Raw genomic sequence first — 266313 nt, 5'->3', positions numbered from 1 at the left:
CTGCGGTAGATGTAACAAACCAAGGAGCACAAGTAAAAGTTAATCGTGACCATCGTGACAAGTGGACGAGTGCTAGGCCATTGCAATATAAAACAAAATGGCGTCTTCAGGCACTGAGTGTTGCGAGATTATTTTTGTTTTTCCGCTAATGACCGTCATATAAGACGAGGGTCGACTTTTTCAGGTCCAATTTCAAGAATAAATTCGACCTATATTCCGGTTTATATGCTAGTTGTGCATAGTACTGTGGAAGCCACAGGCTGGGGAGGGGGGGGATTAGCAACTTTTGTCTGAATGTTGAGCGACGAGCATCAAGGGCCAATTTCCTAGGGGGAGAATGGTGACGTGCGAGTACAAAAATGAGGATCCAAGCGCCATGAGCAAGAGGGGAGTTCCTCCTTTTCCTCCTCTTGAACTGCTAGAGGTATACTTATGCCCCTGTACCTTTGGTAACACTGCACAATTTGTAAGTTGAGGAAAGCTAAGAAGGAAGTTGAAGAATCGATTCATGACCCCTTTAACATTTACCTACACTAGTTACCTTGCACCATTATATTTTGTTTGAGAAAGCTCTCATCCTCACCCCTCCCTTAAGGGATAAAATCAGAAGTGTATACAACGATCGGAATCTAAAGTGCCACGAAACCTATTGCTGGACATTCTTACGGGTTAGTGATCAATTTTTGTATGAATGAGGCCTTACCAGTGCCTTTGCCTCAATAGTGTGGTAAAAGGGCAATTTTCTTGTTTGTGCGCACAAATTTGTTTTGAAACATAACTTGCTGGACTACCAATGCATGTTTCAAGATCTCTGTTGTGGTGAATGTTTTGCTGCCTGTTATATTCTTCAATAGCCAGTATCGTTTAAGTTCTAGAACTCTATACAGTAAACTCCCACTTGAGCAAACTTCTAGGGACTCAAAGAAATAGTTCCCTTAACTAGGAGTCCACTAAACTGAATATATTCACTGGATTATGGAACAGCATAGGGCGCAGCATACATTGAGTCAAAGGGTGAAATGCAATTTATGGAGTCATGTACATTGATATATACAAAGTGTATTGCAGTTACGCTGCTGCCTTTCTCATTTTGAAAATAGTCAATAATTTTCATTTGCACCGGCGCTCTGAAAGCGCATGAAGTAACAAAGTTGCCCAGAGAGTATCTTTTTTTTTTTTTTGCATATCCTCTGGCACAGCTAGTTGCTGTGAGGAAGTCATACCGCAACGGCACTGTCCACTGGCTTGAAATATTCAGTGCAGAGCCGTTCCCTGTTGGGATTGAACGCAGTTTCTCTTTCAAGCTTCGACTTTTGCTTCACTAACGTTGACAACGTCGACGGTAGCATCCGATAGTCCTTCGCAACATTCACTTGCCTTTGACCGTTGCCCAGACGCTGAAAGTATTTCAATTTGTCTGAGAGACAACCGCCTCCATTTCGTTATATTTATTACGTAAGTGGGCGCACAAACTGCCGTTGTTACCCAAAACTAAGATGGCCGAAAGGAACCAATAATAAAGAAAAGAAAATATGCACCGCATGGTTCGTTTTTGTCTACCGCACCGCTGCTGCAAAGGCGGCGGCGGCCATCAGCTACGCCAGCACTGCAGAGCACAAAACTTTGTTGAACTGATCACAACAGTAATCCTGGGTCCACCGATCAAGTTCGTTGAACTGAAATATTCGCTATTCCGAAATTCGTTTTTCGTAGAGCAAACATTTTTGCATAGAATGCAAAGGAAAACCACCATAGATTTTTGAAAGTTTGTTATTCTGAAATACTTGTTAAACCGACATTTGCTCAAGTGCGAGTTTATTGCACCCGACTACTGTGCGTTGCCCTACATGTTCGGGTAAGGTACTGTTTCTGTTTACCTAATAGGCACTTTCGTTCTCTGCATATACACCATAGGTTTCAAACCACCCTGAATCGTGGATCAAGCCTTGCAAGATGGAAGTTCTCTTTAGGCCCAGCACCTCTCGATGGATCAAGTCTTGTACCCCATTCCCTCGTGTCTTTCATATAAGTAAATTGTTGGTATTTCTTTTATGACAGTGCACGTTACCTGCGGACCACGTTTTACAGTCGAAACGCAGTGTACCGAAACTTCTTTTATATAGACCCCTTTCTTTGCAAGCGCCACCAGGCGGTGCTTCAGTTTGTTTGATGTCTCAGCAAACTTCTGATTCATAACAAGAATGAACAAAACCCACTTTGACACTGCTGCCTAAAATGTCGATAAAACGTGTAACCACCAATTCTCCAGGTGAGCGCCAAAAGAATGAAGAAACGGCAGATATGTTAAAATGTTTCAAATATTTTGTACACCAACTTGCCTCCTCCAAGACATTAAATTGTACAGGCAAATGCCCTCATTAAATCTCCAACTTTGATGTATGTTGGAGATTATGCTTTCTAGCACTGGTGACATGAACAAGCTCAACAGGCTTGCAAAGACTGAGCGACCGGAAGTCACTTGGGACACAAGCGGCAGTTCATGTTTGTAAACAGCAAAAGGGTCTAGATAAACGGTTGTACGTTGCCGTTGCCACGGCAGCTTGCGCAACCGCAATTTTTACCGAGACGCATGCGGGGAGCTATGTACTTCACATTGTTTGTGCATGGCTTGTCATCTATCTTGTGGTTTTGACACTTGTGGTTTTCTTGTTGAAAACTACAAGTGTCAAAACTATGCGATAGAAGACAAGGTGCGCCGCACAATGCTTTTCTGTCCACTACTGTTCTGTTAACAGACGGAAAAAAAACCTGACCAACGGAGTCATATACAGCTTCACTGTAAAATGGGACGAAAAAACGAATAGAACGCGAAGGGGAGAAACGAGTGACAATTTGAAGCCACCTAATGACTGCTGTGTCACGTGATTTCAAGATCGCAGCACCCATGCGACGGAGGGCGAAAAGGTCTATAGAATTTTAGAAATAAATTGAAGGGATAATATAAAGCCATTTGCAGGGGGGACTGCCTAGCTCGAGCCCAAGCTACTGTTGCATTGGTAGGAATTTGGCATTAGGAAGATGATGTGGCTGTAGCTGGCTTCAGTTGCTGCATTGGCATATGCATCTATTGACATTTGGTGACCATAGCATGCAGAATTTATTGTACAGGAGGAGAGACAGTTGTGACGAGATCAGGAGCATGATTGGACTTGTTTGCAGTGCTTTTCAATGTGGCTGCAGGACATGAAAAGGACTGAATGTGTATGGCCAATATTTTCCAGCACCTAATATTTTGACAAGCCTTGCATGAAAGGAGTTTCTTACAGCAGAGCTGTTAAGGGCTAGTTTCCCCAGAATCATGTCCGGTACCAAACAAATGTCAACACCTGTGGTCGACACAACACTGTTTGCCGCCGTCGCTCATAGATCGCGGCAGGCAGCCTTTCCAGCCTTGGCAACTAGAGAACTGGTTGCTGCCATCGCTGATAGATGGCGGCAACATTTCTTGGGAGGAAGAAGAACGGAACGAGCAGCGATGTGCGCAGCAGCGCGAATGGTTCTGCTATTACCTAAAGTTCCACTGCGTCAAGCGCTTCAGATTCCTTTACGAAAGAAGAGCAGATCGCTCGCCTGAAAAGCCACCACCGAAAACAGAAGCTACAGCTCCGCTGCTCTTCCTTCTTCACCAAAGTGGAAAGGCTAAACGTTTTCTTTTTTTTTTCTTTTTCTTTTTATCTGGAACATGGTGCTGAAGTTTCAAACTGCCTCTGATGTTGCGAGCAAAAAAAGATGCCACCAGAACATCTCGGTGCTAATAGTCGCCGACAAGGTGGGAAACGCAGGGCATCTCTTAATGCCCGGCCTCCAGCAAGCACTTGTTGCCTTTTCTCATGCTTTGTCTGCGCATGCATTGTTGAGGCTTGCAAGACGCCAAAGCATTGCCAAATGTAGGAGGCTCCTCCCTGCAATTCTTGTTGTCCTACATTTGATCCTCAAGGCACACCCCAGGTTGGTAGAAAAACATGCGAGAGTCTATTCAACACCTGTACACGATTCGGGCAATATGCTAGATATAGTCCCTAACGGAATGAGAACGTATGGGCGTGTCTTGCAAATGCTCGGGCTCAAAGCATTGCCGAAGGTAGGAAATTCGTGCTAAAGTGAGGGCAACTGAAGCTTCACCCTGCCGTCCTCATCTTGCAAGTTGCTAGTTATTAATCCATTTTAAATGTGGCAATGCTACACCATACAATAACGGTTTTTACAAAAGTAATTTGTGGTTCATCTTATCAAAAGCTCGTTATAAATCAAATTGAATAATATTAACTTGCTTCCAAGAGAGAACAAATGGCACTGTGTATTCAAGCTTACAAAATCCAATTTTTACTGAGCAACTTTCTAAAAAAAATTGCGTTCAATGGTGCTCTGTTCAAAACTGGAGTAAAAAGACCCATGTCTGTGTATAACTATCTCAAACACTTTCAAACGAACATACAGAAAGGAAATGGGGCAGTGATTGTCTACCCTAGACATGTCACCCACCTCCTACACACCAACTCATGTTTAAAAACAAACCAGAGTGCCCCTAACGGACGCCGTGCGGTGGTTGGTAGGCAAGAAGCTCGCCGTCGCCCATAATCAAACCATTGAATTGCGTTGTTGTCGGTGTGAGACCCCGTGCTCTTTTTCCATTGGAATTGTTTATTCTACGTCCTCCTAACGATGTCGACTACTTGAGCGGCTTCAGCAAAATTAATGAGGCTCGTTGCACCGCAAAACTGCATAAATAATGCGACGTGCGGCGATTCATTTCACGTGGACGCCGCAGAATGAGCGCAAAAGCCCGACTCCCACGATGAGTCATCTCGCTATTTTCAGTCGCGACGTCGCTCGGGCTGTAAAAGCGTGGACCGTAGCTGAGATGGTGGACGTCAATATTGAAAACGGCAAGTAGAATCGGGCATTACAAGTCGGTGACGGCCGCTGGTAGCAATGATCAATATCTTGTATCTACTTACACTTGGCCTACTTACCCCAACCAACCCTCAAAAGTGTTTTGAGGCCTGCACTTACTTCTTATCACAATTACCAGGTCAAAACTTGGTTTACGGGCAGCTGTCGTTTGAAAGAGCCGACGACAGTTCGAACGGATGCGCAATGGAGTGCAGGCAAGAAGCACCGCGTCCCGCGTCAACAAACCATTGGAATGTCGCGTCAGCTTCTGTGTGAGTTTGCATACTCTTTTTCGTGTTGGAATTGTCAATTCTACGTCCTCATAACAATGCCTTACCACTTTAATCGCCTGAGCGAAATTATCAAGGTTTGTTACGACGCTGAACTTTGCGTAAATAATTTGACGTGCAGAGATTCATTCGCATGAACGCCGTAGAATGGACGCCGAAACCATGATGAGATTCTTCTAGCTATTTTTGGTCGCAACGTTCGTGCTGCAAACGTGTAAAAGGTAGCGGCGATGATCGACGTCAATACTGAAAATAGGAAGCTGGAACACAGCGAGCGTAACAAGTCGGCGATGGCCACTGGTACCAATGATCAACATCTTTTATCTACTGTTTTCACCGAGCCAACTTAAATCTTTTGAGGCTTGCAATTACTTCTTATTACAATCACCGGGTCAAAGTTTGGTCTGCGGGCCGCTTTTGTTTGAACGAGCAGACGACAAAAAAGTGAAAGCCGTTTACAACTAACTCCCTGTAACGCCGAATTAGAGCGCAGCTCTTGAGGAGGAGGGAAGGGTACTGGGGGCGGGGGGGGGGGGGGGGGGGTGATGATGACGATGCCGGTGACGTCATCAGTGATGATGGCGTCATCGCATCGTCATCAGCGATGACGACGATGCGGATGCCGGTGACGTCATTGGGGGGGTCACGTGACCTTGGGGGAGGGGTCATGTGACCTTAGAATGACCTTGGGGGGCCACGTGACCTTGGTTACGCCGACGCCGCTCAAGCCGGGAACGGGCCCCTAAGAGCTGCGCTCTAAAAGCAGACAAGTTTGAACGATCAGGCGGCCGTGTGAATTTGAAGACTCGCTGAACCCCCGGGTGGTCTGGACAACTTGGCGGTTTTCTCTCGTTCATGTTGGAACACAACTACATCTGTCGAGCACAAAGTGTTGCCAGCATAAGCAATCGTAGTTCGACAGCGTCTGGTTAGCCCTTGTCACGAATACTATCCACGTTTTTGGACGAATGGAGGGGCAGAAACACATGAAAACTGATCTTCAAACCTTTCCAGAGTCTCTTGGTACAGTTCCGTCGCAGCATTTTGACGAGAAGGCAGGTTTTTTGTCTGGTTTCTCCCAAAAGAACGCAGGAATGCATGTCTCGCACCGCGACTTCTGTCCACCACCCCAGACCGGAAGTGTGCCCGACGCGCCACCACCGTAGCGTGACGTAGGAGAGCTGAGTTCATGTATACCGGTACTACAGTAGACTTTCTCCACAACGATGGAAGAGCATGATTTCTTAGGTGATATGCATGCTTAAATAATGGGGCAAACAAATCAGTGCTGCCCTTAACAATAAAACAAGATATAAAATCTGCACCCAAGAACAGCCTCGCTTTAATTTCTTTATTGCTTTTAACATTTCGGTGTCAACTTCCTTGATTGCTGAAATGTTCCTCAATATTACTGAAAAAAAGATGTGCTTGCATTGATGAAAGTGTGAATGTTGTGAACACATTCCTCAGCAAACAGCAGATCTCCAACAATATCTGGACCTGCTTGGCAATGGTAGCAATGTGTGTACAAATGTTCTTAGATCTAGGTCAGTTCACAAACTTGAAAAATGCCCGACACCCTTTTGCGGCACATCCGCTCAATGGCATCTGCTACACTATCAGCTCGTCCTATGGACAGATCCGGTAGAACGTTGGATGCACATTACCTGCGGTGGAAAGTGGTTTTATTGTGGTTCTTATAGTAAACATAAGGTCTGCACAATACTTAACGCAAAAAGAGCATTAAAAAAATGTGTCTTTGCTGAGCGTGGAGGCATTGACGCTGTGGCGCTAAGAACATTATCCACCCTTACCTGCTTGCATGCCGGCAACAGAAAACTGTTTTTAAATGCTGCTTTTCCGTGGAGCTTGTCAACTGATAGATCCAAGAACGTTGGCATGTATGGCCCAAGGGGAGGCATCTATTTTCCAAAGCACCGGTTTAGAAACCCCCATTTTATTGAATCCTTTCAAAAAGACGCCCAGTTTAGAGAAAACGGCAACGAACCTCCTTTCAGCAAATTTATTTTTAAGAAAACAATTCACCGAACTCGACTGCTTGCTCCAGCATTCGCTTGTTCTGTCTTCGCTGACGGTGAAGCTGAGCCAGTCAGCGAGTCGCTCGCTTGGGCGGCCAGCATATTCAGAGTATGATGGACACGTTTTCGTGCATGTCACTACCCTGCTGTTTTCGAAAATAGTACTTTTACGTTCTGTTTGTTTCACAACTTAAATCATGCCTCAGTGAATCATGTGCTAGCCTTTAGGTGCTTCCAGATTTGCTTATCTTAATTCAATCGAAGGGATTCACTAAACTGCGACCCTTTTTCAATAAATGCTGCTGTAAACTGAGCTTCGATAAAATGTGCCAGTCCTCGAAAACACGCTTCTATGATATGGTGTTCGGTCAACTGCCATAGACCCCTGCACGAGTGCAACTGAGCAGCAGTTGTAGGTACAGCACATTCTATTAGCATAAAATAAAGGCACACAGTCAAACAAAGCACCTCAGTGATGCCTAGGAGATCAGCGAACATAGAAATATTTTACACTGAGTACTATTCAGTTTCATATCTCTTAACATTACCGTCCCGCTTCGGCTAGTCCCTAGATTGTTGACAGCTGCCCCGGCGAGGATGCTTTCCGGACATTCGAAAATGAAACATCTCAGCACAGGTGCTATCCACCGTTTAACCACGTGTTCTTTACGAACATAACTCGGCTTCCAAACGATATTATAGAACGCCGTAAGTTAATATTTTCAAAACAGTAAAAGCGTATCTTGCAATTGCGCAGCATAAAAAGAACAGTGCAGGTAGAGCGGATCCGTATCACATGAGCGAATTGCATTTTAGCGAACAGCGACATTGGTCACTTCCTACGTATCCGGATTCATACATAACCAGACTGTCGTTAGCAAAATTGTAGGTACTGAAAACAGGGAAATGAACGAGTGTGTGATGGGTTGGTAAGGGAAAGAAACGTGGACAAAAGGCAAGCAATTTAGGAGACAAGACGACCCACCGAGCTAATGCTCTGTACGAATCTAAACCTCAAATACTACTTTCAGTACAAATACAAGATACTTGCAATATTACGCGATAAATAGCCACCAAAATTAACGTACCAATTGGGCAGTGCTGTTCGTAAATCACGTAAATCGCCGAAATCACAGGACGTTCGCGAAACATGCGCGAAACAAAACGGCCATCTTGAAAAAATAAAAATAGTGATGATGATAGCGATGTGTATTCTGTAAAAACTCTGAGGACAAATGCAGTCAATGTTTTTTTTTTTCCTGATTTTTCTTCAGATTTATCAAGATTTATGTATGGCAATTGCAAAAACTTTGGAAAACTTACTTCCCCTAGCAAGACCTCATTAAAATAATGGTAACAAAATAGTCTTAAGGTTTAAACACATTGACGTGTTGAAATACACTTGGCAATGTCTACGTGGAGTGAGTTTTTTTTTTTTGCATGGGTTGTGGCGACGTAAGAATGCCAACCTCCGATTAAGGATAGTGGATAGACCTCAAAGCAGCTAAACCTGTGATTAAGGATAGTGGATAGACCTCAAAGCAGCTAGCATCGTCTACCCACCATCCTTCAATCAGAGCTCGGCATTTCGACGTAACCACAAGCAGACGAACCTGCGCTCCACAAGAACCTTTTCTCAGTAATTAAATGCAAACAGAACAAAGACTTGGGAACTTTTCTTGCTGATAGCCTTTCCTTAAAAGTGTGAATGGTCAAAAGCCAATGCTACGAAAGGCTGAAACACTTCGGACATAGCATGTTAAGGTGGCAAGAAAAATTAAACAGGGATATCTATCTTCTTTCCATCAAACTTTTCGGGGCTTCAGCTTTGCAATAATTACCTTCTCGCATGTTTCACAGTGATCTGTGGCATGGATTTACCACACTCCTTTTGTGAAGTGAAGCAAGAGGTATACACCGTCATCAGAAAAACAAACTATTTATTTAAGACAGGGAGCCACGAGAGGGGAAGATGGCAAGACCCGATCTACCAGAAAGGAGAGGGCATAAGAGTGAGGTCTTGCAAGGCTCGGTCCGTGATTCAAGACGGTTTGAAACCTATGAGGAATGAAGAGAACAAGGGAGTCCATCAGGTCAACAGCAACAATATCTGACCCAAACATGCAAGGCAATGAACAGCAGGGGCGAATTTGTCAGGCTGGTTGGAGTGGGGGTCGGTGGGAGGGGGGGGGGCGGTTTGCAAGATGATATCACGGGCAAAATGTTGCCCAGGTGTGTTTTGTTGACCTAATAACCAAAAACTAATAATTTCTTCCTAGGAAAAGCTGGAGTATGTCGATTTTTCATTAAGAAGTTAACCTCAAGGGGGGGGGGGGATGTGACCCCCCCCCACAAAAAAAAAATCCGCACATGATGCAGAGCACTCGAGTATACACCAAGAAACTGAGGGAGAGGAGGAGACGAGAGCATGTGGGGACGTCAGAATACAGAGCTCTGGTTGGAATGATTAGAGGGTAGACCTAGCTGCCTTTGTATCCACTGCACTCGTCAAAGGCGTTTGAATGTGAAAGCCATACGCTGGACACCAGCGTTCCGCGTTCTAACGTGTTCGAATGAGAGAACAAAACGCTGGATGCCGGCGTTCCATCTTCAAATGTGTTCGACGAGTGCAGCAGAGACAGAAGCTATCTTTGTCTCCACTGCACTCGTCGAACGCATTCGAATGCAAAAAGCAAAAGCCAGACACCGTCGTTCCGCATGTGCAGAACAGATAAAGGCAGCTAGCTTTAGGTCTACCCACTAATCGTTCCAATCAGAGCTCTGCGTTCTGACGTCCCCGCACTCTCGTCTCCTCCTCTCCCTCAGTTTTTCGGCACAGAGTTCTGGGAGTTTAACACTGGCTAGCAAAAAATCCAACAGACAGCACCACATCCACAAAAAAATACTTTCTTTGGCCCTTCCCAAAGGTGTTCTAAATTGCATAGCATTCATAGGATCTCTTTGCACCCTACCCGTCGCCTAGAGTCCACTTCAGGACTCCGGGCGACGTCCACTTGGAGGAGGGACCGTCCCGTGTGATCTGGCTGGTCCCTTGAAAACAGGAAATGTGCAGGGAAGTGTGAGAGTAGGCCAGAAGGGTGGTGTACTCTCCCCGACATGATACAGAACGAGCAGGCTCGAAGCCAGACGACTCTGGCCGGAATGTCTGCAGCTTACACCTTCTCAGGGGAGGGAAACCAGTGGCTCTCGCAAGTCACTCGGTTTTTCTCTAATGATCTTGTCAAGACTTCTTCAATACCCGTATCAAATAAAAGCGGTCGTGCTCAGCAGCGTCTGCTTGAATTTTATTCGGAGACCGTCTGTTAAAGGGACCATGAAATGATTTTAAAATCGAATTTCATCCACCGCACGTCATAAAAGGTGTGAAAAGAAACACAAAAACACAAAAATAGGGAGCCAAAAAAATTATTTGCTATAGAACTTTTAAAAGAAAACTGGACTCTTTTGCGCCTTCTTTCACTACGATGCATCCGCGGAAACGGAGCACGTCAGTCGAATCCACGTCGCCTATTGGGTAAGAGCCTACCTCACCAGCACCGCGATCGTAAACAATAAATAGCCGGCGAATGTTTCCTAAAAGTTTTGTTAAATAATATTCAGATCCACATTTTGTAGCATAATTAGAGATGTGTGGCGAAAATTGCCAAATTTGATAATGCTGAGAGCCAAGCGTCATCTATCGTGTGGTAAACGAATCAACTACTGCGCGTGCGCAGTAGGGCAGCTTGGGTCGCGACGACCGCAACGACCGACGAACGTTTATTTCCTTTGATTTCCTTCCTCTCAAAACTACGACTGACTGAACGTTTATTTTTCTACGTGTTCTTCTCGCGCGTGCAGACTTCAAGCAGCAAGAAAAAAAGTACTTAAAACAGACCACGACGAACAGGAACGCTGGATCCACAAACACCCGAGAAAAGCGACTCCGACGAAGCGAGCTGCTCAAAATATAGGCCTAGCAGGCACTCCGACTCGGCGCAGCGTTGCTTCGTTGCAAGACCGTCTGGCGTGCTGAATGGAATATGCCCGCGCTACCCTTGTGGACCCTTCCCGTATTATAGTTTGATCGCTGACCTCAATTTTAGATTAAGAGGTGAGGTCAATCTCTTCCCATTGTTTTCCGAGGCAGTGTTGACGAATACTCGTCGAAAAGGGACTCTCGCCGATTCTGTCTTCTTGTTTTGTGTGATATAGAGCTGAAATAAACGCCGTATGGATTACCTTCGTAACACCATATGTTACGTACACGGTATGTTACGGTATGTTGTTATTGGTGTGCCATTTTTATTCTGACAGACTGCACGTCACTGTGGAGCTATAACCTTTCTTTGCCGAGTGTCGCATCACAACGCGAATACAGCACTTCCATCAAACGCGCGCGTCCGCTCAGAGTGTGAACAGGTATTTACGTGGCTCTTGCTGACACTCGTAGTTCAAATGTATCTTTTTTAACGTCAGCTCACTCCTGCACCTCCGAGGCCGCGAAAAACGCCGCGGCAATTTGTTTCCATCTACGTTGCTTTGCAAACGACTGACACTGGCCGCCTTTTACCAACAGTGACAGTTGGGTTGACTTCTGGAGTCTTTATCGGAAGACTCGCTGCACTTCCCAACAGGCATACCGGCGTATGGGACTAGTCCCATGCTGTCGCTGTAACGCAACATATCTAATTGAATTTCACTCAGCTGCGATGCGGCGATGAGAGGCGCCGATTCAGAAAATACGTCGGTTACATCAGCGCTGTAAAACCTACCGGCGTACCCCAACTCGTCGCCGCTAACGCTCCCATTCTCCTACTGCCGAGAGAACTTCCGGTTCCGGAAACAGCGTACGTCACGGCTTGTTTTGCGGTCAGTTGGAGAGAAAGAAAAAGTCAATATTTCATTAATTTTTTGTGTAGAAGTTAATAAACCGAAACGAAAACGGATGCCTGTTCGGCATTCAGTGAACATTGACGGTTTAATGTAAAAGTTATCTGGGAAAAAGTAAAAAGGTCATTTCATGGTCCCTTTAATCAATGTCGGAGGCAAGCGCAAGAAGGAGGAGAGGTACCATGTGAATGTGCTGAAGTATGTTGAACGTACCGAAAACGTTACCCGGGGGATGTCCTTTGTAATGGAAGCACTCGACGAAATCGGTGACGAAATGGCGTGTTTTGATGTACGGACCCGAGAGAACGGGTCAAGCGGAGGGCTGAATGTGGATGCTGAAGTTCAGGCTCACGAGGTTCAAGAACTGGACGAGTTGGTTCGGTCCTACGGTGATATCTTCGACGATAGGCCAGGTAGAACCACGAGATCCCAAAGAGCGCCGACCCGATTGCGTCGAAAGCGTACAGAGTTCTGTACAGTATCAAGGCGGGGGTAGAGGAACAACTGAAGGAAATGGGGCATCATACGAACATGGACAAGTCCGTGGGCATCCCCGATAGTATGCGTGAAGAAGAAAGACAACAGCATGAGGATCTGTGTCGACTTCAGGAGGCTGAACGTGACAACACAGGATGATGCCTACCCCATGCCTTCACTCCCTGAAATGATTGAGACTGTGGGGAGAGCCAAAATAATCGGCACCCTTGACATGTCCCAAGGCTACTGGCAAATCGGTTTATCAGAGGAGGCTTTTTTTAAGATAGCATTCCGTACGGACACCGGCTTGTACGAATTTACGGTGATGCCGTTCGAACTGAAAGGAGCACTGGCGACATTCCAAAGGTTGGTGGACGACCTCCTGAAAGAGCACCAAAACTTCGCTCGGGCATACTTAGATGACATAGCGGTGTTCAGCAACATGTGGCAGGTGTTCAGCAACACCTGCTTCATTTGTGCACCATCCTAAAGAAGTTGCGTCAGGAAGGCCTGGCTCTAAAAAATAAACAAGTGCCAGTTTGGGAGGCGGGAAGTGCACTACCTGGGGCACGTGATTGGGAATTGGCAAGCACAACCTGACCATGATAAGATTGAGGCCATCCAGGCGATCGAGAGGCCCTACACGAAGACAGAAGTCCGTTCCTTCCTGGAACTAGTTAACTTCTACCGGAATTTCATTGAAAACTTCGCGGAGCTGGCCGCACCGCTGACCGACCTCCCACACAAGGCTGAACCGAAGCAAGTAGTGTGGACGCCGTCATGCGAGAGCGCATTCGGCGCACTGAAGGAGAGAATATGCAGCAGTCCAGTGCTGTGGAGCCCAGACCCGAGTCGACCCTATATACTCCAAGTAGACTCTAGCAACAGGGCGATCGGGGCCATTCTAGCTCAAACTAGCGAGGGTGTCAAGCACCCCGTTGCGTACGCCAGCCGTAAGCTACTTCTTCGTGAGAAGAAGTATGCAACAATTGAGAAGTGTCTGGCAATTGTGTGGGCCATGAAACATTTTCATGTGTATGTTGATGAACAAAATGTCACAGTCCAGTCGGACCACAACGCGCTCCGGTGGCTAAACAACAGCAGGCAGGACAATGACCGTCTACAAAGTTGGAGCCTGTTGCTGCAGGCCTACCAGATTAAGATAGACTACAAACAGGGTTGCTTGCATTCGAATGCGGACGCCTTGTCGCGTATCTATGAGCACTATGATCAGAATGTAGTGCCCTGCCAAGGCTTGCGATCTGCTTCTCCACTGAACATGTAGTCGCAAAGATTTTAGAGCGCAGCTCTTAGGGGCCCGTTTCCAGCCTGAGCGGCGTCGCCGTTGGCGTCGGCGTCGCCGTCGGCGTAACCGCGCCCCTCCCTCTCCTCCTCCTCCCCCTTCTCCTCCCCCCCTCTTCTTTCTCCTCCCCCTCCTCCTCCTCCCCCTCCTTCTCCTCCTCCTCCCCTCATTGTCCGGCTTGAGCGGCAAGGAGGAAAGCAGTAGGAAGGTGGAGGAGGGGGGAGGAGAGACGAGGAGGCGGAGGCGAGGGGAGGGGAGGAGCTTGAAGGACGAGGAGGTGGTAAAGGAGAGGGAGGGGGAGCAGGAGGGGAGGAGGACTAGCAGGCATGATCACGAGGGAGGAGGAGGAATATACCCTCCACTCCTCCTCAAGAGCTGCGCTCCAATTCGGCGTTACAGGAAGTTGTAAACGGCTTTCACTTTTTTCTTTTATTTTTACAAACCTGAACGTTGAGAATGTGAAAAAATAAAAGAAAAAAGTTTATTGTATTTAGAGCATTTCACTTGTGCGTGTCTGTTTCGGATGCTTAGTTTTATAGAGCAGCATTACAGGAGGAGTTGCACTGTGCAATGAAAACAATGGGCATTTCGTGAGCAGAGGCTTGCAAATCTTGTTTTTATATGTTATCATTTCGGTTAAAGGGGCGTGTTGTGCAATTTTGTACCTTTTGCCTTCATCGGGGGTTCGAGCATCTTTACTACACCTTGCATGCCCCCTCCCGGGGTCGATGGGCCCCAAGTGGAGGCATCAACGTGAACATTATAACCTTACACCTGTTTATATAGAACTCCGCATATAACTTCTTTGCCTACAAAGGTACTTTGTATTATTTTAGCTGTCCTTGACGCACATTGTGCCGCATTATGCCAATGATGGCATGTCCCATCCCATGTTGTCGACCTTTCGAGGTTGTACGGGGAATCGGCTATTGTAAACATGAGAGGTATATTAAGGACTTGTAAATGCGCTTGTAGGGGTCTAAGATTGGAATGTTTACAGAGTCAGCGGTGGAGGGCCGTTTTGTTTTGGATAGCGCCAACTGAACTCATTTATTACTTTGCTTGTCGGGATATGTGTAGCCCTACCACAGAGACGAGAATGCATGTTAGAGGGAGAGAGTGAAAGAGAGAGACGAGGGTAGCTATGTTGGGAGTGGGAGAGTTGAGAAGGGGGAGTTGACTGAGAGACTTGAGAGGAGACACATCGAGAGCGATGCAGCAGGAGTTGAGATAAAAGGCCCATCAAGAGCGATGCGGAAAAATCGAGTGGATAAAGTGCAGGGGTGTCACTTAGAGAGTTAAACGGCAGAGGCCATCGAGTTTTGAGAACTAGCGAACTCTAACTATGCTGTAATTTTTGTGTATAACACCTGCATATTAAGCCAAGTCATTCAACCCTAAGTCTATGATCCCGACATCACTAAAACCCTTGACTGGCAATCGGCGACAACGACGTCAGCACAGACCCGAAGACGAGCGACTTCATGTCACGAGACGAGATGAATATAAACTTTACAGACCAGATAAAAGTGAGTGACGCATTGGCTAACGTTGCGTCTTGGTGTCATGAAAATAACATGAAGATTAATATTAACAAAACTCAGTACATGCATATTACAAAAAAAAAGAACTATCTAAAATTTTAGCTATGAGGTTGCTGGCATAGGATTGACTGAAGTAGACAGTTACAAATATTTGGGAGTGATTTTGTCTTGTGACCTTGGGTGGAAAAGGCATGTACAGTATGTTAAGAAGCGGGCAACTAACAAATTGTGGTAGCTGAGGAAAACGCTGGGTAAATCTCCCCCTTCCGTTGAAATTCTTGCTTATAAGACAATTATTAGACCTGTGTTAGAATATGTGTCTGGAGTGTGGAGCCCATGGCAGAGCACTCCGGTCAGAGAACTCGAAGATATTCAATTGCTAGCTGTGCATATAGTTTTTTCAGATTTCAGACAAACTATGTCTGTGACCAAATTTAAAAGGAGAGCCAATATAAGCCCGCTGTCAAACAGAAGAGAGAGCCAATGTTTAAAGCTGTTCTTTCAGATTTTCAAGAATAGTATAAAAATTGATAGCGTGATTTACTTAAAAACAAAAAGTTTTTACTCGGATCGCTTGCATCACTCACAGACCGTAGCCCCTATTAAAGCTCGAATAAATAGCCATAAACAATCTTTTTCTGTGCATACAATTGATTTTTGGAACAGCCTTCCCGGTGATGTTATCGATATTGATTCACTTTCTTCTTTCGGAAGAGCCGTAGATATTATTTTTCAGTGCTAAGATTGCATTTATTGCTGTTATGACATTATATTTACTGTCTTTGTTTTTTATTAGTTATTACTGCTGTACTGTTACTGTTATTACTAGCAATACATTTGGTTACTGTATTACTGTTAATATTGATTGATTTTCTTCTTTCGATTAAGTCGTAGATATTTTTCAGTGCTAAGATTGCTTTTTGTTTAGAACTGTTGTGTTTATAATTTGCAGGTATGACACTGTATCACCCCACTCCTGCCTTGGCCCTATATTGGGCCGGCAGTAATGATAAATAAATAAATAAAATAAAAAAGTCTGTGTGGCAACAAACTGAAAGAAAACTTGAAAATGAAGCACAGGTTGTCGATTGCTTGCTTCACAGAATAAATAGCCCAGCTCGCGTCCGATTTTGTTGCCCGTGGGACGCAGTTTCTTAGCAGACAATCCCCTTTTTTTCAATTCTCGTTCCTTATGGCGGAAAAACCCCAGTCGTCTGCTCTTGTTCCCCTCCTGAGTGATGCATGACGGGAGTGCATTCTGGTGCACACTTGATTCTCAAGGTGCAGCGAGTGCATGGACGTGTGGAGTGGCGACGCCGAAATGAACGCGAGGAGTGTCGGCCGAAACAAACTTGCTCCATGTTGCGAGTGGGTACGCATGGGCACGAGTGCCCATGCATACATGTAGTCATACACTGTGCACGAGCATGTGGCTTCGTCTTTTATCTTGTTTGCGTGCAGAAGTGGCTTCAACGGCATTGCAGAAATTACACTAGCCTTGACAATAAAGTACAAAAAGGTTTACGCCAAGTCTAGGCACCGTTGCAAGATCACCGATCCAGGAAACCTAAACCGAGCCACCACTAAATGTGTTCCGTTTCAAAATGGTGTAATTGGCAAGACTGAACCGCCACCAAATGTGCTCTGTGGTAGAGCACAAAAGTACATCACCAGACATGAGTGTCCAAAATATACTTACAATGGCTAGCGGCGCCTCATAAAAGTCAAGCAATGACCCTCTGCTTGGCCACTTAAGCCACACGCAGTGCCGTGCAGGGTACAGAACGGCATCCACGGTGCAGTGATCCAGGGTCCCGCCCGTAGTGTTCCGCTGCTGCCTTGGACAAGGTGAAAGCCAGCTCATTGATGTCATGGTCCCCGGTACCTGTGGTGTGTAACCATTGTGTTTAAAGGTTATACAGCCACCGACCGATATTGCAGACCCGGTGGGGATCGTGCAGAATTCCGAATAATTGAGCAGTATGAAAAAATGATTTTAGCCTTAAAATACACTTTATTATTACGACTTAAAACGCAAAGTTGCTGCAGCAAGTGATCGATGGTTTGATGTACGGCATGGTACTGTATGGTACTTCGCATTTCAGCGAGTCATTTTGTCACTGTATACAGACGAAAGCATTCGGACAAGTTACGCGCTCACGGCTGCACAATGCTCACCAACTGTAGGGCGAGTCGGTAGACTTTCCCCTCGGTGAAGGGCAAAGTCCGGTTTGTAAACGCTGTGCCGCTGGAACAAATGCGCGCAGATTGATTGCTACTTCTTTGGCGATACAACCGCTGCCTTCTCACGTCGACACACGGGAAATACTGCAAACAAAAGCAGACACCGTCATGACTTCGCAAGGTAAAACCGGAGAGGCCAAGAGCAGAAGAAGTGCTTAGAGTGCCGACATGCTACGTGGCGTCAGCAACGAAAACCTGCCATTTAAAAAAAATATATACTAGTTTCTAGTTTCTTAGCAGACATGACGTCAGGACAACTGACGGCAGCGATTGGCAGGCGGTGTGCATTCTTGCCACTGAATTCATAACCTGTCACCGAATGTAGTTTTTAAACATGGCAGATATAATCTGGCCTGTTTTCGTCCACAATGCTGCCGTGTAGTCTGTCGCATAAATTATTTTTGTTGCTAAGGGGCAATTGGGGCTTTACGTAAACATAGGCTGGACGTGCGTGTGGGAAATATAACATGAATGTCCGCCCCCAACATTGGCTCTTCAAACAAACTGACAGAAAAAAAAAAGGCCAATATGTCAACATTTTTGGTGGCTGTCGTGTCAGATTGAAGTATAAGTAACTAGTAAAATAAAAATAAATGAAAAAGCACATAACGTAAGGTGTAAATAAACTCTATAGATATAATAGCAGTCCCAATGATTTAACAAAGAGGCTGGCTTTCTCAGAATGCCCCCCTCTCACTCGAGTCCGTATTGAATCTTAATATGAAGTTGCCCCGAAAAAGCTGCAGAAAATGCACATACTGACAGAGCCCATAAAGACCACACCTGCCTTTCACATGGCCTTTTGAACTAGATGCAGTACAGGACGCAGAACGGTACCCATGGGCTAGCTGCAGCTGTAGCCCAGTGCTTGTAGTATATTGCAGCTGACGGAAGGGAGAGAGGCCAGCTCCTTCATGCCGTGGTACCGGAAAAAAAAAAAAAGAGCCGCGCCTTGAGTATTTCTGTGCATCCACGAAGCCAATCTGGGACAGCAACGACAGAAAACTTCAGTAACACAGTGAACAAAAGAGTAGGCATGCAGGCGAGCTGTGAATTGTGAGCACAGCTAAAACCCAAGGCACAAGAAAGCAGAAAGGAAGAGGCCTTTCCACTTCCTTGCATGTCGGGTTTGAGTCTCGCACGGGGTAGTAAAAAGCAACAATACTGGTTCCCTAGTCTTTTTCTGCGTCAAGAAGCCTTGGAACAAAGAAATCCTACTGGTTATTCATCTTGTTTTCTCGGACGGATTATAGTGCACGGTGCGGAAGCAAACTGCCTCAAAGGGGCTCAACTCACACTTCCAAGAAAATGATTGGCGAGCAACCTCTCCATTGTGTACTACGTGCACTGTACGTTTTAAGCAGGTCCGTTTTCTGCTAACACGACAGCGGTAGGAATGTTACTTGTGTCGAGCTGGAGAAGCCATAGCGGGGGCTACCCCAGCTACGCCCACGCTGGCTCTTATGGCGGTTATGTGCAACGCAGACAGCTTTTCCCATTTCAACCGAGTGCCTAGGCAGACACAGAAGCAGCCACATAAGACAATCGAGGGAAGACGCAGAGTTGTACAGGCTAAGAGGGAACGACATAGTGTAGCGAGCTTTTTAGTCCAGGCGATTCCTCAGAGAAATGCAGTCGGCGGAAATGTAGGTCAGTTGTTCTTGCCATTAATTTAGGTAACGAATGCAAACATTATACTATTTTGCATCTTTTTCTACTGCAATGCTAGTCACCCGCAACGAAAAAACGTCACAAACTGAAAGAAAGTCTGGTTGCATTGTTAACACGGACACCAAGTCCATCAGGAAAAGCCATCTGTGCCATCCACCTGTTCATAAGCGAGCTGGAGTTCATCAAAGCACAACCGAGACTCTCTCAGGAGTATTTGGTTCCTTGTCACTAGTTATAGAATGCAAACACAGTGCAGCGTTGATTACTGTCAGCGCAGCCTTGCCACTAGCACTGCTGTCACTCGGGTGGCACATATTTTGCTGGCACGACATGGCCTGCGAGCCACATATATCCCTAAAAGAAAGCTGCATAGAATGCACTTACCGTGGCTAGCGTCGCCGCCCAGAGAGCTTGCACAAACCCTCCACATGACACGCAGTACAGTTCAGAACAGAGCAGCACTGGCTAGCCAGTTGCTGCGAAGGCTTGCGGTGTCTTGCTGCTGCAAGTCACCTCTTTCATGCCTTGTGGCACCCATCAGTTTCAAAACAAACGCTGATGAACCGCGACCAGCCATGACCTGTAGCACAAGGGGGAAAAACGTGTGAATGTGCAGTCTCCTATCTGTTTGCTTTTGTCTAACGTCTCCGAGTTTTCTTTGAGAAGAAAACAGCAATGACACTTCTTTCACAGTAATGTGCAAAAGAAACAAAAACGGCTCGGTTATTATACTGTCTCATAAGTTGTGTGCAGCGAACGCACGGGTGCGAGGGCGCAGCTCTGCAGAATGTTCTTTTTGCGCGGGTACTCGTGCAAAAAAGGCGCTTTTTATTGTCATGTGCTCGGGCCTGCGCCTTTGCTGCACACAACTTATGATACAGAGTGTATAGCACGCCTCCGTGAGCACTCGCGTACGGCGAGAAATCCATGATATCCAGGGTACGATAGCAGGAAACCTCGCAAGGGTGCACGAAGCTGCAAGTGCGCCAGAATGTGCAACTGGAGGTGGTGATAGAATGACATAGTTTGAGAATATGAGGTTACTTGGGTCAAAATATAGAAGCGAAAAACGTAACTTCCTTGCCGGCTGATGTTAGGAGCCATCGGAGCACGACCAACTATTTGTTGTGATCGGGGTATTACGATCGGACGCGGGTTGGTAAAGATTTGAAAAACCCGGAAGAATAAAACCTGTAGGGGCGAAGACAGACAGCGCAGTTCCTTGTTGACATGGGATGTAATATTAAACACATTATTCCGTCGGATCAAACGTTTTTGTTTAATCAGGCTTATCTCGGAAGTCTGCCGGCAGGTCTGGGGTCGGAGGCATGCGGTTTTTAGAGCTCTTTTGGCGGGCTTTCAGCTTTCTGCGATGCGTGTTTTAATCGTGAGCACAGGCTCAAACAATAGGCAGCGGCGCCAAATGTATTTGAAACGAAGAAGCAGCTCGGACGCGTGGAACGAACACATCGAAATCACATCACAGGAAAACGTAAACCACTCACCTTTTGTTCGACGATGGTTCGCAAGACACGATTCAAATCGACGACACTCGATTCGGTCACGATATTCAGGTAAAGGACGCAACAACGTAGGCTTGCCGTTCCTAATAACTACATAAATACGACGATACGACACGATATCAAACAAAGGAGTCAGAAAAACGCAGTCTGTAGCGCAGAAAACGCGGTTACCCGGTTGCAAAAAGCAAGAAAATAAACACAAAAAAAAAGTAATACGTCAACAAAGTAAAAATAACAAAAAGTTTCCTCGCTAAAAACCGTGACGTCACAGAAAACAAAACAAACAAAAACAAGCAAAACAAAATTTTTTTGTCACGTGACGTTATATTTGTGACGTCACTTCCGGTGACGTCGGGTCACGTGACCTGCCATTATTCCTCCTCCGAATCGCTCGTTTGAGGAGACCGCGTCTGTTTCCGTGCTCCTATTGGTCGTGACGTCACCAAATTTCATCCAATAAAGTGCGCGCCGAAGTTTTCTCTAGTCGCCGGTCGGCTGTGTGCCGCAGTGTTGCCAACCGTAGGGTAATTACGCTACTTGTAGGGTATTTTAGGCATTTTGGTACATTGTAGGGTTGTAGGGCCGTCCGGCCATTTCCCTGCCAAAAGTAGGGTATTTTCAGACGTTGCTTCTTCAAGGGCAAGCATAATACAAAAAATTAAGAAAAAGCTGATGTGCAAGCTTTGCATAACTTTACAACGCGTGTGCTGCCACACCACGACATCATGCAAAACGAAAGTATCCAAGTTACAAGACGTGCTAACAGAGTGCACCACACGAAAAGCTGGATTAAAGTCCCTCGATGTTTTTTCTGGAGAGTTTTGGAAAGCTGGAGCAAGTGGGAGGGGAGGCGGGAGGAGGAGTAGTTGCGCATATGGAGTTTGGAGCCAGAAGAGGTATCTTCCCAGTGGAAATGTTCCCGCCAATTTTTTTTCTGATGACTCTGGTCCATCCGGCGGCCTTCGTTACACCTGCGAAACACGTGGCACCGCGGGCGGAACCAGGCCGAGCCCACCAGAACCGGCAGCCACCTGTTCAACTGGACTTTTCTAGGCGCTGGCGTGCGGTGCGCATGCTGCAAATAACCATAGCGGGAACTACCACTCGTGCTGGGAGCTTTTTTTTTTTGTTATGGCGCATTGCGATTAACTCTCCTTACCACGCCCATAGAGCGCTGATCACGGATGATCGACGAGTACGGAAACCGATTTCAAACTCCCGCGGAGCTTCCTGGCACGTTGTGCAGTCGGTAGGGAGTTTGAAGACTGTCAACCGACTGCGCAAGTAGTTGGGACTGGAGGCGTTCACTTGAGTGAACGACGTTTTAGCGAACAAAGTCGAAACCATCACGTTTCATCGAATGACACTTTAGCGAATACGAAAGAGCCGCCGGTTTCCTATCCTCCCCCCGGTGTAATAGCCTAGTTTGTCGAAATATTACCTTAGTTTGACGAATCCCTAGGCGGCTCACCCAAAGAATAAGCTAATATACCGTTCCGATTAGCTTCCTTGTGTAATGAGCCGCCTTGTCTGTCGCCGCGAATGCTGGTCCCACGCAGCCCAGTTTTAAATTTGATGTCAAATCAGCTAAACATGTTGGTTGGGGATGTCTGTGCGCTCGGAGCAACACTGTTGTGCTGATGCTACACAGCGCCAAAGCCGCCTGTATACTCTGTGCCTGGCAGACGGAGGGGAGAACAATAGCGGGCACCGTCGGAAAAGTCGCGCGCTGCCGCCGCTCCCCATCGTGGGGGCGCCACCAACGTTGCTGCCGTAGCAGACGACGCGATAGACGCAACGCGATTAGAAGCGCTTGCAAGCCATGCCAAAACGTTTAGAACACGGGTTTTAGCTCCCTCAGGCACACGGTGAGTATAGCTACACGATCCGCACGCGCTCGCCTTGCGTGTAGGAAAGATTCGAAGTAAATAATAATAAAAAAATAAGATGCCAACGACCGCGCGTGAAACGTTCTATTTCATCTAGACCTTTTCTGTAACAAATTACTGCTGCTGAAGCCAGCATGTGCTGCGCGCGTACACAGTCCCCGCATACACCTATACTTCGTCTCACCTCAGTATGGACTATTGTTAGCCGCGCGTAGTAAAAGCGCGAGCTAGTCGCTTTGAAATAAGCCACGGCGCTGCACGAGCGCTCGTGCAGCAAGTGCTCTAGTCAAGGCAGTCAAGGCTGGCCGCTCGCGCTAGCACAGCCTTCGCGGTTAGTCAATGCTAGGGTGAGACGAAGTATAGAAGCTTGGGTAATTTAGCACGGCATCCTTTCTAGCCGGGTTCTTTCCGTTTAGTTCTGAGCAAGGCTCTTGTGTAAGCCCTCTGCGGTTTTACAACCGCAAAAATAAACCTGAACGGAACGAAGTTGAGGCGTGCCGCTATCTTCGGGTGCCGTCGAGCAATCGAATTTGAAGTTAAAAAGTGAAAGCATGCAGGCCCTTACGATAGCACTTTTAATACTTGAGTTTGTCTCAACAAGTATTAAAAGTGCTAACCATGCATGACAGGTTATTTTCGGAATTTTCGCGCACCAAGATCACGAAGTTCAAGCAGTGCGCATGACCGCAGTGGTTCTTTAAACTATGTGCACATCACACAAGTGAATTGATTAAAGTAAAGTATAAAACAAATGTAGTTCTGCATGTGCCTTCTAGCATTTTCTTTTTGGTTTTCTTTGAATACTTAGGACAGACGTGTATGAATCGGAAGCTGGAATATTTCAAAATGCTATACTTATCCCTCAATTGCTTTATGGGTATGAGGAGACGTACCATGTATATTTGAGTCCAATAGTTGATAAATCAAAATGCAATGTTTATTTTTATCGTCTCGAGCACTGTTTTCAATGTGTGAAACACTTCAAAGTAGCTGCTCTCACAGCTTCACATATTTTCGGGAGAGTGGCTTCTTGCCAAATCCCTTATAAACATCATGCTTGTCAGTTTGCAGGAATGCGTAGTTCACGAGCAGGGGACGGATGAACCTCGTACAGACGAGCTCTGCAAACTGCTTGCGGTGCTCACCTTCGCCATCAGCTTGGCACCTAAGCAGCGGAGATGAGCACAGAGCTGGCACGGTGTAGCTCAGAAGCGTTTTCATGGGCTTGGGTAGCTTGGGGTTGTCCTTCAAGACAATTTCTACAAACTCTCTCAATGCGTCGAGCACATGCATGAGGTCGTCAGAGGGATACATTAACCCACCACGGTCCTGGTATCGAGTAAGTTGCTGCACGGGTTGATTGCTCATTGGCTTCGTGGTGATGGCGCAGCAGTTCTCACAGGCCATTTTCTCGGCAACTATGCGCGCTATATACCCCCCGACATAAACTGTTGCCGACAGCTGGAGAGTAGGCAGACGCTGACGCACTTTAGATATCCTGAGTCGCCCCAGCACAAAAGTGGCATCTCTCGAGAGCTGCAGTGGCTCTTTGGCTGGTTGTGGCTGTACAGCTTGAAGTGTGTGCAGCTGAGTGGGGCCATCCCTGTGTGCCACATTACTTTCCTGTGACACTGCTGCAATTCCCGTTTTCAATATTTTCTCTAATCCACAAAGCGTTGATCGGACGTCCAGCTGGTCGTTGCATCCTACCGCTCGTCGTAGTGTCCCGAAGAGTGACTCAACAGGGTCACTGCTGAACTTCCTCGTGAGAACAAAGAAGAACTTCTCTTCGGTCAAGAGATGTCGAATGCACGCCACAGTAGAATATGTGGTCAACAATAGAGCCTCATGAGTTTCTTTGGTAAGAAACTGCTGCGGATGGCTTGCTCCATTCTTGAGGTCCTCCAGGTACAACGGGAAAGTTGTCTCCAACCACTCAAGGCGAGAATCTTCAGGGTCGTCATAGTGCCTCGTGTCCGGGAAGTTCTGATGAATGTGCTGTGTCTTGTTGCTTGTGTCATGTAGAGTAAACCAGCGGTAGACGTTCTCCATGAACTGTATTGATGGCCCAGCACTGGCGAACGATGCATCAGAGCAGTGTCCTGCTTGGTTTTTCATGTAACTCAGTGCAGATGTTACGTCAGGAGAGAGTACTTCAACTGCCCTTCGCACATTCATTTTCTCTATGTTGTTGGGATAGACGTGCTTACGGCTGAGGAATCTCACAGGCTTCACCAGCCACTTCTTCTGCAACTCGTAGAGTTTTTTTAGATGGGAAGAGGAAACCTTCCCATCTTTCCCAATGCTACGGGCTAAGAACTGGGACCTGAGGTTCTTCACTACATGACAATAATCGAAGCTCAAGAAGAGTAGCCTTTGCGGGTCACATGGGTGTTCTATCCTGTATGTGAGGACGCCACCGCACAGGATCTTCATAGCACTGACATTAACCTTATGATTATCAGTCACGACACGTATGACCCTGAATCCAGTTGATTCCACTTTCGTCATGACAAAAACCAGCAGTTTTGACAGTTGGCTTCCGTTCAAACCATTGGTGAAGTAGTATGCTACTGGAATACGACATGAAGAAGCAAGTCCATTGATGACAAAGCAGAGCAACGAATTTGCAAGTACTGGTTCAGTGTCTGCCTCTTCAGCCAGGCCCATGTCAGTATGACCGACGAATGCGTCTTGTTGCTTGTTGTACTGAAGCTTCTGTTGGATGCGCATTTCGTCAACAATTACGGAGCAGGTCTTCGACTGAGGTGCTGGAAGATGCTCAATCTCTGTTTTCAGTCGTGCTTCAACCAGGCTGTTGAATCCAGTCTCCCCGTTCACAGTACCAAGGTAATTCTGCAAAGTGTTTCTGCTTGGCAGCTTTAGCAGTTCTTCGTGTCGCATATGTTCATACAGCTTCGTGGACAGGTGTCTCAGCACAATAGAATGGCGAATGGTGTCCTCAGACCAACTTGGTTTCTTACGCTTAAAGTTTGCAATCTGTTCAAGGAGAAACATTGCGGGCTGGTTCTTTTCGTCGCAGCGTTCTCTGATGTATTCGAGATCTGCAACATGGCAGTCGTCCCGAAGCTTTTGCAGCTCTTCTTTGTAGCCATCCACCGTCTTTCGCAGTCTTTCAATCTGTTGTTTCAGGTCTCGCTCCTTCCTTTTCCATTTTGACCTTTCCATGATTAACAAGCTGTTTGACGCCCTGACATCCACCTGTGTTGCTTTCTCAGTAACTGCAGTCACGGTAACCTCAGGCTGTGTGACTTGATCCTCTGACATGGTTGCCTCTTCAAGGTTAGGTGGGGATCTATTCTCCGTAAAGTCAGTTGTACCCAGTGAAGTTGACTCGTCCTCGGTCTCGACTCCAGTAGGACAGCCTTGTGTTGATGAATATAAAGGCTCTGCATTTCTTGGTGACCACTGCCTAGGGAGGTCAGCTGTATGTGGGGGAGCCAACTTGTCCTCTGTTTCACTTGCAGTAGGGCTGCCTAGTGCCAGTGCACGCAAAGGCACCGTGTTCTTCACTAATCCATGATCAGTTAAGTCAGCTGTACTTTGGAGTGTTGACTTGTTCCCTGTTTCATGTAGAGCAGAGCTGCTAGGTGTTGGTGCAGTTTCATTTCGCGTCTGGTTACGCATCTTTCTTGGAAGGCCGTCTTTTTGGGCATCGCTGGAGAGTGACCTCTTCCTAATGCTTGCATTGCTTCTTGGCGTTTCATTTCTCGGCTGCAGGTGCAAGGGGTAGTGCTGGAACACCGAGGGAACCACTCCTTTCCTTAGGCGCCGCCGTTTTCCTTCCAGAAAGTCTGCTTCTTTGAAGTGCTGGCTGCATACTCTGCTGTAGTTGCTTGTTGTGCAGGGTGTCCATTTATCACGCCGGATGACTTTGATCCACGCCTCTCTCAACTCCAAGTCTGCCGGAATTTCGTGAAATGACACCCCCTCGAGTTTCTTTTTGGAGTCAGAGCAGCAATGGGGCACACAGCAGTATGCCATGTTGTCCTGGAAGGATAGAAATGCGGGTTACCTGGAAGTTCGTACGTTTTAATACATTACAACGACGTACGTGAAGTACCAGATGTTTTGTACCCTAAAAGGGCTCGTAAGTGCACACGCGAACGAAGCGGAGGAAAAATAGTGTACTCATAATTTTGTTGCAATTATCCGTACACGAGCAGACTTCCCTGTTGTTCGTACAAAACCCCAGTTCAGTTTAAATGCGAGCAGCAGAAGCTTCAATTGCGAGCTCAATGTCTTAAACATGCCCGCGCACATGTCAATGTCCGGTGCGAGCGCACTGCCTGAACCTGCGCGATCGGCCGTTACACGCAATCACTATACCAGCGCTAGGGCACTACAATTGAAAAACACGTCTTGCGCTTTACGTGACACACGCGGTGCTACGACAAAGCCGCGATCAACACGTGGAAGCACTCAACGGAGCGGAACCGACGGAATAGGAGGGCTTTGGCTTACCTCTGAGGAAACGTAGAACGGGCATCAGACAGAGAAAAGTTTTTCGAGGCGTGACCACGAAACTTTCCGACGGGAAGAACCTGACGCAACACGCAGCCTCACCCACAGTGGCCTCGTATACAGGCGGCTTCGCTCACATCAGCTCACGTACACCGCTGCCGAACAGCCGAACGACGCCGACCGGCCGATCCCCAACGTGCGTGACGCCGTCTCGCGGCTGACACGGGCGATAGGAGAGGAGGGGATGAGTGAGGGAAAGGGGGAAACACGACGGCCTCGAGGCGCGCTTTTGACAGGCACAGAGTATACAGGCGGCTTTGACAGCGCGCATGCAAGCATGGTGTTCTAAAATAACCCAGGTATGCGCGTGCATGCGTACCCTGTCGTTTTGTACCGTATTAATACTACCCTATATCAGCATAATCCATTCAACAGCATTATTTGAACACAGACTTGCCTCGTAGGGTAGAATGTAGGGTAATAAGAAATATTCGTAGGGTAACATAGGGTTTTCTGGACGCTGGCGTGGGGTATTTTCAAAAAATAGGTTGGCAACACTGGTGTGCCGGTCGAACGACGTACCGCGTCGTATCGTGCACGTACCGTGGTCACCGTGGTCGTACACACAGTACATAGTCGTCGCGGTGGACCCCGACCTGAAGCGTCGGTTGCTTCAACGCTGCCAGCAGCTGGGCCTTCGCCCGTACGAGGTCACGCCTCGCCAGCCGGAAGGCGTCCGCTCCGATCGCCGCGAGACAACCGCTCGCGAGGCACCCGCTTCGCCGCGGTGAAGCGGGTGCCTCGACGAGTTCGTTCGAGCCGCACGATCCTTCAAGCCGTCGCGAGGACACGCAGTGGTAACTGATTTTTTTTTTTTTTATGTTAAACGTTGAGTGCGGTGCCGCGTGCCTCACTAAACTCTTTACGGGAACCACGGGAACCGACATCTAAACAAACATTGTCACTGGCGCGCGTCAGAAAACAAACAAAAGATGAGGTAAACGGGACACACGAATCGCGCAAAGAAGAGCAGAAAAACAGAAACTTGTCACCCCGCGCCACTTCCTAAGTACTTACTATGACTGACTAACTAACACAAGCAACAAGCCCTCTTCAGAACGCGAAACGCGAAGACGGCGACCACGACAGAAAACAAAATGGCGAAGCTTTTGTTTGTTGTTTTGTTGTAGTATCCGAACGGAAGTTACGATTTTGTAAAACGTTTGTAAACAATTGCGACATTCATTCGATGGATTGTTTCTAAAACCTAAAAATATGTAATTCAAAAGGCGATTTCAAGAGATCACGAAGATTTTAGAACCAACATCTAAGCTGTCACTCATTCTATTGGCCAATGAGAAGCCGATTTGAATGACCATGGTTACCAATGAGAAGCCGAGCTGAATGACCTGGAATTTGCGCGCAAATTTTCAAATAAATCTCTCGCCGTCAATAATGCTCTAAAAAAATTTTTTTTTCGCGTAAAATTCATTTTTGACACGCGTGTCCCAACCAGACTGTTTTAAAAAAAAACTTTTTTTTTCTTTTCAGGGGCCCTTTAACGCTTTTTTTTTTTTGCAACAAATGCATTTTTTTTAGATTCGTTGACGTTGTAGTACACCAGACTCAATTACAATACTAGTTTATGTGAGAGTAAAATAACGAATTGTATACTAATAATTTTACCTTTGCTGGTAACATGTACCGGAGGCGGTTTATCACACCTACTACTTGTGACAGCTTAGCAATAAGGTAGTTGACATGACTATTTAATGACATATTCTCGGTAAAAATTACACTTAAGTGCTCGAAAGAGTTTACAATCTGTATTTTGGTGGAGTTCAAAACGATATCTCCTGTAAATTGTGACTAGCTTATGTTTTGGGCAAAAAAGCCCTGCTTTTGTTTTTTCGACCTTGATTTGTAGTGAAATAATATGACTCCAAATTGCTAATGCAGATATCACCTGATCAGCCATGTCAAATAGCACATCGACATTTCCAGCTGAAAAAAGCAAATAGTGCCGTAGGCATAGCTGATAAATGTTGCATCAGAGTTAATATTCACAATATCATTAACGTAAATATTTAAAAAAAAAAGGACCTAATATATACTTCCCTGTGGAACACCAGTAAGAATACGCTTGGAACTTGACGAATATTCATCAATATAAGCTTATTGGATTCAATGCTCTAGGTTAGACTTCACTAATTGTAAAGCATGCCCTCGAATCCAATATATGTATCCAATTTTGTCAGTAAAATTTCATGATTGAGGCATTCAAAAGTGTGAAGTCTGTGAATGCTCCAAGAACAGTTTTTTTTTCTTTGAGATTCTGCGAGATGATTTCTTTCTGGGCGAGTAGGGCTAGCCTCTGTAGATTTATGCTTTATAAAACCAAACTGCGAAGCAGTTATGCTTAGGTGAAAATTAGTTAGACGTGTGTGAAGTACCTTTTGAAGTGCTTTAGAAAATACTCACAATATAGAAATCGGTCTGTAATTACCCTTTTTGTGAAGTACTGACACTTTACTATTTGCATTCGTTTAGGAAAAACACCAGTAACCAAAGAAACATTAAATGTATGCTTTAGCACTGCCGCTAATATATACAACATACTTAACAGGCTTTATTTGTAAACCATCAACGTCACAAGCTACACTACCCTTAAGTTGTAAAATCACGTTAATGACCTAAGGTTCTACAACAGGATCTAAAAAAATTGAGCGGCTGTTTCTATAATCAAACAAAAAAGAATAAGACTTTACAGTCAATCCCGCTTCTAATATTCACAAAATGCTCGTTAAAAACGTTCGCCAAAGAACAGCCAGTTAGTTCAACACCGTTACACACTATTTTATTAATTGAAATAGATGAACGGTTTCTTTTTTAAACAGAGTTTAACTCCTTCCACGTGACGTCCCTACACCCCTAGCTCTGCTGCCTTGAACACCTTGAAGTAGTAGTGTTCTTTAGCACGCTGTAAATTACCACGAATAAAACAAGTAACTGTGACTAGTTATTTCAGAAAGCAATTTACAGGCTCTCTTGATCATCTCCTTTATTCCAAGCGCCTACACACTGAGATGCAGCCGCTTGCATTCACGGGAGAGACTATCCAGGACGTCTTCCGTTATAACTTCAATGTCGCAGTGAACATCCAAAAGCGCTAGACCGAGTAGTCGCCCATGCGAAGTGGACGCTCTCAGGTATAAGTTTCAACCGACGTAGTGAAGAGAAAGAGTTCTCAGCTTCCGCCGTTGTTACGGGCAGAGTTGCGGATCTTCAGGAGACGATGGACGTTTGGGAATAGGGCCTCCGGACACAGGGCGACCGCTTGTAGCGCAGACGTGACTGGAGTTTCACGTTTCTCCTTCTTGCATTTGGCAGCACCTATGAGCAGCTCACATAGTAGTTCAAGAACTGAGACCAGGCTTGAATAGAGCTTCCAAACTCTTCAGCGCCGAGACCTGCCCCGCTTTCCAAGATCTTTGCAGACAGAAGCGTCGAAAGTAATTACAACACACGCCGGTGCTTTTTAAATCTCCCATCTGTGTGATCAGGCAATCCATGACAGGAAGGAGCACGGAACTTTAAAAATGCTCTTCCGTGCTTCCAGCGGGAATGTTAGAGCGGTGACGTTGCCGACTTGTTACTCGCGGCATGTAAATTTCAACTTCAGCTGTCTCGGCCATTTTAATGGCGGCTTGGAATATTGCCAAGTGTTTGTGCATAAACGTTTGCTCTGATTTTTCATTTTATTTTTTTGTGTTGCTGTTTTATTTTTTATGACATTATATAGCTATCCTTGTGTTTGTCTGGCCCTGACGCATTGGTAATGCAGTGGTAGCTCAAAAAGCGGAGGGAGTTGTGTGCTCTGAGGAAGCTTTTAGAGTTGGTGGACCGCAACTACGACGACAGTAGTACAGTGAGTCGGGTTTACTACGGTTGATAGAATGCCATTTCGTCGAAGCACGTTTTAGAGAACGGGCACGTTTTATCGAAGCACAGTTTAGAGAAAGCAGAGCCTCAGTTTAGAGAAATGCCGTTTATCGAAAAGGGGACGCTATTGGAAAAAGGGTTTTCTACTTCGCGCGTGTATCACTGGTGCGCGTGTTAACCCAAGCCCCCCGCTGCGCTCCCGCCGCTTCGCGGCGGCAGTCTCCGGCGGCTCATTACAAAAATGTTAACTCACCAGACTTATCCGCACACGCCGCTTCGCGGCGACCGAATTCGCTAAAAGGAGGCTCATCGCCATTTTCTCTAAACTTGGTTTCTCTATAAAGGCATTCGATAAACTGGGGTCGGTAAAACGACGTTCGCTAAAACGAGCTTCTCTAAACCGCATGACTCCGCAGTGGGTCACCATTCCCGGATTCCTGTAAATGAAGCCTCCTCCGTTTTGAAAAATGACAATGCAGCTACACCTGTTTTATATTCAGCGCTTGGGTGAGCGTCCGTACCGCCGAGTCCACCCTGCTTCGACATAAGGGGGGGGGGGGGGGGAGGGAGGGAGGGAGGGAGGGAGGGAGGGAGGGAGGGAGGGAGGGAGGGGGGTAATAACGCCAGGGAACCCCTCCCGAAATAATATCCTGGCTACGCCCCTGGCCGGAACGTCCCTAGCGGTCGGACTAGGATGCGGAAGTTTGAAAACAACGCAACCTAAATTTTTTTTTTCAAACTTAAAAAAAAAAAAAATAAAAAAAAAAAAATCATGAGTTGACGTTTCACTCTGGCGTTCATTTCAGCTAGAAAGCTTGTGAGCAGGAAATACAAGCTTGCTCTCTTTCATGGTGATAAGTTTTTTCGCCGAAATAGTTTCTACAGTCATACCCAATCGGCTCATAGAGAAATTTTTATTGTGTCCTGTAAATGCTTTCCTCATAAACATGCACATGATTAGCTGCGTTCGATTTACCTACTTCACCTGCGCCGGCGCACGCGGTCTACACCGCCGTATTAGATTTGCGAGTCCGGAAGTACACCGCCCTACAATTCCTGCACTGCGCTGCACTTTTCTGCACCGGCGCAGGCTCAGTGCAGGGCGGTTTCAATAGAGTTTTTGTTTATTCTTCACAGAATTTTTATAAAATGGATGCTGTCTTCAATGTATATCTTTTGGGATCGGAGAGCATTAGATGAGGGTCAAAGTCAAATTTTGGGGTTTTACGTGCCAAACCAACGGCAGGCATCTGGCACGCTCCAGCGGAGGACTGAGGATTCATTTCGACCACCTGGGGATCTTTTGACGTGCCACCGAAAGCTCGGTTACACGGCGCCTTCTCCGCGATCAGCCTCAGTCTTAGGTCAGGGTACATGAGGGTATAAACGGCACAGAATGTTGACTAATAACTAAAATTTGTTAATTATCTCAATTTGCTATGTTGCAATTGCAGTTTTAAAGTGAGAAATTACTGAATCGTTTTGAGATATTAATCGTTAAACTTTTGCCTCTGCTTGATTCCAAACTGTGCGCTGAACAGCGCGACTATCTCGACAGCGTATCTTTGGCTCAACTGAGGGACAGAAGTGACTATGTCACACTTGTACGCATCATAATCAGGCGCACACATGAGCACGCGGTTTGGAATCAAGTGAAGAAAAAAGCTCGTTGTTTTTTCACGAATTGCTTTAATTGGGCTCGATTTTAATAATTGCTCCCTTTAAAAATGCAATTACAACATTGTCAAATAAGCCGTTAATTAAAATGTTAATTAACATATCTTGGTTAATTAGTCAACATACCCTGTAACGTTTATCCCCTTTATCTAATGTCTGCCGAGCCCCACAAAAGTACAGTAAAGACGGCATCCAAACAGCTATCACCTCCTTTTTGATTAAATTCTGTAAACAATAAAGAAAAACACTGCCCTGTATATTGCACAAATGAAACAATTTTTTCTTTTCGAATTGAAAATGTTTTCTTGAAATAAAATCAAGTGCAAACCACCAGTTTACCTGCTTTTCTGTTCTGAAGTTAGGGATCTAAGCAACATGGTCACCAGGCTCGATCTAAAATAAACCGTAAAAATCGACGCCTGCACCTAGCAATCTAAACTTTTAGTCAAAGGTGTATTTCACAGGTCGGTCTTTTCTTGTAAAATTACAAAGCGTAGCTCTCTCTCTGTAAAAGATAGGGCCAAGAAACTTGCCAGAGTCTACAGCGGGCAGCGACGCAGACGACCAAGTCCAGTAGCAGGGTGTGTTTGGCGTTCGTATTGATAGATGGTGCTACCTCCTTATCGCGACGGCTTATTAAAATGAACAGAATCTTTTTGAAATGTACTTTTGGTTAAAAAATAAATGCAGACAATAAAAGCAAAACTTAAAGGGAAGAAAAAACGTGTCTGCATAACGACGGCGCTTTTGCTGCCGACGGATTTCGTCTGCGTGTCGTCTGCTTTCTTTTGCTGGCTGACTGCACCTTCAGACGCTGCTCCCGACGCCATCTATCAATATGAACGCGAAACACACCCTGCTATTGAACTTGGTCGTCTGCGTCGCTGCCCGCCGTAGACCCTGGCAAGTTTCTTGGCCCCATTTTTTACAGAAAGAGGGCTACGCTTTCTAATTTTACAAGAAAAAAACGACCTGTGAAATATACTTTTGACGAAAAGTTTAGATTGCTACGTGCAGGCGTTGATTTGTACAGCCCCTTTTAGATCGAGCCTGGTGACTTGGGTCACCCTATATATGCTCACAATTTCTGAACCGACTGCACTCTACAATGGTACGAAGAGCCCAGACTGGCACCCTCCTCACACCGCACATAATGCATCATTTGTTGGGACGTGAAGGTCAACTGAAGTGCGCAAAGTGCCACCCTACCAATAAGCATATCCTTTGGGACTGCCCTCACAACCAACAAGCACTACAAGTAACTCTCAACACAATACCGAAAATATTTCATCCGAGCAGCTGGGAGGAATGGATCACTCCCGCACACAGCACCCTACTCTGGAGTTTGCTCGTAAAGCATATAGCAAAATTCCAAAAGATTATAGATGACGTCCTGGACTAACAAGGACCACAATAAATGTTTATTCTCTCTCTCAAAAACTCTGCTTAGAGTTAGTACAGCAGAGACAATTCGTAAGAATTGTCTATGATTGCTACGCTGATTGGAGTTTTTTTATGATTACGCGAGTCTTTTGGATGACCTTTTCCCTCTTTCGGATATACAACGTCCGTTGCAACCTAAGAGCGAAGGGCGAGGGTAAGGCGGGGAAGCAGACGGAACGCTGGAGAAGAGAGGGGGAAACCTCCTTCTCTCGCGTTCCGTTTGCTTTCTCCTCCCCAACCCGTCTTACCCTCGCCCTTCGTTCTTAGGTTGCAACGGACTATAGTTCATGACATGGCGTTCCAACATAAGTTGCCCAACACTGTAATCAATTCCCCCGTTATTAAGTAAAACATTAATTCATGTTCCCCAGCAACAAAATAGATCTACAACTTTCTCCTATGGCTCATGTATGACAAGATTTTTAACCCTGACATAGACTTTTTTGTACTCTTGCAAATTTCAAGAACAGTGTTATAGTAATGCTCATTGTGCAATATGTACAAACGTAGGTCCTACTTGTCTTTCACTTCGTGCGAGTCTAAACCTGCTAAGGATTTAAAGCTGTTTGGGACAGATTGAAGCTCCGATAATTATTATTATTATAACGTTTCTCCCACCTGTAAAGATTTTTTGCCAACATGTGCTAAATGCGATAACATTATGCCCTGCAGAATACATTTGCAACGATGGACAACGAGGTCGCCTTGGCGTTGCCCAGCCGCAGGGCGCTGCTCCAGACAATAAGGAGGGCCCGAAATGCCACGCGTCCTGCTGAACCGACCTGTGCCGAGGATGTGGACATTGTGAGCCCCTACAACCAGACCCTGGATGGCCAGGACTTCCTGCTGTATCAAGGGTCGGCGCTGGGGACACACTTCCTCATCTTCGGCACAGCAAACAACATGAAGCTCCTGTGCGACAGCACAACTGTGCTCGGTGATGGAACATTCTTTGTAACACCGAAGATATACACACAACTGTACACCCTCCACGGCTGGTGTGGCCTCGCGGCCAGTGCGCAGAAAATGCTGCCCCTTGTGTACATCCTCGCCACAAGCAGGACTGAGGAGTCCTACGTGCACGTGTTTGAGGTTGGTTCCTGTTAACGTTTCTGCCCTAATGATACAAGCTGGAAGTCTTAAAGGGGTACTCCGCCGATTTTTGAGCTACCTCAACTAACTATATTTTCTGACTCCCCGGCCTTTGCCCTTTCTGGTATGCTATTTAGTATCGTGAAATTCATAATAGTTATTGCGAAATCGGCAAATGAAAATGATGCAAAAACAAACATTCAAATATACCCGCCCTTTTCAGGGCCGTGACGTCACTGGAAGGTTAGCTTGCCAGTCGGGCGAGCAGTCTAAAAAATAGAATAGGCCAATCATTTGTTCCGTGCTGGAGCGCGGGGACTGGAGCGAGCTTCCAAAGCATTCATTTGACACCATGAAACTGCTTCGAATCAGTTGGGAACAAATTCTACAATCCAAAGAGTGAACCCCTGCACTTCCAATGACGTCACTTTTTCAATGTTGCCAGTAGAGACTTTCAGTTTGAAAAACACGGTGAGGAGCAAAATTGTAAATTCAATAACTTCGTGAAAAAAAAAATTTTTTTTGACCTAATATTTGGGATACTATTTTGGCGATGTTGTTTGGCGAGTTTAGCAAAATTTCAAGCAAATCAGGGACCATGAAGAAATCGGCGGAGTACCCCTTTAAGGGAAACTAAATTGTAGACATGCTTATGAACACAATTTTATGATACAATAGCCAGTGTTTGGTATGCTACATCTATAAACTTCTTTTAAAGACAGGGCTTCTTAAACTGTGATATGTAACACCAGTGCTAATCAGAGTACATTAAATAGCTTAGGTCATGGTGGCTAATGTTGATATGGCAAGGCTACATACCAAGTCTTTTTCCAGTCTTGTTGATGTATACTACACGACACAGTTAGCATGAGCTAGCAATCCACAAGATTTTTTAAATGTTTTCCCTTATAATCGAACAGCTGCAAACTCTAGAGTGGAGGAAAGTTCTCATTCGGAGCTCCAACACCAGAAGCAAAATTTGATGCTTATCAACTATGCACAAGTAAAACGCAAAGAAGAGCAGATGTCATGAACAGTGTCACACAGTGTGTGTACAGTGGTCAGCAAACTTGTTTGGAACACGTGAACCGTGGGTTATCTTGTGAAAGAGCTTTCCTGGTGGCATCCAAAAAAAAACAAAAAAACTGCTCTATGACGTGGTAGGCAAGGGAACAACCTAAGTAGAGGAGGCCGCTTGCTCAAGGCTTAGAGGGGTAAGGTTGCAGCGGCGTCTGAAGAACAGGGCATCGGCAAACACTGAACACGGCAGGCAGTATTGACAGGATCGTGTTAAGAGTAGACGCCTCGCCGAAAAAGTTGTTGCGCTGTTGCCGGTCCAGTTGCAAAGCCGGCCTTGAGCAAGCGGGTTGTTTCATTGCCCACCACGTCATGGAGCCATTTTTTTTTTTTTTTTTAGGTGCTGCCAGGAGGGCGCTTTCACGAGACAAGTCACAGTTCGTGTGTTCTGAATAAGGTTGCTGGCCATTGGACATGCTAAAGTTTTGAGGCATTTATCTAGTACTATGTCAACCTTGACTTTGGCACTTCATTAAAAGAATGTAAGGAGGTTCAAACAAAACATTTTCAGCAGAAGCAAAGGCAAAATATGGTGAACTAGGCACAAATACACACCATTATTGGATTATAATTAAAACAAATGGATTGCTGTGCTAGATAAAAAAAAACAGAAAGACGATGTAAAGTCAGCAACAAAAACTAAAACCTTCCCGTCATTTAAGATAATGGCTGAATGGATAAATGAGGACACACAAGAACTAAACTCTTATCACTAAAATATGTGTCCAGTTCTTACTTCAGAGATGTCCCAATTAGAAAACCCACTTAAAGGAGCTGTGCAATGATTTTAACATTGAAAGAATTTGCAACTTCTGCTTTTGATATTGTTCACCTTGTCCCAAATGACAAAAACACACCTCCTTTCATTGAAATGTTGCGATTCCGCCGCGTAATAGCGAGGCATAAGTTAGAATATTCCCCGACCTGCAGCCGCGAGCGGCGCCCATGAGAAACATGCGGTATGACGTCAATGGGGAATCTTGTAGAAAGATAGTAAGTTGTGCAAATACCTGCTCGATAAAAGGTAACTTTTCTATAAATCTTGTCGTTCCAACATAAATATAAATGCGTCAAAAACCTCGTATCATTGACAAAACTTTTATTATACGGAGTTTTAGTGACGCCATCTATCCTAGGTCCACAAAACAGTCGGCTCTATCTGCTTCCGCGAACAGCCGCCAGAAGCCGGAGGAGGAGGGGGACAGGGCTGGACGAGTGTGGCTGGACCCGGATGAGACTTTCCTCCTTTCACCATATTGTTTGCGCGGCGTCCGCCAGCACGTGGTCACGCGGTCGCGAGCGGATGAGTTCTCGCTGCTCAGTGATGGCTCTAAAGAGAGAACTTTACCAGAACCCCGTGCCTATTCCATCAACGTCACTGCGCACGTGACCCGGAAGACGATGTAAGAGTTGAGAGGCGGCAAAAATCTGGATCTTTTTCAGTTTTTAAGATAAAAACTAGGGTATATATGCAAAATCTGTTTTCTGTAGTTCACTTCAGAAGTGTCAGACATCAACTTCCACAATTAATTAAGCAAAGCCCTGAAATTGTTGCACAGCTCCTTTAAGTTAATGTAGCAATGTTCACTGAATCCAAGGATATATTCTTTGGCTTTAAGTTAAAAGCAGGGTGCCAAGTCACAAATATTTGAGGAGTCTATAGTAACAGTTGAAAATCTTAAATCTTTTTCAGACACTGAAGACACTTGCGACGAATGCTGGACAAATGCTCAGCCCACCATTTCTCATAGTGGATTTTGAGATGGCAGCAATGAATGCCATCCGCCGAACTTTCCCAGCCACTGTCCTGAAGGGGTGCTTGTTCCACTTCACTCAGTGCCTTTACCGGAAGATGCAAAAGGCCCAGCTGCAGACCAGGTACGCTGAGGACCCAGACTTCAGCTTGAAAATGAGGATGCTCTTTGCGCTGGCCTTCCTTCCAGACCACCAGATACGGGCGGTAAGTATTGTCCTGCAGGCAAGCACTCAGTATAATGTAAGCAAAGTTGTAAACTACTAGAGAATGACTGCAGCTTATTTTTATTTTTGTATTTTTCTTCCCCACAATAATTATTATTAAGTGGCTTCCTATGTAGCACAGCCTCTTTGTACAGTGCAGACATAAGATTAAACTTTTTTTTTTTTTTAATTTCAATAAAACACTTACAAAATCTCATAGAAGAACTTATACAATTTTTTGCGCAAAACCATGTATCCAAACTTATACCATCTCCGTAAGAAACTCGTCCCATTCCATCCCCAAAACATAGTTTGTTCTTTCATATGCCTTCTGCAAGCTTTTGACCCAGTTCCCAAGTATCTCTTAACTCATGATAAATTCTTCAATTACCCAGGTATTTCCCTTTACACAGTTTTGGGCGGTTCACAAAGAAAAATATCTCTCAGTCCTGCTACCGCTCCACCACTTTCATACTCTAAACCATCACCCCCCCCCCCCTTTTTTTTTTTTACTGTTCCAAATTTCTTCCTCCCTCTGCATTCTGTTAACTGCCTTCTCTTTGAGCTTGCACTGTTCTCTTGGCTTTTTTCTGAGCTCTCCATTTCAGCTAGAAGGAGCTATTTTGCTCTCGTGTAACAATATTTCTTCTTTCAACAGGTGGTTGTACATAAGAGTGTGAAACCACTCGCTGCACACTTTAGAGAACCAGAGGGTCCCTCATCAACAGTACACAACCAGACAAACACTACAATGATGCAAAGTCAATGACAATGACACTTATTCTAACAGATGGACAGGAACGGAGAGCACATTTAAAAAGGAGTCTATTGGCAGTGTCATCAATGGCAGGGGTTCTCAAACTGGGTTTTGGGGGACACAGGGGTTCCACGAGCTGGTCTCATGGGTTCCATGAACACCCAAATTGCAACCCCTCCCCCCCACGCCGCAGGCTGCGCGGAAGGACCATGCAAAGCGCCTTCATCTCACTTTGTACTGACATTGCGATTGATATGGTGTGAGGATATATGGGAAGCAAAACAAGCAAAAATTGCCTACAATTGTGCATGTGTTGCATCTCAGTCGGCAAATATGGGGGGGGGGGGGGGGGGAGGGTTCCACGGCAGTTTTTGAGGCTTCCTGGGGCTCCGTGAGACCAAAAAGTTTGAGAACCCCTGATCTATGGTATTTTGTCTACACATCATCTTCTTATAAACAATATGAGTTGAGCACTGTCCGGCTACTGGAATAGCAGGTATCTTATGTGGGCTGTCCTTCAAAGCCCCAACTGGGCTAAGTACATATACGGTACATGTGCAGATTATTCTGAGTAACGGTTGATAGTGGAGCTTGTTGTAAATATATATACAGATTATTCTGCTGTTTTAAATTACTTACAGGGTACTGTATATTCTTCATGTCCGCCTACTAGTGGCGGGATTACAAGAGTGAATTTCAGACAACATTGGCTCTCCCAACTAGTTACTGCTTGCTTGATAGAGTTCATGTCCTGCTCAATTGTGCATGATGTGTGCAGACAAGACGATGGTATGGAGACGTGGACGCTGTGAAATAACTTGTTGATGGGCTAGTTGGTGAATGCTAAGTACCATGGTGGAAACTGCTAAAAACAACAAACACAAGAAAGGAAACAAACAGAGGCGCTGCTTACAAATGTAATCGGAAGTACTTCAGAGCTCCTTCGATTGATACAACAGCTTCGATGCTGATGGAGGCTGCTAGAGGACTGGCAGAATTAAACCTCTTTTACTTCATTGAATGAGGACTTCAATATAGCTTCTACTGCAGCACACTGGTTACACTAATTAAAGTTAAAAATTAAGTGAGAAAAAAAAAGGAGGTGAGCACGTATAATTCTACTGTTATGTTTAGGGTGCATACTTTTCGGTGTTTATGACAAAAATTGGCGGATGTTTATCGGTATTTATTTATTTCCTCAATACCGGTGCTTTTCGGTGAATTCTCTTGTGCAGACGCTAAAAACTGTGATTATAGGGGGGGAGAAGGGATTGCGAATGTAAGTTTACATTCGCAATCCCCCCCCCCCTTTCCTTCCCCTTCCGATAATCACCGTTTTTAGCGTCTTCAGCGGTGGTTAACCACCGCTGAAGACAAAAAAACAGTCAAAATTTTATTCAGATCTTTTACACAACCTCTTTCACACTTCATTATTTTAGTATATGCATGCATACATTCCTAGGCTTGTGTCTGTCACTGACACCCGCACTTTCCTGTTGGCGATGCACAATTTTGAGAATACCCACCCAACATTTGCGGTGGACACAGGAAGTCTTAAAACGTCCCACGAGGCTTGGGACAGTACTGGTCAGCTGTGACTGGGCTCTTGGGCCACTGATAGTGAAGAACAGTGGAACAAAGCTAGTGTCCTCCAAGAGTCCAAGACCACGTAGGTCACAAAAGAAAGACAGGCAAAGTGCATGATTCTGGGTAACATAAATCATAATGTGTTTGACGGAAGTTTGTGTAAAACCTTTTCTGTGAAAAAGAAAAAAAAACACATTGCTAGGAAAAAATTGTTTAGAAACCGGTGTTTTTTTGTTTTGAACTATTTTTATTTCCGTCGCCGGCAAGTATTTATTTGTATTTTTCGGTTAAAACTGGGAAGTATGCAGGACTTTTTCGGTGAAAAAAGAAACAAAACAAAACAAAACAAAAAAAAACCAGCGCTTAATCAAAAATATATATATATATATATTCTTTTTTTTCGGTTTTAGTTGATTTTGTATTTTCGACACCGGCGGATGTTTGTTGGTGTTTTTCGGTTCTAACCGATTTTGTATTTTCGACACCGGCGGATGTTTATTGGTGTTTTTCGGTTAAAACCGGAAAGTATACAGCCTAGTTATGTTGTATGCTAAGGGGACAGAGCAATCGCCCATAAAGGTGCACTAAAGATGTCTTTGAAGACGCTTGTTTTTGTTGTTATACAAAGCAGTAGGTGCCAGTTAATATTTATTCTAAGTTTCAGATGACAAAAATGCTCACATGACGATAGAAATACATGCAAATTAGGTTTTCTATGAATACTTGCATAAGACAAGGAAAGATGAGCATGGAAACAAGACTTCTTTCATTGAAAAAGGTCATGTCTTCGTCTTCCATGTTTTATGCTTTCAAGTATTCATATCTATTCACCATGCAACACGCTCGTTTTCAATTATTAGGTTTTCTCCTTTCCTTTTTCTGGGGGAGGGATGTGTTTGCTCATCTGCTTCCCAGAAATGAAAGATCATGCAGCTTACCAAATAGAAATTGCAGACGCAGTGTGTGCACGGTTCAAACCACACATGCATTGACTTCCTGCTCAGATCAATCCGCAGGGGTAGCAGTTGCTTGTTGTTGGCTGACAAGCACCTTCGTCACTGCTCAGATGCGGTGGCTGTGCCCCTGGGTTTCTGCAAAATTTCCCAGAAAAAGACGCATGTTGAAAACTTTGACCACACTCTTAATAGGAAATAGGCTGTACATGGTTGTAATTTTTAAATGTTTACATCACATATAATGAGTTATCACCATAAATAGACAATCTCAAAAACCTCTTTAGTGCCCCTTTAGAAAGGGCACAACCTTTACCCATTAATCCAGCTATGGTCTGACTATACCTACTGTAGAATACCGCATACTTGCCCATTCCACACTAAATGCCCATTCCCAAACTTGTAAGATCTGAGGAGATATGCACAGTACATTTATATGTAAAATTGATGACCTGACAAGTGCCCATCCTCAATTTGATCACGATTAACTCCCAAGTTTTAGTGGGTGCTTGCATGGTATTTTACAGTAGAAGTCTGTGTTCCCTGGAAATAAGCAAACTTTTCTGATATATTTGTGCATTTCAAAGGATATAACTTTAAGAGGATCGGAGGGTTCTGTCCTGTTTCCTTAGTAAGACGCTGAAGTGATGTTGGGATTTCTCAAAACAAGGCTGGAGCGCTAGGCAGGATGCTACAAACACCAAAATGTCACTTATTCAGCAATATCTCCAACAGAGGGCCATATTTTTGGAAAAAAACAAAGGCACCACTGAAAGAGGCATGCGACGTCGTGGTCCTCACTTCCTGTCTTGTTTGGTTTGCCTTCTTACTACATGTGCTGGAACAGAGGCCGTACCAAGGCAAGGAGGCAAAGCGAAGAGGAGAGGAAGCAAGGACTGTGACATCACGAGCCTCATTTAATCGCACCCTTCTCTTGCCAAAAATATGGTAATCTGCTCAAGATATATTGCTCTATGAGCAATGTTCGGAGTATGGAGTACGTAGCATCTGTTCGGACACTTTTGCTGCCTTGTTTTGTTAAATCTATATTTCAGTTCAGCACCATTTTGGTGTGGCTGACACAGAAAAATAAGTTTCACTCAATCTTTCAAGTTGCTGCAAAAGAAGCATTGTTGGTGGGCTCCTTAAGTGGCATAATATTCTACAATCAGTGCAACAGCAACCATGTGTGCAGCACAATGGAGACTCCACATGAGTGGGGTCAATTCAACACCTACCAAACAACACGGCTGCAGTATTCAACATGTCACCTAAACTGTGTTCGAAAACTTCTTTGACCTAACTTTTTGAACGCAGCCTAGGTGACGTGTTGAACACTGCAGCCCTGTTGTTTGGTAGGTGTTGAATTGACCCCACTCATCTGGAGTCTCCATTGTGCTGCACACACTGTCGCTGTTGTGCTGATTGTAGATTATTGCACCACTCAAGGAGCCCACCAACGATGCTTGTTCTTTTGCAGCGACTTAAAAGATTGAGTGAAACTTATTTTTCTGTGTCAGCTTTGAAGTGATGCTGCACTGACATATAGATTTCACAAAACAAGGCAGCAGAAGCGTCCAAAGGGGTGCTACATACATGATGCACTCTGACTATCTTTTAAAGTAAAGGTCTTGTATCCTGGTGTTTGAAAACCAACGTTGCTCTCTCAGTGTTGTCACATGACATGACCTCCTGAAGTAACTCGAATCCAATTGAGTAAGATTTGGAAGACCTAGAGCCTTTATTAGGCGACATAGAACATTTAGCATTGTGGCCTTGTTGTCTAGATAAGGGGTCGGCAACCAGCGGGCCGGATCTGGCCTGCAAGGCAGTTTCGTCCAGACCCCTGCACGATATTAGAGATGCCCCCTCGCCTCCCACATGCATACAATCTCCAGGACAGTTCAACGGCTTTGACCTTACATGGACTATTTATAATGCCTAAAGCTCTCAGAACCACCAGGTTTGCAACTCGGAAGGAAGCTCGGTCCAATAACTTTTCATGACTTAAAGTTAGCAGCTTGAATGCAGGTGCATGCATTCATGTGACAAATTCTTTATTGTATCTTGATAAAGTCATGTGTATCTTGATAGAAACCATTTATTTAATCTTCTTTCTATGCCACGCACATACGCATGCATGCACCCCCCCCCCCCCCCCCCCCCCCCCCCCCCCCATACTTCTCCAACGCCTCCGGCTCAGACCACTGCTAAAAACGTTTGTCAACTCCTGATCTGGAAGGTATTGGCCATTTTGCCAAGGTGCTTGGGAGAGGGAGGAATGGGAGAGAGGGAGGGTGGAAACTGCCTACCAAGCTTTGAAGAAATTGACTAATCGGAGAAAAGCACCTAAACAAAAAAAGAAAACTTTTTTTTTAAACATCCTGGATAGGACATGCAGGTTACAAGATGCATTTTTCATAAAAAAAGAATTAAATTAAAGAAAAATTCACAACACAAGATGCCATTAAAATGAGCGATTCTTTCCTCTAGTTTTTTCTGCAGGGCTGTACACGGGGCAAGGACGAGCTACAATGGTGGCTATTTAGGGACCATTGCTCTGCACTCTAAAATGAGCCCTGTGTCATAAATAGCGCAGCTCTTGGGTGCCCGTTTACAACTTGAGCGGTGTCGGCATCGCCGTCAGCGTAATTGCGGCAACGTTTCAGCACCGTGCTGAAACGTCCTCGCGGGGTCACGTGACGTCACGGGGGTGACACGACGTCACGAGGGTCACGTGACCTCACAGTTACGCTGACATCGAAGCTGACACCACTTGGAGGGAGGAGTAGCATGCAGGATGAGGAGGGGTATACCCTTTCCTCAGTACCCTCCCCTCCTCCTCCTCAAGAGCTGCAATCCAATTCGGCGTTACAAATAAATGAGAATGTTTTTTTGTTTTTGTTTTTTTTGTGGAAAATGCATATTTAGATATTTATGTCCTGAATTTAAGTTGTTTTCTTAAATTATTTTTTGCTAATACTAAAAAAGGCCAGCTGAACTTAGTATTATTTTTATGTATTATGCATCAACAAGCTCAACTACAGGCAGTTATTTATTTTTTGCATCAAAGGTTTAAGGCAAGACCTATAAAATCTAGTCAGCAAAAAGTGAAAGACAATAGTAAACAGACCTCTTATTGTGAGTAAATCGATATTGAAAACAGAAGGGGTATTCAGCAAACTATGTCCAAAGCATCAGAACCTGCGTAGTCGAATTCATAGAGGTTATAATCGCTACTTTACCAATTGCTTGCAGGCCTACGAAGCTATCAGACCACTGATGCCCCCCGAAACCATGAAGGTACTCAAGCACCTTGAGAAGAACTTCATCCTTGGGAAGCTGCAAACCCTGGGTCCCGTGCACATGCGGATGCTGCCGCTCTTTCCGCCCTAGGTGTGGTCAGTGGCGGACCTCGTTGACGCCGGCCAGCCACGCAATACCAATCACGTGGAGGCCTGGCACCGTCGCTTCAAGAGCGTGGTGGGGGTAAGCCACCCCGGCGTTTTCAAGCTCGTCGATGCTCTCCGCCGAGAGCAGAAGGAAACAGAGCTGGTAGCAGAGGCCCTTCTTCGAGGTCAGGCACCCCCGCCACCAGGCAGAGCCCACCAGAAGCGGGAAGAAGCCCTCCTCAAGTTGGTGGAACAGCGCCTGATGATGACCGTTCATAACTTCCTCAAGGGCGTTGCTCACCACCTCAAGTAATAAAGAAGAACAAAGCATGTTGTATGCAACTTTGACCTATCTATGTTGACAACTCCAACTAAACTGTTCCAAGGTATGAGGACATTAAATCCTGTCAAAGATACAGGAATATGAGCCTTGAGAGACGAATAAAGCTGTGCAAGTGCATTCCTTTCAAAAAATGACAGCTTTCGTTTGGCGACACTGTCTCCAACCAGCTGATGACACGTGCACAAATAATACATGCCTTGCGCCTACTACAGATGATGATGTCGAACACCAACCACCATGCTGGTGGTTGGGTCGGTCGAATCGACAGCCATTCGCAGCGAGAGCCATGGTAAACTGCACAGCGCTCGGTTGTAGCAATAGGCCTTTTGCAAAATCCCCCAAGCGCCCTGGCCTGCACGCGAGAAATTGTGGAAGAGACTGTTTCTCGCCTGGCCGCTCTGCCTTGAGATCGCATAGCCTTGTCGCTTGCCCCCTCTTAATCCTCTGTGTTTCGATTCCATTACCAATTTTTATCTATTCCAGTGTATTTTTTATTGCTTCTAAGTGTTTCTATTCTCTACTGCGCACGATATCCCTTGTATATATATATATATAGTATTTGTGCCTTTATTTTGCCTTTTTTTATGGTAGTGTCGACAGGACAATACGCCGCTTCGCGCGTCATTCCCTGGGTGAGTACTAACGTTGCTACCGATTCCTATCGCGCTGTTAGCTGTCCATTTTGGTTTGATTTGACCACGTGCAGTCGAGAGGAGCCGTTTATGAATACCCGCACACATGTCATAGGGATAGGCAGAGCTCTGAAGCAACAATCACAACGCGAGAGCCAAGTGCGCTGTGATTTGGCTGCCCGCGCTCGCTCCGTTGATTCGCACTGTAGCGTAAGCCTTCGAGTGCCGCTTACTTGACCAACATACAGCACGCCGCTTTGTTGCCGCGAATCATTCGTCCGAATGTTTGCGAAGCTGAGGCATACGCGACGCTGCGGTGCAAGCGCCGGTGGCCCAACGTCGCGGCTTGTATGTGCTTATGGTATGCCTTTTTAATCTATCTGCTATGCCAGTGGTTCTCAACCGTTGATGTTTCGCGGACCCCTCGTGGATCGGCCGAGGTGATGGAGGACCCTGTTTGTGATGAGAAGGGAAAGTATAGGTTAATTATGACTGTGTGAAGTAAACTTCACTTATTGACATATACACGAGAAAACGCACCCGAAAATTGGAATGTTTCTTCTAAATCTGAGAAAAGACAAGTTTTATTTCCGGGCTCGACTGATGAGGCTGGGCTTCGAGGACCCTTAGAATGCCTTCGGGGACCCTCATTTGAGAACCACTATGCTACGCGGTTGTCAGTTGCAAACACCCTTTTTCAAGTGTTGACAACTGCGCGCCGCTGCAAGCAGTTGTCAGGCGCCGCAGCGTTGGATATGCAAAACGGTGTTACGGTTTCGCAGGCATTCGGAGAAATGATTTGCGGCGACAAAGCGGCGTGCTGTATCTTCGTCAAGTAAGCAGCACTCGAAGGCATACGCTAGAGTGCGAGTTAACGGAGCGGGCGCGGGCAGCAAAATCACAGCGCACTCGACTCTCGCGTCGCGATTGTTGATTCAGAGCTCTGAATACCCCTATGACATGTGCGCGGGTATTCATAAACGGCTCCTCTCTACTGTACGCTGGTCATATTGAACCAAAATGAACAGCTAACAGCGCTATAGGAATTGGTAGCAACGGTAATACTCACTTGGGGAACGACACGCAATGCAACGTGTTGTCCGTCGGAACTCCCGTCGAAAAAGGCAAAATAAAGGCACCAATACTATATATATACAAGAAATATTGCGTGCAGAAGAGAATAGAAACACCTAGAAGCAATAAAAAATACACTGGAATAGATAAAAATAGGTAATGAACTCGAAAAACAAAGGATTAAGTGGATGCAAGCGACAAGGCAATGTGATCTCCAGGCAGAGCGGCCAGGCGAGAACAGTCTCTCCCAGAATTCCTCGCACGCGGGCCGGGGTGCATGGGAAAATAGCAAATCGTCTATTGGTACATATCCCAATGATATTTTCGTCGGCACGCCTCGCAACAGAGTAGCCGTCAAGTTAGAGAAAGTATGAGTAACAGGGAAGTTATGAAGCATGACGTAAATTACAAAGAACAATGAACACAAGGCAGACACACACAAAGACACCTCTGTGGATGTCTTCTTCCTAGTGTTCATTATTTTTTGCACGTTACACCATGCTTCATAACATTCATCAACTAGCCACACTACAAGTTCTTCTACATTGGCAGGGAAGGGATGCGGCTGCGCAATACTGAGTTTGCAGGACGCATTTTATAGCAGCGAGGGAAGATACTTTTTTACCGTTGTTTACACTTCCGCACGCACTTGCATCAGCTTTGCCCATTCATGATGTACATGCCCATTGCCTTTCGTTTTATTATGCCATTTTTTGTGCTTTGAGAGAACCTTCGGGGCTCCCTGTTCTGCACGAGCGAGAGTGTTGCACTGCGAGCGCATATACCACCACCAGCCCCGCAAGACGGTCGTCAGTCGGCGGCGTCCCCCATGTGGACGCTCGCCGAGACACTGCCGCCGGGGCATTGGCTTGTGCTGTCCGCGACACAGTAACCTTTACAAGGAGCGGAAGTATGCAAGCGAGCTGGTTAGAAAACATCATAATCCAAATCCCGAGACAAGAAAAGCGGTCTTGTCCGTTATCTTATTGCTTGAGGTTTAGATTATGACAGTAACCTTGCTTTGTTTACCAGCACTTTACAAAATCATAACAATTTTACTACAAGCGGCTTTTAGAGCCACTCGGCACATTTTGGGGCACACAATGAAGCTTTTTTTGCCGACACAATAGCCCTTCACGTCAAAACTTCATTGTCGCCATATCAAAACTTTCTGTGCGGTGCAATTGCACCGACGCCAAAACATTCCGCACATATTGGCTGAACATTATCATTGTCAGCTCAGCACTTTTTTCCAAGTTCACATGTAAAAACTAGGTACCTTTGTTGAAAATATGGTGCACATGTCAGCGCATGTTCGGGCAGTTAGTGGCATCCTACGCCTTGCTAAGCCCGTCCGTGCAGTGTGAAACCAACCGCCAGCATGGTGCGGGGCCCCATCCTTCCCTAGAGTGACGTCACGTGTAAAGCATGTTTAGTCTGTTACTGCTTTTGCCATGATTGCGGGAAACGTGCAAATGTGTGAAACATTTGCAATCAGCACATGTTCTTGCAACAGTGTGAAGAGACAAGTGTAAATATGAGACTATTTCAGTGCGATTATTACAGCTACCAGGCAGCACTAGCCGTCTGAATGCTCTAGCTCGTGGCAGCTGTCAGAGGTGGGAACTGCTGCACTACGTTTACTTACTTTGTTTGCTTTGCAACATGAAGTAAAAAAATAGCAGCTGCAAATAAAAAGAAACGTTACTGAAACCCCACTACCGGGCTCTTTTCACATGGCAAACCCCTTTTGCGGCCGTCCTTTAAAACGCCGAAAAAAAAACAACACTTTTTTTACCCTTTACGAACAAGGAGCCTCGTCGGCAGCCAGGCAGTAGCAGTAGTTGTCCGTAGTTCCGTTGCCGACGTCATTTCAACGTCACTTTTGCGCGTCGACTATCAGTCGAACAGCCAAAATTTCCAACACTCTGACGGACCTACGAAGTCGCTGGCAGCTCACCACGAGGAACCATGTCAATCGCAACACCGCACAAGGAGCGTCACAGTGTAGCTGGTAACTCGCTGTGGCCTACCGCTGTTGAACTAAAAGCTGCGCTGGCCGCGCTACGAGCACGCACATCATGCACACAACACCACCTCCACCACACCCCGCCTTGGCTAGATGCTTGCTTTTTATATAGACCTTTAACTGCCTATCAAGACCACATGACCACACCGCTCTGCAACACCGCCCGAATAAGCCGTCCGTAACCACGCCAACCACGCAACCAACGCAACCACGCACGACTGCACGCTGCGCACGCGGCCAAACGGCCAAACCGCCGAGTGGATTCTGTCAGATTGGATTCTGTGTTTAGCCAATGATTCGCTAAACAGAGTCGCCTTTTCGACTCTTTTCCATAAACCGCGATTCTCTAAACTGAGGCCCCCTTTTCTCTAAATTGTGCTTCGACAAACCGTGCCCTTTCTCTAAAACGAGTTTCGGTGAAAAGGCTTTCTATCAACGGTAGTAAACCCCTCAGATTCCATCTTTGGGTTTTTGCCTTCAGGGACTCCGGAACCGGAGGGCTGGGGGGGCCAGGCCCCCCCAAGATTTCTCAGGATAAGGCTGAGCCCGCCCACTCAGACTTCGAATAACTGCCAAGCTATTTCCTCATCTAATGTAATTCCTCCAGTCAGCGAGGCAGCGGAAGAGGCCAGATCAACGCCCAATAACCTTCTGCTTTGCTCAACAAGGTAGACTGTCAGAGTGAAGTCAATGAAAAGGTTCGCTGAAAGCTATGCTAGAGTTCAGGAGACACTGAACGAGCTGCTACAAGGAGAATATTCGATTGCGAACAGCAGGGCCATTTTGAAGGGTTATGAGAGGCTTTTGGAAAGGTTTGAAATGCTGCTAGGAATAAACATTTCTATAGCTTTGTTCAGTCTATGCAAAGAACTTGCAAGGCTACTGCAACGTTTCACGCCGCAGATATACACCAACTCAACTCTCCTACGTCACGCCGCGGTGGTGGCGCGCCGGACGCACTTCCGGTCTGGGGCGGTGGGCAGAAGTCGCCGTGCGAGACATGCATTCCTGTGTTCCCTTGGAAGAAACGAGACAAAAAACTTGCCTTCTCGTCAAAATGCTGCGATGGGGCCTTTACCAAGAGAATCTGGAAAGGTTTGAAGATCAGTTTTCATGTGTTTCTGCACCCTCCGTTCGTCCGAGAACGTGGATAGCAGCCGTGAAAAGGGCAAACCAGACGCTGTCGAACTACGATTGCGTGTGCGGGCCACAATTTGTGGTCACCAGATGTATTTACTTTGTTCCAACATGAACGAGAGAAAATCCCCAAGTTGTCCGGACTACCCACGGATTCAGTGCGTCTTCAAATTCACACGGCCGCCTGATCGTTCGAACTTTCGTCTGCCCATTCAAAGTTGTCTGCTTTTTGTCTTCTGCTCGTTCAAACAAAAGCGGCCCGTAGACCAAACTTTGACCCGGTGATTGCAATAAGAAGTAATTGCGGGCCTCAAAAGACTTAAGTAGGCTCGGGGTAAACAGTAGATACAAGATGTTAATTATTAGTACCGGTGGCCATCACCTACTTGTTACGCTTGGTCTGTTCCCGCTTCCGATTTTCAGTATCGACGTCGATCATCGCCGCTACCTTTTTGCACTTTTGCAGCACGAGCGACGTCGCGACCGAAAATAGCTACAAGAATCTCATCATGGTTTTGGCGTCCATTCTGCAGCGTTCATGCGAATGAATCGCCGCACGTCAAATTATTTACGGAAAGTTTAGCGGCGTAACGAGCCTTTATAATTTCGCTCGGGCGATTGAAGTGGTAAGACATTGCGATGAGGACGTAGAATCGACGACTCCAACGCGAAAAAGAGTATGCAGACTCACACAGACGCCGACAACGTGACATTCGAATGGTTTGTTTACATGGGACGCGGTGCTTCTTGCCCGTACTCCATTGCGCGTGCGTTCGAACTGTCGTCTGCTCTTTCAAACTTGGCTGCTTTTTGTCGTCAGTTCGTTCAAACGACAGCGGCCCGTAAACCAAACGTTGACCCGGTAATTGCGATAAGAACTAAGTGCAGGCCTCAAAACACTTTTGAAGGTTGGTTGGGGTAAGTAGGCTAAGTGTAAACAGAGACAAGAAGATGTTGATCATTGTTACCAGTGGCCATCACCGACTTGTAATGCCCGATTCTACTTGCGGTTTTTTAGTATCGATGTCCACCATCTCAGCTACGGTCCACGCTTTTGCAGTCCGAGAGACGTCGCGACGGTAAATAGCGAGCAGAATCTCATCGTGGGAGTCAGGCTTTAGCGCCCATTCTGCGGCGTCCACGTGAAATGAATCGCCGCACGTCACATTATTCACGCAAAGTTTTGCCCCGATAGTTTTGCTGAAGCCGCTCAAGTAGTCGGACATTGTTAGGAGGACGTAGAATCAACAATTCCAACGCGAAAAAGAGCACGGGGACTCCCGCCGACGCCGACAACAACGCAATTCAATGGTTTGTTTATGGGCGACGGCGAGCTTCTTGCCCACCATCCACCGCGCAAGCGCGGCGCCGGTGGCGTCCGCTAGGGGCGCTCCGGTTTGTTTGTAAACATGAGTTGGTGTATAGGAGACTGCAGAGACTCTCTGCGAGGCAATGCCCCGCCTGCGATCTGAAGTCGCGTTTGAAGAGCTGTAGGACTGCACGAGCTCAACTGCAATGTGAATAGGTTTAAAGGACCCTCGCAGCGCAAGGCCAACTGCCAAAAAGGTTTGAAATGAGCAACAAACCTTCTCCGCCAGTTCTACTTTACTGCAACGCAGCGTTACGGAAGGAGTACTCGGCGGCTGTTGACTGCATTCTGAGCGAAACTCGACGGCGGTTTGAACAGCCTTACAGGAAGCAGCTACAAGAGAGCACCTTGAATAACGCCGCCGGGGGAAGGCAGTTCACAACAGATGATCTGAAAGAGGCCCTAGGAGTGCGTGCGATTTTGATCTGGCCCGACTCTGCGCAGCTTTTACCGGCTCGACCTGGACGACATCATCAAGGAATTTGTCTCCAGGACTGCTGAGCGAACGGTGACCTCTGGTCTTCCGTGAGACTATCAACACACATGGCCTTGGGGCCTATATTTGGACCCGTCTCCTTCACCACGCTTTTGTGCGCATTTTCTAGGTATGTATTAAGATGTCAATGTGAGAACAGAGTTTATTAATTTATATGTTTTGTTAACATATTGTATAAATTGGATTTATTGTGCTATTCTTGTGCTGGGTAAAATCTTAAAGCAAGTAATCACCTAAATACCCAAAAACCCATTGAAGTTCATTATTTCACATGACAATACCTGAGAGAAAAGGCAGCAAGAACGCACAAATATCAGGACAGATTTTTGCAACATATAATAATATTCTATGTTACCTCTAAGGTGTATGAAAGACGCTCTTTTAAAGGGACAAAAGTTTCCGCAAACTACTTCTTTAACTGATTAATTGCGGTGTGAGACACATATTGAATCATTAAAGAATCTGAAATTAAGACCTATATTGAGAAATTAAATCCAAAATAGAGGTTGCTTTCGGTTTCGCTCCAGAATCGTGCCTCCTAGCGTAAATATTACGCTAAATACCTTTGTTGTTTTCAGGATAAAGAGGTGACCTGCGCCCATAACACCCTAGGTTCCTCGTGTGTCGCTCAGTGAAGCCAGCAAAGTAGACAGGCTCAGCAGCGGCGCGCATCTCCGACCCTCACTAAACATTTTGGAAAACGAGTAGCACCACCTATAGTGAATTGGAGTCGCAAATAGCATTGTGTACACAAGCTATTTTTATATAGTTGATTTGGAAACTTGTTTTTATGCCAACATTGTTATTGCTTAGTCGACCACATGGCCTTCGTTTTTCGGCAACCCAAGAACTCACTTTGAGATTTTGGGCTCGTATTCCTAGTCTATAGAACTATTTGATAAAAATGCGATTCACAATTTATTGATGGCACAGGAAAGGACGAGATGGAAGAAAACATGAAGGCACAAAACGACTGAAACCATTGCAAGATCCCACAGAATGTTTGGTCTGCCAGTCTTTGGCTGGCAAGATCTACGGAAAATCTCCGCGCAGATCACTGGAATGTGACGACGTCTTCACCGATCTCGTTGTCGCTAATAGACGGGCCCTGTTCAGTGGGGGTGCACCTCTCGGTGACTTCGTAAGATGCCGAGGCTTTGTACTCTGAAAACATACCATGAAGCGTACAAAAATCACTGCATAATCATTTAACATTTCATTAATGCAACGAAGATGCGATGGCACTTGATGAAGTCTTTAATGAGTTGTGCTTTCTATTCAAGTATAGCAGGGAATGTTGTGACGTCATTTCACGTGACACTATGGTGTTACAAAACACCATGGCATCACACGAGACCATGTAACGTGACACAATGATTTTCTTCCTAAATTTAGTGAGGAGATTGATGTCACCTGACATCATGTGATCTCAGGTCAAATGGCACTGTGGCATCAAATCACATGATTACATGAATTTAGCAGAGAAATTGGTGTAATGTAATGCCATTAAGTCACATAACATCATGACGTTGTCGTCAGACCTCCACGAGCAAGAAAGGCCCATGGAGGACTCTCTTTTAGAGCGCTTTATGATATCTAATTGGTGGAACATGCTCAGTTAAGCCAGCAGCATCAAACCAGCGTCAAACTGGTGTCAGCCTTCAGAACAGGCTTACCATTTGTACCTGGTGCCTTCAAAAAAAGAGAACAATATATTGTAAAGATAAATTGCACATTGAGAAATGCTCAGTCTATGACCAAATGTAGCTTCTGGGACCAGATGCCATTATGTATCTTTTAAGACCCCCATAAGTGGTGTGAATGCTCTGCGCAGCACTCTTATGAAAACCGAAAGCAGCATTTGCAGCAAAACTCCCAGCCGCGAACTAAGTTGCACGTCTATCTGCTCAATCAGTATACTAACCAAGGAAAGGAAGTACTCACGGTAGCGGTAATAGTCAAAGAGCTCGACGACTCCAGGCTGAACGTCAGAAACCTGGAGGTCTCTTTTCTCCAAAACACGGAAGCAGGTTTCCATCACATAGAGCTGGAAGAGAAGCCATAAAATGTCTAGTAACTTCTGCTGGGCCTTTCTCAAAACCTGTAGACATTTTTTACACTGTACTTAGTGAATTTGTTTTGCTCCTATGATCTAGGCTCATTCTAAACAGTCTTGTACACGTTACTAAAAAAAAGTAATCGATTACAAGTACTATTACTCTTGGCTAAAAAGTATTCGATTAGATTACTTGATTACTCGATGGCAAAAGTAATTGGACATTACTTAAAGAAGTAATCGTTACTTTTCCGATTACTTTATTGTGTGAAGACACATCTTTAGCACTCATAACAATGAACTACTTCTAACCTATATTTCACATTTGCACAAGTATTGAAGAAGAAAAACTGGCTCCCTCTTCGGTGGTCGTTGCACCTTCACAATGCGGACACAAGCATAGAATTCGTTTGAAGACGTTTAATGATCTGGGCGTTCGCCAGAGTGTGTGTGTGTGTGTGCGTGTGTGTGTGTGGGGGGGGGGGGGGTGGAGCGGAGGGGGTTTTAGATCTTGTTAAGCTTAAGCAAGGGTTGTCGCTCATTTTATTATTCACATGTGGATGAGCTCGCATGTTATACAAAAGAGCAGCAGCTCCAGGATTTGAAACGCATCACGTGTAGTATCCATTAGCGGAAGAGATCGCCCTGACCACTTCTCAACTCGAAACATTGCTTGTCACAAAGACCACGTAGGGGAAATGGGGAAATATTTCAACTGCCTTTGTTACATTTTGCATCCGCTTTAGGCATTCTTCGGTTCTGGTTCTCCTACGGGCTGCGAGTAGGTACCCTAAGCAGGATTTTTTATTTTTTTTTATTTCTGCGTGTGTGTGCGTGAGGGGGCTAGTTTGAACGAAGGACTCGCAAGGCTGCATTCTGCTTCCTCAAACTTTGCCCTGAAAGGCCTTTGTCATGCACTGTGGCTTCCCTGGGGCTTTCCACTCCCAGTCCCAGCTCGCAAAAAAAAAAAACAACGGACATTCCACAGAAACTGTACATAGAAAGAGATTGACCTCGTCTCCTAACACTTTGCAAAAATCTTTCTTTTTTCCGTTCTAAAAAAAAGCAAATTTTATTTTTGTCATTTCATAAAAAAAGGCGTGTGCCAAGGGGGGGGGTCCCGTGGACAAACTGTAACGGTTACAAGTAATTTTATTACTTCGAAAAGTAATCAGATTACTCTTGTGATTATTGCCTAATAAAAGTAATCAACTGATTACAAAATTACTTCAAAAAGTAATTGATTACAAGTAATTTGATTACTTGTAATGTGTACGGTACAAGTCTGATTCTAAATCACCTGTTTGACATCTAAAAGAAGGGTACAAGTTGCTCTTAAAAATCAAGGGTGAGAGCACATTAATGCTGTAGTCCCTACAGTCCCATGTAGTCTTGCTTCTGAACAATTATGTCGCAATGTTTCGAAAAGTCCATAACTAGTCGTTTCGAAGGGTCCACAATTACAATCGGGTTTCCTCTTTTTTTTTCTTCTTATTGTCAAGCATTCAGAAATTACCCTGGCAATTGAGTTACAGATGCAGTTAGACTTTTACAAATAACTACAGTTGAACCTCAATTTAACAGTCACTGAGACCCACTAATTATTTCTTTAAATTAGAAAATTCGTAAAATCGAAGAGAGACCTCGCGCATAGACTGCGCGGGGAATCCGAATTTGTTTGTAAAATCGGGAAATTCCTACGATCGGGTTTTGTTAAATCGGGTTTCGTTAAATCGAGGTTCACCTGTAATAAGTAACATTTTATTTACTTTTGAAATATCCAAACCAATTCGAAATTCTTCAAAAATGCAACTAAGTAATAGGTAACTTCAGTAATTTAAATATTTTTGATTAGTTACTTCACAGTTCTAAGAACCAAAAACATGTCTGCTGAATAGGATCCAACAATAGTGAACAACAGCAGTGGAACACATTCTCGGAACTTTTGGCAGTCTTTTTGTCTTTCTGTTGAATAGAGACAACATGTCATTTCTATGATCAGTGCGTGGGGGTCTTCTCAATCAAGGCAGCAATCATTTGAACTCCATACTTACTGACTTGCCAAGTACTATAAATGATTTCCTATCTTTAAATTGCCTCATCGGTATTGCATTGATGTTCATATAAATATTGCAAGAGATAATAACCAAACATGATTGTAAACCTGAGACCGGGGCAGAAAGGAGAACACAACAGAAGGTAGAAAAAGAGGAGGCAACGTCTCAAACTCAGCTGCAGTTTATTTCATACACGCCTTATATACCACAACTCCAATGCCGTCTCTACAAAAAAAAACAATGACAAGATGACAATGAAATTTGGGTAAACCTTCTCTTATCTCCTTTGACCTCACCTGCGAAACACTCACACAAAGGGTCACATTCTAGCATAACCACCGCCACCCGGTGAACGTAGGTGAATCACTACTCGACACAAAGAAAAGGTTTGACCTTCAAAGATGTGCTTCCTCTAACAACTCACTTAGTCCAAAGAGACAATACTAGACACTGCTAACAGCCGGAACTGGGGCCATCTCCAGAACTGAGAACGACATTGCCCTCCTACAACGAACCACAATTGGCTAAACACTGCGACTTTCTCGAACACGTCCAAGGATACACATACAAACACCGCTAGTACAAAAAAAACAACTTTACAAGTGTAGAAATTGTTTACATTCGTTCCCAAACTGCAATGACACCCGACTTATACAGTTGCCAGACGTTGTTATATGAATCGTTTTTTGAACTGCACGTTTCATATCATTACGTTCTTTGTGAATTACTTCCGCTTCAGACCAGTTGGCTTTACAATTATTACACTCTAGAAGGTGCCTGGCTAACTCGGAATTGGACGCGTTGTTTTTCACATTCCGCTTGTGTTCCGTCAGTCTATCATTTAGACATCTCGACGCCTGACCTACGTATTTAAATCCACACTACAAAGGAATCTCATAAACCACAGAATTCTTACACGGTACCGACTTTTCGCGATGTGCCTTCTGGCAAACTTCCTGTTTCAATTCAAAAGGTGCAAGTTTGCATAACTTAAAATCCGATGTGAACACTGTTTCTACGCCAAACTTTTTAGCCCACGCTTTTATGTTATGAGAAATGTCGTGAAAATACGGTATAGCAACTCGTCGGTTCCTCACACTTGGTTCATCCCGTTTGTCTGCGATTTGAATAGAAAGTTGTCGTTTTAGGAAAGTTTCTTCATACCCCGCATCCTCCAGTCTTCCCCATTGTCTTTTTAAAGCTTGACTCATGAAATGTGTACATGACCTTTTTAGCACATTACCTATTAATGATTTCGCAACTCCCGCCTTAACAATTTTAGAGTGACAACTTTGTTGGGGAAGCACCGGTTAGCTATCTTCATACCATATTCCCAACATAAGTCATTTTTCACCTCAATGCGCAAGTCCAAAAACTGCAACATGTTCACCTCTGGTTTTTCTACTGTGAAATGCAACTCCGGGGCCGTTGACCTAATAAGCTTTTCAAGATACTCCGATTTCCCTTCATCAAATCTGCAGACAAAAATATCATCTATATATCTTTTGATGAAGCCCACGTAAGGTGACAACTCAACCATCCTGTCAAACAACACCCTATCCAAACTGTTGAGGTATATCTCGGCTAACAACGGAGCGACCGACGAGCCCATGCATGCACCTTCTTTCTGGATGTATTTTCGATTATTGTATTCCAGGACTGTTGACTTTAAATAGAGATCCAACACGGTAAGGAAGCTTTCCACTGTTATGCCCGATTCTGGTTGAAACTTTACCAGATTCAACTCTAGCACCTCCTTCAGAGAATAATTTAAAAGATTTATATTATTCTCCGAAAAAGAAGAGGTTGATGAACGCCGTGAAGGAGGTGCTAGAGTTGATGCTGGTAAAGTTTCTTTGGACTAAGTGAGTTGTTAGAGGAATCGCACCTTTGAAGGTTAAACCCTTTCTTTATGTCCAGTAGTGATTCACCTACGTTCGCCGGGTGGAAGTGGTTACGCTAGAATGTGACTGTTAGGTATGCATAACACGGGTTTACTTACAAGGCCGACTTTGGCCGCGTACAAGAGTCGAAGAGGTAGAAAGCGGAATGGCGAACAGTGAGTCCGTCCACGTCCACCTACTGGAGGATGGCGCTGCTATCGCTCACAGCTGCCCGATGATCTGCTGCATACACAACATCCCTTCCCCCCTACGGAACATAGTCCTGGTAATGCCATGGGGGTCTTCTCTCACATTAAGGGTACCTAGAAGCTCCTGTTGTTGCAGGTTGGCTGGGAGAGCTCCGCTCCTGTGAAAGGCTTCCAGGCAGGTTAGGACCGTCGGGTCTAGGCAAGAAGGTGGTGGGGCTGGCGGGTAGACTTGGACTTGGAGAATCTTCATTCACCCCCGGCAGTGGTGGGTCCTGGCCAACCACAGGGGAGTGATCACCATCGGTCGTGTCACAAGTGTCACTGGCAGCTCCACCAAGGTCTAGTGGACTGGCACGGTTGCGGAGTTGATCAACGTGTCTTCGCCAAACGCGACCGTCGGACAGACGAACTTGGTACGACAGGGGTCCTGTGACTGAAGCGATGAACTCGGGAACCCACTTGGTGCTACCTTGATAGTTCCATGCATACACCGCATCGCCGGGACAGAACTCCCAAACTCGTTGAGAGTCATCTCGGAAGTAACGCTCCAGAGATGATCCATCCAGATGAAATCGGGATGCAGATCGCAGTCGTCTCCCCATCAGAAGTTCAGCCGGACTCTTCCCCGTAGTTGTACTGGGTAAGATGTGCTGGGGGGCCCAACAAGAAACGAGACAGCTTTGTTGCCCAATCTCCTTGAGACAACTGAGTAGCACTTGTTTTGTTTCCCGTACCATCCTCTCAATCTGCTCATTGGAGGACAAGTGATAGGGTGCGACTGTAATGTGCCGGATCTGATTCTTGGTTGCAAACTCAGCAAACTCTTCTGACGTGAACGTAGTTCGGGAATGCCAAAGCAAGCAAACATCGTTCAAAGTTCCTCGAGTACTGCTCTGGTCGACATTGATTCCATCAAAGAAACTTCCAACCACTTGGAATGCGAATCGACGACCAGCAGAAAAACCTTCCCTTTGAAGGGACCGGCAAAGTCAATGTGCAAACGAGACCAAGGGTTCTTCGTGAACTCCCATGGGTGCACCGGTGCCTTGCTGGGAGCTTGTCGAGTTTCTTGGCACATTTGGCAGCCAGCTACCTTGCGTTCGACGTGACTGTCGATGCCCGGCCACCACACTGTGCTACGTGCAAGACCTTTCATCCGCACTACTCCAGGGTGCGTGGTGTGTAGGGTATCAAGGACTTGAGCCTGTGCAGGACCCGGAATCACAACACGAGATCCCCAGAGCACAGTTTCTGTAGCTGGACAGTTTGTTCTTCCTGGCCACAAAGGGGCAGAATTCCTCTGGCAGCTTCCCCGAAGGCCAGCCTTGCAAAATCCAGCGGTGCACACACGACAGAACCGGGTCAGTCCATGTTAATGCTGCGATCTTGGTAGAATCTAGAGGAACCTCCAGCGCTGCCTCAAGCAGCAAGATGTCTCCCAATGGTGGCTCGTGCTCATTCTTGACAGGAAGCGGAAGACGACTGCAAACATCGGCATGTGGCAGCTTGGAGCCAGGTACGTACAACATCCGAGGTGACAACACGGTAGGAACAGGCCTGGCCTGGTGCAAGAGGCCCAGCTTATTGGCCTCTTGCTTATGGTCTGTCAAGAGTTGAAACTTCCGACAAAAAACGTACTGGTGGAATTTCCGAACACCAAATAGCAAAGCCAGAGCCTCCCGGTCTATCTGTGCATAGTTACGTTCTGCTTTTGACAAAGTTCTCGAGGCAAAGGCCACTGGTCTTTCAACGCCGTCTTCTCCCACTTGGCTCAGTACAGCACCCAGCCCGCACGGAGACGCGTCACAGGCCAGCCTTATGGGACGTGGCACATCATAGTGTGCTAAGACGGCTGATGATTCCAGCAGGCTCTTGGCACTCTGGTACGCCTTTGCTTCAGTCTTTGTCCAAATCCATGCCTCGTCCTTGTCCAGGAGGCGGTTAAGTGGTTCCAACACGTGTGAAGCTCCTTTCAGGAAACGGCCATAGAAATTTAAGGCTCCCAAGAACAACTATAGCTCCTTGTTCACTGGTTCCGGAGCTTGCTTGATCGCTTCAACTTTTTCACCCAAAGGGCTTACTCCGTCCTTGTTAATACGGTACCCCAGGTACGTCACTTCCTTGTCCCTGAATGCACACTTGTCGGCATTCAGACGAAGCCCATCGTCTTGGATACGCTGCAGCACCTTACGCAACCGTTCGTCGTGCTCGGCGACTATTCTTCCACCAATGAGGATGTCATCCAGAAAACACTGAACTCCTTTGAGTCCGTTTAGTACTCCTTCCATGTAACGTTGGAAGATGGCTACTGCCACACCATACTGCAATCGCGTCACCTTGAACAGGCCCTTGTGTGTTGTCACGGTCTGCAGCATGGCGGTGTCCTTGTCGACACAGAGCTGTTGGTAAGCTTGATCCAAGTCAAGCCGAGAAAACACCGAGCAACCTCCCAGTCTTGCGAGCAGTTGCTCTGGAGTGGGCAGTGGGTAAGTCTCCCACTTGACGACTGGGTTGAGCGTTCCCTTGTAGTCTCCGCAAATCCTCATCTTTCCATTCTTCTTTAGAATCGGAACAATAGGCGTCGCCCAATGAGAATGCTTGACCGGAACATAAATCTCTTGCTCCACTAACTTCTCGGTGGCTTCGTCCACTTTCGGCAGAAGAGCGAAAGGTACTTGCCGTGACTTGTGGAACTTGGGTGTGGCTTGCTCCTCCACTTCAATCCGCACCGGAGGACCTGTGCTCTTCCCTAACCCAAGCTTGAACACATTTGGGTAGTCCTCCAGCAGAGTTTTGACACTCGTCACCCCCTTGCGTACAGCTGGCTGGCCTTCTCCGCTGAAACTCTCGGAAACTGGAGCTCCGTTGAGCTGGTGCAGTCCTTCCAGGGATATGCATAACGGTTGAAACCAGTCTCTCCCCAGGATGCTGATTCCAGACCCTTTTGTGACGAGTAGAGGTAGCTTGCACTCTCTACCGTTGTACTTTACAAGAACTTCCACTTCACCCACGATCCGGACAGGCTGCTGTGTGTAGGTCCGCACTCCTCTGGAACACGGTCGAAGTGCCTTCCTCGAGATTCCCAGCTTGTTCAGTATCTTCAAATTGACAATGGAACAGACGGATCCAGAGTCCACTTCCATCGATACCTCCTGTCTGTTCACGGTGACCGTTGCCATGAAAGCGGGCAGTCCACTGGCGATGTGGTAAAGTCCGTACACTCCTGAGCGTCCTAACTTGCCTGGGCGTTTATTGTCGCTCTTGGCCCTGCTCCTTGCCTGTTCCTTTAGACGGCAGGCTCGAACGATGTGCCCCTTCCGCTTGCAGAAATGACACTCTGCGTTGCGGAATCCACAGCTTGTAGAGTCGTGGTCGCCGTTGCAGCGGGAACACCGCCTTGTTCCTGTCGCTTTTGGCTCTCTTGAGGGTTCTTGTTTTCCGCCCGGCTTGGCATCCTTGGGCACTTGATCCTGTAAATCGGACGCCGCAGGCAACGCTCCTCTGATGTTTTCCGTTTGCCTCGTGGCATACTCGGCAGCGACAGCCTTATCGTACGCTTTCTTGAAGTCCAACGTAGTCTCGGCCAGGAGACGCCATTGCAGCCCTTCGTCCCTAACGCCGCAGACGAGACGATCCCGGAGCATGTCTTCCAGGAAGACGCCGAACTTGCAGTGCTCAGAGAGTCGGCGCAAGTCCGCGAAGAATTCCGCGATGTCTTCACCAGGCTGCTGACTTCGTTTGTGGAATGAGAAACGTACGATTACCGAAGGCCTTGGCTTGAAGTGGCTTGTGAGCTTCGAAACGCTGTCCGCATACGGCGCCTCTGCCGGCGTCACCGGCGAACACAGCGAGCGAAGGATAGCCGGACCGCAGACGCTGCACAGCACTGCTCTCTGCTGCTGCTCCTCGACCACGCCGTTCGCCGCGAAGTGGAACTCCAGGCGTTCCTTGTACGTAGGCCAGGATTCCGGGTGGTCCGGCGAAAACTCTTCCATGTGGCCCAGTCGACCCATGAAGACGTTCGAAACGCTAGGCTTAGCTTCCGAAGCCATCTCGTTCTGCCCGCTGCCGCCGCCGTTACGCAGCCGCTCGCCCTCGTTGCCTCGTGTGGAGTCTCGCCGCTTGTTTTTGCTTCTTCATGCGGCCGCCGTCGCTCACCGTTGGTCTGTGACCTCGTCGCCAAATTTTAGGTATGCATAACACGGGTTTATTTACAAGGCCGACTTCGGCCGCGTACAAGAGTCGAAGAGGTAGAAAACGGACTGGCAAACAGTGAGTCCTTCCACACCCACCTACTGGAGGATGGCGCTGCTATCGCTCAGAGTTGCCCGATCTGCTGCATACACAACAGTGACCCTTTGTGTGAGTGTTTCACAGGTGAGGTCAAGGGAGATAAGAGAAGGTTTACCAAATTTCATTGTTGTCTTGTCATTGTTTTTATTTTTTTTTCTAGAGACGGCATTGGAGTTGTGGCATATAAGGCGTGTACAAAATAAACTTTGCAGCTGTGTTTGAGACGTTGCCTCCTCTTTTTCTACCTTCTGTTGCGTTCTCTTTTCTGCCCCAGTCTCAGATTTACAATCATGTCTAACTTACACCAGCTTGCCTGCACTCTGACTATTTTTTTCAATCATTACCAAATCACAAGATAAAAACACTATTTGAGCCTTAGGAAAAGAATATAAGTGCTCATCGTCCTGCTAAAAATTAAATTATCATTTGAAATGGCCAGCTTTCAGGCACATAAAAATTTGTGCTGAAGATACATAGCAGTAACGTATTACTTGCAATGAAACAATAAATAAATGGAGGTCTTCCATTAGATTAGATCTTAGAATTCATATTAAATTTAAGCAAAACATTCAAGATGATGAGAGAGTCAAATTCTGGAACAAAGTCCTGGGGCACCAATAAATCATTGCCCATAAGTGTCCGATTCCCCCAATGCCTATGAAAGCAACAAAAAAGCAACAAAGTTCTATGAAGCATGAAATGCAGTGTTTAGGAAGTAATCATTTGAATTTGTTTAGGATACAATCCTGTACAGTATATGACGTCAATTTCCGAGCTAAATCTATCAGCTTAACTACATATACTATAGTTGACGTGAAGTAAGGGTATGCAACGTCACTTTCCCCATTTACTGAATTGGTGTATGGGTCACATGACGTGAGGACACGCGTCATCAATTTTCTCGACCAATTTAGCAGAGAAACTGAATATTGGGAATGCGACGCCAATTTCCCAGCTAAATCTGTCAGCTTAACTACATATACTATAGTTGACGTGAAGTAAGGGTATGCAACGTCACTTTCCCCATTTACTGAATTGGTGTATGGGTCACATGACGTGAGGACAAGCGTCATCAATTTTCTCGCCCAATTTAGCAGAGAAACTGAATATTGGGAATGCGACGCCAATTTTCCAGCTAAATCTATTAGCTTAACTACATATACTATAGTTGACGTGAAGTAAGGGTATGCAACGTCACTTTCCCCATTTACTGAATTGGTGTATGGGTCACATGACGTGAGGACACGCGTCATCAATTTTCTCGCCCAATTTAGCAGAGAAACTGAATATTGGGAATGCGACGCCAATTTTCCAGCTAAATCTATCAGCTTAACTACATATACTATAGTTGACGTGAAGTAAGGGCATGCAACGTCACTTTCCCCATTTACTGAATTGGGGTATGGGTCACATGACGTGAGGACACGCCTCATCAATTTTCTCCCCCAATTTAGCAGAGAAACCGAATATTGGGAATGTGACGTCAATTTCCCAGCTAAATCTAACAGGTTAACTACATATACTATAGTTGACGTGAAGTAAGGGTATGCAACGTCACTTTTCCCATTTACTGAATTGGTGTATGGGTCACATGACGTGAGGACACGCATCATCAATTTTCTCCCCCAATTTAGCAGAGAAACCGAATATTGGGAATGTGACGTCAATTTCCCAGCTTAATCTAACAGGTTAACTACATATACTATAGTTGACTTGAAGTAAGGGCATGCAACGTCACTTTCCCCATTTACTGAATTGGTGTATGGGTCACATGACGTGAGGACACGCGTCATCAATTTTCTCGCCCAATTTAGCAGAGAAACTGAATATTGGGAATGCGACGTCAATTTTCCAGCTAAATTTATCAGCTTAACTACATATACTATAGTTGACGTGAAGTAAGGGCATGCAAAGTCACTTTCCCCATTTACTGAATTGGGGTATGGGTCACATGACGTGAGGACACGCGTCATCAATTTTCTCCCCCAATTTAGCAGAGAAACCGAATATTGGGAATGCGACGTCAATTGCCCAGCTAAATCTAACAGGTTAACTACATATACTATAGTTGACGTGAAGTAAGGGCATGCAACGTCACTTTCCCCATTTACTGAATTGGTGTATGCGTCACATGACGTGAGGACACGCGTCATCAATTTTCTCCCCAATTTAGCAGAGAAACTGAATATTGGGAATGTGACGTCAATTTCCCAGCTAAATCTAACAGGTTAACTACATATACTATAGTTGACGTGAAGTAAGGGCATGCAACGTCACTTTCCCCATTTACTGAATTGGTGTATGCGTCACATGACGTGAGGACACGCGTCATCAATTTTCTCCCCAATTTAGCAGAGAAACTGAATATTGGGAATGCGACGTCAATTTCCCAGCTAAATCTAACAGGTTAACTACATATATTATAGTTGACGTGAAGTAAGGGTATGCAACGTCACTTTCCCCATTTACTGAATTGGTGTATGCGTCACATGACGCGAGGACACGCGTCATCAATTTTCTCGCCCAATTTAGCAGAGAAACTGAATATTGGGAATGCGACGTCAATTTTCCAGCTAAATCTATCAGCTTAACTACATATACTATAGTTGACGTGAAGTAAGGGCATGCAACGTCACTTTCCCCATTTACTGAATTGGTGTATGGGTCACATGACGTGAGGACACGCATCATCAATTTTCTCCCCCAATTTAGCAGAGAAACTGAATATTGGGAATGCGACGTCAATTTCCCAGCTAAATCTAACAGGTCAACTACATATACTATAGTTGACGTGAAGTAAGGGTATGCAATGTCACTTTCCCCATTTACTGAATCGGTGTATGGGTCACATGACATGAGGACACGCATCATCAATTTTCTCGCCCAATTTAGCAGAGAAACTGAATATTGGGAATGCGACGTCAATTTTCCAGCTAAATCTATCAGCTTAACTACATATACTATAGTTGACGTGAAGTAAGGGCATGCAACGTCACTTTCCCCATTTACTGAATTGGTGTATGGGTCACATGACGTGAGGACACGCGTCATCAATTTTCTCGCCCAATTTAGCAGAGAAACTGAATATTGGGAATGCGACGTCAATTTTCCAGCTAAATCTATCAGCTTAACTACATATACTATAGTTTACGTGAAGTAAGGGCATGCAATGTCACTTTCCCCATTTACTGAATTGGTGTATGGGTCACATGACGTGAGGACACGCGTCATCAATTTTCTCCCCCAATTTAGCAGAGAAACTGAATATTGGGAATGCGACGTCAATTTTCCAGCTAAATCTATCAGCTTAACTACATATACTATAGTTGACGTGAAGTAAGGGTATGCAACGTCACTTTCCCCATTTACTGAATTGGTGTATGGGTCACATGACGTGAGGACACGCATCATCAATTTTCTCGCCCAATTTAGCAGAGAAACTGAATATTGGGAATGTGACGTCAATTTTCCAGCTAAATCTATCAGGTTAACTACATATACTATAGTTGATGTGAAGTAAGGGTATGCAACGTCACTTTCCCCATTTCCTGAATTGGTGTATGGGTCACATGACGTGAGGACACGCGTCATCAATTTTCTCGCCCAATTTAGCAGAGAAACCGGATATTGGGAATGCGACGTCAATTTTCCAGCTAACTCTATCAGGTTAACTACATATACTATAGTTGACGTGAAGTAAGGGTATGCAACGTCACTTTCCCCATTTCCTGAATTGGTGTATGGGTCACATGACGTGAGGACACGCATCATCAATTTTCTCGCCCAATTTAGCAGAGAAACTGAATATTGGGAATGCGACGTCAATTTCCCAGCGAAATCTAACAGGTTGACTACATATACTATAGTTGACGTGAAGTAAGGGTATGCAACGTCACTTTCCCCATTTCCTGAATTGCTGTATGGGTCACATGACGTGAGGACACGCATCAATTTTCTCGCCCAATTTAGCAGAGAAACTGAATATTGGGAATGCGACGTCAATTTTCCAGCTAAATCTATCAGCTTAACTACATATACTATAGTTGACGTGAAGTAAGGGTATGCAACGTCACTTTCCCCATTTACTGAATTGGTGTATGGGTCACATGACGTGAGGACACGCATCATCAATTTTCTCGCCCAATCTAGCAGAGAAACTGAATATTGGGAATGAGACGTCAATTTTCCAGCTAAATCTATCAGCTTAACTACATATACTATAGTTGACGTGAAGTAAGGGTATGTAACGTCACTTTCCCCATTTACTGAATTGGTGTATGGGTCACATGACGTGAGGACACGCGTCATCAATTTTCTCGCCCAATTTAGCAAAGAAACCGGATATTGGGAATGCGACGTCAATTTTAAAGCTAAATCTATCAGCTTAACTACATATACTATAGTTGACGTGAAGTAAGGGTATGCAACGTCACTTTCCCCATTTACTGAATTGCTGTATGGGTCACATGACGTGAGGACACGCATCAATTTTCTCGCCCAATTTAGCAGAGAAACTGAATATTGGGAATGAGACGTCAATTTTCCAGCTAAATCTATCAGCTTAACTACATATACTATAGTTGACGTGAAGTAAGGGTATGCAACGTCACTTTCCCCATTTACTGAATTGGTGTATGGGTCACATGACATGAGGACACGCATCATCAATTTTCTCGCCCAATTTAGCAGAGAAACTGAATATTGGGAATGAGACGTCAATTTTCCAGCTAAATCTATCAGCTTAAGGGGGAACACTGGTCTTGGAGCTTTTTTTCTTATTTTATGACCAAAGTTAATGAAACTGCACAAGCTTATTCAGCTTTTTGTGCTGATTTCATATATCTGGTCATCTTCTCAGTCGGTAGCATTGTCCTCAAAATAATTAAAACTTGCCTGCCTTTGTTTGGAAAAACGATAGGAGAAAAACTGCTCAACAAAATATTCTTTTTAACACATGGCTAGATACTACGAAGTGTAGAGAATACAATGTTGGAAGCGCTTTTAAGATAAACTCATTAGAGATTTTACCACACAATGAAGTTCAGTGCTCAATGCACGGCTAACAAGTAATATAGCAAAAAATCTAATAAAAATATTTCTAGACTTATATTAAAAAATCTGCTCTCAACATTGTATGCTTCACACATTCAGCTATACATTTCAGGAACGGTTATATTTCTATCTGCTCTAGATGCTGAGATATCCCTCCTGTAAATTTTCAACGAGTCCAAAAATTGTGTTTTGTGAAAACAATGTTTTAGAGTCAACTTCAATGCACATACAGCCCGCATAGATATTATAAATTGATTTATAGCTCAAATATTCATTCACGAAATTATAAGCCTGGTAGATTCAGAAGAACAACAGCCATCACCATTTTCAAAAGCATGCAGTTTTAGGAAGTTTTTGGCTCCAAAGACCCATGTCCCCCCTTAACTACATATACTATAGTTGACGTGAAGTAAGGGTATGCAACGTCACTTTCCTCATTTACTGAATTGGTGTATGGGTCACATGACGTGAGGACACGCGTCATCAATTTTCTCGCCCAATTTAGCAAAGAAACCGGATATTGGGAATGCGACGTCAATTTTAAAGCTAAATCTATCAGCTTAACTACATATACTATAGTTGACGTGAAGTAAGGGTATGCAACGTCACTTTCCCCATTTACTGAATTGTTGCATGGGTCTCATGACGTGAGGACACGCATCATCAATTTTCTCGCCCAATTTAGCAGAGAAACTGAATATTGGGAATGAGACGTCAATTTTCCAGCTAAATCTATCAGCCTAACTACATATACTATAGTTGACGTGAAGTAAGGGTATGCAACGTCACTTTCCCCATTTACTGAATTTGTGTATGGGTCACATGACGTGAGGACACGCGTCATCAATGTTCTCGCCCAATTTAGCAAAGAAACTGAATATTGGGAATGCGACGTCAATTTTCCAGCTAAATCTATCAGCTTAACTACATATACTATAGTTGACGTGAAGTAAGGGCATGCAACGTCACTTTTCCCATTTCCTGAATTGGTGTATGGGTCACATGACGTGAGGACACGCGTCATCAATGTTCTCGCCCGATTAAGCAGAGAAACTGAATATAGGGAATGCGTTCCGCAGCAAGGATTCGTCCGTAGGTCCAGTTTAGCGGGGAAACTGAACAGCTCATCAATTTTCCCGCTAAATTAGGTGGGAAATCCACGGACGGAGAAGATTTGGGGATAGCAGTAAAAATGCTTTAAAACTTCATGCATGCATGTTATGTATGCAATGCTTTTCCCCCCTTTAGGACCACATGTCTTACCTGTTGAATAAGCAGCTGAATCTTGTTATCAGTAACAACATACTTTTTGATCACGCCGGCATTCACCAACTGAAAATGCAAGAACATATCTTAATGGCACTTGAGGAACCCTTGTGCTCATCCATAGGAGATTTCAGCACTGGTAGCCACTGCAGGTCGGCATCAAGGTTGCTTTCATTCCCGATTTCTTCCCTACAGTCCACCTAGTGCTGCATAGTACTCTTCCCATTGAGTGGCATTTATTCCTTGGGTTCCAACTTCTTTGCATAAGTTTCTAATTATCGTTATTAAGTTGTTTTTTCTAATGGAACTGAATTAAAATTATTTTTGTTTAGCCACAAAATCACCTTATCTTGCGAGCAAATTATTTTGCAAAAATGCACGTATCAATAAAACCACATGTAACCCTTTTGAAATCATTATTGGCGGCCTATCAGCTTCATCTATGGAACCAGAATGTTTGGGGGGTTTATGTGCAAGAAAAACAAAGGGCACACACAAGCAAAGGACACAGGATTATACCAGCTGTGGATGGTTCGACATCTTTTTAAAATCAAAGTTTTGCTTCAATGCTACAAGCAGCCATCAAACTGATAGTAAGGCTACGAATAGTGCCTCTCAGGTGAAAATTGGTACGATAACATTTTCCCGCCTTTAAAACACCATAGGCAGATGATGATCATTTGAAATGCAAAACAAATCCACTCTTACCTCCTTCAAAGACTGGTCATCAGCTGAAAATCCAGTAAGCAGCGAAATCTCAACAACTGCAGCGGAACTCAGGAATCCTTCGGTGTAACTGCCAAGAAAATGAGCATTCACAGGAAGTTGAACCTGGAAGACTCTGGGTATGAAATAAATTGCATTGCATCTGCCCATTCTATTAGTCGGGGGGACAAGAGAAACAAATTTATGCAGGTTGTTAGGACTACAAAAGAAAGCAGTGAACAGAACTGAAAAACAGTCAATACACAGATCATTTGGCCCCAAACTTTGCCAAGTATCAAACTTTAGATAATACTTTTTATTCTAAACTAGCGATGGGAACAATAAGAGAGTATAAGAGTTCTCAAAATGGAATTCCGGAATCACCCAAAAACAACGCAATTAAATTTGAGAAATTAATTATATATATGAAGCCCAAAATACAAATGTATTAACTCCAAAGCAATAGCCTGTATAATGTCAAAACTTTTGTTGCGCCCTGTTGTCACTGACACAAAAAATGCTACATCCATCGTTATATTAAAACATAACATAGAACAGTCTTGTACTAAACTCTCGATAGTATTATGCATCTCTGCCTGTTCAATTATGCTAAAAATTATAAAAATTTGTATCGAGTAGTACTGGATTGTGACCATATGTCTCAATTTGTGTTAAAAGACATCTTTGTCCTATTCTCTGTCGAGACTGTTGCTGATGTGATTTTATGAATTTAGCTTTTATGAATGAGACTGCTTTCTGGCTCCATGATATTGGGCTACATTTCTTGATTCTATCCTAATTGTTCATTGTTTTCTTTTTACAGCTGAGCAATGGCTGGTGGGGCCCAGTGACATATGTAGCGCCCCCTTTGGTCCGCCCGTCTGTGGCCGCCAGGCTCGGCGGGCAACATTGATCACCGCGCCCAATAAACGCCGTTGAGCCGCTCCGGTCAGCCACCCTCACAACCAGGCTGCGTGTCGTTTCTCCTCGGCGGGTGCTTCGGCCCCTTTCGTCCACGTTCCAGAAAGATTGCAAGAGTAGCGAGGAATTTTCTTTCGGAGGGCCCTTCTCTTTGGTGGCGAGAAGGAGCTGTTAACTGAGCAAAAGCTACACTCTGCCCCAATTCTGGTGGAATCTCCCTAACGCAAGAGAAGCTCTCATGCACCCCTCTGTCTGACCAAGTGACGTCGGTGCAAGCTAGGATAAAGTCTGCTGGATGTCAGAGGGGAGGCCCCCTGGCTGCGCCACTGGTGGGGCCTCCTAAGACAAAATCCAATTTACCTTTTTCTCATCCACCCACGACTAAGTGAGCTCAAAGAAAATTATTCTTGTACTTTGAACATACTTCAACGTGAAAATATGCCTGCTCAAATAACCTACCGAGCACAAATGTCCAAGGCAAGTGTTCCGCAATCCACGCTGGATGACGTAGCATTGACTTGAAGCCCCTTATGCACAGGACTGTTCTTCGAGTTGTAGTAGTATTTCACCTGGAAGCCAGTACGCAGTATTGCAAGGTAAACGTTGACCACAAAAATCCGCAGAGAGAATCGCAGAAATAGCGGTAATTGAGCACACTAAAGTATGGAAACTGTTACAAACGTTGAAGCAGTTGGTGCAAATAGACCATATGCGAAATGTAGAGCGCCATCTAGTAGCGCGCACAGAACTACGCCCGCCATCTTGTTAGCGGCGAGAAAACGAAACCAGAGGCCGGCAAAGACTCTATGTAAACAAGCGACCGCGCTTTTTGCGAGAGATGCGATGCCAAGAATTGCTGCGTTCCGCTGCGGATGCAGCGTTAAACCCTTCATTCGTGCAAGACGTGAACGCAAACGTGAACAGGGTTCACCTTTTTTCCTTATTTCTATTTGTTACTTGAGAAGCAGCTTTTGACAAAAACAATCGGTGACAACGTGAAGAAACATGCAGACGTCATCGCATGGCGTGTAGCCATTTACAACTATTAAACTGGGCCCTAATTTTTTCACAAACTCGTACCAAATTTGTTAATGACCTTCTTTTTCTTTTAAGTATGTTGTAGTGTCGGCCTGCCTTTTTCTTGATGAGCAAGCAGCTCAATGCATGCTCATTGCACCAAGGCTGTTAAGCAAGGCAAAAAGATGGCAGTATTAATAATCTACGCCACCAACCATAATTGAAGACGCGTATGGTTAACAGTGGCATGGCTAGGTTCATCGCAGTGGCTAATATTTCGATGTCAGTGGTGGCAAAAACTTGCGTTGTGGACGCTGGATGAAGCAACACGAGCGGTGCCAACTTCATTTTACAACCTATCTTTTTTTTCTTTTTTTTTTGCAGCCGAGTTGTAAATTTTGTTTAGTGCAAAGAAGCTCAGGGGTAGTTTTGTCCGTGTCTACTCACTTGTGATTGTCGCGCAAAAAACCTCTAGACTGCATCATGAACCAACTAGGCCAACAAGAAGTGTTAATTAAGTTGCAGCAAAACTTTATTTACCCGTTAGCTTTGTCTTAAACATTGCAAAACCACTGTCGCGATGTCTCCAAAGAAAAATCCGCGGCAACCTTCAACAAAGACTGACTTTGACCTTACATTCCGCGGTTCCATTCCAGGATATGGGGCGGTCATTTGCCTCACGATCCCTGTTACTGCTTGTGTTTCCAGCTTTCTTTTTGTCGGGAGGATTTTCTTGTAAGCCAAACATAAATTTATCTTCATCATTTGCTTTTCGCACGGATACGACTTGGAGGTTGCTCGCTTAGGTAATGCGTAAACAAAAAGAAGAGCTCTCCTTTTACTTTGTCACGGACGCCCTCCAGCTGTGAGGTCTGCGTCATTTGGGTGGGATGTTCGCAGATCACCGAGTATTTGAAGGCCATGACCCTGTGTTTCTTTTGGAAATCGATATTGGCCCGAAAAGGGGGCTGGGCAATGAGCCGGGAGTTTACGGTATTCCAATTTCCCAGCTGGTACAAATTGTGGCTGACTGGAATGATTTGGCAAGTGAAATCCCGCCGACGACAAACCATGACACCTTCATGTCACTGCTCCAAGCTCGTTACATTGACGCACAATTTGTAGCACTTGCATTCTTTATTTGAGTATCTTGTTTGGCGTGCCCCCTTTTTTTATAGATATTGGGATCTTGTAACTTTTTATCACTCAATAATTTTAGATCTGTTCAGAGTAAGCCTATATGTGCAGGTTTCCTTCTGCTAAGCTTTACAGGTATATAAAAAATATACACACTTGGTCACATTCAAATGCAAATGTTTGAACCACCGTTTTTGAGTGTACTTGCCAACAGGTCTGCAATATTGCAGTACACAAAAGTGGCACCATTGTTATTAACCAATATTGCCAGAAATGCAAAGTCCTTCCTGTGCCAAACATATACATGCACCACTTGTTTTAGATGTTGCTAGGTGAATGAAATCAGAATGTGCTCCACAAGCTGCCCCTCTTTGTGAAAAACCTAGAAATCACATTTTTCATACTGTTGAGTCCGATTATAACAAAGTCAACGGGAATCGGAAATCTCTTCGCTATATCCGTCATTTCGTTATAACCGACTTGGTTATACAGTGTAGACCGCATATAACGTATGTCGCGGGAGTCGCGAAAATCCGCACTATAAGCGGTACCGCGCTATAACCAAAGCATCAATTTTTCAGGCCAAAATAAATGCCATCAGACAACTTACCTTTGTAAAACAATTTATTTAATGTTAGATGAAAAATAAAGCTTAGTTTGAGGAAAGTCTTTATTTCACCAGACTAGTACACTTCTCTCTCAAGTGTGTCACACATTTTGAAAGAAATGAGCGCCTTTCGCCTGGCGCAGCCTTTTAACGGCGTTGCGGGTTGCAGAAGGACGTTGCGAGCGTTCAGGACTGCTAACCCTAATCACTTTTCTCCGGAGATGAAAACGCGTGAAAATTCGCATCCTTCATACGGTACGCGCCAGTAATACCTTGAACTTGAGGACACGCATGAAATGCACCAAATAAGAAATCCGGGCGATATTCGAGGACACAAATGCTTAGAAATCACCACTGAAGTCGAAGTAAACAAACGCGACGACACGGGCGTTTCTGCCGTCTTGAGAGCGCCGCCACGACATCGCCGCACGAGTAGGTGGACCTTCCCTTCTATTACGTGCTGGGTTATCATAGCGACACACAACGAAAATTCACAGTCAAGGATAGCGCTTTTACGCGGAAAGATGAACTTCCACCATGCCATCTACGACGACCATGACGACGACGATCACAACCTACGCCATGTTTGCGGATGGAAGCAGCGGCCCGCGACCGGCGTGCAACGCGCGCGAACACTTCTCCTCGGCTTGCGATTGGTCTGTCGTTGCGGTTGTTTGTTCCCAACGCAGCGGAGGGACGCACGCACGTGAACGACACGTGCGTGCGTCCCTCCGTCGCTACGGCAACTGAAGCCTCTCCGCTTCTTGCGGCTCGCGTCGTCAGCGCCGTTATCTAGTGTCGCACAGGGAAGCGTGCTCGCTGCTCCGGTCGTCGGCGCGGTCGGCGGGCTGTGCCAGAAACCGCACTATAACCGGTATTTCCCTTTGCGCGCCTGCGTTTTAAGCGGTATGTAATTACATGGAGTTCTATGGGAGGCGAACCGGTGGTTTAAAAAAACCGCGTTATACCCGGTCCTGCACTATAAGCGGTTACGTTGTAAGTGGTCTATACTGTAACCGGTTTCAACAGTACCTAACACAATGTGTGCAGCGTGCTTTTTAAAAACATTTTACTAGTTTTTCTTTTGTGTTCCGCCAAAAGTAAGTAGGGTTGTTAGTCTTCTACCTGTAATGAAAATTATTACTGCTGCCAAAATTAGTGGCCCAATCTTGCATAGGTGCACATTTCTTGATACATGTGTGTTTAGATCATAATAACTATATTAACTTCATTTGTAATCTTGAAAGTTTGCATTGGGTGGAAAGAGGATAAACATGAGAATTCTTCAGTTATATGCTTGAGCTCATTATATCAGATTAAAGATAGCCATTAAATTAAATTAAATCCTCTTTTAGTGCGAACTGGTTACCCTGCATGCGTGCAAAATCCCAAAAGAATACATTAAAATACTGTTGCCTTTCCAGCCCCACTAAAAATAGTTTAACTTGGAAATGAACTGCAATGACAGCTAAAACGCTACCCATCCTTCAGTACAATGCACTGCCGTTTAAATTTAGTCAACTTGCATCATGCTAAATTTAGTCGATAGTGTCGATCTAACCCTGATGCCATGCCACACCCTGGCATCATGTAACACTAACATACGACACCAAATGTCTTGCGACGTTGAATTCCCGCTAGAATTAGCCGAAAATTGTTTCATTCAATATAGAGGGGAATTTGTTACGTCACTACAGTGTCTGTATCATGCAACACAGATTCCCAGCTAAATTTAGGGGAAAAATTTTCCCTCTAAATTGCCACGACGTACAAAAACAGACCTACCGAGATCTGCTCTGGACTCCTGCCAATAACGGCCGCTAAAGATTTTCTCACCCTCGAGTATACTTGATAAAAATTAGTAGGAGAATAGAGGCCACTTGTTACATCAATGGAGTAGGCGGTGTTAGTATGGCGAGAAAGGGCTTCAAACCTGAACAGCTGCACAACCCTTGCTGCCTTTGTTCAAGGTGGCTTCAAGGTCGTAGGACTGGCGCTTGTTCAACAGCTTCTCCTAGAACAAAAGTGCATTCCAGGCGATGAAATCAGATCAACAAGAACAGCACTTGCAATGTTCATAAAAAGAAGTAGATTTTGGCACCATATTTCTCATTGGTGCACCCAAGTAGCCTTAACTAAAAGTCCCAAAACTAATTATCCCTTCTTATCTGTTATAACAAAGGGAAAAGCCACTCTTTTTAGTCTCGTATACAGGGGTGTGTCACAACGTCGAGTTGTGTTTTTGGTAGGAACAAAGATCATGCACGATTGTAATTCTGTATTTTCTAGGACATGTGGAACCAGGGGCAGATTTGGAGAGGATCATTTGGATGGGGGAAAGCATAGGAAAGGGGTACTCAAAAGTGATATCACAGATGCGACATCACGGGTGAAGCGTTGCCCATATCTATTTTGTTGACCTAGTTAAATGTATAAAATAGCGCAAAAATAGACAGGGAGTAAAGGGACAGGGCACTAAATATTTATAGTGATTGTCCCCTCTTAAATATATTTTGTATCCTTAAAGGCCAGACTCTAGATGCTCCTTACCCTGGAGAGGAGAAAAACGGTGAACAGGGAAGGAGGAAGAAGCAGGGAAAAAGTGGAGAGCGTGGTCTTTAACTACGATGAACCAACTGGCCAAGCAACATACCTTACGAGATTTGTTGAGCTAATATTTGCAATGCCACCAAAAACTGGATTTCTTCGAAAGAATGTCGTTGATAAAAAGGTAGCCCCGGCGAGGCTAAGGGCAGTGGCACATTATGACATCAGTCACATGACCTCATTATGCGACTCCTACACATCATATGCTGTGTGCGAGAAAAGCAAAGTCTTAATCAGATAGGATCGAGAGAAGCTTGAATTCCCATAGAAGGCGGGAAATAGACAGAGGAATGCTGGGGGAAAACGAGAGAGGCCCACCTGGTAGACAAGCTTGTTCTGTTCGGACACTGCAAAGGTCTCAGGAGGAGTGGCGCCTGACTGCGAGTCCTCCACCGTCACAGTCAGGTCGGTGGGTGTGGCAAAGGCCACCCGGGAGTACTCCGTCAGGCCTTGGACGGCCACGCTGTACGCCTGAAGAGGACACAACAAATTCCACCTGTGGAGGTCCAATCTCCAGACCCCCATTCGGGAGTTAGGACAAGGCACTTAGGCATTAAGTGTGCGAGCAATGCATACACAAAGAATACACAAAGATACTAGATGGAAGACCGAGGAAATTTTCTCTTTTTGATTGTCTACGAGATCATACACTAGGCATATAAGAGATGGGTGGGGATTATTCGATACATGCATGACATCACCGTCTCGCGACCTCCGGGTGTAACGTAGCAGCGTGACACCCAATGCGTGACACTTTGATATTACGTAACACTTTGACACCACGTCATGGTGGGCTCGGTCCCTGTGCCAGAATGCACTCATCCGTTCCACTTGTTTGTGCAGGTTAGTAAACCAGTCTTTTCTCTTAAAAAACAAGTACTTTTTGATACAGCTGCTGAGCCCGCAGTGTTGCGTTGCTATTTCGATTGAGTGCTTCCATACCATCCGTTCCTTGCTGTTGCAATCGGGTGACATTGAAAATAATCCTGGTCCTGATACTAACGCCATACTAGCCGAGCTAAAAAAAACTATCCACCGGTCAATCGAAATTACTTGCAGAGGTACAAGACCTTAAAACCCAGCTTTTAACAACAGATAAAGGGATATCAGATTTGAGCGGGCGCAGGACTGCGTTCGAAAACCATTATCAAAATCTCGCCCCCATGCACACCGAGTTAGAAAATGTAAAAATTGAGATGGCTCAGATGGCCCGTTTGGTCTGTGGCCTGGAGCCGCGCTTCGACGATGCCGAAAATCATTCTCGACGCAACAACCTCATTTTCTATGGCGTCCCTAACTCCACTGGATCAGAAACGTTTGCCGAATTTGAACAATTCGTCATTTGGCGCTGTCGTGATCACTTGAACATAACCACAGACCCAAAAGAAATAGAGCGTCCACATTGTCTTGGACATCATACATCTGACCGCCCCTGCCCAGTAATCGTTAAATTCACGTTCTATAAGACAAAAGACACCATACTATCTAATGGCCGCAAGTTCAAAGGAACAAGTTTCAGTGTTGGCTTTTCTCGGCCCGTCCAAAATGCTTGCAAATACCTACTTGCATTTGCAAAAATACGCCAGTTTCTTTACGGTTTAAAACACTACTCATGGGCCCGAAACGTTATGTTTTTGATGAACCATCACAGACTGTGAAGGAAACAGCATAGCAATTGTCCCGTCAGAAGGAAATAACAGCCTCCTCTCAGATTTCTACCGAAACTAATCTTTCATTTTCTGTAATCTTCACCAACGGGCGTAGTTGTCTTCCGAAACGAGAAATTGTGTCTAATCTCGTGTTGTCCTCCGGTAGTAATTTGTTGATATTAATCAAAACCTGGCCGTCTAAAGAAATCCCTGGTGCTGAAGTTGTGGCCGATATGCCGGACTTGCGCCCTTCTAGAAATGACCGCCAAGCCATACGAGGAGGAGGTGTTCTCATCGCCGCACACCAGCAGTTGTCATGTTCTATTGCTAACATTACATCCAAGCTTGAGATACTATGGCTCATATGTTGCGCTTCACCTCAGACGGTTCTTTTGGGAGTCTGCTACAGGCCTCCCCATAATTCTCCTTTTCTTGTAAACTCAATAACATCTTTAGTGAATTTGCCTCAACGTTCCCAAATGCACATATCGCAATATGCACATATAGCGGATAATTAAAGTCTCTTTGGAGACTTTAATTATCTGCAAATAGACTGAAGCAACCAGGTCCCCTCAGGTATAGGCAATGAAGAAGATTTCATTAATGTATGTCTTGATTTTAACCTCGTTACACTGGTATCCGAACCCACACGTGTTTCACGGGATTCTGCAAACATCTTAGATCTAATACTAACCAGCCATCCCGACAGCCTATCATCGGTTACTTATCTCCGCAAAATCAGCGACCACAAGGTAATTTATGCTACCTTCAACTTTTGCCTGGTACGACGCCAAACGATAAAAGAATTTGTCATTATGATAAGGGAAATTATGAAGTAATAAACAGGGAGCTAAATGCCTTCCTTCATATTTTTGAAGCATCATTTCTTAATCGCTCTATTAATACAAACTGGATAATGTTCAGAAATAAATTAAATGAACTCGCAAATAATTTCATCCCAATAATTATGTTCCGTGAGAATCGACAGAAACCCTGGTTTACAAAGTCTTTAAAAAAACTAGGAAAGAAAAAAAAAAAACGTCTTTTCCGCTCAGCCAAGCAGAATGGGAACCCCTGAGCATGGGAAAAATACTGCGCAGCTGAAGACGCCTACCTGGCGTCTATACGTAACGCAAAGCATTCCTTTTTTTTATGTTGACTTGCCAAAAAAGATTAACAATCCTAAAAACTTTTGGCAAGCCCCCGAGAGACGTGCATCATTAGATTGGGCGAAATCGTGAGTGCGTCAATGCTTTTACCTCGGCCTTCCGTGTTTACCGAAGAAACCCTCCGTCTTTAATAGCTTCTGACGCAGTCTGTGCCCCCCATTTTCTGAAGATGGCATCTCATCATTAATATCAAACTCATCGTCAGCGGGCGTTGATGGAATTAACTCAAAACTTTCAAAAAATACCCAACGTATATCTACTGTGTACCGTGTTGTCCTCCCCTTTCTACAGGCATCCTACCGGAGGGTGGGAAGGGTCGTTCCAGTCTACAGATCGGGTAACAAGGACTCCCCACTAAATTACCGTCCCATCTCTTTAAGGGAGGACGCGGGCTTTGAAAACCGAAAAATCGCGAAAAAGTCGATTTTTAGAAAACCTTATTTTTCGGTTGTATATCTCCTAAACTACCTTCTCTGTAATTATCAGCACCAAATACAACGGGGAAATATTTAAAAACAATTATTTACGAGGCCTGAGTAGCATCCAAGCGACGGTCAAACGTCAAAATCAACCCCAACTTCGCGCGCTCGCCATTTCCGACGCGTTCGGCCGACAGCCGCCATCTTAGTCTTGTTTTGAACGTGAATTCTTTCTCTTTTTTTTGCCAGCTCCCAAAATGGCGTCGGCCGCGTGGTCACGGCGTGGTCGCCGTTCTTCCATGTCGCAATCGCAAGAACGCGATTGGACAGAGCGCGCGCTGGAGGAGCGTGCGGGGGAGCGCGCGACTGCTATTGGCTGGGACGCGATTTCTCCGCGCGCGGAGCGCTCTCCTCCTCTTCCGTTTCTCCTGCTGTTGCCGCTCGCGTCGTCTGTTTTTGATAGTGGTCTGCTTGCACGCGCTCTTGCTTTGTCAGCTCCGCTTCGTTTTTCGCCATCTTTACGATCGTTTTCCGAACTTTCTTTGAGTAGTTTCGTGTAGCGTGCCCGTCTGTTTCGTGGTCGCACACGATGCGGGGTTTGAAGTACAAGACGGTGCGCGCGTTTGGCGCGCGGAAGCGGTCCATGAAGTTAGTGCGGATGGCGAAGTTGGAAGTTTCTGCACGGCGTGCCGTCAATGATGATCACGTCAACACTTCAAGTGATGGATTTTCTGTGCCATCGGCTGTCGTCGAGGGAGAACGCATCGCCCCGCTCACGCCTGGAGTACCGAGCATGCCGACCGTTGTGGTTCCTCCCGAGATCGCGGGTCCCAGCGCCAGTCTTCCGCCTGCCGCGACAAGTGGGAGCGCGTCTTCCAGCACCCATCTGCGGACACATTTCCTGACACGTGAGGAGATCGAAGCAGAAGCTAGACATCGTGATACTGTCACGGGTGGTGACCAAACAAAAAACAGGAAATAAACAGAAAGAAATAAACGTTTAATGTGGCGAACTTGTGCCAAAAAAATAAAGAAGGAAACAGAAGAAAGCAGAGCGTCGCGGGCGTCGAAGTCGGCGTGTCAGCAGAATCGAGCGCTAGGGCGAGACTGACTCGACAAGGTCGCGGGCGGCCTCTTATCTAGAGTGCGCCGCTATCTCGAAGATTCGGCGAAAGCGGTTCGAGCGTCGCGTGATCGGGGCGAGAATGAACACGCACTTTCTAGAAAACAAAAGCAGGGATAAATGATAGAAGTTACGTGCGGTACATGAATAAACGGGAACTTTCTGGAGGACCGTGACCGAGCGTTGCTTTCTCAGCCTTGCGCGCGGCATTACTCCCCCCTTTAAAAGTGCATCGCCCCAATGCAGTGTAAAACAAATCAAAATAAAAAAGAACGATAAACTAAAGAGTCTTTTGGAGCACAAAAGGTCCACAGTCCTATCGAGCGTAGTACGGCTTCAGGCGCACGACGTGGACGACCTCAGGTCGTGGTGGGCGGCGTGACGATGTTCGTGTTCCGTCGGGCATCACCTCGTAGTTCAGCTCGCCGAGGCGACGAAGTACCTTGTATGGTCCAAAGTACCGTTTCAGCAGTTTCTCACTGAGGCCGCGGCGACGGATGGGCGTCCATACCCACACCCTATCTCCGGGCTGGAAGTGGACGTCCCTGCGACGAAGGTTGTAGCGGCCGGCGTCGACGCGTTGCTGGTCTTGAATCAGGAGTCGGGCGAGCTGGCGAACTTCTTCGGCGCGTTGAGCAACCGCCTGGGCGTCGTCGCTCTCGTTGTCAGATGGCTCATGGGGCAGCATGGCGTCCAGCATGGTCGTTACCTTCCGACCATGTACCAGCTGGAAAGGGGTGAATCCAGTGGTCTCTTGAACCGCCGTATTGTAGGCGAACGTGACGTAGGGCAGCACCTTGTCCCACGTCTTGTGCTCTACGTCGACGTACATAGAGATCATATCGGCGATTGTCTTGTTGAGTCGCTCGGTCAGTCCGTTGGTCTGCGGGTGGTATGCAGTGGTTCGACGATGGCCGGTGCCACTGAGACGAAGGATCTCTTGCGTCAGCTGGGCCATGAACGAAGATCCGCGATCTGTAATCAGAACCTCGGGAGCGCCGGCCGGAGGACGATGGACTCGATGAAAAACTTGGCGACTTTCACAGCAGTCCCTGAAGGAAGAGCTTTCGTTTCGGCGTACCGCGTGAGATAATCTGTGGCGACGATGATCCAGCGGTTCCCCGACGTCGAAGGCGGAAAAGGACCAAGTAGATCCATTCCGATCTGCTGGAAGGGTGTAGTTGGAGGAGAAATAGGCTGCAGAAGTCCGGCCGGCCTCGTCGGCGGTTTCTTGCGTCGCTGGCACTCGTGGCATGATCGTGTGTATAGGTGGACGGTCTTGGGGAGCTTCGGCCAGTAATACTTTTCACGAATACGGGCCAGTGTCCGGCTGTAACCAAGGTGTCCGGATGTCGGGTCGTCGTGGCAGGCTTGGAAGATCTCCTCTCGAAGGTCACTCGGGATTACCAGCAACCAAGGTGTGTTGTTGTTGCCGAAGTTCTCTTTGTAGAGTACACCTTGTCGGATGGCGAAGGTCGGCAGTACTCGTGAGAAGACACGTGGCACGGTACTCCTGCCCCCTTCCAGGTGCTCGATTAATGCGCGCAGCTCAGGATCGTCCCGTTGACGTCGTGCCATATCGTCGGTGTTCACTGCTCCTAGAAAGCACTCGTCGTCATTGTCGTCGCTGCAGCCGGAAGGGGTTTCGACGGGGGCTCTGGACAGGCAGTCGGCGTCGCTGTGCTTGCGGCCTGACTTATAGACCACTGTCATGTTGAACTCTTGTAGTCGAAGACTCCATCGAGCGAGGCGTCCTGACGGGTCCTTCAGCTTCGCAAGCCAGCAGAGTGAGTGGTGGTCCGTGACTACACGGAACGGGCTGCCGTACAAGTACGGACGAAACTTCGTTATTGCCCAGACGACCGCAAGGCATTCTTTCTCAGTTGTGGAGTAATTTTTCTCCGCCTTGGACAATGTCCGACTTGCGTAGGCGATGACTCGCTCGATGCCTTCTTGCACTTGGACTAGTACTGCGCCCAGTCCCGCGTTACTTGCGTCCGTGTGAATTTCTGTTTCCGCATCCTGGTCGAAATGTCCAAGCACAGGAGGAGTCTGGAGTCGTCGTTTCAGTTCGTCGAATGCCTGCTGTTGCTCCTCGGCCCATTCGAACTTCTTGGCGTCCTTCGTGAGATTCGTAAGTGGTGCGGAAATCCTTGCGAAATCCCGAACGAAGCGTCGATAATAGGCACAAAGTCCAAGGAATCTTCGCACGGCCTTCTTATCTGTCGGCGCTGGAAATGCCGCGACGGCGCGAGTCTTCTCGGGGTCTGGGCGGACGCCTTCGTTACTAACCACGTGGCCAAGGAACTTCAGTTCGTCATAGGCGAACCGGCACTTTGACGGCTTGAGTGTGAGTCCGGCGGTCTGAATGGCTTGAAGAACAGCTCGGAGTCGTCTCAAGTGCTCGTCGAAGTCAGCTGAAAATACTACGACGTCGTCAAGGTAGACGAGACAACTCTGCCACTTCAGCCCTGCCAGTACGGTGTCCATGACACGCTGGAAAGTTGCTGGCGCTGTGCATAGTCCGAAGGGCATCACCTTGAACTCGTACAGTCCATCCGGCGTGACGAAGGCTGTCTTCTCTCGGTCCCGTTCGTCGACCTCGATTTGCCAGTAGCCGCTCTTCAGGTCCATCGATGAAAAGTATCGAGAGTGGCGCAGCCGGTCTAGAGTGTCGTCGATGCGGGGGAGTGGGTAGACGTCTTTCTTCGTAACCGTGTTGAGCTGCCGGTAGTCCACGCAGAACCGAAGAGTTCCGTCCTTCTTCTTAACCAGCACGACTGGAGAGGCCCATGGACTGCTTGAAGGTTGGATTATGTCGTCATTCAGCATCTCTTGAACTTGCTGATGGATCACCTCCCTTTCCTTAGCGGAGACTCTGTACGGCGATCAATGCACAGGGCGCGCGTCGTCCTCAGTAACGATGCGGTGCTTGGCAACCGCGGTCTGGCGCACCTTCGACGACGTCGCAAAGCAGTCGCGGTATTCGGCGAGGAGGTTAACCAGCTGACGCCGTTCAGGGTCCGGAAGCTTAGGGTCAATGTCGAGCTGCGCTGGCGACGTACTGTCTTGGTGGGGCGGCGAGGATTCGTCAGTGATCGCAGTGATTTCGGCGGGGTTTCGGAGTTTCTCGACGTGGCCCACGGCTGCACCTTTCGTGAGGTGTTGCGTTTCGTTTCGGAAGTTCGTCACGAGGGCCACAGTCCGCCCATCCTGAAGTTCAGCTACTCCCCTTGCGACGCCTATGCCTCTTCCCAGGAGCAATTGGAGGCTTCCCTCGAGAAGAACTTCGCCACAGGAAGCTTCATCGATCCCGACAAGTACTAAAACACTCGACCGCGGTGGTAGGTTTACGTGGTTTGCGAGGACTCGGACCGTGGGTGACGTCGCTTCGGGTTCCTCTGCTGGTGGAGCAGGTTTTCGTAGCGTCAGCCGGTTTGTTCCGAGGTCGATGACGGCGCCATACTCGCAGAGAAAGTCCATTCCGAGGATAACGTCCCTCGAACAGTCTTGCAGAACGACGAACTTGACAGGGCACGTTTCACCGTGGATCTCGACGCGAGCAGTGCATCTCCCGACTGGTGTGATGAGATGTCCTCCGGCAGTTCGTATTTGGGGTCCTTCCCACGGCGTCATGACTTTTCGAAGGCGGCAGGAGAGCCTCCCACTCAAGACTGAGTAGTCTGCTCCGGTGTCCACGAGTGCCGATGCGTCGTGACCGTCGATGACGACGTTTAGGTTGTTGGACACCGTTGCAGGGGCGTCGTAGCGATGCGTGGCGTCGGGAGAGTGGGAGCGCTCCGGCGTTCTTGGAGGCTCTTTACGTCGGTCGTCTTCGGCAACTCCACCTCCAGGGGTTGCCGCGCCTAGTTTCCCCGGCGAGGAGCGAGGGGCGACAGGCTTTCACGTCGGGGTCGGTGCATCGGCGAAGCTGGACGTCGTGGCGATGGCGACCGGAACTCTCGGCGGGACGCAGGCTCGGGGGACTGGGGTCGTCGCAGGTACTCGTCGATCTCCCGAGGGCGTTCACCACACCGGGGGCGCGGGTCGTTTGGGTGGAATCCGCGCAGCCCGAGTCGTCGGTATGGGCATCGGCGGTACACATGGTCGGCTTCCCCGCAGTGGTAGCAGAGCGGGCGTCGGTCGGCCGTTCGCCACACGTCGGTCTTCCTCGACGAGGGTTGCTCCGGGCGAACGCCGTGGACTTGTCCTTCCTGGCGTCGAGGATACTGTGGCATCGGAGGGTCTCGTCGGGGTGGCGCCGTGGTCTGGCGGTTAGCTTGCGGCGATCTTCGGGCCATGGCGGCGTAGCTCAAAGTAGGCTCCTCTGGCGTCGTCGTTTTGATCGGAATCTCAGGTTGGAAGGCTCGGTGGACTTCCTCTCGGACGACCTCGGCGAGCGACAGGGAGGACGAGCGATCCGTAGCAGGGAGCATCTTGCGGATTTCTTCCCGGACGACTTCACGGATGATGTCACGGATGCCTGGGAGGTCGGTACCAAGGTCGTATCCGGATGTCGCCAGAGTAGTCACGCCAGGGTGCCGCTCGTAGTGTCTGCCGCGTGCTAGTAGCGCACGCTCCATATTCGTCGCCTCCGTGACGAACCCGTCGACAGTTGTCGGAGGATTGCGAATGAGACCTCCGAATATCTCGCTTTTGACACCCCTCATCAGGTGTCGCAGCTTCTTCTCCTCTGTAGCCTGAGGATCGGCGCGGGCGCTCAGGCGAAGAACATCCTCAACGAAGCTGGTGATGCTTTCATTCAGACCTTGGGTTCTTGTTCGAAGGATGTCTTCGGCCCTCTCGCGTCGGTGTTGGCTGGTAAACGTCTTCACTAGCTCTTGCTTGCACACCTCCCACGAGGTTAAAGAAGCCTCGTGGTTCTCCAGCCAGTACCTTGCAGTACCTTCCAGCGAGAAGTAAAGGTTCTGCAAGCAGTGCTCAGCTGACCACCCGTTATGTCGGGCCACACGTTCATAATGTTGCAGCCAGTCCTCGATGTCCTCGTGGGTGTCTCCGTGGAAAGACGTCGGAGTTTTGGGTGCGACGGGCAGGTATACGACGCTGGCGGTGGACGGGTTCTGGGACGACTGGCTGTCCATCGTTGGCCTCGTTGGCTGCTTAGTCTTGGGCGGTAGAGGTCCGAATTCCGGGTGTAGACCTTGGGTGCGACGACTGAACCGGATCTCGGAAGTGCTTTCGTCGGTTCTTCGTGGGCTAGGCGTCGGACTTGCACTGTGGGCCCTCGGAGGGGTACGCGGCAGGGGCATGCGGTACCCCGCACCTCCACCAAATGTCACGGGTGGTGACCAAACAAAAAACAGGAAATAAACAGAAAGAAATAAACGTTTAATGTGGCGAACTTGTGCCAAAAAAATAAAGAAGGAAACAGAAGAAAGCAGAGCGTCGCGGGCGTCGAAGTCGGCGTGTCAGCAGAATCGAGCACTAGGGCGAGACTGACTCGACAAGGTCGCGGGCGGCCTCTTATCTAGAGTGCGCCGCTATCTCGAAGATTCGGCGAAAGCGGTTCGAGCGTCGCGTGATCGGGGCGAGAATGAACACGCACTTTCTAGAAAACAAAAGCAGGGATAAATGATAGAAGTTACGTGCGGTACATGAATAAACGGGAACTTTCTGGAGGACCGTGACCGAGCGTTGCTTTCTCAGCCTTGCGCGCGGCAATACCGTTCAAGCCGAACTTGGAGCTATGCCAGCAACCCAGAGGAAGTTTGAAGCCATGCTGCCCGATCCCACGCCTGCCTCTGCTACAAGCCAAGGTGAGAAGTTCTGCCTGGTTCAGATCGACGTTTTGAGCAACCTGCTCTGCTGCACAGTGTGCAAGCATTGCTCGGGGACTGGATTGACTGTCCAAGAAGGCATCAAACTCGGACTGGCAGCAAAACTCGAGGTTGTATGCCCCCATTGCGGCATTATTGCAAGTTCCTGGACTTCGCCACGCCAGCAAGACTCGAGGGCCTTCGAAGTCAACATCCGCTCCATCATGGCAATCAAGCAGATAGGAAAGGGGCAGACAGCTCTCAATGACTTTTGGGCAGCTATGAACGTCTCCCACAGAGGTCTCCACCACAAAACGTTCCAAGAGCACCTGAAGAAGACCTTCAGAGAGCCAGAGGCCCTGTGCGTGGAAAAGTTTTATGCCGAGTCAGCTGTCGCGGTGAAGACAGCCTGTAAGAAGATGGACCCGGGGTTCTGCAAGGATGTCACCGTGGTGTATGACGGCACATGGCACAAGAGAGGGCACACATCTCACATCGGAGTCGGGTCAGTCATAGAATACCACACAGGCCTCATCTTGGACGCCGTGGTTTTATCCAACCTGTGCCTTGGGTGCCAAACAGGACCCAAGCCTGGAGATCAAGGGTACGACAGCTGGCACATGCATCATGTCTGCCAGAAAAACACGGACGCCAAATCTGGGAGGATGGAGGTCGAGGCGGCCCTGACCCTCTTCAAGCGCTCTGTCTCCAAGCACGACCTGCGGTATACAGCACTTGTCTCCGACGGGGACAGCAGGACCTTCTCTGCCCTTACAGAAGAGAACGTCTACGGGCTAGTCCCCATCGTGAAGGAAGAGTGTTTGAACCATGTTCAGAAGAGAATGGGAACGGCACTGCGCAACCTTGTCCAGAAGAGCGACAAGCCGTTGAGCGGCAAGGGCAGGTTGACGAAGGCCCTTATCGACAAGCTTACCGACTACTATGGTTGGGCCCTCCGAAACAACTCCAAGGACGTGGCAGCGATGCAGCGTGCTGTTATGGCCACCTACCATCATGTCACGTCGACTGACCAGGAGCCTCACCATGAACTCTGTCCGGAGGGAGCTCAATCGTGGTGCCGTCATAGAGTTGCCGAGGCAAAAGGTGAGCCCCAGCACAAGCACAAACTCCCAGCCTACGTCGCTGCAGCTATGCTGCCCGTCTACCAACGCCTGTCGCAGGTTTTTCTGCTTCAACGCTGCTTGGGAGCAAAGACTCAGAACGCATCCGAGTCTTTCCACTCTGTCCTGTGGTCTTTGATGCCTAAGGAACAGCATGCATCGCTGATCGCTGTCGAAACTGCACTGCATGAAGCGGTGTTGAGGTTCAACGCCGGCTGCTACAAGGCAACTGCAGAAATATCGGTTGCAGTGGGACTTCAGCCGGCCCATCTAGCCCTCCAACGAGCTGCCGAGAAAGATGCCCTACGTCTGCAGAAGGCCAGCAAACGACATCAAGACAAGTTGGAAAGACGGAACAAGAAGAAAGTGCGCAAGAACACTTCTGACTATTCTGCAGGGTCATTCTAAAGCTGAAAATCTGTGTGCAACTTTCAAGTGCTGTTTTCTCAGAATGGATTTTTTCACTGCCGTGGCTGCTCGTCCCAGCGATATCTCAGGAACTGATGAATGGATTTTTGTGCTGTCTTTTTTATTCTGTTCTCTAATAACTTTGTGAGGGCATAACAGAGCCCTTTTTCTAGAAAACTATGCTAAAAATATATAATAAAAAAATTAAATTTGATGAATGTGGGTTTCATTGATTACACAAAATTCAAAGTTGCGTTAAAATCTTTCAACAAAGAAATTTAAAAAAAGGGCTCTGTTATGCCCTGGGGAACCTATCCAGGGGTCATCATAACAAATTTTACGTCGCTACTACCTTTTTCAAATTCTCCTGACCTGGGATAAGGAATGCATATGGACAATTTTGATAAATATTTGTAACTTGAGAAATAATATGCACAGCTCCATGAAACTTTGCAGTTACTATTATGTCTGTGCTATAAATACACCCTGTAAATTTCGTTCAGATATCTCTAGAAATAAGATAGTTCATATTTATTCCCCACCTCCTTCCTTAACAAGCGTCCCTTGCAAAGCCATGGAACACGTCATCTACACTCAAATAATTCATTTCCTAGACTCTATCGACTTTTTCCACCACCCCCAGCACGGGTTTCGTAAGGGCTTCTTTTGCGAAACTCAACTTGCACTCTTCGTTCATGACTTGCATTCTAATCTTGACCATAACCTTCAAACTGACACGGTTCTTTTTTTTTATTTTGCCAAAACATTCGACAAAGTACCGCACCAGCGCCTCCTACTAAAACTTTCCCAATTAAATCTAAACACTGCTATTGTTCAATGGGTCAAGGAATTTGTCTAACCGCTCTCAGTTTGTCTTTGTTAACAATCACCCATTTAACCCTCTCCCAGTAATATCAGGCATGCCACAAGGATCTGTCCCCGCCTGTTCTACATAAATGACTTACCATCGCATGTGTCATGCCACATTCGTATGTTTGTGGATGACTGCGTTATTTATCGTACAATCACTAACACCTGTGACCATGTGCAAGAATGGTCCGACTGTTGGCAAATGACCCTTAATCCCAGCAAATGTAAACTTGCATCATTCCATCGTCGCCGTAACCCCTTTCTTTTTTCCTATACAATTGCTAGCGTCACAACTGAATCTGTACCATCATTTAAATACCTAGGTGTAACACTGTCGAACGATCTCTCTTGGTGCGCGCATACTACCAACGTCATATCAGCTGCAAACAGAGTCCATGGATTTCTTAAACGTAATCTATGCCATGCCGCGAAGCATGTACGTTTACTTGCGTACAAATCACTTGTTAGATCAAAACTCGAATACGCGTCTGCCATCTGGAACCCTCACCAAGCATATATTAGTAATGAACTTGAATCTGTTCAAAATCGATCCACAAGGTTCATTCCTTCTGCCTACTCACACAATATCAGCGTTTCATCTTTAAAAGCAGAATCTGGCCCTCTTTCCCAAGTACAGCTTGCTCAACCATGCAGCTTCCATTGTCCCCCCATCACGCATATCTCCATTGGTCATCCACTTCAAGTAACGCCTACCAGGTGCCCGCACTACGACTTTTTTAGCGTCCTTTCTTTCTCAAGCAGCAGCAGACTGGAACGGCCTTCCCCACCATGTCGCCGCCGTCACATGTCCATCCGTATTCATGGAGACTGTCGTCAACCACCTTCCGACATGGATGTCTGTTCAAAATGCTTTTATATGCAACCCTCATGTAATACCCCTAACGGGGTCTTTAAGGTAATGAAATGTGAGGTCATTATGACACCCTGATGTCACGGGATGCCACAACGTCACAATATCATGGGACACCATGACCTGCGATGTCATACACACACACATAGCACTGTTTTCGTGGCCATGTTGAACTCTGACGTAGCTGAGTTGGGAAAAATAGTAAATTGCTTTTTTTGCCGCCTGAAAGGCACAGAGTTCAACGGGTTCATGCCAATGTTTACTTTGAACATGAAACATTCTTTGGCTGGGTATTCGGCATTTCATGAAGCCCAGATAAAAAAAGTGTAGCCGCGAGGCTCGACACTGATTGGTTGACGGGTGGGAGAGGAGTGAGGTGCTTGATGCTGATTGGTTAACGGGGAGGTCATGTGACCAGAGGGTTAGGCGAGGGCCTCGGCCACCTGTGTGCACTGAAAACAAAAAATTTTGAAGGACTCTGGAAGACCACCAGGTTTATTGGCCCAATTAGTGGTAGTATCACTTAATTCTCGGAACAACCATCAAGTGTATGCACTTTAAACCATCTGATGAAGAGCACTATGGACGTAAGCAACTTTGTTTCGCTAAACATTTGTGATACTAGAATATTTCATTCATGCAACACAATTGCCTAACAATTTGCCATAAATTTGTTCTAGCCTATACTTCTATATTGTATTTATGCTAAACTATTCACTTTAGTTTTTGTCACCCAACCCAACAATGTCATATTTCAACATGACAATCATCACACGAGAACGACCTATATGCCCAGCTAATTCACAACAGATCCTCTCCAGTCTTGGTCAGCATGAACAAGCTGAAGTAATTTTTCAAGTGACTTGTGTATAATCTACCATTTCAAGAAATCCCACTTGCAGAGAAGAGCATATGACAGACCTGTGAGTAGGAGAAGGAGTATCGTGCAAAGACCTGCTGCATGAGCCAGCGCACTATGGGTTGAGCAGCCCCAAGGTTTTGACCAAGGGCCTTCATGGTCAAGATGGCATAGCCAGCAGTGTCAGTCTTTCCGTCGTCCCAGGTAGTCAGGCCGCCTAAGGACAGAACACAACATACTATGACGTCAAGTAGGCTTCTATATTTCTGGGGTTTATATTTCGTTGAGGTCAGGGCTGTTTTCTTGGAGGTCCTTTCCCCACATATTCAATTTTGGCGTCAAAGTCGACATCAATTTTGGCGTCAGAAAGGTCAATATCAGAAAGGTCGGTGTCAGTGAGGTCGGTGTCAGTGAGGTCGGTGTCAGTGAGGTCGGTGTCAGTGAGGTCGGTGTCAGTGAGGTCGGTGTCGGTGAGGTCGGTGTCGGTGAGGTCGGTGTCGGTGAGGTCGGTGTCGGTGAGGTCGGTGTCGGTGAGGTCGGTGTCGGTAAGGTCGGTGTCGGTAAGGTCGGTGTCGGTAAGGTCGGTGTCACAAAAGTTGGGTGTCAGAAAGGTTGGTGTCAAAGTCGGTGTCTGAAAGGTCGGTGTCAAAATTGTCGTCAAACCGAGTGTCAAAATCAGTGTCGAAATATGTAGAACAAAATAAAACAGCACGTTATTCCCCAACCTCAATGGAGCCCACTCGTGACCTGAATAGTTGGAAAATGTTCTGGTATGGAGAAAAAAAGGGAACAATGGGGTTTTAATTAGGGCTTGGCGTGTAGTAAAAACGCGGAGCCCTCGCCCGCCAGAACACATTGGCATTGCGCCATTGTATGGGCTTAGATTGCTTTTTATGCTCGTTACTACCGATGCCCAGAAACAATTGTCGAAGCAAAATACATGCAAAGATAGCTGCTGGCAACGTTGGTCATGCGGGAGGGTATATCCTCCAAAAATGGAAACAGCGGAAAGCAAGGGTCAGGGGAGAGAGTGTATGCAAGAGCAAAGGCTTACTCAAAAACATTAAATTAATGAATATTAGTACTTTGGCACACAAGGCATAAAGCAGCCGACAATCACCATTCTTATCGGCCTGCTGAAGGAGCTTGTTCAGAGTGTTGGTGGCCCTGGCGTCCTCCCCGATGAGCGCCGAGAAGTAGGCGTTAAGGGCCAAGGTGTGGTTGGATGGCAGGTTGTCGGCATCCACGCACTCCAGCACCGCCTTGTAGACTGTGCTGTCATTGTAGCCTCCTTCGAGAAGAGAATTGGCTACCACCAGGCTCAGGTCCGCTCCATTCTGAGAAAGGGGGAACAAGAGACGTCGACCATGGGTCTCAACCCCCATGTTTCAAGAACTTGATCTGGATCTACAGAAGGGATGGGGGACGCCATACACCGGGGACAAGAAGATTGAGAGGACGAAAGGGTAAACGACGAAACCTAAACGCGTGCAAACCAACTGCGAAACTGACTTCCACCTGAAATAAAGTGCAAATCGTGCACTTTTGGTGACTGGTGACCACAAGAAATATCCACCTGGTCCGGGATTTGGGCCTGGGAGCTTCTAGGGCCAGCAGTTCACTCTACCAACTGAGCTAGCCAGGAGCTGGCCATCAGTAGAGCAAACTAGTGTCCCAGTATCGCTTGCTGGCTGCGCCTTGCTCGAGCGGCGACATCCTTTTTGGAGAGCAAGTCCCGCCTTTTCGGCCGTGGCCATCATTTTGCCTCCTGTGATGTGGTGATCTTGTACACTCCAGTGGATCGGCTTGTGCCCGTGAAAATTTCAAATTATGAAGCACTCGTTGAGGTCGAGATAAACTGTTCTCAGAGGCTTCCTCAACTCTGTAATGCAACGAAGCATCGCAAATGCAGTCAACAGTGCAATGTGTTCACATTATCATTAGATGCATCACCAAAAAGTAATGCATAGTTGACTGAACACGGGATTTACATCTCCCTAAAATTATTCATCTACATCTCGCAAGTGGTAATGCTCTATAACTGTGTAAACAGCTCATAAACACACGAGTCTGAGACAAGGTGCTGGTATGGTTAGCACACAACAGGGTTCTCCTCACTTTGGGAGGGCCGCCAGCCCAGCAACATTGAGGTACTCTAGAGTCAACGGTTGTTAACAGTTGCCTTGATTCTTGACCGTAACCGCCGTGAGGTTGAGATCAGAAGTTACCGATTCAACATGATTTTTGGGGAATTCCCCAAGGGGGAAAAGATGAATGAATCAATAAAGTGACTTCCCCCTGAAATGAAGCTCAACTCACAACGACAATGAAGCAGAAGTGCACATTCACTTGAGAGCGAGATAGTGCTGCATACCATTGCATGAGCTTGAGATGTTTGAACGCTACCAGCTATGCTGCCCACATTTCAATTCAAAATTAATTGTAATGTTTTTCTGTTTTGTTTTTCTTCGTTTTTTTTTTTTTTTTTAAATTGTGGGCGTCCCAAATTTATCATTACAGGACTATCCCACATACTCTGCAAGTTATCATAGAGCTCCCGCTTGGGTTACCACCAGACGATGCCCACCTTGTAGTTTCCATTGAAGGGACCGCTGGGCGACAGTGTCTGGAAGCAGCCGTTGTTCCGGTCCCTCTGCTGCAGGACGTACTGGATGCTCCTCTGAATCTCCGAGTCCACGCTGCCGATGTATGGCTTGGCCGCCGTGAGTGCCTTCACGGCGAAGGCCGACAGAAACACGCTACGAGGGTACTCGCTCGAGCTGTAGGGGCCATACGAGCCGTCCGACGAACGGAAACCGTACTGCGACTGATAAGCTGCAAAGAGTGCAAACAGTGGCTGTTGGGTTGGGTGTCACGTATGCCTTCTTCATTAGATACCACTAAGCAGTAAAAATCTGTTGCAGAAAGATGATCATGTGTTCCTACTTCCAAGACATGTTCTCAAACTGGTTTCCTAAGAACACAGGGGTTTCCCAGGGTTTACCAGATTACCCACAGGGGTTCCCCAGAGTACACCGAGCGGTTCCCCAGGGTACACGGAGGGGTTCCCCAGGGTACATGAAGGGGTTCCCCACAGCACACCCAGGGGTTCCCCACAGCACACCCAGGGGTTCCCCACAGTACACCCAGGAGCTCCCCACAGTACACCCAGGGGCTCCCAACAGAACACGAAGGGGTTCCCCACAGTACACCTAGGGGCTCCCCACAATACACCCAGGGGTTCCCCAGAGGCTCCCCATAGTACACCCAGGGGTTCCCCACAGTACACCCAGGGGTTCCCCACAGTACACCCAGGGGTTTCCCACAGTACACCCAGGGGTTCCCCACAGTACACCCAGGGGTTTCCCACAGTACACCCAGGGGTTTCCCACAGTACACCCAGGGGTTCCCCACAGTAGACCCAGGGGTTCCCCACAGTACACCCAGGGGTTCCCCACAGTACACCCAGGAATTCCCCACAGTACACCCAGGAATTCCCCACAGTACGCCCAGGGGCTCCTCCACAGTACGCCCAGGGGCTCCCCACAGTACGCCCAGGGGTTCCCCAGAGTATGCCCAGGGACTCCCCACAGTACACCCAGGAGTTCCCCAGAGGCTCCCCACAGTACACCCAGGGGTTCCCCTCAGTACACCCAGGGGTTCCCCACAGTACACCCAGGGGTTCCCCACAGTACACCCAGGGGCTCCCCACAGTACACCCAGGGGCTCCCCACAGTACACCCAGGGGCTCCCCACAGTACACCCAGGGGTTCCCCACAGTACACCCAGGGATTTTCCACAGTACACCCAGGGGTTCCCCACAGCACACCCGGGGGTTCTCAGAGGCTCCCCACAGTACACCCAGGGGCTCCCCACAGTACACCCATGGGTTTCCCAGAGGCTCCCCACAGTACGCCCAGGGGTTCCCCACAGTATGCCCAGGGGTCCCCACAGTACACCCAGGGGTTCCCCACAGTACACCCAGGGGTTCCCCACAGTACACCCAGGGGTTCCCCACAGTACACCCAGGGGTTCCCCACAGTACACCCAGGAATTCCCCACAGTACACCCAGGAATTCCCCACAGTACGCCCAGGGGCTCCTCCACAGTACGCCCAGGGGCCCCCCACAGTACGCCCAGGGGTTCCCCAGAGTATGCCCAGGGGCTCCCCACAGTACACCCAGGAGTTCCCCAGAGGCTCCCCACAGTACACCCAGGGGTTCCCCACAGTACACCCAGGGGTTCCCCACAGTACACCCAGGGGTTCCCCACAGTACACCCAGGGGCTCCCCACAGTACACCCAGGGGCTCCCCACAGTACACCCAGGGGCTCCCCACAGTACACCCAGGGGTTCCCCACAGTACACCCAGGGGTTCCCCACGGTACACCCAGGAATTCCCCACAGTACACCCAGGAATTCCCCACAGTACACCCAGGAATTCCCCACAGTACGCCCAGGGGCTCCTCCACAGTACGCCCAGGGGCCCCCCACAGTACGCCCAGGGGTTCCCCAGAGTATGCCCAGGGGCTCCCCACAGTACACCCAGGAGTTCCCCAGAGGCTCCCCACAGTACACCCAGGGGTTCCCCACAGTACACCCAGGGGTTCCCCACAGTACACCCAGGGGTTCCCCACAGTACACCCAGGGGCTCCCCACAGTACACCCAGGGGCTCCCCACAGTACACCCAGGGGCTCCCCACAGTACACCCAGGGGTTCCCCACAGTACACCCAGGGGTTCCCCACAGTACACCCAGGGGTTCCCCACAGTACACCCAGGGGTTCCCCACAGTACACCCAGGGGTTCCCCACAGTACACCCAGGGGCTCCCCACAGTACACCCAGGGGCTCCCCACAGTACACCCAGGGGCTCCCCACAGTACACCCAGGGGCTCCCCACAGTACACCCAGGGATTCCCCACAGTACACCCAGGGGTTCCCCACAGCACACCCAAGGGTTCCTCAGAGGCTCCCCACAGTACACCCAGGGGCTCCCCACAGTACACCCAGGGGCTCCCCACAGTACACCCATGGGTTTCCCAGAGGCTCCCCACAGTACGCCCAGGGGTTCCCCACAGTATGCCCAGGGGTCCCCACAGTACGCCCAGGGGTTCCCCACAGTACGCCCAGGGGTCCCCACAGTACGCCCAGGGGTTCCCCACAGTATGCCCAGGGGTCCCCACAGTACACCCAGGGGTTCCCCACAGTACACCCAGGGGTTCCCCACAGTACACCCAGGGGTTCCCCACAGTACACCCAGGGGTTCCCCACAGTACACCCAGGAATTCCCCACAGTACACCCAGGAATTCCCCACAGTACACCCAGGAATTCCCCACAGTACGCCCAGGGGCTCCACAGTACGCCCAGGGGCCCCCTACAGTACGCCCAGGGGTTCCCCAGAGTATGCCCAGGGGCTCCCCACAGTACACCCAGGAGTTCCCCAGAGGCTCCCCACAGTACACCCAGGGGTTCCCCACAGTACACCCAGGGGCTCCCCACAGTACACCCAGGGGCTCCCCACAGTACACCCAGGGGTTCCCCACAGTACACCCAGGGGTTCCCCACGGTACACCCAGGAATTCCCCACAGTACACCCAGGAATTCCCCACAGTACACCCAGGAATTCCCCACAGTACGCCCAGGGGCTCCTCCACAGTACGCCCAGGGGCCCCCCACAGTACGCCCAGGGGTTCCCCAGAGTATGCCCAGGGGCTCCCCACAGTACACCCAGGAGTTCCCCAGAGGCTCCCCACAGTACACCCAGGGGTTCCCCACAGTACACCCAGGGGTTCCCCACAGTACACCCAGGGGTTCCCCACAGTACACCCAGGGGCTCCCCACAGTACACCCAGGGGCTCCCCACAGTACACCCACGGGCTCCCCACAGTACACCCAGGGGCTCCCCACAGTACACCCAGGGATTCCCCACAGTACACCCAGGGATTCCCCACAGTACACCCAGGGGTTCCCCACAGCACACCCAAGGGTTCCTCAGAGGCTCCCCACAGTACACCCAGGGGCTCCCCACAGTACACCCAGGGGCTCCCCACAGTACACCCATGGGTTTCCCAGAGGCTCCCCACAGTATGCCCAGGGGTTCCCCACAGTATGCCCAGGGGTCCCCACAGTACGCCCAGGGGTTCCCCACAGTACGCCCAGGGATTCCCCACAGTATGCCCAGGGGTTCCCCACAGTACGCCCAGGGGTTCCCCAGTCTCAGGAATTCCCTAGAGTATTGACAGAGTATCCTCAGGGGTTCCCCGAGTACAATCAGGGGTTCCTTAGAGCACCCATAGGGGTCCCTTAGGGCACCCATAGGGGTCCCTTAGGGCACCCATAGGGGTTCCTTAGAGCACCCATAGGGACATTCCTTAGAGCACCCTCAGGAGTTCCCCGAGCTCCCAAATTTTCTCAACCGTTCCTGCCTCTATTTAAATTTTTTTACGGTTTATCCACCTATTCACTTGCCACCGATTCACTGCCAACTCAGAAATGAAAAACAAACCTTGCTGAATCCTCGACAGCAGCTGGGACCTGAGGTCAGGAGTGTCAGCTCCGGTGGCTTCCAGGTAGCGGAGCAGGTAGGCACTCGATGCCAGGACTGCCAGTGTTCCTTCAGCACTGGTGAACACCAGCTTGGGAACGGAGAGGTCTTTCACTTCCAGAGCCAGGATGTCTCCTGCGTGGAAAGTAGTTCTAAGGTCAGGCCAGAATGGTCAAAGCAACTTCCCAGATGCTTGATTCCATAAAAGTTGCAATATAGAAGTTCAAGATTATTTTCTGACCTATACAATGTTTAGGTCTCCCTGGCAGAGAAAGTAGTGAAAACAGCTTTGAGGCTAGAGAGCCATTGCAAGGCAGTGAAAACAACAGCAAGAAAGAACCGCTACATAAGACAATGAAGATTAGTAGCCTTGCTGTACTTGAGTGATTATCATAAAAGACATGAAGTTATTTTTTATGGTTGTTTCAGAATTAACAACATCGCAGTTCAATGTTATAGCTGTCGTCATCGCCACCACAGGGGTGTCAAGTGAAAACATTGCGTCCCTGATTGGCTGCTGCCGCTTTAAACGTCTCCAGAGTTTTTCGAGTTGCTAGTCCATTTCAAGCCGGGACCGATCTCAGCAATAAGTGTTGATCTAGAGAAAGCTAGGGAAAAACCCGCCAGCAACCTCAAAATTGCAGGAAAAGTTGCCCCGTCTGAAGCGGGCCTAATGGCTTCTTAAGATTTATTACTTTCACCATGAATAGAAATTTTTTTTATGCCTGTGGATCAAAAACACTAGTGTATACATTTATGAAGGAGAAACTTGGCTAATGCAGTATGTTCATCCTGGTGAAGAAGGAAGAGCAGCAGAGCTTCTGTTCTCGGTGGGGCTTTCGAGGCGAACGATCTGCTCTTCTTTCGCAAGAGAATCTAAAACTCTCGACGCAGTGGAACTTTAGGTGATAGCGACCTTGCGCCGGTTGCGGTATCATTTGCGCTGCTCCGCACATTGCCACTTGTTCCCGCTCTTCTTCCGAAGAAATGTTGCCACCATCTACGAGCGACAGCAGCAACCAGTTGTCTGGTTGCCGAGGCTGGAAAGGTTGCCGAGATCTAGGAGCGATGGTGGCAAGCAGACAACCGGCAAACACAACACTGAACAGCTAGCGCCATCTATGAGCGACAGCGGCAACCAGTGTTGTGTTGACATTGGTTTGGTACCAGACACGATCCGGGGGAAACTAGCCCTTAACAGCTCTGCTGTAAAAAATTAATTCATACAATGTTGTGTTTTTGAAACTTGAATCTCTACATCGTCGAGCTTGGGAACACCTTTTACGATGGTTTCACAAAGTTCACGCCAATTGACTGAACGAACCGTAGACATGCCATACATATGCTTAAAGGAAAGCACAAGCTACCACAACTGATCATACAGCATTAGAGTCAGCTTTGATCCTACCTGTGGCCACAAGGACGACTTTCTCAGAATCTTCTACGAGGGCATTTGGAGTTGGGAGAGAGATCTTGAGACTATTTGGAGCATTGCTTCCGGCTTCATCTGGAAGAAGAAAAAAAAAGTCTATTAATTTATTTATTAATGCTACCAGCCAATTGGGGCCAACGCAAGAGCGAATGGCTCAAGTACCATTGGTATATTTTTCACTGAAACAATACAAAAGATGTGTATGCATATCCCTTTAATACAAAACATTCAGCTGAACATATAGATACCGTATTTACTCGAGTAATAGCCACACTATTTATGAACAAGGCCTTTGAGTCTACTTTCCCACAGAACACATATACAGCCAATCATTGCGTTCCGCACAACAGACATTTGGATATAACATACTGATTTGTGAAGTTCGGTTGGTTTTCCTCTATGCCCCATTGACTCCTATCTGCATACAACAGACTCCTTTTACAACAGGCCAAAGTCTTGATCAAAATCGAAGTCTGTTATAACGAGCTTAGACATAGCGAATAGCCAGATCCGGAACGCGATTCTCCATACAAATGCAATCTTCACAGATGGCATCTTCGCACAGAGACGTCATCTCTGTCCTGTAAACTGCTAAAATCATGCTGTCGATCGCGGTGATTGGCAAACTGTGTGCTCCGCGGAAAAGCAAAGCCTCAGGTTTTCTTCATAAACAGTGCGGCTATTACCCGAGTAAATACGGTAACCTTTCTTTGGTCGAGATTTGATAAAGCACAGTTGATTTATAAGATTATCCCACATACCTATACAGTAAAACCTCGTTCTAACGAAATGGAATATAACCAACTAATAGATACAACAAAGTAATCGTAATTCCCCTTGAAATTACCATAGAAACCCATGTATTTAAAGCTTTGTTTAACCGAAGCAAAATTTCCTTGCAATGGGTATAACGAACCATCTTTTCGAGAACTAAATGGCTATAACGAAGTAGAATTCAAGCTCCCTGTCCAACTTGGTTATAACGAGGCGATAATTCAAAACTCCCACACACTATAAGCCGCAAACTCCCGTGCGCTAAAATGGCTAAAAGTCGCCTGGCAACATGCATGAGTTTCCCGGCCTCCCCTTCTAGTGGAACGCATATACCCGTCCACTGCCGTCTGAAAGAAGCAAGACGGACGATGGCAGCGGCAAGCAAAAGCGTAAAACAATCTTCATCGAGCAAAAGGCGGCCATGCTTAAAGCCATTCGACTCAGGTGTGAAAAAGAAAAAAGTGGATTTCGGCATAGTGTTGAGCACGCTGTCCCCAATTTTGAGCAGCAAGCAAGCCGTCCCCAGTGCGTAACGTCAAAGGCGACACAAAGGAGCTGCGAGGCCTTGGAAGCTGTAGAGAAGACGGTTTGTGGATGCAAGTCCTGTGAGTGGAGCACTGCTGCACAGGAGGGCCTGCAGAATGGGACACCACAATCTTGTGGCAAGCGGCTGCAACGCTTCGTGCCTGTGTTGCTTTCTGCTAACATGGACGGGTCTGAAAAGTTGCCAGCCCTCGTTGTCGGCAAAAGTGAGTCACCCCAATGTTTTTAAGGGAAACTTGACGTTACTTATGAACCGCAAAGCCTGGATGATTAGATAATTTTTTGCACAATGGCTGCAGGAATGGGACGACAGGCAAGCAAAGATATGCCTCATTCTCGAAAACTGCACAGCCCAGCACTCTGCTGCTGGGCTGTGCATCTATCTACAACGCCGATGAAACCAGATTGTTTTTTCAGCTGCTACCAGCAAAAACACTGGCAGCCAAGACTGACAAGTGTGTGGGAGGCAAGAATAGCAAGAACCGCATTACGGTGCTCGTTTGTTCGAACATGGACGGCTCGGACAAGCGCGATCTGCTGATCATAGGAAAGGCGAAGAAGCCACGGGGCTTCGCTAAGGTGCTGTCCATGCCGGTAGCGTATCGCGATAACAGGGAGGCCTGGGTGACGCGAGACATCTTCACAAAGTGGTTCACCGACTTCGACAAGGCGATGGACAAAAAGAAGCGCAAGGCTTCTGTTGGACAACTGCAGCGCTCATCATGTGAATGCTCATCTGAGTGCTGTCGAGGTGCTGTTCCTGAAGCTACAGCCGATGGACCAAGGGGTCATTGCAAACTTCCTCTACTGGCACCGAGTGATCGAGCGCCTGCTGATTGACATCCGCACCGCCGTTGACCCAGCCAGCCTGAAGGTCCCATTGGAGAAGGCCATATTCTTTGCGAGCGGAGCCTGGAGGAACATTAAGCCACAGACCATCCTCCACTGCTTCCAGAAAGGTGGCTTTTCGAGGAGCAGCAGTGCTGACGAGAGTCCTGCCGGAAACTGAGCAGCAGCCGCCGATGGTGACGCAGCAGCGACATGCTTGGAGCGGCTCTGGGAAACGGCAAGCAAGGTCGACCTCGTGCCTCCCGGCGTGGATCACATGGACTTTGCCTTTGCCGACATCGTCGCTACCGAGGACGTGTCCACCGAGGACCTTGCCAAGAGTGTCGTGGACGAAAGTGCCGATGACACTGCCTCCGACGACGATTGTGACGACAGTCGCATTTCGCAGCCAGTGACCTCGGGAGCAGCCGTTGCTGCGGTTGACGTGCTGCGAACGTACTTCGGAGGTTCCGATCCGAGCTTTGATCTGCAGTTCGACAAGTTTGAGGCCGCGATCGTTAAACGCTCGCTCGCAAACAGGGAACCCTAGATGACTTCTTGCAGAAGGAATAAACACGCTCCCCCAGGTGAACAATTTTTTTTTTTTTTCTTTAGTTCAGATATAACGCAATAGTGGATATAGCGAAGAGATTTTCAATTCCCGCCGACTTCGTTATAAACGGGCTAGACTGTAAAACTGCCTCAGGATTTCATTCTGTACCAGAAAGCAAGTGCATTAGTGCCCTGTCAATGCACCTGACAGTTATTTTCTAGATGAATAGCCCGAAATACGCAAACAGTGTGTGTCTGTTTCAATAGACATTTATCGGAGAGTGCACCTTGTCTTGTCTACTTCCTTGTACCTGTTTATTCGGCACTTTTCGTTTAGCACGTGCGACTATTTGTACCGAAATGACATACCAAAACCATTCTCCCCTCTTACTCAGAGAGCTGAAATACTCTCCGTAACACCCCTTCATTGGTTTTCAAACGTTAGGAAAGTTTTATCCAGTGTGTTCTCGGTTTCATACGAAATGCCTATCCGGACTCTATGGTGCACGCTTGCACCTTTACCATTCAATCCATCTGCTCTGAAATGACACCTTAGCAGCTCCTACACCTCAGCAGTCGCTGCGTTTCAACCTTACGGGGCGTGCAAGTGTTTACAATTTTTAAAGTGATCAATTGGGCCCACGCTGTATTTATTCACTCTTTCCGTTGAACAGTCCTGAGACAAGATGTTTACTCATGACAAAGTTAACTTTGTGCTGTGAGGAAGAAAATGTGGACCAAAGATTGAAAAGCTCACTTTAATTTCACCCATTTCCCTACCAACAATTCAAAACATGTTCCCACGCAATCCCTTTGGCGATGGCGACACATTTGCCTGCGTAAAGTTTAGCAAAAGCTGTGAAAGGGGCGCCACTTTCTGCAGTTATAGCCATAACTCTATCTATCCATGGGCATTCTAAAAGACCAAGCCATACATTCACGCATGACCAATTTGGTGTCAAATGATGGGCAACAAATGGCGGACAAGGAGGGCCCTCCCTCTCCTCGTACAACAGTGTCATCTAGCGTCGGCAAATGTTCCGAGGCAATTAATCATTGGATATTGGTTGTAATAAAGAAATCTGCCATGCATAAATATAATGTTTGGGTTTTCAGGACGCTCGGAGCTCATGGATTGAGTTAAGACCATAAAAAGACTATAGATAAGGTGCTGTAGTGCCCCTTTAAGGCCAACACTTGGCAGCATTTCACTTGCTCCACAATCAAGATCAGACATTTTTTGAAGATGCACTTAGAGGTTAAATTTTGTCAATGTAGGAAGATTGCGGCACATGCTACATAGAGCATTACTGTACTATCCTGCTTATTTTATAAACCTGGCTTGTTCAAAGCCCATCGATAAAAATATACAGTGTAGACCGCATATAACGTATGTCGCGGGAGTCGCGAAAATCCGCACTATAAGCAGCACCGCGCTATAACCAAAACATCAATTTTTCAGGCCAAAATACATGCCATCAGACAACTTACCTTTCTAAAATAATTTATTTCTATGTTAGATGAAAAATAAACCTTAGTTTGAGGAAAGTCTTTATTTCACCAGACTAGTACACTTCTCTCTCAAGTGTGCCACACATTTCGAAAGAAATGAGCGACTCTTGCCTGGCGCAGCCTTTTAACGGCGTCGCGGGCTGCGGACGGACGTTGCGAGCGTTCGGGAATGCTAACCCTAATCACTTTTCTCCGGCGATGAAAACGCGTGAAAATTCGCATCCTTTATACGGTACGCGCCAGTAATACCTTCAACTTGAGCACAGGCACGAAATGCTCCAAATAAGAAATCTGGGCGATGTTCGAAAACACAAATGCTTAGAAAGCACCACTGTAGTCGAAATAAACAAACACGACGACACGGGCGTTTCTGCCGTCTTGAGAGTGTCGCCACAACATCGCCGCACGAGTAGGTAAATCTTCCCTTCTAGTACGTGCTGGGTTATCATAGCAACACACAACGAAAATTCACAGTCAAGGATAGCGCTTTTACGCGGAACGATGACCTTCCACCATGCCATCTACGACGACCATGACGACGACGATCACAACCGACGCCATGTTCGCGGATAGAAGCAGCCGGCCCGCAACCGGCATGCAACGCGCGCGAACAATTCTCCTCGACTTGCGATTGGTCTGTCGTTGCGGTTGTTTCCAACACAGCGGAGGGACGCACGCACGCACGCACGCGAACGACACGTGCATGCGTCCCTCCGTCGCTATGGCAACTGAAGCCTCCCTCTTCGCTTCTCCCCACTTCTTCGAGCAACCTCCTTGCCCCGTGAGTGCCGCTCGCGGCTAGCGCCGTTATCTAGTGTCGGCGCGGTCGGCGAGCTGTTCGAGAAACCGCACTATAACCGGTATTTCCCTTTGCGCGCCTGCATTTTAAGCAGTATGAAATTACATGGAGTTCTATGGGAGGCAAACCGGTGGGTTAAAAAAGCCGCGTTATACACGGTCCTGCACTATAAGCGGTTACATTGTAAGTGGTCTATACTGTACCCTGCAAATGTTGAAGGAACAACAAGCTATAAAATAAAAGCTATACAGTAAAACCTCGGGTTAATTTGGATCTCGTGGGCAAAAGCAGCGCAAAAATGTTTCCCTGTGACCTACCTTTATTTTGAGAAATCTGCCGCCTCCTTTCTGGACAACGTTTGGGCGGAGACGGCAACTTTCCTTTGTGCGATCAAGTGCTCCACCGCACTGTCAGAGCTACACATCCCGTGCACTGATATTTAGCACAACACATCTAGTTTCGGGTAAACCACTTGCCACAGCCGCTTTCGCGTTGAACTTCTCGCTCTCGAAACCCTGTAGGATCTTGGCCTCAATTTTCACGTACATGGCCAAAGTGCTTCTCTTGACGTCATAACTTTCCATCCCTTGTTGTTGACAGATGCCGTCCTTCAAGGCCCTCAGTATTTCCACTTTCGTCGCTACATTTAAGGCCTGGTACAGCTGCAAGGAAAAACGAGTAGCACAACTGACCGATGATCGGAGCGGCAAAATCGCGACACTCGGCGCTATTTTTCTCGAGCGTGCCGATAGTGAGAACGCCAGTCACGTCACATGTTTGAACGCGAAGGTGGCCGGCCAAACATTGAGATAGCTGTTAAAATGGCGGGCTTTAGGATGGGCTGCTTTCTGCCGGCCACCCCGCCTTGAGGCATGGACGTGACTCTCGCTATCGGCGCCCACGGGAACGCACCGCGTGTCGCGATTTTGCCACTCCGGTCACTTGCGCTACTCTTTTTCCACAGCTTTGCTTCTGCCGTTTCCATGCCAGGAGAGTAGCGCGCTAATGCGCAGCAATCCAGAGCGAAACTGGTGCGGAACACGGAGAACTGGAAGAGCGAAGAACCATGGGAAAACTGGAAAAACCACGTATGCACCTCGGATGGGTAACGGTCATACCCTTTGGAACGGACGGTAGCTTGCGCCACCTGCCGAATTCGTCCGAATTAACCGTAACCGTTCCCTCCAAATTAATGAGCGTTTGGTGCCATTGACTAATACAGACGTTTGACGGGACCGGGATCGGCAGTATAAATTATCCGAATTAGCGAAGGTTGAATTAACGAGGTTTTACTGTACTGTGAACAAACGGATGTGAAATGAGCTTACCAGAAGCACAAAGCAGATAGGTGTCCACTTCCCTGACAGGGAATCCTTCCGGCTGCAATGGAATAGAAATAGTAAAAATCACACACACATTGCTTAGGCAACACAAACACTCCTATCTGGGGCCAGTGCAGTAAACTCTTTCCGCTTGAGTACGCAAAAAACTGGCGGGGAGAGAAGCCTTCCGTGGAGCCCGTTGCGGGCCCAGACGAATTGGCCACTAGGAACAACAGTGCACGGCTATAAAACAGGCAATGGTTATGACTGGCAGGACGGACACTAAAGCAGTCTCCAACATTGTCTTTCTATGGCCCAATCTTGATCTGCACGTGCAACCCAAAATCACAAGACTGACTGGGCTTTTTTCCTGTCAAAAATGCGACCAAATGCAATGACATGCCACTTTTACAATATATATATCTCAGTAAAGTGGCACAGCACAATGTTTGGTCGCACTTCTAGTGAGCGAAAAGCCCACAGAACTATCAAAGCAATAACATTATATGAGCCTACAGAAATGTCTTGCCCGTGTGGATCGAAATGCATAACATTTAGATACACGTAACATGATGCCACAACAGCCCCAAAATCCACTTCAGTGCTCCCTCAACAGCACTCGCATTTCAAGGACACCTAAATCTCACCCGAACTTGGATGGTCTGCAGCACGGTGTCGCTCGAGTTGACGTTGTAGAGGTCGGTGCCCGGATAGTCGCTCTGGGCGTCCAGACGCGTGGCAACCGTGGCCCTGAGGCGCGCAGTCTCCAGCTTGGTTGCCCTGACTCCGTAGGTGAAGGATGCCGAGCCCCCGGGGCAGAGCAGTGCGTCCGTCGTGTTGGGGGAGCTCCCAACCTCCAGGTTTCCGACAGACTCCAGATGGACCCGCACCTGGATTGCAAGCTTTCCTTGTACACCCTCTAAATTACCCAAGCATCAAGAAGAAGCATGCTGGGAGTGTAGTTACACATGCTGCACGTGCTGCAGCATTAGCTGTTCTAAAGGAAGCAAGCAGAACGAGTCACAATTAGCATGTGCTTTCATCAATTTGCCTTATTTCTTTGAATCTTTCATAGTGGCAAAGTGACCACCTGCTGTGTGTGTGTACACAAGTTGCCAGCATGACCAAAGGTACTCTCATATCCGATTCCTTTGGATTAACCAGTAGCATAACAGAGTACTTAAAAACATTGGTCATTTATTTATGTTCAATCAATGTGAAAAGAACGGCTCAAAGCTGCATAGTGGTGGCGCCCGTCATGATGTTTGTTAACTACTCTGGTAAAGGCATGCACAGTAGAGTTTGGTTTTTCACAAACAAATGCCAAGTGTTTATGGCAGTGGCCAAGCTGTTAGGACGAATCTGGAGTTGGGCAAGTTGGTACATCTTAAGATTCGAAAAGCACCAGAAAACAAGGACAACAGAAGGAATAGACAAACTATTCCCTTCTGTCGTCCTTGTTTTCTGGCGCTTTTCTAATCTAATTTGTTAGGACTGTCTTTAACTGTCATATCCAAATCATGGCAAAAAAGAGTCACTGGCCCTAAAAGGAACATATCAATAAAAACCCTAGTAAAAAACACACCCAAAAGAAGACATCGAAGCAAAATATACTCGCTCCAGAAAAAATAAAATAGATGAAAAAAAAATCAAAAGAAGACTCTAGATCAAACACCAGCCATGGACAATAATGGCCAAGTTCAAACTAAGCCACTTTTACCCATACTCAAGTTAGCTTAAAGCCCAAGCAAGCTGAATCATAAAAAAACGCTCGATTCCTTTCTTCTTCCAATGTTCTTTCACACCTATGGTAACCGAATCTAGGACCGAACTGCCAGTGGTTCTTTTTTCGGTATATTCCGATAAACACTGAAAGTTAACCCCTAATGTACCGTATTTACTCGAATGTAACGCGACCAAGATTGTAACGCAAAAGACGACTTTTCGCAGCGGAAAAAAAAAAAAGAACACGAATGTAACGCGAGTTAAGTGAGGGGAAAAAAGTACCTTAAAAAAGTACTATAACGTGGTCCGCGGAAGCCTTTTCGGCCGGGTTCACACTTGAAGAACGCTTCACGCTGGAGCCTCCAGCCACGGATAGTCGATTCTGTTCCATCTACCCGTCGAGCCGCGGCAGAGCTTTTAATTTCCTCAGCCATCATAATTGCACTTCTTTTAAAGCAGGCGTCGTACTGAGCTCGTCGCGTCGCCATTTGCTCGAGTCCAGTCGCGGAAGCACGTAGCAGCAGCTCACAAAACATGGGCACCACGGGCACATGGTACGGTAACCCTAACAGAAAGAGAAAGCGTTGTGAAGGTAACCCGTAACCCTAACATGAGCGCAACGAGTCGCAAACAAGAATAGGATTGGATTGGCTGTTTCCAGCGTGTATATGTTGCCAGCACAAGATTGAAAGATCGCGAGATTTGTCGTAGCCATTTTAAAAAGCCTGTGCTGCGACACCGCCAAGGCAAAATTTTGAGGCGTTTCGATTATAATGCGAACCCCCAAATTAGGTAAGGGAAATTTGAAAAAAAAAACTTGCGTTACATTCGAGTAAATACGGCAGTATTATCCAACTCAGGGAAGACCGAAAAACCCCAAATTATAAGAAAAATCCCAAGCTTCACACAAAAAGGTTTCTACCTACGACCTTATTTCTTCCCAGTAAACTTGTCATCTGAATTCAGCTCAAGTGTCCATTCGGCTGATGGCTCAATTTGTCTAGAATCTCAAATTCAGCTAGAACGCTCCAGTTGAACTGGATGCCGAATTTGGCTAGAATGTCCCGATTTGGCCAAAACGCTCCAATTTGGCAGCATCTTCAGTTTGGGCAGAACGCTCCAATTCAACAGAATCTCCACTTGGCCCAGAATGCTGCAATTCAGCTGAATCTCCAGTTCGACTAGAACAATTAAATTTAGCTCCTGTTCGGTCAGAATCCTCCAATTCGGCCAGAGGGCCCATGAAGCTGCTTCTTTTTTGGGGGAACCATACCGCCAGTTTGTGTTTTTTTTTTTTTTTTTTTTCTTTTTTGTGTTAATTGCTCCAGGTAAGTCACCTTTTGAGTTTTGACTGTTTAAGCAATTAAGTATTGTTTGGCGTCATTTTGTATTTGTCCCTCCCCCACTATAATGCCCTCACGGGCGGGGTTATTTCAATGAATAAATAAATAAAATCTCCTTCCCAGTACTGAGAGCCCAGTATTTCAGTCACGCATACAGTCCCCGGCGGTTCGGCAATCCAATGCCCCTGCCCCGTTTTCTTTAACATAAACTCTGAGAAACCCAAATGTTTTGTCAACACAGGAAATTAACCCCAAAAAATTCTTGTTCGTGCAAAAAAAAAAGAATCGAGAAAACACTATTAAATTCGTAGGAAAATAAATCCCGAAATTATAGAACCCTAACTAAAATCAGAGCCAACCTACAGCGACACACTTGTCGACGTAGCTGAACGCAGTCAGGATGACGTTGGCCACTTCGCCACGCTTCATGAACTGGGGCAGTGTGAGGCTGACGAACAGGGGCTGGAAGCCAGTCACATTGGCCAGCTGCGAGATGCCAAAGCCGGCCTCTGGGTGCAGGCACAGTGCGCTGCCCTCCCAGCGGGTGATGGTGTCTGGAAGAGTTTCCTCGTACACCAACTGGCCGTCCTCCCTACAACACAAAAGTCCGGTTGTAGTCCCCGTAGATAGGAAGCAAATGGGACAATGCTGTTGCAGCAGACCGGCGCTTCTCAAACTCCGACACTCTGTCACCCACCAAAAATATAAAATATTGCGCAGCGATGGCCAAGTCACATTGTGAATATCTGAATGCCATAGAGAGTTTGGCAAAGCAACGAATACTCATATACCGTTTTTTAGGGCCACCATTCCTCACACTGCAGTGTTCACAAGTCTCTGCGTAAAGGCTGGCTCACAGATCTGGAGTCGAGTGCAACCAACTCCATCGCAGCCACATGGAAACGCTTACAATGAGGGAACACACTGTCACACTAGCCCCTCTACTGAGCAGTCCTGGAAGGTTTCCGAAATTCATGTAGCTATAGACTCGAGTACCTTTGGGGAGGTAAAGCCTATGCAACAGTGTTACGGAGTTGCCACTCCGGAGCTGGGAAATCATTCCGCACTTTCGTGACCCCGGAATAGAATGGCGGCAGTGCTGGGGGGACTGGAATTACGTGCGCCCGGAATGGAGTGGGAATGGGCTCGGTTCTTCTGCGAGCTGTGTCGACTTCCCTCTAGGGCTAACGGGCTGATGGCGCAATTCGCTAGAGCATGTCAACTTGCTACAGCTTCATTGCACTGGAGGTGACGGATTATTTGAACGTCTCACTGGCTTATGCTCCTTCGAGCATGAAAATGGCACGCACTAGCTGAAGCAACCAAAAAATGGACGGACAAGGTGTCGTTTCTGGCACCGCGGTACGCGACATGCGCAATTAGCAAGCAGCTTTTAGCTAGAGTGTCGAACCGAACCCTTACTGAAAACCGGAGTAAAAGCGTTACGTTTAAGGGAGGACACGGGTCTTGAAAAGCAAAAAATCGTGAAAAAAATCACTTTTTCAAAAATTTGATATTTGGATTGTTCGTGCCTTTCTCCATCTCTGCTGTACATATTAAAGCTCAAAACACCATATAAATACCTGTAACAACGCATTTTCTATGCTTCCGCGGTCGCAAAGTGCCGATCTATCAACCAAATTGAGTTCAGATTTGCGCGTTTCCGAACCGTTTACCGGACGGCAGCCATCTTGGTGTTGTTTTGTAGGTGAATAGACCATTTGCAGTATTCCCAAGCGCCCCAGCCCGCACTCAAGGAATCATAGGAATGGTGTTCCTTCAGCTCCCTAGTGATCGCTAATTTTGGACCAAGTCCACAGTTGCATAGTTTTTGAGCGTAATTCGAGGTCACCCTGAACAAGCACCTGATATGCCCCAAGGACCTGTCATGTTACTTTTAAATTTGCTCATCAACGCCAGCATTTTTTATACTGCACATGCAGACCCTTTCAACCTGGCTGAGTTGCAGAAATCTCTTACAATATTATAATTCTCGTGATTGTTGTCCGAGCAGGAGTTGCTTAAAAAGCCGATAATTCGCAACAACAAAAAGCAGGATTTAGCTCGGAGTCTGCGGGGCTGTTTATAGCATTTTTAGCGTTTATAAATTAATACCAGCATGATAATAATGTAAGAGATTTCTGCAGCCCATCCAGGTTGAAGGGTGGACAGCACGCACAGTATCAAAAACGCTGACATTGAGGAGAAATCTTAAAAGCGATATGACAGGTCATTGAAGTATATTAGGCGCATGTTCAGGGTGACTCCGAATTACAATGAAAACCTGTGTAGCCAAGAATAGGGTCGAAATTGCCGATCACTAATGGGCTGAGGGCCGTTCCCATGATTCTTTTAGCGCGGGCCGGGGCACTTGGGAGATATCACAAATGGTCTATTCTTGCTTTCTCTTTCGCAACCTTTCAAACTGGCGTCACGCTCGAGGCAACGCCGTTTCGTGAGGTTTCCCGCCAAAGGAGTGCGGCGCCGTGATTGGCCGATGCGCGCATTCGGAAAATCGGGCTGTACTATTGGTGCTAAGAGGCTCCGGACAGTTCCGAGCAAGTTCCTCCTCTCCCCCTCGCTCGTTCTCTTTCTCCGCGCTCGGTATCTCCGGCGTTCTTCCTTGTCCGCTCCGCTTTTTGTCGTCTGCTATCCGCAAGTTTCCTCCATTGCTCTCGTCGCCTTTGTTTACATTTTTCGATCGTGTCGCATATTTTTCACGCTTCTTTTTCTGCAATGTGGAGGAGCAAGTATAAGAGCAAGACTCGATATGCGTATGGAGCATGTAAGCGCCGGATGAAGCAAGTCAGAGCAGCGAAATCGAGCCTCGACCCGACGATCGCCACGAGGAGTGAGCCCGAGATCACCGCGCCTGCGTGTTCATCGACTGCCGCTGTTGAAGAAAACATTGTTTCTTGTGCGTCTGGAACCACAATGGAGAACACGACTGTTCATCTAGAGACGCAGTACGTGTCACAGGAGGAAGCTGATGCGACAACCAAACATTGTGATGCCGTACGTGCGAAGCTTGCCTCCGTGTTTGCGACACAAAGGAAGTTTGAGCTGCTTCAGCAAGCCCCCGCTATCGCGACAAGCTCATCGGCGAAGTTCACGATTGTGCAGCTTGACACTATAGATGAGCTTCTTGGCTACACAGTCCGCCAAAGCTGTTAGGCGACGGGTGTAAGAATCCAGGAATCGACCGCTCTGGGACTTGCCGTCAAGCTTGAACTTGTGTGCCCCCTCTGCGAAGTCGTGACTCACACCTGGTCATCCCCGCGCAAGGTCGACTCCAACGCATTTGATGTGAATTTGAGAGCGATTTCGGCAATCAGAAGCATTGGCAAGGGTCAGACTGCCCTGAATGATTTCTGGGCAGTGATGAATGTATCACATAGAGGGCTCCACCACAAGACCTACCAAGATCACTTGAAAAACATTGTTAGTAAGTCGGCTGCAGCTATTGCCGAGAAGATCTACACTGAGTCAGCCGCTGGTGTAAAAAGCGCATACAGGGAAATGAACCCCACCTGCACCAAGGATGTTGCTGTCGTCTATGACGGCACATGGCTCAAGAGAGGCTACAGCTCCCATGTTGGTGTCGGGAGCGTGATCGAGTGTGACACTAGCCTCATCCTAGATGCTGAGGTTCTCTCCAATCTGTGTCACGGCTGCCAGACTGGACCCAAGTTGGGAGAGGTACCCTGAGTGGCATCAGAACCACGAGTGCCAGAAAAACACCGATGCAAACTCGGGAAGAATGGAGGTTGATGCGGCACTCGCCATTTTTGGGCGCTCTCTGGAGAAACATGGGTTGCGCAACACGACACTAATATCTGACGAAGACAGCAGAACTTTTTGTGCTCAAGTTGAAGACAAGACCTAAGGGTTTCTCTCCATAAAGAAAGAGGAGTGCCTCAACCATGTACAAAAACGTATGGGGACTGCTCTGCGGAAGCTCTTGCAGAAGAGCGACAAGCCTCTTGGAGGAAAGGGCCGCCTCACAAAGGCGCTCATGGAGAGGCTGACTGGGTATTACGGATGGGCCATCAGAAGCCATAGTAACGATGTGGAAGCCATGAAGCGTGCCGTGATGGCCACATATTACCATGTGACTTCAACGGATGAAGACCCAAAGCACGACCTTTGTCCAGGCGGACCGGAGTCCTGGTGCCGGAACAAGGTCACCGAGGCAAAGGGACAGCCACAAGCCAAACACAAGTACAGCCTGCCCGACTACGTTGCTGAAGCCATGCTGCCTGTGTATGAGCGTCTGTCGCAGACATCGCTTCTTGAACGCTGCTTGGGAGCCAAGACGCAAAATGCTGCGGAGAGTTTCCACTCTGTATTGTGGGCCTTGATGCCGAAGGAGCAGCACGCCTCACTGGTGTCGGTACAGACTGCGCTGCATGAGGCAGTCGTCAGGTTTAATGCCGGCTGTGCTAGGGCACACGTAGAGATGTCCAGTGCCATGAACCTGCAGCCTGCGCACCTGGCTCTCTGGCGTGCTTCGGAGAAGGACTCCCTTTGCTTACACAAGGCCACCAAACGCCACGGTGCAAAAACCGAAGCACACCAGAAGAGGAGGTTGCAACACAGCACACAAGACTATGCTGCGGGTTCCTTCTGACACTTTTGTCGTGCCTCGAACTTTCAGACTCTTTTTCTCAGGAACGCTTTTTCTTGAGCCGTGACTGTTTCTGCCATTGATATTTTCTTAACTAGTGGCTCGATTTGTATGCAGTCTTTTTTTATTTTGGCGCCAGAGAGTGCTAGAAGGGCATAACAATCTCAGTTTCTGCAATAAAGTGTAATTTTTTTTTTTAAGCGATAAAATGTCTTTGTACTTATTTGCGAATTTGGTAACATGAACATTCGAACTTTCACTAAAGCCGTTCCTGAAGGATATTTATAAAAAGGGCTCTGTCTCCCCCTTTAGTATATATTCAAGCACTTGTCCAGTGAATTTCACTTTGCTACTGTGCTTTAGAAATATCTCGGGATTGGCAAAACTGGTGTTTCTCGAAATCCAACAGGCATAATTGAGTCAAACATTGCAGTGGTTATTAGGGCCCCTATACCAGCCTAGTCTGCAAGTTTCATGCCAATAACTTTAAAAACAAAAAAGTTTTTTTTCTTCTTCGCATCCTCCCTTAAAGGGGCCCTGCAATCATATTTAAGCATCTACCTTTTTTGCGGTTTCAATGTCTCTTGGGGTTCGGGCAAGCCAGCGGGCACGGAAGTAGTAGTTAAATATCAGTGCGCCATATTTTAACCGGACGACACGGAAACCTCCTCCACCGACGAGGGCGACCCACGGTACCGAAAGCGCGCAAAATGTGACGTCTTTGGTCCTGGGCTTACTACTGGTCAGAGCCACTAAAAACTTCTTTTTGGTCAAAATACAAAATATAAGTGGTGCGAACCGTTTCAGTTATTTATAAAAGTAGTTTTTGTTCACTATTATAGATGAAAAAAAAAAAAGAAATGCAGTTTATAAAGTACGGAAACAAGAAATGACCCGTCAACATACCCACCGCCAAGCGGTGGAAAAGGCGGCGCATACTAGAAAAGAGTAGTGGGATAAGGCGCCGACACGGAAAAATTCGGATATACGCGGTGGCGCTGCAGTCGTATGGACAGGAGGATCCGACCGGCTCCGAGCGTTCCGAAGGCCTTCCGCGAGAGGCTTTGTCTTGCGGTTTGGCCGTTTCGCGGTATAACAGCGCGAAGTGGGCTCCCATTCTGAACTGATCTTTACCCCATGTTTGCTGTCGTTTGTGGCCAATGAAGTGTCATGCAGAATTAGTGTTTAATCGCGCAGCAAACGCAATGAAAGCCGCTTTGGCTGCCCGCTGCATACAGCCTATCCAGAACATGCTTTAGTGGCGCCCTCTGGCGCCGTCAACACGGAGTGCGGCGGCCGTGAGCGCTCGATGAGCTCACTATTCCTCCTCTAGTTCACGGCCACTCAAGCCAGGACCTACGACGTCATGAATAAGGTTATTTTTTGCTTGTTTTTGTAATTCTAAATTGCCTATAACTTTTAAAATAAAGCGAATTTCGCGAAAAGAAAGGTTTCACTAAGTTACTATGTTCAGTGCGCTCAGGTTCGGTGCAAATTAAAAAACAGTAAAAAGTCCTTGCAGGGCCCCTTTAAATGAACCGGAAAAAATTCTCACCAAAATCAAACATTCGATATTGCACCCCAACCGGAAAAGAACTGGCATTTCATATGGCGGTTCATTGGAAACGGTTCGACGAAATGAAATGTCAGCTGCACCTTCTTACGGGTGGCGGCGCGAGGTAAATTTAATCTTCCAGACAGTGGCATCAGCGGTTCAGTTTCGACTAAACAAATGGCACCTACGACACGAAGACAGATCCATAATGTTGAAAAAAAATATGCATTGTGAATTGACGTTGGCAAGTCGGCATGGAGGTACGATGGACTGCAAAGGATGCTACGAGCCACCGGAGCCAATTTCTGGCTTGGAAGGTGTGACGTGTCGTCCTGGTTCGGCGGAATGATGCGGGAAGCGCGTCACGAGACAAGCTACAAACTAGGGATTGGTTCGTGTAGCTCGTAGCATCCATCGCCGTACATAGGAACATAAAACGCAGTATATCTGACTATGCCGAAAGGCTGAAGGGCCTCATGTATTCTCTTTTCTTGCCGCTAATCCCTCAAGGAAAAAAGAAAACATCAAAATAAAAACAAAAAGGTGCGTTTGTTCTGCAGTGGCGAAATCTGGAAGCGCCAAGAGGCGAAAGCAAGTCGCCTGTTGTCTTTTTACGTTTTAATCGTCTTTCGACTGGACCTATCTCCTCTTCAACCGAGTCGTTGGAGCAAGTCATTCGGGCGTGCAAGTAGTTTCGATCTGGATGAGCATCGTACCGGTGTGCATCGGTGAGGCCCGTTAAAGAACCCAGGCTAGCAGTCACTGGCTGAATGTCTCATCTACAGAGGGTCGCCCTACTTTGGCAGACTCCTGCTGTCAAGACAACTACTTTGTATTATGTGGGTAGTTCGCGAGTATGGTGCGTGCTACCGTGTCAGTGTGTGTGGCCTGGCTTAATTTAATACTAATTTAATACTAATACTAATTTAAGTCACTGGCTTAATTTAATATTTAATTGTACGCTGGACACGACCACTACTTGAGCATTAGGTCTCGTGACATCCTTGACACGCATTCGGTTAGTGGCCCAATCACTGCAATTACGCGAATGGCCGAACAATCCGTGGAACCCTGTGCTTTGCCAACCAAAGTGCGTGGCTAAGCATACAATCAGCTCCCGACTGCAACTTGATGCTGTGAATGAGTGTTTTTTCTGTTTTCTTCCAAAGACTTTGAGCTCACCCGACTCTTTTGATCTGCCAGAGCCAAGTTTCGGGGAAGAGGGTGCGAATGGAGTGCGTGCCCTGGGCTGCCTGTCCCGATGGTGGTCTTGGGGCGCTTGGCGCAAAGGCAGCAGGTGACGCAGCCACTTTCTGGGCATCTGCAACTGGGAGAGATCAGTGAGCAGTGTACCAAGCAGACCTTTCCCGCAGTTTTAAGAACATGGCAGATGATTGTGAGACATTCGAGGGATACTCTAAGAAAACATGTTTTTTAACACCGGTCAGAGGTTCAACTTGTGAGCTGCGCAAGGAAATGAAATTTGCAGGGCAGATTTAACTTCAGATGTAGGTGCAAACTTTCAGCTCTTTAGGACAGATCTGTATACCTGCGTAAGAAGATGTGCCACTCTTTGTTAGGAAATCTATGATGAGCAAATGAAGCTATTAAGCACCATTTTTTGACTGCTCGAATATAAAGTGGGGGGTATGGGACTTTGGGCTATCTAGTTTTTAATATTTCAAATGTAAATATTTCGTGGAGTTATTACTTCGAAATATGATATGCACATCTATCTGTCCTACATCAATTTTTGAAAACACAGCTTTTATCACTGAGGACTTCAACTTAAAACAAAATAAAGTGGATAGCCCGATTCCCCAGTAAATTTCAGCTCAGAAACATGTTGATGGTGGTATCGGAATACTTTCACCTTCTAACAAAATATTCCTTCGTATGAAATTGGCAGCGAAAAGTGGTACTGAGAAAAATGCATTGAAACATTGAGCTCCTTCACTTTGTCGCTGCCTCACAGTGTGCCGAATATATTTTATATATAAGTAACTATTTGGCGTATCGTTATCAAATTTAGTGTAAAGGTGTATAATTAGTTTTTAAAACCAAAAACTTCAAAATTAAAAAAACAAAATTTCTGAAAAATTAAGAATTTACGTTTATGTCCCCCCCCCCCCCCTTTCAACTGCCTGGATATAATACATACATCAGAAACTTCACCTTTCCCAAAAATAAATTAAGTGCAGCAAGGCACATTATAACTTAAAAAAACTTATGAGCTCAAAATGAGCTCTTTTTTTAACTGGAAATAGTGAGATCACTTGACTCCCATCTGATCACAGTTGGTCCCTCAAATGCTCTCATTGACCCCTCGGATGATCTATTGACCCCTCAAATGATCCCACTGACCTCTCAAATGATCCCATTGACCTCTTAAAGAGAGGCTGAACCGAAATCTGGATTCCCCAAAACACACGGCAAAAGCGTGCAACGGATGCTACAAACACCAAAACATCACTCATACAGCGATATCTCAAACGGATAACCATATTTTTCGAAAAAAAGAGGCGCATTTGGCAGGAATGTTGACGTCATGTTTCTCCGAGAAGGAGAGGGAACGGCCTCGCGTCTTCTCCGCCTCGCAGTCTTGAGGCAGCGAAGCAAAGAGAGGAGGAAACTAGGTATCTTGACGTCACGCGCCTCATCGGCCTGGTTCAATCTAGACTTCTTTTTCCAAAAATATGGCCGTCCATTTGAGATGTCGCCTTACTAGTAGTGTTGTAGGGATTGTAGCGTCCCGCCTACATCTCCAGCATTGTTTTTTTGAAACCCAAATTTCGGTTCACCATCCCTTTAAACCGCCTGACCCCTCCAACAAATCGACTGACCCCTCAAATGGATCGACTGACCCCTCAAACGGATAGACTGACCCCTCAAACGGATAGACTGACCCCTCAAACGGATAGACTGACCCCTCAAACGGATAGACTGACCCCTCAAACGGAGCGACTGACCCCTCAAACGGAGCGACTGACCCCTCAAACGGAGCGACTGACCCCTCAAACGGAGCGACTGACCCCTCAAACGGAGCGACTGACCCCTCAAACGGAGCGACTGACCCCTCAAACGGAGCGACTGACCCCTCAAACGGAGCGACTGACCCCTCAAACGGAGCGACTGACCCCTCAAACGGATCGACTGACCCCTCAAACGGATCGACTGACCCCTCAAACGGATCGACTGACCCCTCAAACGGATCGACTGACCCCTCAAACGGATAGACTGACCCCTCAAACGGATAGACTGACCCCTCAAACGGATAGACTGACCCCTCAAACGGATAGACTGACCCCTCAAACGGATAGACTGACCCCTCAAACGGATCGACTGACCCCTCAAACGGATCGACTGACCCCTCAAACGGATCGACTGACCCCTCAAACGGATCGACTGACCCCTCAAACGGATCGACTGACCCCTCAAACGGATAGACTGACCCCTCAAACGGATAGACTGACCCCTCAAACGGATAGACTGACCCCTCAAACGGATAGACTGACCCCTCAAACGGATAGACTGACCCCTCAAACGGAGCGACTGACCCCTCAAACGGATAGACTGACCCCTCAAATGGATCGACTGACCCCTCAAACGGATAGACTGACCCCTCAAACGGATAGACTGACCCCTCAAACGGATAGACTGACCCCTCAAACGGATAGACTGACCCCTCAAACGGATAGACTGACCCCTCAAACGGATCGACTGACCCCTCAAACGGATAGACTGACCCCTCAAACGGAGCGACTGACCCCTCAAACGGATAGACTGACCCCTCAAACGGATAGACTGACCCCTCAAACGGATAGACTGACCCCTCAAACGGAGCGACTGACCCCTCAAACGGATAGACTGACCCCTCAAATGGATCGACTGACCCCTCAAACGGATAGACTGACCCCTCAAACGGATAGACTGACCCCTCAAACGGATAGACTGACCCCTCAAACGGATAGACTGACCCCTCAAACGGAGCGACTGACCCCTCAAACGGATAGACTGACCCCTCAAATGGATCGACTGACCCCTCAAACGGATAGACTGACCCCTCAAACGGATAGACTGACCCCTCAAACGGATAGACTGACCCCTCAAACGGATAGACTGACCCCTCAAACGGATAGACTGACCCCTCAAACGGATAGACTGACCCCTCAAACGGATAGACTGACCCCTCAAACGGAGCGACTGACCCCTCAAACGGATAGACTGACCCCTCAAACGGATCGACTGACCCCTCAAACGGATAGACTGACCCCTCAAACGGATAGACTGACCCCTCAAACGGATAGACTGACCCCTCAAACGGATAGACTGACCCCTCAAACGGATAGACTGACCCCTCAAACGGATCGACTGACCCCTCAAACGGATCGACTGACCCCTCAAACGGATCGACTGACCCCTCAAACGGATCGACTGACCCCTCAAACGGATCGACTGACCCCTCAAACGGATAGACTGACCCCTCAAACGGATAGACTGACCCCTCAAACGGATAGACTGACCCCTCAAACGGATAGACTGACCCCTCAAACGGATAGACTGACCCCTCAAACGGATCGACTGACCCCTCAAACGGATAGACTGACCCCTCAAATGGATCGACTGACCCCTCAAACGGATAGACTGACCCCTCAAACGGATAGACTGACCCCTCAAACGGATAGACTGACCCCTCAAACGGATAGACTGACCCCTCAAACGGAGCGACTGACCCCTCAAACGGAGCGACTGACCCCTCAAACGGAGCGACTGACCCCTCAAACGGAGCGACTGACCCCTCAAACGGAGCGACTGACCCCTCAAACGGAGCGACTGACCCCTCAAACGGAGCGACTGACCCCTCAAACGGAGCGACTGACCCCTCAAACGGAGCGACTGACCCCTCAAACGGATCGACTGACCCCTCAAACGGATCGACTGACCCCTCAAACGGATCGACTGACCCCTCAAACGGATCGACTGACCCCTCAAACGGATAGACTGACCCCTCAAACGGATAGACTGACCCCTCAAACGGATAGACTGACCCCTCAAACGGATAGACTGACCCCTCAAACGGATAGACTGACCCCTCAAACGGATCGACTGACCCCTCAAACGGATCGACTGACCCCTCAAACGGATAGACTGACCCCTCAAACGGATCGACTGACCCCTCAAACGGAGCGACTGACCCCTCAAACGGAGCGACTGACCCCTCAAACGGATCGACTGACCCCTCAAACGGATCGACTGACCCCTCAAACGGATCGACTGACCCCTCAAACGGATCGACTGACCCCTCAAACGGATAGACTGACCCCTCAAACGGATAGACTGACCCCTCAAACGGATAGACTGACCCCTCAAACGGATAGACTGACCCCTCAAACGGATAGACTGACCCCTCAAACGGATCGACTGACCCCTCAAACGGATCGACTGACCCCTCAAACGGATCGACTGACCCCTCAAACGGATCGACTGACCCCTCAAACGGATCGACTGACCCCTCAAACGGATCGACTGACCCCTCAAACGGATCGACTGACCCCTCAAACGGATCGACTGACCCCTCAAACGGATCGACTGACCCCTCAAACGGATCGACCGACACCTCAAACGGATCGACCGACCCCTCAAACGGATCGACCGACCCCTCAAACGGATCGACCGACCCCTCAAACGGATCGACCGACCCCTCAAACAGATCGACTGACCCCTCAAACGGTCCCGCTGACCCCTCAAACGGTCCCGCTGACCCATTAAACTGTCCCGTTGACGCATCAAATGGTCCCAGTGACCCCTCAAATGATCCCGCTGACCCCTCAAATGGTTCCATTGACACCTCAGCTGTTCCCCACTGAATCCCAGTAAAACCCCAGTTGTGATTTGAAGTGGTCCCAGTTAGAAACCTTTACCTAAGTTTGGAAGCTAATGTCCCTGTGGGCACCAAACAAGTAATTTCTTTCGTTTTCCTTTCAGTGAATAGGGGAGAGGTACAACTGCATACCTCTTTTCTGTATGCTGAGTAAAGGCGAGAAAAAGTACAATAAGGTGACCCATATGCTGGATCCATATTAAAGTTGCATGCGGCATAAATGTTGCATTAATAGTGCGAAAAATAAAACATTAAGTGAGCTGTATAAAAATATGTTTTGGAGTAGCCTGTCATTTTAAGTGACTCAAGAATGCATCTATCATTCCTCGAATAAACGGCAGTATTAATTATTCAAGCTCGAATTCCCTAGAGTCTAGGAACAAGCTTCTATCGTCGGTGACAGGCTAAGAACCCAACTGCAAGTGCCCCTCAAAGAAATTCCTATCAGTGCCAATCACTTCCCCTCATTCCCTCGATCTCATCATGGATTAACTTTTCTTTCAAGACTGAGCACAGGAGGGTGATGCAAAGCCGAAAACGCCGGGTTCTGGCAATGCTCTCCAAGCTCTTTACCTACCCAGCTTTAGCTAGCCTAGAACCAAAAGTATGATTTCGTCGCCAATTAGCTTACACTCTGCGATTTCCTATCACCACTCTGGGGGATTGTGCAAAAAACATTGGTAGCACTTAAAACCAATCTTGCCAATGTCAAGCAGCACTATTTTCTCAAAACTAGAGGGTAGCCTGTGGGTTCCTGCTGGTTCTTAGCATGTCATTGACCATGTTCCCACTGAGACCCTCAGATTGTTGGGAGGGATCCTCCTCCTCGCTTACCCACCTTCAAACTGAACCTCGGCATCCTCTTCGATCGCCCCGTCATCTGGAAATGTCCCCAATACGAAACCTGCTAGAGCCACTCACTGGGATCAGTGGAACTCGGCCATTCCTCATGGAGTTGCCTCAAAACTGTCTCTACACACCAGCATACTTGGCCAAGCTAAGAACAAAATATTGCGCCAAATATTTTTAGGGGCTCCTTAGGGTCTCGCCTTGTCCGTCCGTGCTCACATCCATCTTGCTGGTGCTCGTGTAAGGCAAAAAATAAAAAAAAAAGGTGATGGAAAAAAATGTTTGCGCAGTCGACAGGATTCGAACCTGTGCGGGGAGACCCCAATGGATTTCTAGTCCATCGCCTTAACCACTCGGCCACTACTGCGGGACGACATGTGGGAGTAACTCAAGATCTGCGGATATCATGGATGAAACGTTGCATGTAGCCGCTCAACGTCTATACAGGGAGGGCGCTGCGGTCAAACGCGTATATAATCGCGTTAGACTTTGCATGCATTGGCTCAACGTCTATAGACGAGAGGGCGCTGCGGTCAAATGCTCAAATGCGTATATAATCACGTTCCATACCACACATTCCCTTTCTGACATGGATGAAAACGAACGAAAGGCTCGGCATGCTGCGGCTCAGCGTCTGCACAGACAAGCACCACCAGAGCTTCGCACCAACCAACATCATTCACCACGTGGAGATGCGGCCAATTTTTTTGTCCTAAAGTTATTTGACGTTTAGTTTGTTCATTATTGTATATTCTTCGAATGAGAGCCTCTACCGGCAACACTGAAAATGCCGGAAAATGCTTGATGCCAACGGCAGCCACAGATTTGGGCAGTAGAACTCTGATGGCTGGAGCGTGTCTCTGGCTGGTACCGCACCCTCAAATATGGGGTCTCGATTTACACCCGACGATATCCTAGCAGTGTCATGGGTGTTGCGCAGCAACACAGGCGCATGTAGCAGATGCCTGTTTTGCTACAGTCCCTGGGTACCAAAGCAAGCGTGAGAAGGAGTCTTCTGGTCACCTTTTTAGCTAGCACAACCAACAGCAAGGATCACAACAAGCAACGGCCTGACATACACTCGTGCTACGTAACTTGCTCTCACTTCGGGACCACTTGCGACGCACGGGAGGGACGCTCAACACACTAGTCAGACACGTTCCGTAGTAGAACTTGTTCCTGACCGATTGCACAAATATTGATTGTGTGAAATGAATGCTGTGCAAGATCACTTCCAAGATTTGCAAAGCAGCACACAAAAACTGAGATATTTTCTACACTGCTTATGCATACCAGTGATGTCACACCACTGAAAAGCGCAAGGAAATTTGAAACTCGGTTTTGGCATCGCCTTCACTTACATTTTTTAATGCTTCCTTCAAATTTGGAAATAGTAAACATCATGCCAGGAAGAGTAAACACGGGGAACTTAAAAAACGTGTATAGTTTGGATAACTAAAAAAACGGCAGATTACTTCTGTAATTTAAAATGCAACTACTACTACATGCATCGGAATTTGGGGAGTTGTTGACCACAAAACAGATTGGACTTGATTGCATCAGAACTTGATGTTTTATAGCACGAGTCATACTATATCATGAGGAATGAAGATGTTGGAAGAGTTGCCTGAGCATACTTTGCCTTCCTACTTTAGGCTTGAAACCTTCATGTTAGAGGGACAATTTCGGTACAAACAATGAGTGTGCACACTTTCGGCTGAGCTATGTAGGTAACGAGGGGAGTCCATGGTACCAGTCCCAAAGACCCTATTTCAGGGCCTCGGTCAGAGTGCCGACACATTAGGGACGATTCAGACACACTTGGGTTTGGCCCCAAACGGGCACATCGTACAGCCTTCCTTTCGATTGCTTACGGTGAGAGAACGTAATCTCAAACACTTGTGAGTTGTGCACATTGCTGCATGCGCAGCTGGTCAAGTAGGCAGCGCGACCGTGGCCATCGTGTTCCGCACCCACGCAAAGAGGTTTCATGCCGAGTCGCCTTTGGTTATTTTTGGAATTGTCGCATTCTGGTACATTCGAGAACTCTGCTGCATGTTCAAGGTCAGAATGTTCTACGCCGACTGTTCCAGAAGCCCACGTGTGTACAAAAGGGGCTCCACGAGCCGGAGTCAGTCTTGCCCCAGTGTTTGATTCCGCGGTTTCGCCGCCCTTAACTTTTTCTATTTTGTTTTGGGCACAATTTTACCCCATTAAACGTTTAGTTTGCTTCGGTTTTTGTTGCCTCATCGTCATTTGTGACAATATATCCTCGTGTTTTTGAGCACCATTCTTTTAGAATGTGCTTGAAAAATGTTGACAATTAGTTATAAACGGCTTCATTGGAAGTACCTACAGTTGATCCTACAAAAACTGAAAAAGCCTTCACTCGAATCAAATGCAGTCCTGCCTCATAGATGGCTCCAGCGTAGCAGTATTTTTTTCCGTTTTAAGGTCGCACGAGGCTGCACGACACTCGGTTACAATCAAACGTGTGAACCTGCCTTTAGGAATAACCACCTTTTGTACTTTTCAGGATGCCTCGCTGACACGACATACAGCTCGTGAAGCATGAAGTGCTTACTTTTTATATGAAAGTTCTTACCTGTTGGCATGTTTGTTTCTTGTTTACTCAGTTCTGCCTCTCCCATGCACTGAAAGCTGGCTCAGAAGGAGCTGACTCCAGACTATTTTTCCAGTCTGTCTTTGTGCTTGATGGGCCTCGTGCAAAATAATTTGAATACTGGCCCTACAGCTCAATTAATCCCAGTGAAGTGCAATTTTTCACCTTTTCATTTTGAGCATCATAAACTGCTAAAAGCTACTTCTTACTATGCATGCAATATCAATTGCGTTTTTTCCCTGTCCGATTGAATTTCAAGACTCTTTTTTCGTACAAAGTTTGATCAAACAAGACACCACCTCACCCGGATGTTTAAACAAAGCTGCTGAGATCTTGGAAGAGGGGTTCAGCACTACTCCATTCAACCTTAATTTGACATCGGAAACTATATGTTCATTCACCGTGTGACCGCCCTCCCACCCACGTTCAAAAAGCAGGTGATGAAAGGGTTGTTTGGTGAGCTCCCACTGTCTGCATAGGGGTGAGCGTCTATCGGTGCAGTGCCACTGCTAACATGATGTCTTCTAACCTGCATCACGTGGAGACTGAGCCCAGGATTTTATAGTTGCACAGCGGAAGCTCTTCGTGGCACATCCTCCGAACACGCGACGACATGCTCGGCTAGCGATCCCTTGCCTCAAAACAACTTCCCTTTTAGGGGCAAAGCTCCTTGGGGTCTAGCCTCGTCTGTCCGGCATCCATGCTCACATCGATCTTGCTGGTGCTCGTGAGCTCATGTGCTCACGTGCTCGTGTAAGGCAAAAAATAATAAAAAAAGAAGGAAATGAAAAAGAAAAAAAATGTTTGCACAATCGACATGATTCTAACCTGTGCAGGGAGACCCCAATAAATTTCTAGTCCATCGCCTTAACCACTCGGCCACAACTGCGGGACGAGTAGGGGGCTCCGAGATGTGCTAGTAACTCAAGAGCTGGGGATGTCATGGATGAAACGTTGCACGTAGCCGCTCAATGTCTATACAGGAGAGGGCGCTGCGGTCAAATGCTCAGATGCGCATATAACCACGTTCCATACCACACCTTCTCTTTCTGACATGGATGAAAACGAACGAAAGGCTCGGCGGCTCAGTGTCTACGCAGGCAAGCACCACCAGGGCTTTGCCCCATCAACATCATTCACCTTGTGCAGATGCGGTCATTTTTTCTAAAAGGCAACTCCGCTCCATTTATCGATTTCAAAGTTCTGACCGGTTTAAAGCAAAGACAGCAAATGAAGCGGTCCCAGTCAGATGAGAAAATTTGAAAACCAAGTGTAATGTTAATAGTTCTTTCTGATACTTTCAATGGAATAATGGGGCCTGTTCTCTGTAGTTGACACCATTCATACCCATCTATAAGTGGGCTTCGCCAACCACCCATTTTCCCCGATAAAAATATTTAAAAAAAGACATTAGTTATAACACTTGTACAAGATATTGCTTAGTTTCGAAAACTTGGGTTCAAATAGCTAAGGCTACATGTGGCCGGAAACTGAGCAGTGAACAGTTTACTATCGCAATTAAGAAATGCAGTAATTTTGTTTGTGACCCAAATTGACTAGGACCTTGCCAGACAGTATGAGGCAGTGCTCTCGAGCGGAGCTGCCCTCTAGCGTCCAACAAGGTGGGAAATTGGTCTAGTTGGCATCATGTTGCACATCATGAAAAACAGTGCTCAGAAAGACAACATTCGGACATATTCATTAAAAAAAATGTGAAACTATACTAATGCGATGTGTGCGAGTGAATTAAACGGCCAGGAGGGCATATCGTAGGAGGCTAATCGTCACGATAGGTCAGATTACTAAATAGAATGACCTATCTACTTATTAAAAATGTGGTTCCAACTGGAAACTTGCTAAGCATCATCACAAACCACTGAATCGGGCAATTTAAGAAACATTTTAAGCATGTGGTAAGCACGGGAGGGTGCTGAATTTTTCTCTCGTGCAACAGGCGCTGGCGGCGGAAAATGCGGTTGATCCTCTTTTCTTTTCGCCTGCATTGCGCCTGTTCCACAAATGGGAAAGTTTGCACGCCCCCGTGCTTGTTACGCACTTCAGAACTATCTCCACTTGAGCAATTTAGTAGTTTTAGATGACACCAAGCAAGTTTCTCATTGAAACCCGATGTCTATTTTCACTAATTAAAAAGCACACGTTTTAGTTCATTATTAGACTTGATGCGATAATTATCCCTCCATATTATGGCCATATAACTCCCCTGGACATTAGTGTAGCTTTCACGGATCTTTTTTTCAAATATCTGCTTAAAAAGAAACAGCCTTTCAGTTGCGAGTTTCTGTGTCCCTTTCTTTTGAGCATTGTTTTGCACGTCTCCTCCAAGTGTCTCGGTTTACCCGGACGTAGGGCACCGCCGAATCCGCCGCCGCCAAAGGACGGCTGGTAGGAGCGGGAGGGCAGCGCCTGCTTGTTGGGGTAGCCTGGGAAGGCACGGTTGTTGCACGGCCGCGTCTGGATCGCCAGGTTCGAGAACACTACCACTCCGGCATTCTGGAATAACAAAAATTGCAAACCTCCGTTGAGCATGTTAAATACCATATTTTCTAGTGTACAACTTGCGGGGTTTTTCTAAAATTTCCCTCAGTGCGTCATTTACAGGGATGCGACTTGTATGCACTTTTTTATACATATAAACCTTAATTGCAAATATTTGCCACGGAGGATATGTTTTACATTAAACTCATTGACGAGAGTATTGAAACTAGGCCTCGCACATGATGTGATCATACCCAAGCAAAAATTTCTAACTGGGACCAGCTGGCGCCTCAACTGGGACTAACTGGTACCAACTGGGACCAATAGGAGTCCAACTGGGACCAGCTGAGGGTCAACTGGTTTGAACCATTCCCAGTTGGGGATGCAGTGAACCAGTTAGGAAAGGAACTGGTTGGAGCGATTCCCAGTCGGACTTCAAATGCCGTTCCCAGTTCACACGGGGCAACAATTTTGACAAGCTGGGGGGGCATTGACCTTTGCTAATGAAGAAAACTAAAAACATTTGTAGATTTATACAAATAGGGAATTTTGAATTACTGGGTACATTTATATATTTATAAAAATAATATAAAAATTGTAATTAACTAAATAATTTTTTTACTTGAAAAATATAATTAGTGACAAAATTTGTTCACCTAAATGAACATTAAGTGCATAATTAAAATATATTAAAACATTTATTTAAACACCTACAGTATTTCTTCTTTTAATAAATAAATTTATCTTTTGGCCAATCGGAGCTAGCCGGCCGCCGTGGCACGCGGGTGCGGAATAGTGGTACGCGCTGTTGACAGATGGCACTGCCTATGCTGACGCCGGAGTCGGACGGACGCGGTAGAGAAGGCTTGCCATCGCCCAAGTTGGCGTCGTTATGAAAATGTCAAAACTACAGCTGCGCTTCTTTGGACCTAACTGTAAACACACCACGGGGGCAGCGGTGAGCTTCGAGGATGGAAAGATGCAGTTCAGCGATCGGAGGGCACCCAGAAAAGACCGGACGCACGTAGACCGGACAGAAGAAAACGCCGCGGAGAGCACAATGGCGAAAATGGCGGGACGTCTACCTCGAAAATGTTCGACTGTTGCGACAGAGATTGCAAGGTGGGAGCGCTACCGCATCCTATCAGGACTTTACCTGCGCAACGCGGGATCACGGGTGAGCACCTTTCTTCACGCGATGGGGAGAGAAGCTGAGGACGTCTTCACTAACAAAGACGCCAGCGGCCGATCTTCCTTCATCTCACGAATACTACCTCTGAAAAGCGATTCAATCGTCGCAAGCAGGTAGCTAAAACCGGAGCGTGTACGTCACCGAACCTATTATTTAGTTTCATTCTCCAAGTTTTTGACAATAAGGTCTCGTCAACCTTCCATTTTGTGCCGTGTTTCATTGCTGCTGGAGTTGGTACCAGCGGTAACTGGGACCAACTCCAACTGGGACCAGTTGTAACTGGGACCAACTCGAACTGGGACCAGTTGTAACTGGGACCAGTTGGACAACTCCAACTGGAACCAGTTGCAACTGGGAATTGTTCCATAAACCAGTTGCAACTGGGACCAGTTGAAAATTTTCGCCTGGGTATATTACGTACATGCGGGCTTTTTAATACGGTTTCATTATGCCGATCAAACATATACAAGGTTAAATGCATATACCGCCTTTTTTCCTGAAAGCAGCAGTTTCTACGGGGTGCAATCTATACTAGGCCTATAGACTCGGATATACGAAACAAAGTCTGTACGGCTCGATGCTCAGTGGACAGCAGTCAGGAATGCAGTGCGCTCTGCTTGTGACTGCTCTTTCACTGTGCCCGTCGCATCGTACGGATACTACCTCAAAGCAGAAATACTTTTAAAAAATTGTGCGAATTTGAGTCGCGTAAAAGACCAACCCGCAAAGTCATCTCCCAGATGGCAGAAACCTCTCCCAAAGTGCTTCTCTCTAGTCCTTCATGTGCTAGTTTGCAATATTGGATCAGTCAATGTCTAACTGAAAACTATATATTTTGTTTCCCACTAACTTGGCAGAGAGCATGCAGTACACCCTCCTCGAGCAAATCGGAGCGCTAGAGAAAAGCATGCTTTCTGCAAAGAGAGAATGCTCCGATGATACGCTGTCACGCTACTCGCCCTGATGTGGTTCACAGGGACCATAGCCTACACAGTAGGCTATGGTCCCTGTGAACCACATCAGGGCGAGTAAACGACTTCAGTTCACCCATACAAAGTGGACAAGGTGATGCTTGCAGGGATGTAATTCGGCCAAACCTGGAACTCGAGAAAACATTTACCTCGAATGAGGTGAGCGAATCGTAGCTTGGTGCGACGTTAGGTGCCAACACTTGGCGCTTGCTCCTTCCAGAAGATGCTGGGCTCTCGGTATCGTAAGGCTCGTTGAACCTGTAGCCGTCTGCCAAAGAAACAATGGAAAATCAGAGTTAGGTGTGTTCTTGCCAGCCTATGAACCAGATATTCTCAAATTTCTTCATCTATAAAAAAAAACAACCTACATGCATTCTCAGTGAAAAGACGGTGAGAGTGCAGGCGAGCTGGTGGTAGCTAATCATGTCGTATTACACCTGAGACTGCGGTGGAAGAAATCGGAAGAACTTTCAGTAGAAGGAACGGACACAGAGAACGTCTCTGTGTCTGTTCCTTCTACTGAAAGTTCTTCCGATTTCTTCCACCGCAGTCTCAGGTGTAATACGACATGATTATGCATTCTCAAAAATTTTTTATTTTTTTTAGAAAGTATACACAAATTGTTTGCGTCACACTGTGGAAATTTAATTTTTTTTTTTTGCAAGGGAAAGGTTGTTACATTTTCCTAGTAGCGCATAACAAACAATAACGAGAGTTTCTGATACTCCCAGTAATGCTTGCTCATAGAATGCAGTAACAAAGCAAAGGCAGCAGAATCTGGTACAAAGAGCAATAATGAGATTCGCAAACTTTTCGACCTTCAGCATTTCTGCATGGAATAAGAGCCAAGAAACTCCTCCTGGCCTCGGCATTGATACAACATTGCATGTTTAAAGCAATAAAACTTGCAAACATTAATTGACATATTAGGGAGCGGTTGGTTCATAGTTTAGCATTTGGTCACGGCCAAAATGGCCCCGGTGAAAACGAACTCGGACAAAACGGTCCCAGTCAAAATAGCTTTGCACAAAATGGTTCCAGGAAGGTTTTGAGGCCTAGTTTGCTTGTTCTGGGGGGTTAGTCGATTGTATGAACAATTTCGAACAAGAACAATTGTAAAGTTTATATATTCAATACAAAACAAATTGCATTAGCTAAGCCAAGAAGCAAAAAGTTTACAATAGAAATAATATTTCTATAATACTGAACATACTGTCATGTGCACGAGAAGAAAAACGTTTCATTACACGCCCTCACCAAAAGAAATATATTTGACGTTTCTATAGAGTATGAGGTCGGTCTGCCTTGGATGAGCAGTGACACTGATTTACGTTGTAGACGGGAAATTTTGCCAGTTCAGTAGCACTGCTAGCCTCTTTGAAGGGCAACTCGGGTCCATACTTTCGATTTTAGGATTATGACTGCTTGTAGTGTAGTCAGCGTCCCTGAATTGCAAGGTGTAATTTTTTTCTTGCTATTGTGTGTAATCTTAAAGATATCGACGCCTCAAAGTTTTGTTTGGGGCGCGGCCAACAAAACCGAAACTAGCCGCTCGAGGCCCTGGCAACACTGGAAATCAGCCGCTATGTGAATGTGACGTCAGGATCGTTCTCGTTCAACGAGTACGCAGGCCGAGTGGCACCTGCCTCTGTTGCGCTAGCCATTTAAAGATAGGAGGTAAGCTGATTTTGTTTTATTTCTGTATACGTGGTAGTTACCCAGCATATGTAGGAAGAGTTAGTGGCTATACCCAAAAGCTAGCGACTGGAAAACGAGTGAGCTCGTTCGGTGCAGTGCTCGGCGGCTGCCGCCGTGTGTGCGGTCTTCCGTACTCGTCGCTAGGCCTAAATTGTCATCAAGGCTCCGTGAATGGAGCGGTGTTGCTCTACGCCGCACTGCCAGTCACGTACAGTACTGGGGGCCCTCTCGCTTTCGCGCTGCGGGTCTGTCCCAGACACAAAACTTTGAGGCTCTCCGGCGCGAGCCGCGGCGCCCGAACACATGTGTGCTGGGCTGTACATGTCCGTTTTTTTTTTCATTCTTTTTTCCTCGGGTGCGTAAAAGCTGAAGTCCAAAGTCCACTCGTCGAACAGCGTTCACCCACACCTTCTCTAATTTCCGCTCCATTGGAAACTGGTGAAAAAGCACCTCCGGGTTGTGCAGCGGGTTGTTTGAGCAGCCGACAGAGCTTCAAGTTGTACTCGGCATCTTTCGAGGAACAGTTGGGCAGTCTTGGGTGCGCCGAGTTGCTCGCTAAAACACGTCTTGAAGTCCTGACAAGCAAATAAACAAAAGGCTATACCGAAGCTACATGGGCTACAGGTAAAAGCAACGGCTAAACATGCCAATCACAAGCCGAAGAAGCGGTGGTAGTGGCTCAAAGAGGCGCACTCCGTGCAACGCCGGACCGGAGGAAAAAAAGAACGATACTGACGTCACGGCCCAATGTTGCTCTAGCGATCGGCAACCCGCTGGCCGCCCGCTAAGGGGCAGCGGCTCGCAGCGGGTCGCATTTTCATTATCGGCATTAGTTGAGGATGCGGAGTCCCCCGGATGTAATATTTTGGCTGGGGTCGTATTTTGCGTCACTACAGCGATACCAGTAATTTATTTCATTTCGAGTTTTGGCCGGAGTTGCCCTTTAACGTACGCACGCCACCACAAATATGTGGTCTGTCCATGATTACGTCTGAATCATTGTGTGCATGCGTCATCTTGCAGTGCCATTGCGCCATTTCGAAATCATAAAAAATGAAGTCGAATTTAAAAAAAAAAAAAAATTTTTTTCTTTCACTTATACTACGTTTTACTAAAGTCACAGTGCAGCCGACGGTATGAGCTGATAAAACCAATCAAGCAGTGCTGGAAACAAAATGTACTATAATGGCATTCAATGACTTTTCGTGCATGTCTTAAAGGGAAGATGGGGCACTTCTACATTTGAGAAAAAACGCTTGAATTGCGTTCATTTGGCCTTTAGAATAACAGATATCAAAATTATATTTCAATGCGACGCGCCGGAGAGCCACAAGAGCAATTTCAAAATAGGGCTGAAGCCCCGCCCCCCTAGCCTTGGGCAGCCAAAAGAGCCGTCAATGACGTCACGGACAGCGACTGTCTTTCGCGGTTTTCTCGCGTTTAACAATACTTACGCAGCAAATTGTTTGGGTATTCGGGTTCACGGGGTAAAAATACACTAGAATTCATTTCTAACTCATTTTTTCCAAGAAGCTCCGTAGCTTCCCTTTAAGGGGAGACACTACCCAGAACAGTCAACTTTTGAACCCTTTGCTTAAAATGAATAAAATTTACAGGGTACACTATTGGTCGCAATAAAAGATGGTATGCAAAGTTTCAGCTCTCTAGATGAATTGTGAAGCAAGTTAGTGGTTTATATCGGAAGCATCCCAGCATTGTTTAGATTTCCTATCGTTGGGTAACTAATGCAATGTCCAACATTTGTTTTCGCAATATATGTAGTCAAATGCCTGTGGAGTGCGGCCATAAAATTTTTTTTTTCAAAAAGTAATTTATTTTTATGAAAATATCTTCTCAAAATTGATTTAACTTTCTGGCCTTCCATGTCTTCAACGAAACATTAAAAAATTTGATAAAATATTTTCAAAAGTAAAAAAAAAATTCACTGGCCGCATTCCTTATTAAATTTCAGCAAAGAAAAGTGAACAACGAGCTTTCCCTTTTGCCCCATTATGAAATGATAGGCTGACTAAAACAGAATTTATACAGAAAAAGGGGAACAGAGAAAAAAGCATTTGAAGTTTCCACACCACTGTTGTTTCTTCAGTGGCTCTGAGAAATCACTAAAAGTGTCCAGCAGCGTAGGTAGGACCCTCCTCTCGGAGGCGCTTCTGTTTGGAGGCTTCCATCTTGCGTCGCTTGTGGGCACCTTTCGACGACTCCAGCCACTTGCTCGGGACCTGGCAAGTCTGTGCAGAGTTGCCTTGCCTGCCTGGGACTTGTGGTGACTTCCGGCCTCCATCTTCATCTCAAGCAGGGCCCTTTCAAAGCCCTTTGGTCCTAGGTTATACTCTAGGACTGCAAGGGCTACTGCAGTCTCTACTGCGACAAGCAAACTCCGTCTTCGGACACCTCTTCCAGATGAGAGCGTCGAAGGACTCGTTGGCATTCTGTGTCTTCATCCGTGAGCCGACAAGTCCTTCTGTGCCAGGCGGTTGTACACCGGCACAAGTTCCTTGGCCACTCCTTTGGAGAAGGCCGGTCGGTGAGGTTTGGCAATGGCTTTCCACCTGCTTGGAGTGCGAGGTGGCGGTTGTGGTGGAACCACGACTCTTTCCCTTTGGGGCACGCCATGTGCCTGGGCTCTTCGTCAGTCGAGTACATGTGCAGCAGGGTTGCAAAGACCCCCCGCTGCATTGCTGTCACATCTGGGGCATTCTCCTTGAGGGCACTTGCATAGTAATTTGTCATTTTTTTCCTTATAACGTTTGTCAGCTTGCCCCATCCTCCCAGTCCTTTCTTCACTTTCTTCAGTTTCTCCATTCCTGCATAGAGCCTCTTTGCGACATGGTTGATACAACCTTCCTTGCTCATATCCTTGTCATAGAGCTGCAGTGCAGCAACACGGTTGAAGGCTTTGGAGTCGCCGTCACAAAGCACGGTCACATACTGCAGCTTGTGTAGTTCCACCGACCGGCTGAAGATCAACTCTGCTGCGTGCACCTCCATGGCATTGGCCGATTTATCGAAATTCTTCTAGCATTTGGACTCATGTTCTTGTAGCCACTCTTTGTACCCTTCGGAGCCCTCCTTTGGTTTAAGGCTGCAAGCGTGGCAGTAGTTGCTGACCACTGCGTAGTCTAGAACTAGACCGGTGTCAAGCTCAATAACAGCACCAACGCCGAAATGAGATGTGTGGCCTCACTTGTGCCACGTCCAGTCATAACTTACGCAGACATCTCGCACCTGCTCCTTGTCATCCGACGTTCACAGCACCTTTTGCACCGTCTCCGCAGCCTCTGCCATCGTGTTAGCTGATGCTCGCGTCGCCGCGTCATGCACCTTCGTCGCGATCATCTGGTACGATTTGAGGTGCATCGGCAGAGGGGCATTGAGTTCCGTAATAAAGTCTGTAAGCTTTGTGAAGCCGATCCCGCAATTGCGCGCAGCAATTACGAGGCGGGCAACGAAACGATTGCTTTACAAGTGGGGCACTCGACGACAAATGTCAGATGAGCTCCGGTGCAGTGTTCTCGAAGTTCCAAATCACCACCATGGCAAGTTGGGCACAGCAGAACTTTCACCAAGCTTCGCAGACAAGCCACATCCACCAAACGGAAGCTGGCCGCACCATCCCCGCAAGGCTCTCCGGAACGCTTGGCATCTTCGGTGCTCCCGTCGCTTCCGCTTGCCTCCTCCAGAAATCTTATCTTCCGCTCAAAAGCGGTGAGCAAGTCCGACTCACAGAGCGTAGCACTTTCGGGTACTGCCACTGCCACTGCAGCCTCGGGTGGAACGGGCAATGATCTTGAAGACAGGAGATTGTTGTCATCAGCGGCGGGTGCGCGCGTTGCCACATTGAGTCCTCGCGATTTTCTGGATCGTGAGCGGCGACCGAAGCTTTGCCGCGTTCGCGATCAGCGGCATCTTCTCAAAACTATCACCGAAAAACAATCGAAGAAAACTTGCTGAAAAGTTCACGAAGTAGAGACCGACGAAGTGATAGTGTCGGCTTCTAAATGAGAACTAGCAGACAATGAGCAAGCTAGCCAAGCCAGAGAGCATGTGGCATACGGAGGCCAATAGGAGCTAACGTTTCATCAGTTCGGCCCAATAAGAGATCGCATAGAGCCTTTTAGCGCGAAAACGCGCAAATTCCGACGGGGTTCACAAACGTCTCCCAGGGCGCTTACGAATACTATCGGTACAGAAAATAGAAGAGATAAGCTTTCCAACAAGGGCACAATCTTCTCGTTAGGCCTAGTGTGCGCGGAGCGGCTCCGTGGTGAAAAACGTAAACATTGCAGCGCTCCATGCGCGCGGGGCGCCGCTTCGCATCTTTTTGCATTATCGGCGCGTCTAAAGTATCACGTAGCAAAACAACTAAGCAACGGACCTGAATGAAACTTCGTGGAGATATTCTCCAGAAGTTTGCGAGCCTAAAAATGGGATTTTTCAAAATTGACTATTTTTTTTTAATTTTGATTTTCACGGCTGTGTCCCCCCTTAACTGGCTAGACTAATTAATCGCAGAGTGCATTGCGACCTTGCGCTTTTAAAGTGTGCAAATGTATTTGTGTAGCGATTTCCAAGCTCCAGTTCCGTAGAGCCGAGTGGGCGATGATAGAGCTTACATTTTAACTTTTGGGCTTCTTTAGTTGTTTTCTTAAATATTTCACAAAAAACTTAAATACATTTAAATATATATTACACACGTGTTGAATAAAGCTTCAGAGTAGCAGTTCACTAAAATTTCAATGAGCACCCATTGTGTCAGCAAATCCTTTGGGACCATTTTGTCTGGGTTTGCACTTGGGACCATATTCTGTCCGGGACCATATTCTGTCCGGGACCATATTCTGTCCGGGACCATATTTTGTCCGGGACCATATTTTGTCCGGGACCATATTCTGTCCGGGACCATATTCTGTCCGGGACCATATTCTGTCCGGGACCATTCTGTCCGGGACCATTCTGTCCGGGACAATTTTGGCCGGGACCATTTTGTCCTACACCCAAGATATGTGTAAGGTGTCTATAAAGTGGTGCGAAGAAACCATAAAGGTGCATGTTAAATCATAAAAGTGTACTTCACTGAGCAAGAGCTGAACACACTAAAGATGTGACTAAAGCCACAAATCACACAGGTTTCCTCTAGAGCTTTTTTTATTTCACAATATATACAGTGTAGACCGCATATAACGTATGCCGCGGGAGTCGCGAAAATCCGCACTATAAGCGGTACCGCGCTATAACCAAAACATCAATTTTTCAGGCCAAAATACATGCCATCAGACAACTTACCTTTGTAAAACAATTTATTCAATGTTAGATGAAAAATAAAGCTTAGTTTGAGGAAAGTCTTTATTTCACCAGACTAGTACACTTCTCTCTCAAGTGTGTCACACATTTTGAAAGAAATGAGCGACTTTTGCCTGGCGCAGCCTTTTAACGGCGTCGCGGGTTGCGGACGGACGTTGCGAGCGTTCAGGATTGCTAACCCTAATCACTTTTCTCCGGCAATGAAAACGCGTGAAAATTTGCATCTTTTATACGATACGCGCCAGTAATACCTTCAACTTGAGCACAGGCATGAAATGCTCCAAATAAGAAATCCGGGCGATGTTTGAAAACACAAATGCTTAGAAAGCACCACTGTAGTCAAAGTAACACAATGACACGGGCGTTTCTGCCGTCTTGAGAGTGCCGCCACATCATCGCCGCACGAGTAGGTGGATCTTCCCTTCTAGTACGTGCTGGGTTATCATAGCGACACACAACGAAAATTCACAGTCAAGAATAGCGCTTTTACGCGGAACGATGAGCTTCTACCACGCCGTCTACGTCGACGATCAAAACCGACACCATGTTTGCGGATAGAAGCAGCCGGCCGGCCCGCGACCGGCATGTAACGCGCGCGAACACTTCTCCTCGACCTGCGATTGGTCTGCCGTTGCGGTTGTTTCCAACGTTTCCAACGCAGCGGAGGGATGCACGCACGTGAACGACACGTGCGTGCGTCCCTCCGTCGCTAAGGCAACTGAAGCCTCTCCTTCGCTTCTCCCCGCTTCTTCGAGCAACCTCCTTGCCATCCTTGCACCCGCGAGTGCCGCTTGCAGCTAGCGCCATTATCTGGTGTCGCACAGGGAAGCGTGCTCGCTGCGCCGGTCGGGGCGGTCGGCGCGCTGCTCCAGAAACCGCACTATAACCGGTATTTCCCTTCGCGCGCCTGCATTTTAAGCGGTATGTAATTACATGGAGTTCTATGGGAGGCGAACCGGTGGTTTAAAAAAGCCGCGTTATACCCGATCCTGCACTAGAAGCGGTTACGTTGTGAGTGGTCTATACTGTATTAGAGTAAAAGCATGTTCATAGAAATTTCAAGGAGTGCCAAAATAGTTTGAATCAATCGAAGCCCGAGTTAATGAAAGTAAACCAAAAAAGACCACATTTGGCACTGGGTAGATACGGAAATGTTCGTAAGTGCCATTGCTTATGAGGAAAAAAAAAACATCCAGAATCACTTTAATGCGCAAATATTAAGGGGGCACTGAAGGACTTTTTTGAAGAAACTCGATTTTAATGGGATATTGTTTGTCGGTCTTTAGGCAAAAAAAAAAAAAAAAATGACCAGTCCTAGATTTCAAGACATCCTAGTAAACTCGCAGTAATAAAAATAAATGGGCAACATTTTTTCTTCCGGTGGAGTCCTTGCCACCTCAATAAATTTAACCAATAAAAATAGTTGCTTGCGTGGAGATTCTGAATTATTATTGCACTTTTTAGGTGCATTGTGAACTATATCTTGACAAAAGAAACATCAAATCTTTGGGTGTAAGAGACATAATACCGCAGTTATTGCTTAAAAACGCCATCCCATATTTGAATTGATTTTTGATAGGAAAATCAGGTGCCCATGAGTGTAATTCTTTACGATAGAGCTCGTAGATTCAGTTCTAACCATAAATAGACGACCTCAAAGTCCAAATTCAGAAAAGTGAAAAAGAAAAGAAGAATCAGACAATTCCTAGATTTTGATACAATATGATAAGCAATATTTATTTTGGCTCAGGAGAGTTTCACTAAATGGTTCTGGGTGCCTCCATTTTGGTGAAAAGTGGGCGCAACTGGCGCTCCTTACAGTTCTCAAATGTGGCTTTTCAGCTCTGGATACAGGAAGCTCAGGCGACATTGTTTTGCTCCGTCGCAGACTCCATTTCAACACAAAGGACGAAAAACCGTTTCTTGCAATTTCCGGGAAAGGTGCAGAAAAGAGGAAATATTTCTATTCAACACTCGGGGACGTCCTTTGCTTGGGATTTGAGAGCTCACCTTCGTAACAGTAGCTTTGGTTGACGAGGTTGGTGCGAGAGTACTCGTAATTCAGGTTGCTGATCGTGTTCAAGACCTGGAACATAGTTCATTCCATACTCAAAACGTTGGGACTTAAGAAGGCAGTGCAACAATTTGAGTGTTAAAACAATTTGCACTTTGTAATTTTTATACCGTTTATCTTGGTAAGAACACGAGAAATCGCATGACCATTGAGAGAACGCACGACCATCCCCCAAAATACTGAGATTCGGCTGCATAATTGAGAGGGAAAAAACACATTATTTCTCTATGTACAGTCTGCAGCCGTGTGCGGTAATCGTGGAAATTCAAGTGTCATGCGGTACACCAGTTTTCGTGGCGCCACCTAATGAAAGTCCACCCTCGCGAGTAATACCCCCTCCCACCCCACTCTCCCCATGGTGAACGGGACTTTTGTGTTAATCGCCCGCCGCAAAAGACATAACCCAAGAAGAAACGCCCCATGACGTCACTGTGCGCATAACTCTAAAGATTGCATAAGAGTGGAGGGGCACACTGAAATTCGGTTTCATGCGATTGTACACAGAAACTAGCGCAAGCAAGAAAAAACTATTTTTCTGTTCATTCTATAAATGGCATAAAATAATTCCCACAAAGATTTGGTCAAACTTTAAGAATTGCTGCCCCTTTAAAAGGCAAGGTGATTGAGTGCTGGGAGTAATCCCTTTTGTTGGGACAGCATACATCTGGGACACTGGCATCTGCTTGCAACAATATGGATGTGAAACATCGTTACAACAAATGTCTACTATGAAATTGCATGTTTAACCAAGCAGAGCTGAAATTCCAGTCAATTTTCTATCTGGTCACTATACCTTCATTACAACCAATTTTTTTACGAGTCACGTTTGGCAAAGGGTGTTATATGTTTCAAAAATAGCGCAAGGACGACGGAGGGAAGAACGAGAGAAAGAGCGCTAACTGGCGTAGATATGGCCTAGTAAGGTAGTAATAACCAATATTTCCTGGGTCAGACGTAACCAAGTGTCCATAGATCATTCTGACAAAGACAGGAAAACCCGACTATATCAAAACCATTTACATCGAAATATCCCTTATATCAACTAACTTTTGTGCACAGTAATGTTACAGGTAATATATGGCAAAAACTAGGGTTACGTCAAACAAAAATAGCAGCCGCCGCCAATATATTAAACTGCCAAGAGCGCTGTTTTGCTCTACAAGCTTTCCTTTCTCAAACAACCCGGTCGATCGCCCGGAAAAAAAAAATCTCTTTTGCGGAGGGGAGAAAGTGCTCCCTCTCCCCGCTCCGTCCGCTAAAGAGGTTCTTCCCAGCGGTTGACGCTTGGTAGAAAACAAAAGCCAGCTTCTTCTGCTAGCTGGCTTTGCTCTAATGCAGCCTTAGGGGAAAGATCAACTTGCAGAGCAAAAGGGCACTCTGCAGGGGAAGGAGCTCCTGCTTGGACGTGCTCCATACTCTGGGCATAATTCGGTGCTGGAGAAGGCAGCGACCTCAACATTCTGGAGTCACTGCATACCGTAGAAAAATATTGTCATGCAACGAAGAAAAAGCGGCAGAGTATGCAAAACTATTTCATTCTGTCAGCAGAAAGTGGATTTTGGAGAGTCAAATTCATTCAAACGCTCTATCGAACTGGCAGACATTTTTTTACAGGTTTGACTGTAGCTTGCCGACTCTAGGCCCGTCTCGGACAGGGAAATTTTCCCGGCAACTTCAAGGTTGCTGGCAAATTCGTTTTCCTCGCTTTCCCTAGATTCTCGCGCTGCAAGGGGAATCTGTGGGATCAAGTGCGGCTCAAACCGGGCGAGCAGCTCTGACAACTCGGACACGTTTGAAGCGGCAGCAGCCAATCGGGAGAGTCATATTTCCACGTGGCACCACTGTGGTGGCGACGAGGGCATAACACGAGATTTCCCTTGGTTCTAATTTGAAATGAATCATTTCCAGGGGTGCTCAACTCAAAAAAGGCACAAAAATGTTTCTTGTTTTCACTACCTGGCAGACAGGATATCTGGCATCATGGCACCCGTCTGGAGCACATCCCTGCGGGCCAGACAGAAAGTGCCTGGCACACCCCTCGCAGGGAGAAATCCCTTCAGAAACTGGTATCCTCAATGCCATAGAAAAATAGAAACAGGGGATGATACTGTAAATTTGTAGCGATTCAGTTGTTGCATGGGAATGCAGCTGGAGCCGGTGTTGCTACATCAGGTTGCTGGGAGGAATTCTTGCGTCTGAAGCAGTCTTCAGGAAATAGCTTGTGCTTAGAACAGCACAACGTTCAGACTATGCCCCATCTCCTACGACCTTTGTTGCCACAGTCACCAAGCAAAGATCATAGCAGTGCTAGAACGGTACCTTGAAAATAGAGGAGATTCAGGGTTGTCGGTCGCTAGGAAGGAATTGGAGAAGCGATGGGCTTCGTGTGAATTACCCCGTTTCTGGAAATGCGGTCGTATCCGTCCAGGAGGGTAACGCTGCTGTCCAGGGCGCCCACTCCGCACAGGGACTTGCTCTCTGCCGACAGCTCCACGCTCACCTTGGAGCCCGGAAGGGCTTGGTCCGGAGAGAAGGACAGGGAGACCTGCAGGTGGGATCAATGGGACATGGTCCAGAACGCAAATTCTTTTCTGCCATAGATTGAGGAATCCACCAGGTATATTTTCACAGGGTTTCATCCATTTTTGATGAAACTATAGCAATTATTTGGAGCGCATCAATGCTATGGAAAAGATCTGGCCACTTGGAATGTTTCCATTTCACTTGTTGAGCATACATTTCATTTTATTCAATCTATCCTTCCAAAATAGCAGCAAAGAAGTCTCAAATTTAGTGTCCTTCCAAAATAGCAGCAAAGAAGTCTCAAATTTAGTGTGCCTGGGAAATTGGCATTTTGCTTTATAAATAGCTTATCAAACTCATGTAACATTTGCTACGAGACACAGAAGACGAAGAATTTACCTCATTTTGCCAAACAATGTTTTGACAAAACTAGATCAGTTCTGAGAAGAAAGGCCTGTTAAGAGCGAATGCAGCTCTTGAGGAGCAGGAGGGGAGAGGATACCCCTCATCCTGCCTGCTACTCCGAGCGGCGTAACCGTGAGGTCACGTGGCCCTCGTGACCTCACGGAGGTAACGTGACGTCACCAATGTCACGTGACCTCATGGGGTCACGCAACCTCACGTGACGTCACCGGGGTCAGTTGACCTAAAGGGAGTCACGTGACCTGATGGGAATCACATGATTTCACGGTTACGCCAACGGCGTCGCAGCGCAAGCCGAAAACGGGCGCCGAAGAGCTGGGCTCCAAAATATTTCTATGGCTGCACTCTTCAGGCGTTCTGCTTTGCATCTAGCAAAGGAAAGTGCTGGGTATTTGAATTGGTTTACAATGATAGAGAAACAAAACAATGCACCCATGAGTCCCACAATTCCCTTCCCAATTAATGTACAGAGCTGAAATTTCTTCGGCACCCTTCAATACAAGTAGCAGACTCAGCTGGTTTCCTTTCAAGCTAGGGGTTCCAAAGCTCCTGGGTTGTGTAGTCCCTCAAGTGCAGTGTATTCTCCCGCTTTCACTGACGGCAATATGGCCCGTATACAATCGGACTCAATTTCTGCCCAGCATTTCTTTGCACACCAAACTCTTCAGTAAGCAGCTGAAAGAGGGGATGAAGCCTTCGTTAAAGTGCAGTGTTGTGCTCAAGGTGGATACAGTTAAAATACAAGAATAATAAAAGTTTAAACTCCAGAAAACGTTTTAGAACATAATGCTCTTGGGGTTGTGTCATGATGTCTACATGCGTTTTAGTGAAGAAAGAAAACGCCAGACATCAGCATTAGTTTGGGATGCTTAGGGTGCACAGATTTAGTTATTGCCCAAACAAAAATCTAATTCCTAAGCACCTTAGTTTAAAAGGAGGGTGCAACGATTTCTGGCCTCGAGTCACCCGACACTTCTGAAGAAAACCGATTTTGCCTGCGTGTCCTAGTTGTTGCGTAAAAAAAAGGTCCTTTGTGGCAGCCCTCCGCTCCCTCCCAGGGTCCCAACTGGTCCCCCTGCTAGTGACGTCATTGGGGGTAGCTTCCCGCTCTCTCAGAGGCCTCTGCGTACAGTAGCGGGCGTTCTGCTGCAGCTAGGGCGGGGTCACGCAAGCTTCTCGCCCTCATTCCTTTGGCTCTCACTCGCGGGTGGGGGAAAAAGCTAGACTTTGGCTTTGCGGTTATGGAACATTTTTTAGTGAAGGACATGTTCTCTCTATCCTCCGGGACACGATAAAAAAATGACGACATGCAAATTTTTTCTAATCTTGAAATTAGGGGTGTGCGAGTACCAAATAGTAGTTTTCGAATCAAATACCGATTCAAACTAAGAAAAGCCAAATATCAAATCGAATAGCGATTTTATTTGTAGGAATTTTTCAAAGTGTGCTGCGAATGAGATGATTCTATGTGCAGACTATGCACCTCGTGCAGAATGTGCATCTCGTACAGAACAAAAGCTATAATGTATAGAAGTTCTGGTGAAACAAAAAAGAAGCTGTTGTTGGACGTTGGGCACTAAAGATCCAATTTTATGGCGCAAGCACAATCTATCTACCCTAATTGTCACAAAAAAAACCAAAGTTACAGCCACGCGTGCCTCTTTTCCTAGTTTAAAACACGACCTAACATCGCAACTTTTCTTTATATTTGTATATCTCAGAAAAGGGGCACCTTCCGATATTTGGTCTCCATTTTAAAGAAGAAAATGGGCGCTTGAAATTTTATTTCCCATAAATATACAGATACGTGTTAAATCTCAGTAAACAGTCTTAAAGGCCGACGTGCACTTTGCACTCTCCACTTCTGCCCGCCTCCTCCTTTCCTACATCCTCTCCACATTTTGCCTTGCTCCAACTTGACTTCCCTCGCACCTTAGGGGAGGGGGAGCGCTAAGAGGATTATCCTCCCTGCAGAAAACCGAGGTCGTACGTCGGCCTTTAAACAATACAGTCGAACCTCGATATAACGAACTTCAATGTAACGAAATCCTCGATATAACGAAGTATTTTATTTTTCATAATTTTTTGCCCATAGACCCCATGTATTTTTAGTCTCTATATAACGAAGTCTATTTTGCTGCTATTTCAATATAACGAAGCGCCATTGCCATAGAAGGCAATAAATAAATAGACTCTAAAAAACAACTTCGCAAAAAAATTGTGGTTAAAAAAAAAATTATGCGCAAACGCGAGCGGTTGATAGGTTACTTCACGGGGACAGGCCTTCCAACGTTCCTAGGCTGCCCGAGGGTGCGGCGCCGGTAGCGCCGGCGAGGCATGCGGCAAAGCGGATTCCGCGGGGCTGGACAGAAAATGCCGAGCAAAAAGTTAACACGGCATAACAGCATCACCACTGACATTCACTGATCATCGTAGTCCACTGTACCGCGGGTAGCGCGGGAGCCAACTTCAGCGGGGGAGCGACGTGATGGCGCGACCGCACGGGCAGTGCCATCCAGGAGAAAACCGAGAAGACCGATTATCGCTGGATTATCGTCTTGCGAGCGTGATGTAAAGCAAAGGCGCAAGCACACTGTGGGCCCTGTGTGCGCAAGGGGGCAAGTAAACAGTAAACTGTGCGGGCAAGAGTGCTGTGTAGGTTGGAAACATTGGCACCGCCTAAACTACACACTACACTGACTACACCGTGGCCTAAACTAAACAGCTTTATTTTTCAACCGGGCGGTTCACTCACGTGCTTGCTGCCATAAGGAAACGTAAAGTTCTTTTTTTTTTATGAGAAAGCAAACGTTTTGGACGCCATCCTGAAGAAACTGCCGAGATCACGAGCACTCGGAAAGTGCTCGACGGAATGGACGTACTGAGGAGGTACACGGCGTCGCATGGGCAGCAAGATGCCGTGCAAGCGCTCTGGGCGCTCGAACGCCGTATGACACCGCTGCTACCCTGCTACTGTCGGACAAGGCGCAAGCAAAACTCGCGGACTACTTTGCCCCTAAATAAATGTCATTTTCGGTGAGTTTTCATACCCGTAAAATGTTTCGGAATTTGTTTTTTTGCATGCTAAAGCCAAATTTCGATTTAGCGAAATTTCAATGTAACGAAGTAAATTGCGAATTTTACCGACTTTGTTACATCGAGGTTTAACTGTATACTGTAAACGGCAAAACTTTCGCGAGGACCTAATTTTCGTGCATTTCGCGAATCGCCTACAATTCGCGAAAAATACGTCCCGCCAACAATTCAAACAATATGTGAACGCTACGGAAGCTGCACTCGATTCGAGAAAATTAGAACCCGCGAATAATTAAAAATTTTCAGCTTTGGCGCGATTCGCAAAAATTTGAGCTTGCGAAAATTAAGTCGTTTACATTAATCTGAGGTAAGAAAAAAAAAAACCTGTGGTTAGGTGGCACAAGTCACTGTCCAACTACCGCTATGCACCCATTTTTCCGCCTATCTATCCTGTTTTAGAGAGCATTGATCTGAAAGAGGGAGCAAGCGAAACTGAAACCATGGAGACGGCTCCAGCGCAGATTGGTCGTAAGTTGTTGTGTTGTCGCATGGAAAGAAGGCGAGCAAACGGAAGAGCGACGACGCCTGCCCTGCCTGCCCGATCCCGCCTGATCCCGACGCTTTCGCCTTTTTGTCACCTTCTCGAAATTCGTAACTCAAACGCGGCTAGCAAACGTTTGGAAACCCTCTCAAATCTAGGCACACTATTTTTCCGTTCCGAATCAGAATTTGTGGCTTGCGGATCCGAAAGAGGGACGACGACAATTCGGCTAGTTTCATCGGCGTGGTTAAAGGGACACTGACACCCCCCAAAATTTTTTTTCCATTTTCTGCCAGGGGCTTCATTATGGTGTCGGAGGACTACCCTATTAATATTTTGCAACAGAGTAACGTATTTTTTTAATAAAGCCAAAAGACGCAACTGCTCGAACCCGAAACCGAAACCCGACGGAGGTCGGAGAAGTGGAGAGAAGAGAGTGAGTGGCGGAAGTCACGTGGCTACACCCAACCGTGTGGGTTTTTTTTTTTTTTTTTTTTTTTTCTCCTTCCCGGTAGCAGACGACATGCGGCGTACGGGAACTGCTCGCCGTGGGATTCTCTTGCAGTTATGTATGTTCCGCTCGTTGTTCTGTACTCCAAGATGAGTTGTTTTGTACATTGAGGAGTTGGAGATGAGTAGTGAGTGCCCGTGGTGAATTTTGATCGGCTCCGAAAAGAATACACCCGAGATGTTGCGTGAAGAGCTGGCTGACATGTCCTGCGTCCGAAACAGAAGTGGCATTGTGCGACAGAGTTTCCGAAAGATCAACGGGATCGGGACCAACGGCTGGCTGCAATTCCTGTAGACCATTTACGGGCACCTCGGAAAGCGGACGCTATCTGATTTATATGCTCCTTGCATTTTGTGTAAAGTGATTACATTGAGTTCGCAGGTGTCAAAAAGGAAATCCCATAACATTTAATTCAGCGACGTGTCGTCCACATTTGTTTCTTTTTTTTGTTTGTTTCTTCAGTAATTATTGTAAAAAAAAAAAAAAATAAGATGTAGACATCGGAAAATATAAAAAAAAAAAAAAAGAAGGTTTTACGGGGGATCGAACCCGATCCTACCGCGTGTGAAGCGGACATCTTTCCCGCTAAGCTACTCGGGTATATCGAAGTCAGCGGATCTCTTTCCTTAGTAATAATTCAGCCGATAAACTGTAAGTTTGAAAGTTTGCTGCCGATTTTCCTCTAGCAAAAGCACTCCCGGGTCGAAGTCGGGATGCACCACGCATTGGCGACATTCTCACCTAGTAAAGAAATCGTACGCGTGCATATTCAACTCGAAGTAGACACGTCGTGCTTGACGTTTGCGCGAGCGATGCCTTCAGCCACGAGAAGGGAGCGACGGCTCGGCGACGGCTTGGCGACGTCTTCGTGCAAATCGGCTTGGTGGTCGGGCGTGTCGTACGGGATGAATACCAATTCTTTTGATCAGTCCCAAATTTCTCTTTTAAAAGTAGACGGAAATCGCCGGTACCGCGAACGACAGTTCTGAAATAGAGGTCCCACGCCCGTCGTCCGCTGCCATCGCCGTTCCCGCGAGTCCCACGATACGCGAAACGACGAACGCACAGAATGCTTCCGGTTGTCTGTGGAACTTTTTTTTTCAATCAACGTATTTGCAGCTTTTTAGAAGCCACAAAAATTGGGTTTCATATTTTTTTTCTATTTTTAATATTGAGTGTGTGTTTTCAGTGACCCACGACTTTGATTAAATTTGGTGGTCGCATCGATACCTTAGAAAACGGCCCGTGACCGCGGAAAAGAGAGTGAGCGAGACTCGAACCGGCCAGTTCTTGATCGGTGGTTTTCGGGCGGAAAGAAACCGAATTTCGAGCCGCAAATTCTGTTCTGGGTAGTTGAGCTCTCATATGTCACGTACAACTAAAAACCTCGGCGAGCATAAATACCCTGTCAGTGTCCCTTTAACGTGGTTTTTCTTCTGTGATCGTGCAGTCGCCGATTTCTGCGAGTGTGGCAAGTGTGTTCTACATTGGCGCTTCAATTTGAAACGAGGGGCTTTACTTGTGAAAAGAATAAAGCATGGCGCAGAATTCCGGCCTCCCAACAATTCCTCTCTGGAAGTGGCGCAAACGGGACGTTTCGGTTGTGATTCAAGGGTAGATTGTGTCACGATCGTGAGTAAATCTGCGTGCTATAAAGTGTGTGGCATTCGTTACTTTTCTTTTTTCTAACCTGTGCGTTAGATTTTTGTGGAGTGGTAGGACCAAGAGGCGTTTCTCGCATGATCTGTCTCACAACACGGCGCTTAGATCAGAAGAAACAGATTTTTTGTCAGCTCCACGCCGACTGCCCGTTTTTGGCAGATATATTGAATATTCGAGTGACCGAATATTAGCAATTTAATTCGCGAATCAAATTATTCGGAAACTTTCTATTCGACTCATATATTCAAGTATTCACACACCCGTACTTGAAATCGTTGCACCCGCCCTTTAAGGACCCACTTCATTTCATATTGTGATTAGGGGACCAAGTTTGCGGAAAATTCTATAAAATCTGCAAAAGAAAAGCATTAGATCATTAGCTAAGTTGTTAACCGATTTCACCTTTTTTCTAGTGGCCTCCACGGCCACCAACTAAGCCCCAGGGCTAGAAAAAATCCTAATCAAAATTGCCTTTTTTTTTATAAATTCTGGTAATTTCTGGTAAGGGAAAAAAAGTCTATAGCGCTAGAATGTTTTATCTGCTTTTTTGTTCTGTCTTCTAATGTAAGATGAGCAGGGTATTTGGCTGCAGTTGGTGGGCATCAATGAAATGCAACATCATTATACTAAACAAATATGAACAAAATAGAAATAATGCAAAGAAAATACCTAATGCTTATTTTTAATCAAAGTGGAAGAAAACGCTCTCCATCAAATTTAATGCTTCAAACTGATGTAACTATGTCATCTAGGGTGAATGTAAAACAGCTCAAAACAGCTTTTGATCATCAATGAAAATATATAACCCAGGACAGATGCACAACTTTCTAAAAAACAACACCCGACTCACGCATCAAAAGATAATCCTTGAATGCCACTCACAGGTTCAAATACTCTTTCTAGGAGCAATATCGAGCGAAATAAATTATACAGATAAATGTGTTGTTGAGTGTGACACCGTTGCTTCATTTCTAAACCAAGGCTAAAAATTGTGTAAATATGTTGCAGTATTTTGCTTATATGTATACCTGCCGCTCATTCCATTTGGCTTATGCAAATTCCACACTGTTGCTTGAACCTTCGAGATTTGATTCCACATACTGCGTATGCCTGGTGGACCCTACACTGGAAACAAATCGGAAAAATCGGCACCTTTACATTAAAAGCTCAAAGGTTCGCCGGATACGCATTAATTTTACCTTTAGTCAAATTCCGTTCCCTTTCTATAAAAAAAATGAGACCAACAAATTTGCCAAAGTCAACGGTGTTCACAGTTTTAGCGATGCAACTTTCGAAGACCAAAATGAGTGTTTCCGAGAAGGCACCTTTTCGAGGTGCATGCACTCGGTGGCACTTGCTACACTCTCAGCCCGCCCTAAGAACAGACCTGGTGGAAACACTGACATCACCTCAGGTGGAAAGCACTTCCATTCTGGTTTTTTTTATGGGAAACAAGGTTTTGTACAAAAGTTGGCACAAAAAGAGAGTAGTTGAAAAACCGTCGTTTGCTTTAAACCATGGTAAAAAGCGCTAGAAAGACAAGCAAGAAGACCAACACAGGTGTTACTCATATCTGTGTTTGAAAAAGAGATACCGTATTTACACGATCGTCAGTCCACGTTGCACATCAAGGAAAACTTTCGATGCGCATTTTAGTGCGAGCAGGTGAGAAGGGCAAAGTATCTGTTTGGGATGCCTGCAACCCGCATGCCTTCTGGCGTGCTTTGGCTGCACATGCATGCACGAGGTGCACAAGGTGCCCAGCTGCGTTACTGGAACCAGGAAGTTCACGCTGGAGGGAGGACCACTCAAGCCCCGTCGTTCTCACTCCATCCGCGACTCTACTTTGTTTCAGCTTTCGTCCGAGCACAGCCAAAGGACGCTTCGTAACTTCGACAAGAGCATTCCACCACATGTGTAACATTGCACTATATTCCACGTGTGTACAGCTGACAATGAACTAAAGGAATTAAATATCTCAAGTTTATGTTTCTTATTAATATATGTAAATCCATGTGGTTTGGTGAAAACACGTACATCCGCTGGCAACACGGCTGCAGATCTCAGTTTTTCTGCGTGATTTCGTTCCCGGCCGAATCATGTGCTTCGCCGTTTTCCTCACCGCTTCAAAACGTCCTTTCGCAAAGGCACGTTTGAGTGTCAGGTGCGACCTCTCGCACCTGACACTCAAACGTGCCTTTGCGAAAGGACGTTCGCGATGAATGTCTGCTTTCAAATTCGGCGGGAGTTCCCGGCCGTGTCGTACGGCGAATGCGTTGGAAACAAGAAAAGCGTCCGGGCCACTAGAAATCATGATATGCGGCCAAATCAGGGCACCCCTTTACCTGAGAAGCTGGTGGAAAGGACTGCGCCTCGAGGTAGATCCAAACAATAGAAGGAAACATCAACGGCCGGGTCACCGTGCAACGTGTACTTACATCTCGAAACTATGCCGGACAGCTGGAAAGCTCGGTCACAGACGCCAGCGTACGTACTGACATCCCTTGCGACTAAATTTCAGAGCGTGAAAGGGCATTTTTTAAACCTGCAGCAGACCTCTGGTACACCCGTAGCAGACGAGATACTTTGTGAGCACGGGCGTCGCGGACAACCAGCGGCGCAGCGGAGGGATGCAAAATTGTAGGCCAGATCGCGCGACCTTTTGCCAACGTGCGATTGGCTCCGGCCACACGTAGCTTTGGCTGCGCTCGGACGGAAGCTGAAACCAAGTATAGACTGACTCATCCGCACTGGTGATGTCAGTCGCGCCATGCTCAGTGCCACGTTCTCGAAGCAAGTCGTCGTCTAACGAAATCTCGCACTTTGCAAATGATCTTCCATGCTTGCTCGGCGATTGCCTTGGACGTCACGGGTAGGGACCGATTGCACACTTTTGGGCCGTACGTTGCAAGCCTGACCTCCCACTCCGGAAGACATCCCCAGTGACTCTGCGGAAGCCTCTTTGTTTGCAGTCACATCCGGCGCCACTGCAGACTCTACTCGAGCATCACCCGCTCTGACAGGTCGAACTTGCATCCACCAGAGCACTTGGTTGCTTCCGAGTGGCCAGAAACGAGCACCGAAAACCTAAACTGCCCAGATCAAGCGTGTCGATACAAAATGAACGTAGTCAGCACCCCAGTATGATCTTGACACTCGATCAAACGATGTGCGACCGTGAATAGCACGAAAAACTGCGAAGGGAAGCCGCGGGGTGAGTGGGCCGTGAGGCTGTTCCAGCGGCCTCCGGAGTTGCCAGAGGGACTCTTACAAGAAGTGCCGCCACCCCCGGGAGTCGGGCACACCATGCACTGTTCACCGCCGTATATTCAGGTTAATTTGCGAATTGCTATCAATAATACTTGTTCGCGCAAATAAAACAAGAAATAATTTGTAAAATCAGTGCACAGAATAGTGCAGTGCTAAAGGTACAACCGGAGTAAATCGTAACAAGCCGCGGTGTTTGTGATATCACGAATGTTTCGTTTCTACCGGCGGTGGAATGCTTTGGCTCGATTATAACTCAACCCCCCCACTTGAGATTTTCAAAAATTGAAAAAAGGGTCGACCTACATTCGTGTAAGTACGGTATATATATATATGCATATTGATACACTTATGACCTAGGCTACGCACGTACGGAGATCCCCATTTACACGCATTTACTTTAGAAAAACACACCTCGGCACTATACGATGCAATGCCCCTGGCGCATAGGGGCCCACTCTTCCTGGTAGAGTGCACCTTTGCACTTCACATGGTCTTTGATTGCTACCTAGAGTGTCACCGAAGCGTGGCTCACATTTGTAGGCACTACGATGAGTGGGCAAATGTGCCCCACCATTTCATGTTCCCCAGGAAGTGTCCTAATTTTCTTAATTTCCCGAGCAGAAACTTTTTCAGCACCCTTTCTAATAAGTAGAAGCCAGTAGTATCGTTCATTTCAAGCTAGGGGCTCAAAAGATGACGCCCCTGGGTCCTCCCTTGATTGCAAGGCGCACTTGGTTGCCCGTGAAGGCGCTGACGCTGTCTCCGCGCCCGTACTTGCTCATGTGCAGCCAAAATAGAAGAAACGTTTTCGAATGTCCCGTGGAGCTTTTCAAATGATAAGAATGTGGAGCGATGAATGGGGTGCTCCCAATCAATGCAGCGGGCAAAAAAAATACTATAAATGAACACCATCTTAGGTGCCAATTTTCGCAGCTCATTTTAGAGCCCAAGATTCCCTGGAAACATTTTCTATATCGCGGGGTTAATTGCAATACGGTGAATGATGGTAGTTGATCTCCTTTGTTTGTTATTAGGGAGCTTATTTGATGGTACAGTTGCCGACCGTTTTTTCGGACTCCGATAATTCGGACTTGTTCGATATTTCGGGCCTAAAGGGGGAACCGTAACTTATCCCATAGAAATAGAGTATATTCACGACCAATGTTTCAGACAGCGTCCGAAAGTTCGATTATTCGGACAAGATCGTCGCGAGCGATCAACGGAAAACACCATTGAGAAGCGGCCATTTTGAATTCTATGTGGGCTGCCAATGGATTGGCTTGGTTTGGCAGCGCTACTTGAGCACTCCTGAGTCCTAGCACTAGGTGACGCTATGCTAGCCTTTTTTTTTTCCCCATTTAGCTTCACGTCATCATCATCATCAATATTATCATTTTGCTTTGTTTTTCCGTTCATTCGCATCGCCAGTCGCCATTTTGCGCTCGTGGATTTGCGCCGCTGTCGTTCGGACAATGCTGGCTTGGACGTCATGGCCCCATCTGCTGTTCTGCTACTCGACCACAACGCTAGAAAAGAAGGCAGCGATTCTCACGCTAACAGAAAGTTGCCGAACGGAAACGGAGGCGTAACTTGAACCAAGGCACTATTTAAGGCTTTTTTAAGCCCACTTGGAAGTAATAAAGGAAAGTTTTTCAATCTGCCCATTTTTCGGACTGCTCTATTATCGGGACGTTTTTTCGGTCCCAGCGAAGTCTGGATAATCGGTCGGCGACTGTATAGCTAGCCGGCAACAGCCAGGCAGCGCTGGCAGAGTGGTTATACACTGTCTCGCATCTGACGGCTGTGATACGAGCACAGTGATTTTCCTACGCACCCCCTTGGTTTTTCTGAAGGCACTCATTCGCAACGACTCCTCTATTCTCAATAGCCCCTCCCCCATTCTAGACACCCCCCCGTAATTTAAATTCCTGGGGAAACCCCTGTACGAGCGCAACGCACAGATATTGGAGAATGAAGCAGCGATAACGCTTCTTCGCAGTAAAAGTGCACCCAGGTGATAGGCAGTCGCGATCCGATTGGCCCGCCAGGGCTTCCGCCGTACTGGCATGTCATGCGACCACGGCGTCCAAGCCTACCCAGTATTTTTTGCTTCAGACACTAGGCCAAGTGGCGCCACCGGAGCTCACGTGTGAAAAATGTAGCCACCACTCTAGCCAATGTTTCCAAACAGTGTTGAAGGCTGCCTATGCTGCTACTCCTATTGCACTCCTTACAATGAATGATAATATGCGTGAATAAATTAATAAACATAGAAACCAACCTTGTTTTCTAGGCACTTGTCAACTGCAAACTCGGCCGAGTCCGAGACCACTTCCAGTGGGTTCCCTTGGGCGTCCCGGAGCACGTAGTACACGAGAAGCTGGACCTTGGGGCTGGCATCTTCGGGGAGAGTTGCTTCGTAGGTGAAGACGGCCACACTGTGGGGCGTCGGGTTCTCGCCGGCCGTAGGCTCCACACTCCCCTCTGGCGGAGCACCCTCATTCTGGATCGTGGTGTTATCCGCAGACTCCTGGATGAGCTCGCCCAATGCAAAGCGTCTGGTGGTGCTCCGAGAGTCCAAGACGCGGCCACTCGATGTGAGCTGCTCGAAGAGGAGAGCAGCCCTCGTTAATTACGTTTCACGAGATGGTGGCAAGTTGATCAGCCCACCCTGGGGTCCGATTTTGGTCACTGCTAGAGCGACATCTATCTTGCCTCCTGCGGGACAAACTAAGGTAGCATTTGCAGATGGTTTGTTAGTTAACGTAGGCAAAAAATAAACGGTTTATCTGCTATGAAGCGTTATTTGCAGGTGGAAATAAAACAAGAAAACACCATATATTATCTGCAAGCGAAAAGACGGAAAAACGTTGATCGTCTACTACAGACCAATCACAAACTCGAATCGGATGCAGGCTCAAAGTATGAATGCCTGCTATTTCAGGTTGGAAGCCGTCCACAACCCGCGCTTCATTTGTAAACCTCCAGTTGTTCTCCTGTTGTACACAAGCTGACATCGACTGGTGTGGGAAGGAGGCACATCAAAGGCCGCAAGATCTGGCCATTTTTGTGTCGGCGAGAGGCCAAAATAGCGCTGACTCCGTGAACTCGGGGTAAACATTTCTCAGTGGGTGGCTGTGGGCGCCCAGCAGAGGTTTTCGACGCAACATCCAAGAGAGGATATTCTCGGCCTCACCTTGAACAAAATCGTGCATCATGTAATACTGACTTGACTGCATGCCAATACAATGCTGATCAAAATGCTACAAAATCCCTGCACACATGCTTTCGCTCCACGTGCTCCGAGCTGCTCGGCCACTGATCCCCCCTTCTGCCCCCTCCGAACAAGGGGACAGTACCTACGGATTTATGGCCGTGCAGAGTTTTGTGAGGTCTGAAGGCTATTTGAAATGACTTCAAAACATACGTGATAATTCATTTCATGAAAAGAAACCTTCATCAGCAGAATTGGTATTGTGGTCAACATTGTGCTAAAGGGCGGTGCTGGGGTAACGTCGATAAGATCTGACCAGAGGAAAATCGGCGACTCCCTCGCCAAGCAGAAGAAACGGAAAGGGGGAGGGGGATTTTTTCTTTTTTTTTGCCCGATCACTTAAGGGTCATTCTGGTGATATCCCACACTGCCTGGTGATAGTTAAGGGGAGTAAAGTTGGCCTAGAAGGGTGGGAGGAATCATATGCTTATCTTTTTTGACTTGGGTGGCGCAAGCTACAGCCCGTTACAAAGGATATAGCCATTAACATCCATCCATCTGTCCATCTAAGCTTACTTATTTCTTTGTGCGTTGTTTTGTTGTACTGCCATTAAGAGTGAGCATGTTTATCTCACCAACAAAAATAAACTACCGTATTTATTTGAATATAAGGCGGTCACGATTATAAGGCGAGGGGGCAGTTGAAGGACCCAAGAAAAAGAAAAAAAAATGTCATATTGCTATACTGAGCTTCGAATATAAGGCGGGGTATGACTGAGATTACGGATTTTGGAAAAAAAACCTCGCCTCATGTTCAAATAAATATGGTATACTCAACGAGGCAACCTCCATTAAATATAGATATCAACTGTTAGAAAAACTCGCAATGTTCACTTTCACTTCACACAAAAGTGAAGCTAAAATTTATAAAGTTCTACCATATAAAATCAATTGTGAACTAACTTTTTTCTCCTCACATGGTAAGATGCTAATATTTTAGGTAAACGTAAAGCAACCAGAGTGTGCGTTTGGGAAAGAAAGAAGTCAACAGTTTCCTGTTTCCTTGTCTATAAAAGCCGAGCGAGAGCGTAAGAGTGCAGACTAGGTATTTAAAAAGAGTAGACTACCCTTCAATGCAACACTTTTTTTCTGGGGGTGGGCCCAGTAGAGTTGCTCTCGAGAGAAGATTTTCCATGTAAGAGAGTAAACACTCGACAAGCACAAACCGTAAAGAAGAGTTTGTAATCCTTGTCGGCCTGGGCAGTCATCTGTATCTGCGGTGAAAACGTAGCCCTGCACTCCAGGACTGTGGTCTGGCGGCGATCGATAAGAAGCGAGTTCCCAGAGGGCGAATAGAAAGGCTTGAGGGTCAGCAGTGCGGAGGGCTTCTCCAGCGTTGGGCCATTCTTGACAACGATCCTCGGGAAGTCGACGGCAAGTGCCTGTCAAATTAAAAACCACAGTTACTATAGAATTAAGACGGACCTCAGTAACCCCTCTATATAGACATTTTGGGGGACGAATTGGGTTAATACGTGTGTTTTTGTCTCGTTAATGTGGAGAACTAACATAGATGATTTGTCCGGAAGCAGAGGTCATGAGACATCACTCTATGACAATGTTATGCATAAAATCCGAAATTTTGAATCTTGATTACGCTGAAACCAACCTATTTGGCTACAACAGCATGACCATCTATCATCGTTAAGGTTAAAAAAGAAAACTTGTAAATAAAAAAGGTAGTATCTGTGAATAAGGTTCATGCTGCTTTCAACTGGCTCATATTGCATCTGAAGCCCAATTCAACTGATTCAATGGTTTATTGCCCACATTCCCAGTTGCAGGTGGAAATGTGGACAGTTTTGAGCCAGTTGAATACTAGTTAGCTGAGAAGAAGGTGCTCTAGCAGTGACACTCCTACAGTGACATAACTACCGAATCCTATGATCACCCAGTGTTCAAGACCTAAGCCTTTCATATTCAGGCTTCATTGTGAGCGACGTGTGTCTACAGTTTCCGCCTGGAAATGTGAAAACTATGGCTCCAGCATAAGCTTCCTGCCTTTGATACCACTTTGGCGTATGTGCAGGCAAAACTGGCGCAAGGCAATTGGAATATGCTTGCCAGAGACAAAGCTTCTACTGCACTCTGTCACCACGCACAACATTCGGCCTTCTTGAGAATTAATTCCCATGTCTACGGGAGAGAAACTATGGTGCTTGGAACGTGCTTCAGACTGGTGTGTTTACTGCGTCCTAAAATGTGGTTGCTCGATTTCCTGACGTCCTACAAGTGTCCAGCAGCGATCCCCAGGGAATGGGAGGGCAGCGCTGGAGTCTTTCCTGTTGGAAGCTGCTCTCCGGCTGGGTGATTCACGGAAGCCAGCAAGGAGTTGGGCAACGACAATTGCATAGGCTCAAACTTTCTGCTGGGATCGCAACATCAGACAATAGGACACGGTGGCTTCCGCAGCGTCATTTGTTGCCACTTAGGGACCACTTTTGATGTGTGAGCGGGACAGACGAAGACGCGCTTGCGGACACCGTAGCGAGACGTACCTCCACGCTGAGGGAGGTCACCCTGGTGCCGTACTGAGGAAGGCTGAAGCGGACGACGCCATCATTGTCCGAGGTGTAGTTGCGGCACGACAGGATCCGTTTTGTCTGCCACGCACGCCACTTGTACACTTCGCACTCCACAAACAGGCAGAGTTGGATGGTCTCCTGGGGCTGGGGCGTTCCGTCAAGCTTCTGGACAAACAGCTGCAAATAGAGACACAATGCTGCTTCCGGCATGACAGGAAAACTGGCCGTCTCCTTAGCAATTCTCAAAGGCTTTCTAAATGCGAAGAATTTATGCCCTTCTGTTTTTGACGGGCACAGCAAAGAAGCTGTCAGTGTCACGCGACATCATGCCACGCCGTCACTTGACTTCACAGAGGACAGAAAAATAAGGGCGACCAAAAATAGTAAAATACCCAAAATCTGCTCTGTCGATTCCATTACAACCAAAGCCAGCTAAATAACTGCAAAGGCTCGGTGCGTAACTCGAGGATGGTAATCCGAAAAACAAAAAAATGCAAATAGTAGGAAAGACTTTACTTGTATCAACTGTGAACCCTGCAAGACAATATAGCAATACAAATGAGTGAACCAAGAATAATGCTTTCAGACCTGAAACAAGAGATGATTAGAGTGGAAAAAGCCCTGGAATTAAATGAGTGGTCCTTACCAGGCCCTTGTAGGCCATGTTGAGCTTGAAGGTGTTGTCGCTGCTGACAAAGAGAGTGTTCCTTGAGCCATACTTCTGGTTGAAGTTGAGCCTGAGGCGTTCTCGATTACGATTGTGGAGGGTAGTCTCTGTCTCCGAGACGCCTGCAAGAACAAGTCGCGCATTTGTACCTCAACTGATGTGAACAGGCACTCATCATAACATTCATTCATTGGTTGATTCACTGAGACACAGAAGAATTGATTTGTTTATTCTTAATTTATAGATATATTGATTCCTTGACTTGGTTCTTGGATTGATTAGATCATTTGGCGCAACTTTTTTTGAAAGACGTGCCAAAATAGAAGCGCTTTTCCTAACAGCCCCTCACTCAAATTGCGTCCCGCAAAATAGATATTGCGGTAACACGTCCTTTCAGTTAAAATTCAGTTTACGATTGCCGGCACTCGAAAATGAATTGTTTGAAAGCTCAATGTCTTTAGGAGTGAATCAGAAACGTGAGTCTATTTGGTATCGATGTGCCAAAACATCAGAATCTCGCACAACCTAAAATGTTGTCTTGCAAGGTAAGTAATGCACTGCTATAACATTTTTCTTTTCGGGGAAAGTTGATCTTACAACATACATGTCCTGCCAAAAAAAGCTTCTTTGGGTTTTGATTGTTTTTTCTGATTTTCTCTGCCGGGACAAGGGAGTTTGGGAGCTCCAACGGCTGCCGCAACGTTTGATAAGGTGCAGGGAGATAGCCTTACCAGTTCCCTTCTCCAAGACTTTGGCAGTGATGTTGATAGAAGGATAGTACGAGTAGGTGAAATTCTTCGTGTTGAGCAGCGAAACATTCAGAGTGTAGTTGTAGCAACCGTCAAGCTGAAACAAAGTGGGGAAATATCATAGAATGCATCCTTTACACGAGACAAAGTATACAACAGCTGCGAAAGAAGACACAAGACGGGAAACTATCGACTGCGTGATTTAAAAAGAGATAGTTAACGACCGGCACTTCCGCTCTTCAGCTTAACAACATCTGCAAATGGTGCAAGGAATTGCTCATGGAGCTTAACATCACTAAATGTACATCTATGAGAGTATCTCGTCATAACAACACCTTCTTCCTACCATATCAACAATTCTGCTCTAGTTTCTGTGTCCTCCTATAAATATCTCGGCATTCGAATAACCAACGACCTCTCCTGGAATATCCATGTCCAATATGTCACTAACAACGCAAATCGACTTTTGGGCTTTCCCAAACATAACTTCTTGCTCCCCTTTCGTTAAAACTTCTCTATAAAACCCTAGTTCGTCCTAAACTTGAATATGCAGGTTCTATTTGGAACTCTGGTATCACCCTTGCATCAGCTGTCAAATCTATTCAGAATCGTTCTGCACGTTTCATAGTTTCAAACTACCATCACACAGCCAGTGTAACGTGTATGAAATCGTCCATCTCCTTGCCTGATCTCTCTTTCCAAAGAAAAAGATCTCGTCTATGTTTATTTCACAAGATTATCACTGTAACCCCGCCCTCCATCAAGCATCGTTTTTAGAACCATCGTACATATCATCACGTGAAGACTATGAAGGTTCCCCATTGCAGCACTTTTAATGCCTCATTTCTACCTCAAAGCTCCACTGATTGGAATCTCGTTCCCGCACATATAGCCTCAGTAACTATATGTTACTGAGGCTAACAGATGTTGTTAACAGATGTTGCATAGTGCGAGTTTTTTTTTGTTCGCCTCACTCAACTATGTTACTTTTACGCGTTTTGGATAACCACCCCTCTCTAATGCTTTCGAGCCCCGAGGGAAGAATAAATGAAATGGTCTACGACAGGGGTAGACCAAATCCAGCGATCAGGGGCAATCCTACCAGCCCGCAACTGACCGCTATCTTCGCAGCGACACCCGGCTCGCAGCTCACTCCCAGCAGGCCCGGCGCAAAAAATGAGCGCGCATTAAGAAACGGCTTTGGGACGCACACCAAACACGGAAAATAAAATACCAGAAAGAACAAGAGAGAAATGTTATGCAGCTCTCGTCAACATATTTATTGCACACTGCCATCACCATGCATCACAATTTGTTTCCTGCCTTTGTAAAATATCCTTACGGTTTCTTAAAGGGGCGGTGCAACTATTTCCGGCATTTGGACAATGAACTGCGGGAATTAATCTGTGTCACCTGTGGAACGAAGAACAAAAAGCCTTGGTTCCTTGCGTGTGCTAGTTCTTATCTTAAAAATAATCCAACAAATCGAAGGTCAAAGTGCCTATCAACTCCCAGGTCGTCTTTCGAGTGACATACTCCGGGGGACCACCTGTTTTCCGTCTCTTCAGATCCTCTAGCCGCTCCTTTCGTGATTGCCCACTCTTCAAGGATTAGCATCACCTAAGGACTCGTCGAGCTATTGACACAAAAGACGCCACCAAGCTGACGGCGAGTGTGGCAGCGTTTTGTTTACATTCGCGCGTGTCTCCCACAAGTTCCAGTAGCCCCCCACATAGAGCCTCAATAACTAACACTTTTTATGTTTTTGCTGATTCGCACCGCACGCGTCTGGAAATAATTAGTCATTTTCCCAATAGATATCGGAATAACAGGTTTTTTCTTTTTAGCAAGGTGGCACATTTTTTGTCCCTTGTGCCCAGATAAACAATATAAAAATACAAACTGCAAATTCTTTTAACTTTAAAACCCATTTAATTGTATGTACTTTGTGGTCTGTGTATTGAAAGGTGCCATATAGAATAGATCAAAAACACGACGATCGTTCACGTCCTGTCATTATGAAACTCGATTTCCGCGAAAAAATGCAAGTATTGAAAAATTCTTTCAAGCTCGAGGGTTCAGATATTCGTATATCGGAAGACTTCTCTGTTCATGTCCGTTCCGTTTGGAAAAAAAATATGGGACGCATTGGCCTCTTTCTGCGGCAGTGGCTCCACCGTCCACCTTCAATATGATTGTGTGTTCATTAATAATGAGCAACAGAATTGGGTTGATTAAACTAAAACACTGGTTCAGTGTTCCGACTACACCGCCCAGGCTGCTACCACCGCCCCATCTACTGATGGTCATCGACTCAGCCGCGGTTTAAGACGGTTTAAGTGACAATTTTTGTGTCTTGATTGTTAACGCCAGAAGTTCGGTAAATAAGTTCCCCGGCATTCTGTCCCTAATTTCTTCCCACTCTGCTCACATTAGAGGAGTCACTGAAACATGGCTACATGATGCCATATATGACACCGAAATTACACCCTCTGGTTTCTGCGTGGTTAGACGTGATAGGAAATACGGGCGTGGCGTCGCGCTCTTTTTGAAGACCAATATTAAATTCTCAGTAATACATTGTCCTTCCCAGATTGAATCAGTGTGGTGCAAACTTAATGTGGAAAATATATCTTTAGTTGGCATTGTCAACCGCCCTCCCGGCTCTTCCATTGATCAGTTACACGCTTTATGTGACTTTATGTACGAGCATAACCTGTCTTCTTCCAAATTAATATTAATGGGCGATTTTAATTTACCTGGCATCCTGTGGTCATCGTTTTCGCTATCTGGTCCTGACGTTCAGATATGTAGAGAGTTACTGAACTTTTTATTGCCATTTGGTTTAAAGCAGATTGTTCACGAGAGTCAGTTTTAGATTTGGTCTTTCTTAGTATACCTCTGCTAGAAAACCATTTTAGGGGCTGGCGTCCGTGCTCACATCGATTGCATCTGTCTTCTTAAAAAAAGAAAAAAAAAATGCTTGCGCAGTTAACAGGATTCAAACCTGTGCGGGCAGACCCCAATGGATTTCTAGTCCATCGGCCACGACTGCGGGACGAGTAAGGGGCTCCGAGATGTGGTAGTAACTCAAGAGCCAGAGATGTCATGGATAAACGTTGCATGTAGCCGCTCAACTTTTATAGACGAGAGGGTGCTGCGGTCAAATGCGTATATAATCGCTTTAAACTTTGCATGCATTGGCTCAACGTTTATAGACGAGAGGGCGCTGCGGTCAAATTCTCAAAAAATTAGTATCATCAGCACTACCAGAGCTTTGCCTCATCATTCACCACGTGAAGATGCGGTCATTTTTTTTTTAAGTGAAGTCGTTGATCAGATCCTAGGGCAGTCTTTGTTTCTGTCGCTTATTCTGTTCCTAAAACATGTTTTGTTTACCACACTTTTCCCGATTTTAACCGTGCCGATAATGTGTCCATAATTGACTCATTAAGCTCTTCCCTTGAAGTGTTTGAACAACTTAGTATTTCCAGTGACGTGAATGTACTCGTTACATTCTTTGAAGACTCGGTTAAATCGTGTATCCAGCGATACGTGCCACTCAAAACAACAAAAAAATAACATTGTCACTCCTTGGATAAGGAGGGAATTATTGCATTTATCGCGACGTGTCGGCAGACTGCGGCGTGGAAAACGTTGCACTGACCCTGTAAAGACTGCTCAGTTTATTCAAGCTAAGGAGAAACTCCGACTTAAATCTAATTCTGCGAAAAACTTGTATTTCCGAGTTGCAAAACTTAATAAAAAGCAACCCTCGAAAATCTATTTGACCAGGCAGTGCAACTTCCAACTCGTTTATAATTAACGACGCAACTACCACGGACGCACTGACAATCGCTACAGCATTCAACACATGCTTTCAGTCAGCATTTACAGTTGTTCATTTCGAAATTCCTCGTTTTACTCATGTTTCGCAGTCTGTGGTTGTTGACATAGATGTGAACGTTCAGTGTGTACTAAACCTGATTTTGAAGTCAGATACTCAAAAAAAGTCCTGATGACATTCCTAATTCCTTTATTGTCGGGTACTCCCTTGGGTGCAGTCTCACGGTGATTTGTCAGAAATCACCTTCATCTTGGAAACTCGCAAAAATCATTCCCGTATACAAATCTGGAAACTCAGAATCACTGTCAAACTACAGACCAATTTCTATAACGTCACATTCATGCAAATTCTATTGTCTACAGGCATGTTATGGAGTTTCTCGAAACAATATTTTATGCGATTTCCAACATGGTTTTCGACGTGGTTAGAGTACTATAAAACAACAGTATTTGTTCATGATGTCGGTCAGTCTCTTGATATCGGTAATCAAGTTGATGCAATATTTATAGATTTGTCAAAGGCTTTCGACACAGTTCCTCATTCTACACAAGCTTAACCTAATTCTAAATAACCCTCACCTGGTCAACTGGATATCCAGTTTTCTTTCTCGTCGGTCACAGTTTGTCTACTTTAACTCATCCAAATCTAGTACAGTTCATCAGGTGTTCCACAAGGATCAATTCTTGGACCGCTACGCTCCTTGTTATAGATCAATGATTTGCCACGCTATATTTCCACTAAAATACGACGCTGACGACTGCGTACTATATCACGTAATAAACTCCTCCGATGACCTTAGAATTCTCTTAACAATTCTTTTGTGAATTTTTGTATGTGGTGTAAAACCTGGCAAATGAACCTGAACCGTCGTAAACCGTTTTTATGACCTTTTCTAGGCTTGAATACGGGCAGCTGAACAATTAAAAAAACCGTGAGGAAACGCCTAAAGTCTTTGTATTTCATGATTACCTCATCACGACTCTTTAGATAGCTACATAAAGTCTTTCAAGCCAACTGCAACTAGGAGCCACCACGAATTACACCTTCTCCTCCTCGTACTGATATGTTTAAATACAGTTTTCTCCTCACACCATTGAACGCCTGGAATTTGTTACTATCCAATCACTACTGATGTCTGGACCGTCTGTGTCCTGCCATAGCCCCACTGGGGCTGCCCTATGTAGAAATGAAATTAATAGCTATGCGGAGCGCAAGCCTGGCTACTTCTTTTGCAGGGGTGACGTCAGAAGGCCGAGCTCCGATGGAAGGACAGTGGGTAGACCTCAAGGCAGCTTGCTTTGAGGTCGACCCACCAACCTTCAATCAGAGCTCTGCGTTCCGACGTCACCCCTGCAAAAGTTTTACTATAAGCTATATTTCTGCATCTAAATGCTTTTCTGGTTTATTCAATTTTTGCATTTATATCTAGTTATGTATTTTTCGACCCTCGAGAATGCGACAGGTTCCCAATCTGGCCACTTGGCCAACAAGTCTCCTGGTCTATGAAAATGTTCAAGATGATACCCAGGCTTAAAATTACCTGCCTGCAGACAGTGATTTTAAGAACATTAATTTGCAAGATGTTCCTATTAACCTCCCAATGACCTGCTTGTACCAATAAGCTACACATATGGTTACCTCATTGCCCTTTCTTGGTACACTTCATTACTACGACAACAAAGCAACACTGCTCTTAGTAGGTGAGGGGACGGTGAGAAGGTCCAAGATAGCTCAGACATTTTTTGGGCTTCGCAGGTTTTTTTTGTTGGTATATTTTAACGAGTCAAGTTGCCTTGTTCAAGAAACATTAATGAGCTACCTTGTCTTCTCAACTGCGAAAGGAAGTATTGTTTACATATATTACTTCTGATAACTTTTTGTTTTTCAATTCAGGTAAGTAATTTTTGATTACAAAAACTGATAAAACAAAGTCTTACAACCAGATTGCCTTCTGACGAGGGTCAGTATTGCTAAGAGGAGAGAAAAGAAGCTCTTAAAAGCATTTCTGACCACAGAAATGTGCCTATTTTGATTCCAGATATGCTTCAAAACCTTGCAAGTGGCTCACCTCTGCAACACGGAGGATCACGGGCTTCTGGCCAATGGGATAGTAGTAGCTGAAGGAAGATGCATACACCTCTACAGCTCCCTTGACGTCCTTGCCATAGGTGTACCTTCAGTTTCGTTCCAGGAGGAAAAGGATGTCATACGTATTAGCAAAAACTTAATATAATCAACAAGAGCTTCAAAGCACTTATATATTCCTTTATTTAGTATATCATTTCCTATTTATTCATATTATTTCCTATTTTACAATTCCTTTTTTATACCATTTTCTACTTAACACATGTATATAACAGCATTAGGAGATAATATGGAGACTTGGTGCTGTCAAAGGTTTACACCAGTACTTAGCTGTTGTAAACTTAATGCTTTTTAATAGAGGTGTACAAATACTCTAATATATAAATTCGAATGGAATAGCAAAGTTTCGAATAATTTGATTCGCAAATCGAATAGCAAGGTCCCAAATAATTTGATTCGCGAATCAAATTCCTAGTATTCGGTCACTGGAATATTCAAAATATTCGGCCAAAAACAAGCAGTCGGCACGGAGCTGACAAAAGGGCCATTTTGCTCCCGATGTTAGCGCCGTGATGTTAAACAGACCATGCGAGAAACACCTCTTGGTCCTACCATTCCTAACGCACAGGTTAGAAAAAAGAAAGGTATCGAACGCCACAAACTTTATAGCACGCAGATTTACGCATGATTGAGACGCTATCTACCCTTGAATCACAACCGAAACGTCCCATTTGCGCCGCTTCCAGAGAGGAATTGTTGGGAGGCCGGAATTCCGCGCCATGCCCAATTCTTTTCACGGGTAAAGCCCCTCATTTCAAATTGAAGCGCTAATGTAGAACATAGATGCCGCACTCACAGAAATCGGCGACTGCACGATCACTGAAAGAAAACCACGCTAACCAGGCCGATGAAACTAGCCGAATTGTCGTCGTCCCTCTTTCGGAACCGCAAGCCACAAATTCTGATTCGGAACGGAAAAATAGTGTGCCTAGATTTGAGAAGGTTTGCAACCGTTCGCTAGCCGCTTTTGAATTACAAACTCCGAGAAGGTGACAAAAAGGCGAAAGCGTCGGGCAGGCGTCGGGATCGGGCAGGATCGGGCAGGCGGGCCAGGCGTCGTCGCTCTTCCGTTTGCTCGCCTTCTTTCCTCGCGACATCACAACAACTTCCGACCAATCTGTCACAGTTCCTCCTTTAGGTCCGAAATATCAAACAAGTCCGAATTATCAGAGTCCGAAAAAACGGTCGGCGACTGTACTCAGATTTAACACCTATCTGTATATTTATGGGAAATAAAATTTCAAGCGCCCATTTTCTTCTTTAAAATGGAAACCAAATATCGGAAGGTGCCCCTTTTCTGAGATATACAAATATAAAGAAAAGCTGCGGTGTTAGGTCGTGTTTTAAACTAGGAAAAGAGGCAGGCGTGGCTGTAACTTTGGTTTTTTTTGTGACGTTTAGGGTAGATAGATTGTGCTTGCGCCATAAAATTGGATCTTTAGTGCCCAACGTCCAACAACAGCTTCTTTTTTGTTTCACCAGAACTTCTATACATTATAGCTTTTGTTCTGTACGAGATGCACATTCTGCACCAGGTGCATAGTCTGCACATAGAATCATCTCATTCGCAGCACACTTTGAAAAATTCCTACAAATAAAATCGCTATTCGATATTCGATTTGATATTCGGCTTTTCTTAGTTTGATGCGGTATTCGATTCGAAAACTACTATTCGGTATTCAGACAGTCCTACTTTTTAATGTGTCCTTTACTCCAATGTCTCGATATCGCTCCTCCAATACCGAGGTAAAAGGTAGCGTTACGGTTGTAAAAGATTTTTCTATCTAATTTGGTGGCTCCCTTAACCAAAAACTAAAGTAGATACGGTATATTTTGTATTTACAAGAAAAAATAAAATACAGATGACCTCACAAACAAGGAACATTCTGCTCTTCAAAAAATTAGTTTTTTTATATTTGCCTCATAAATAAATTAAATACAAATCGGTATATTGAGACCGTGCTTCATCGTAAATACAAAAAAAAAACGCTGAAGTATTTACGAGTTGTCTGTCAAATAACAACTCACTTGGCGCAGATCTTGTAATCCACAGTAGGGTTGGTTTGGACGTCATTGGCATCGGGAGTAATGCTCACAAAGAACTTGGGCAATACTAAAAGAAGGAAAACCAGAGGATTAGAAAACTTAATCCACGTGCACCGAAGGTTAAACATCGGGCCACTCGGGTAAATTGTTCATTTAAAATTTCAGGGCATGGCTTTTATTTGCACTTCTGCGCATCTTTCTAATTTGAATTTTATTCCTAGCCAAAAGCCATCCACATTATATTGTGACACGAAAGCAAATGGTAATCCACGACTGACACACAACGTTGCAGTAGTAGCAAAATAACATTTAACATTATCAAACAGACTTAAGGGACCAGTCTGAGCACTACCCCCGCAATTTATAATTATACGCGAATATACGATCATTGCTTTTAATTTACAATTCAGATCTGCAAGTGCCATTAATTTCCTCATCGTCTCTTAGCAAAGAAAATTGAACTTTTACCGGAATTTACGACAAGGAAAGAGGGACTTTGAAGACAAACAGACAAGACACGCCCCACCATCTACATTACCGGAATTGCTCATCAATATTTATTAAGACATTCCTCGCAGATATCTGTCTCATTAAGTCCTACAGAAGTAGCATCTGAATGGCATTCAATTTCAGTAAAGTAATTATCGAACATTTATTAGACGTGTATATGGTGCGCGAAAAAAAAAAAAAGAAAAAATTATGTATTTGCTTTACATTTTTTCCAAGTTTGGTGAAGAGGAAACCGCTCTGCATTATCTTGAATGTGGAAGGTACGCACCATAATCTTCCACTTGGAAACTGGTTGACCCCTGAGAGTTGCCTGCCTGGACATTAATACTCCAAGACCCTTCCTCAGTAATTTCAAGAAGCTTGTAAGAGCCCTGGAAAAGCCCTACAAGAAACAGACGATCAATAACCTAACATTGGAATGAACTTGGATAAACAGACACTGCAGGCAATCCAGGAGTGTGGAAATCATATCAATAGTGATATGGGGTGGTTCCTGGGAATCATTAGAACCAGGAACATTCCCTCGCTCAGCTTGCCATGCAAATGAATACAGCTTATGATGGCACCTGCATGAGTAGGCACACATTTGATACTAGCCAATTATAATTGCACTGCAGGTGTCAAATCAACGAAAAATAGCTTGCATGTCTTGCACATCGTTGCAGAATATCTAGTATTCGTCTTTTTCGTAAGATTTACCACCATATTACTCAACTCAATGCACAGCTCATAATCTCACCATGGTTTCTCTGGTTTGTTTCCGCACACACATTGATCTTCGCCACAAAGTGTCCCGTTTTGCCACTCTAATTCTTTTTTTGCATCTTTCATTCCTGAAACTTCCAATTAATGATTGGAATAATTTCCCCGCATCACTAATATCAATTGTTAACTAAACTATTTTTTTTTTTGTGTTAGCATAGCTAACTACCAGTTCCCCACTCTGAGTAACAACGTAATTCCTATTGCGTTTTCTTTGTCGTATTTTTATTCACCACTCCAACTCTGCAATGCTGCCGTGCCTTGGTGGCAAAATAAACAAATAAATAAAAGCTTCGACATATTAGTACCTCAAATGTCTGGTCGAGTATTACAACGGCACTTCCAATTTTCTCTGTCAATATCTTTGTTGTGCCAGCTTGCGTTTTAGTCGAATATTTTAGAGAATACTATACCATCTTCAAGTTGCACTTCTTGCTGAGAGGACAGCAGTTGACTGAAGGGGTTGGAGATGGAAATGTTGACCTGCAAAGAGATAATGTCGGTCAGGTCACCTGATACCCTCATTCCCATCGTCTAACTATGAAGTGTAGTACTATAAACAATTAATATGCATTATTTTCAAAAGGGGCATGCATGCGTCTCTGAGAAGTGCTTTATGTCATACTTCATTTTAACTAAAGTTTGAAGGAATTGTTCCACTGACCTCTAATATGCACGTTGTCCATCAATCATTAAGGCATTACCTATAAGCACTTAAAATAAATGAATGAATTAATGAATGAATAACTCTACCCACAACACCCTTGGCTGCCACTTCACCTCAGTGTGCCCATGCTGAGTAGGATATGCAATGATTTAAGCTGTTTCTTTCTGGAGTCTCGCAAATATTTGACAATATTCAAAAATACTGCTCTATATTTAATAAAATTGGTCCGGACGTTTTGAATGCCAGACCTATAGTGAGAAAAACATTGTAGGTTCAACCCTTCCATCCCAGGTACAGTCAGACTCAATTACCTTCTGGTTGACCACAGGCAGTAACTTCTTGGTAAGTAGGACCACCCGGTAGTTTACTGGAAATAACCGGGAAATTAGTGTCTGCCAATCTTTCCACATTGTTTCATTATCTCCGCAAAATGGAGTACAAGCAAGGATGTAGCAATATCCATTACGACGTCATATTGGCACCACGGTAAATATTTGCAAGTGTCGTTTGAATTGAAATGGAGAGATAATGTTCAATTAAGTGGAACCCAGATTGTAAGGCTTTTAAGGGACTATCCGTAAATGTTGTGTAATCCCGGAGTCGTACAAGCTGAAAAACAATAATTACAGCCTTGGTGCTTGGCTGCGCACAACAAAAACCAAGCAATTGAAGCTTCTAGGTGTAAAGCCATCGAGCAAATTATAAAAATCAAATGTAGCAAATTGGTTCTACACATAAGGTGGGAGATATAGCGTGCAACACAGGGATCATTCTCATTCTACAATTATTACAATGAATTAACTATCGTTAAATAGCAAGAAATCCGTGTGATGGTCTTTCTTGAGATGATCTTTTGCAACGCTCCACCGCATATATCAGGAGAACCAGCCGTATAATGCTGTATTAAAAACAAAATGTGAATTGCTGGCATTATTTATCTACCTCACTACATTTTTCACAAAAATATTCAGCCATTTCCTTTTGAGAGTCGCAACCTCTAGGAGTAGTGGAAGAAATAAAAAGAACCAACGAAATCTGTATAATAGAAATAAAACATTCGATCAAATTTGTGGCGTTAATGAAGACCATTTTATGTCACTGCACACATGGAAGTGAATGGAAGCAAAGTTTAAAGCAGTTTCTTTCTCATACCATTAAAACTCCATTAAAATTTGCTGCCCAGTGAGGTTTTTTTTTTAGCATTGCATGAATTTTTGTTTGCCACTGATGACTGATCTTGTTTTGCACAAATGACTGGTTATTTTTTATTCTAGTATATTTTGTTTTCACTTTGTATTATATCTCGCGCAATTATGTTCCACCGTCCTGAGACAGCCCGGCATTTGAAAATCAAAGCAAAAAGATTGATTTGTTCATCTGTAACTTGAGAGTGCCGGCGATGACACCATAGGTGGCTCACCCGTGCTTCCTTGGCGATACTTGGGCTTGTCTGTCTGCACAAGCACCACAAAGTCGTTGGGAGTCCGCAAGTAGACGTAGGTCTCATTCTCAAAAGTGGCGCCTCCAAACTTTCCGACCACGCGCAGGCGAAGGTTGTAGTAGACGTTGCGTCTCGTCTGGGGCACCTCAAACTCCAGCTCGGTCTCGGTATCTGTCCGGAAGAGAAAGAAGCGTGAAACACCTTCAGATTCCCTGAATTCCATAAACAAACAAGGTACAATTTCTTTCTGGAGGAGGGGGTTGGGGGGAGGGACTGAAACGCCTGGAATTATATTTGGGGGGGGGGGGGTTCACGGGTGTGGACACGGCCGTCCCCGGCCATCACCACCTAGAGGAGGAGGCCAGCACACGCCTCCGGTGACGTCACCGCAGCAGGCAGACGTGCGCTGGGCTATAGAGCTGAGCTGAAGGCTTCACGCGTACCGTTTACGTCGTAGAAACGAGTTTTCGCACTATTTATTTTTTACGAGTTAACACGAGAGCTGTGGACGCCTAGTGATTTAAAGAACAAAATTTAGAACGCAGGAAAATTATTATAACCTACAATTATTGTAGTGAATTCATACAAGAAAGTGATATCTTGAGACAGATGCGTTATTTTTTTTAAGCGATAAACTGGGTGATGTAATCATTTCTGAACGACATCGGAGTTGTATAAAAAAAAGAAGAATTCCTATGAAATGGCAATAAGTGTACTAGTAGGACCAAATAAAATCAACTACAGTAACAACCGGATAAATGATGCAGAGGCATTCATTTCATTTCATTTTATTCACCTCAAAGGCGTCCAAAGACACATACATCGGGGGGGGGGGGGGACACAAAAATAAATACCAAAAAAGCAATTGAACATTTAAAAAAAAAAATAAACACCAACAAGTAAAGATTACACACACACAAAAAAAAAATAAAAATGCTTATTAGCATGTTATTGTTATGATGCAGTTTTACAAATCAAGGTTCACAGTTACACAAATTGATGCAATTATTTTTAAATGCAAGGGGATATCACTCAGTTACAATATGGTTGGGTAGTTTGTTCCAATCAGTGGTGCAAAGTACTAAGGAAGAAAAGAGGAAAGTATGGCACTGAAATGGTTCAATCTTGCAGGACTATCTAAGATGGATGATATAAAATTTGCAGCCCAGCAGTAAGTAAATTGAGAATCGCAATCTAAGTAATATACATCTTAAAAAAAATAAAAAAAAATCCGGCTATTTTTTGTCTTTTTTGTAGATTAGGAACATTTATGCTAGGGAGCCTTCATGTGCGCTTTGCTAGGGTGATGCCACCCTTTGTAATACCACTTGCCGACAAACCAGCAGCCATTTTGTTCCTCAACGATATTCCGTGGAGCTTATAACCCTCCCGGAAACAAGCACCTTATCTCAGAAGTTCGGAGCAGCGTTGTGGAACCCACGGAGGGAGGATTAGCATTTTCCCCCTCGGATGGGATTACCGATGGACACAAAGGCCACTTTCCGGCGCACGGGGAAACAATGAGAGAAACAAAATGGCGGTGGAAGAGGGTGTGGGAAAGGGAAGCAGGCAGTTGGCATCACTCTATGCGAAGCGCACATGAAGGCACCCTAATTTATGCTAGCTCTTAAAGTGGAGACACTAGTTTCAGATGAATAATCACTGCATCTAAATCTGGCTGCTTTGTTCTGAAGATTCGAACCTCAAGATTAGGTAACTTAGGTGTGGATTCCAAATTATGCTTGCATATTCTAATGTTGGGAAGATAAATGTTTTGTATACGAGTAGTTTCGTCTTAATGTCTTAATCCTCACTGAAAAATCTCATTTGTATGAGAAATTTCTGTGTCCAATAAACAGATATGAATCATACAAGATATATGAGAACATATAAGAACTACATAAGAACTGAACAAGAACTAGGCTTTTTGCCTTGTTAAAGGCCAAAACATGCCTTTAACTAGGCATGTTTTTGTGTCAGTGCTGTTATCAAACATGTGAACTTTTTTTTCTAGGCATGTTCTTGTATTTTGTATTTTTATGTTTTGTGTTCTTGCATGTACGCACTTCGGTGCACCCTCTTGTAGGCTCTTGGGGGGCACCGCAAAAGTAATAAATAAATAAAATAAAAAAATATCAGAAACTTGTAAGTTTCTTATATATCTTATATAGTTATCATATAAGTTCTTATATGGTTATTATATATCTTGTATGTGTTTATTGAACACAAACATTTTCTCATACAAGTGGCTTTTTCACAAATTACCGTAGAATATCATGCATCCGCCCATTCCACATTAAGCGCTGATATCCAAATTTCTAAGATCTGAAAAAATATGCGCAGTACATTTATACGTAAAATTGATGACGGGACAAGCGCCCATTCTCCATTTTTTCGTGTTTATCTATAAATTTTGAGTGGGCGCTTGCCCGGTATTTTACGGCAAGTGCTTTTAGCGCACTACCTGTTATTTGCTCAATCCATGATAATGAGTCTGTAAAATACACGCCCAAATACTTGTACGACAATAAGTGTTCTAGTGGTTGGGAAAGTAACGAGTACTCGGTTAGTGTTTCAGTGGAGGACTTTATTACGGACATTTCTTTGCATTTACATGCGTTAATGTTCATCTGACATAGGGAACATCATGATCATATTGTATCTAAATCGTCTTGGACAATATTCTGATCACTATAGGTGTATTCATTCTCCGGTAAATAACTCAAGCATCAGCGAAAAGTAATTGTCGATTTAATTGATGGTAGGTCATTGATATATATTAGAAACAATGAAGGCCCGAGTACACTACCCTTAGGGACACCTGATGCAACAGCAACGGGACGCGAATCGCCAGACACGTATAAAAGTAACACCATTCCAAAATTGTGATGTGTTGGTTCGAAAAATGTATCGCACATAGTTTGAAAAATGTATTGCACATATTTTGACAAACTTTTCTTAGACCTGTGATAAACCTGCATAGGTTCAGCAATTCAATGCACTCTGCCTGTTCAAATATAGTACTTGTTTTGCAGTAAGCAACCTATCTGGTTACTACATCGAAAAAACACCTGTGACCTATTTTTTGGCAATGTCATAATGTGAAAACTTTATATTTGCAAAAAAAAGGACCGTAATACCAGAGCGTTGCCCCATACGCCGATGTACTTCGACAGTACCGAGTCTGTGAAACGACACAGTTAGGGTGGCTAAAAACAAGTTTTGTACACAAACAGAAGTGGGCATGGGAGCTTCATATTCAAAGTTGCTTGCATTTACTACACAGAAGAGTCATAAGCAAGAAATTGGTCATCTTTGAACACTGCGAAACGAGCCTCCTGGGATCCATAACAGTGATGTGATTGGCCTAAGCCGTTTTGGAGCACCTTTTGGAGCAGCCAAAAGGGTGTTTTGGAGCAGCAAAATTGGCCTTTGGAGCAGCCAGAACAGTGTTTTGGAGCAGCAAAAGTGGCTTTTGGAGCAGCCAAAACAGTGTTTCGGAGCAGCAAAAGTGGCTTTTGGAGCAGATATTCTTAGAAAAATAAACTTATTTTCGTTTTAAGTGCTGGACGAACGAAGGACACTTCGCTCGCCGCAATAAACAAATTATGGTCAAGTTAGACCACCTGGGAGTCTTTCAACATGTAACTGAAATGCCAATGACATGACACATTTTGCAATGCTTTCGTTAAATTATACATATATATGTACCGTTATAGATAAAAAAGAAACAAACAGCACATATTAAAATTTATTTGAAAATGACCAGCTTATTAGTAAATATCACAGCATTAGGTTGACTACCATAGTTATATGATACAATAAATGGAAGCTGTCTCCAACTGATGATACACGTAACTACTGCAGTGCAATGCGAAATTGTACACAAGACAAAGGTGCATTAAGAGTAGTGGGTGCTTTTCTTTTTGCCTTCCAAAAGTTTCTACAATGCTGCTGCAAGCCTCAATTTGCCTGTGGCTAGTAATGAATTCCCACTTTCAATGTCTCCAAAGAGACATTGAGACATCCCACAAGTGAACAGTGCTGTGGGCGTTGCCGAGCAATTCCGAAAAACCGCTTGCCACCATTTTACTGGTTCCCGACGTGCCAGATTTTCGTCAAAAGTAAGCAAACGTAAAACAATGGGTTGCAAGCGTCTCGGCTAGTGCTTCTGTCGTGCAGTCATGTTCGAATGCACATGAGGGCAACTTCGGCAGGCTTGCATTTGCACGTGCTTTGTCGCGCGAGCGGAGATGGCTGTTCGATCGAAACAGACACCATGCCACTCCGCTCCGTCGCCAACTGGTTTCCAAAATTGTATGCAAAGTGTAATTTTCCAGCATATGACAAAAAACTGTCCAGCGGCACGTGCTTGCCAGGCCGGCAGGAGAGGCACAAGCTAAACACACAGAAAAAAAGAACCTGAGCGAGTCAGGTCAAAACAAGACATCGCGAGTCCGGGTCAAAAAGTACTTGGAGCGCTTTGTACAATGACTGAGGCACTGAAGCGTCAACACACGCCCGCGTCAATCGTTGAATTTTTTTTTTTTTTTTAAGGCGCGATCGACGAGACACATTAACAGCGAGAGCGTGAAACGAGAGGTGGCATGAAAAACTATGCAGCCCGGATGGACAATCGATAGAGGGTACTTTTTGTTGGGCAGCCGCTTGCGCTACCTAGCTCACACATGCTCAATTACAGTACTCAGTTTAGTTCCAGTTTCGAAAGACACCAATATTGGTCCTTTGGCGCAGGCTTGGCGCAGATCACCCATATTTTGGCAAAATGTAGCAGGATGTAGCAGGGTTAGCCCCTTGGCGCAGTTTGGCGCAATGGACCTTTTCCATATACCGACGGCACCAGGCGGTGGCTGCGTGAACTAAAAAATCGAGGAAGTGACCTGCGCTACCAATCAATAATGGGAGCTACGTTACCAGTTGCTTCGCTCTCTGAGCAGCGTCGCGTGCCCAATGCAACGAGGTAGGCCTAGCGCGACTTTAAAGAAGGAAATCCGTAGCGTCCACCCAAACGTCGTGTTTTTCTTTCCGTCCACTTTCTTTTTTTGTGTAACGCAATTATATATATGCTGCAATTATGTATTCTACTCGTCGATTTACAGCCTCATTTTGAATTTCCTCGATTTTTTCGTGCCGACTTCCACCGCTTGGCATCGGGCGCTCGCGCGTGCGCAGAACGCTTCTCGGAAAAGGTCCATTGACGCAGCAATCACATCACTGCCATAAGTTCTGAAAATATCCATCTTGAAAAACATTTACGCACATGCATCTTAGATGCTGTAGATTTCGAGACACCGAGACACGCAATATCTGTGCAGCATGTTGGCATTCACGCTGTAGCACCACAAGATACCGAAGAGACTGCTACAAGGACACCGACTATCTGCACACGCACACACACACAGATTCACCGACTTCAGAGAACAGTTGCCTTTGCATGAGGATGAAGCGCAAGCATGTTGCTGGCCGGACAGGAACTAATTTTTTTAGCCTTGACCCTTACATTTCTTTTTTCATTTTTTTAGATGCTGCACTGGCACTTATAATATTGTTGTCATCTTGCAACAAAGGTTTCTCAGTAGAATGTTTTCACTGCAGTCCAACGCATGCTTCAGCTCGAACTCACGATGGGTTCATCATCCCAGGCGTCAGACATACTCTTCCTTGGTCCGAGTTCGCTTCTTGACATCCGTGACGGTTGGCAGCGAGTGTCTTCGATTGCGGAGTTTCAGCTTTTCATTTCTTTTGTATGGCATTCTTGGCATTAATGCGAACATTCATTTTGTTGCAAACATGTCTCAAGAAAATGCTTGAGCATTTTCTTGCGACAACAACACGTGTTTTAAAATGAGCTCACTCGTATGTTAATTTTCACAGTCGGAAGTCTTTTTTTGGAGAGTAGTTCCCTTATGAGATACGTAACAAGTCGGCACTGGCTGGGCATCACCAATTGGTGAACAACATAGTTGTGTTCTACAGCATTTACACCAGCTCAGTCTTCCTGCACGAGCAAACTGTAGCCAACTTGTTTCGTGCTGTCGATGCGGCCTTGCATTTTTCGCCCCTTAGGTTTTTAAGGTGGCGTAGACTGCACGGCTGGCCACATAGCCCAAAGCCGGGAGGCTGTGTCTTATTTTTTAAAGCCCAGGGCCACATTGCAGGTATACCACGTTGCAGGTAGGGCGTAAAGTATCTGCTCCCTTGGGAAGATCTTTCTAGTTTCCATCCTTGCTAGCTGTAGTGATTGTTGACAGCGTGCTCCACAGCAGTGTTTTGTTTTCATCTTCGTAAACATGCCTTGTAGACACGTGATAATAGAAGCAAGCCAGATGCCTATACATTCCGAAGCACTCTTCCAAGGTGCCAGTTTTCAGCTTATCCTATGGAGGCCGTACAGTAGCCAGAGTTCATCAAAGCAGTATCCGGGATGTGTATTTGACCGCTTCTGCGGGAAATAAAAACAAAAAAGGAGGAAATCATATTAATCCAAAGAAAGGTAATGTAATCAAAAATTATTATAAAAAGAAGAAAAAAAAAAACACTCTTCTTTAAAGGGATACTACGACGAAATTTCGGCGCTCATTTTTTGGTCTATATGTGTTCAAAAAAGCAGCATCACATCGAACATACCAATATCCTGTTAAAAAAGTCACGAAAAGGAATTTTAAAACGAATTAAACGATCAGCAAAGAGCACCTGGTGGATGTCGCTAACGCCTCGCTTGTAATGCCCGTCTAGGAACCTTGACAGCTAGTGATGGAGGTTGTCTTGTCTCCGGCCACGACGAGAGAAGGGGGGAAGGAGGAACTCCCCTCTTCCCGAGAATGCCTTTTGTGTGTCGCAGAAGTCGCTATTGTCCCCCTACAAGATTACAGAAGATTAACCCGTCACTCAAAATTCGTACAAAAGCAGCCGCACTGGGCCATCCTTTCGACCTCAGCCTCGCCGTAGCTTTGCTCGTCTTGAGACGACCTACGTCACGATTGCGTTGGATGTCACGTGGTCTCCGCTGGGCCTTCTCCGAGCGCTTGCCAGAGTGGGCCGTTTATAACAAAAAATACAGGCACCAGGCTTAAAATACAAACGTGCGATTGTCATTTACGGATATTGTGGATCATATTCAACCTATTTTTGAACACGACGGGGATATTTCAAATTTCGTTAAAGTATCCCTTTAAGCTGAAGTAGTTCCATATTTTGGATCACAAACATCAAAATTATTCTCGAATTTGATGTTCCGAATGCACTATAATAATATAATAATGCTTATTGCACGAGCACATAAAACCGGCTACAGAAAATAATAAATAATAATAATAATATACTCCATAGAGCTTCCTGGTGTATGGTGGAATCGCTTGGCGAGCCTGTAGGGGTTCCAGCTAAATTGTTAGTAATGGCTCTGGTGTGGATAAGTAAACTGATCAATGAGCCATATTCCGGCTTGCGTGCACTCCTAACTACAGCTCAGAAACCCGCTAAAATATAGATCGTACTAGTTAGTTGTAGCGGATCATTCCTGCGCTCCGATGAGGATACGCAAAAACGACACAATGTACTTTTTTTTTTTTTTTGAGTAAAGCTATACGCACTCCGGAGTGCGCTTCGCGCGGAAGTGGCTATACGCACCCCTCCGAGAGATCATGCCGCTCGGGCCACCCTTTTCGAACGGCGCGTGAATCACTGGGGCGCTCGTTAACACAGCCCCCCGCCTGCGTTCACGCCGCTTCGCGGCGACAGTATCGGCTGCTAATTACAAAACGTTACCAGTACACGCCGCTTCGCGGCGTCCAGCCGGCAATCCAAGCCCCGCTGTCCCCGATCGCACCTCCGGAAAGGGAGTCCGCTACCATTTAGTTCTGCGAAGTTTCTCGACAACATTCGATATTTTTTTTTACTGTTCATCGCAAAAAAGGAAATGTCGTAAATATCGCCAAATGCCTCGACAAAACAAAATGTTTGAGAAAAAAAAAAAATAGTTGGCCCATCGCGGATCGAACCCGCGTCCACTTGCGTAGGTAACGGACATCCTAACCCCTACGCCACAACACCGCTTAGGAAACTCGTTGTGTCCACTCTTTTTATACGAGAAAAGCGGAGTGCGTATAGCCATTTCCGTCCGAAGCGCACTCCGGGGTGCGTATAGCTTTACTCTTTTTTTTTAATTGATGTGTTGGCTGCAACCGCGATAACCTATCACTTGCATACCTTGCGAAAACATTCCAACTCCTGAATCAAGTCATTTCTACCGGGTGAAACAAGGAGACGGTAGGCTCTTTAAATCGACCGGAAAATTCGGTTTCTTAACCTATCGCGCTACGACTTTGTGCAGCGTTGCCCACAGATGGTGCATTTTTTTCGTAAAATTTGCAAAGAGCGAACTTACCTGAGGAAAAAGTAAAGAAAGAAAAAGGCTTAGCTCCTATGGAAACGCAGCGACGCCACCGGTCTGCAATCAACACGGCGCCGTTTCGCACGGGCGACAAGAGATGGCGCAAGCGGTCGCGACGCCAACTGCCGCCAACGAACGAGCAGACGACGCCGAGAACCGGCGTTTTTGGCAGACAAGGGACTGCAGTTGCTTGTTGTTACCGCGCCTGTTTTTGTTTCTGCAACTGTCGCCGTTTGCGGAACGCGCGCCGCTTTTGATTCGAAAAGATCGTCTGCTAAAAACGCTGGCTCTCGGCGCCGTATGCTCATTCGTTGGCGGCGTTCGTTGCGCCATCTCTTGTCTACCGTGCAAAACGGCGCCGTGTTGATTGCAGACCGGTGGCGTCGCTGCGTTTCCATAGGAGCTAAGCCTTTTTCTTTCTTTACTTTTTCCTCAGGTAAGTTCGCTCTTTGCAAATTTTACAAAAAAAAATGCACCATCTGTGGGCGACGCTGCACAAAGTCGTAGCGCGATAGGTTAAGAAACCGAATTTTCCGGTCGATTTAAAGAGCCTACCGTCTCCTTGTTTCATCCGGTATTTAGTTCTGCACCTACAAGTAGCGCCAGCATTTGAATATGTTGCTTCCAGGCCGCAATCAAGTCACTCCCAAACATGCATTCAGCACAAGTAAAAACAAGAAACGAATCCACGATATTAAAAATGAAAAACTTCTCACCCAGCCATGCCGTCAAGGAGCGAGATCTTCCCATCGATTCGCTGTATAGTCCACGGTTTCGTAGTCATCCTTACAGAAACTCAAATATCGACACTTTCACATCCAGCTTTTCGTCAAAGCGCTGATAAACAACATCGAATGACAACTACGACAATCGAAAATCAACGACCCCGTTCCAGTTCACCATAACCATAACTATGGTGCCTCGATTACGTCTTCGACTGGTGTGTTTACCGCCCTATCCTGCCCATACATCAAAAGAGGTCCCAATGTGGCAACAAATGACGCGAAGTGTCATGCTGTTGCCTGTCGCGATCCTGGCGGTTGGCCGTAGAAATGCTGGCGAAAAGCATGAGCGGACGTGAGTGTCGCTGTCGTCACGGCGTCGCTTTAGGCGTCCCAACTTCCGGCTGCCCTAGCTTCGTGAACTGTCACAATGGAAAGCGACCTGCAGCAGAACAGGCGTCTGCCTTTTTTACCACAACTGTTGAGACGCCGCCAGAGTCGCGACCGGCGACAGCATGACACTTTTATGACGTCATCGGGCGGAAATCGAGGTACCACTTTTTTGGCCGCGGTAAACACACCAGTCGGAGACGCGTTCCAGGGGTTCCAGCAAGGAGGTTAGAAGTACTAGGAGGGGGCACGTTGCAATATTGGTGAAGCCTAGTCATAAAAAGTTTAAACGATTTTGTGCCCAGCGTGACCGCAGATCTCTCTGGCGATTGGTGCGCGTGACATGTCACGTGTGAGATGGATGGTTGATTGTAGAAGGACTCCTCGCAGGCTTGCGCGCGCTCCGTCCGGTAGGTTTTATCAGATCGAAGTGTAGACTGTGGTGTATTCTAGTACCCCATAGCAAGACGAAGGCGAGCTACGGTCACGTGATGTGGTCACGTTGGCAAGGTAAGTGAGGAGAGTAAGGAGGAAAATGAGAAAGAGGCGAGGCGTCAAGGGAGCATGGCTTGCGGAGGCTACGCGGCCGACGTCATGCCCTCTCCTACCCTTCTATTCTCCATGGGTTCCAGGCACCATACCATGACGTACACACACATAGAGATCAGTGAGGCCGCGGTTGTGTTGTATTCCAAAATGTGCTCGATCTTACTCGAGAGTTGAACTTCCGACCCTCGACGTCCAAAAACCCACTCGCTTCTAGAGTTGTTCTAGTTGATTCCTCCAGCCTTATTGTCACGTGACCCAACTCGCAGGCGTAGCTAAAAAAGCCGTCGAAGAAAGGAACGCGACCGACGGCCGTTGGAAAAAAAAAAAAAAAAAGCAAAAAAAAAAAAAAAAAACGCAACACCGTGGCGCCTTTTTTTGTTGTTTGTTTGCGCCGCGGCAAGCGTAGAGGGAAAGGAAAAGTAAAAGAGAACTTGCATTGCAAACAAGCCAACTGTCAAGGAGAGCCCTGCGGAGAAGCGCACTACCAGTTCAGCCTACTCATGCCGACGCTCCTTGAAGGGAGAGAGGCAGGGAGGTAAAGGTGGGTGAGGAGGAGTGGCAAATCCCGTGCGCCGACACCCGGGGTCCCGAGTGAACGATCGCAAAAGAGAGCGACAGAACACGAGAGAAAGAAAGCAACGTTGCCATGGTAAACGCGAAGAGTGAAAACTCTCAGCAATATAAACAGTAATAATTTAACGTTGTAAACTAATTTCTGAGCTATTCTAACGCTTATAAAAAGCAATAAAGTCATTACGCTGCATTAACTTCCCTTCTGTCGAAATCTCGGAAATCTGGTGCTTGCGCAGTTTCGTATTCCTCAACCGCGCCCACCCGCGCCCCACCGGCGAAGCCGGGTATATGGTTTAGTTTAGCATTAACGCGAGGCCGTACATCTGCGCGCTATGCAAAAAAAAAAAAGCTTCAAAAGGAACGCGAATATCTTTCCACCGGTAAGTTCGTGGATTGTTGAAGTTCACAAAACTGCTCTGATGATGTAACCGTGTTTGGGACCCCGAGGGTCTGCCTGCATGATCCGCCCGCTTGCGGCAGCCAGAATGTATGGGAAAATGGCGGACCTTTTCCTCTAGAGTTAGCATGGAGAATAGAAGGGTAGGAGAGGGCATGACGTCGGCCGCGTAGCCTCCACAAGCCATGCTCCCTTGACGCCTCGCCTCTTTCTCATTTTCCTCCTTACTCTCCTCACTTACCATGCCAACGTGACCACATCACGTGACCGAAGCTAGCCTTCGTCTTGCTATCGGCTACTAAAATACACCACAGTCTAACCTTCAATCTGATAAAACCTACCGGACGGAGCGCGCGCAAGCCTGCACGGAGTCCTTCTACAATCAACCATCCATCCAGCACGTGACATGTCACGCGCACCAATCGCCAGAGAGATCTGCGGTCACGCTGGGCACAAAATCGTTTAAACTTTTTATGACTAGGCTTCACCAATATTGTAACGTGCCCCCTCCTAGTACTTCTAACCTCCTTGAGAGTTAGTATGTATGATCTCTATGGAGAGAGGGGAGCGCTAAACGGAATGGTCTTTTCTCCTGTATTCTCGTCCCCAGCCACCTGATAGGCATATCCGGTAAGGGCGACAAAAAGTAATAAAACATTTCCACCTGAAAGTAGTAAAAAAAGAGAGGGGAGGCAAAACAAAATGGGTGACAGCTACGCCTACATCCTAAATTTATTATATAGGCGTGGCGATGGCAAAACAATGTTTTCGCCCACACTAAAAGTAACGACAATTCAAGATGGCGGCGCCCTTGAGAAAAAGGTCTATACACCTTTCTAAGAAACACTCGCCTTTCGGCTAGCTTCTGTTGTAAATTATTTTCGACAGCTAAGCACTTTGTCGTTTGACATGCGGCGAATCGCGCGGCGCCTTCAAAACTTATCCTAAAGAAAACAACAACAACCAAAAAACTATACATCCCAGTCGCATTCGTCCTGTCGCGCGCGTACCCAACAAAAATAGTTTATAGTTTTTTTATTGTTTTTTTTTTCAAATCTGGTACAATGCTTTCTCAATGACCTCGGGAAAATACATGTACCGTTAAACACAAAATACAGTGGGAAATGAGGAGAATTTAGCCGCCAGCAGTATTTGAAACTGCGCCTACGCAGGCTGCGCCTATCGAAATCACATTCCACTCGGTTAGGGTTAACAGGGATGCCGGTGAAAGTCTAGCCTCGAACCCAGTGAATGGGCTCGAAAACGGTTTGCTGCCCCTGGGCCGGTTTGCTCATCTTGCGGCTGCGGACGCGGCCGCGGCCAGGAGGGATTTTTACGTCACGTGACCAGCTCCATGGGGACAAGGAAGTACCTAGCGTCCCTGCCTAATGGCGGAGAGATCCGCATCGCTTCAAGCACAAAAGCCTAATTTCGCTCGCAGAAACTGATTGGAGGGACTTTCAACTGGAATCTAATTGACCGCCCCTTTATACTGTAGGTGCGGCAGGTAAAGTTACGGCCAGGGAGGGCAAATAAGAGCCAAAATAAAGAAAAAAACCACACGAGATAAAAGCGGTAGCGGTATTTTTATATACCTGCGCCGGCGCCGCGCCTCGCGCCTTCTGTGTGGTCGAGGGGTTGAAGCGCCGGTACTTGTCGTCGCGGCGTAAAAGTTCCGGGTTCAAATCGCGCAAAAGGCTTCTCTTTATTTTTTTTTTGGATTTTGCGCGTGTCTTATTTTTGAACTGTGATCCTTTTTTGGAAATCATCCACTTGCACTACTGCGCCTTACACGCGTTTACTGTTAGTCCCACCTGTTCAATCGAAACACCGGGAAGAAGAAAAAAAAGATCAACGCAAGTTAACGCGCTAATGCAATCATTTCGTAATGTTCATTAAAAGGAAACCAAGCTAACAGCATCGGTATGGCTTTCACACAAGCGGAGCCGAAACAAGCATCCTTTCCCCAGCGTTTACAATTCCCCAGCGTTTACACCAAAACTGACTTTGTATCAAGAAATGGAATTAATTATAATTAATTCCATTTCTTGATCCAAAGTCAGTTTAGGTGTTTGCATGAGAGAGAGGGTTTGCGATGGTCGATGCCTGATTCATTTTTGCATTTGGTCGTGATCGTCTGCTATTCTACTAAAATTCAACAAGTAATGTGTTAATATTACAAAACGATTGCCACAACAAAATGTAAAGAGTATAAATATACTTTTTATCTCATTCCATGCAAGTAAAAGTATGATCTCTTTTAGTTCAGTTTTACTACTTTCTCAGACGTTTGACCTGCTGCCTTGCCTGTCGGATTTCGCTCAATCAATGTATCCACAGCTGCTAGTCTTTTTTTTTTTGTTGCTTGTTTTATTTTTTTTTTTAATTGCTACAACTGCAGTTTTTATTAGTCCTAAATAGGCGTCTCTTGTTATTGAAAGGAGTCGCAGCAAGAGCGTTATTTTAAAACTAATAAAATTGTAAACGCTGGGGAAAGGATGCTTGTTTCGGCTCCGCTTGTGTGAAAGCCATACTGATGCTGCTAGCGTGGTTTCCTTTTAATGAAGATTACGAAATGATTGCATTAGCGCGTTAACTAGCGTTGATCTTTTTTTTCTTCTTCCCGGTGTTTCGATTGAACAGGTGGGACTAACAGTAAAAGCGTGTAAGGCGCAGTAGTGCAAGTGGATGATTTCCAAAAAAGGATCACAGTTCAAAAATAAGACACGCGCAAAATCCAAAAAAAAAAAAAAGAAGCCTTCAGCGCGATTTGAACCCGGAACTTCTACGCCGCGACGACAATCCGGCGCTTTAACCTCTCGACCACAACAGGAGGCGCCAGGCGCGGCGCCGGCGGAGGTATATAAAAATACTGCTACCGCTTTTATCTCGGGTGGTTTTTTTCTTTATTTTGGCTCCTATTTGCCCTCCCTGGCCGTAACTTTACCTGCCGCTCCTACAGTATAAAGGGGCGGTCAATTAGATTCCAGTTGAAAGTCCCTCTAATCAGTTTCTGCGAGCGAAATTAGGCTTTTGTGCTTGAAGCGATGCGGATCTCTCCGCCATTAGGCAGGGACGCTAGGTACTTCCTTGTCCCCATGGAGCTGGTCACGTGACGTAAAAATCCCTACTGGCCGCGGCCGCGTCCGCAGCCGCAAGATGAGCAAACCGGCCCTGGGGTCGAGTGTTTCTTGGAAAGGTGTATACGACCGCAGCGCCGCAGCGTACATCCGGGACCTTTCTACGCTCGCCGCTCGTCAAAGCCTGATCTCACTACCCCCCTCTAGTATGCGCCGCCTTTTCCACCGCTTGAGGGCGGGTATGTCGACGGGTCATTTCTTGTTTCCGTACCTTATAAACTGCATTTTGTTTCTTTTCTGATCTAAAACACTGAACAAAAACTACTTTCACAAAATTGAAACGGTTCGCGCCACTTCTATTTTATATTTCGACTAAGAAGAAGCTTTTAGCGGCTCTGACCAGTAGTAAGGCCAGGACCAAAGACTGCACATATCACGCGCTTTCGGCACCGCGGGTCGCCCCCGTAGGTGGAGGACGGTTTCCGCGGCGTCCGGTTAAAATATGACGCACTAATAGTTAGTTACTCTCTGCGTGTCCGCTGGCTTGCCCGAACCGCAAAAAACATAAAAACCGCAAAAAAAAAAAAAAAAAAAATGTAGACGTTTAAATATGATTGCAGGGCCCCTTTGCAGATCAGGTCAACAATGGCGGGTGTAATCTGATACGTCTAAAGCTTGCGTAGAAGACAAGCAATGCTAGTGGCAATGGGTTTAGAAGTAGTCGTCACCGAAACACTGCAGACATACGGGGTCCGTTCTTAGTCTTGCGAACATTGGGAGTAAATTTCAGTATTCGATTCGACATTCGATGTTTTGGCCACTATTCGAATCGAATTCGATTCGAGTTGAAAGTTCGCTATTCGCACACCTTTAAAAAAACGCGTACGATTGCAGACATAGGTTACTTGTTTACAGCATGAAGCACTTGCGCGCACACGTGCCATTCTAACTGAATAAAGACGCGCGAAAACGTGCAATCGTACGCGGAAGGACGCTCTTTTCGGTAGCTCATTTGCGTTGAATGGTGCGCCGTCGCTCCGCTTTCCGAACTGAAATGCAACGGGTTGCTACGCCCAAGACGAACCGCTGCGGCCGCTACGAGTCATCGAGGCAAATCTCGGTGCTAAGAGCGCGCCACGTGACCTTAGGGTGGGACGGGCCGCAACACTGTGGACCGCAACGTACGGAGTGGAAGTTACGTGGTGTCCCCGCAACGCTGGATTGGCTAGGATAGCTGGTAGCATCGGCGATGGTCCATCTTATGATGGCGTAGGTTATTGCTTTCGCGCCTGCAACAACTGGATCCACTGAATAAGCTACGCTGCAGAGTACCGACACTTTAGCCTTGGATGGCTGGATGGATGCTAATCAGAGCCGCGTATAGAGAGAGTCTGGTCAGTGGGAGGCGTGGGCAGAGCCAGGGCTTGCACCAGACGCAGAAAGAGGGCCTGACATGCTCTTTTGGCCAACCAGAAGCCTAAAATCCTTTAGCGGTGGTAGCGAGGAACAGACTGAATCGTTTTAATAAGCGCGTAAGAGTTAAATGTAGTAACCCTTTTTGGTTGAAAATAGGGGGCATGTGATGTTTCGATCAAGATCACGCAGAAAGATGTAAGAAACGAATGCGCCGCTCAACTTTGTTTTGCTCGGACAGAGTGTGACCGCTCGGACGGCCGATTCCCGGCCCTCGACGCACGGATTATGTCGATCGTTCCGCTAGTCGCACTCTTCCACCATGATTTTGGATGACCGCAATTAAAACATCACGTGCACCATATTTTCAGACACCAAGAGTTACTCCGACGCACTTATTAGGTTTGTTTCTCGCGACCACCGCCAGGGGTATACCATAGCCAGGGTATTATTTCCGGCTTCCGGTTGGCCACATTCGAATTTGTGAAGACGCCCTGGAACACGCCCAGCCCGCTTTCGGCCAATGGCGCCCTCCTCATTTGCCTCCTAAACTTCCCAACGAATCAACGAGGTAGAGGGGCTTAGAGTGATAAACCGGAAGTTCGGAAGTGGCACCCCCCCGGTTGCCGCCATATTTTACGCAAATGTGACCACTCGTCACGTGACCTCCCAAGAGCCGTGACGTCACAGGTAAGATGGCAGCGCCCAGAGCTGGCGGATGCGAGTTTGTTCGGTGCGCGGTAGCCGTGATGTGCAGCTGCTTTCCGACGACTTCGGGCTTCTTCGTGCTCGCTGACGCAGGTATAATGTGAAAATATGAAGGAATGAGACTTTATACCGTTTTTGCGCAAGATCGCTCTGGATCATCTGGATATTAACGCCCGTGAGACAGCATCAGCTCTGCATCGCCGTACCGGTGCTTGGATTCCGGGATGTGTCCGAGGATCGATAGAACTTTGAGTGCTTTTAACACGAAATTTTCGCATTCTCTTAGCTTTGTTTGAACGTTGAAATATCTGAGAATCTACCCGAAATGTATACGTCGCGTTAGGGCCTAAGGGAAGTTGTTTCAGCCCTCCGTCACCGAACAACCATAGCAACTTTTAGCGAGGAAGCTCCTGCGATTTTAACCTTTTGTGCTAATCCACGATTCTACATTCGATCGCTTTTCTTCCTTTTTTTTTGTGTGTGTGTGTGTGAGTGCGAAGTGCACCCTTATTTTCAGCTACGAGGTTGGCGTTTTATTGAGTATGGGGAAGAATAAATCGTTGCAGGCACCTGCTTCAAAGCTATTCGATTTGCTATAAGAACAACTGTTTTGGTGCATGCATAGATTAACTGCGCATTTTTTCTGTTTTGTAGGATTTATTGCAGCTATACTCTTTTCCATCAAGAGTGCATTGTATTAGTCGGTCAATTATTTAATTGTTCTAATTACCTGGATAAGATGATTCATATTTGTGTTCATCACTTGCCTGGAGAGCAGTCTTGTTGAAAAATGTTGACTACCATTCCTTTCGGTCTCTTCAATAGACTCTTTTTAAAAGTGTGGGCTGTCTATACTTCACATCACCGTAACTTGGAAAAGGCCAACCGCCACAGCCCCCTCGAGCCAATCAGAGAGACGGAGCGAAGGTGTGTGACAAATCTGTGCAGACGAGCACTCTGGTGATATGCTGTCATGTGCCTCTCTCCAATGTGTGTATTGACTCACCGAGACCGTAGCCTTTGCCGTCTGCCAAATTCTGATGAAACAAATTACAGTAGCTACTACTGTAATTACCCCAGGCTTTCATACTTTGGGTATTTGTTCGACAAGAATGTTATGTCCGCCATCCCTGTGAATTCGGCTCAGCACCTATTGGACTCGAATGCTGCATTGGCGTTCAACGTGAACTGGGACCCATTCGTGTGCTTTGCGCCGGAAAAAAATGGTGACGGTTGTGTTGCTTGATAAGGTTCTGCAAAGGGTCTATTGTGTCATACATATAGGAAGTGTCATGCTATATAACAATGCATCAACACATACTATTAAACTATATGCTCAGAGGTGTGTTTGTTTTTCCAATTAACAAGTTACAGCAGTGTGCTTTAATGCTATTATCATGCGTGTAGTTTTAAGTATCCTCTCTGCAATGCCTACGAAGGCCCCTGGAAGGAAGGAATTAATAAATAACATTTTCACATCACTGGAGTTGGGTTTCGGATGCACCACATGTTCAGGAAAGGTTGAACGAGTGCAGCCCCTTGCAAGAAGTCTGCCAGTCTGGTATGGCCCCTTAATTAATATTGAAGGGTCAGAGAAGCGAGTGTCCTCGTAAGGTCCAGAGCGTGCAATGGACACAATTCTTGGTGTGTAGACTCTCAAGGCATGAAGGCAAGCGGAAATATGTTTATCTGGTTAGTGTATCAAATATGTTTATTTCCACTTGATTACATAATTATTGAATCTTAGTAAATGGTTCCATAACGAGTTCTTTCTGCGACAGTCTCGTGTCAGGCGTTCAGTCGTAGTACCTGTGGACCTTGTTGTCGGATGACGCTCCTGGCACGTCGGTGTTCAGTTTGGTCGAGTGGCAACTTTGACCGACTGATGCTGTCTTGTAATCATACGTCATGTGCACTGAAGCTGCAGGGCTGGCTTCTAATCCGAAAATTTTCCTGGTAGTTTTCGGCATCAATGTAGCAAGCTCGGGCATGTATTCCTTACGTGGCTGTGCCTTTTGCTGTACCGTTGACTTGAAAGCTGGCAACAATTTTTGTTTGCTATCCAAGTCTGGTGATGCTTGCAGTTCACTTTTGAGAGCAACCAACCATTCTATTCCTTCAAGTCACTCAGGGGCATTCTCCCTCAAAGTTGGAAATTGTGTGCTTCGTGGAGTGGACACAGAAAATTGGTGTCAGCAAATTTTTAGGTATTGTCCTTGGACGACAACCGACACCAAATCCACTGTCACTGCATCGCCGCTCACCTGCTTTGTCGTGCTTACCTCTTGTTGAGGTGATGGACATGAGGAGCTTTGGGGTAATCAGGGATTCAGAATCTTCGATTCAGCACCTTCGGCATCAGGGACAAAGGTCGCCGAAGGTAATCCTCAATCTCCCGTGGTCGCTCCTCGAGACGTAATCGAGGGTGGTTTGGCACGAACCCTCGCCGACCAATTCATTGGTACGGGCTGCTTTGGTAGACATGGTCGGCTTCATGCAGTGGTAGCAAAGTGGTTTTCGGTCGCACATTCGCATCACCTACGTTTTCCTCGGTGTACTTGGTTGAGCACAGTCCTACACACGATGTCGGGAATGCTTCGGCGTTAGAGTGTCTCATTGAATTGGCATTGAATACTAAGGGGCAGCGGGTGGCGGTCGTCGTGCCATTGTGGCGTATGTTGCCCTTGGTTTGTCAGATGCCGCTTCGCTCGCAGAAGTCTCGGTTGAAATACCTGTCAAACTTGTTCCGAAACAATCTCGGCAAGCAAAATAAAAGCCGGGCAACTGATGGCAGGAAGTAGCTTCCTGATCTCCTCCCAGACAACGTCGTGGGTGATGTCGTGGATGCCTGGGAGGCTGGCGTCGAAGTAGTAGCTGGACAACTCGAGTGTCGAGACGCCGGGAAGTTGTTCATAGTGGCAGGCTCGGGCATGCAGTGCACATTCCATGTTGGAAGCCTCAGTGATATGAACACTTCGACTGTTGTTGGGGGGTTGCGGACAAGGCTGCCGAAGGTGTTGTCCCTCACGCGAGGCGCATGGGATTCTTAGGTTCTTGTCTTCTGTAGCATCAAGGTCGGCGTGGGCATGGGCGTGGGCGTGGGCGCTCGATCAAGCGCAAAACATCCTCCACGAGTGCGGTGGCGCTCTCATTGGGGCAGTGTCCTGGACAGAATCAAGAATGCGGCTCTCTTTCGTTGATGTTGGCTGACGGATGCGCGCTTCAGCTCGATCTTGCAAACTTCCCATGACGTTAAGGAGGATCCATGGTTCTCAGACCAGCGCCGGCAGTTGCTTCCACGAGAAGTATAGGTTCTGCAAGAGCTGGTTGTCTGTCCACCCAATGTGGCGGGCGACACTGTCATATTTTTCAATCCAGTCCTTGACGTCTTCATACAGCTTGCGTGAAAAAGCGTCGGAGTGTGATTTGCGACGGGCATGCAAACAATGGTGGGAGGGGACACGGTTTGCTGCTACAGGTTTGTCATTGTTGGCTTAGTCAGCTTCGGATTTTCTGACAGGAGACCGAATTCCTCTGGTTTTTCCTGGTAGCAGCAACTGGCTCGGATTTCAGGTGCTTCGTGGTGTATTTCCGAGGTTACTCCTTGTGGTACTCGGTCGTCTTGCGGTTGTTCTGCCAGGCTCGGGTCAGGACTTTGCCTACTGCTCGACAGGGGTATAAGACGCAGCATAGTCCGCCAGCCGTGTCCCATTATCGGGTAACTCGGCTGAAGAGCCGCCGGGTTCACACAGAGTGAAGGGCTACGGGTAAAGTGCCCAGCACCTGCACCTGAACATACGATTACAGCTGAGCATGACCTGCAGTGTCCCAGAATAGTGAATATTGAGAGAAGATAGGACTGGAACAGGGATCTGTGACAGTATAACAAAACTAGCAGAAGAGAATCTATCCTGACCACTGAAGAAGCTGCATTGCTTTAGTGGCATTCTGTCCGAATAAATCCTCTCCTTCGGGGTTTGGCGACTGCCGTGGACGAACTGAACTGAAATGGATGTGGGACCACTTTTCTGGTAATGAGCCACTGCAGACTGTTGCCACAAAGCGGCGTGAGCTGGGTACGTAACACGCTCGGTGAAATGTCCGGACAGCTTGCAATTCGCGTAACGAGTGTGGATGAAACGTTTGTGTTGACGGAACGTGCGACAGACCAGTGGGATCAATGCCAACTGCAACACCTGTGCTCCGTGAAAGTGCGCGTCTACGCCGGAACAATTTCGGAAGCAGCACAGCATCACCTAAAGGATGGCACAGGAACTACTAGCTTGAAGGCAGCTCTTCGGTGCGCCGCACACCTGTGCTCCGTGAAAGTGCACTTCTACGCCGGAACAATTTGTAAGCAGCACAGCATCATTCAGCACGGCACGGGAACTACCAGCTTCAAGGCAGCCTTCCGGTGCGCCGCACAACCGAAGTGAGCCCTCGGTCATTTGATCGAAGCTGCACCACGATTGCACACCGCCAAGCACGACTCACGCAATTTCCGTCGCTAAACTGTGTATCCAAATATATTGCACACGCTTCACTGCAAACCTCGAAGATTCCGATGGTCAACGAGAGCACAGAAACGTCGCCTTAAATTTTATCCTAGCGGTATCCGAATCAATCCGAGGTCCGAGCAACGTAGGTCAGATTGTCACTTCCGTGGCAATATCCCGGTCGGTCACCAGCGAAATGCACACCGTTTCTCCGTATTTTCACGTTATACCTACGTCAAACACCACGCTGAACTCTGAACTCGATTTCGACCGGCCTCATACGACGGCTTCCGCGTCTGAAATCAACTCGCCGAGACGAACGACAACCAACAAAGCATTCGACAAGCTCCGGCCCCGCTGGGGCCAGCCGCTGCATGGGCGCTGCCGTCTTTCCTGTGACGTCACGTATTTGGTTTTGTCATGTGACGTGTGGTCAAATTTGCGTACAATGGCAGCCTCCTTATGGGGGTCACTTTCGAGTGCAGACCGGAACCCCGGTTTATCGCTCTAAGCCCCTCTACCTCGTTGCAACGAATGGTCAAATGCTAATGGCTGTAGCCTTTATACCAGGCGGTAGCTTGCGCCACCTAGCCTAGAAATCATTGTTGACAGCAGAGTTGTACGGAACGCGCCCCAAGGAACGACGTTCTTAGAGTGCATTCCTTTTAGGCGTATCGGGGACTTGTTACAGTTTCAAGGAAACGGCAAAAGAAACGGCGTTACTTTTTTTTTTTTTTCTATTTGGACTTTTACTCGAATTGAACAGGAATTTAGGAGTTTTATTATTGGCCTTTTCAACCTCGCACTTCAAGAGATGGGGAAATATCCTGGAGATAGGCGAAAACAAGGAAGTGAAGAAAAAAAGTGATCGTGGCGACATCACACGTGCATCGATGTGGATATTTTCACTCGCTCGCTTTACTTAATCTGCGGATTATTCGGTACAATATGTCATTAAAAAGCCTAAATTTAACGTTGACGTAACGATCACCTCCTCATCTCAGAACACGTAATGGTAAAGCGTCCCTTTCGAATAACTGGAGCTTGTAACGGAAACTTGTTCCGTGAACGAGAAGGAACCAGCTTCCGTCCTTGTTGTGCACAATCCTTGTTGTGCACAACACTGGCTTCCAGTAAACCGAAATGCCAGGAAACGCTTTTTCGTCCTCCAGAAATGCTAGAAGAGTCCACGATAAAGCAAAACGATATCTCCTGGGCCTCCCGACGCTGTACTTAAAACCCAGAAAGTCTCACTTTTAATTGGAACTGAGCACCAAAATGGCGGCATCCACAAGAAAATGGGGAGGTGCCAATACATGGCTCGCACGTGACGTCAGTCTGCCTTTCTTTCTAGGGGCCAAAAGCAAGACTGCGGTCCCATGGCGGCCACGACATATGACGTTGTTATGTATCGAGGTGCGCAGCACGGTGTGAATAAAGACGACGACGACGGCGCTCGGGCAGTCAGAGCCGAGGCTGATAGCCAGCAAAACATCACTTCGCGTTCGGTCTCTTAATTATGATATTTCTTGAAAATATCACATTGGCGACGAGCGAAACGTAACAAACTATGCGGGCAAAGACATAAAGAAGGACGGAGAGGCACCAGAATTCTTGGCGAGGCAAGTCTTTCTGGATTTTCTCCGATTGCGATGCCTTTCTCGGAGAAAGCAAGGATGAATGGGAGGAGTATGAGGAAGTACTCAAGCAATATTTTATTGCAAATGACATAGCAGAGGAAAAGAAGCGCGCAGTATTTTTGTCAAACTGTGGCAAACGCACATATTCGCTTCTCAGAAATCTTCTGGCTCCAGAAAGGCCTAGAGATGTTGCCTATGACGACATTATCACGAAACTGAACAGGCATTACGCTCCCAAGCCTTCCGTAATTGTAGAGCGTCTGAAGTTCCACACAGGATTCGTCAACAAGGAGAAACCGTGAGCGACTTTATTGCAACTCTGCGGAAGTTGGCGGACTCTTGCGACTTCAAGACGGTGCTCAACGACATGCTTCGAGATCGGCTAGTCTGCGGCATCAATAACGACCTCATGCAGACCCGACTTTTGGAAGATGCAGAACTGACTTTTGAGAAAGCGGTCAAGGTCGTTGTAGCCATGGAAGCCGCGACGAAAGATTCCCAAGCAATCGCGTGCCGGGCTAAGACGACTTCAGCTGTCGAAACCAACCCCCTATCAGAGCAGTCATCTAAACAGTCTCGATGTCGTCACTGCGGAAAGTCACACGGCTCAGCAGCATGTCGTTATGATAATATGACATGCCACAACTGCAAAAAGGTTGGCCACCTCTCAGCGATCTGCACAGCAAGACCCTATGACGAGTCAAGCAGCGTCAAGAAAGATGGGAAAACTGCGCGAGACTATCAGAGCTCGCCAGGACGACGGTCGAAAAAGGCGCCATCTGCGGTTGTAGTTCAAAGCCTCGACGACCCCAACGATCAGGACAGTGACAATAATCCCCCAACGTACAACATGTGGCAACTGAAAGCATCTCAGGTCCCTCCAATTATTATAACTGTCATTATTCAAGGCAAACCAGTTGACATGGAACTCGACACTGGGGCAGGCCGCAGGCGTCTCCGTAATGGAAGAAAGACGCTTACGAGAATTGTTGCCGGATGTGAAGGTTGTCCCCTCCAATGTCTTTCTTAGCGGGTACTCAGGAGAGTTGACACCGGTTCAAGGTTGCGCCGAGATCCTGGTGAAATACAACGATCGAGAAGTTCTTCCTCTGTTCGTCGTTGGCGGAACTTCCCCAACTCTGCTGGGACGAAACTGGATACAAGCTCTGGGTCTACCTGTTGCTGATGTCGTAAATCTACATAATACATCAACTGAGGGTCTTTTCAGCAAATTTCCAGAGGTGTTTTCTGGTGGGCCGGGTCTGCTGAAGAACGTGGAAGCCAAGATGTGCGTGCCAGATGGATCAAGACCCCGGTTCTTCAAGCCACGACCAGTCCCCTTTTTCATTGCAAGATCTGGTCACTCAAGAGCTTCAACGACTGGAACAGGAAGGAATTTTGAAGCAAGTTGGGACTTCTGACTGGGCAGCCCCGATTGTCCCGGCACTAAAAAGAGGTGGTGGAGTGCGAATCTGTGGAGACTTTAAGGTCGCCGTAAACGCAGCAGCCCAGGTGGAAACGTACCCGATACCGAGAGTCGAAGAGCTCTGGACGAAGCTCTCCGGAGGCATTAAGTTCTCCAAGTTGGACCTCAAAGATGCTTACCAGCAGGTGGTACTCTCTCCGGCCTCAAGGAAGTACGTCACTATCAATACCCACAAAGGATTGTTTGAGTACACAAGGCTACCTTCTGGTGTTTCGTCAGCGCCAGCAATTTTCCAGCGAGGAATGGAAAACCTGCTTTGTGACCTCAGGCACGTTGTCGTCTACTTTGATGACATCTTAGTAACTGGAGTGGATGACCCGGACAACATGAGAAATCTCGAAAAAGTACTTCAGCGGCTAACAAATGCAGGATTGAAGCTGAAGTTTGAAAAGTGCGAGTTTTTTGCATCAAAGGTAGAGTATTTGGGACACCTGATCGACCACACAGGTCTTCACCCTTCGCCAAGTAAAGCGGAAGCACCAACTCCGAAAGACACAAAGCAACTACAAAGTTTTTCGGGCCTGCTTAATTTTTAAAGATGATTTCTACCCCATTTGTCAAGTGTCCTGGAGCCGTTACATCGGCTGCTGGGAAAAGGATCACGCTGGGAGTGGTCAGGAGAGCAAGAATGCGCGTTCGAGCGAAGCAAAGAGCTGGTAACTTCTGCTGGTGTCCTTGCACATTACGACCCCACGAAGCACCAATTGTGCTAAGCTGTGACGCTTCACCCTACGGAATTGGAGCTGTACTGGCGCACAGGAGTTCCATGGGCGAGGAGAAGCCTATTGCGTTCGCATCACGTCGTCTGATGGCGGCAGAACAGAACTACAGCCACCTGGACAAAGAGGCTCTTGCACTCATGTTTGGAATAACAAATTTCAACAATACCTCTGGGGTCGACCTTTTGAGGCAGTCACTGACCACAAGCCCCTGCTGGGACTATTGGGCGCTCACAAAGGCATTTCCCCACAGTGTTCACCAAGAATCCAAAGGTGGGCCTTGAAACTAGCTAGCTATAGCTTCGCCTTGGTCTATCGTCCTGGAAAAACTCTTGGTCATGCTGATGCGCTGAGTCGCCTACCACTGGTGACTAAGAAATTCACAGTGCCAAAGCCCGCAGATGTTTTCAGGTTGGAACGTGACTACGAAATTCTCGCCCCAGAAGCTATTGCGACAGCTACGGGACGAGATCCGGTGTTGTCGAAAATACGTGAGGTGCTATGGGCCGGTTCAACTTTTCCCGCTACACCAGAGTGGCAACCCTACGCTACAAAAACGCAGGCAATATACAGGGCACAAAAACAAGAAATAAAGAAGGAACAGCTGTATCATAATTCAGTGGGGAGCTCTTTGTTGTTTGAGGCTAAAACGGGGGTGCTGCGAACGAAAACGTATAGGGCTAAATTTCAGGAAGTAGACACTCTGTGTGACGTATGCAACCGCGAAAGGGAAACTATAGAACATGTAATTTTAAGGTGCACGGAGCTCCGTCCCACCCTCTTGGGGGGGGGGGGGGGGGGGGGGGGGGGATGACTACGGATTTGGAGGGGACACTGGGTTTTCCGGACCTGGATGGATGAATGGATAGAGAAAGAATTGCGGTAACTAAGAGGAGATTGGAAGATTGGTGGAAGAGATCTACGGAAGGATAAAAAATACATATAAAAATAGGCAATAAATTCAATTTAAAAGAGGGGGTCTGTTATAACAAAATTCATACAAATTTAATTTTAAACAAAAATAGAAGGGATGACGAAATGTTAGGCTAGGTGGCGCAAGCTGCCGCCCGTTACAAAGGGTATAGCCATTACCATCCACCCATCCAGGAGCTCAGCGTGCAAGACAATTAATTGCGTGCTATGGGGTACGAGAGTAGTACCGAAAATCCTAACAGGAAGTGTGCTGGATCCCCTGCATGAGGGACACCCAGGAATCATCAAAATGAAGACGGTGGCAAGAAGTTACATTTGGTGGTATGGTATTGACGAAGACATTAAGGTCAAGGTCAACAGCTGTTCTGTGTGTCAGGAACACCAGCGAGCACCACAACCAGTAGCCACGACACCTTGGTCCTTTCCCGAAAAAGCTTGGTCACGCCTTCATATAGATTTCGGGGGACCATTTCAAGGACGATATTTCTTAATCCTCGTAGATGCTTATTCCAAGTGGCTCGAGGTGATGGTTGTTCCCTCACCTTCGGCGGAGGCAATGGTGAATTGTCTTCGATCAATATTTGCCATGCACGGATTGCCTGACCTGATCGTGAGTGACAACGGACCAGCCTTCACAAGTTCTGTATTTCAGGAATTCCTGAAGAGGAACGGAATTCGTGGTATGATGATCCCCCATATCACCCGGCATCTAATGGGGCTGCGGAGAGAGCCGTTCAAACAATCAAGAACAAACTCAAGAAAACTTCTTCGGGAGATTTTCAGACAAAGATTTCACGAGCCCTTCCGCAGTAGCGCACAACACCTCAGGAGATCACTGGACTAACACCTGCGGAGGTACTAATGGGACGGAAACCTAAAACTGCAATGGACTTGCTGCATCCTGATTTCCGTTCTAAGGTCGTACTAAAACAACTGAAACAGAAGCAACGTTGTGATCATGGAGCTAGACGACACCCACTGCTCCAACTGGGTGACAGCGTTTGGGCAAAGAACTTCCGACCAGGGCCTGACGATCCCTGCGTCCGTAGTGCACCCAGCAAGCGCATCATCATCACAGGTTGTTCTAGATGACGGCACATGTTGGCATCGCCACGGTGACCACCTGCGACAGAGAGCTTGTCTCGCTTCGGAACAAGGGACATCTGGTAACCAGTTGCCAGAATTGCCATTAGTGGACGTTACATTACCCGGATCTTCTGCGCCGACATCCCCGAGAAATCCAACAGCGTCGTCTGTACCTCCGGTACCACCGCCTGTATTTGCGGTGCCAGCATCCCCGCAACGTTCCGCATCCGAGCTTCAAGCTCCATTTGCCAGCCCTAGCCAAAGGGAAGCTTCCCTTATCGGATCGACCAGTTCTAACGTTGAAGCGAGCTCAAAAGTGAGAAGATCCACGAGAGTCAAGAAGCCAGTGTCGCGCTATGAGCCATAGCGAACCAGGGGTAAAGGTGTGTTATGTATCGAGGTGCGGAGCACGGTGTGAATAAAGACGACGACGACGGCGCTCGGGCAGTCCGAGCCGCGGCTGATAGCCAGTCATACATCACTTCGCGTTCGGTCTGAAACTTTTTACAGGTGTTTGCTATTATAGTCAAAAGAGCTACGCTAAATTTCATTGTAATATGACCTAAACTTTTTTCGGAATGCTCACGTGAAAATTGACAATAACAGTTAAGTTTGGCAAACTTTATTTGCTAGTTATGTGCAAGTAGAAAGTTTTAGTAGATCGTTCCGATACTTCCGATAGCCCCGATAACGATACTATGCATGCGCAAGGGAGGCGGTGGCGGAGTATCGGGTATCGTTATCGGAGTCATGGGAACGATCTACTAAAACTCTCTAGTAACAGCGCAAATACGACAAGGAAGGATAGAAAAGGGAGACAGGATAGAGCGCTGAACTGACGTTTAATGAAAAAGAGAAAGAGGAAAAAGTACCTAAGATTGCTTTTAAAACATCCGTAATGAAAACCCGCAAAAACATATGCTAGAGTACTCCCATACACTGCCTGAAAATGAATTGCTAAGGATACTAAGCTTTAAGCTGCTCGCTTAAAAGACTTTTTGAAAGCGATTGAGTCCTGCGACGACGTGCATAGAGACTCCGGTAGAAAAAAGAAAGAGGAAGTACGACTAAAATATTCACAAATGCTAAGGATTGTTAAAGATCGCGACTTAAAGGAGCTGTGCAACGATATTCAGTTGGAACGTTTTTCACTATACACGAGCTTACTGGCACTAGTGGGAGTCAAGGATACTCGCACAGAACTCCGCTGGCCAAGAAACTCCTTTGTTGCGGTGTAATTTCAAGGACAAAAGCGATCACTTTCAATCTCTCCATTGCAAAATTTCATGACGTAACGTGGGGATCGCAGTACACCCATATGACGATATTTGAATGCTGTTCATAGATTGGACCCGAGCATTGCGTGGGCACTCGATTTGGGCTCGTGATAATTACTGGCTCGAGAAGCATTCGGGTAGTGGCCCGTGTCCAATCGCTGCAACGACGACAATAGCCGAGCCATAACAATGTCTGGAACTCAGCGCGTGTCCTGTGCTTTGCCAACCCCAGCGCGTGGCTATCATCAACATTGGCAGCATATAATCGGCTCCAGATCACGTGGCCGTTTGTTCTGGCTGCGAGTTGAGGGGGTGAACGCTGCTCGTTTTTCTTTATAATTTTTTTCTGGGACTTCTATTGCGTGAGGTGAAAAACGAACGCGTGCTTCATAGGTCATTAATGTCAGGGATCCGTTCTAAGCGGTATTTGCGCAAAGTACAAAAATTGTTGCATCGCCCCTTTAAAAAATAATGTTATTTTGGTGACAAGGCCACGGACGGCGCGCTTACGCAGGCATCCCTAGGCGAAAGTGTATGAAGGCTCCCTAGGCATCCCCACTGGACCTATAACAAATGTTTTTGCAGGTTTTCATTATGCATGTTTTAAAGGCAATCTTATACCCTTGTTACACGGGCAAACTTAAAGGGGCACTGACACCCCAAAGGTCGTATTTATTTTTATTGTCTAAAACGATGCACGTTGCAGTCATAGACACGCAAAAAAAACCGCATCGCGAAAAAAAATTTTCCCGCGCGCGCGCGCGCCTTTTTATTTTTGGCGTTTGATTTTCCCGCGTCTCGCCTCCTCGCTTCTTTTGATCGGTGACGTCAAAAATCAGGAAATTTAGAAGCTTTGTAGGCGACATCTCTATAACATTTAATTACGGCAATCCTAAAACATGTTTTTTAACGCAATTGCGAACGCACTACGGCCCTTCTTTTTGAAATACCAAAAATCGGGAGTTCGTTGTGGTGCCGTCTCCTGGATTTGTGTCCTCCAACGGAAAACAGGCGACACCGCTCAAAACCGGTCCGCCGCAACGCCGGGCGCTCGCTCCTTTCCTCCTCGCTTTGGGTCGCCATGGCAACAGCAGGGAGAGGTGAAAGGAAGTCGACTCTCAGGTCTCCGCGATTTTTGACGTCAAGGCACCGGCGCCGATCGCGCGGGAACTTCGAATTCGGCATTTGGAAATTGTTTTTTTACTTCACGAATACTGAATTCCCAAATCTCAAATTTTGAGGGTGATGTCCCGGCATCGTTTTCAATCGTTTCGGATAATAAAAAAAAATATGATTTTGATGTGTCAGTGCCCCTTTAACTGCACTTACGCTAAGCCACAGTTAGCGCACAATATTTGCCAACTACATTCTGCGGCTATGAAGTCAAAGCTATGGGCGAGCGTGCGCTTGAGCATCTTGATCATCCATCAAAGCAGTGCACGCGCGCTCTTCACTTCTTATGGAATAGCTTTCTGAGAGTATAGTGCGGTACCAGTGGCGCCGCGTAACAGCAGTTAAGCTGAGTTAACCGCGGTTAAGTGTGCCCGTGTAACAGGGGTATTTAGGTACTTTTTCCTCTTTCTTTTTCGTTAAACGTCAGTTGTTAGTTCAGCGCTCTATCCTATCTCCCTTGTCTATCCTTCCCTGTCGTATTTGCGCTGTTAATTCCACATAATGATCAACCAACTAGCCCACCCGATGATCGGGATTCATTTGGTAGTACAATGCTACAGCGCTTAGGGATTGGCACAGTTGAATACGATTGTAGGACCGTAAAGAAAAACATACTCTGCTTTGTTATCTGAGGCCCTTTTTCTAAATTTCACCTTTGATCTTTCATAAAAAAATTTGAATGTAGGCGAAATCACAAATTTTTTTGATAGTCAAAAACGAGTATTTTGACCCCTTTTTGGCAGACATTTAGGCCGATATTTTGAGTATGACAGAGTTTACTGTCCCAGGTCCTGATCATTGGCCCACATTTTCACTAATCGTGCCTAATTATTAAATAAATAATAAGAAATACAGAATATAAATTGGATGTCTGGTTGCGCCCTCTATGATGTGACTACGCGAGGTTCAGGAAACTTCCAAGGATGGCGCCGATTCGACGTGTGGTTGCCAGCTTCGGAAACTGGTTGTACACTTGGTGTCTTGCAAAATAACGTGCTAGAAACCTTGGTCGAAACTCGTGTGGCCCTTTATAACATGGTACTTTCTGCTGATATAGATTTTAGGAAGATTTTTAATCGCTTTTCCTATTGTCAAACGATTTTTTTTTATTATTACAGGCTCTACCAGTTCACAGCCTGCTGAATACAATCGTTCACGCAATCAACATCGAAGTTTCAAATCACCGAAATCCCCAAATCGCCAGTTCCGCGCCGATGCGCAGCGTGATGCACGTACTTCTGGTGCGTGTGCACGTATACGTGTTTGCTGCGTGCTTCTTCGGTTGCTGCGAGTTTTCGCGTATTTATTGTGCACTGCTTACCTCCGTCTGGGCATGCCTCTCATCCTTGTAACTATCCCTGCTCTGTGTGCCTAGCGTGAAGTTTGTGTCTGACTTTTCGTTAGCTGACTAAGCTCGTGTCGGTGTCCTTCCTACTGGCTGTTCGTGTTTGCGTATCGTGTGTGTCGCTTTGATTACTCTTTAGGTCGCCTGTTTATGGGGCGGAACAGGCGGTGGGCGTCGCGTCAGGGGTGGGTCGTGATTGGGGAAACAGCATCATAGCAGCCGACGCTGACTTTGGCGCGTTTCTTCTGCGCACGCTGTCGTTGATATCGCTACTTCGCGCCGTGATGAAGCGCGGATCTACAGGCCGGTCGGCGCTCGCGTGGTATTGTTGAAAATTCTCGAGTGTGTACTTACGTGTCGAAAGCCATAATAGAATTAAAGTGGATATTTGGCCGGCAGCCAGAATACCGTGGCTCTGAAAACAAATCGCTAGGAGTGCCCTCTCATTCGCTAATTGCACGCCGGGTGCGGGCGGTCCGTGCTTCTGGCCGCCCCGGCCGCCCAAATGCGTTTTTCTGATGCTTGTTTTGAATAAACAATGAATTCCTGCTGATATTCTCCTTTGTAATATTCGCTCTTGAGAACTCTTTAGTGTTTGCAGGTACTCCGTCAAATTTGATGATAATGCATGTGGAAGTACAACTGGAACCTCATGGTTGCGAGAATACTTTTCCTGGATTGTGTGCATCTTACTGATAAGATGATCGGTCTCCATAAATTGCAATTCCTTGCTTCGAGAGCACGGCCAGCGGAGGTTCTCTGTCGGTCATCGAACCTCACACACGTAAAGCGTTGTCAAGGCTGTGATATACCGGGCGTTTTATTTATTTATTTTTTTTTTTTTTTTCTGAAAGAAATGACACTTTTGGTAAAGAAATGATTCCTACGGGATAACATTATTGGCTGCGGCAGAGGTAAGGGAACGAGCGTAAATTTACAATTAGAGGCCTAATAAACTAAAATTTGCCATTTAACGTTTTAATTAGATTTTAGACTCGGACTATGATCCATGTTGCAGTTGCGATTTTCAAGACCATTAGTAAAAAGTTGCCGACAATGAGGCCCCTGTGTATTTACGCTCGTACCCTTAAGCCCGCCGCAACTGATGTTATCCCGTAAAAATCGTATTTTTATAGCCCGCGTCTTTTTAGGGGCCAAACTCCTTAGGGTCTAGCCATGTCCGGCGTCCGTGCTCACATCGATTGCCATCCCATCTGTCTTCATAAAAAAAATAAAAAAAAATGTTTGCGCAGTCTACAGGATTTGAGCCTGTGCGGGGAGACCCCGAAGGATTTCTAGTCCATCGCCTTAAAGGGATACTGAATCGAAACTTAAAATATACAGGAAACACCTAGAGATAAGTCAAATGGAATCAGATTAACCTGTAATTGATAATCGCATAGTCATATTTCAAGCGGATGGCTGTATTTTTCGTTCTAAATGCCTGGATTTCGGCGAGCGCTTCAAAATCAGCCGTCGTAGAGCGCGATGCATCTCGGGAGATCCGGCGCGGTCTTGACGTCATCATGCCTCGGAGGGCCAAGCGTACCGTAGTTACGAGTCTTGCCTCTTGGTGACGTCAGCGTGTTACAATCTCGCATAGTCGAAGTACCCGAGGGCTGTAGTAGCACATTGCGGAGCCGGCGGAGCGGTTTCGAGTGAAATGGTCACCGACCAACGCGACGAGAGCGGTGGGTAGATGACATTAATAAGACCGAAGATGCCGCCGCGCCGCTACATCACCAGGCCATGATGGCCGAGAAGCAATTCTGCCTAGAGTCGTATTTGTACGACCCGTCTGTCTTGTCTTTGTCGTCCGCAACAGGTAACATAGCTATTCACAAAACGATCTTACAGCAAAACCTAAGAAAAGTGCCGTATTCACGAAGCGAAATCATCGCAAGTTTTTCGTACGATGAGATCCTACGACCACGCCTACGACAGTAACAAAGCTTTACGCACTTTCTACGATCAAATTTACATCGCTCGCTTACGTCGTCGCAACGACCAACGTGCATCTCTATGTGCTCTCTGTGCGCGTCCCAACGAGAGAAAAGAAAAAAAAAAAGTAATTGAAACTGAACGCCGCGGCGGAGACAAACGCTAGAACCACGGATACCTAAAAAAGCTACAACGACAAGGACCCACCGACCAAGCGACCACCACAGACGCTAGGCTTAGCAAAACACTTGGACGATCCGGGGCAAGACCATCTGCACACGATCGGCTGGATTGATGAATGGAATACGCACACGCGACCTCTGTGGACCCTCCTCGAATGAATAGTTTGAACCCTGACCTCTAATTTGGGGTGAGCAGGCCAGTCTTTCCCCTCTTCGTACCTAGCTTGTTATCAGATGCAGCGGTGACGAACGATCTCGTCGAGGAGGGGCACTCTCTTCGATTCAATCTCCTTTTTGTGTGTGTGTGTTATAGAGCTCAAATAAATGCCATATGAATTGCCTTCGCAACTTGGGTATCGTACAGTTTTTTTAGATGTGCATTTTATTTCGACATGATACGCCCACACATGTCGAGTTAGAGAAGTTTTTGGGAGCGACTCAATGCCGGTCCCATCTTTCTCTGCCGAGCGTCTCGTCAGCATCGAGTTGCGATTGTCTAGAGGCCCAGTGGTTCATAAAATCGGTTGTAAAAGACCGTTCCCGAAGCGGTTACCAAGAACGCCATGCCAGGGCGGTTCTGCTCCCAGTACGAACCGGTATTTACGTGGATCTTGCTGAAACTCTTTTACTTCAAACGTATCTTCCTGTACGTTGGCTCCCTCCCGCATCCCCGAAAAGCGCCGCAGGGATTTGTTTACGTGGGCGCCGCTTTGCAGAGCCGTACGGGCCGTCGCCTTACAGCAACGACTGTAGTTGTGTTGACTTCTTAGCGATCGAGTTCGTTATCAGTTGCGGTCGACGAAGGCGGCTATCTCGTGATCAGGAAAGGTGGGCATGCGGGCCCGTTTAAACAGACATTTCGTAGCGTGAATATTGCATCGCACGTACACAATCTCCAAACCACCCCAAAGAAGCGTTGCCGGAAAGACCACCCGATACTAAAACAAACGGTGGCCAACTCTGCTGTTGCTTTCTTCACCAAAGCGCCTCGGTACTACTCTCAGGTCTAAGTAATGCCTATGAGTGACCGTACTTCCCGTTGTGGCGCTGCTCTTACGGGCATGTTGTCGTCACGACGTTCCATCGAAGCTTCACAGACATCCACGAGGTGGTTTTTGGTTATCGTTTTATTTAGTTTAAAATTCGTTTTCTCGCATTATCCCACGGAATATTGGTGTCGGTGAAGTCCTATTTTAACCCTCTTTATGTTCAAGCAAAGAGATGGGCTCTAGAATTTGGTTTCCCTACCCCTTTAACCAATCGGCCACGACTGCGGGACGAGTAGGGGGCTCTGAGATGTGGTAGTAACTCAAGACCTGGGGATGTCACGGATAAACCTTGCATGTAGCCGCTCAACGTCTATATAGGAGAGGATGCTGCGGCCAAATGCGTATATACTCGCTTTAAACTTTGCATGCATTGGCTCAACGTTTATAGACGAGAGGGCTGCGGTCAAATGCTCAAATGCGTATATAACCACGTTCCATACCACACATTCTCTTTCTGACATGGATGAAAACGAACGAAAGGCTCGACATGCTGCGGCTCACCGTCTACGCAGACAAGGACCACCAGAGCTTCGCCCCAATCAACATCATTCACCACGTGGAGATGCGGTCATTTTTTTAATTGATTTTCACTCTTAGAAAAGGCCACTGCTGTTTATCAAGGAAACTATTTTGAAAATTCGTGGAAGCGTTAGCTGCTGCCGTGGGGATCCGAAGAACATTCACAAAAACATCGCGCCGCAGGAATTTAGGATGGTAGATCAGAGGCATACAGTTATACTACAGTGGCTACAAGCCACTGTAGTTATACAGTTACGTCCTCGCGCCCGTGCCTCTGCCAGCCCTGTACACAACTTATGCAACATCGAAAAAGCATAGTTCAAAATTGGCGGTCCCACTTTTCCATACCGCTTCAAAACCCCATCTCGCTCAGAACACTTGGCAGCCGGACAAGTTGGGGCATGGCGCCATCAGTTGGGGATTATCCGGTACATTGTCCTCTCAACAATAAACGTACGTGCGACACGCCAGAGGGTGAACACGTGAAAGGAGGGGCGTAAGAGCGGAGAAGGAAACTCAAGGTCGCAAGTGACGGGAAAAAGTGTTTCGAAATTATCGCGTAGGTTCCGCAGCATTTGCTCACACTTGCACATGCTCTGCAAGCGGAGTATATGCAGTTACTCTAGCTCACAAGGACAGCCAACGCCGCCCTGGTGGTTCAACTAATGTCTTGTTCAAGATGGCCGCCGTGGTACCGCAGCCTTAATGCGGCGGAAGCCACGCTATCACGCGCCCTTTCCTCCAATACGCCCCTCTTTCTGCTGGCGACATGCTCCTCGCTAATGCAGCCCCTCCATCTTGTCTGATCAAGTGACATCTGTGCAAGCTACTATAAACGTAGCTTTTCAGTGGATAAATGGATCAAACATGACGGATCGCGTCATTTAGCTGCGCTTTCCAGCGAATGCCCGAAAGTGACAGCAAAAAGCCACGCAGGTTGCTCGGTGTTTACAGAGCCATTGTTTTCATCATCAAGAATTTCTGGCCATGGGTCTTCTGATGCGGCATCTACGGACAAACACCGATATATTATTTTTGGACGGATCTCTGGATAAAACATAAATACCAAACATATCCGACAGATAATTCCGCGTTTGCGCTTACTTTATTCATCGTACCATTGAGGAATGTAGGGATCGGTTAGGCGCCTCTTCGAGGACACGCAATCAGAAAAAGGTGCAAACAACTAAGTATACAATTTGTGGCACCGAGCGCCAGCCGAATTATTTCTTGCGGGACTTTGTATAGAGACTAGATTGATGCAGCCTTCGCAAATGCCAAGAAGCACATTTAAAGAGGCGCATTTACTCTCTCGGATAATTATGTTTTAGTTAATTATCAATGTATTCAATTTGTAATCATAAAAAAAATTTAATTTGAAACTTAAACTGGGCCTAACAATGAGACTTGACGCCGTGAAATGCCTACGCCATTTTAAAGTGGAATAATTTAGTGGTTAGTTTCGTCGAGGCTCACCCTTGTTTTCGAACTGATACGTCTTGCTGGCGAGTTTGGTGTCCGTGCGTCCAGGCTGGCTGGTCCTGTCCCAGAGCTCGACGTCCAGCGTGCCCGCGGACTTAGGGTTGCGGACCACGGCGTAAAACTTGGTCGTCGTGCCCGGGCTTACATATCCAGGCGCCGTGAAGATGTATTCGCTGCGAGGCACACAGGTTCCCACATTGGACTCCCCAGACCACCACCAGGGTCCCCCGAAACACTCCACTTTCTCGATATTCTGAGCAATATGTTGAAAGGCATCGTGCATATGGAATGCAATAGCGACATAAAGGAGGATTAAAAGGCAATCGGCGATATTGGCGAGGGGATCGAACTAAAGGGGCAGCTTGTTTACCTCAGAGCTCGGTGTTTATCCAAAACAAAGCCCCTGTACTTCATCCTTTCCGTCATCTTCTTCGATGGAGCGCGGAAAATAGTGTAATGCAAAAATATATGTATGGCAAAGTGTTGGAAATCGTGTTGCGTGCGTGAAACGCTCTAGTATCACGTAACATCAGGACACGTGACGTCGATTTTTCTCCCCTAAATTTAGCCTTCTCCAGGGATTATTTTCGTCAAACTGAATTGGTGTGTAGGTCTGACGTCCTATAATGCAACACTGAGCGCGTTGCATTATGGGACGTCACATTACTATACAGCAATTCAACTTCGCCGCTAAATTTAGCGGAGACACTGAATTGGTGTGTAAGTCTGTGACGTTCAAGAACGCAACACTGCGCTCGGTGCATTATGGGACGCCAGAGGCCACGGCTTCGCAAAATGCGGCCTCACGTAATGCGGCTTCACGAAATCCGGAGCCAAACAATGTTTCACGTTAAAAGTGTTGACAATAGAGTGTGTCAGTTGATTGTTCCGATACCTTCGATACCTCCGATAACGATTCCCCCTAACGATACGTTGCATGCGCAAAGGCGGAGTACTGGGAATCGTTGTCGGAGTCACCGTAACGACCTACTAAAACTCTAATAAACGGAGTGACGTTAATAGATCCCGACAAACCGGATCTCCCCCGAAAACGTCGGAAGATGCGAACTTGACCCGTTTCGGCCTTTGTGCTGCGTTGCTACAAAAAAGCCCCTTCTCGGGCGACGGGACAACCTCAGCAGAACGCTGACGTCATTGCTGTCGCTGCTGTCCAACACGGGTGTAGATCTGAAGGCCTTAATAATTAGCCTTCTGATCGTTACGGTAATCTTCTTATCTAATGTCCGCCCACCCCCATACACATGAAGTGAGGACGGTATCCATCTGCCGGTCAAGTGTTTTTTTTTTCAAGGCAACCAAATTGGTGTAGCTTTCACATCGTTTTTCTAAATATATCTCAAAAACGTAAAAAAAAAAAAAAGTACACCGTGTATTTGAGCCTGTCGCAATTCCCGTTAACACAACTATGGTCCGCCTGGTACAAGTACTGCTTCCCTGTCACGCCAACGATAGATTAAACTGAAAAGTAGCAAGAGTCTTTAGGCAGCGCTCACGGACATGTCGTCTGCAACCGCATCACGCGACCAGCTGCCTCAGGATGGCCCAATGGCGTGCTTACAGAGCAGTGGCGGCGTCCGGAACAGCCCCCAGGGTGGCCACAGCTACCAAGAACAGGCAGGCACTCGGTGGCAGCATTTTCCCTCGATGCGTCTGGAGGGGAGATTCAGGGTCAGGGCCAAGGGAGACGGACGCCAACACCTTTTACAGAGCAACGCCGTACCACCGTACACTACAACCTTTTTTACTGAATTAAAACGGCGAGTTGGGCTAGTTGGTTGATCATACTTAAAGTTAAACGCCAAAAACAACAAGGACACAAGTAAAGATGCAGACTGGACGAGACGTTTTTTTTTCAACTAAACTTCACTTTAAAAAAAAAAACATAAACGCGAACACAGGGGATATACTTGTATTCAACATGCAGATCACTGAGTAGCGAAAACTAGCACGCTTTGCTACGTGACACGGTTCATTTCTAAGATATGAATATTTCCTATCTGTTAGGGATGACGAGGCGGCACTGATACAGACATCGGTGGCATGGGATCTTCTTAAAGGGGCTGTGCAACAATTTCAGGGCTTTGCTTAAATAATTGTGGAAGTTGATGCCTGACACTTCTGTAGTGAACTACAGAAAACAGATTTTGCCTGGATACCCTAGTTTTTATTTAAAAAAAATGAAAAAGATCCAGGTTTTTGCCGCCTCTCAACTCGTACATCGTCTTCCGGGTCACGTGCGCAGTGACGTCACTTGAGAAGACGCGGGGTTCCGGAAAATTTCTCTCTTTAAGGTGCGTTTATACTCCAACGTAACGTCGACGGGCGCACGCGCCCGACCTCGTTGCGTTACGTTGCTGCAAAGGGAGCGTCTATACTCCGACGACAGTCGAACGTAACGCAACGTAGCGCGCCTCGGCGACCGTCGGCGAAGGTTTCGCCGAGGTAGGCCCTGCTCGAATCTCGGCGTCGGCTGGCGGCGGTCGTTACCCAGAAACCTTTGCGCGAGCGACGGGTAGGGTGAAATCAAAATGGCGCACGGCGGTAGCCAGATGAGCCAGAGCGGTAGCGAAACGGACTTGCCAACAAGTGATGCCGAGCGTCTCATTGACGCAGTCAGAAGTCGCCCTAGCCTTTACGATCTTGGCTGCATTGATTACCGGGACAAGCTCAGGAAGGAGAACGGATGGGCGTCCGGTGACCACAATCTGCGGCATGAAGAGCGATAAGTTGACACTTTGCATGTCCATGTCTCCTCCGCCTGTAGAACTTGCCGAAATGAATTAAATTATATCTTCTCTTACGCGAGTGAAGTTGTGAGTACGAGAGGTCTGTACGGGCCGATATTTAGAAGCCCGTCTCAGCCCGGCCCGCTGTCTCTTGGGTGCGGACCAGCCCGCGGTCCGCTATATATTTCAGACAGCCGGCCCGGCCCGGCCCGGCCCGGCACTCATTTTCACCGGCCCGCTGAGGCCCGCTTTATTTTGGCCCAGTATGAATAGCCCACGAAATGCGCGGCATGGCAGCTCGCTTGTCGCTGCTACATATATGTTTATTACGGAACCGATAGTCAATGCTCTAAGCATCTTTTATATTATTTTTGCTGCTATTTTTAGTCGGACGACTAAACCCGCGCGGAAAGGACGGAAAACAAAATTGACAAGCAGCAGTAAACAACACCATGTGACAAAGTTTAAAAAGAATGAAAACGTTGCGACGGGTTTGGACAAAAGACGGACAGAGTTTTAAGCAGTGAGAGAGTGCAGGCGAGCTGGTAATCAATCGTCATTTTGTAAACCCTGAGATGGGGAACGATAAAAAAACGGGTTTACAAGATGAGAGTTTTAAATTGCCCACTCCCAATGCGTACGACTGAAAAAAAAGAAAGAAAAAAGTCCCCGTCTTTTGCGGTGGTTTGCGAGAAATAGTTTAGGAAAAGCACCCCTCGGGGGAATCCCTTCACCCATATTGTGGATGCACGCACTCGTTCATACAGATGGTTTACGACGGCGAGGGTGGGTATTGTGTAGGCGCGTATGTCTGCGTGTTGAGGGGGGGAAGCGATGGTACGGTGGTGGCGGCGCCGGTGACGAAAAGGAACGCCGCCGCTAGTGTTCTGGAAGAGTAATTGCTGCACACACACACCGAACCCTACAAAAACATACACGCACGCACATACACAAGCTTTCAGCATTTGGGCTTCCCGCTCTGTGATCCCTCTTCCCAACCCCGCTTGTCGAAGATGTCGCGCGCATACATCGTACGCCTCCTCCGGCGGTGTATTCGACGCCACAGGAGCACAGCTGCTATTTTCTTTTTTCTTTGTTTGAGCGTCTACGTTCATGTTGACAGCAGACCTAAACAAGAGGAACAAGGACTCGCGGGCTCGCTTCGAACGGCGACAAACCGAGGAACCGGCAATGGTAACGCGATTGCCCTGGTTGCCATGACGACGCGCATGCGTAGCAAGGACGAGCGCGTTGAGGCTCGCTAGACTGCGCCGGAGTATAGACACTGTTGACAATTCCTTCCGCAGCGTGACGCAGCGTGGCGAAGTGGACGACGAACATCGTTTTGCGCCGGCGAACATTAGGTTCGCCGACGTTGGAGTATAAACGCACCTTTAGAGCCATCAGCCAGCAGCGAGAACTCATCCGCTCGCGACCGCGTGACCACGTGCTGGCGGGCGCCCCGCGAAATATACGGTGAAAGGAGGAAAGTCTCATCCGGGTCCGGCCATACCAATACCACCTAGAACACAAGGCCTGTGCGTTTCCTCCTCTAAACGTCATCACTAGTAGATCCCCTCAGCGCCCCCTAGCTAGCCCGGATGAGCAACATCGTCTGCTACATCGTCTGCAACATCGTCTGCTCCATTGACTACTTCAGTGGTTTGTGTAGCAGATAATGAAACAGATGTTCGTGTCGAGTGTCTTTTGCTATAGCATACGATGAAGCTAGACGTTCACGTGGAGCGTCAAATGCATGAGTGAAATTGCCTTACTGCTGTGCGAAGGGCCGCAAAGCCCTCCGCTGGGCGCTGGACGCTGGCACTGGACGCCATTTTTTAGGGCGCTGTTCATACTCCGTTCGTTCCTAAGCAGAGAACGCAGCCAGTGCCAGAAGCACGAGAGCTCGAGGTGGCTGCTTTGAAGCGTTCTTCGGCAGAAAGAGCGTGCGCTCGAGAAATGCTCGTCCCAAAGCCAGGAGCGCGTGCCAGCCGGCGCTTCTGGCCGAGTGAGTGTTCGCATGCACGTTACAAATGACCTGCAAGCTCGCTATCAGCTCGCACTCAGCAGACGCGCACGCAGCTGTGCCCGCAAGTTAATGCGACGTAGTTGGCAGTGTTCCAAAATTTACTCGATCTGACTCCAGGATAAGGTGTTTATACCTTGGTGTTCTAAAACCTACCCGCGTCCAGCGTTTTTCAATATCTGTCTTGTCACGTGACACGACCCGTCGGAGTAACTCGGATCCGTTTGGGTAAGATTTGGAACGCAGCCGTAGTTCTGAAGCGGCCCATATATACTCTCGTCAAGCTTCGGAGTGTTTGCCGCTTGGGGCGGGTCGGGGACCTACTAACAAAACGTCATGCGCAGGCCTTGTCTTCTAGGTGGTATTGGCCATACACTGTTTCGTTGTTGGCTACAGCAACGACAGCAAGCGTCGTCGCGGTTTAGGCTTCTTTGGGTTTCCTTCTACTAGCCTGCATTCGACGAAGCGGCAGCTCTTGATTCGGGCGAACCAGAGATACAATGCGGACGACTCGTAAAGGCAGCCTTCAAAGCACTCCCGCGTTTGCAGTTGCCACTTCAAGGAAGGTTCATGTTTTTGTTCCTTCATTTTTTTATTTCTGTGTGAATACAAGACAGCAGATTGGTTAGGTATGCTGTCGTGTCGCTTATGTGCCACGCAGAGCGAGGGCCTCGGAGTTGGCGTTTCTGTGATGGTGCGCTTCACTGGCAGACTTTTTTTGTTTACCAATGTGACGGTCTCGCGTTACTACGCAAACTGCCTGTCTGCTTTTTGGTTGTTGTAAACAGTGAAATAACCCACAGTTTTCAAATATTTATAAGTCATTGAGGTAAAGTGGCTATGCTACACAGTGTGTTGCTTCGTGCACACCCAGAAAGTGAAATGGGAGCAGATCTATCGCTACCACGACTGCATCTGCTGTTATTGAGGTCAGATAAAAAAAGAGGAAACAATCATCTTGATCTGTTGTCCTCGTGTATGTATCGAGTAAACAAAAAATAAGTTTGCAATGTTATCTACAGGCGCTAAAGTAAAAAAAAAAAAAGATAAAGAAAAAGAAAACAGGTGTGGCCGATCTTGCGTTTTTTTTTCTTTAGGACCTACAGTCACACACAGCTGTAGCCTGAAGTGGGGTGACATCAATGACGAGGCTCGCTCAGAAATCGGTGGCTGCACGTATTAATCGTAGACATTTGTTAAACATGTATTTTAGTGGTGAATTTGACCTTGTGAAATTTTAAAGCGGTGCTTTTTTCCAGCAAAAAAAAAAAAAAAAAACAAGAACAACAAACTCGCCAGGGTCTGCGACGGTCGCAAACGACATTTAGTCTAGTCGCTGAACAAGTCCGCCGTTCACCTGGCCACGTTTGTTGGTTTCATTTTATAATAAAAATGGAGCTACGCGTTCAAATTTCCCAAGGTGGAATCCACCACTAAAATACACCTTTGATGAGAATTACTTTGGTATGTTCAGGCGCCGGTGTTTTTCGGACGGTTTAGAGTAAGCTTTCACATTTATGAGAATACATCTTGCCAATTAAAATTTTCGAGCAAATTAAACAAATAGCTTGCAATTAAAAAAAAAGGCTTTTCTTAACTGTAACTTCGTCTCGAATATTTTCTGAATTTACGGCCGGTAGAGCATATGACATGAATCCTAGTTTAACGTAACTGTGTGTACTTCTCTTATGTCAAAGACAGCTTCAGCTGTGTCGTCAGTCACAACGGGCGCCACGGCGAAGTCAGTCGTCCATTCATTCGGAAAAAAAAAAAAATGTACAAACGGACGAAGTCGTCCGTTTTTAACACAGACAAGCAGATTTGGAAACAAATCTGCTCGTCGATTGTGTTGGATAGAGGAAACACAAACGCTGAGCAGTGAGCGCATTTCCCGACCGCTTTCAGACAGCCAACATAGCTTGGAGGGGGCAGAACCGGAAGCAAGGCAGGCCATCAAAAACGCCTCTCCTGCTTGCCAATAGATGGCGCCCAACATTTGCGGAAAAAAAGGCCCATTAAAAACAAAGAAAATACTAAATTCGTTTTGGAAGGAGCCTTATATATCATAGCAAAGACGAGTTCGTTCCTTTTATAACGGACATTGTTCCTCCAAGAAATATCTGCCGACATGTTGAAAGCATGCCTGAAGCAAACGACCTTGAGGAGTGTCGCAAGGAATTCCATCACCGTGTCTGTAGCGAACGCAGTGTCTTCGGCACGACGCACGGAGGCTTTAAGGTTCTGGCAAACACCCGAAGAATAGAGGTTTCCGCCGATTATGGCAGCATCCTCGAGGAATTTTTTTTTTATACGCAACGAGTCTTTTGGCAATACGCGCCACGTACGTTTGCACGTGGACAGAAAGCATAAATATACGCGGGCAATGAAGGAGGCACGAGAGGTAAGCAGGCTCGATGTAAACAGTAGATACAAGATGTTGATCATTGTTACCAGTGACCATCACTGACTTGCTATGCCTAATTGACTTGGTCCGATTCTGCTTGCGACTTTCAGTATCGACGTCAACCATCTCAGCTACGGTTCAAGCTTTTGCAGCCCGAGCGGCGTCGCGACTGAAAATTGCGAGCGAAATCTCATCATGCGAATCAAGCTTTAGCGTACATACTGCGGCGTCCACGCGGAATGAATCGCCCCATGTCACATTATTCACGCGAAGTTTCGCGGTGTAACGAGCCTCGGTATCAAACGCGACATCAAACGCGAAAAAGAGCAGGGGGACTCACACCGACGCCGGCAACATCGCATCTTCTTGCCCACACCCCGATCGCGCAAGCGGTGGCGTCCGCTAGGGGCGCTCCGGTTTGTTTGTAAACATGAGTTGGTGTATACGTTTTACATAAAGCAAAATATTTCCACGGTCATAGAAGGTATCTCTAAAGAAAGAAGCATTGGTATGTGAAATAATCAATTATAGTCTTTATAGATGGTATTCACTAGACGCATATATTTGAGGTGACTGCTCACAGGGCATGCTCGCGATCAGCTCGTATTTATGGTCTCACAAAGAGTACAATGTTCTTAGTGTGTCATGTCCGTGTTGGAAGCTTGCCATCAGCGCTCAGCAGCAGCGAGCTCAGCTATGGCCGCCAGTGAAGACCAACTATTGGCTCAGGAGAGTTCCGGCACCGCAGAAAGGGCTGGGAAGTACCATGCAGGCCCGCGGCCTCTAGTGATGGCGGCTATGCGATGATATACAAGATGAAAGTGATGGTGATTATGAGACGATATGTGAGAGGACGACGCGGTCTTCTCAACGCAGCAAGCACCGTTGCTCGAAGGTATGATTCGAGCGAGTCGGCCTGCGTGCGAAGGTAATCCCCCCTTGGCTGTTCAATTAACATCTCAGATGGTAAATCTCTGGCGATTTGGCGGTGTCGTCGCTTACTTCAGTGAAGGCAGTGGGCTCCAGGTGGTGGCCCAGTCTTGGTAGACGGCTGCCACCCCCAAGGCATTCGCGTCCAGGACTTCAGCCAACCGGGCCGTGTTCCAAAATTTACTCCATCTTACTCTAGGTTAAGGATTTGGAACACGGCCCCGGCGTAGCATCTTGTTATCGTCGTCGTCGTTGTATGTTTGGTTTCATTCATTTTTTGTTTCAGGTTGTTCCGTACAGTCGCTAAAACTAGAGTTCCTGTACAGGCTCCCTAAGGGAGCCAGAGTTGCGCGTTTATCCCCGTAGCGCCGTCTTTCCTGCACGGCATGTCGATCCTGCTCCTCACGTGGCTGAATTCGGCGAATAGGGGCGCCGCGCGTTCGAGGCGCGCGGCGCGCTCAAAAGCGGGGAAACGTACTGTCGGGGCGCGTGCAACGTCTACTTTCCTGCACGGCATTTGATCCGGATCCTCACGTGATCGGATCTCGGCGAATAGCGGCGCGGAGGCACGTGGAAAACAGACGCGCAACTGTGGCTCCCGTAGGGAGCCTATACCGGAACTCTAGCTAAAACAAACTTCCTAAAGCTATTCGAAGCGGTTGAAATGCCTAGCTTACACCTTTATTACTTCCTTCAAAAATTAAGAGTGTTCCGTGAACCGGCACCCTATTGACCTATTAAAAACGGCATAGTGCTCGAAGTAAGGGCACTGGAAGCATCTGTATGGTGGAAGGGTGTGGTAAATGCGCGCAAAGCTCTGGAATCACTGCGGGTTTGTGGCTTGAACCAGGCGATTACGGTGAAACCAGGCTTGGGTAACGAAGACAGCTTCATATAACTGTCACATAACTAAAAGATTGGTCGGAATGATAAATAGAAATAATATTTATTTCAGGCTCAGGAAAACCACGACACAATAGAAAGGCTGGAGCCCATGCTACGTAGGCCTGCTGTGCCATTACTGTGGCACAGGAGGAACAAAAATAGTCCTGCTGTGCCAGCACACAGAAACAACCTCTCACCGATAATATAAGGTTAGTTTCCTGAAAGTTTGAAAAAATATTCTGACAGCGATTCGGCAATAAGACAACTGTGGAGATTAATATGGTGCCTGGAACACGTCTCGGACGGGTGTGCTTACTGCGTGATAAAAAGAGGCCCTTCGATTTCCAGCTTATGGCGTCGCTGAAGTGTCATGCGGTCGAAGACGGTGATCATAGCGGTGTCACAGCAACGGAGGTGAAACGACGGACGTCTGTTCTGGTGCAGGCCGCTCTCCATCTTGACAGTCCACGGAAGTTTCAGCAGCCAGGAGTTGGGACGAGGCGACGACAGCGACACCCGGGTCCGCGGGCATCTTCTGCCGGTACTTCTAGCCACCAACCGCAAGGGTTGCAACGTCCGAGAGCATGATGCGCCGGCTTCTGTGACGTCATTTGTTGCCACTTGGGGACCACTTTTGATGTATGGGCGAGATAGGACGCTAAACGCACCAGTCGAAGACACGTTTCAGGCACCATAATACTGCTAATAAGCAGACAGACGCGAGAAGGAAAAAAAGAAAAAAAAAAAGATAATCTACGCGCAGCCGCCAAGAGGAAGAAAACAGATGGAGGGTCAAGAACGTGGGGGTCATGCTATGAAAATGAGCTAAGGTGGCGGCAGCCATTGCCGTCTGGCGCTCGCTTGTTTTTCTCGCCTCGGTGCGTGTCTATTCCTGGGCGGCCTAAGAATAAGCTTCCTCATCGGGCTGCTTGCACGTAGCCGGAGATGAGTGTCGGTAACGGCCGCGAAACGAGAGAGAGAGTGAGAGGGACCGCGATCATACGGGAACAAGGCCGTGCACCGGCATCATCAATACGAAATGTTTCCGTCCTTGTTCGCCTCAAACGCTGCCTCGAAGGGCCAAAAGCGGTCGCCGTCCAGGAGCCCGCTATGTTTCGATCGAAATCATGCTTAACAAGTTACTTTGTTTGTTTCTTTAGATAACGGAGTAACGATTTTTGAGAAAATATTGCATTTCTGTCGCATCCCTGTCTTATGGGCTGTGTAAAGGCCTCCAGCTTTAAATAACTGGCGAAACCGCGAACGGGGATGGGGATGGACACGCGCAGAGCCGAGATGGCGAGCTAGTATTAAACACGTAAAATGTTAAAGTAAAGACGTAAAAGTTTCGCTAACATTGTTGTCCCCTCAGTCAGGACACGTTACAAAAGAACGTTACGTACTGTATGAACGACCTTACGCCACTTTGACGATTCTGATCGATTCACACGAAACGAGGTGAAGAAGCCAATTTATTCCTGACCTATAATTGTCTGAGGAGATAACGGGACGGGACGAAAAGGAAGGCCCGGGGGGCGGAGTATTAGTGTTTAATTTACACTAAAAGAACACTATATTCCGGAGTTCCTGGTTGAGGGTGTTCTATATGCATACCTTTTAGAACGGCGTCGCTCACGTCCGCCCGAAACCGATCCGAGGATCGTGCTGTTTCGCACAGCTACGGTTCTCATGGTGACACCGAGGTAGGCTGTCTCGTTTTCTGGGGCCCTCCACGGCGCCGGATCTATTGGCGCTCGCAGGCGGCGCAGGTTCAGGTTTTGCCGCGCACTACCTCCTATATCATGTTACCGCCAAGGTGGTACGCTGATCCGTTTGCAAAGTCGCTCCGGTTTCTTCTATTACGTCACGTAGATGGAGACGCTACACGCCGGCCGTTGAAACAGGCGCCGCGAAGCGTGTTGCAGGGTGACGCATCTTGATCGCTCCGGCCCATGGGCATCTTTGGGTCGGTTGTACGAAAATGTATTAGAAATTTTCCCTTCAAAACTACCGTCCACCTCTGTGCTGTCAATTTTTCTTTTCCTGACCGCCCCGTCGCCTTTTTACGCTTCTTAACATTAATGAAATTGCGAAGAACGAGTATGCGCGCGCCCCATTTATGGCAACCGCGTTAGCGTCAATTTGGCCATATGTATTGCTTTATAACTTTAAAGCAACACAAATACTGTATTTTTTTGCAGACTCTGTTAGTACATATTATAAACGTTAATTTCTGAGAGTTTAAAGAATGTTAAAGACGCCCTTTTTGTTTAAAATGGTTTTCTAAATGATGCATATATAGGTAAATGCCCCTGTGTGAGAAATTCTTGACTTTTCCCGCTAACCAGGACAACAATATTTCTTGCAAAGATGAATTATATACAGGGCAACACACTGGCAAGGTTTGAATACCTTAGGTTTTATAGATACGCGTTTTTGCGCAATGTGCCATGTTTGTGATTTTGTTTCTCAAATTAATGACCCTAATAGTCGGTGGTTAATACTTTTTGTAAATCCTTCCTATGCCTAATTTGTCAGTAAATATTTCTAGATTCGTAGCCAGAACAGTTTTTTGGGGGAAGCCGCCCGAAATGCCAGCATCACGCGATACGCAAAACGCGCACGTGACAGAGGGTGCTTACAAATTTTTTTTCGCAAAGACAATTATTTTTTTTATAGCAAGGATTGGTTTTATTCTCATCGGCATGGAGCCAGCAAAATTTTTTTTGATCAAAATTAAAAATAGTCACCGGACATGGTTGTTCGATCTTATCTGAAAACGCCCAGAAGCAAGTCTGAAAGAAGCAAGTCTGAAAAAAGCAAGTCTGAAAAAAGCAAGTCTGAAAAAAGCAAGTCTGAAAGAAGCAAGTCTGAAAGAAGCAAGTCTGAAAGAACCAAGTCTGAAAGAACCAAGTCGGAAAGAACCAAGTCGGAAAGAACCAAGTCGGAAAGAACCAAGTCGAAAAGAACCAAGTCGAAAAGAACCAAGTCGAAAAGAACCAAGTCGAAAAGAACCAAGTCGAAAAGATCCAAGTCGAAAAGAACCAAGTCGAAAAGAACCAAGTCGGAAAGAACCAAGTCGGAAAGAACCAAGTCGGAAAGAACCAAGTCGGAAAGAACCAAGTCGGAAAGAACCAAGTCGGAAAGAACCAAGTCGGAAAGAACCAAGTCGAAAAGAACCAAGTCGGAAAGAACCAAGTCGGAAAGAACCAAGTCGGAAAGAACCAAGTCGGAAAGAACCAAGTCGGAAAGAACCAAGTCGGAAAGAACCAAGTCGGAAAGAACCAAGTCGGAAAGAACCAAGTCGGAAAGAACCAAGTCGAAAAGAACCAAGTCGAAAAGAACCAAGTCGGAAAGAACCAAGTCGGAAAGAACCAAGTCGAAAAGAACCGTCGAAAAGAACCAAGTCGGAAAGAACCAAGTCGGAAAGAACCAAGTCGGAAAGAACCAAGTCGGAAAGAACCAAGTCGGAAAGATGTCTGACAGAAGCCTAAGAGAAGGCTGAGAGAAGTCTGACAGAAGCCTAAGAGAAGTCTGAGAGAAGTCTGAGAGAAGTCTGAGAGAAGTCTGAGAGAAGTCTGAGAGAAGTCTGAGAGAAGTCTGAGAGAAGTCTGAGAGAAGTCTGAGAGAAGTCCGACAAAAGTAGGACAAGAGTCGGACAAGGGTCGGACAAGGGTCGGACAAGAGTCGGACAAGGGTCGGACAAGGGTCGGACAAGGGTCGGACAAGAGTCGGACAAGAGTCGGACAAGAGTCGGACAAGAGTCGGACAAGAGTCGGACAAGAGTCGGACAAGAGTCGGACAAGAGTCGGACAAGAGTCGGACAAGAGTCGGACAAGAGTCGGACAAGAGTCGGACAAGAGTCGGACAAGAGTCGGACAAGAGTTCCACTGTTGTGCGCATAAGGAAAGGTTTTAAAAATAGCTGACGCCAGCTGGTGGAAAGGAAGTGCAATATTTGTTGAGTATCGTATTTTTCCCAACTATACTTGGAAACCGGTGAATAACCGGCAAAAGCACATTTTGGCTGAAAAAAAAGCACTGATTGCACGCGGCGAATCCTCCACCCGTGGTACGTATTGCGCACGTAACAAATCTCGTACATGGCGCACAAGTGAGCCCGAGTCTACTGAAATTATCCCTAACGTGGACTGTCGTTCACACAAGCCGCGTCACGCCTCGTCATAATGTAGAATATTGAGAAGGAAAAAAATTCTTCGTCCGCACCTGTCGATATACACCACACCGCGTGAAATATAAAATTTCAAACATATACATGTCCGCAATCGACATATATACCCAGAAAATAGGCATGTCGTGTCGTTGTTTGAAATTAATAAATAAACGCCCTAAAAGTACATCTTTGCTTCGTTTTTTTTTTTAATGCGTAAACATTAATAATATTTTTTTTTATTATTAGGCTATGTCAGGTCATAAATTATTTGTTACCCAAAATGTAAAATGTGCGGTGGACGCAGCGATCCAATGTGAAGCGGTGCCAAAAGTCACGGCGCTCGTGGTCTTTGTGCGTCTGCTCATCATCGACCAAACCAAACACGCAGAGTGAACGCGCCGTGATGCTGCGCTTTTTTATTTCCACGCATGATTGCTTCATCAACTTCCCAACCAGCTCAAATTTCAACAGTATTACGATTCGTGACGATGCACTTTTAACGGTGCTTTATTGGCTCCTTCGTGTAATTTAGCTCAAGCACTCCGCGTACTTGCCTGCAGGTCGGGCTGCAGACAAGGTTGTCGGCGAATCGAACTTTGTCGAACTTTAAACTAAAAGTTCGAAGCTTCGGCAAACCAGTCGAACCTTGAGGATCCGACAAAAAATTGGCGGCGCTCCTAGAGCCGCAGTTACCCCGCGTCGCAAAAAAGGCAGTTTCCCGACACTGCCTGATGCGTGCTTCTTCCACGTATGGCGGTCCCGTTCACATCGGACATACCAACACTGTCTGCAGGCATGTTCGAAGCGTACATACTTATTTATGAAGCGAACATACTCGAGCCGTATACGCCGACAACCCTGTCCTTTCTGCAAGGAACACGGTGCCTTGTACGATGTATTGGGCAGGAGATCGAACTATAGGGGGAGCTTCATCAAGATTGTTGTCCCCACAGCCCGGTGTTTACTAACACAGCATAACAAAGAAATTGAACCTCGCCGAGCACGGTCTGGACACGAGCGCTTCACTCGTACCAGTGCTTTGGTTGCACGAGGAGCGGCCATTCGAATCGTCACCATCGATATCGCTGATCAAAAACAAACAAGAAAATTCGGTTTGTTGTCCCCACAGCTGAAGCGTGCCGCCAGAGGCGTGACTGTTCGATCTCCTCCCCAATACGGGCGGTGTTACTGCCGTTCAACGCATCAAAAGTACACATCTTAGCCTTTACATAGCGTACAAATTAGTTCTTTTTTATATACGGAAAAAAATACTTTACACATTATTCGGTTACCCAAATGTCTGCGTAAGAGTCGGGAAAACTATAACTTGGCTCAAAATGCCAAGGGCGGCGAAAGCTACCGCCCGTTATAAATAGTGCAGCTATCAGCATCCATCCATCCATCGTCGAACTTGGGCGGCGAAGACAAGCTCACCGGAGACAAGCTCACCGGAGACAAGCTCACCGGAGACAAGCTCACCGGAGACAAGCTCACCGGAGACAAGCTCACCGGAGACAAGCTCACCGGAGACAAGCTCACCGGAGATAAGCTCACCGGAGATAAGCTCACCGGAGATAAGCTCACCGGAGATAAGCTCACCGGAGATAAGCTCACCGGAGATAAGCTCACCGGAGATAAGCTCACCGGAGATAAGCTCACCGGAGATAAGCTCACCGGAGATAAGCTCACCGCAAAACCGGCAGATGCGGAGAAAAGCTCACCGGCCTTTGGGCGGATGCGGAGGAAAGTTCACCGATTTATTAACTCAGCGGATTCTGCGTCAAACGTGGCAATTTAACACAATTCGCCTTCGTCACTTTATTAATAATGTCCTTTTTTTAATGTGCTTGAAGTTCATTGGGCATATTTACTAATTCCTCAGAAATTATTAATCACCCATTTTGTATATTAATGAAGCCGCAAGTATAAAATCAGAACATCGTACACCGGTAAAAAAGACAATTTATTGACAAATGACTAGTGCGCGGTCGGTAGCTCTGTCAAATAGAGGTTTGTTCTTTACGAGATTATATGAATAGAGGCGTGGTGAACCGTTTCAGCTCCAAATATTGTGTAGTACTTAATAGATAAGTAGGTGTTAGTTGATGTAATCAATGTCGGCTACGCTGTTTTCTTTCTGTTAATTTCACTAACAAAACTTTAGCAGCGAGAACAGCTTCGTCGTGTCGTGTTTGTTGTCTCCAATCCGTCGTCGTCATTTGAGCAGTTTTCATCATGTATAACGTTTATCAACTCGCCCTATTCACTACCTTACAGAAGACTACTTTTTATATAGGTAACGAGTAACAACGGTGCCAGTGTGCAGTTCGGAAGGTCATGAATGGCTTACCGTAGAAGGTCACTATCACACAAAAGGCAACGTGTCGAAACACCAGCTCGAACGGCTAGAAAACGTGCATGTCCGCGGAAGAAAGAAGCTTCGATATCCTACTGACTGCTTTATCCTGTTTTCAGAGGTTAACAGAAGCTTCAAAGATAATTTCAGGCACCGCGTTGATGCGCATGCGCTTTCGGATTTTCGGCATTTACAGTTTTGATTTTTAAGTTTTAAGCAGACATTATCAAGTTTTCGAACTTTTTCCTCTTCGTCAAGTTCATAAAGGTTTTAGTTAGGCTTTCGTTGCCTAGAGAGTAAGCCACAGAAAACACTCGCCCGCAATTATTTATTTGGGAGCAATATACCCAATAAGCTTACAAAAAATGGCATTTTCTTTTTGCGAAGCTGACGAATTTTAATCAAAATGAATTTATATATGTTACGCATGATCCAACAACCTCTATATAAAAAAAAATCGGTGAGCTTTTCTCCGCATACGGTCAATGGCCGGTGAGCTTTTCTCCGCATCAGCCGGTTTTGCAGTGAGCTTTTCTCCGGTGAGCTTATCTCCGGTGAGCTCTTCTCCGGGATTCGTCGGGCCAAGAGTATTCGCCGAACCAATCGGATGTTGGACGAACTTTCGCGGCATCCCGAACGCAGTTCGTACAAAGGGCATGCCCGGGGTCAGATCTCCTCAGCGAGAATGGCCTTGCGTCCGTCGTCCAGTCGCAGAGGAAGCTCGAGCACGCGTCGAAGCGGGGGATCAACTGGACCGCAATCAGGAAATCGCAGCGGCGGCAGCACTGTGACCCGTCGCCTACAGGCGTTGCCCCTGCGCCAGACTTCACCTGACAATGGACGAGCGGACGAGGCACGCTGGTTATCACGTGCCCATCCCGCGCTCTCCGAAAAGTCACGAGGCCCCTGTCCGGCTCCTCGACGAGCATTTCCCTCGTTCATAATGGTCATATGTGATAGCTGCGACCAACTCGCCCAACTGTCCATATTACTACAGATAAGATAGACTGGAAACGTTTCGCGGGCTCGATATTTCGCGATTTAGGTCAAAGCGGACGTTTTAGAATATTTCGAGGGTTCTAATCTTCGCGACGCGGTGGGATTTCAGTATATAGATTCGAATAACAGCAGTAATACTTAAAAAAACGAGCGAGCCGGTGATGATTCGTGGTAATAAAACCCGAGACTCAGGAACACAGAAGGGGACGTTGACACGTTGTGTTCGTCCCCTTCTGTGTTCCTGAGTCTCGGGTTTTATTACCATGAAGCATAGATTCGAATGTGTTTATATTTTACCAGAATTGTTCGCGGGACCTACACGATTCGCGAAAACTAGGATCTCGCGAAAATTAAGTCGTTTGCAGTATCTTATCATAACTTACACGTTTTAAACGCCAGAAGCAACACTTGTTCCTCCGACCACCAAATGGCTGAAGAAATTCTTCGCGCGGCGCATCAACAGCAGACTGGCACGTAATCCGTTACAAGTAGCGAACTTACTTGTAATCCCTTACATTTATCGGCAATTTTGTAAGGGAATAATTACATATTTTGTAGAGTGATTTTAAAGTGATTCCCTTACATTTTTTACGTAGCGGATTCCTTGTAATCCGTTACATTTTTTTTTCACGACCAACCTCCCCCACCCTTCTAAAGAAAGGGTTGTTTTTATTTTGGTAAAGTCGAGCGCAGTCGCACTGTCACGCGAATTGACCAGCGGAAAGGGAGGCTTGCCGCTTGGCACTCTTCAGTTCCGGAAAGTCTTTTTTGCAGCACCAAGCCCCTGAATCTATTTTTTTTTTTAGACCCTAACAACAATGTCAAAAAATCAAAATAAACAATTTTACAAAAAAAAAAAAAAAAAAAGGGGGGGGGGCAAGTTTTTTTTTTTTTTTTTGCTTTTTTTAGCTAATTTTTGGTTTTTTCTTTGCGATCGAAGACGGGGAGAGGAGGACACCAAGAGATTGTGTGCCTCTTCGAGAAGCTCGAGGCTAAGTGCGCAGACAAGAATTAACAATGTCATAATGTCACAACACGAGACAACGCTCGGTCTACCCTAAAATCCACCAAAGGAGATGTGATAATATGTTAAGGTGTTATTACCACAAGCATCCTCGTTCGTTGCTGCACACTTATCATCGTCTCTTAGAAAACAGGATGTATTTTTTTTTCTTCTTTTCACCTTACATATGACCCTGTTTTAAAGGGCAACTCCGCTGCATTTTTGATTTTTAGAAAACTCGTAGCCCTCTTCAGTATCATATAGGAAGAGCCCATGTCAAATATTATAATCTAACTCCGTCTATATATTTATAAACTGGCCAGCAAACCTTCAAGTGAGCCGAGTCGCCGAAATCTGCCAACTCTAGCGCGCGACGTGAGGTGCAATCGTCAGCGCAGTCAATGCGACGGAGTTTGAGCGGCAAACGTTGAGCCACTACGTCAGAGGCATGTCCACGTCATTTTTCATGCTTCGTTTGTTTTTACTTCTAAGAGCGAAATTGAACGATGACGTCATGAGTTTTTCCTCCTGGTGTTGGCTGATTGGCGTCCACGTGATCACCGTAACGCGAATGCGCTATACTTAGGGTGTGTACTTTCCGGTGTTTATTTGTGAGAAAAATCGGCGGATGTTTTTCGGTGTTTATTTATTTTCATAACACCGGTGTATTTCGGTGGAACGTCTCACGACGAGGCTAAAATCGGTGATTATCGGTGAAAAAAAAAGTGATTGATCACAGACAGAGAGTTCCAATTTTATTCACATAGTTCATATATTTCTTCTCTAGGAAGCCACTATTTCGCACACTTGGTTATTATAGTAGATGCAAACATACTTTCATGCTTGCATCTACACGCAAGGAACGTGCTGCCGTCATGGCAGCACGTTCCTTGCGGTTCGCAACCCGCAATTATGAAAACGCACGCTCTTGTACGACACGGACGTTGGCATTGTCTTCCAGGAACCACAGCAACCTCTGAATACATGGCTTGCACCGACATCACTTGGCCAGACACAATGAGGAAAAGGCACGTGAGAGCCTACCCTCCACTGCGTTAATTTTTCCCCAAAAGGGGGCTATCGGAGACACAATGGGGGAAAGGCGTATGAGAGGTTAGCTTCCACTGCGTTCACTAGACGCTTTTGATCCCCAGAAAGGAGGGCGGACTGACGCCACCTGCAAGCCATGTATAAACACTGGAAGAATGCAGGATCCGCGAGATAACACGTTTGACGAACCTCTACGGGGAAAGGGTTTCGCTGGGTCGGAAACTAGCAACGGCCGATGTTTTTCGTTTTTAACCAGGGCGAACATGTCCAACCACCGGTGTTTTTCGGTTTTAACCGATTTTATATTTTCGTCACCGACGGATGTTTATCGGTGTTTTTCGGTTAAAACCGGAAAATGCACACCCTAGCTATACTCCGTTCCACCTTCAGTCCGAGCGGACTGGACGCCACGAGCTATCCCAGCCGATCCAGCGTCGGGAGAAAATCGCGTGACCTTTCGGTTGGCCAGAGCGACGCAGGGAGCTCAAGGTCACATGACACTCAACGTTGAATTGGCTGGGATAGCTCCTAGCGTCCGCTGCGCTCGGACTGAAGGTGAAACGGAGTATAGTTTGCGCTGCCCTGCGCGCTTATCGGTCTGTTTCTCCTAGGGTGCCTACATGTTTCCGCTCCGCTTCAGGGTGGCGCCAACTTCTTGTTACCCTTTCCCAGATCCTCTCCCACCGCCATTTTGACCCACTTGTTATTTGGCTAAACGTACACAACGTTGAGTTTTCGTATAGTTTCGACACACCGGCAACACTGTGAGGCCACTTCCGTTTCCGTTCATAAGAGGAGTCGGACGAGTCGGAGGCTCAGCGGGATGGCGGTCGTCGTGGCTGTCGCTCTCTTTATTCGGGTGTTTCATACTTTGAAGTTGCGAGCAGGAAGTGTGCGTTGCGTTTATCGAAACGTGAGTCCCCTCGACAAAATGGAACGCAACAGACCGGCATCGCACGCCGAAACCTCGCCGTCGGAACGAGAGCGGTGGGCGCTCCCTAGCCCTAACGAGGATTAGCGGAGTAGCGCGAGCGCACGACTGGCGAGTGTGACAAAATGGTCGACGAAACAGCGGAGGCTGCCATGGTAACGAGGTAGGCAACATTGGTTTGTCGGCAACAGGTATCACAAACGTTGTCGCCACCCTAAACAGCGGAGCGGCGGAAACATGTAGGCACGGCAGACTTGTACCGTACGCATTACAAGTAATCAAATTACTTGTAATTGATTACTTTTTGGAGTAATTTTGTAATCAGTTGATTACTTTTATTAGGCAGTAATCAGAAGAGTAATCTGATTACTTTTTGAAGTAATAAAATTACTTGTAACCGTTACAATTTGTCCACGGTACCCTCCACCCCGGCACACGCCTTTTTTTTTATGAAATGACAAAAATAATATTTGCTTTTTTTTTTTTCTGAACGGAACAAATAAAGATTTTTGCGCAGCTGTAGGAAACGAGGTCAATCTCTTTCTATGTACAATTTCTGTAAAATGCCCGGGTTTTTTTTTTTTTTGTGTTTTTTTTTCGAGCTGGGACTGGGGAGTGGGAGGCCCCAGGAAAGCCACAGTGCGTGACAAAGGCCATTCCGGGCGAAGTTTGAGGAAACAGAATGTAGCTTTGTGAGTCCTTCGTTCAAACTAGCCCTTTCGCACACACACGCAGACATAAAAAAATAAGAAATCCTGCTTAGGGTACCTACTCGCAGCCCGTAGGAAAACCAGAACCGAAGAATGCCTAAAGCGGATGCAAAATATAACTAAGGCAGTTAAAATATTTCCCCATTTCCCCTACGTGGTCTTTGTGACAAGCAATGTTTCGAGTTGAGAAGTGGTCGGGGCGACCTCTTCCGCTAATGAATACTACACATGATCCGTTTCAAATCCTGGAGCTGCTGCTCTTTTGTATAACATGCGAGCTCATCCACATGTGAATAATAAAATAAGCGACGCAAAAGATCTACAACCCCCTCCGCCCCCCCCCCCCCCCCCCCCCCCCCACACACACACACTGGCGAACCCCCAAATCATTGAACGTCTTCAAACGAATTCTATGATTGTGTCCGCATTGTGAAGGTGCAACGACCACAAAGAGGGAACCCGTTTTTCCTTCTTGAATACTTGTGCAAATATGAAATATAGGTTGGAAGTACTTCATTAATATGAGCGCTAGAGGTGTGTCTTCACGCAATAAAGTAATCGAAAAACTAACGATTACTTCTTTAAGTAATGTCCAATTACTTTTGCCGTCGAGTAATCAAGTAATCTAATCGAATACTTTTTAGCCAAGAGTAATAGTAATTGTAATCGATTACTCTTTTTTAGTAACGTGTACAAGACTGTTAAGGCATCCTAGTTTCTACGCTCCCCTTCTCTTTTGTCTTCTCCCCTTCCCCCTCTCCCCCGGGCCATCACCGTCCACGCAACGCGAAGCGACCTGCTTGCGTCGCGTGTCCTGTCCCTCGCCCCCCTCCCGAACGTCACAAGACCACGTGGTTCGACGTGACGTGGCCATGACTTTGACCATACGAGACCAATGTTGCCTGACGCAACCCAAGTTTCGATCTCGGTATCAGCTGATGTTTAAATTAGGATTACACAAATATTATTCCACATTTCGCGAATCCTAGTGCTTTGTGAAATGGAATCATATGTAAGCCTAAATTTTTCGGAATTGAGCCAAGTTGCCCTCTAAAAGCTACTTAGTTTTTTGTAGTCCAACTTCTAGGGTTGGCCCACTTTATTTGTGAATTCCAGCCAGGTATCTGCGTCTCAGTCACCCTTTTTGTGAGTCAGCTTTTTGCAAGCACTTCGAAAATGGTAATAGTCTTCTTCCTGTTTTTACCCCAGCAGGACGCATCTTATCTCAAGCAGATATTTTTACAAATAAAACATTATGTTGACTGACGTAGTCTTGATATGCTGGGCTTGAGGAGAGAGTGGAACTCGTGAGTAGGGCCATAGTGCGGCTTAGTTCTCTGTCCTTCGCTGCCCGTGGCATCAGCGGACGTCTATCTGGAGAACACCGGAGTAAACTGCAGTCGGTTCGTGCTCCGTGCGTTTTTGAACGGCATCAAGAGAGGCGCACACGGCAAACGTGCGTTCACATTTCCTTCTTTAACCGACGTTCTAATTAATTGTTGTTATGAGTGTCCTTTTTTTCCCCCGATTACTTATATTTATATACTGGAAACTGGAAACCTTTTTTATTCACGAACGTCTCAACCGAGGCTCGACCTGTTCAGAACCAAAGAAAGAAGAATATCGAGCCAAAGCTTATTTATTATTTAATTATCACCTTACGGTTACAACTATGTTTTGCTAATAGAGAGTTTTAGGGAACCGTTTTTGCACATCCGATACGGTACGATGGGCCCTCCGGTACGAACTGCGCATGCGCCTGTCTTCTGCGATCTTACCGTAATGCGCTGTTGGAACCGTAAGGCACGACCGGCACGACCAATGGCCGACATGGACAGTCTCGCTTGGTTGGCAAAACGGCTATTTCGCTGGCGGAGAGAGCGTGCCGTGGCTCCAAACATGAATAAAATAACTCGTGGCAGTGCCTGGCAGGAGCGCCATTTGTGACAGCAAGTCCATAAAGTCTCAGTCAGCAAAAAAGAAAAAAAAAATGAACAAAACGCAATAGGACTTTTTTGATAGAAATAAATTGCTGTTTAGCGCAGCCGAAACTCGTCTCCTCGATAGCTCAGTGGATTGGAGCGCCGATTTCTTGAGCTCGGAGAGGATCGGTAGAGGAGAGTTCGAATCCCGCTGTCCCACGACAACTTTTTTTTTTTTTACATATTATAAGTTTTTTTTTTTTTTTTTTTTTTTTATACAAACATTGGATGTGCATTTTGAGCACTTATCACCCGTATTTTACAGCTGCTGTTATGACAGGATTATCTGTAGTGGCACCAGAGTGTGCAACAGCCTTCTGCATCAAGGCTCTGGATACATTTTAGTCTAAAAATGTTGGATGAATTAAAAATTTCTGTACAAATGCTAATCACATATATCCTATAAAACGAGCCCTTTGAATATTTGGTGATAGTTTTAATAAGTGCACAGCAGTAAAGTTACAGGTTTTCCTTTATATTTTCTTCGTGGTCGTACCGTACACGGCGCAACGGTCGGTACGCGGGCGTACGACCGTGATCGTCTGCTACCTGTACCGTAAGAGAGCAACATGAGCGCCGCATCTACCTCCGTCCTTCCGCCTCCTCCTCGCAAGCGATTTAAAGTAGTAGACAACATCTTTCTACTTCAGGAGCTGCTAGGCGCTACTCCTTTTTCGCTCCAGCACTTTGGAATGACGCAGCGTTGAAAAAGAACTTATCGTTGCGAGGAGCGAAGGAACGGATTGACCTCCTCGTAAATAAAAAATAGAGATTTAAGACGTACTGAAAGATACGTCATTTCAAAAATATACACACTGTATGGAAAGTAACTAATTCCCAGAGTCCCTTATGAATATAGAATCCACTAGGGTACTAAAAAGGAAATTAAGGAATTGGTGTCAAGCATTTGAGCTGTAGATATCGTAGCCTAACCGTTGGAGATATTTCGTACTTTTATTTCATGGTTGCGTGAGTAGACTTGGCTATAAACACCCATATTTCATGCTCTAAAGTGTTCCTTTTTGTATTTATTTGTGCTGCTAATTTTGTGTTCCTTTCACTTTTGTTTTGTGCTGCGGAGTGTTTTCTTTTCTTTTTGTAACAACATGTATTTTAGTTGGTCGCCTGGCCCCACATACAAACAGAATGCTGCTTTTGTGGGCCAGCTCTTTATTTTGTATGACTTGATCTTAAAATAAAAATTGAATTAAATTGAAAATGGAGTCGAAAATTGAATTGAATTAGCTTTGTACAAGAAAAATGACCGCATCAACTTGAGAAAGTGAGTATATTTTGGTTATTTGTATTTTCTTCGAGATTTAATATTTCTAGTTTTATTTGTCCATAGCTTTCTTAATACTCGATCCTGCATTGGGCCTCGAGGGAAAAAGACAGGATCGCTAGCTGACGACTTCGAATGTTGATGATAAGCGCGCGCGAGCGTGTTCTTGTGCCAAATCGAGTTTGCTTTCGGCAACGTTTCAGCATATCAGGACGTGGTTGGTGTAAACATCATATTTGTTGATGTAAAACACCGAAGTTTGCCCGCTGAGAACGCATGATTTATTTGAAAACAAGTTACCATGTACGGTCGAGGCATTATTTTATTCACCAAGTATATAAATCTGGTAAACTGAAAGAAAAAAAAACCAAAATACGCTGGCACATCATTCGTGGTATCCGAACATCATTCCTGGTATCACAACTTTTTTGTTTACTCAAAAGCTACGCCAAGTTGAACGTCCTATGCCTTACCGACAACAAGCGCCTTCTCTTAGTGTATCGGTGCTCGGTGGCACCCGAAAGAAATGCGACTGACTCCGTGTCACGGCACACCAAAAAGAATGTTTATTCCCTCGTGCCCCTGCACAAGTCACGGGCCCCACGGCACGCGCGTGCGTGCCTCGCTTATAGAAAGCGGGAAGTTCAAAAGAGACTCACGCCACACTTAGTGCGCAGACAGTCGTACAAAATCACTTTTTCTAAATTGCTTTCGCTGAATAGAGCCAACTCCAAGTCATGGTCAAAAAGATCGAGCGCCATTGTTGTCGGAAAGCTCGTCTGCTTCTTTAGCAGACGAACATTTTAGAACTTCGCCGTGCTAGGGGCGACACGCCGTGGTGCGCCAGGTTTTGTATTACGGAAGCGCATTCATTCCAGTAAAAAAACGGGATGAACTATAAGTAGGTATACTATTTTTTTGGTTCTCTATATATTTAGGGTGCGATCTTTATTTACTTAAGTTTCTGCAATTTGTACAAACAAACGCAAATTTGTCTTTTCTCGATGAGGCGGATGCAGGTTTCCGTTGCCAGGGGGCGCGACCTGTACCGATCGTCTGCTATCGTCTGCAAATACGGTTCCCCCAAAGCCGTTTCAGGGCACACGATCGGTCCACACGCCCGATCCAAGGTATCGATCCTTTTTGTTTATCGATCGTATTTTGTTCCGGTTCCCTAAAACTCTCTATTGTCTGGCAATATATGCCCGTATAGTAAGATGGACATGAATCAATTCTTATTCTAGTTTTGGCTAATTGTATGATGACTTCTACAGCTTCGCGATTTAGACAATGGAGAATTTTAGGAGATCAGCCCGATGACTCCGATAACGATACTCCGCCGCCGCCTTTGCGCATTCATCATATCGTTATCGGGGGCATCGGAGGTATCGAAACGCTCTACTAAAACTCTCGAATATCAGTCAACGGCTGCGGCGACGAAGCTTTGCTTCATCATCTAGGTAAATATCTTCTCGTAAATAGTACTTCCATTTCCGCGCTGAAGAAGCACAATGCAGATCATAAAGTATTCGTGAGGCACAATAGACAGTTTTAGTAGATCGTTCCCATGACTCCGATAACGATATCCCGATATTCCGCCACCGCCTCCCTTGTGCATGCCTAGTATCGTTATCGGGGCTATCGGAGGTATCGGAACGATCTACTAAAACTCTCTAATATGCCACTCCCATCCAGTGCCTCAGTTCAAAGGGTGTTCAGCGTAGCAGTCGACATAATAGGGAATTGTAGTAGACCGTTTCCGCAGCCCGCTAAGCACCCGGATAGCGCTTTGAACTATGCAGACAAGGCTGGTGGCGCGCATGCGCAGCTGCGGCGTTTTCTTCTGGGATACCGTAGCGGAGGAGAGAAATGGTTTACTACGATTCCCTATTGAGTAAGAAATAACGCTAAATGCCTCACGAGGCTTTCGAGAGTGAGCTGTTGCTCAAAATAGTCAAGGTCATGAAATGGAACAGGTTGCAACAATAAGAACTTGAATAACCCTCTTCCCTTTGTTTCTTACACGAGGAAAATAATGTTGAAAGTAACGCCACGAAAGTAACGGATTACTTTTTGGGTAACGGTCAGTTACTTTTATGGGAGGGTAATTGTAATTGTAATAAATTACAATTCAGCCTTGAGTAATTGTAAATGTATTTCCTTACTATTTTTCAGTAACGTGTTCAAGTCTGATGAACAGTGCGCAGAACTTGTGTTTTATCAAAGTGAAAACGAGTATAGTTGCTTTTCAAAAGAAGGCACGGGAAATGGATTTTCGCACCTTTATTATGCAGTAACATGTAACGATGTTTAGGCCCGTTCACACTCTTGCGACCGACTTCGACCGAAAGAGACCAGACCGGTTTTTAAGCCTTTTGCGACTTCTTAAAACCGGATGCGATGCAGCGGAGCTGGTCCTAAGAAGTCGCAAGAGGCTTAAAAACCGGTCTTGTCTCTCTCGGTCGAACTCGGTCGCAAGAGTGTGAACGGGCCTTTTAACATTTTAGTGCAAAACCCGAGACTGAGGTAATGACAGGCGACGACAAGGAAGAGAACGTCTCAAACACAGCTAAACCTATATTGAGGAGAGAACCCTTTACATAGGGTTAAAAGAAAGAAGGAAAGAACCCTTCTTCACTTCGCCTCTCTCCACAAATGGTACGACACCAACTCTCTCCACCAAAGCATGACACGATGTTCGGTTACTTCTTGAAAGGAAATCGTAAGAGTACTTAACCTAATTCTCACCCCAGCTCGCGACTGCGATTTGCGCGATGAGAAAGGCCTAGATGGACCATCCAAACGCTGCGTAGAAGGCACGTTGGTATAGCGCGCAGTTATCCCTCAAAGAATGCGTGTGAAACACGAGGAAATATACACGATGACAAATACTGAAAACTGCTATAGTGCTTCGTGAAAGCGGCAGTGATCAGAAAAATAACGGGTTACTTTCAGGCTGAAACAAAGCATTCCTTTTTAATTTCAGTAACGAGTAGCGCACTTGGCTTTCTTTCTTTCTGAATTTCTTTATCTTCTAGTGTTTTGGGGGTGATTTTATGTTTCTGTTTTTTTCGGGCGTATTAAATATATTATATTCCGCATCTTCCTCTTTAGTCTCAAACGTTAGGAGGGAGATAGTACTATTGAAGGAGACACCAGTAAATGTGTGTTGCTAGTTGAAAGAACTGCGCTGTCTCTCCTTGTCCCTAAGTATTTTTATTCTTTCTTTGACTCTTGTACTTGGCTACTTTTTGAACGAGCAACGATATTCAGTTACTTTATTGCTGTAACGTGTACATGTCCGAGCGACACACGCATGGCGTGTGCCGCTTGGACATGTACACGTTTAAATAGAACTCGCGCGTTAAATGATGGCTACATGCCGTAATATTTAATTTTAGTAATAGTAAGCACGCATTTTTATTACAGCAATTGCAATGAAGCTCAATTTCACTAATTTTCATCCTTTTTAGTGCGGACGCCTCATCCACGTTTCGATACGCCTTTGGCATCACCATCGCCCGCGCCAAAACATTCACAGCTGGCCCGCTGGCCGGCTGGCCGCTGACCGGTGCAGAGGTTGCGTTGTTGCGGTTGTTGCCGGTAATATTAATGTTGTACTTTTGTCTCTCGGTGTCCTTCTAATCTTTACATTTCGCCTGCCAGAGTGCAGGACGCTTTTGTACTTTGCTAGGTCCTCTCTGTTCCGCTGAAGGAGCGTAGCCTCTCCCGCGGAGCAGAGAGGATTCCCTGGACTTGTGTAAAAGGTGTGATAAACTGATATCCGCGGGGGGAAGGGCGTAACTACCCATGTTCGCCCTGCTGCTAGCGTTGGCGAAGCCTGAAAGCCGTTTTTATTGAAGGCCGCGAGCGTGCAAATTTTGTAAACTCCGCGCGCGCGGGTGTGTGTGTGTGCGTGCGCGCGTGCGCTCTGCCTTGGAATGGCACAGGGCTGCTACCCGTTTTTGTGTTTGCATCTTTCTGTTTTGAGTGTTTTTATTTATTTTCCTTTCCCGTATCCCCTTCCCTACTCGGCGGCGGGCTAGCAGGCCCATTTGCGTAAGGGTCTCAACCTTTTTGCCTAGCCTCGCACGCTGCCGAGTGGGTATCGCAATATGTGCAAATAAAAAGTATTATTATTATTATTAATATCGCCTTTGTCGCGAGGTCCGGGGCGAAAACTACAGTCCTCAGTGGCGAAAACAGTGGAGAAAATTCAAACGCTCCTTGCAACAAGTGAACACGGCGGTTCATTGGTTGTTGCCTTCTGGACGCAGCGCGAGACGCGACGCGTGAACGCAAAATATCTGGCTCCTCCAGATACGCCGGAATGCGCCAAAAAACGCTGCGTTTCGTCCCGGCGCCGGAAGTGACGTCAAAGCGCAGGCGCAGACGCGACGCAGACGCGGAGAAAAGCGCACCATGTGGGCTAGCCTTAAGGCTAGCCCACATGGCGCGTTTTTTAGTGCGTCTAGACGCGCGTCTCGGCTTGGCGCGCGCGCTAAGCAGGACGCGTGCGCCCAGTCAAAGCACACGCAGCGCTACCGTGCAGCGCTTCGCGTCTGCGTTTCCGAAGCGTCTGCCCAACGTAGCCAGACGCGCTTAAGAAACAAAAGCAAACATTAAATAGAAATCGCGCGGTAAATGATGGCTACATGCCGTAATATTTAATTTTAGTAATAGTAAGCACTTATTTTTATTACAGCAATCGCAATGAAGCTCAATTTCACTAATTTTCATCCTTTTTAGTGCGTACGCCTCATCCACGTTTCGATACGCCATTGGCATCCCCATCGCCCGCGCCAAAACATTTACAGCTGGCCGCTGGCCCAAGGAGGTTATAATTGCCGCTGGCCGCTACAGTGGTTACGTTGTAGCGATTGTTGCCGGTAGTATTAATTTTGTACCTTTGTCTCTCGGTGTCCTTGTATTCTTTACATTTTGCCTGGCAGAGTGCAGGACGCTTTTGTACTTCGCTAGGTCCTCTCTGTTCCGCTGAAGCAGCGTCAGCCTCTCCCGCGGAGCACAGAGGATTCCCTGGACTTGTGTAAAAGGTATGATAAACTGATATCCGCGGGGGGAAGGTATCTGCTAGCGTTGGCGGGGCCTAAAAGCCGTTTTTATTTAAGGCCGCGAGCGTGCAAATTTTGTAAACTCCGCACGCGCGGGTATGTGTGTGTGCGTGCGCGCGTGCGCTTTGCCTTGGAATGGCACAGGGCTGTTACCCTTTTTGTGTGTGTATCTTTCTGTTTTGAGTGTTTTTATTTATTATCCTTTCCCGTATCCCTTTCCCTACTCGGCGGCGGGCTAGCAGGCCCACCTGCGTAAGGGTCTCGACCTTTTTGCCTAGCCTCGCACGCTGCCGAGTGGGTATCGCAATATTTGCAAATAAAAAGTATTATTGTTATTATTATTATCGCTTTCGTCGCGAGGTCTGTGGCGAAAACTACAGTCCTACAGTGGAGAAAATTCAAACGCTCCTTGCAACTAGTGAACACGGCCGTTCATTGGTTGTTGCCTTCTGGACGCAGCGCGAGACGCGACGCGTGGACGCAAAATATCTGGCTCCTCAGATACGCCGGGATGCGCCAAAAAACGCTGCGTTTCGTCCCGGCGCCGGAAGTGACGTCAAAACGCAGGCGCAGACGCGACGCAGACGCGGAGAAAAGCGCACCGTGTGGGCTTGCCTTTAAGTGTTATCGTTGCGTCGTCCGTACGCCCCCCACCGCCTCTCCTGTCTCTCGGATCTCCGGGAAACAGAGTTCAAGTTTTGCGCGGATGCGGCGGAGAAAATGGGCGTGCAGTGCCGACAGGCGCGATACGGGTCATCCGTTCACCGACGGGAAGGACTACGTCCTCGCCGGACGCCATATCCGAGACAGCTGCTCGCTGTACATGCACAAACACCTGCATAACCCCCCCCCCCCCCCCCCCAACCCTCGCAAAAAAAAAAATTAAGTTAAAAACCATATTGTTATTCTTCATGAAAAGCGCGTCCTTTACTACTTCACAATTGAACCAGCCGCCATGTTTTGGGCACGTCCTTCTAGGAAGTGGCGTGGGACAAGAGTGGACTCAGGTGCAACAAGCACAGGCTTTGTCCCGCGAATAATGCCCAAAGTAATCGAAAACGAGCAATGCGCACGTTCGATGTTTAGACAGCGTAGGGATCGGTCTGCCATGTCGACGCTTGTTTACGCTGCAGGTGGGACATTTTCGCGAATACAGCACGAGTGATCGTGTCTTTAAAGACGCCGTCAGGCTACATCGTACAAACGTCTGGAGGCACTGCGTGAGGAGTAGCATTTCCTCGTCTGGCGAGCATGTCACCGTCGTCGTACGCAAACTGCCTGCAGACTTCTTGGAAACATGTAAAAAGCAAACATGCTACCAAAACATGCTTGAGGCGTGTCCTCGGGTACTTCTATCATGTTAGCGTCGAAGAAGGCGCCTTTTGTGGGGTGTATGAGCGGCGTATACCTGGGGGTTAATATGCGCCACACAGTTACGATGCCCATCTAGATCGAAACGAGCACGGGACTGAACTCCCAAGCTTCTGCACGGAATGTCAACCGACCGCCAATGTTGCTCGATGGGGTTTTGTGAAGGGTCACTTTGCGGAGGAATTATGAACGACTAACAGCCTGCTCAGTTTCCACGAACGCCTCGCAGAAAAGGACCGATTTCTTACGTCCACGCACTTGGACTTTTGCCTCGCTCAGCGATTTACAGAAACGGAAATACGTGGTACAGACCGCTTTGGCGCCTCCGCGTGTACGTTGCTTTGAGACGAAGTTTCGAGTGAACTCTTTAGGCGACCTAGAGGGAGACTGTCCGTGTCTCAAGCTCTATCGATAAATCAGGCGGTAGACACTTGAACGTACGCATGGCCCGCCGGAAGCTACTCTAGACTTCGCTTCACCGTGTACCTTAACTCTCCGACGTCACGTTCCTGCGGTGGCGCTGCTGTTCGTACTGCGGATGCGCAGGGGGTTCCTTTCACCCTAATCAGGCGCACGCGCACTGCTCACGCGTGCCCTGGGTTTCTTAAACCTCCTGCGAGTGTAGCAGACATTCAAACACGGATTACGAGCGCGAGGCCACGGAGTATTCACAGCGATCGATGGCTCGATCCGGTTGATAGCCTGCGCACGAAAGTACGACGCGTACACTGGGACACCTTTTGCGCCGTTCGAGTGACTCCATAGGCTCATAACGCTGACTGCGCTCCGACTTGCTCTGCAACCAAGTATTCGAAGAGACCCTCGCAAAAATCGCCTTCTGCGCCTCTTTGTCTGCCGTGGAAGGCCTTCTGAGCATGCGCTCCGTTGTGCGGCAGACGCTGCGCATGCGTCCAGAGCTCAGTGACGTTTTTCGCCCGGGTGATGGAAAGGGTCGCTGCGACCTGCCGTGTCCCTCTACTGGGCACGCAAACATTTGTCTTCTGGGAACGACGCCGCCCCGTCCTCAGCTTAGTGACTCTGCATTTTACACCCGGTTCATAAACGCGTTACAAAACAAAATGCGCCCAATGCGCTCACGTGCTTCCCCTCGACGCAGAGCAAGGACGCGCTTGGTTGCCATCCTGCGTTCCCTGCGCGCTCGCAATGTTACTTTTTGATTGACCTCCCTGGGTTCCGATCTGCCGGATATTGGAAAACTTGCTCGCCGAATATGCGCGCTATGTCCCCAAAACTAGTTAGTCGTTAGTTGTGTACACAGCAGGAGTATAGTGTGCCTTTGAGGTACGCTGTAGATGAGGAACTTAGCCAGCGCAGCACGACTGCCGGGGTGTCTTTATTGTGCATCGCAAAGTAGTGGTAGACGACCGCACGCCGGGTACGATGCTCATCAAGATCGAAACAAGCAGGGGTGGGGCTCGAACTTAGGATCCTCCCTGGGCTCTACCGCGCGAGTCCACGCTTTACGTGCTCCGAGCTGTGCCGCGTTAACACACGCCGCTTTCTCGTGTAGCCAACACGACGACTAAGAATCCGAAAATTACGGGAAAAAACTTCGCACCTGGTACTGGCAATTGCAGCCTACCTTGTTATGTTTCTTTTTATTTTTTTAGAGCTTTTACTTGAACCCCTCTCACAGATTTCTAACGTAGCCGTGACAGAATGAAAACACAAGCATGTCAAAACGTAATTAGGCCGAAGGAAGAAGGCGTTTCGACTTTTTTGATTGTTGCCGCTGTTTTTGAAATTATGATGTTGACGGATGCGTGATTTCCCTCGCGTAATTTGGAAACCTTCCATCGGCTGACGTTGATCCCACGGACAGAGTGGTAAGTAGCTGCTAACCAAAAAATTAATGGTCGAAAAAAGAGGCCCACTTAGGTGGGTTGTGGCTGCAACGTATGAAGAAAGCCATTTCTTTCCGCTTTCACGTTGCCTCCTTTCAGAAAACGCACGACGCACCAACTTGGTCCAAAAAGATAATGCCTGTGCAGTCTCGCTTATCGTCGCCATCATTTATTTCTCAACTCATAGGCAACAATGTTTTGTACTTTGCAATAATCAATCTCGATATACATATGTGGCCTTTTTAAAAAGATATTTTTTAGTCTTTATAAAAATAATATAGTTTTATTTAATATTTATTTTAAACCACTTTCAGCAGGTGCGGAAGGAGTTGGTAAATTTTGTTGCGCAAGGGATTACACATGTTGGTTTCCTAATAGTGGAAAATAACTGTCTTACGGTACCGATTGGCTCACCGCTTGTAGAGAACTATGCGCATTTATTTACACTATACTCCGCGACAACTTTTCTTGGCAATGCAGTGGAAGGTGCAGGCCCGCATCCCCTCTCCCATTTTGAGTGTGCGTGGGCTCTCCTCCTCTCCCCGGAAATGGGGGAGGAGGAGAGCCTGCGTACACTCAAAATGGGAGAGGGGACGCGGGACGTACCTTCCACTGCATTGCCAAGAAAAGTTGTCGCCGAGTATAGTTACAAGTCCCAACTTGGGAGACCATCCTGCCTCGTCCAGAGTCTCGGCCCCCAGTCCCCAGCCTCCTCAAATCCAAATCCCCCGAGAATCCTCTCGGCACTCATTTTGTAGGCTCGTAGGGGCCTCATTTCCCCTCAGCAACCGACCAGTCCCTTCAAATTCCACCACTCTGATGTGGTACACTCTTACCCAATGGTCGGCAAGCTGTCAGGCTAGCGCTCCAGCCGCCAAAACCAAATTCCTTCTGGAGTCGTTCCCTGCATTTTTCCCGGTCTGGCTGGCACCAACCGTTAAATTATTACATGGGGCAAAAGGCGACAATTGGACAGTAAGCGGCGGAACCCTCTATACGCAGGCCCACTCGGTTCAAAGCAACCTCGCAGCTCCCAGCGCAAGCTCCCCAAGGATGTGTCCGAGCCAGTGTTGCGGAATGGGCACCCCCATTCCATTCCATTCCGGGGAATTAGAGTTTTCGATAATTCCACTCCTTTCAACTCCTAGGAATGAAGACACTGGGCCCATTCCCACTCCTGGAATGGCTGAATCGTTCCATTCCATTCCTCTAATTCCTAAACGTTAAAATTGGCACTTGACAGCTCCATTGCGTTGCAGGGTTGGGCAGAATAGTCGAAAATGTATTTGAAAATACAAATACTGGGATAGATGGGTATAGTAGCTAAAATACTGATACTCAAATATATCTGCAAAAATATATTGCGATACGTATCGGAAATACATTTTAAAACGAGTCAAAAAGTCTTTGGAAAATCAAATGCAGGAATACATTTTAGGGAGGGCAGAAATATAAATACTCTTGATGCAATAAATTTTTCTAATTTCTTTGAGATGCCAACTGAGATGAGGCTTTAAGTTTGAAGTGGAAGTTTTCTTGTTTTTTTTGTCTCGAAATTACTTTCCCGCAGGTCCGGTCGAAGAGGAGTCTTCAATGGGTTCAACAAACGTTCCATCATGGATTGACCGCGGTCTCTTCCCTGGCATCCTGTCTGTCTGACCAGTGATGCGAAAAGACTTCGACCTCTAAAAAAATTCTATCAAAACATCATCACTTCCCTGTCCAATAAAGGCGCCCCTGTCAACACTGATCACATGACGTCACGGCGGAATGAACTAGTATTCTTGTTTTTGTAGGTGTTGCCTTAAACATGAAACTTTACCCACGCTGTTGTATGAAAGAACAATAAGTACTTTCGTTGTAGACGACATCGTTGAAGACCATGCAGGCAGTTGCATTTGGAATTTTTGAGAATAGGGCGGACCACCCGAAGCATCCTGGAGCACATGTCTTATCTTCTCTTGCGGTCAAAAAATCAATACGGTGGTATCCCTGTTGTAACGGTCCTTCCTGCCGACCTTCCGCCTTCAACGCGTGAATGGCAGTCCTCAAGTTTCGGCTAGCATCATCCAAACAGAGACCTGTGGTTTGCGACCTGAGATGGCCGGCACAGGTGTGAGCTCTCCGAGAAACAGCGCGCTCGAGACGACTCGCAGGAGTACGAAGTCTGGGTCGGCACAGCGAGGCGAGGCCACGTCTGGCCTCCTTCCTGGGTATCGGATCACCAGAGCAGCGGGTCAGGTTCACGTCGATTGATGATGTACCCTTGAGCCGTGCAACAGGCGCAGAGGCATTCGGGTTTGTGTCAAAGAGATCATACATACTAACTGTTTCTGTGGAACTTCGCTGGTGAAAGGCGCCACCGCCCCCCCCCCCCCTTTCCCTCCCCCTTTGTTCTTTGCTTTGACGCTTGTTTTTTTTTTTTATTGCATTTTGTTGGCGTATACATCTGTTAGGGCTCCACGCGGGCTAGCAGTTCCCCGTTCATTTTATTTCTGAGCAACTGACTCGCTGACTGGCTCGGTTTAGCTGACCGTAAACACTAAAAGAAAAAAAAAGAAGAACCGTGTTCATTCCATTCCCATTCCGGGCAAAAGGCATCTAATTCCAATCCCATTCCATTCCCCTGAACGTTGCCGCCATTCCATTCCCATTCCATTCCGGGGTCGCGAAAATGCGGAATGATTCCGGAATCATTCCAACTCCGGAGTGGCAACTCCGCAACACTGGTCCGAGCAGCCTCCCGAAACCTGAGACGTTTCCAAGCGACCGCGGGGGAACCGCTCCCGCCTCTCTGCCCCCGCAAATGGTCCCCTTCCGAAACGCCGACATCGAAAGATTAAAAGATGCCGACGCAACTAGGAAAAGATCAACCTTTCTAAAAGCAAAATAAAAACTTTATTTAATAAGCAGGATTTTTAACTACTTAACTGCGGTGGTTTGTCTAACGCTAATCTTTACTTTGAAGAAAGCCATTCTCATAAGGTAATACAATGCACTTGCACGATCAAAATCAAAAATAAACTCTGAAAATACTAAAGGTGTGCTATTTCGACCTCGAAGTAGACCAATATCTTTTTCGTTTCAAATGACCCTATAGGCTCATCAACACTAGACGTGGTAAAGTCTGTAAAAACACTGGGTGTACTTTTCACTCAATCATTATCATGGAATAAGCACGTTGAACATGTCCATACAAAAGCTAGTAAATCTATTGGTCTCCTTTGTAGAAACCGTTATGTCTTTCCAACAAAATTGCTTTTATATTACTCTTTGGTTTATACTCACTATGCATACTGTCATTTAGTTTGGGGCCAAACAACAAAACATAACTTAACAAGACTACTACTAGCCCAAAAGAGGGCTATATTCGAATTGTTTAAAATACATCTTTTTCGCATCCTTCTAAGGAACTCTTTTTCAAGCACCGTGTAATTCCTATTGAACAGCTGCACAGATTTCGACTGTTGGACTTGTAGCCTTAAAACACAACTATACTTTTTTTTTTTTCATTTCTGCACTGTCATGTTTAAACTAGGTTAGATCATAAATACGTTACCCGGCATGGCGAGGCCTGGAATGTTTCAACACCCCGTACTAATTATGGTTTTACATTATTAAAGTATGTGTTGCCATCTTTACTGAATGAACTTGACGTAAATTATGTGTGTATATTTGGAAAGTCAAATCGAATGTTAGCGGACATACAATCCCATTTTCTCTATGATACCGTCTAGCGTCACGCATGTGTTCCGAAATTGTTTCTATCTGAGTGCCATATGTCTTTAGTTATCTTTCCAAGTATAATTATTGGAGTGGTGTGCTGGTGTATATTTGATTTTTTGGCTCTAGCGTATTTTAGTTTACGCTGTTTTTCCGCCAAGGTGTGTATGAGAACTAGGGCCTCGTCAAGCTGCAGCTTTTTGTCCACTTTTCCACCTTTTTTTCGTTTTCTAATAAAAAAAAAGGAAAATAGAATATTATCCTGTCTTTATTAGAAAGTTGAAAAAGCCAGGAAAATTGTGGCGTACCCAATAGCCCCAAGAATCAGTATGGAAAAGAAGTATATTTTATTTGCGGTGGTTGTTTTGTTTTTATAAGTTCTACCCCATTTAATAATTCTCTTATAGGCCCCCGAGGTTAATAAATAAAGCTGACCAATCCGATATACTCAATGGCAGCCTATAAATCAACCATCGTACACGCATCATTAGCTTGATGAAAATAATCCCTGGAGAAGGGGAACAAGAGGGACAAAGGACAAACACAGTGTTTGTCCTTTGTCCCTCTTGTTCCCCTTCTCCAGGGATTATTTTCATCATTCTTGTCCAGCTCGCTTGCACCTTTGCATTTAATTGCATTCTAATCATTAGCTTGTTTTCCCCAATCTGAGGCTGGCACGAGTATAGTTAGATCGGGCACACGTCCTTCTGGGTCTCGCTTCGTTGCCATGTGTCTGCCCAGCGTTTCATCTATCAATACTATTTTATCTACAGAGGGCTCTAATACAATACGATTTGCAGATTCACGGACTTGTTTCTAAGTGCTGTGTAACGGAAAGCCCCCCCCCCCCCCCCCCCCCACACACACACACACATTCTTCCATTCAAACTTGCAGCAGTTGAAAAATGTCGACAACCAACGTGCCTGATGGAGAACATTTTGCGGCAGGAGAACGGCGTCATTCCGATTGAAAAAATGCATAAAATGCAGCATTTAAGGTTAGATCGTTTAAAGTCCTTATAGTAAGAAGACATTAAACCTTCGTTCTGGGGAGTGTAGAACCTTTGTTTTGATCAATTCCCCCGGTACGTTGAGCGGGAAAACTGGGTGCATAGGTCAAACATTGTCCATTTTCCCGCTAAATTTAGCGGGGAAACTAAATTGATGTATAGGTCACGTGATTTCCATTTCCATGCTAGATTCGGTAGGGAAATTTTATTGATGTCTGTGCCCCGTGTTGTCAGGTCACGCGACGTCAATTGCCCCGTCGTTTGCGGGGAAGATGATTCTTGTCAAATTTAGCGGGGAAATGAAATTGGTAGGTCGGATCTTGTTCATTCCAACTCAAAGGGGGACCGAACATTTGCTCGAATAAAGCAAAGTTTGAATTACCGGGACTTTTCTCCCATAGATAGGCCCTGCATGTTAGCTTGAATTATCCAGAAGTTTGGATTAAGAGAGCTCGAATTAATGAGATTCAACTGTACGAGGGGGGACCCAAAAGAAACCGAACTAATTCTTTTTTAAGCAGAGCTTTTGCAGTACCGCGTTTTGCCGCCAGGAGTTGATAGAGCGAACATTGCTGAGTCATTAGGCCTAATTCCGTCTTCGAAGAAGGTTAGGACTAGTTGCGGCTGGGTTTATAGTGACAAGTGTTTCGTGTGGGCGTCGTTTTTGCAATGTCTGATATCTGTGAACAGCGTGCGGCGGTTAAATTTTGTTTTTTGCTCGGAAAAAGTGGAACAGAAACTATTGAACTGTTAAAAACGGCGTACAAGGACGATTCCATGGGGAAAACTCAAGTGTTTGAGTGGTTTTCCCGTTTCAAGAATGGCGACATGTCAATTGATGACAAACCTCGTTCCGGTCGTCCTTCCACGGCACGAACACATGAAAACATTGAAAAAATTCGTGCAATCATCAACGAAGATCGACGACGGACCATTGACAAAATTGTGGAGCTGTCGGGAGTGAGTTGGAGTTCATTGCAGCGAATTCTGACAGAAGATTTGGGAATGAAACGGGTGGCTGCCAAATTCGTGCCACGACTGCTGACTGCTGAACAAAAGCAAGGTCGCGTGGAAGCATGCTGTGCTTTGATAGAAGAGTTCCGAAGTGACCCAAATTTTTTTTTCAGAAGTTATTACAGCTGACGAAACTTGGTGCTATGGTTACGATCCTGAATCAAAGCAACCATCAAGCCAGTGGAAGAATTCAGGTTCGCCTCGCCCCAAGAAAGCTCGTCAGGTGAAATCAAACATCAAAACAATGCAGATCAGTTTTCTCGATGTGAAAGGAGTCGTCCATTCAGAGTTTGTTCCGCAGGGTTCAGACAGTTAGCCAGGCTTTCTACTTGGAGGTTTTGAAAAGATTGCGCAACAGTGTGCGGCGGAAGCGGCCCGATTTGTGGAAGTCGGGTGACTGGTTTTTCCATCATGACAATGCCCCGGCTCACACTGCCTTGTCTGTACGACAATTCTTGACCAAAAATGCTATGACCCCTGTTTCTTACCCCCCCATACTCACCCGACCTTGCCCCGTGCGACTTTTTTTTGTTTCCTAGAATGAAAAGAGAAATGAAAGGAAAGCGTTTTGCTGACGTTGCTGAGGTGAAGAAAAAAACGACGGAGGCGCTGTCAAGCATCACAAAAGATGAATTTAAAAAAAATGTTTCGACACATGGATTAAAAGATTAGACAAGTGTATTAGTGCAAGTGGACAGTACTTTGAAGGAGATTGAACGCTTGTACTTAAAATGGGAATAAATAAGTGCAAAAAAATTTAGTTCGGTTTCTTTTGGGTCCCCCCCTCGTATATAGGTCTTGTGACATCATTTTCAGCTGCATTTAGCGAGGAAAGTGAAGTGGATATAAGTCACGTTAATTTTCCTGCTAAACTTAGCGGGGAAACTAAACTGGTATATAGGTCTCGTGACGTCAGGTCACGTGATATTAAATTTTCCGCTAGATTTAGCGGGGAAAGTGAAGTAGTGTCACGTGACGTTCGTCTATTTTCCGGTAAACGTAGCAGGGAAATTGAGTAGGAGATTACGTGACATCAATTTTTCCACCGACCTTGGTGTAGCTTGATCGGTGTATAGGTCACGTGACGTCAGGTCCCGTGACACCAATTAAGTTTCCCCTCCAAATTTAGCGGGACATTTTAAAGACGGACGAACATTTCACGAACTGACGGAAAAGAATCTTCGGGATTGGGCGCTCCGCTAAAAAGCGATTGATGCTTGAAAAAGAAATTATCCATTGCAATGCTAATCGGTGCCTCTTTTTTTAAATAAAAAAATAGTGTTACTTCTATGTTCCGTTCTACCAGAAACGTGAAAGCTGTGCACAGGGGGCGCGCACAACGACGCTACCTTGTCAGGTGTCTCGACCCAACGCTCTGACTGGCTTGCCAGAAACAGCATTGGATTTTGTGTGTGTGTCTTTCAAGAGGGTTTTTTCCACAATTCGCAGTTGCATTTTGTGTGCGCTCGTGTGCGGCAGAAACACTTTCAAGCTCTCGTCGGCAGGTTGGCGTTTGCAGATGGCCGGGCTTCTTTCCAAATCTTCTTTTTCTATGTTGGAGGACGATGCACTCTGCTTTCATCTTGTGTTCTTCGGACGTTTGGAAATAGAAGTGTCGCTATAGTCGAATTGTGCCCCTCAACGGCTGAAAACTGCCCCTACTAGATACGCCGCGCGATGCAGCAAACGTCCAACAAACAAAGCGCGACAGAAAGTGTATTTTGCGATGCTTTTCCATTTTTGAAACGAGCTTACGCTACACCAAATGTTCCTAAAAGAAAAAACAAAGTTCGTGTTCTTTGTTTTTTTTACTACGTCTTAGCATATCTTGATGCTAAGACGATGTGAAAAGTAAAAACAACATTGTTGTTAGATTTTCTCTTTCAGATTGCACAACACGATGCCGAGTTACGTTGACGCACAGAACGAGAAGCAAAGACTGCGGCTGTTTTCTAGGAACTTTGGTAGCGTTCGCTCGTTCTAGAAGTGACAAGTGACAGGAAACGCAAAACACGCTTGGTTTGGGGAACGTGTGCTACATTTCGCGATGCACAGTTTTGTGCCGGCTAGTGTCACGCCTCGTTCACAGCGATACCCAAAACTCGCCAGCCTCCCGTCAACAAAGGGCCCGAGTACAGTGCATCATCCTCCGATACGAAGAGTGAAACATAGCCAGATGCAAATCGCATCCTGCCAGACGGAGACCTTGAGAGCGCTTCTGGCAAAAGAGAGACAAGCATAGAGTGCGGCGGCAGACCCTTGACACACTAACCGCCGTCGCCTTTCGGCGGCGGCATCCACAACAAGCATTCGGGGGGCGAGAGCAGTTCAAGGAACTGTGCTCGTCAAGACCGACCAAGGCCGCCATCTCTACGTGATCGGAATCGCTCGGAGCGTTGAGTGCCACCCGCAGGAAACGCATCGGCGCGGTGGCGACATCGTGATGGAAGAGAGCGGCAGGGAGGTTTTTGACTTGTCCCGCTTCCAGTGAGAGTTTCCAACGGTGGCGCCGCGCTGTCGGCAGGGGGCATGACGAGACGCTTCCCAACACGCAACCCTGGTTTCTGGACACGTTCAGTGCCCACATCTGATGTGGACGAACGCACAGTGTGTCGGTCTATATTTTCTCCAGCGATTTACTAAAGACGCTTTACACACGCGCCAGAAGTCGCCATTGCTGAGCTTCACTTGTTTCTTCCAGAAGGCGAGTCACGGAAAACGGGCGTTGACGTGCCTTCACAAAAGCCTATGCTGGGGACACAGTTGAACTTGAAGACACAATTAAAGGTCATGATATGTGGTAAAATTGATGTGAGCGGAATAAGAGGAAACAAAAACTGAAGGTCGCTTGTGGCAGCGCCCATGCCCAGCTGCAGCAACGCGTCTAGATAAATCTACTAGCGGCGAGGTCCAATCACGCACGGGCGGGCCAGCATGACTCGGCGCTCAAGAAGCGCGAGAATTCTCGTCTGCTATTCGAAACGAAAAGGAACCGGAAATGGCGCACTCTCGCAGGAAACGCGCCCTTGTAGCCAGATTCTGCGCATGCGCCGCGCTGGCGGCTCACAGACGCGCCCGCGCAAGTCGCCAGGGCCGCCGGAGTCCAGAGTGGGCGAATTTTTGACGCGCGCGGCGTGACTGACGTGACGTAGCCGCCTTCGGCCAGCGTTCTCTTGCGCGCGCGTTACGTCGGAGTATAAAGGGCTGTTTATACTCCAACGTCGACGAACGCAACGCGCGCCGGCGCAGACCGACGTTCGTCGGCCACTACGTTGCGCCGAGAAGCGCCCGAACGATGGTGTTTACAGTCCAGCGCAGACCAACGCTGGTCCAGCGCGCCCCGACGAACTGCCCACTTTACGCATGCGCGTCTCCGTGGCAACCGCATCGTACTCTACACACGAAATGGGCGGTAGCTGGCGCCATCTAGCCTAGAGGCAATCGGTCAGTGTGGTTCGTCCTCGTGTTGTCATGTCACGCTTCAAAACAACCATTCGGCGTAGCGGTTAGCAGTTCAAAAACAAGCACATGATGGTGATAACGAGTGAAAACCAGCATTTATTTTCTCCTAAATGTCACACAAATGGCAACGAAAAAAAAAAGAAAAAAAAGTGAAAGCCGTTTACCACTCCCTGTAACGCCGAATTGGAGCGCAGCTCTTGAGGAGGAGGAGGGGAGGGTACTGAGGGCCACGTGTTCTCGGGGGGGGGGGGGGTCACGTGACCTCGGGGGTCACGTGCCCCCTCAGAGGTCACGTGACCTCGGGAGGGGGTCACGTGACTCCCCAGGTCACGTGACCCCCGGGTCACGTGACCAAAAATTTTCCGCTAGATTTAGCGGGGAAATTTTTTCCGCTAGATTTAGCGGGGAAAGTTTTCCGCTAGAATTAGCGGGGAAATTTTTTCCGCTAGATTTAGCGGGGAAATTTTTTCCGCTAGATTTAGCAGGGAAATTCTCCCGCTAGATTTAGCGGGGAAATTTTTTCCGCTAGATTTAGCGGGGAAAGTTTTCCGCTAGATTTAGCGGGGAAATTTTTTCCGCTAGATTTGACGGGGAAATTTTCCCGCTAGATTTAGCGGGGAAATTTTTTCCGCTAGATTTAGCGGGGAAAGTTTTCCGCTAGATTTAGCGGGAAAATTTTTTCCGCTAGATTTGACGGGGAAATTTTTCCGCTAGATTTAGCGGGGAAATTTTTCCGCCAGATTTAGCGGGGAATTTTTTTCCGCTAGATTAAGCGGGGAAATTTACCCATAATGCACCGCGCGGTTACGCCGACGGCGACGGCGACGGCGACGGCGACGGCGACGCCGCTCAAGCCGGGAACGGGCCCCTAAGAGCTGCGCTCTAAAAATGAAAGCCGCTTACAACTCCCTGTAACGCCGAATTAGAGCGCAGCTCTTGAGGAGGAGGAGGGAAGGGCACGGGGGGGGGGGGGGTTAAACTAACCAGGGGGGGTCCGTTACCTTGGGGGTCACGTGACCCCCAATGCCGATGATGTCATCACTGACGTCACTGATGACGTCATCAGTGACGATGACGATGCGGGTACCGATGACGTCATTAGTGACGTCACTGGTGACTTCACCAGTGATGATGACGATGACGATGCGAATGTCGGTGACGTCATCAGTGACGTCGCTGATGACGTCATCAGTGATGATGACGATGACGATGCGGATGCCGGTGACGACATCAGTGACGTCACTGATGACGTCATCAGTGATGATGACGATGACAATGCGGATGTCGGTGACGTCATCAGTGATGATGACGATGACGATGTGGATGCCGGTGACGTCATCAGTGATGATGACGATGACGATGTGGATGCCGGTGACGTCATCAGTGATGATGACGAAGACGATGTGGATGCCGGTGACGTCATCAGTGATGATGACGATGACGATGCGGATGCCGGTGACGTCATCAGTGATGATGACGATGTGGATGCCGGTGACGTCATCAGTGATGATGACGATGACGATGTGGATGCCGGTGACGTCATCAGTGATGATGACGATGACGATGCGGATGCCGGTGACGTCATCAGTGATGATGACGATGACGATGTGGATGCCGGTGACGTCATCAGTGATGATGACGATGACGATGCGGATGCCGGTGACGTCATGAGTGATGACGATGTGGATGTGGATGCCGGTGACGTCATCAGTGATGATGACGATGTGGATGCCGGTGACGTCATCAGTGACGATGACGTCATCGGGGGGTCACGCGACATCGGCGGGGGTCACGTGACCTCGAGGAGGGGGCTACGTGACCTCAGGGGAGTCACGTGACTTCGGGGGGTAACGTGACCCCCCACGAGGTCACGTGACTTTGGTGGGGGGCTCGCGCGGTGCATTATGGGACATTTCCCATGATGCACCGCGTGGTTACGCCGACGGCGACGGCGACGGCGACGCCGCTCAAGCCGGAAACGGGCCCCTAAGAGCTGCGCTCTAAAAACCCGATAACCTTTGAATTTAGCTGCTTGCAGGTTCGCCGGAATCCTGCCAAGCGACTCCGGCGATTTCGCCGGAATGCTTCAATGAAATATATGCACTCGATATTTCACAGAAAGATCTTTCTGACAGGTAGCCGGTATGTTATCATCATGGTAGACTTTCACGCTGACTTAAGAAACGGACACCGAAGAGAGCGGACGATGCCTAAATTACGCAGTGTACGCGTTCGAAATTGTGATGCACTTTACAAAGCCTGTACAAACAATGCAGGATTCAGTACAATTGTCATCCCGTATCGCTACTATCGTTTACAAGCTGAGACCATTTACAAGCTGGGCCAGCCCCATTGAAAATTTCTGGCCGGCTAAATAGTTCAGAGCCTTTCCGTGACCGCCGTTCCCGTAGATTCGACGACGCTTTTTCTATCGGGAACGACTGCCGGTGAATGCGACTGGCACATGATAATAAATAGCACACACATTAGGTCATCTTTAATTCTAATTGACCCTACCTCTGGCGCGTCATCGAGCTTCCAGCTTTTGCCGGCACCCCAACACCACGGCCCACCACCATCGGCTTGTTAGATCGATAGGCCTATCGAGAATCGAAGGTAGCGCATCCTCGGAACGGTCCACGTCCACGCACACAATCGCTCAGTCAAGCGCACGAACGTTAAATACGCACACCAACACGGGAACACGACAACAGCACACGACACACGGCAAGAACGACAGGTTCAGATCCCAGAAGTGAGCATCTCGCACCACACTCCGACTGGCCCCGACGACCCCGCCAACCGGATTCCCGAATGAGGCATTCGCGCGAGGGCTTCTGGGATAGCCTGCGTCGGCGGCGCCGACGCCCAACGTCGAACGTAGAGCATGTCCAAGTCCGTCGCAAGCTACGACGTCGCGCGTCGAGCTGCTCAGCGCGGCGCCGCGTTCAACTTGACGTTGGAGTATAGACACCCCGTTCGCAGACAGCGTCAGCGAGCGTGAACGAGCGCGTGCGCTCGTTGACGTTACGACGGAGTATAAACAGCCCTTAACAGAGCCTTAAAGGAGCTGTGCAACGATAATCAGTTGGAATGTTTTTCACCTTACACGAGCTTACTGGCACTAGTGGGGCTCAAGGATACTCGCACGCAACGCCACTGGCCAAGAAACTCCTTTGTTGCGGTGAAATTTCAAGGACAAAAGCGATCATTTTCATTCAATCTCTCCTTTTCAAGATTTGATGACGTAACTCGGGGATCGCAGTACACCCAAGTGACGATATTTGAATGCGGTTCATAGATTGGACCCGAGCATTGCGTGGGCACTCGATTTGGGCTCGTGATAATTACTAGCGCGAGAAGCATTCGGGCAGTGGCCCGTGTCCAATCGCTGCAACGACGACAATAGCCGAGCCATAACAATGTCTGGAACTCAGCGCGTGTCCTGTGCTTTGCCAACCCCAGCGCGCGGCTATGATCAACATTGGCGGCATATAATCGGCTCCAGATCACGTGGCCGCTTGTTCTGGCAGCGAGTTGAGGGGGTGAACGCTGCTCGTTTTTCTTTAATTTTTTTTCTGAGACTTCGATTGCGTGGGGTGAAAAACGAACGCGTGTTTCATAGGTCATTAATGTCAGGGATCCGTTCTAAGCGGTATTTGCGCAAAGTACAAAAATTGTTGCATCGCTCCTTTAACTGGTTCGTGACCTGACGGCCGGTAGCTTCGACTGTAGTCCATGGTAGAGTTAGTTGAAGGGTAAAAAGAAGAGCAAAAAAGAGGTTTACCGCGAGTAATGATTCAAAAAGTTAAACACCTGAAGTATTCACAATGAGAAAGTTGCGTTGTATTACGAGGGCGGATCTACTCTAGTCCCTGACAAGGTAAGAACAGCGGGAAGGAGTTGTTCCACCTTCAGCGCTTCCTGCCGTCGACATCGCTTCGATGTCTTGTGTGAGCGAGCGCGTGCAGCCGAGGCCCGAGAGGAGAGCGCGTGTTCGAGGCCGGGCGTTTGAAACACACCCTGTAGTTCTACCGCGCGACTGGTCTATGCGGAGAGCAAGTCGTCCGCTTCTTGCGCAGGAGTTGCGGTGACGTTAGGAGGACTCCGAGCTCTGATTGGCTCCGATCGAAGGATAGTGGGCAAGCCTGAAAGCAGACTATACTCACTGTTCTTCACTGGGAACCAATCGGAGCTCGGCTTTCGGACGTCATCGCGACCAGTGGAAAACAAGCAGGCCAACCTGCGCTCCTCATTGACATTTTCAAACAGTAAAAAAGAAAAAGAAAGGGGGTGCTCCTGGCCGGTTGCAACTTCTGTGCTCGTGCGTGTGGAGTGTTCCGAAGCGACGAAAGTGCGCGTGCTGGCCTGAGGAGATCGCACGCTGGTCTTAGGACTTGTAAGTACTGGAATGGTGCATATTGGGCATCGTATGCATGCTATCAACGCCGAGATGTTTCGGTGGCGCCTTTTTATGGTTTTCATCCCCGACGTCACGAACAGGATTTACTTCGCCGTGACGTCAGGAGTCGTGACCCTGCCTGCTTATGATCAGTTGCGACAACAACGTCGATGCTGTATTTAAAAGAAAGCGCAGTTAAAGGTTAGGAGCCATCGTGTCCTCAAACCAACATCGTCCAAGTTGACAGTCTGGCAAGTTGACAACGCTCTTATGCCCGTGCTTTGGACACGGCCATAAAGGCCAACAACCCCTTCGACCCACGCGGTAGAGATGAGTCGACACACACCGGTTCCCCGAAATAACTCCGTGGCTTAAAGCAGAAAGAAACACACATAACCTCAGTGAGGACGGTAGAGCCAGAGAGTTCGCAGTATCCGCTCATTTGAATAACGGCAAGATAACGTGCAGCGGAAAAAAAAAAGAGGTAAAACCAACGCATGAACTAGGAGTTCAGTGCCTAATTTGTTTTTTTCTAGCTACCCACGTCACGTACGGTTTCCGCTTCTCGTCCTAATCCAACTAACTTTCCAAACTGGGCCTAATCTATTCGCTAACGCGTTAATTCTTCGAGTTGGTCATTGTTTGTGAACGCCATTGTGGGAACGCTCTGGACACGATGGCTGTGTTCGGCGTAAACTGGCCCGATCTCCTAACGAGAACGAGGTCAGTGCTCGACTTGGAGTCAAGTTTGAGCCGAACGTTGACTCAATGGACCTTTTCCGAGAAGCGTTCTGCGCATGCGCGAGCGCCCGATGCCAAGCGGTGGAAGTCGGCACGAAAAATCGAGGAAATTCGGAATGAGGCTGTAGATCGACGAGTAGAACACGTAATTGCAGCATATATTGTGGGATTCGACTTGTTTTACTGCACCACGAGGTCGATCCCACTCCGTAGCTCGATGTTGAGGACTGCTACGGCCGGGTCCGTCCGGAGGCTGCCGTGGACTCCGAGGAGAGGATTCACTCCAAAACACAAAGATGCTGAAGAAGCGGGTTTATTTGGCTGCTGTGCCACCACGCTATGCGCGTCGGCAAAACTAATCAAAGAAAAGAACGGAAAAAGGGTCGGCGCTGTCGCATTAAGGGCCACCCACACTAGCGAGAAAACGCGCCCGGCGCGCCGATAAATCGGTTAAGCGGGAAGATAAAGGGCGTGTCTCTGCACGCGCACGTGGCGCTGACTGTGCTTCGGCGACATTTTGTTACTTGCCGCGATCGGCGTGCCACGCGCGTTTTCTCGCTAGTGTGGACGTGGCGTTAGACAGATTCACCACGCTGCCGCATTAGGCAGATTCGTGGAAAGCTCCAAAAAGAACGAGGCTCCGTGGCCCAGAGCCTTCCCCGACGAGAGTCAGGGCCGCCGTTCGCGGCCGCTTATCTAGCCAGCGGAAAGTGGACGCGCCCGGGGTAGGTAGTGTGGCTTATCCCGCAGATGGGCCGCGTCCACAATCATTTCCGAAGGGTGCGCCGGAGGCACTTTCACCCAAAAGGGCGAGGGAAGACACGCCCTCTTCGAGGAATGCGGCCTTACCCCCGTATCCGGGATGACGTCGCCATAACGCTCCCACGGCCTGCTTGTGCTAGGCCTAGATAAAGAGACGGGGAACACGTGGCTCCCACACTCCTCCCCCCTTAAGGCTAAGGTAGGACTAAAAACAAAATTGGCCTACAGACTCTCAAACACAAAAAAACGAAACCGAAAAAAAAACTACCGCGTCCGGTACCGACCCCAACATGCTGGGGCTGACAAATGAAATATCTTCGGGGACGCTCCCGGCGCTGAAGTCCGTGGCTCACCATGGCGCAGGGACAGGACGATGTCTTGGCCGAAGTCCAGGAATGACGACGCCGGAGCGTACCCTGACGACGCGCCCCGTCGTTGGCGTCGGCACGAGCGACCACCCGCAGTGCATATGGCTTGCAGGCGGGCTCCAGGCATCGGGACGGGAATCCGCAGATTGGGGCAGCAGCAGGGTCACCGAGACGGCAAAGTGTGTCGGGGAATGACACTTGCAGTCCTTGGATGGCAGCAAGTCCCCAGCTCCAGGTTCCCGGGGTTGGAGACGGAACCAGGCAGCAGGAGGACACGTGACGCCATCTTGATCACAGCGGAAGTAACCAAGTCTTTCGGGCCGGCAGGGGGACAGACAGCCTCGGTGATGATGACGTTGCCCCGGCGAATGATGACGCTGCCCCGGCATTGTTGTCCCCCTCGTGGGCCGCGCCATGACTCACACCCGCCTGGTACTGGAATGCAACCTGCGCTCTGCCCCCTCTCCCGTTTCTTTCCCCAAGAAGGAAGCTTCGGAAATTCCGAGCAAGGTGGAGCCGTCCAACTGAGGACACTCGACCAATCTCTGGGTGCACAAGGCCCCAGAGATAAAAAAAGGAGGCAGAGACAAAGGTGTCTTTTCTGCCGTGAGTCACGTGCATCGCACTGGCTCGGCTCGCGAAGTTATTGTGAAAATAGGTTTACGACTCCGCTTAATGTGAACACGGATGTCCACATACCAAGCTGACTCGCGTCACCCCGGACAATGGATTTGTTGGTGACTATTCGAAGAGGCAAAGTTCTTTGTAGCTGCTTTTGCTAACGATGCCTAATCGCTTCGATTTGCGGGCACAATGAAATGTCAAATGCGCCACCCTGTCCTTTCTTGTGATATTGAAACGATGCAGGGCTGCAATCGGGCAGGCTCGCCATCATTGTTATTTTTCAAACATGTTAGCTTTTACCTTAGGCTAAAATACAAATTCCTGTGGCCAGGTATAGCACAGCGACCTAACTTCGAAAAGTCTTGGAGCCGCGTGCTGCCCTGGCCAACGCGAACTAGGAGAGCACCGAATGCAACTCCCAGCCGCACAGGACAGCCACCTTGAACTGCAATGTTCGTAGAGGCCAAGCGCCGTAGCACGAGTTTATCCGCATCAGCAAGAACAGAAACCGATCCCAAATAAAAACAAACCCCGTGCCAATAGCAATACCAGACTATTTACGGCACCGATCGGCAACAACACGAGTTGCTCGACCCGGCGAGTACGCTGCCCGGCTGCCAAAGCCCGTCTGCAACAATACGAGTTGCTTAGCGACGTTAGTGGCGAGCGTACCGCCCGGCGGACGCACCGCCCGACTCCGCAGAGTCCGCGAAAATTTACAACTATTCACATATTTACAACTATTCGCATATTTACACCCCGGATCGTTCTGCTGAGCGTCAAAAACTCATCGGTGCTACCGTCGATTCCCAACGAACACCTTGAGTGCCGTGGTTCACGATCTCGTCCAGTGACCGCATGGCGGTCACCTTATCGGACACGCAATCATCTGGGGACGCTGTTCAACCTGTTGCACTGCCCGGTAAAACGATTGAACGGCTCCCGGACCCCGCGGCGTTTTCAAAATGAACGTCGATTTTACGGGGTTGCAACTCGATAGGTGGCCCTGAAAGGTTCCTAACGTTATAGTTGCGTGCGACGCTCACTGACTTTTGGCCGGAGTCGATCACGGGTAAACGGAACATACTAAATTCTAGTAGCCGAAAACCATGCTCACGCCAGTCCTCTGTCCCTTGATAGCGGGAAGGAAAGACGGAGTAAAAAGGAAATCATGTTGACACACTCAGTTTTCCCGGGGGGCCTTTGTTCCGGGGTCGCTTGGTCAACCTGATGGCTACTGGTCCGTCGACGCGGCGACGAAGGGCACCATCGGCGGTCTCCGCAACCTCGCTAGACTGGGACCTGTGTTGCAGGCACAGCGCATTTTCTCGCTCCGAGATACGCTTTTAGTTTGTGCGCTGACGGGGTGTCCACTCTGGGTGGGCCCCGCGAGCCGTCTCGAAGGCAAAAAGCTGCACTTGCTTCGTGTTGCGTCACCGTGCTTTGTTCGAGAACGGGCTTGACCTCGAAAAGCGCAGGTGCGCCTCCCCAGCGAAGTAGGCTGGCGTCGTCCCGAAAGGGAATGCCTCGGACGTATTCCGGGCGTTTAGTCACCTCCGTTTGGAAGCGAGCTCGGCTGAAAGGACACTGCATTGTATCCGTGCGTGGCTGGCGTGGCCACTAAGCCGTTGAGTGGCGTCGGGTGTCGGGCGTTCGCCTCTCCCTTTGTCAGCCTGTTTGATCCTTGGCCGGAAATTGACCTGGTTCGCTATCTTAGCGAAAGGAGATGGATGCTGCTGTCTTTGCAGTCCACGGAAAGTCGCACGTTGGGGCGCCAGATGTGGGATTCGAATTGCCTTACTGCACTCCGAGGTCGATCCCACTCCGTAGCTCGATGTTGAGGACTGCTACGGCCGGGTCCGTCCGGAGGCTGCCGTGGACTCCGAGGAGAGGATTCACTCCAAAACACAAAGATGCTGAAGAAGCGGGTTTATTTGGCTGCTGTGCCACCACGCTATGCCCGTCGGCAAAACTAATCAAAGAAAAGAACGGAAAAAAGGGTCGGCGCTGTCGCATTAGACAGATTCACCACGCTGCCGCATTAGGCAGATTCGTGGAAAGCTCCAGAAAGAACGAGGCTCCGTGGCCCAGAGCCTTCCCCGACGAGAGTCAGGGCCGCCGTTCGCGGCCGCTTATCTAGCCAGCGGAAAGTGGACGCGCCCGGGGTAGGTAGTGTGGCTTATCCCGCAGATGGGCCGCGTCCACAATCATTTCCGAAGGGTGCGCCGGAGGCACTTTCACCCAAAAGGGCGAGGGAAGTCGTTTTGGGCATAAGCCCATTTAATAAGGTTCAATAAAGTTGCTGACTGACTGACTGACTGGGCGAGGGAAGACACGCCCTCTTCGAGGAATGCGGCCTTACCCCCGTATCCGGGATGACGTCGCCATAACGCTCCCACGGCCTGCTTGTGCTAGGCCTAGATAAAGAGACGGGGAACACGTGGCTCCCACAATATATAATTGTGTTACGCAAAAAAAGAAAGCGGACGGAAAGAAAAACACGACGTTTGGGTCGACGCTACGGATTTCCCTCTTTAAAGTCGCGTTGGGCACGCGACGCAGCTCGGAGAGCGAAGCAACTGGTAGCGTAGCTCCCAATATCGATTGGTAGCGAAAGTAGGTCACTTCCTCGATTTTTAGTTCGTGCAGCCACCGCCTGGTGCCGTCAGTATTTGGAAAAGGTCCATTGTCGTGTCCAATCTGTGCTCTGGCCTTCGCTGATAACACCATCTCATTCACGGCTTTGGTATCTAGGAGGGCTGGAGACAAGATGATGATAAAAGCCACCAATCATGGAGAGCTTTTACCTTTGTCACACATGTACGTAAACAAGCGCATTCGTACACACGTGTAAGGAAGAATGAGTATTCGTGCAGGTGTAGGCGAGAAAACATGCGCACTCAAACCGATACAGTAAAAAGTGACCTTCAAAACGTAAAAATGCCGTTCAATTGTACAACGTAGCTTTTATTGCTTTTTGGTTTGAATATTAAAATAAATTTTCTCGATAAATACTTAAAATATTTTTAGTTGGAAACATTTCATGCGCCTGAAATCCTCCGTGTGACAAAACACATGCTCCTTTTCGTGGGGGACGGGGACAAATTGGAGAGATTCCAGATGGTGATGCTCTCGAAGGTTTATTTGGCAGAATTTAGTTTTACAAACTATGCACATCTAAATATGTGTACAAAGTTCGGGACATAATTGACGCTCGGTGGATCGCTCAAGTTCATACGAGAATGAGCACTCTTTCACTCGCAGCCCTTCCGTTCACCTTCACTTTTGGGCAGAAAGGGACTTGAAACCTGACTGGTGCCGCGTGACAAACTTCCGCCTTATAATCGGCTTGCAGACAACATAAACATCCGCCTAGCCCTCAACGACCATATACAAACCAGGAAGGAAATAGTTTTGTTGTTGTCATTCTTGTTTCAGCATTGCTATACATAAAAGTCACGTTCAACTTCTGCTCCACAACAACAACAAAAAAAAAAGAAGTGTTCGCGTGCACAGAAAGTTTGAACGCGAAATTTAAGAAAACGAAACGGTGATTTTTATCAAAAGGTTATAGCAAGTGCAGTCTTATTGCGACGATAGAAAAAAAGAAAGAACGGCCCGTGATCATGATCTCGGAGGCATCCTCAAGTGTACTCGGTGCAATGCCAGACCTTTGTTCCGATAAAAGAAACTTGAGCGTCGAGAATGCCCGCTTTACGCTGACCTGTGTAGATGATTTGCCAAGCGCTAATTGCGCTTAAGTGTTCCGATCGGCCTTCCTTTCGTTCTCACCAAAATTTCAATAGATTCCTGGTTCTTCGAAGGCTCTTCATTCAGCATTTCCAGCTATGTTCAGAGGGCATAGCTCACTTTCGTCAAATGAGGGTGCGCGCCAGTCTCAGCTTCTGTTCTCTTGAGGAACACTTGAACGGTACCTTCTGGTTCCCTTGGGAACAGAACATACTGAAATACCTTCAACTTTTCTCTTCAGCCCGAAAACTATTAAGAAAACATTTTCAGCTCGACTCCCGAAGAAAATATTAAATAACGTTTCGATTACGTTTTCGTTCCGCCTAAAGATATATTTACTTTCCGTTTGTCGGTTTTGTTTTCGTTTGGTTCCCTGACCCTGCTACCAAACATTGCTCACCGCTACTGAGGGGAGCAGTGCCGGGACTACTCAGATCAAATATCGCGAGCCCTGAGCAACGGGATTGGCTATCTGCATCAACCGGGAGGTCATGTGACATTCCAGTGACGACATCTCTCTACGTCACGCATCTCTGCTGGTGAGGACCACGCAACCTTCCCTTTCTTTGCGTTTTGTCGGTTGGCGTTATTTGGGTCTGTCGAACGTCAAGCTGATCGCTCCGCGAGCTTGTACGATCGGCCGCTGCGAAGCGCAGTTTACGGGTGGACCAAGGGGGTTACATTTTTGTAATGAGCCGCCGCAGACTGGAGACGTGCAGGCCGCCGCCAGGAATGCGTGGCAGAGAAAGGACGTCACTGGGAAAACACGTGACCCACCAGTTGATGCTGCGCAAATAGCAACTTTTCTGAGCAAACAAGATTACGTCGCGCAAACGACGCAGAAAAAAAAAAAAAAAAAAAAAAAAAAAGCCAACTTAATTTAGTGGCTCAGCCAGGAAGGGGGTTTATGGCCCCCTCCCTGGTTAAGGCACTGACTCGAGCAGACAATACGCAGCATTACACCACAACAACAACAACAAAAAAAATCTTGCCAGTTCTACGTTTTTCTACACGCCGCTGCCCACATCCTAACCGAAAACGCAAACACAAAAAGAAATATACTCCGTGAAGTGCGCACCCCGAAACCTTGAAGAAGAATGAAAGAAACAGAGTCTTGCAAATACTCCGTCGAAGCGCACTAACACAAGATGAGCTCCATTGGGAAATAACTATGAAAGGTTGCTCATAGATGGCGCCACAGGATAGATATTAATATCCATCGGGAAGGCAATTTTCAAGCTTTCACCGGAGAGCAAACTTGATCCTCCTATTTCCCTATTGCAATACGTGGAACGAAGATCTTATTCAAGATATGCTAAAAAAGAAATTACCTTCCACAGCGCCGTGTCAGAAAATGTATTGGCTCAGTGTTTCCTTCAGAAGAGTTCACGAATGACAGGTTGAACAAGGGGGCATTGCGAAAGAATTCAAGCTCCCGTAGAAAATCTCTAGCCTCGAGACCGGGACATGCGGGACCGCACTGGATATTGTTTTTCTTTTTTGTATTAAAACTGTTTCAAAGTCAATTAATCCAATGGTTGCTGAGCAGTCGGACCAAAACGTCGCCATCGGAAATGCATAGGGGCCGGGGGAGACTAGTGAAAAAGCCATTTGTATGAGAAATTTCTTGTGTCCAATAAACACATATGAATAATCCAAGATGTATAAGAAACTTCTCACAAGTTTCTTATATGGTTCTTAAATATCTTGTATGATTCATATGTGTTTAGTGGACACAAATTTCTCATACTCACGAGATATTTCAATAGGGAGGTGCGATATCCTTTAAGGAAAGCAGAACTACCTTTTCGACAATTTCCAGTCACACCCGACGACGGAAATGAGCGTTCAAATAAGCATTGTAGATGATAGAATTGAGTCAATGTCACCGTTGCAAAATATTAGCATTAGGACGAATTAAGTTACGAAGACTCACAAGCTGTAAGAGCAGTTCTCACGAGCAAACTTGTACGCGCCTTTCGAGCGTACCTATAGTTCATCGATGGCTAAATATCAACTCCTCTCACTTTCGAAAACTTTGGGATAATGAGCTATTTAAGGTTTAAAAACACTAATAAATACTACTTAATTTGCTTCGCGATAAATGGGATTTTATAGTTCAATCATACTTTAATAAACACGAGCAGAAATCAAGACCGTAGCTTCGGAACCATCTGGCCAAACTGACCTCGGGCCGCCAAAAACCAGGCTATCCCGTGGTATGAAATTGCACGTGATTCTCTACGGAGTCTATGCAACGACGGGCAGGATCGGGGCTGGCCGGCACCGTTGAGGCGGGCGTGTGCCAGGCGCGTCGTCTGCACCGCACTCTTCACCACGTTTTGGTGTCTACGACATTCGGCACCCTCTGTACAACCGTGGCATCAGTCTGCGCAGGTATGGAACTCCAAGAGACGGTGAGACGACGACGGCGGTTGTGACCCAAGAGACTGCAGGCCCCCAAGAAGCGCGCTGCACGGGCGCGCCACTCCCGTGGACACCACCGAGAGGACAACGTTGCTCACGTCACCGCCAGGAAAAACGAACAAAAGGGTGATGATGACGAGTATGTTGGCTACACCGTAGCCTTGAGTACACAATTGGTTGCGCCTCAATGCGTCCGCTAGAGGCGCAACCAAGCGCGCCAGTTATGGGAGGCGTATTTTATCAGAAAAAGGGGAACGCGGAAGTAACGCATCTATTGCACTCTAGAATGCCGAGATTAGAATATAAGTTTTTGTAAATGGGAGATAAAGTGTAGATCACATGGCTACGCGCATGCGTGGACGTGATGAAGATTATGCATTCCTTCCGTTCCGAACTTTTCAAATACAGTTGTCAGTGGCGCCTGCATGTCTGTTTTCCCCCTTGTGTCCGTTGTTTTTTGCGCCTTGGCGAGTTGCAAAGTTTGCCGGACCGTCTAAGAAACATTTAGGCGGAACTAGGCCGTAATATTTGACGTGCGGTCTTTCTAGGTGATACTGAGCACACTCGAGAGGATGGCGTTGGGACAACTTTTCCGTTTACAAACCAAAATCCACTGCCGCGGATGTCAGTGGGAAAGCGATGGAGTTTGAAGACATTGCTGCCGCAGTTGCCCTGTCGAATCCCGTGCGCGATACAGATGTCCTCCGATAATATTCTGCAGTTTCTGTGGTTATTCCTGCAGCTTATTACCGAACAATGGTGTCCGCTCACCAAAAGATTGTAACTGGATGCACTAGCTCTAATTAAATCTGGAAGAAACGGAGGAAATCGTGAAGAAAACAAGTCAACTTGGAGCAACACACACATTCAAGGCGTTCATTAGGGTTTCCCGCTCGTTCCTAACCTACCAGCAAGGAGGAAAGCACCGGTAGCCCTTTTCTCTCTTGCTCTGTTTCAGTACTCCTTGGATAAAACGATGAATGCTATGAGGAAGGAGATCGGAGAAGTTTCTTTGGACGAGCTCGGGAAGAAACTACAATGGACACAAAAGGCACGTTGGGGAGCATTATCTAGGTCACCGCAGCACAATGGAGCCAAAAGGATCTAGCTCGCTTGCACGACAGACTGCGGCTACGTATTTCAGCAGACATGAAGGCACTCTACCTATTTCCATTCCAAAAGTTGCAACCGGCGACTTACGACCAGAGGATATTACGACCAGACTTGAGAGACTTTGTGACTGATAAATAATGTTCTGGGTACACGCTTCTTTTGTAATAATAAAGCTGTCATCTTTAGAGGTGTGCTGCGTATGAGACCCTTTCGAGGTGTCCGGAAGCTTGTTGGTGAAATGTTTGTCATCTGTTGGTCTAGCTCGATGCTGGCCTCTGCATCGTCGAAAACAGGGGGGGGGGGGGGGGAAGGAGGGAAAGGGAACGCGGCGCAAAGCGGAGGCTGCCATATTAAAACCGCTTACGTTGCCAGCATAGGTTTCGCAGTGGAGAAGTTGCTGCCATATACGGCGGACGAAGTTTTACTTTCTTTTTCGTTTTGGAAAGAATGTATTGTTGTGTTATATAAGTCCTCCTGCATACTAACAACGAAGTTTAATTATATTTGTCTTGTTTACTCGGCTTGAAACCCTAAAAACAGGTTTTGGCAACTTATTGCTTCCATCATTTGGGAGTACGCAGGCAGTTATCTCGCTGTTCTGGTTTCGGTTACGAAAGCAAGGCAAAACGCCTGTAGTTCCCGCCCTCAGTACACTTGGACACCTTCCACACTTTGACACCGGATAACTAGATTGTGGCGACGCACAATCACCAGCATTTTGGCGCTATAAAACCTCGTCGTCGTCTGCTTCAGGGAAGCACGGCCGCCCGCTACACAGTCACGCGGGACAGAGGAACGTCCGTCGACCGACGCCGCCGAGGCAATAAAACCGCCGTTCCTTTTCTATGTTGGGATTCGCTCGTCACCACGACGCAGCATCCCACAAGATAAACAAGGATTTAGATTTGCTTCAGAGGTCACTTTCGCCGCTTCCTCACCGTCGAGCAGCCGGATCAGCTGACGGCAATCCGCGGATGAAAGGCTTCAGCATCAACAGCCTAGAGCCACTACAACAGCCCAAGTGCACTCTCACGATGCGGGCGACGCGGGCTTCTGTCAATCCAGGGGCAGACCCAAGGGGGAGGCGGGAGGCGACGGGGGCGGCCGCCTACCCCCCAAACAGTCGACCCCCCGCCCCCTTCTTGGGGGGCGATTTGACATGGGTGGATTCCCCGAAATAAAACCAACTCCCGCCCTGCCAGGTGGTAGGAAGCTCGGTACTCAAGGACGAGGGTTCGAAATAGGGTAGGCCGCACCTAGCAGGCGCACACACTTGGAGAACCACTCCGTCGCTTAGACTGAAGTCCGCGGCGGCGGTTTCGAAGCACGGCAGAAGTTAGAGCCAAAAGTCGACGCAGCGGCGCACATCTAGGGGCCGTCGGCGCAGTGTGGTTCTGCGGCGGTTAAAACAAAAGGCGCAACCGGAGTCCTGTTTATCTTGCTTTAGAGTTTAGATTTTCCCTCCCCCTCGCCCCCCCCCCCAAAAAAAAAAAAAAAAAAAAACGAAAAAAAAAAAACGGAGTTCTTGATCCGCCCCTGGGTCAACCGGTAGCCCAGCACAAACCGCGTGAACGTTCCAGCTCTTCGTCATGACACGCTGTTGCAGAAAGCAGGGTGAAATACAACTACACGGACCACCGAATCAAATGCACTGTTGTCGTAAATATTGGCTTGTGATTGCGCCTTTGTATATCATCTTATTCGTTTTGCTGGAGACGCAACCGACGGGCATAACAAAATCGTTTGCGTATTCCGCATACCTCGCAAAAGCACTTACCTTGCGAAAAGCGCGAAACACGGAGTCCGCACCGCCCTGACTCACCAGACTTTTATTTACTTTAGAGCAGTTTGTACCTGCTAGTAGGTATGTCTAGTGAAACTGCAACTTGAAACTAGGGGCAATGCCAGAGAGAAAAGTGACGAAGTTGAGAAAGCATGCTCGCTCTCTCCAATTTTTGAACTCTCAAGTGATTGTACCATAATAAATTCATCAACACCTTTTTCCAAAATAAAGAAAAAAACGCTACGTTCACTACGTAAAAAATGGTCTCAGTTCATGCATCCGTAGGCAGGTAGGAAACGTTGCCCTAATTTATTCACACCGCATGACGAGCGCAACAAATTCACAAGAGATTTACAAGAAAATATCAGTGGTGACTTATGTTTCTCTGAAATTCTGTATGACCGGTCGTTTGCAGGACCGAATCATCTACTCGGGCGGTGTGCGTCGCTGTGCAAACGCCAACAACACGAAGCATAACAACGGCAGGTCTAGGTCAAGAATCCGTAGCCCATTGTTCAATTAAAACGACGTAATTTTGTTGAAAACGCCCGCAGCTTTTTACTCACGGTATGCGTCGAGAATCTTCCACATTTTGAAACGGAACGAAGGAAGATTTACTTTTAAAAGCGCTCGCTGCGTCCTCCCGGACCAGTTGGACCGGATCAGCTGACGACGACGACGGAACTAAACCCGTTGAATTTTAACGCCACAATAACCAATTTGCGCTTCGTGTTAGTATGGGATTCTACCTCCAAGCACCGCACGACACAGCACGAACGTTTCAACTCTTTGTCGCATCGCCGTGTTTCACCAAACCTATCTCTATGCACCAAACAGAACAAGATCGCCGAAGTCAACGGAGCGCTGTCGTGAACCTTGGCTTGTGGTTGCGCACTCGTGGACCCTGTGACTCCCTTCGCTTTCTAAGCACGCACGACGATTACGAATGATACTTTCCGTCTTCCGGGACCATCACAAGGGCACTTCTCCGGTCACGTCTTCGCTACATGTGCTGGCAAACCGCGTCAAACGTGGTCAAACCGAAGCGCCGAAGCAATACCGGCGCCATGTTGAAACTTGAACGTGCGTTGTTGCTAGATTTTCTCCGACCAAACAAAAACAACGAAAGCAAACCGGCTCTAGCTTCCAGCGTACATCGGCGTTGCGCAGTGGCCAGATTTTCTCCGTCAGCTCTAACTTAAAGACAACCTATAGATGCAGCAACACTGGTCTCAAGTTTTAACATGGCGGCCCCCACGGAGCGCCGTAAATTCTGAGGAGGGTGCATTGGAAGCGGCGGCACCTTCCCCCCCCTGGTCGAAAACCGCCACAGCAGGCGTCGGCATTTCATTTCTTTTTGGTCATGAATTGTGACAGAAGTGAAGCACGATAATGAAACAACTGACTCGTTCGTTCAATTATAGGGTTTCGACTAGAGCAATCGCACTTTTTTTCGGGTGGCACATGACAGTGAAGATGTCCAATATATGGGATTCTCCTCTCCTTTCTTTCGTGTGTTGATGTGCTTGAAGAAGACGAGTAAGTTTTGAGTCAGCGCTGTGTTCCTTCTACTTGTCCTTGTGTTTTTTGCGCCGTTTTAAAATGTTAACTATGCACCACCGTCTAGCCCAGCTCCAAACATCACTGCTAATCGCAAGCACTTGTTAAAATTCAAAATCGCACGCTTTCCAAGTTACTTCATGTCTGTGTTTTTTGGCTGAAGGTTACCCAGCCGCACGACAGTGTTCGCTCCACACGAGGACAGGATCTACAGACACGCGTCAAGCAGTTTTGTAGCATGTTTGCTTCGTGCTTTCAACAACTCCGCAGACAGTTCTTTTATGGCCAATGTGACCCCACAAGGAAGAAACACGCCTAAGACTGTCCGCAGACTGCCTTTTGTATGATGTCGTAGCAAAAGCGGCCGCAGCACTAAAAACGTTAAATCGAAAAAGAAAACAAAAATCACTTGCCTTCACTTTCTGTTGACGGTCTGCTTTCCGATCCTTCGTAGAAAATAAAACGAAATTTAAAACGAGCGAAACAAAACGACAGATTTAACGCGAGCGCGACGTCGACTTGGTCCCGAGCGAGGTCTTTCCAGCGCACTGCTCACACGACACGCGCCCACGGATTCCCAACGCTCTATGCTCAGCCCGGTCCGCTTTTCAAGCCGGGAGCTTTTGTCCTTTGACGGGGAGAAGCGACCAATCAGATACGAGCAGCCGTCAGAAACGCCGGCGGGGAGGAAAAAAGACGCATCCTTTTCCCTCGCCCTCTGACGGCAGCCATTCTCTGTGCAAACAACATTACACACTGGCGTGCAATAGAAACGGAAGACCTTGGGGAAAAAAAAAAAAAAAAAAAAAGCCATATAAGCACACCTCCTCTGAAAGTGGAAACACGGATGAAGCCTCCCCCTGTCTTTAGCAGTACGTCAAATAAAACCACAAGACTTAAAAAAAAAGAAAGAGTGACATAAAAAAAATAAAGCATAGCTCCTAGAAAATGGCTTACACAGAAGAAACCTCATTTTGAGTAAGTTCATAGCGTAACAGTCAATTTCGTCCATTTAGCAGATGGGCTCGATCATAGGGTTTAAAGTTTTTCAGCCTGGCAAACAAGCCCACCGAACCTTAAGAAAGATAAATAAGAAAAATAAAACGCTGCTTTGTGTAACTACAAACACAGACGAAACCTTTTTTTCTTTGACAGATTATAATGTAGCCAACGATATACGTAATTCATTCAAAAGGACTCAGTCATTGTTAATTATTCCTCTCTTCATTCACACTTTGTATTCCTATCGCCGCGCCACTTCTAGCGTATCAGCAATGGCAATAACCTTGGCATTGTTTGACCTCTCACTTTTCGGGCACCGGACCATTTATACTCTATCTCAGTCATTCTCAAATGGGGCTCCACGGACTCTATATAAACACTGTTGTTGCCAGTGCAGGTACGATAAGTAGGGACATAAGGGATCATTTGCCTATATTTGTATGTTTTAAAACTCAACAATTATCCAGCGGCGCTAGTAAACATTTTACTTTTCAACCTGTGACAGACCGCCAACTGCGGTGTTTTCGAAGTACACTCATGGAAACTAACTGGAGCCCTGTATTCTTGAGAAAGTTCGTGAACAGCGCGTATGATGAGTTCATAAGTACATTCACGTCAATTTACGTCGCATCTTTTCCGTACAAGACTGTCACGATTAAAAAGCGTATAAGGAAACCATGGGTTGCCCCGTTTATTTTAGCAATGATACGGAAAAAAAAACGATATTATCAGACCTACCTCTCGTCAAGAGATGACGATGATAATACTGCGTTCAAGAAATATCGCAATCAACTTACATCTGCGCTAAAAAAGGCAAAGTCAGATTATCACAAACGTCTCTTTCATGCCGCGCACAAAAAGAGCCCCGCCATTGTATGGCAGTCTACAAACACAGTACTTCAACGTAACAATAAAAAGCAATCAAAATAGATACGCTTTCGATTTCAGGTGAAAATGTGTCGGGAATTGATTATTTTAATCGCCATTTTACAAACTTACCTACCCGCGCTCACAATGCGTGTGCTTCCTCGTCTATCTCGAGTCGAGTAGACGAATCTGTTTTCCTGGCCCCTACTGACGAGTCAGAAGTGTTTAATGTATTCATGAGACTTAATAATAACACAAGTCACGACATTGATGACATACGAATAAAGCCCGTCAAATTTGTGATTGAAATAATTGCCCCAATGTTAGTATATATATTTAACTTGGCCTTGTCAACTGGCAAGTTCCCAGATAACATGAAACTCGCGGAAGTTTCCGTTTTGCATAAGAGAGGTGATAACAATGTAATTGCAAATTATAGGCCAATATCTGTTTTACCCATATTTTCAAAAGGGCTAGAAAAAATTATTTTGCGTCGTTTAGATAACTTTTTTTATAAACATTCAGGGCTGACTGACTTCCAGTTTGGCTTCCGTAAGGGAAAGTCTACGGAATGCGCCTTGTTAACGCAGAAGGAACTAACATTAAAAAATATAGAGCAACGACAGATGACACTGGGTCTTTTTATTGACTTCAGCAAAGCTTTTCGACTCTCTTAACCATGCAACGCTTCTTGATAAACTTTCCTGTTATGGTGTACGGGGCACGTCTTTGGCACTCATTCAGTCATATCTACAACATCGCAAACAGTGTGTCTCAATAAATGGTCATGCCTCATCTTTGCAACTATCGAAGTCTGGTGTTCCGCAGGGCAGCACACTTGGGCCACTTCTGTTCAATGTGTACATAAATGACATCGTCAACATTTGTCAACACTCACGTTTTATAATGTATGCAGATGATTCTAGTATTTTTTATTTCTGCGACGAATATCGATGAACTGATTATTAAAGGTATTGTTATCTTAGAAAAGTTTATTTTATGGTCAGAAAAAAAATGGCCTCGAAATAATTACTACCTTAACAAAAGCGATTGTTTTTAGACCTGTAAATAAACATATTGATGCTAGTTATGCTCTTAAGATCGGAAACAGGGAAATTGAATTGAAATAGTAAGTCATCATAAAACGCTAGGCATAATTTTTTCAGAGTTTATGCAATAGGATCAACATATAGGATTTCCAACTCACAAACTGGCAAAGGTAGCTGGCATCATCGGTCACTGTCGCTCTCTTTTGCCTACAAAAGTTAAGATTCAAATTTATCATGCTCTGTTCGGCTCACAAATCAACTACTGCCATTTAGTTTGGGGCACAACGACCAAAAGTAACGTCAACAAACTAATAACTCTTCAAAAAAAAATTATTCGTTTCATTGCTAATGTTTCGTACGACACTCATGCTGAACCATTATATTTGAGCTACAATATTATTAAATTTTCTTGTATTTATGACTATCGTTTGCTATTTTCTTACGCCTTTTCAACTTTGGAGTTTATTGCTTTTTTGTCACAGCTAGCAAAACTGATTGAGCGTGAATCAGTCTTCGATGTTCGTCGTAGAGAATTCTGGAGGGTTCCCCATTTCCGTACAAATTATGCACTGCAGTCTCTTGCTCATAATCTACCTACATTGCTTAACAACATTGTAATGAACCGCATCGATATTCATTGTATAACTAAAAAAACATTGCGTACTTTTTTGTGTTGTTAAATTAAGAAAAAAAATTGTTCTCTAGTGTCGGTGATTTTAAAATTTTATAGGAACGTTCTAAATTGTTTGATTTGAATATTGTAAGAAATATTTAGGATTGTTTAAATATGATTGTGTTCCCTGTACATGCAAGGGCACTGGGCCCAGTCAAGCTAGCTTCTGTTAGCTTTTTATCCGGTGTCCTCGGCATAATGTTGCTGAAATAAATAAAGTTCTTTGGGGTCCGTGAAGGCATTCTAAAGGCCCTGTCACACTGAGGCAACAGTTGGACAACTCTATCCGGCAACACGGCAAAGTCGCGTTGCCGGCGACCCTGTCACATCACCGCAACAACAACAGTCGGGCAACGTGTTGCTCACGCCCGGCAACCGTGTTGCCTGATTTGTTGTCCGACAACCCTGTCACACCGCGCTGACGGCGAGGACAACACGGGGAACACTCCGCCATCTTGATTGTTTACCTTCGTTTGTGCGCGGCGCGGAATCCCTGGAAATGTGACTCTACGAAGTGCTAGTGCGTTCGAGGGGCCGAGAATTGCCACGGTACGACATCAACCAGTGACTGCGATTAGAAAACTTTACGCCGCGAGTATTTTCCCCTCTTTATTTTATCGAAATGTTCATTCGCTGACAAAGCAGATAGCCCTAACCGAGGAAAGTGACATCGCTGATATATTTCCGGGATTTACGCCACCGTATGAAGTATTTCTGTCCGGTTCTTTCATGCAATTCATACTGTAAAATTGAGTGAGCACCGGCAGTCCCCCAAAGCGTCTTTTGTAGCGTGGTGTTGAGCTGAACTGACAGTGCTTATAAACTACGACACCGACACGATCGGCCTTCAGAACAATCAGTTGAATAAATATTTTTCAACCGTGTCTACTTGCCTACCGCCTGCTTTATGGTCGCTTCATTCACCCAAAACGTCCTGGGTATTTTGAAAACAAATCAGGTGTCTGGGAGTGGCTGTTTCCAAGTTCTAAGCATCAACAATCATGATCCGAATGGTCGTTTTAATGCTGCGATTTTTTAATCTGTGGTTTTCTGGATTA

General features: G+C 46.8%; 3 protein-coding genes, 2 long non-coding RNA genes and 1 pseudogene across 8 annotated transcripts; 2 read left to right on the top strand and 4 right to left on the bottom strand.

Moving 5' to 3' along the window:
• Positions 1-9166: 9166 nt before the first annotated feature.
• Positions 9167-21096, bottom strand: LOC115330824. Its single transcript, XR_005798879.2, has 3 exons — positions 20881-21096; positions 17160-19955; positions 9167-9301 (listed from the first exon to the last, which is right to left on the bottom strand). It is a non-coding gene; the product is annotated as an uncharacterized LOC115330824 (long non-coding RNA).
• Positions 21097-23783: 2687 nt separating this feature from the next.
• LOC120848163 lies at positions 23784-26792 on the bottom strand. The gene has a single exon (XM_040220133.1). The coding sequence runs from the start codon at positions 26790-26792 to the stop codon at positions 23784-23786; it is 3009 nt and encodes a 1002-aa protein (XP_040076067.1).
• Positions 26793-35021: 8229 nt separating this feature from the next.
• LOC121835122 lies at positions 35022-45667 on the top strand (annotated as a pseudogene).
• Positions 38387-50130, bottom strand: LOC115327263. The gene is made up of 4 exons (XR_006077476.1): positions 48480-50130; positions 45075-45455; positions 41745-41897; positions 38387-38475 (listed from the first exon to the last, which is right to left on the bottom strand). It is a non-coding gene; the product is annotated as an uncharacterized LOC115327263 (long non-coding RNA).
• A 3000-nt stretch (positions 50131-53130) lies between these two features.
• Positions 53131-262334, bottom strand: LOC8031367 (alpha-2-macroglobulin-like protein 1). 4 transcript variants are annotated; one of them, XM_029988207.4, is made up of 35 exons: positions 262078-262334; positions 204719-204810; positions 203134-203312; positions 167549-167740; positions 166440-166495; positions 165875-165944; positions 164968-165081; positions 164172-164256; positions 162067-162172; positions 156134-156248; positions 155382-155524; positions 154709-154912; positions 153377-153592; positions 151218-151538; positions 139366-139515; positions 136907-136982; positions 128026-128144; positions 125575-125728; positions 120584-120625; positions 115047-115191; positions 108046-108274; positions 105262-105504; positions 104621-104672; positions 98261-98359; positions 96814-96987; positions 92895-93142; positions 91428-91644; positions 90370-90524; positions 76360-76512; positions 75368-75448; positions 71133-71242; positions 69756-69843; positions 69045-69113; positions 54176-54278; positions 53131-53395 (listed from the first exon to the last, which is right to left on the bottom strand). In XM_029988207.4, exons 2-35 carry the CDS (start codon positions 204793-204795, stop codon positions 53286-53288), a joined length of 4695 nt encoding a protein of 1564 aa, XP_029844067.3. In that variant the 5' UTR covers positions 204796-204810; positions 262078-262334; the 3' UTR covers positions 53131-53285. The 4 variants fall into 4 exon arrangements, with proteins under 4 accessions (XP_029844067.3, XP_029844071.3, XP_029844079.3 ...); XM_029988211.4 differs by having other exon boundaries at positions 115047-115185; positions 262078-262265; XM_029988219.4 differs by lacking the exon at positions 120584-120625 and having other exon boundaries at positions 262078-262265.
• Positions 205689-215625, top strand: LOC121835114 (early nodulin-11-like). The gene is made up of 2 exons (XM_042289058.1): positions 205689-205854; positions 214919-215625. The coding sequence occupies exons 1-2, from the start codon at positions 205689-205691 to the stop codon at positions 215623-215625; spliced, it is 873 nt and encodes a 290-aa protein (XP_042144992.1).
• Positions 262335-266313: the final 3979 nt, after the last annotated feature.

The sequence above is a fragment of the Ixodes scapularis genome, unplaced genomic scaffold (genome assembly GCF_016920785.2).
Source record: "Ixodes scapularis isolate PalLabHiFi unplaced genomic scaffold, ASM1692078v2 PGA_scaffold11__112_contigs__length_91849675, whole genome shotgun sequence".
NCBI classification, from domain to species: domain Eukaryota; kingdom Metazoa; phylum Arthropoda; class Arachnida; order Ixodida; family Ixodidae; genus Ixodes; species Ixodes scapularis.
This window is presented reverse-complemented; position numbering and strand designations above follow the sequence as displayed.

Excerpts from the sequence above, each read along its gene's own strand:
- LOC120848163 (XM_040220133.1), bottom strand. The coding sequence starts at position 26,792 with ATGGCATACTGCTGTGTGCCCCATTGCTGCTCTGACTCCAAAAAGAAA.
- LOC8031367 (XM_029988207.4), bottom strand. The coding sequence starts at position 204,795 with ATGCTGCCACCGAGTGCCTGCCTGTTCTTGGTAGCTGTGGCCACCCTG. Across the intron at positions 104,673-105,261 it reads TGCAGACCATCCAAGTTCGG|CCGGAAGGATTCCCTGTCAG; the intron begins GTGAGATTTAGG and ends ATTCCATTGCAG. Across the intron at positions 54,279-69,044 it reads TTCAGCTGCTTATTCAACAG|CTCTATGTGATGGAAACCTG; the intron begins GTAAGACATGTG and ends CTTCTCTTCCAG.
- LOC121835114 (XM_042289058.1), top strand. The coding sequence starts at position 205,689 with ATGGCGCACGGCGGTAGCCAGATGAGCCAGAGCGGTAGCGAAACGGAC. Across the intron at positions 205,855-214,918 it reads GGAGAACGGATGGGCGTCCG|AAGCAAGTCTGAAAGAAGCA; the intron begins GTGACCACAATC and ends GAAAACGCCCAG.